The 288,358-nt window shown below is 49.5% G+C and overlaps 1 protein-coding gene across 3 annotated transcripts; it reads right to left on the bottom strand.

Annotated features, from left to right (window-relative positions):
• Positions 1-92,572: 92,572 nt before the first annotated feature.
• On the bottom strand, positions 92,573-209,691 carry AJAP1 (adherens junctions associated protein 1). Of its 3 annotated transcripts, none has more exons than XM_079943140.1 (6): positions 207,795-209,691; positions 153,374-154,173; positions 104,414-104,501; positions 101,923-102,165; positions 100,020-100,151; positions 92,573-92,938 (listed from the first exon to the last, which is right to left on the bottom strand). In XM_079943140.1, the coding sequence occupies exons 1-5, from the start codon at positions 207,821-207,823 to the stop codon at positions 100,079-100,081; spliced, it is 1,233 nt and encodes a 410-aa protein (XP_079799266.1). In that variant the 5' UTR covers positions 207,824-209,691; the 3' UTR covers positions 92,573-92,938; positions 100,020-100,078. The 3 variants fall into 3 exon arrangements, with proteins under 3 accessions (XP_079799266.1, XP_079799265.1, XP_079799267.1); XM_079943139.1 differs by having other exon boundaries at positions 208,928-209,691; XM_079943141.1 differs by lacking the exons at positions 92,573-92,938; positions 100,020-100,151 and having other exon boundaries at positions 101,814-102,165; positions 208,928-209,691.
• Positions 209,692-288,358: the final 78,667 nt, after the last annotated feature.

Raw genomic sequence — 288,358 nt, 5'->3', positions numbered from 1 at the left:
CACAGGCTCTGGATGCGCAGGCCCAGCGGCCAGGCTGTTCTTTCCTTTGGAGACAGGCTGTTCTTTCCTTTGGAGGCTGCTTTTCTGCACAGCTCCTCAGATTTGGCTCTCAGCAGAGCACTTGCCCCCTCCCTTCTCTCTCATAATCTTCAATTCACTTACTCTTTGACCCTGCCCTCCATGGTATAAACCTTCCACCTACACACACCTCGTCTTCTCCAGACCCACATGCAGGAGTTGCTGAGGAAACCACATGTGACTCTGACAAACACCACCATTTCTTATTGTAATGGCATCATGACAACAGGGCCTTTGACTGTCAAGACAGCTGGGAGTCGTATGTTTCTTGGGACAACTGAGTCCTCAAGTTCTTTTGGTTAAGTTCGCACTTTGTTTGACTTGCTTCCCTTTTGTGTTAGCACAGTTTCCAGTCCTCTCCATAAGGTTATGGGACCTGAACGTCTTCCCCTAGATTGAAGACCTCTTTACAGTCTATATATACAACAAACCTTCATAACCTACCCCGCCCCCCCATCTAATAAAACAGGTTTTCCCTCAGATCAGTGTTGCCAGCTCAGCAGTGGGAAGACTGTCTGAGGGTCTGTGATGTCAGCCTGTCCTCCTCTGAGGGACTGTCCACTCCAGTGAGTGCTCTTTAGAATTGTGGAGAGGCAGTCAAAAATGGGAGTTGTTGGGCTTCCCTGGTGGTGCAGTGCTTGAGAGTCCGCCTGTCGATGCAGGGGACACGGGTTCGTGCCCCGGTCCGGGAGGATCCCACATGCCGCAGAGCGGCTGGGCCCGTGAACCATGACCACTAAGCCTGCGTGTCCGGAGCCTGTGTTCCGCAATGGGAGAGGCTACAACAGTGAGAGGTCCGCGTACTGCAAAAAAAAAAAAAAAAAAAAAAAAAAAAAACTCGTAAATAAGATTATTGCTGTGGAAGCAGCCAGCACAAAATCTAGGCAAAAAGTATGTGATCATAAGTGCTTGTTGAATAAAATGAATGAATGATATGTCATCTCATGATGTGATGGTAGTGGGACCCTGTCAATAGGAAGGGGAAATCCTTGAGAGACGTAGTCACCCTCTCAGTTTTGGGGTTCACAAAGCATCTGGGTTGGCCCTACTGAGGATCTAAGAGTCTCCCCTAGAACCCTGTAGAACCGCTTGACTTCTGGCTCCAAGACTTTTCTTAGAGCCTAGCAGTGTACATGGTTTTTTTTCACCCACTGTGATTATACTTTGGATCCATAGAGACAACATTTGCATTCTGAGATGAAACCTTCTACAGAGCATCGATCTTTATTACTCTGTGTTGGCAGTTCCACCCAGGACTCATTTGCCTCATTTAAAAAAAAAAATTTAAACCAGGCAATGGGGTGCAGAGATGGATAGTCTGATATCTGCAGCTTCCTTCCATGCACATTCATGAAAAAAAAAATTCTAAAATGTTGCAATGCTTAAAGTTGTTCTCTAGAAATTCCAAAGTCTGCTGTGGAATGTTTGCTTGGCCCTGTCACTGAAGTAGACAACAGAGAGACACACTACACCCCTCCCTACCCTCACCCCCTGTTGTGACTGAGATTTCTGAAAAAGCTCAGAAGTGAGTCTCAGAATGGTTGGGGAGTAAAGAGCCTCCTTGACTTTCCAGTCCTCTCAACTATAAAGATTCATAATACTCTCCTGTTAGAGAAGTCCTTGTGGATGCTTGGATCCAGTCTCTGGCATGCTTTTAGGATTAAGAGTGTTACCATTACCAGCGTTCCTGGACCCTTGACTGCTTCCAGGAAAAACACTCAAGGCCAGCCAGGAAGTGGGTAGAGAAGCGCAGCAATGTGGGAGTGAGGGCTTACTAGCCAGCAATCCAGGGGAGCTGGGAGCTTAATTGTAGTGTTTCCCCATTACCTTGGTATAAATACACCCACCAAGCTACTAATTGGCTAATGCCAAGCTACTGACATGACACCAGCATGGATTTGGGAAGAGCTGCTCACCATCTGTCCTTGCAAACCCATGTGAGCTGGTCCCATCCACCACTGGGAACACCCTCTTTCTCCAGATGCACTGTTTTGGAAACTCTCTCTCTGCTATTTGTCCCTGAGTTCAGACCTGTCCCTTTATTTAGTATCTCCCATGTGTGTAACATCATCCCATTGCCTCCAAGAAGATGATAGTGTGGGGCGGGGGGAGACAGGGAGGCAGAGCTGAGTACATTGCAGTGGGAGAAGACTTCTCAACTATATCAGTGAGGGTGGGGCTCCTTGGTCCCTCCAAAAAGGGGTGTCTTTCTTAGACATGGCCCCTCTTCAAGCTGATGAGGGAGTGTAGGGAAGGGGACAGGAGGGGGTGACTCACTCTGAGCTGCCCCATATTGGCCCTCCCACAGTGAAGATGTGTCCAGAAGCAACACAAGAGGACAGTTCATGACGAGGTGCTTCTGATGGTCCAAGGCAGTGTGGGGGAGTTGAGGAGGCTGTTGCCAGCCAAGTACCATCAGTGAATGCAACCTCCCATACCATTCCCTTTTGGTTCTCCGGGACAGTTTTTCCCTTTGCCAACTCTTCTCAGGTCTGTGTATTGACTGCCATTCTAGGTGTTTATGCTCTGGCTCTTTTGACCAATGAGTTGCCATGGATATCATCAGATTTCACAAAGAGGAGGGTTTCCCTGGCTCCAAGAAAATCCCAGAGACCTTGTTTACTCTGTGCCCACCAGGGTACAAGTGGGCAGTCACACTGCTTCACAGATGCATTTATTCTCCCCTCCACTTTCCATTATAAAAGGGATATCACAATAGAAAAAATATGGAAAACACTTTTAAAAGAATTTTTAAAATACCCCACTCTCTGACCAACCACCTTTAGTATTTGGGGCATTTCCTTCAACTCTTTTTCAATGACTTTTCACACAGTTGTGGTCATATACCTCACATAATTTGAGATCTTGCTTTTCACCCAATACCACATGGTTCTCCTTTATTATGTTATTATATAACCTTCATATTCATCAGTATTTATTTTTTCTATTGATTTACTATTGTCATTAGTGACCCACACACATAGAGTTAATTAATTCCATAAGATCTATTGTTAAAATCAATAATCAAATTCCTGCCCATTTTCCACTCCCCAGAAGCTACAACTTTCTACTCTTTAGCAGTTTGTTTTGTTTTGTTTTTTTTGTTTTGTTTTGTTTTCCTATGTTCATAAATAATATATCTGTACCTATACCTGTTAATTTTTCAACTTGAGTCATTATTGATTGGCTTGTTGCTAAAGACAAGAAATGTTCAGTCTCTTTCATTCTTCTCACTCCCACACACATCTCCTCCCCACACCTCCATCACACATCTCCCCATTGTGAGGATACCATGACACCACCAGTCTGGTTAGATCCACATTCAGTGTTTACAACTTCCCATCCATGTAAATGTGAACATTAAGATGTGAATTCGAACAACTGGACACCAGGAGATGAGTTTTCTCTTCCTGAACAACTGTCCTCAACAGAGTTAATTGTCTTCCATGCTGTCTCTTAGTTTGTTCTGTTTGTCTGCTTTTCCACATTCTTGTAGAAAGTGTCTCTCACTAGTCCCTTCCCAGTTCACTCAAATGCATCTGGTGACCTTCATCTTCTTGGAGACAACCTTCTGGCCTTCCAACCTGCTCTGGTCTGGATGTCATCCTGATACACAACTGTCGTCCTGGCATCTCTTTCCCCAACACCCTAGGGACCCACCTCTCTTGTGTCCATCTCCATTTCCTGATACCATGCCTTCCTTTCTCCGGTTGACTCCTTCGTGTTGATGGAGCACCTCCCCGAGCAGATTTCAGAGAAAAAGTACATGAGACCCGGTGTCTAAAAATGTTACACGACACTCAAACTTGACCATATGCCTGAGTATAGACTTGACTATTTCCCCTCAGAATTAAAGGTGATGTATTATTCCACTTTCTCCTTGTTAACAGTATTGCTCTTAAAAAGTCAGATGTCATTCTGATCCTTGATTTATAAGTAGTTTTTTCTGTCCTCTGTCTTCTATCTCTTAGCTTTTATGATCTCAACTTTGTCCTCATGGTTCTGGAGTCCCACAGTGCCATGACTTTATCAATTAGTATGGATAATTTTTTATCCATTGTGCCAGACATCCAAAGGGTCCTTTCAATTTGGAAACATCACATCTGGAAGGCAACCTTGAACAATTCTCGAATTTTATGAAGCTCTTTTACTGAGAGGCAGTCTGGTAGAGTTGTTAAGAGGTGGGACAAAAGAGTCAGTCTGCCTGGGTTCAAAACCTGGCTCTGCCATTTACCAGCTGACTGACTTTGGGTAATCAGTCTTCTAAACTCTCTGTGCTTTAGTGTCTTCATTTCCAAAATAGGATAAAAATGATGTCTACTTCAAGAGTTTTTATTAGGATTACATGAATTAATATGCAATGATTGAATTAAGAGGCAATGCTGGGAATAGTTTAAGGCACATAGAATTACTACATCATCACAGTTACCTCTGCTATTCTTTGATGATTTATTCCCCTCTACTCTGTCTGTTCTTGTTCTCTAACTTCTTCCTCTTGCCCCTCCTCCTCCTCCTCCTTCTCCTTCTCCTTCCCCTTCCCCTTCTCCTTCCCCTTCCCCTTCTCCTTCTCTTTCTCCTTCTTCTACTTCTTTTTCTTCTCCTTCTCCTCCTCCTCCTCCTTCTTCTTCTCCTTCTCCTTCTTCTTCTTCTCCTTCTCCTTCTTCTTCTTCTCCTTCTTCTACTTCTTTTTCTTCTCCTTCTCCATCTTCTACTTCTTTTTCTTCCCCTTCCCCTTCTCCTTCCCCTTCTCCTTCTCCTTCTTCTACTTTTTTTCTTCTCCTTCTCCTCCTCCTCCTCCTTCTTCTTCTCCTTCTCCTTCTCCTTCTTCTTCTTCTCCTTCTCTTTCTCCTTCTTCTTCTTTTTCTTCTTCTTTTTTAATTTATTTTATTTTTGGATGCATTGGATCTTTGTTGCTGCACATGAGCTTTCTCTGGCTGCGGTGAGCGGGGGTTACTCTTCATTGTGGGTCTCAGACTTCTCATTGTAGTGGCTTCTCTTGCTGCAGAGCACGGGCTCTAGATGTGTGGGCTTCAGTAGTTGTGGCATATGGGCTCAGTACTTGTGGCACGCAGGCTCAGTAGTTGTGGCTCATGGGCTCTAGAGTGCAGGCTTAGTAGCTGTGGTGCATGGGCTTAGTTGCTCCATGACATGTGAGATCCTTCCAGACCAGGGCTCGAATATGTCTCTGTGCATTGGCAGGCGGATTCTTTTTTTGTTTGTTTGTTTGTTTTTTACATCTTTATTGGAGTATAATTGCTTTACAATGGTGTGTTTCTGCTTTATAACAAAGTGAATCAGTTATACATATAGGTATGTTCCCATATCGCTTCCCTCTTGCATCTCCCTCCCTCCCACCCTCCCTATCCCACCCCTCTACGTGGTCACAAATCATCAAGCTATCTCCCTGTGCTATGCAGCTGCTTCCCACCAGCCATCTATTTTACGTTTGGTAGTGTATATATGTCCATGCCACTCTCTCACTTTCTCAGCTTACCCTTCCCCCTCCCCATATCCTCAAGTCCATCCTCTAGTAGGTCTGTGTCTTTATTCCTGTCTTACCCCTAGGTTCTTCATGACATTTTTTTTCTTAAGTTCCATATATATATATATGTTAACATACAGTATTTGTCTTTCTCTTTCTGACTTACTTCACTCTGTATGACAGACTCTAGGTCCATCCACCTCATTACAAATAGCTCAATTTCCTTTCTTTTTATGGCTGAGTAATATTCCATTGTATATATGTGCCACATCTTCTTTATCCATTCTTCCAATGATGGACACTTAGGTTGTTTCCATCTCCTGGCTACTGTAAATAGAGCTGCAATGAACATTTTGGTACATGACCTTTTCTGAATTATGGTTTTCTCAGGGTATATGCCCAGTAGTGGGATTGTTGGGTCATATGGTAGTTCTATTTTTAGTTTTTAATGAACCTCCATACTGTTCTCCATAGTGGCTTTACCAATTCACATTCCCACCAGTAGTGCAAGAGTGTTCCCTTTTCTCCCCACCCTCTCCAGCATTTATTGTTTCTAGATTTTTTGATGATGGCTATTCTGACTGGTGTGAGATGATATCTCATTGTAGTTTCAATTTGCATTTTTCTAATGATTAATGATGTTGAGCATTCTTTCATGTATTTGTTGGCAGTCTGTATATCTTCTTTGGAAAAATGTCTATTTAGGTCTTCTGCCCATTTTTGGATTGGGTTGTTTGTTTTTTTGTTATTGAGCTGCATGAGCTGCTTGTAAATTTTGGAGATTAATCCTTTGTCAGTTGCTTCATTTGCAAATATTTTCTCCCATTCTGAGGGTGGTCTTTTGGTCTTGTTTATGGTTTCCTTTGTTGTGCAAAAGCTTTGAAGTTTCATTAGGTCCCATTTGTTTATGTTTGTTTTTATTTCCATTTCTCTAGGAGGTGGGTCAAAAAGGATCTTGCTGTGATTTATGCCATAGAGTGTTCTACCTATGTTTTCCTCTAAGAGTTTGATAGTTTTTTGGCCTTACATTTAGGTCTTTAATCCATTTTGAGCTTATTTTTGTGTATGGTGTTAGGGAGGGATCTAATCTCATACTTTTACATGTACCTGTCCAGTTTTCCGAGCACCACTTATTGAAGAAGCTGACCTTTCTCCACTGTACATTCCTGCCTCCTTTATCAAAGATAAGGTGACCGTATGTGCATGGGTTTATCTCTGGGCTTTCTATCCTGTTCCATTGATCTATCTTTCTGTTTTTGTGCCAGTACCATACTGTCTTGATTACTGTAGCTTTGTAGTATAGTCTGAAGTCAGGGAGCCTGATTCCTGCAGCTCCGTTTTTCGATCTCAAGATTGCTTTGGCTATTCGGGGTCTTTTGTGTTTCCATACAAATTGTGAAATTTTTTGTTCTAGTTCTGTGAAAAATGCCAGTGGTAGTTTGATAGAGATTGCATTGAATCTGTAGATTGCTTTGGGTAGTAGAGTCATTTTCACAATGTTGATTATTCCAATTGAAGAACATGGTATATATCTCGATCTATTTGTATCATCTTTAATTTCTTTCATCAGTGTCTTATAATTTTCTGCATACAGGTCTTTTGTCTCCTTAGGTAGGTTTATTCCTAGATATTTTATTCTTTTTGTTGCAATGGTAAATGGGAGTGTTTTCTTTTTTTTTTTTTTTTTTCGCAGTATGCAGGCCTCTCACTGTTGTGGCCTCTCCTGTTGCGAAGCACAGGCTCCGGATATGCAGGCTCAGCAGCCATGGCTCACGGGCCTAGCCGCTCCACGACATGTGGGATCTTCCTGGACCAGGGCACGAACCCAGCTTTTAGTTTTATTAATCTTTGCTATCGTTTCCTTCATTTCTTTTTCATTTATTTCTGATATAATCTTTATGATTTCTTTCCTTCTGCTAACTTTGGGCTTTTATTGTTCTTCTTTCTCTAATTGCTTTAGGTGCAAGCTTAGGTTGTTTATTCGAGATGTTTCCTGTTTCTTATGGTAGGATTGTATTGCTATAAATTTCCCTCTTATAACTGCTTTTGCTGCATCCCATCGGTTTGGGGTCATCGTGTCTCCATTGTCATTTATTTCTAGGTATTTTTTTGATTTCCTCTTTGATTTCTTCAGTGATAACTTCGTTATTAAGTAGTGTATTGTTTAGCCTCCATGTGTTTGTATTTTTTACTGATTTTTCCTGTAATTGATATCTAGTCTCATGGCATTGTGGTCGGAAAAGACACTTGATACAATTTCAATTTTCTTAAATTTACCAAGGCTTGATTTGTGACCCAAGACATGATCTATCCTGGAGAATGTTGCATGAGCACTTGAGAATAATGTGTATTCTGTTGTTTTTGGATGGAATGTCCTATAAATATCAATTAAGTCAATCTTGTTTCATGTATCTTTTAAAGCTTGTGTTTCCTTATTTATTTTCATTTTGGATGATCTGTCCATTGGTGAAAGTGGGGTGTTAAAGTCCCCTACTATGAATGTGTTACTGTCAACTTCCCCTTTTATGGCTGTTAATATTTGCCATATGTATTGAGGTGCTCCTATGTTGGGTGCATAAATATTTACAATTGTTATATCTTCTTCTTGGATTGATCCCTTGATCATTATGTAGTGTCCTTCTTTGTCTCTTCTAATAGTCTTTATTTTAAAGTCTATTTTGTCTGATATGAGAATTGCTACTCCAGCTTTCTTTTGGTTTCCATTTGCATGGAATATCTTTTTCCATCCCCTCACTTTCAGTCTGTATGTGTCTCTAGGTCTGAAGTGGGTCTCTTGTAGACAGCATATATATGGGTCTTGTGTTTGTGTCCATTCAGCCAGTCTATATCTTTTGGTAGGAGCATTTAATCCATTTACACTTAAGGTAATTATCGATATGTGTGTTCCTATTCCCATTTTCTTAATTGTTTTTGGTTTGTTATTATAGGTCTTTTCCTTCTCTTGTGTTTCTTGCCTAGAGAAGATACTTTAGCATTTGTTGTAAAACTGGTTTTGTGGTGCTGAACTCTCTCAGATTTTGCTTGTCTGTAAAGGTTTTAATTTCTCCATCAAATCTGAATAAGATCTTTGCTGGGTAGAGTAATCTTGATTGTAGGTGTTTCCCTTTCATCACTTTAAATATGTCCTGCCACTCCCTTCTGGCTTGCAGAGTTTCTGCTGAAAGATCAACTGTTAACGTTATGGGGATTCCCTTGTGTGTTATTTTTTGTTTTTCCCTTGTTGCTTTTATTATTTATTTATTTTAATTTATTTAGTTATTTTTTGGTACGCGGGCCTCTCACTGTTGTGGCCTCTCCCATTGCAGAGCACAGGCTCTGGACGCGCAGGCTCAGTGGCCATGGCTCACGGGCCCAGCCACTCAGTGGCATGTGGGATCCTCCCAGACCAGGGCATGAACCCATGTCCCCTGCATCAGCAGGTGGACTCTCAAACACTGCGCCACCAGGGAAGCCCTCCCTTGCTGCTTTTAATATGTTTTCTTTGTATTTAACTTTTGACAGTTTGATTAATATGTATCTTGGCATGTTTCTCCTTGGATTTATCCTGTATGGTACTCTATGTGCTTCCTGGACTTGGTTAACTATTTACTTTCCCATATCAAGGACGTATTCAACTGTAATCTCTTCAAATATTTTCTCGGTCCCTTTCTTTTTCTCTTCTTCTTCTGGAACCCCTATAATTTCAATGTTGGTGCATTTAATGTTGTCCCAGAGGTCTCTGAGACTGTCCTCAGTTCTTTTCATTCTTTTTTCTTTATTCTGCTCTGCAGTAGTTATTTACACTATTTTATCTTCCAGGTCACTTATCCATTCTTCTGCCTCAGTTATTCTGCTATTGATCCCTTCTAGAGTATTTTTAATTTCATTTATTGTGTTGTTCATCATTGCTTGTTTCACCTTTAGTTCTTCTATGTCCTTGTTAAATGTTTCTTGCATTTTCTCTATTTCCAAGATTTTGGATCATCTTTACTATCATTATTCTGAATTCTTTTTCAGGTAGACTGCCTATTTCCTCTTCATTTGTTAGGTCTGGTGGGTTTTTATCTTGCTCCTTCATCTGCTGTGTGTTTTTCTGTCTTCTCATTATGCTTATCTTACTGTGTTTGGGGTCTCTTTTTTGCAGGCTGCAGGTTCGTAGTTCCCGTTGTTTTTGGTGTCTGTCCCCAGTGGCTAAAGTTGGTTCAGTGGGTTGTGTAGGCTTCCTGGTGGAGGGGACTAGTGCATGTGTTCTGGTGGATGAGGCTGGATCTTGTCTTTTGGGTGGGCAGGTCCACATCTGGTGGTGTGTTTTGGGGTGTCTGTGGACTTATTATGACTTTAGGCAGCCTCTCTGCTAATGGGTGGGGTTGTGTTCCTGTCTTGCTAGTTGTTTGGCATAGGGTGTCCAGCACTGTAGCTTGCTGGTCGTTGAGTGAAGCTGTGTGTTGCTGTTAAGATGTAGAACTCTGGGAGATTTTTGCTGTTTGATATTACATGGAGCTGGGAGGTCTCTTGTGGACCAGTGTCCTGAAGTTGGCTCTCCCACCTCAGAGGCACAGCACTGACTCCTGGCTGCAGCACCAAGAGTCTTTCATCCACATGGCTCAGAATAAGAGAAAAAGTAGAAAGAAAGAAAGAAAGAAAGAAAGAAAGAAAGAAAGAAAGAAAGAAAGAAAGAAAGAAAGAAAGAAAGAAAGAGGATAAAAGAAAAGAAAATAAAGTAAGGTAAAATAAAATAAAGTTATTAAAATAAAAAAAATAATTATTAAGAAATTTTTTTTAAAAAAACCAGATGGATAGAACCCTAGGACAAATGGTGAAAGCAAAGCTATACAGACAAAATCTCACACAGAAGCATACACACACACTCACAAAAAGAGAAAAAGGGGAAAAAATAATAAATCTTGCTCTCAAAGTCCACCTCCTCAATTTGGGATGATTTGTTGTCTATTCAGGTATTCCACAGATACAGGGTACATCAAGTTGATTGTGGAGATTTAATCTGCTGCTCATGAGGCTGCTGGGAGAGATTACCCTTTCTCTTCTTTGTCCGCACAGCTCCCGGGTTTCAGCTTTTGATTTGGCCCTGCCTCTGCGTATAGGTCGCCTGAGGGTGTCTGTTCTTCGCTCAGACAGGACGGTGTTAAAGGAGCCACTGATTCGGGGGTTCTGGCTCACTCAGGCTTGGGGGAGGGAGGGGTATGGAGTGCGGGGCAAGCCTGCGGCGGCAGAGGCCGGCATGACGTTGCACCAGTCTGAGACGCGCCATGTGTTCTCCAGGGGAAATTGTCCCTGGATCCCGGGACCCTGGCAGTGGCAGGCTGCACAGTCTCCCCGGAAGGGAGGTGTGGAGAGTGACCTGTGCTCGCACACAGGCTTCTTGGTGGTAGCAGCAGCAGCCTTATCGTCTCATGCCCGTCTCTGGAGTCCACACTCTTAGCCGCGGCTCGCGTCTGTCTCTGGAGCTCCTTTTAGCAGCACTCTTAATCACCTCTCCTCGTGCACCAGGAAACTTTTGGGAGGTCTGAGGTCTTCTGCCAGCATTCAGTAGGTGTTCTGTAGGAGTTGTTCCACATGTAGATGTATTTCTGATGTATCTGTGAGGAGGAAGCTGATCTCCATGTCTTACTCTTCTGCCATCTTCCTAGACCACCTTCTTCTTCTTCTTCTTCTTCTTCTTCTTCTTCTTCTTCTTCTTCTTCTTCTTCTTCTTCTCCTCCTCCTCCTCCTCCTCCTCCTCCTCCTCCTCCTCCTCCTCCTCCTCCTCCTCCTCCTTCTTCTTCTTCTTCTTTTTTGTTTTCTTTTTTTTAATCACTTTTTCATTTTGCTACTTTCTGTCAGATTTCTTCAACTTTATCTTAGAAACTTTCTTCTGAGTTTTTATTTTTGCCATTATCTTTTTTGTGTCCCCAAACTGCTTTTCATTTTGTTTTCTTTTGTTTCATTTTCTTTTCCACGTGCTCCTTTTCAGTGGTATCCTGTTCCTTTTTCAAAGTTGTAACATCTTCTCTTATAACCCTGAGGATATTATGGGCATGTTTCTTATTTGTTTGGCTTTGGTTTTCACCTTCCTACATAATTGTTTCCTTTTTGGGGTACTGTTTGCTTGTTTGGTACCTGTCTACAAGTCTTTTTCAAATATTTGGTGATCTTTTAAATTTTGCTCATATTTGATAGAGAAGCCCTAAAAAGCTGAGTGGTAAACCCAAGTAATGGTGATAATTGTATCCTGTGGTCTTGCAATGGGGAGATTTTCCTAAGATGTCACTGGGGAGACTCTTGTCTTTAAGGCTGTTCTCTTGGGCTGGTCAGATTTCCCAGAGAAGAATCTTCCAGTCTCCTGCCTGGAAAAGAGAGATTTAACCATCAGGATCCTGGGAATCAACCAGGGCAAAATATCCATTTAATTGTCGTATTTTAAACTTGGCCATTCATTGAATCCTCATGTTTTCAGTGGCCCTCTGTTTTAGCATCTCCAAAAAGTAGATCTCTAGTCTCCCGTCAGAAGTCACTCTTCCAGCACACTGAGTGGGGGAAGGAAACTCTGGGGGATGAAGTGGTCCATACACTTCCAAATGGACTGTAAACCATATTCCTGTCTTCAGCACACAACTACATTGCTTCCACAGTTCCAACAGCATCTAGTCCTGCATCCATTGAGGGTCCTGCAGTGCCCATCAGTCTACCATGCTTTATTCTATGTTTCTGTTTTTATTTATGTTTCTTTTTTTTTATTTATTAGTCATCCATTTTATACACATCAGTGTATACATGTCAATCCCAATCTCCCAATTCATCACACCACAACCCCCACCCCCTGAAGCTTTCCACCCTTAGTGTCCATATGTATTTTCTCTACTTCTCTGTCTTAATTTCTGGTCAGCAAACCAGTTCATTTGTACCATTTTCTAGGTTCCACATATATGCGTTAATATACAATATTCGTTTTTCTCTTTCTGACTTACTTCACCCTATGTGACAGTCTCTAGATTCATCTATGTCTCTACAAATGACCCAATTTCGTTCCTTTTTATGGCTGAGTAATATTCCATTGTATATATGTGCCACATCTTCTTTATCCATTCAACTGTTGATGGGCATTTAGGTTGCTTCCATGACCTGACCACCATAAATAGTGCTGCAATCAACATTGGGGTGCATGTATCTTTTTGAATTATGGTTTTCTCTGTGTATATGCCCAGTAGTGGGATTGTTGGGTCATATGGTAATTCTATTTTTAGTTCTTTAAGGAACCTCCATACTTTTCTCGATAGTGACTGTATCAATTTACATTCCCATCAACAGTGCAAGAGGGTTCCCTTTTCTCCAAATTTTCTCCAGCATTTATGGTTTGTAGATTTTCTGATGATACCCATTCTAACTGGTGTGAGGTGATACCTCATTGTAGTTTTCATTTGCATTTGTCTAATAATTAGTGATGTTGAGTAGCTTTTCATGTGCTTCTTAGCCATCTGTATGTCTTCTTTGGAGAAATGTGTATTTAGGTCTTCTGCCCATTTTTGGATTGGGTAGTTTGTTTTTTAAATATTGAGCTGCATGAGCTGTTTATATATTTTGGAGATTGATCCTTTGTCTGTTGATTCGTTTGCAAATATGTTCTCCCATTCTGAGGGTGGTCTTTTTGTCTTGTTTGTAGTTTCCTTTGCTTTGCAAAAGCTTTGAAGTTTCATTAAGTCCCATTTGTTTATTTTTGTTTTTATGTTCATTACTCTAGGAGGTAGATCAAAAAGATCTTTCTGTGATTTATGTCAAAGAGTATTCTTCCTAAGCTTTCCTCTAAGAGTTTTATAGTGTCCAGTCTTACATTTAGATCTCTAATTCATTTTGAGTTTATTTTTGTGTATGGTGTTAGGTAGTGTTCTAATTTCATTCTTTTACATGTAGCTGTCCAGTTTCCCAGCAACACTTATTGAAGTGGCGGTCTTTTCTCCATTGTATATCCTTGCCTCCTCTGTCATAGATTAGTTGACCATAGGTGCGTGGGTTTATCTCTGGGCTTTCTACCCTGTTCCATTGATCTATATTTCTGTTTTTGTGCCAGTACCATATTGTCTTGATTACTGTAGCTTTATAGTATAGTCTGTATTCAGGGAGTCTGATTCTTCCAGCTCTGTCTTTTTCCCTCAAGACTGCTTTGGCTAGTCGGGGTCTTTTGTGTATCCATACAAGTTTTAAGACTTTTTGTTCTAGTTCCGTAAAAAATGCCATTAGTAATTTGATAGGGATTGCATTGAATATGTAGATTGCTTTGGGTAGTATAGTCATTTTCACAATATTGATTGTTCCAATCCAAGATGATGATATATCTCTTCATCTGTTGGTATCATCTTTAATTTCTTTCATCAGTGTCTTATAGTTTTCTGTATACTGGTCTTTTTTCTCCCTAGGTAGGTTTATTCTCAGGTACTTTATTCTTTTTGTTGCAATTGTAAATAGGAGTGTTTCCTTAATTTCTCTTTCAGATTTTTCATCATTAGCATATAGGAATGCAAGAGATTTCTGTGCATTAATTTTGTAACCTGCTACTTTACCAAATTCATTGATTAGCTCTAGTAGATTTCTGGTGGCATCTTTAGGATTCTGTATGTATATTATCATGTCATCTGCAAAGAGTGACAGTTTTACCTCTTCTTTTCCAATTTGCATTATTTGATTTCTTTTTCTTCCCTGATTGCCGTTGCTAGGACTTCCAAAACTATGTTGAATAATAGTGGTGAGAGTGGACATCCTTGTCTTGTTCCTGATCTTAGAGGAAATGCTTTCAGATTTTCACCATTGAGAAAGATGTTTGCTGTGGGGTTGTCGTATATGACCTTTATTATGTTGAACTAGGTTCCCTCTATGTCCACTTTCTGGAGAGTTTTTATCATAAATGGGTGTTGAATTTTGTCAAAAGCTATTTTCTGTATCTATTGAGATGATCATATGTTTTTTTTTCTTCAGTTTGTTAATATGGTGTATCACATTGATTGATTTGCATATACTGAAGAATTCTTGCATCTCTGGGGTAAATCCCACTTGATCATGTTGTATGATCCTTTTAATGTGTTGTTTGATTCTGTTTGCTAGTATTTTGTTGAGGATATTTGCATCTATATTCATCAGTGATATTGGTCTGTAATTTTCTTTTTTTATAGTATCTTTGTCTGGTTTTGGTAGCAGGGTGATGGTGGCCTCATAGAATGAGTTTGGGAGTTTTCCTTCCTCCAATTTTTTGGAAGAGTTGAGAAGGATTGGTGTTAGCGCTTCTCTAAATGTTTGATAGGATTCACCTGCGAAGTCATTTGGTCCTGGACTTCTGTTTGTTGAAAGATTTTAAATCACAGTTTCAATTTTATTACTTGTGATTGGTCTGTTCATATTTTCTATTTCTTCATGGTTCAGTCTTGGAAGATTATACCTTTCTAAGAATTTGTCCATTTCTTCCAGGTTGTCCATTTTATTGGCATAGAATTGCTTGTAGCAGTCTTAGGATGCTTTGTATTTCTGCGGTGACTGTTGTAGCATCTCTGTTTTCAATTCTAATTTTATTGATTTGAGTCCTCTCTCTCTTTTTCTTGATGAGTCTGGCTAATGGTTTATCAATTTTGTTTATCTTCTCAAAGAACCAGCTTTTCATTTTATTGATCTTTGCTATTGCTTTCTTTGTTTTTATTTCATTTATTTCTTCTCTGATTTTTATGATTCCTTTCCATCTGCTAACTTTGGGCTTTGCTTGTTCTGCTTTCTGTTGTTCCTTTAGGTGTAAGGTTAGATTGTTTATTTGAAATTTTTCTTATTTCTTGAGGTAGGCTTGTATTGCTACAAACTTCCCTCTTAGAACTGCTTTTGATGCATCCCATAGGTTTTGGATTATCGTGTTTTCATTGCCATTTGTCTCTAGGTATTTTTTGATTTCTTCTTTGATTTCTTCAGTGATCTCTTGGTTATTTATTAACGTATTGTTTAACCTCCACGTGTTTGTGTTTTTTACATTATATTCCCTGTAATTATATCTAATCTCATAGTGTTGTGGTCAGAAAAGATGCTTGATATGATTTCAATTATTGTAAATTTACTAAGGCATGATTTATGACCCAAGATGTGATCTATCCTGGAGAATGTTCCGTGTGCACTTGAGAAGTTGTAATTGGCTGTTTTGGGATGGAATGTCCTATAAATATCAATTAAATCTATCTGGTCTATTGTGTCATTTAAAGCTTGTGTTTCCTTATTAATTTTCTGTTTGGATGATCTGTCCATTGGTATAAGTGAGGTGTTAAAGTCCCCCACTATTATTCTGTTACTGTCGATTTCCTCTATAGCTGTTAGCAGTTGCCTTATGCATTGAGGTGCTCCTATGTTGGGTTTATATATATTTATAATTGCTATATCTTCTTCTTAAATTGATCCCTTGATCATTATGTGGTGTCCTTCCTTGTCTCTTATAACATCCTTTATTTTAAGGCCTATTTTATTTGATATGAGTATTGCTACTCCAGCTTTCTTTTGATTTCTATTTGCATGAAATATCTATTTCCATCCCCTCACTTTCAGTCTGTATGTTTCCTGAGGTCTGATGTTGGTCTCTTGTAGACAGCATATATATGGGTCTTGTTTTTTTATCCATTCAGGAAGCCTGAGTCTTTTGGTTGGAGCATTTAATCCATTCATGTTTAAGGTAATTATCGATATGTATGCTCCTATTACCATTTTTTTTTTTTGTGGTACACGGGCCTCTCACTGTTGTGGCCTCTCCCACTGCAGAGCAGAGGCTCCGGAAGCGCAGGCTCAGCGGCCATGGCTCACGGGCCCAGCCGCTCCGCACCATGTGGGATCCTCCTGGATCGGAGCATGAACCTGTGTCCTCTGCATTGGCAGGCGGACTCTCAACCACTGCACTACCAGGGAAGCCCTACCATTTTCTTAATTGTTTTGGGTTTGTTTTTGTAGGTCCTTTTCTTCTCTTGTGTTTCCCACTTAGAGAAGTTCCTTTAGCATTTGTTGTAGAGCTGGTTTGGTGGTGCTGAATTCTCTTGGCTTTTGCTTGTCTGTAAAGCTTTTGATTTCTCCATCGAATCTGATTGAGATCCTTGCTGGGTAGAGTAATCTTGGTTGTAGGTTCTTCCCTTTCTTTGCTTTAAGTATACCATGCCACTCCCTTCTGGCTTGTAGAATTTCTGCTGAGCAAGCAGCTGTTTACCTTATGGAAGTTTCCTTGTATGTTATTTGTCATTTTTCCCTTGCTGCTTTCAATAGTTTTTCTTTGTCTTTAATTTTGCCAATTTGATTACTATGTGTCTCGGCATGTTTCTCCTTGGGTTTACCTGTATGGGACTCTCTGCACTTCCTGAACTTGGGTGGCTATTTCCTTTCCCATGTTAGGGAAGTTTTCAACTATAATCTCTTCAAATATTTTCTCGGGTCCTTTCTCTTTCTCTTCTCCTTCTTGGACTCCTATAATGTGAATGTTGTTGTGTTTAATGTTGTCCCAGATGTCTCTTAGGCTGTCTTCATTTCTTTTCATTATTTTTTCTTTATTCTGTTCCGCAGCTGTGAATTCCACCATTCTGTCTTCCAGGTCACTTATCTCTTCTTCTGCCTCAGTTATTCTGCTATTGATTCCTTCTAGTGTATTTTTCATATCTGTTATTGTATTGTTCATCTCTGTTTATTTGTTCTTAATTCTTTTAGATCTTTGTTAAACATTTCTTGCATTATCTCTATTTTTTCCTCCATTTTTTTTCCAAGGTCCTGGAGCAACTTCACTATCATTATTCTGAATTCGTTTTCTGAAAGATTGTCTATCTCCATTTCATTTAGTTTCCCCCCCACCGGGGTTTTTTCTTATTCCTTCATCTGGTACATCACCCTGTGCCTTTTCATCTTGTCTATCTTTCTGTGAATGTGATTTTTGTTCCACAGACTGCAGATTGTAATTCTTCTTTCTTCTGCTGTCTGCCCTCTGGTGGATGAGGCTATCCAAGAGGCTTGTGGAAGTTTCCTGATGGGAGGGACTGGTGGTTGGTAGAGCTGTGCGTTGCTCTAGTGGGCAGAGCTCAGTAAAACTTTAATCCACTTGTGTGCTGATGGGTGGGGCTGTGTTCCCGCCCTGTTGGTGGTTTGACCTGAGGCAACCCAATACTGGAGCCTACCTGGGCTCTTTGTTGGGACTAATGGCGGACTCTGGGAGGGCTCATGCCAAGAAGTACTTCCCAGAACTTCTGCTACCAGTGTCCTTGTCCCTTGGTGAGCCACAGCTGTCCCTGCCTCTGTAAGAGACTCTCCAACACTAGCAGGTAGGTCTGGTTCAGTCTCCTATGGGGTTACTGCCCCTTCCCTGTGTCCCGATGCGCACACTATTTTGTGTGTGCCCTCCAAGAGCAGAGTCTCTGTTTCCCCCAGTCCTGCCAAAGTCCTGCAATCAAATCCTGCTAGCCTTCAAAGTCTGATTCTCTAGGAATTCCTCCTCCCATTGCCAGACCCCCAGGTTGGGAAGCCTGACGTGTGGCTCAGAACCTTCACTACAGTTGGTTCACTTTTGTCATGTAAGTGTTCTCTAGTTTGTGAATCACCCACCCAGCAGTTACGGGATTTGATTTTATCGTGATAGCACCCCTCCTACCATCTCATTGCAGCTTCTTCTTTAGCTTTGCCTGTGGGATATCTTTTTTGGTGAGTTCCAGTGTCTTCCTGCAGATGATTTTTCAGCAATTAGTTGTGATTCTGGTGTTCTCGAAAGAGGGAGTGAGAGCATGTCCTTCTACTCTGCCATCTTGAACCAATCTTTCTTTTCTGTGTTTCTTATACTGCTGATTGGATTCTGCTTTCTTGGATGGCTGAATCTGTTAACACTTCTTTCTTCCTCTCAGCATCCACAATAATGTATTGTCTCCTTTTCTCTTCTCTTTGTCCTTGTGATCTTGTGCATTATTGAAAATTTCCACTTACCATCCTTTTTAGTAGGATTTAGGCAGGCACTGGAGATTAGTGTGTTTGTGTGCATCCATAACCTGAAATTCTAGATTAAAAACAAAAAGAGTATTATTCCTTTGAGTTATTGAGTTATTTCCAAGTTTTCACTATCATAGATAAACTGGTGAACATTAGTGTCAAAGATGTGTGTGAGTGTGTATTTAGGCTCCTTCATAGATGTGGAACCAATGAGTAAGTCACACAGAACAGTAAGGTGAAGTGGCTGGGGCTATGTGTCTTGAGTTCAAATTCTGTCACTTACTCTCTTTGTAGCCCTGGGCCAATTACTTGAAGGCTTTCTCTTTTTGTTTCTCGACCCAGAAGATGAGGATAAAGATGATACTATACACACCATGTTGAGTATTTGTGAGGGGTACATATTCAAGAGTGTCTATAGCACTTAGATTTCAACCTGACGTCTGGTAAACGTTAACTATTCTTTTGACTAGGCTTTACAAAATCTTTGATAGATTGCCCCCCAAAATCAGTTTATATACCCCCTAGTGATGAGGAAGACTAATCATTTCACTCACTGGTTACTAGGAATGTATGTGGTCACTTCTAACTTGATAGGCAAACATGTACACGTTAACACATATACATTATGTCTCATTATTTCATCTGCATTTTGATCTCCAAGGCTGTTGGACACTTTTCTAGTCATTTGTTTGTGTTTGTGAGTTACCTGCTTGTGTCTTTGGCCCATGTATAGTTTAGGGTCCTATGTTTTACCCATTGATTGGTATGACATTGGTGACATTTCTCAAAAAAAACTGAGTTCACTGACAGCCCTGCAGGTTGCACTCTCTGGAAGTTTTTTTCTTTTCTTTTTTTAGTTTTCTTTTCTTTTTTACTGCCAAGAATTAGTTTAATTAATAATTCCAGTTAACTCATTTCAACTTGAATGGTACTTTCATTTTATTTTAGATTACAATATAAGATTGATTGGTAAATTCCATTTGATGCACAAATAGCAAAATATTTATTTAATATAGGAGTGTATATCTTTTTTTGTCATTTCTTATAAATTTTTATTTATTTATATTTAAGTTCACAATAGCCTCCAATGACATTGTTTTTTTCTTTTTAAATTTTTATTGGAGTATAGTGGATTTCTGGAAGTACGTTTCCATCAGACATCTAGGGGGCAGTCCAGAAACCAGCGTGGACAGGAAGAGCTGCATCCACCAGCGGGATTCTACAGACCCACTTTGGGGTTGACCTTTAGTATACGGGAACACACTCAGCTTCTTTTCTTGAGCACACCTGATGAGCTTTGGAGGCCTCCAGGGTCTGGGCAGGGCACTTCCTGATTTACATAATCAGGCTCCTGCCAAAATTGTAAACCTCTTTCCATCCTGCTAATCTTGAGCAGATTTTCTCATTGAGATCCCAGGCACTCAACTGCCAAATGGCTTTGAGTGGTTCTTGTAGATGGAAAACTCACAGGGCAGGAGAAGCAGAATCGACATTCTGGGGGAGAGCTGTCTTTTTGACAACTGTTGCCATGAAATGAAGGCAATGGCCCTTGTCTTCTGCTAGGGGGAATAGGAGGGAAACCATAGACTCAAACAATTAACGCAGACCTGTTTTTCAAACCACAATGCTGAGGCCCAGGAGGAAGGCTGAAATGCCACCGATGATGGATCTTGTCCAAGTGACACGAGATGATGGCTCTACAGAGTCGTTTGCCCAGTTGCAGAGATGCTGGAGGGTCCAGGAAAGACAGTCATTAATTTCACCCTCCCTGTGCCATCTGTGGGGAAGAAAAGCTGATGTGCCTTTTACTCTTTTTTTTTTACCGTGTATTTTCTTAGATGCATGGCATTATTCAGTCTTGTGAAATTATCAGATCAAAGAGATTTTATGATTAGTGATGTTGAGCATTCTTTCATGTGTTTGTTGGCACTCTGTATATCTTCTTTGGAGAAATGTCTATTTAGGTCTTCTGCCCATTTTTGGATTGGGTTGTTTGTTTTTTTGTTATTAAGCTGCATGAGCTGCTTGTAAATTTTGGAGATTAATCCTTTGTCAGTTGCTTCATTTGCAAATATTTTCTCCCATTCTGAGGGTTGTCTTTTTGTCTTCTTTATGGTTTCCTTTGCTGTGCAAAAGCTTTTAAGTTTCATTAGGTCCCATTTGTTTACTTTTGTTTTTATTTCCATTTCTCTAGGAGGTGGGTCAAAAAGGACCTTGCTGTGATTTATGTCATAGAGTGTTCTGCCTATGTTTTCCTCTAAGAGTTTGATAGTTTCTGGCCTTACATTTAGGTTTTTAATCCATTAGAGAAATGCAAATCAAAACGACAATGAGATATCATCTCACACCAGTCAGAATGGCCATCATCAAAAAATCTAGAAACAACAAATGCTGGAGAGGGTGTGGAGAAAAGGGAACCCTCTTACACTGTTGGTGGGAATGTAAATTGATACAGCCACTGTGGAGAACAGTATGGAGGTTCCTTAAAAAGCTACAAATAGAACTACCATATGACCCAGCAATCCCACTACTGGGCATATACCCTGACAAAACTATAATTCAAAAAGAGTCATGTACCAAAATGTTCATTGCAGCTCTATTTACAATAGCCCAGAGATGGAAACAACCTAAGTGTCCATCATCGGATGAATGGATAAAGAAGATGTGGCACATATATACAATGGAATATTACTCAGCCATAAAAAGAGATGAAATTGAGCTATTTGTAATGAGGTGGATAGACCTAGAGTCTGTCATACAGAGTGAAGTAAGTCAGAAAGAGAGAGACAAATACCGTATGCTAACACATATATATGGAATTTAAGAAAAAAAAATGTCATGAAAAACCTAGGGGTGAAACAGGAATAAAGACACAGACTTACTAGAGAATGGACTTGAGGCTATGGGGAGGGGGAAGGGTAAACGGTGACAAAGCGATAAAGAGGCATGGACATATATACACTACTAAACGTAAGGTAGATAGCTAGTGGGAAGCAGCCGCATAGCACAGGGAGATCAGCTCGGTGCTTTGTGACCGCCTGGAGGGGTGGGATAGGGAGGGTGGGAGGGAGGGAGACGCAAGCGGGAAGAGATATGGGAACATATGTGTATATATAACTTATTCATTTTGTTGTGAAGCTGAAACTAATATACCATTGTAAAGCAATTATACTCCAATAAAGATGTTTAAAAAAAAAAAACAAAAAAAAAACAAAAAAAAACAAAGAGATTTTATGGCTGCAGAGGAACTTCAAGGGCATTCAGGACAACATTTCCCAACCATTTTCCTTTGGAAAACAGTGAGGAGATGATCCCATAAAAATAATGTTTTGTAGTCAAATCCACTTGAAAACCCCACATCTCAACCCTCTCCCAGCACTCGTTAGCATATTTAAAGATAAGTACACGCAGTTCAAAGAGCTTTGTATAGTCCAGCGGTTTGCCAAAAGGATGGGATTCCAGAAACCTGCTTCCCTACAGCAGCCGCCACCCGGCTTGGACACCACAGGTCCTCAGAGCAGCCATGGGAGGTTCTGCAGACCTGTCTTCACTGTTCCACAAGGTCAGAAAGAGGAGGGTTGCTGGGCCACCTGATTTTCCAGGACAGGACCTTGGATCTCTGCTGATAACCTGACGAGTCTTGGTCCAGGTTCTTTCTAATGGGAATTAACCCCTACAGACCTCAGTCTCCTGGGCATCACCCTGCAGTACTTGCCTTCCAGGACTCAAGGAGGAGCAAACAGCTAATGCACGTAGAGGGGGTGCACTCGGGGCAAGGGCTTGGCACACAGTAGGTGCTCAAGAATCAGTGGTTACAAAATGAGTCAAAAGCTGCACGGAGCTGATGCCAAGTAACTGCTCTGAAACATAATTATGCAGATTTCTGTCTGACAAAGAGTCTTCCCTGACTAGGTCTTGTCAGGCCCCTCTGCACCCTCCCCCCAAGGAGGCCACGACTTTGGGACTTCCTGTCCTTGCAGGACTCGATTTTAGCAAGAATCCCATCAAGTTGGTTTAGCTAGAGCCCCCATCGTCCACATCTGACCACATTCTTCATCCCCCAGGTAGTAATCTGCTCACCCTGGCCTACCTTCAGTGAGAATCCTGTTAGGTGGGTTCAGTGAAGAATTGCCCTTCCCTCTTAGTAAGTTTCCACCACTGACCCCACCACCCACCACTCCCTGACCCCGCTCCTTGGCTATAGTCCCCATTTCCTCCTTGTATTACAAGGAGAGTTCAATCTCAAGAACCCATACCTAGTTCTCACCAGGCCCGATCTCGGCTCTGTAGGTACATTAACTCACTAACTCCTCACAGCCCCATAAGATGCGGGTTATTATTATATCCACGGTGTAGATGAGATCACAGAGGTACAAAGGAACTAAGAGATATTCTGCAGCTCCCCAGCTGAACAAGGAGCCGATCGTGATGGGAACTTGGGGTTCTTGGGGCATGTGCGGGAAGGTCTGTGCACCACGGCCACCGCCCACCCAGCAGGAAGCTTGGTCCTTCTCCTTGAGAAAAAGTGGCAGCCATGCCAGCTGTAGGATGGACAGAGCAAACAAAATTATTTAAGAGAATAAATGACCAGTGAGGAGGGAATACGCAACCCTGTAGGGGAGGAAACAAAATATTTCCTTCTATCCTTTTAGGTTCTCAGCTGTGGTCTGTAACGGAAGGCAGATTAGCGAGAGAAAACTAGACAAATGTACGTAATGTAGGTATCGCGTGACATGACAGACTTCATGAGGAAATGAAGACCTGCGCAAGTGGTGATGGCTGAGCATCGAACACAGGTTTGAAGAAGGAGGGAAAGTCATGAAAATCATGACGGAACGAAGGGCTCTGAGCTCAGGGGAGGGAACCAACAGGGGGACCTAGAGAATCATGTACCTTCAGATTCGTCTCAGTGTCTCTTTGTCTTGGAGATGAGGATGCTCCTGTCCTCTGGGCCTGGGTAGGACACCTCTCACAGGAGGGCCTCCTGACCTGTTTCAGGGGGAGGTGAGAGAATCCTTCCTGCCCCTGCCATTTCTCAAATCTCTTCAGTTTAAATGTTCAATATCTCAAGGTGCCATTGTTTAGGGTAACATGTTTTGGGCTCATCAGTCCACATTTTAAATAAGTGAAATTAAAACAACAAGAAAGGCACGGCTAATCCATTCGTCTGTGGAGCAAGCATCTTAGCCTCAAAGCTCCATAAGGCAGAGGCCCTGGGCTTGCCCTGTGCCCCCGAATTCCAGGGTCCTCTTTCTGGCTTCTCGCCTAGGCCCCCTTGGCCTGCGATATTGGAAGGAGGACCTCTCTCTAATCTGCTTTCCTACCGGATGCCTGGAAACAGCCAGCGGAAGGTGTCTGCATGGGGGATGCACTGGCTTTTCCACACTCTTCCCCAGGCCTTTGAGTCAAATTAGGAGAAGGTCTCGCTGCCCCACCTCTATCCCCACCCCCATCTCCATGGTGCCTCCTTGGTGCTCTCATGCTGACCCCGAGGAAGAGTCTCCCCTGATCCTCCCCATGGTCACTCATCTCGCAAACACCCCTTCAGAGAGAGGGCTGACTACATGCTTCTCGGACGGCCTGGGATCAACATAAAGGAACACAGCTCTGGGGAAGAAGGTCAGCCAGTGACCCCACATCTACACATTGGGAAGCCAGTCTGTGGAGCATCTCAGAACCCCTGGGAGGGATGTGGAAGCAAATCATCCCACCCCCAAAGGAGAGACTGAAATGCCTTCTGTTCCTGGTGAATAAGACAGAACAACACAAACTCATTAGAGATTCCTGTCCTGCCAGGTACATCTTGGGAGGCCCTTATGACTGAAGGTTCTGACCTTCGCTTGAAGGCGGGGTCTCAGCGCCAAGTCCCTGCAGCTTAAAAGGAGCAAAAGTAGTAATTAGGGGAGATGCTGCCCTGTTTGCCCGCCCCCTCTAGGTCCTCCGTGGCCTGATCAGATGAGCCACACTTCTAAATAAAAACACCTTTTTGCGCCATCGTTAGCGAGACCTTCAGAGGCATCTTTCCAACTCACGCGTTAAGATCTGGCCTCTGAAACTGTCCTAAATGAAAAGGGCCAGATGTGGCCTCTTTGGTCTTGGGGTTCTGGGGACGATAATTAAGGTGGAGATGCTCTGTTCTCTGTCACCCCTGAATTTCCACCCTCAATCCTTGGGCAGAGCAATTCCCACTGGGTCCCCACGTGGAATCTCCGCATCCCTGTCTTTTCGTCCTCTGCTGGCTGATGGGAGAGCTGCTGTTGTACCTACAAGTGATGAATCAGGTTTGAACATGGCTCCCTCACCCTTTGTACTCCGGCTTCTGGGCCATGTGTGGGTCATCTCCTGGGTGTAGTGCCTTCCACCGTCTTCCCCCTTGCCTTGGGGGTTTGTGTCCATCTAAGCTCCTTGAGGGCCCCTCCCCCCTTTCACCGTACCCAGAAGCACGCCCAGGTCTTCTGTGCAACTCGAAGGCCACGAGCTTGCAATTCTGGACTCTCTTATTTTTTATTTGTTCATCTTTGTTTTTTGTTTTTGTTTTATTTTATTGGAGTATAGTTGATTTACAATGTTGTGTTAGTTTCAGTTGTACAGCAAAGTGATTCACTTACACATATACACATATTCATTCTTTTTCAGATTCTTTGCTCATATAGGTTATCACAGAATATTGAGTAGAGTTCCCAGTGCTATACAGTAGGTCCTTGTTTGTTATCTATCCTATATATAGTAGTGTGTATATGTTAATCCCAAACTCCTGATTTATTCCCCCGCCCTGAAGTTTCCTCTTTGGAAACCATAATGAGTTTTCAAAATCTGTAAATCTTTCTGTTTTGTAAATAAGTTTATTTGTATCGATTTTTAAAAATTAGATTCCACACATAAGCGATATCATATGGTATCTGTCTTCTTTGTCTGACTTACTTCACTTAGTATGATAAGCTCTAGGTCTGTCCATGTTGCTGCAAATGACATTATTTCATTCTTTTTATGGCTGAGTAATATTCCATTGTATCTATGTACCACATCTTCTTTATTAGTTTAGCATGTGTTTACTAGGAGGATAGGCCTTGAACATGTTAGCACTGTAAGAGGCCAGCCCCCTGGGCTAAAGAGAAAAAGCCCATCTTCTCACAGACCGGGTCTTCATTCTCTGGTCCAGCCATGATCTGTCATCTTATAGAAGCTCAGAGAACTTGCTCACTTGGGGTTGAAGATTCCTACCGAAAATCCATTGGGATGGAGCCAGACTTAGCCTGGCGAGGGGTGGAAAATTCACAAGGATCGCATGGAAGGGCTTCACTTCTGGAGTTTTAGGAATATGGATGAAGCTCTCGATCAATAGGAAGCCAAGTTCCCAGCTCCAAGTTCCTTCCTCGCCACTAATTTATTCGCTAAGATGCAAGGTGGAGTTTTGTTTGCCATGAGTGGAAACATGCAGTGGGATTTGCATTGGGCATCCCTCTGCTCCCCACTTTCCAAGGAAGCTTCCAGAGGCTGGAGGAATGACCCAGGCTGGTCCCCTAGAACAAATGCCCTTAGAACTTGAGCCCCCATCCCACTTGCAGAGGTTTCTCCATTTGTCTGGTTCTATGAAACTCCAGGTGTGTGATCTTGTCTGGTTCATGGTCAAGAACTGTGTGTCCTCTCGCTATACTTGACAACACCTAAGTGGATTTTCCCCTTTTGGCCTTGGTGAGTGAGCTGACCTTGACCACAGGTAAATCAGCCCTGCCAGCACCTAAGAGAAGGTGGGGCACTAATGTCTGTGGCAGGAGAGGGCTGCCGCCTGATCGTTCCCTCCCGTCCTGCAGTTTGTCACCCAGACTCCCGGTTCTTCCCTTCCTCTCTCATATCCCTTGGGACTTGTTTAAGATTTCAGCTTCACTTAATAACAAACTCCTTTCCACTGCTGCCCTGTAAGACTGCAGCCAGCAAAAGTCTGGTGTCTCCCACTGACACCCCAGCAAGGAGAGAACTGCACCACAGACCACACAGGAAGAGGAGGGCATAATGTCTAGACCAGTGGCCCCCAGCCTTTCTGGCACCAAGGACCAGTTTCGTGGAAGACAATTTTTCCACAGATGGGGCTGGTGGGGAGGGGTGGTTCAGGTGGTAACGCGAGAGATGGGGAGCGATGGCAGATGAAGCTTCACTCACTTACCACCACTCACCTCCTGCTGTGCCACCCAGTTCCTAACAGGCCCCCAGGGGCTGGGGACCCCCGCTCTAGACCACCCCTCAATGCAGATCCCACTGCAGGGCACTGCAGGTCAACTACCCTGGACTCGGGCAACCACAGCATTTGCTGGGAAACAGTCTTCGAGGATCTCCTCCCCAGCCCATCACTTTGGGGGGCGAGGGGGACCTTGATCTTGGTTTTGCCATGCCCAGCACATCCTATCATGTTGGCCGGATTTAACAACTTCCCTTTTCTCTTAAAGGAGGTTGGGTTTTCTACCATCTTCCCAGCCACCACTGTTGAGCTGCCTGCATGGTGGGATGGTGGGAGGTCCGGGGAGGTGGAAGAATCCCACCTTGGCTGATCAAGACCCAGCCCTTCTTTTACCCTGTGGTTGGGACAACCCTGCACACATTCTAGGGATCCTGATGACAGAGGTTATATCGACCTAGAACTCAGTGACAGTATATTGAATGAATGAGTGAATGAACTAAGTTTTCCGTCTCCCCTTGGAGGCTGACTCACTCACCACCCACTAGCCAATGAGCCCAGCCTGGCTGTGCTGGGCTCTGGGGACAGTGAGTTAATTTTAGCTCAGTCCTAATTACTAATCAGTCATGTAAGGAGTGTGGGAACAAAGCCATTAGCTCCAGCATTTATAGACATGTGGACGTGGCCCGGGCCACCCAGAAGCACAGCCGAGACCTTGGGACTGGAACAGACATGCCATGACCAGAACGCTCCGTTTAAAAAGGGAGCAACTCTATGTGATTCTGCCAGCATCTCGGCACCGTGGAAGAGTCCAGACTCCGTGCAGAGAAAACTCAAGTCTGAGTCCTGCTCTGACACCTCAGGCAAGCCCTGAGCCTTCCCGAGGGTCAGTTCCTCCCCTGGAAACCAGGGCTGATGTACCCCTTAGTGTTGTCAGATACGGATGAGTAAGGGGTCTTCTCAGAAGTCTTGGCTCCAAGACCAGCTCCTTTGGCGCTGCTCCCGTCCACTGGCCCAGCAGGTTTTGCATGTGGAGTGGAAGCCCGACGGCTTCAAGCTGGAAGCATGACAGGTGCAGAGCAGATGTCGCGAGATGAAGGCGAGCAGAGCTGCTAGATGTTCAGAGGCAGCTCCAGGTGGTGTGAGATTGACTCTCGTGGGCCTCTCGGAGGGTTCCCAGGGCTGGGAATGGTGGGTTTGCCGATGTGTCCCGCAGAGGCCTTGGCTGCAGAGACGCTGGCATAAAGTTGTGAAGGACGCTGCTTCCCCCTGTTTTCGCAGACGCTCAGCAGGTACTTAAGGGTGCACCTCGTAGTGACAGAAGACCTAAACCAAACACATAAAGGAGTTGGTAAATCACCTAACTGGGGGCCTGGTTTGTCCACAGGGCCCGTTTGTGGTCCTCTTTCAAGCCCCGCATGAGAGCCAACCAACCGTCCAGGCCGCTCAGGGATGGCAGGGATGGCCCTGCCCCACGCTCAGGCTGGCTCTCGCTGGAATCTTAAATCTTCTGCAAAATGGAGTCAGCGAAACCATAACCCAGGGACATTTCCAAGAAATCGTTCTCTAGAATTAGCTGCAATATGGCTCTAATAAAGAGAACAGTCTATAAGACTTTATCAGTTCTAATTGATAATTGGAGTTTCCGTGTTGCTGTAAGTAAGGCTAAATGCTTCAGATATGTATTTAAATTTCTACTTTAAAAATCCAGGCAAACCCAGCCAGACTCTTCCATTAGAGGGACACAGAGAGAGAGTGAGATTTGCATAATATCTCCTGAGACCAAACTAAGGACCAAGGCTTTAGCAACACAGAGCTCTTAAAAATCATTCTCACTTCGATTTCTCTTCTTAATCACTCCTGTGCCTTCAGTTGACACATGCTTATTACACTGTTGTCTAAATGTGTGACAGGCAGGGTCTAATCTCCCTGGGGTTAGCTCCAGGTGGCATCCTTGGGTTGAGAAAGGAGAAGGATGCAGGGCGCCATTTTGGGGGAAGCCTGGGTAAGCCTCTGGGCAGGTGGGCACATGGGGACAGCACTGCTGCTCGGAGGCCTGGCACCTTTGCAGATCCAGTGAGAGGACCTTTTGGAGTAAGAGCACCATCTCGGAATCCCTGAGCTGGAAGTTCCCTAAGGAGTCTCCAGCTGACTCCCTCCTTGGGTGGCTGAGATGCAGGCCTGAGGAGGGGTGACTGAGCAGGAGGGGTGAGGAGAGGCATCGATTTTAAGTCACAAGAGGGGAAGCCAGTGGCTCGGTCAGTGGGTATTACAATGTTGGGAGCTAGACAGGAAGGCATGCAGTCACTAAATCAAACATTGTCATCCAGACTTCCTTGGAAATCTTCTCAGAACTTGGAATTCTCCATTGCAGATTAATTCCTTGGGCTTAGACACTGGCCTCTGCTTGACACTTGTAAACACAGCAGAAGTAATGGCATTGCCAGAGTCCATTGGAGTTGACAAGGCAGGGATATAAAACTTCAGTGACCCCTCCTAAGTACAAGCAAGGGTGTGGGGTGGGACCCAGAAGGGCCCAAACTCCTGAGCAGGAATCGGTTTACTCATCAGCCATTCTCTGGAAAACTGAAAGAGCAAGTGTGGGGATGAGCTCAGGGACTCAACAAGGCCAATGGTTCAGGGTCCTCCAAGGGGCATTGATTTGACACATATACTGGCTCTGGGACAAGGAGATTCACGACCTTGTATGACCTTGAGTGAGCTTGCACGACCATGGACAGGACACTTTGCATCTCAAAAACACAGATTCCCTTGCCTTCCATGAGAAGGGCTAAACTGAGCTGATGTGACAAAGCCTGGTCATGTGAGGACCACCCAGTAAATGGAGGCGACACCACCACCACTTCTGCATCTCTGTGATTGCACAGGGGTCCTGACCCCGCAGAGCTGAGTGAAGATCGTGGGGAGACAGCACGGAGGAAGGACAGGGTGACAGAAGAAGTGTGTGTGGAGTGCGGGTGTGCATGAGTGTGTGTGTGATGGAGTTTGTGTGCATGTGACTGCGTGTGTGTGTGTGTGTGTGTGTGTGTGTGTGTGTGTGTGTGCTGGAGCACAGGGAGATACAGGTAACAAATCCTGGGTCTTCGGGGTGGTTGAAGACGGCCCATCTGTGTGTCTGTGGCAGCCACGTTCTTGGGTCTGAGTTTTATAATCATCTCCCTGACAGTGGAATCATACATCCAGGGCCACGCTGAGCCAGCACAGTGCCCTCTGGGACCCCACCCTTCTGTGCAGCCCTTGCGCAGCCCCTGAATCCACCATGAACAGGCAAAGCCCCCAACGCCAGCCTCCTTTCCAGCAGATTGGTGCGCTCCTTAAATTTGCCAAATTGCTAGAAATCAGTCTATAATCACTTATGTTTGTGTTTCCAATTATGGAGGAAGTGGATTTCACCCACTAAACAATTCATCATTTGAAATTCCCCTGGAGAAATGTCACTGACTTGAAGGCTCTCACCTTCCAATAGAAACCCAGGGCCAGCGGAGCAGCGGGTATGATGCACTGGGGATGGCGGTCACATCCCTAGAAGGTGGGATCCCTTCTCTGCTCTGTGGCTGTGGGACTGAGGCCTTCACAGTCTTCATAAGATCACTTGTTCTGTTTTCTTTACCACATTGTGATGAGAATCAAAGGGAAAGCGCTGGGAGAGAGCCTGCAGCCCCAAGGGGAGGCACCACATTCCACGGTCTCCTGTGGAATTCCCAAGGCCTGGAAAGCCACATCCTGGCCTGGCTGCTCACCTCCCCCCTCACCCCAGCCCGTGACCTTATTGCCACTCCTGAGCCTGTGGACACTGGGGTGGTGATGCCCAGTGTGGTCCTTCAGCAGCTGTGATCCAACCACCAACACTGAAGGATGAGTCTCAGGGTTTGTTCCGGGTCTAACCTGAATCAGACCCCAGAGCTCCCAACAAGCCCCCAGATGGGCTGCTCGAACTTGTGAAACCTATCCTCTCCCAGCTCCAAGGGCTGGAAGTCTGAGATCCAGGGTGGGTCACCTGAGCCTTTGAGGGGGATCTTCCAGGACCCGTCGCCCAGCTCCCCAGGTTCTGCCGGCATCTTCGGTGCTTCTTGGCTTGTGGACACATCATCCGGCCTCTGCCTTCACATTCATGTGGCATCTCCCTGTCTGAGCATCTGTGTCCAAGTCCCCCTTTTATAAGAACACCAGTCACATTGGATTAGAGCCTCTGACTCCAGTATGACCTCATCTTAATTCAACCAATTACACCTGCAACGACCTTATTTCAGAATAAGGTCACATTCTGCAGTCCTCGGGATTAGAACTCCAATATGTGAATTTGGCAGGGGGGTGGGACACAATTCTACCCACAACATAACCCAAGTCTTCCACTTGTATGTTCATCATAGAGGAGCCCAGGCAGGCTTAGGACCCTTGTGGGACGATGACCCTTTGGGGGCCATTATGGCCCTGATCTTGCTAACTGGTTCCCAAAGGGCCACTGCCTCCCTTCCCAGACATTAGCTCCCCCTCACTCTGTCCCAGGGGCTTTAAGGGAAGGACTAGAAAGCGTGCCCAGAGCTACTGCTCTGTTTGTTGTGCTCCAGGTCAGGCCCCTGGCACCACCCCCCGCCCCAGGTCCCTGTGCCATTGACCCCATGTCCCCCTGCACGGGGAGAGGCCTCCACCTTCCCCGCCCATCTGCCTGACTTCTGCTCTGCCTCAGCCTCTGGGTCCCCATGGGCTGTGCCATCACACTGCTCACCCCCACTGGGAAGGACCCAAACCCTAGGCGGTGGGTGTGAGGGGCCTGGTGCATCCCAGTCTGCTTCTGGAAAGTTCCTCACCAGGGCCTGCCCAGGGTCCTGATGACAGAGCCACCTCCATCCAGACAGGTGCTCAGGGCTTCCCCCATTTATGCCGTTCCCTCTGCCTGATTCCCATCCTGTCCCCTGAAGTTTCAATCCCCGCTTTCACTGGTCTCCTTTAATGTGGTGACAAATTTTGGTGACCTTGCACCAAGAGCTCACTGGGCCCCGGTGCTTCTTCTCTGTCTCCTTGGAAGCCTCGGAGGGCTCAGGACCCAAACTCCACGTCCCGTGTCTCTGAGCTCTGCAGAAGTCTCCTTCCAGAGACTGAACTGGGATCCAGTCCCCGCCAGCCACTGTCGGTGAGCCCCTTAGTGGTCTCGGATGGCAACCCCCGGGAGAGTGGATCGTGCTAATATGGGAGCTCCTGACATGCTTTTCACTGATTAGAGACGGACAGCCCCGAGGGATTTGCCTGAGCACACGAGGCAGGCCAGGTGGCACTCGAGGTCCTGTTCCCGTCACACTAATGAGGAGGAGAGAGAAGTATTTCAGTGAGGGTTCAACTAATAGGTACCCAGAGCAGTCAGCTCTAAATGAACTGCCTCTCCTTCTCTTATTCTATTTACTGAAGAAAAGACTTCCCTGGAAAAAATTGAGTTGAAGGGAATTTGTCAAAAGGCCATTACCTGCAGACTTGTCTACCAGGTGCCCCTCTGAGTGTTTGTGCATAATTAATTAGCAGGCACGGCTATCAGGGTCCCTCTATAAATGTTCAAAACCCATTTTACCGTGCTGCACATTTTCTGCTGAGCATCACTGTCAGGCAGATTTCAAGGGAGGCAGGTATTTCCATGTGATGCCAAGTTGGAGCTTCCATAGTAACAGGCTCCCTCAGAGAACTCCTCAAATGGGCTTCATCCTCACTTTCAGGTTCCACCGAAAACGTTGTGGGTGAGAGATGTACATGAGCAAACCTCGCCTCCTCAACTCTCCATGCCTGTGTGTCTACACAAAAAGATGTGACAGGGTGATCTGCCCACGAAAAAAAAGAAGGGGTGTTTTGGACTAAGCAAGAAGAGAGAAAAAGGAGGCAAGGGAGCAGGGGCAGGAAGAGAAAGCACCTCTTTCTTTTCTAAAGATGACAGCTCCTCTCTTCCCAGGGAAGCAGTCCTGTGGAGGAGGGCAATGTGTGATGCTACCCTGAGCTGTTTTGAAGGGGGAAATCCATCAGGGTTGTGTTCTCCTGGAAGGAATGAAAGATACTGCAGACTGCCATTAGAGAGATGAGGAAATGGCACAAACATTGGACATAGAATGCTCCAAGACCAGGAGAAGGAAACCCAAGGATGATGGGCTCCCTGAAGTGTGGTAGGGACAGAACCCCCATGACAAGTCGTGTGGACGGTCAGGTTCTGAACAAGGGGCCTCTGGGGCCTCTGCAAGATGCAGGTGGCTGAGCTTGGACAGAGAACATTCCTAGGAATGGGGCTGTGAGCCACGACAAGTTGTAACAGAGGCCATGAGGCTCTGCTCGGGCATCTCCAGAGACCCCCATTCTAGGAGAGGGGGAAAGAGGGAAATAGGCAACAGAAAAAAAGTGAATGGTGGAGGACTTCTCTCCAACCTTGGCTGAAAATAAATGCATTTTAGAGATGGCATTTTTTAATCACACTCATGTTCCATGGAACTGTTGTTGCCTGTTTACACAGGGCAATTCATCAAGCCAAGCTGAACACAGATGTAGTGGTTAGTAAAATTATTCAGATGAAAATTAAGGAAAAAGAATCCCTCCCATTTTGCACAGTTTACAGAAATATATCTACACACTCGATACCTCCTAAACCTTCAAGCCATCTAGCAAATAGGGACGACCTAAAATGGGGACAACACCCCACTTTCCATATGATGAAACAGGCTTGGAGAGGCAAAATGATGAGTCGAAACATCACAGGTGGGTCATTGGCAACATCAGTGCTGACTCTCAAGAATAATACAGGATTGTCTCAAAATGCAAAGATCACTGGGAAATCTTGTGAAAGAGGGATTAAAAACTCAGGTGCCAGGGATCCTAGGCTCAAATCCTGTCTCTGTCAGGAGTTAATCATAGGACCCTGGAGACACCACTTCACCTGTGTTTTTGCATCGGGAAAGTGGGGATGAAATGGGGTCTCCCTCCTAGAGTTGTGGATGGTTCAATAAGACAAGCCCACAAGGGTGGAGGACAGAGCTAGTGGTGCATGGGCTAGTGCATGGGTGCATGGGCTGGTGCATGGGTTAGTGCGTGGTGCATGGATATATGGTGTATGGACCAGTGCATGGTGCACAAACTAGTATGTGGTTCATGGGCTAGCACGTGGGCTAGGTGCATGGACCAATGTGTGGTGCATGGAGCAGTGCATGAGTGCACAGGATAGTGTGTGGGTGCATGGGCTAGTGTGTGGGTCTGCGAACTAGTGCCTGGTACTTGGGTAGTCATGGTTCATGGGCTAGTGCATGGGTGCGTGCTCCTAGATGGCTGGTGTTGATTTAGTGAGACACCCATAACACACTCAATACTCTGTATAGTTGATGGAAATTCCTCCCCAAATTATTCTCCTATATTTAACTTCCCAACACACCTACCACCTTCTCCAACAGAATGAGAGATCTTCTATTCATTCCTGTGATGGTCAGTTTGATGGTCAGTTTTTTTTTTTTTGCGGTACATGGGCCTCTCACTGTTGTAGCCTCTCCCATTGCAGAGCACAGGCTCCGGACGCGCAGGCTCAGCGGCCATGGCTCACGGGCCCAGCCGCTCCGCAGCATGTGGGATCTTCGCGGACCGGGGCACGAACCCGTGTCCCCTGCATCGTTAGGCGGACTCTCAACCACTGTGCCACCAGGGAAGCCTGATGGTTAGTTTTAAGCTGGAGTTCCCAGTGATTCAAGCCAAAACGAATCTAGCTGCTGCTGTGAAGGCATTTTGTACATGTGGTTGAAATCTACAGTGAGGTGACTTTCAGTCAGGGAGATTATCCTCGTAATCTGGGTGGGCCTGGTCCAATCAGTTGAAAGCCTTTGTGAACAGAACTGAGCCTTCCCTGAGGACGAAGCAGCTCTGCCTGTGGACAGCAGTGTCAACTCCCACCTGAGAGTCCTCACCTGCGAGTCCCCTCCTGCCCTTCCTGACGGCCTGCCTACGAATTTCAACTTGCCAGCCCCACCATGGCAGAAGCCAATTCCTTGAAATAAACCTCGTAGTATACATGTATATCCATATATTTCTCTATCTCTATCTCCATATAGATCTTTCTCTATCTTTATATCTATTGATAGACATAGACCTCTATATACATATCCATATATATATATATGGATATAGAGATATACATATATGATGTATGTATATGATAATCAATATAGAAATCATATATAGATAGATAGACAAAGATATAGAGAGATAGATATCTGTATAGATATGGATATAGAGATATGATATATAGATATTAATATGGATATAGGTATAAAAATATGATCTATAGACATGGATAGAGAGATGTAATATGTCTAGACCTATATAGATATCTATATCTTGTGGTACATATACACAAGATAGATCTTATGATATAGATATATATAGATAGATATTATGATATAGCTATAGAGCTATAATACCTGTTTATCTTCCAATGTGATGGTATGGGTGGGGATGGGGGGTTGGGGAGGTGATTAGATCATGAAGGTGAAGCCCTCATGAATGATATAAGTGCTGTTATAAAAGGGACCCCAGAGAATGTTCTCCCATCTTCCACCACATGAGGTTGCAGGAATGGACAGTCATCTGCAGCCTGGAAGAGGGCTCTCGCCAGAACCCGACCACATTGGCACCCCAATACTAGACTTCCAGCTGCCAGAGATGTGAGAACTAAATTTCTGTTGCATATAAACCACCCAGTCTGTGGTATTTTGTTATCTATAGTAACCTGAACTGACTAACACAGAAACATAAATATCAATCTATCTACATATCTGTCTATCAATATATCTTTTTTAGAGATATAAAATATATATCCATGTCCATATCCATACGTTTATACACCTCTGTCTGTATCTAGATAAGGATGTGGATATAGGTATCTGCACAGATGTGGATATAGATGTGTAGATAAGAATCTGGATAGAGACAGAGAGGTGTAGCTACAGATATGGATGGAGATGTAGCTCTACCCCCTACTGGTTTCATTTCTCTGGTCGAACCCCGACGGATACATTTCCTAAATAAGCAAACAGGTTTCAGTGAGCTGCTCCAAGTTCAGCAGTTTAGGAGGACCTTCCTTCAGATCTTTATCACTCTTCAGTATCGGGCCCTTGAGATAGCTTTTTTCATGCTGAGGGTGAACTTGTATCTTGGGTGAAACTCTTAGACGTCTCTGAGTCAGCCGGTGACCACGACATGCCCACACAACACTGAGACTCTAGGTCCGTGTTTGCTTCCATCTTCCCTCTCGGATCTGGTGGACCTACAACAGACCCTCCTGAGTCAGAGAGGAGCAGTAAGCCTCTCTCAGATGACTGGCTTTGGTTCCAAAGAGCGAGCCTCTGTGTCAATGTGGTTACATCAGGACCGAGTCCCTGTTTCCTGCAGACACCACAGGAGGCAAGCCCTTGGCGTGTTTATAAACATGCATTAATCGAGGGCATAGGGAGTCCTAATTACCATCAATCTGAAACCCCACAATACGCACGGTTTTCTTCTACGTTATTTTACATCTGAAAAGGCTCGTGTGTTTCTTGGTGGTGCGTGCAGGCAGAAGGGAATAAAAATACAGGGTCGCAACTAGGAATTATAATCTCAGGATGCATTGTGTTGCAAAAGATGTAATAGGGAGCACACAGGTGAGCGTCTCTGGATTCTCGGCGGTGAATGGGGTGTCATCAGGGATGATAATGCCCGTCTGATTAACAATTACAGAATTTACTGCAACACAGGGCCGAACCGCAGATCTCAATCAGCACCTTCTGCGCTGTGTGCTCTTGGTTTGCGATTCCGCATCTGGCCTGATGTGGGCTGCGTCTTCCTTATTCTTTCACACTGGACTCTTCAGGGAGATGTTTGGTCCACACCGTGTTCTATGTGGATGGTTTAATGAGTTGCGAATTTGTGCCACCATCATATCACCCCCCCCCCCCACGAGTTGGTTCATGAAAGCTGTTTCTCTAGGAAACAAATGAGCACACAGCCCTGCTGCGAAGGCACAGCCACGCTGAGCGTATTTTCAACGTGTTGGAGTGAGGTTCCAGGGTGGGACCATGGAAAAATAAAGATTGGAAAATAGCGCATCTATTAGGGAAAGCTAACTTGGGGAAGCAGGATTGTGCCCTCCCCTCTTTCCTCTCTGATTGCTGCTGGGGAGAGAATCTGTTGTGCTGTGGTTCATTGGTCATCAAACAGCACTTGAATATAATATGAACGCCAGGGACGGAACATCGTGGAACTCTTTCATTTATAGCAGGTAGCCCCAACACCCGAGCCGCCCACGGCCTGCTAGGAACAGGGCCGCACAGCAGGAGGTGAGTGGCGGCGAGCGCGAGCAAAGCTGCCTCTGCTACTCCCCACCGCTCCCCATCGCTCGCATTACCGCCTGAACCACCCCTCCCCTCTGCGGGAGCGTCTCTGGATTCTCGGCGGTGAATCACTACATCGTCTTCCACGAAACCAGTCCTTGGTGCCAAAAATGTTGGGGACTGCTGGTTTACAGAGATCTTTCACTTACGTTATCTCATTTACCCTCAAATCCATCCCACAGGCTAAGAAGAGGAGGCAGAGGATGAGGAGGAAGCTTGTGTCACTGCTGGCTCTGCAGACTTGGTGGATTGATGAGATGGCTCCTTCGCTGGCCCCAGTTGCACTAACAGCCCTGAGAGATGACCTTGGCTTCCTCCCTTGCCTGTAGTTGGGGAAACTGAGGCCCAGAGAGTTTAAGCAGCCTGCCCAAGACCCACACTCCCAGATAATTAAGACCAGCCTTACAAGCAACCAAGAAGGACACCCTCCAAATGATCAGAGTGTGGAATTATCCTGCAGAGGGGAGATGGATTCATGGGGCTAAAAGCCACAGGAAGAGCAATGAGCAAGTTTATCTAGAAGCCCTGGTGCCCATGACTTGTTTGTTGAGCTGGCGGCTGCTGGGCACACTTGGGACCATGATGTCATAGCAGCATCGGGTGCCCCTGGGGAAGGATTATTTGTATGGCTTCTTCTGCAATCTGGTCTCATTGAGAGGGTTTTGTTAACACTGCTTTCCTCATAGGTAAAGCCCTCTGTGAGGATAGATTTTAAAGTTAACTTGAAAATGGAGTTCAGAACAGAGATCCATCCCCTAGTTCACTGTGGTTGGAAGGCTTGAATGGGGGAGGTGCATCCTGGGGGCCCCAGTCTTAGCAGACCCACGCGTGGTACCATTTTTCATAAGTGAACGAATGGACAGGTCAAGATTGTTCCTAACGCAGGCTTAGAGATGTGCTGCAGCCCTACACATTCACACTGCCCCAGAGACTGCTGCTCACTAAGCCCAGGTGACACGCCACCTTGTCAGGTTTACAACAACTCAGTGGGGTAAGTGGTATTGTCCCCTTTTACAGATGAGGAAACTGAGGCTCAGGACGTTACATAACTCTCCTCCAGAAGTTTCTAGTTACAAGCATCAGAGCCCGTGTCCCCACCCACCCCAACCTCACTTCCATCCCCCGATCCTGACTCCTGCCTTGTGAGTCACCTCATGAGCTGACTGTCAGCTTCCTTTGGGTGGAAATCGTTTCACATCCTTAGCTTCATAATTCAGAAGCCCTTATTCTGAATAGATTCCCCAGGGGTGGAAGCAGTCTCCATGGAAGCCAAGCTCAGGAGATGCTCTCGAGCTTGGAGAGTTTTTAACATTATGCTGTGTTTGTCACTGGTTAACAGGGTGGTGAGTTTGACCTCCCAGCGCCCTCTGGACAGTTCTTACACAGGATGAGTGCTTCTTCCTCCAGGACCAGAGGGAGAGAAAGTGACATGCAGTCAGTAGAATTACAGTGAGTTGAGCTGGCACCATTCCAGATCATCCCTGCCCTCATGTCATAATGTTACAACAGGGGTATGTCTCCCCCCAGGAGAACATAAATTTATTGTGGGGGTCTGCCCATTCTCCTCTCTCCATCTAGGTTGTCTGCAGGGACACAGGACCCCAGCCCAAGCAATCAGTCCAGGTCATTCCTCTCCTTGCCCTCTGACAGATTCAGGGAAGGAGTATAACAACAGTAGCTAACATTGGCTGGGCTCTTACTATGAGCATATACTACCCTGAGCACTCAGTCTGCACAAACCTATCTAAGCCTCACATCTACCTTATATAGTTTGTACCATCTCTTTTTATAGATGTAGCCCAGAGAGGTTTAGTAACTTGCCCAAAGACACAGAGCAGAGATGTGAACCCAAGAAGTCACTCAGAGCTTGAGTTCTTAACCACCAACATGGACTTAGTGAATGGCCAGGTTCCAGGATCTACCTACAGTAAAGACTCTCATTCTTCTTGTCCATCTCAATGTGAGAGGTTGTGAGGCTGGAGCAGGCTCATCCATCCTGCCACCGCAATGGGAGAGCTAGAACTCCCTGGTTGAAGCTGACAGAGGAAAGCAGGGCTGAGAGATGAAAGCTCTGAGAGCTGTGTTTGTGTCTTGGTTATAATTATGCCTTAAGCTGAATACATGCCAAGACTTTCAGTTGCATGAGCCAATAAATTCACATTTTTGCTTAAGACAGTTTCTATCAAGTTTTGCCACTTTCAATAGAAAGAATCTTAACTGATTCAATATTTTCTCATTTTTACAACTTAAATAGAATGTGAAAGATAAAGTTGGCTTTTTTTTTTATCATGGAGAACGGACTTGAGGATATGGGGAGGGGGAAGGGTGAGCTGTGACAGGGCAAGAGAGAGTCATGGACATGTACACACTAACAAACGTAAGGTAGATAGCTAGTGGGAAGCAGACGCATGGCACAGGGATATCAGCTCGGTGCTTTGTGACTGTCTGGAGGGGTGGGATAGGGAGGGTGGGAGGGAGGGAGACACAAGAGGGAAGAGATATGGGAACATATGTATAACTGATTCACTTTGTTATAAAGCAGAAACTAACACACCATTGTAAAACAATTATACCCCAATAAAGATGTTAAAAAAAAAAAGATGGAAGCTGAAAACAAAGAAAAACTGAACAAGATGTTCAACATCTTGGGACTACCTCTCTAACCACAGTCAGATTATGCTGCCCTGACTGCAGCCTTGGACTTGTGCTATGCCTTTGCCTCTGGTGTCAGCTTTGGGCAACCCCAACTCTCAAATACGCAGGAAGTGGGCTGCCACTCCACATGCTATCTCTCCACATTGAAATCAAATATTTCCATTATCACCACATGATCAGATTTCAGAGAAAATTTTGGGCTCTCCTCTCAGGGTTTCTCAAGGCTGCCATTCAGGTGCCAGCATGGCTGGGTTCCTTTCTGGAGCGCAGGGTCCTCTTCTAAGCTCATGTTCTTCTGACATAATTCAGTGCCTTGCTGTTGTGGGACTGAGGCTCATAGCCAGGGACCACTCTCAGCTCCTAGAAGCCATCTATGGTTCCTTGCCACGTGGCTCACAACAAGGCAGGGTCCTCTGTTAAGGCCAACAGGAGAGCATCTCTGTGGCTTTGGGTGTCTCTGGCTCCTTTTCTCTCTGATTCATAGACTTTTCAAAAGGCTCACCTGATTAGGTCAGTCCCACCCACACTCAAGCAAAGGGAATTATGAGGGGTATGCAGAGCAGGGACCTGGGATCCTGAAGGCCATCTTCAAATTCTGCCTGCCACAATCTGTCCTGTAAAGTCCCTCTGGCTTAAAAAGCTTCCAGTGTGAACAGAGGCTTAAAATCAACTATTTCTTTTGAAAGGAGCAACCCTCTGGAAGCCATATTGGTGGGCAGCCGCTTGCCCTTCCATCTTGCTGCTGGTTTAAAGCCTATGCTGGGCTGGCTCAGAGAAGCCTCAGCACCCGCGGAACTCTACAAGATCAGGAGATGTCGTCCTGTGGAGTCAACGTCCAGTTCACTGCCGGCCACACAAGGCAGTTGGCTGTTGAGTTTAAAAAGACTAATAAGCCCCACTCAAACCAACCTGGGCCATTTCCCTGTTCCCTTCTCTGCAGCAGCTTGCAAAGAGAGGGCTCCCAATTTGTGGGCAGAGGAGGGAGAGTGGTGGGAGGATTAAAGACATCTTTCTTCTCCCTTCATTAAAAATGACATCTCTTGTTCATTTTGAAGGGAATGGGAGCTGTCTTGAGGTTCCTATCCTGACGCCTTGTGATTTTTCTCTGTTAAGAACTTGAAAAATATGCAAATGCCCTACATAGAACTAGGCACAGCGTTTTTTGTTTGTTTTGTTTTTTAATGGGTTCGTTCTGATGAAGACTGATTTTGCTCAAACATATTTGGTTTTCTTGAGCTGTGGGTCTGTTATCATTCTTCTGCCTTAAATGAGTTTCTGCCATATTTCAAAACTCTGCTGAGGGAGATCGCAGGTGGAAAAGGCTTATTATGACAAATTACCTTGACACCAGCTCTTCTATAACATTAGCTCTTTACTGGGAGCTCAGCTCAGCCCCAGGTGAGAGGCTCTGGATTTGGAGTGGGAGGAAGGTACCTTGTTTCAGATGCTCACAGGAAGTGTCTCTGACTTGACTAACATGCACTCTGTCCCCTGAGCACAAGTGCATTGTCGGCTTTCAAAGTGGGCTCCAAAGGGAGTTGCGTGACTAGTAACATGCACATGTGTGCATGCAAATAGCCATGCAAACATGCATGCATATGTGGTATGCACGCATGCACTCTTAGTCTAAACCAACAGGATCATCGCTGAAGTTCATGGGCACATCTGGAAGCCAAATGGAAACCCCAGAGTTCAGTTTTTCTAGGAGGGAAATGCATCATCATCCAGCAAACAGGCTTCCTCCTTTCTCCCCTCTCTCCTTCCCTTCTTTCTTGCCATTCTACCTGTATCAACTAGGATAGGCTAGGTTATGCTGCTGTTACAAGTAGCCCCCAAATCACAGTAGTGTGACATAATCAAAGATTTTTTCATGCATTAAAGGCCGGTTGCAGGATGGTAGAGGGCCCGTGATAACTGTCACCCTTCAGAGAGGGAAGCTGGGGAGTCTTCATCCCAGCACAGCTCCCATGATCACGGAAGCAGACAGAGAGAATGTGGTGAGTCACACGTGGGTTTGGGAGCGTCTCCCCAGAGTTTATACACACTTCTTAGCCTACATGCCTTGGCCAAGCAAGTCCTATGGTCACCCTGAACTTAAAAGGATGAGGGAACAGTGACCCTCCTGTATGCCCAAGAGAAGAACCAGAAATATTTGGCAAACAGCATGAGTAAGTGTCACCCCTCATGTGCTGGTCTGCTAGGACTGCTGTAACAAAACGCCACAGGATGGGGACCTTAAAAAACAAAATCTTTGACTCAGTTCTGGAGACTGGAAGGCTGAGATCAGGATGCATCACCTTGGTCTCTGTCTTCATCATCACCCGGCCTCTTCCCTCTGTGTGTGTCTCTGTATCCAAATTTCTCCTTTTTATAAGGACACGAGTCATATTGGATTAAGGCCCACCCTAACAACCTCATCTTAACTTGGTCATCTGCAAAGACCCTATTTCTAAATAAGGCCACATTCATAGGCACTGGGGGTTAGGACCTCAGCATCTTTTGGGGGGCACATTTCACCACGTAACACTCTCAGCTCCATAGACTCTCAGTCCGTATGACCATACCTGGAGCCATATCCCTCTACATCTTGGGAATAGAGAGATTTTTTTAAAAAGTCAGTTTTGTCCCCATAGAACAGAGTCTATGAAAACATGTGCAGACAATGACACGTAATGAGAATGTAACTAAATGTTCATCTGTGGTCTGTGATCTAGTCACAAACTTTGATCTCCAGTCCACTGTGGTGGATGGCAGATTTAGGGCTAAGGGTGTGTCCCTCTGGTCAAAGACATTGTCCATGTCTTAGGCACATGTGGGCCAGAGGCCTGGGTCTTCACAATATTGGGACCAGGGACAGATCATTGGAGTTTCCTTTGTTCTTTAAGATTCCAGGGAAGAAACATACCCAGAAGGCATGCAGTGTGTGTGGGGGGGTGTCTGTCTCAGGGGACATAAGCTCCATCTCTTTAGCTGCAGTTACCCTGGGGCCACGCTCTTCAGGCTGGGATATGGAGCAGGTCTGCTGGAGAACTGAAGACCTCCTTAGCCAGTCCCCAGGCATGGCACAGGGCAGTCCCCTGTCTCTTCCACCTGCTCACCTATTCATTCCATAAATGTTTCCTGAGCACCCACGAGGCACCGTTCTGTGTGCTGGGGAAATAACAGTGAACACAGAAAACACAACTTCAGTCCCTGGAGCTGCCCAATGACATAGGGGCTCGGATTAGTCAGAGTTCTCCAGAGAAAGCCAATAGGAGATATATATATATATATACACACACACACGTATATATCATTTATATATGAAAATATACATTATATATATATAAGGAGATTTATTGTAGGGGTTGACTCATGTGGTGATGAAGACCATGTACCACAGTCTGCCATCCACAAGCCGGACACCCAGAAAAACCAGGTGATATAATTCAGTTCAAGTCCAAAGGCCTGAGAACTGCCACTGGTGTAAGTCCCAGAGGTAAGTGTGTGTGCCACACACTCTCCCAACCTTCTAATCTTCCTACTAGAGTGATGCAGGTAGCCACCTCCTTCCATTTGCCAAAACAAAGCCTACGTTTTATCCCAAATCCAAGTAAGGTATTATTATGTAACACAAGGACAGAATTTCTAATACGTCAGGCACAATTCTAAATGTTTTTTTCCTCTTCACTCACGCAATCCTCTCAACATCATCAGGTACAGTATTGTCTGTGTCACAAATGGGGCTACTGAGGCCCAGAGGGTTTAAATGACTGGTGCAGTGTCATCCAGCTAGTAGAAGGTAAAGATGGGATTTGAACCCTGGACCCAGAAACTCTGCATTGAACAGTCAGGGCAGATCTGGGCCTAGAGCAAGGCTGTTTGAGAGGATGCTCTGCCTCCTTCTCCACATTGTCTGGGGCTCCTCACAGAAAGCCGGCAGGTGCTACCAAAGACCCAATTCCAGCCTAACCAGTAGAACATGGACTTTGACGTGTGCTTGGGAAATCTCTCAACATATTATGTCCTCCGTCTCCCTTTTCTATAAATGAGGGATTCAAATACCTACGTTGGGGGTCTCTTAAGTCAGTGAAATAAAATAAATCACATAAAGGGCCCAGCATGGCCTGTCATGACAGGTGTCCCTTTATCCCTGGAAACAGCTTCATGGGCATGTGATCTGCTCAGAAACACAAGGCCCCACACTTAGAAGGGCCCTGTGTTTGGTTTAATCCCCTGCTACTTTGAAATTTTTAATAATTTATTAAGTACCCCGTATTTTCCTTCTGCCCTGAGCTTTGTAGGTTGTGAAGCCAGCCCTGCTTCTCCTCACTTCTCTACCAGAACACAGGCTTCTCCAGGGCAAGGACTGGCTGCTGTGTTCTTGCTGTTTTCCAAGTTGTGTGTCAGGTGTGTGTCAAAAAGCCCTGGGGATGGAGGAGGTAGGGCCACGCCCATGCACCCGAAGGTGGCCCGTCTGGCCAGAGGTACCTAAGGAGGGATGTGCTGGCCAGTGAAGAAATGGCTGCTCAGTTCTGTTGTTTAGAGGACACTGGGCCTTGTTGCCAAAGGGGCTGCTGTTTCTGGGCCAGGCTCAGCTTTGAGAGCTCAGTGTCCAGATCGTGGCTCATCCTCAGGACAGCCCTGCAGGTTGGCGTGATGATGCCCAACTTATAGATGAAGAAACCAAGACTCAGCACATAATCCCCAGCTCACGGCCAAGCAGTGGTCAGCTGGATCGGAGCACAAGTCCACGGACTGCGACACCCCTGGAGATGCCAACGGTGAGAGACCACAGTGAGCTGGTGGATAAAGGGTCATGTGCAGGAGCCCCATGTTCATCAAAGGCTGAACAAATCTGCTCTCAGATGTCACATAGCAGATTATCTTCAAGAAAATAAAACAATGGAAAAATTAGGAGAGGAAATGGAAGATTCGGGAATCCTGAATAATAATGAGAGACTCAAAGGAGCAAATTACGCCAGATATTCTTTATCACTAGTTTCCTCCCAATGGGATTTCAAAAAAAAGGAAAGATGATTAGGCACAGTTGGTGCTATATATTTAGACTCATAAAATGTTTGATAGCATCTTGTGGAATTTTTACTGACAGAATTATTTAAATTGGCTGCGATCAGAACGTAGTCACAAAGATTGAAGGCTGGATCACAGTCTGTGAACAGAGGGCCATAATAAGTGGCAAGGAAACCATGTTTGAAGACTATCATTTTGGGGTTTGCAGAAGCTCCATGGTACAATTAACTTCTCCATCAATAATTAAAGTAAGTTTGTGTGGCTATCCTGGAAAGGAGGCCGCAGTGAATGCACTTGGAAACAGATACATTCCAGATAGTAACAACTTCCCCCTCGAACCTCACAACAGTGACATCACAACGTCCACCACCACCATGACTGCCATCACTGCAACACTACCAAGTACCAACACAACCACCACTGTAACAACAGTCTCCACCAACACTGCCACAACAACTGCAACCACCACCTCCACCACCACCATTGCAATAACCCTAACAACAGCACCAACCATCAACAGTGCCAACGCTACCCCTTACCAACAACAACCACCACCACAACCACCACCACAATCACCACCAACACCACCATAAGAACAGCTGCAACCATCACCCCCACCTCAGTGACATCACAACCACCACCACCATCATTGCAATACTGTAACACAACCAACTACCAACACCACTAATACCGCCACAGCATTGTCAATAACAACACAACCACCACCGCTACAACAACCACAACAACACCATCAGCTATCAACACCAACAATACCACTGCATCACCAACACTTACACAACATCAACAATAATCACCATCACCATCAGAACAACAACCATCACTACCATTACAACAATGCAACAATGTCAACTCCCACCACCACCCTAGCAACAGTAACATCAACAACAATAAACACAACCACTGTAAGAATAACCATAACCATCACCATGGCAACAACTAAAACCATCACAACCAGTACCAGGACCATAAGAATATTATGCAACAATAATCACAACAACCACCACCAGCACCACCATACCAACAATTACAATGACCACAAAAAATCAACAGCTGCAAATACCACCACATCAAAACAACCACTACAAACACCACCACCACCACACCAACCACCATGACACCAATCATCATAACAACAAGTACTGTCTTAGGGAAGAACAAATCTGACTCCACAGTGGATCTGTTCCTTTTCCTTTAACTTTTGTATTCTGTTGCTTTGTAACAAGTTAAGAATGTTGCCTAGAGTCTGAAATATACAGGACAGCCCCTTCTCAAGGCTCTGACCTTGAAGGGTATAACACTTTTCCTTTCATATAGAGATAAAAGGTTGAAGAACAGAGAATAACATTTGTCTTGTTGGAGGTTTACAGGAACATCATGACCTGACCTGTGCACAGCTGCAAGAACAAAGGATTCTGGCACCAAGAAGTCTGCAATGACCAACACCCTCTCCTCTTTTAGTATAAAAGAAGCCTGAGTTCAAACTCGAGTAAGATGGTTCTTTGGAATACTAGTCCAACATCTTCTCAGTCTGCTGGCTTTTTGAATAAAGTCACTATTCCTTGCCCCAACCATGCGTCTCTTGATTTATTGACCTGTTGTGTGGTGAGCAGTAGGAGCTTGGTTTCGGTAAGAGCACCACCATTACTAACAGCTACAACAACCTCATCAACTACAGCCACCTCCACCATCACCACACCACCAATAACCACCACCACAACAAGGAGCCTGGCTTGAAGATAGGATGGATCTGGACCTGCCCAGATCCAGCAGTGGTTGTGGTTTGTTCTATCTTTGAATCAGGCTCATGGCAGAATAGACTCCAGTCCATGACTGCCAAGCAGTGAAGAAGGGCTGGTCCAGTCTGGTCTCATCTGTCTCCAGGTTTACTTCCATGACTTAAATGAGATCAGGGACTTCATCGGCCTCTTCATCTCTGTAATGCCAGCATCTGGCATGGAGCAGGTCCTCAGACATTTTTTCTGCATTAATGAGCAATGGAAAAATGAAGAGGGATTTTGCAAGTGGAAGCACTCAGACAAGTGCCCTCTTGGAATCGAGGTTGTCCTCCTGGTTGGCGTGCAGTGATGAAACATGCTCTACGGAGGCTGATTTCCAGCTTTCCCCCGAACTTGAGAGCCTCAATAATAGCTCAGTTCTCTAGAACACAGCGTGGTTTACAAAGCACTTCCTGCTGCGCTCAGGGGTCTGGTCCTCACAACAAGTGGAGGAGGTACATGGAGCTGACATTCTTACTGCCTGGTTTTACTCACCAGGAAATGGAAAGGCAGAGAGGGAACCGATTTGCCCAGGTCTCACAGGAAGTTGGGGTCCAGCCTCTATCTCATGATGCAAAATCACATTCTCTCTCCCTCTCCCACATCATCTCTGAAAGCGCACCACGAGATCAAGCCCCAAACAATCTCAACGGTTCCTCCAATATTTTCTAACTCTTCACTTTTTCCCTACTTAAATAATTCATGGGTTTCTTGAGGATTGCATTTGTGGTATGTTTTTATACAATTCACAGAAAACATTGCAACTGCAACGGTTAAGCCACTGTTTCTTTCCATTCCTGCATGCCCCTACCACATCACCTTTCCCGTCTGCGGGCATTGGAGTGGCCTTTGGGATGTGGCTACACGGCAGTAGAGTTGGGGGTACACTGGGATTAGTGGGCTGTATTTCTGTTTACAAGGCTCTGGAGCTGTGTGCTGTAGGAATAGCTTCTAGAAATTCTCCTGCTGCCCTAGTGCCCACTCACCAAGACTCGTGACCTGAACATGCAGGAGCAGGGGTTATACCTTGAAATAAGAATACCTCTAAAATTACATATTTGGTGGAGGAGAAACATGATTTGGAGAACACACAGCCAAAGTTAGCAGGCAGTGGATTCTTCCAAACATGCGGTGTGGAAATATTTCATTCTCATCCACTTGTGAAAACAGAAGCTCTCAGGAACACATCAAAAGTGCTGTGTGTACATTTACAGACTCACTGCCTATTGTTTTCTTTCATGGTGGAAATTGCAAAGTAGACTTTACTAGAATTGTGTCTGTAAGGCACAAAACTCTAGCAAAATGACCAGCAGCCATATTTGTGCAAAACATTGCAGGTATGTGTGTCAAGTTCTGGATCCAGTATTGATGTAACCAAAGTCTCTCATCTCAACCAAGTCTAGAATTTTTAGCTGAAACAACATGCAATGCCACCAACCCAGTGAAACAGCTGATGAAATAAATGTTTCAATGACAAAACTATACACATTCATTGATGAGCTGACCTACAGAGTATGGGATAATTTGATTATACCGTGGTGTAGCTCAATACAACACAGCAGCAGTAGTTAAATGCATTGATTTTGGATGGATTTTTTAAATTCTTACAGAATTATGGATCACACCCAAAATTCAAATACAAGGGAAAGAAGGAGATTAATGGAAGCCAAAAATGTAAAGCAGAAGAAAATGTACCTTCTTTATCTCTTTTAAGATTTCAAATATTTTATGACATTTTTCTCATTTTAAAAAAACATCCAAGGAGTTCCCTGGTGGCCTAGTGGTTAAGATTCTGGACTTTCACTGCTGTGGCCTGGGTTCAATCCCTGGTTGGGGAACTGAGATCTCACAAGCTGTGCAGCATGGCCAACAGCAGCAACAAAAAAAATGATAAATAAATAAATAATAAGCATCCACTCCAGGATCTAATTTTGCATATATATTTGCACTTTAAGTACAAGAGGGCCCTAAAATTGTACATCTCTTACCCCCACACAACTTGGCTTTGCCTCTGCTGGTGAGGACTCTGAAGGCTCCCTGTGTATGAAGTGAACTGATACTTGGTCAGACTCGGCTCTGCTCTCTGTGCAGCTCTTCGTCCGTCATTCATTCATAGCCCGGCTCTTACCCCTGGGCTTCCCTTGGGCAGTTGAGAGAGGCAGTGTCCACTTAAGGGACAGAATTTTGGGGAGATGACACTTACTTTCAGGTTCAGTCACAGCACTTGCCAGCAAAGGTTGTATTCTGTTTGCCAAACCAGTTCTCCAAGTCCTTTATTTTTAAAATTTAATTTTATTTATTTTTTATACAGCAGGTTCTTATTAGTTATCCATTTTATATATATTAGTGTATACATGTCAACCCCAATCTCCCAATTCATCACACCACCACCACCCACGCCACTTTCTCCACTTGATGTCCATACTTTTGTTCTCTACATCTGTGTCTCAATTTCTGCCCTGCAAACCGGTACACCTGTACCTTTTTTCTAGGTTCCACATATATGCGTTAATATACGATATTTGTTTTTCTCTTTCTGACTTACTTCACTCTGTAAGACAGTCTCTAGATCCATCTACGTCTCTACAAATGATCCAATTTCGTGCCTTTTTATGGCTGAGTATTATTCCACTGAATATATGTACCACTTCTTTATCCATTCATCTGTCGATGGGCATTTAGGTTGCTTCCATGACCTGGCTATCGTAAATACTGCTGCAATGAGCATTGGGGTGCATGTGTCTTTTTGAATTATGGTTTTCTCTGTATGCCCAGTAGTGGGATTTCTGGGTCATATGGTAATTCTATTTTCAGTTTTTTAAGGAACTTTCATACTATTCTCCATAGTGGCTGTATCAATTACATTCTCACCAACAGTGCAAAAGGTTCTCTTTTCTCCACACCCTCTCCAGCATTTGTTGTTTGTAGATTTTCTGATGATGCCCATTTTAACTGGTGTGAGATGATACCTCAGTGTAGTTGTGATTTGCATTTCCCTAATAATTAGTGATGTTAAGCAGATTTTCACGTGCTTCTTGGCCATTTGTATATCTTCTTTGGAGAAATGTCTATTTAAGTCTTCTGCTCATTTTGGGATTGGGTTGTTTGTTTTTTAATATTGAGCTGCATGAGCTGTTTATATATTTTGGATATTAATCCATTGTCTGTTGGTTTGTTTGCAAATATGTTCTCCCATTCTGAGGGTTGTCTTTTCATCTTCTTTGTAGTTTCCTTTGCTTTGCAAAAGCTTTTAAGTTTCATTAGGTCCCATTTGTTTATTTTTGTTTTTATGTCCATTACTCTAGGAGGTGGATCAAAAAATATCTTGCTGTGATTTATGTCAAAGAGTGTTCTTCCTAGGTTTTCCTCTAAGAGTTTTATAGTGTCCAGACTTACATTTAGGTCTCTAATTCATTTTGAGTTTATCTTTGTGTATGGTGTTAGGTAGTGTTCTAATTTCATTCTTTTACATGTAGCTGTCCAGTTTCCCAGCACAATTTATTAAAGAGACTGTCTTTTCTCCATTGAATATCCTTGCCTCCTTTGTCATAGATTAATTGACCATAGGTGCATGGGTTTATCTGTGGGATTTCTATCCTGTTCCATTGGTCTCTATTTCTGTTTTTGTGCCAGTACCATATTGTCTTGATTACTGTAGCTTTATAGTATAGTCTGAATTCAGGGAGTCTGATTTCTCCATCCCCGATATTTTCCCTCAAGATTTCTTTGGCTATTCAGGGTCTTTTTTGTCTCCATACAGATTTTAAGATTTTTTGTTCTAGTTTTGTAAAATAATGTCATTGGTAATTTTATAGGGATTGCATTGAATCCGTAGATGGCTTTGGGTAGTATAGCTATTTTCACAAAATTGATTCTTCCAATCCAAGAACATGGTATATCTCTCCATCTGTTTGTATCATCTTTAATTTCTTTCATCAGTGTCTTATAGTTTTCTACATACAGGTCTTTTGTATCCCAGGTAGGTTTACTCCTAGATATTTTATTCTTTTCATTGCAATGGTAAGTGGGAGTGTTTTCTTAATTTCTCTTTCAGATTTTTCATCATTAGTGTATAGGAATGCAAGGGATTACTGTGCATTAATACCCTGCAACTTCACCAAATTCATTGATTAGCTCTAGTAGTTTTCTGGTGGCATCTTTAGGATCCTCTATGTATAGTATCATGTCATCTGTAAACAGTGACAGTTTTACTTCTTCTTTTCCAATTTGCATTATTTGATTTCTTTTTCTTCCCTGATTGCCGTGGCTAGGACTTCCAAAACTATGTTGAATAATAGTGGTGAGAGTGGACATCCTTGTCTTGTTCCTGATCTTAGAGGAAATGTTTTCAGATTTTCACCATTGAGAATGATGTTTGCTGTGGGATTGTCATATATGACCTTTATTATGTTAAGATAGGTTCCCTCTATGCCCACTTTCTGGAGAGTTTTTACCATAAATGGGTGTTGAATTTTCTCAAAAGCTTTTTCTGCATCTATTGAGATGATCATATGGTTTTTATTCTTCAATTTGTTAATCTGGTGTATCACATTGATTGATTTGCATGTATTGAAGAATCCTTGCATCTGCGATAAATTCCACTTGATCATGGTGTGTGATCCTTTTAATGTGTTGTTGGATTCAGTTTACTAGTATATTGTTGAGGATTTTTGCATCTACATCATCAGTGATATTGGTCTGTAATTTTCTTTTTTTGTAGTATCTTTGTCTGGTTTGGGTATCAGGGTGATGGTGGCCTCATAGAATGAGTTTGGGAGTGTTCCTTCCTCTGAAATTTTTTTGGAAGAGTTTGAGAAGGATGGTGTTAACTTTTCTCTAAATATTTGATAGAATTCACCTGTGAAGCCATCTGGTCCTGGACTTTTGTGTGTTGAAAGATTTTTAATCACAGTTTCAATTTCATTACTTGTGATTGGTCTGTTCATATTTTCTATTTCATGGTTCAGTCTTGGAAGGTTATACCTTTCTAAGAATTTGTCCATTTCTTCCAGGTTCTCTTTTTATTGGCATCAAGTTGCTTCTAGTAGTCTCTTAGGGTGCTTTGCAATTCTGCGGTGTCTGTTGTAACTTCTACTTTTTCATTTCTAATTTTATTGATTTGAGTCCTCTCCCTCTTTTTCTTGATGAGTCTGGCTAATGGCTTATGAATTTTGTTTATCTTCTCAAAGAACCAGCTTTTAGTTTTATTGATCTTTGCTATTGTTTTCTTTGTTTCTATTTCATTTATTTCTGCTCTGGTCTTCATGATTTGTTTCCTTCTACTAACTTTGGGTTTTGTTTTCCTTCTTTCTCTAGTTCCTTTAGGTGTAAGGTTAAATTGTTTATTTGAGATTTTTCTTGTTTCTTGTGGTAGGCTTGTATTTCTATAAACTTCCCTCATAGAACTGCTTTTGCTGCATTCCATAGGTTTTGGATCACCGTGTTTTCATTGTCATTTGTCTCTCAGTATTTTTTGATTTCCTCTTTGATTTCTTCATTGATCTCTTGGTTATTTAGTAAAGTATTGTTTAGCTTCCATGTGTTTTTGTTTTTTACATTTTTCCCCCCATAATTGATGTCTAATCATAGAGTTGTGGTCAGGAAAGATGCTTGATATGATTTCAATTTTCTTAAATTTACAGAGACTTGATTTGTGACCCAAGATATGATCCATCCTGGAGAATGTTCCATGTGCACTTGAGGAGATAGTGTAATCTGCTGTCTTTGGATGGAATATCCTATAAATTTCAATTAAATCTATCTGGTCTATTGTGTCATTTAAAGCTTGTGTTTCCTTATTAATTTTCTGTTTGGATGATCTGTCCATTGGTGTAAGTGAGGTTTTAAAGTCCCACACGATTTTTGTGTTACTGTCGATTTCCTCTTTTACAGCTCTCAGCAGTTGCCTTATGTATCGAGGTACTCTTATGTTGGGTGCATATATATTTATAATTGTTATATCTTCTTCTTAGATTGATCCCTTGATCATTATATGGTATCCTTCCTTCTCCTTGTAACATTCTTTATTTTAAAGTCTATTTTATCTGATATGAGTATTGCTACTCTAGTTTTCTTTGATTTCCATTTGCATGGGATATATTTTTCCATCCCATCACTTTTAGCCTGTATGTGTCCCTAGGTCTGAAGTGGGTCTCCTGTAGACAGCATATATATGGGTCTTGTTTTTGATTCCACTCAGTGAGCCTGTGTCTTTTGGTTGGAACATTTAATCCATTCACGTTTAAGGTAATTATGGATATATATGTTCCTATTATCATTTTCTTAATTGTTATGCATTTCTTGTGTAGGTCCTTTACTTCTCTTGTGTTTCCCACTTAGAGAAGTTCCTTTAGCATTTGTTGTAGAGCTGGTTTGGTGGTGCTGAATTCTCTTAGCTTTTGCTTGTCTGTAAAGCTTTTGATTTCTCAATCGAATCTGAAGGAGATCCTTGTCAGCTAGAGTAATCTTGATTGTAGGTTCTTCCCTTTCATCACTATAAATATATCATGCCACTCTCTTCTGGCTTGTAGAGTTTCTGCTGAGAAATCAGCTGTTAACCTTATGGGAGTTCTCTAGTATGTTATTTGTTTTTTTTCCTTGTTGCTTTCAATAATTTGTCTTCAATTTTTGTCAATTTGATTACTATGTGTCTCGGCATGCTTCTCCTTGGGTTCATCCTTCCTGGGACTCTGTGCTTCCTGGCCTTGGGTGGCTATTTCCTTTCTCATGTTAGGGAAGTTTTCGACTATAATCACTTCAAATATTTTCTCGGGTCCTTTCTCTCTCTCTTCTCTTTCTGGAATCCCTATAATGTGAATGTTGTTGCATTTAATGTTGGCCCAGAGGTCTCTTAAGCTGTCTTCATTTCTTTTCATTCTTTTTTCTTTATTCTGCTCTGCAGCAGTGAATTCCACCATTCTGTCTTCCATGTCACTTATCCGTTTTTCTGTCTCAGTTATTCTGCTATTGATTCCTTCTAGTGTATTTACATTTCTTGCATTTTCTCGATCTTTGCCTCCATTTTTTTTTCTGAGGTCCTGGATCATCTTCACTATCATTATTCTGAATTCTTTTTCTGGAATGTTGCCTATCTCCACTTCATTTAGTTGTTTTTCTAGGGATTTATCTTGTTCCTTCATCTGGTACAAAGTCCTCTGCCTTTTCATTCTGTCTATCGTTCTGTGAATGAGTTCTCCAAGTCTTACAGGTTTCCAGTCTCTTCCAGGCCTGAGTGATCACAGGCAGAGTCCTCTTTTTGCATGAGGCTGAAGCCTGCAGCCCCTCATCCATTTCCAGGCCTCTGTGCTCTGATAACCCCTCTCCTTTCTCCTCAGTGATGACTTCTTTGAGGCCATTGGACATGGTAGACTTGGGTAGGGAAGTCCCACCCTCCACCTGTCTGCTGTCAGCTGGAAGGGCTCTACCATCTGGTCAGACAGTAGTAATGGGGAGGGGGGCTCTTGTGAAAGGCAGAGGCCCCACCCTTACATCCAATCATCTGGGGTTCAAAAGCATTTGACTTTCTTAAATCGGCAAGGTCCCGCATTTCTATCCACTTGGTGGCTGGATGCCGGCAGAGGGCCTTCTCTGAGCAGGGCTGCCAGTCTTCTCTCCACTACCTGCCTGTAAGAGCAGTTGGTGCTTGTCTGGGCTCTTCTTCTGCTGGGCTTTGCTAAAATTAACAAGAGGTTGGCCACAGTCTCCAACATTCTGACTCTTCCCAACCCGTCTTTCTCAAGATGTGGGTCACCCTCACTGGTGTTCCTGGTGTTTTGAAACTTCACAGAAGGATGCACTCAGGGGCCCCAGCTTCTAGCTGGCAAGATCTGAGACCTTACTGAGTCAACCTGCACCTTTTCGGTATAAGTATGACAATTTCTGTATTAATTCGATAACAGTCTGCACTGCTCTAGCCAGGGGACCAGGTTAACATGGAAGAAACTTTCCCTCTAGTGTTCTAGTTGAGAAGTAACCTCCATGGCCAGCAAGGCAGCTCTGCATCTCAAGGCAGCTCTGCATCTTTATCTTGGAGCATCCACCTGTGGGTCACAGAGGCACCAGCTCTTACTGGAAGTGGGGAAGGACCAGGGGAGGGCAGAGCTGATCCATTCTAGTGAAAGAGCTCCTGCAAAGCCACACGGCTGGCTTTTACTTACACCCCTCTGACCTGAACTTATCACAGGATCTTGATATGTGCCAGTACAGGATGGGTAGAAAGTGTAGACTATTTACAGGCAGCCATTCTCCAGCTAAAGTTCTTTCTCTGGGAGATGAGATGATCAACAGAAGGTGACGGGCAGCCAGCAGTCATCCACAGGTAACCCTGGCAAGCCCTCTTCCCTGAATCTCAGGGAGGAGAGATGTAGACCCACCAGTGTCCTTGTGAAGATTAAATGAGATGATGCACAGAAAACACTTGGCAGGCACCTGCCACATTAAAATAGCTCACACGTCACCATCGTCATCCTCACCATCAACGCTTTCCAGAACCATCTGTTTGGGGCAGACCCTAATGAAGCCTCTTTGCACCTAAAACCAGAACTATGGCAAAGCTGCTGGACTGATGGCCAGAGGTCATCACGGAGGCCCTGGGCGCAGTGCAGATGCCCAGTCTGGCTGCGTGCTGTGCAGAGCTTTCTTCTTAGTACCCTGCTGCCCTGGACTTACCTTTCATGGGGTGAGAGGGCTTTGTTTCCTGTGTATCTGAGATTGTGAAAGGCTTGTGTGTATATGTGTGTGTGTGTGTGTTTAAGTGAGACACGTGGCTACTTCTCTAGTTGAGAACATGAAAACACCCAAGAAACCCCACTTCTCATCCGTTAAATAAAGTTGCATGTCCGTCTTCTAGCTGGAAGAGCATAAGCAAAGAGCTCATGTCTGAGAAAGGACATCCTGTGGAAATGTAAAGACCCCTCCACCCCCAAACCTGAATAGAACCAACCTCCCACACATCACAGATGCACACAGACATCCCCCAGGACCACCCCACACGTCCACAGGTCCACACATCTACTTCCTAGTGACAGACACACTCCCCGTGGCCCCAGCCACATGCTCACAGGCATGCCATCACCAGCAGAAGTCGCTGCCACCCTCCCCCCACAAGCTTACAGGAACATGTTCCTACACACCCTCATTCCCATGACACAGGTGACATGGACCCTGCCCCGCGTGTGTGCACACCCCCACCTCACACACACCCCCAGGCACTCTGCACACCCTCTTAGGCTCACGGCACATGTACCCCTGCAAACCCCCTTTGCCTTCCCTCAGCAATTGTATCCCAAACAACTTTATCATCAAGAAGAACTGGGGACAATCCCAACCCATCAATACGTCGCTGCATTGACCTTTATGCCCAGTAGGTGTCAGACAGATATTATCTGCTCCCAACTGGCAGCAGCCCCTTCCGTGCTTCCCTAAAGGGGAGAGAAAGATGAATTAACACAAGTAGAAGGAGCAGAAAGAAGGCAGAGGCAACAGGGCTCCTGGTTCCAGTGTTGGGGAGGAGCCTGCGTTAGCTGGGCCCTATCAGGCTCTGAATTCATGAGTGAATGCATCTGTGGGCAGGCTGCAGGGTGCCGGGTGCTGGAAGGGGTGGGAGATGTTTAACCACAATTGGGGGTACCACTGGTCTTTGGTGCCCTCGGCCTGCAGCAGCTTGAAGCAGGATTTCAGTTCCCCGGCCAGAGATTGAAGTCGGGCTACGGCAGTGAGAGTGCTGAATCCTAGCCACTAGACCACCAAGGACCAGTGGTCAGTGACAAGGCCCCTGGCCTGTCAGCTTTGTAGAAATGGATTTCCACAGAGAGACAGAAAGTAGTGAAACAAGTAAAGTGTTTATTAGGAGGAAAAAAGTACATGTGAATAGGCACACAGGGGCGGGCTCAGAGAGAGAGTCACACCCTTGTGGTAGTTTGAATCACTTATATGAGGCATTTCTTCCGATTTACTCTGGCCAGTCATCTTGCTTTGCTTGGTTCTGAGTCTGTATTTGGTATAACTCAGGGTCCTCACATGTGTGCGTGCACATCTCTTAGCTAAGATGGATTCTAGCAAAGAGGTCTATGGGAAGGTTGGCATCACCTACTATGGAGTGGTGTCCCCTCCCTTTTAGACCTCCAAGGAGCCCTTCTCTGCATGTGTAGTCGGGAAGGTCTCCTTGACCTCAAGAATGAGAAATATGTGGTCTCTTTATGTTTTATCTGGGCAGGGCTCAGCTCCTCTCTGTCCCTGCCATTACTGTCATTTTAAAGTGTCCACTGAAGGCAGAATCCAGTTATTTACCCTGTTCCTGTTGTTATTTCTACCTGGAAGTTATTTCTATCCGTAAATGTCTAACCTGGAACCCATCTGTCTCCTGCCTCACTGTCTGTGTACATTGCACGTGGTGAATGGGCCAGGGGGATGGGGATGTCCTTGTGCACCCTGTTGAGTGTGTCTGTGTGTGCATGAGGACCATAAGTCTAAACCAATAGTGGGAGAGTGCAGAATCTTCCCTGGGGTCTCCAAGTGTGGCCCCAGGGGTCAGCTTAAGGTGACGGCTAGTCTGCAGGGGGCTGAGGAGGATGGGCTCCTCTCGGCACCTGGTCCTCCAAGGCATCATCGGGGGGCCCTTAGTTTGGTACCCTGGTCCAGTATTGCAGTTGCCACACAGAAAGGACTTGCAGCTGGCCTCTGGTCTGAATAAAAAGAAGTGGGGGCTGAGAAGCAGGGGTACAAAGAGTTGTTTACAAAAGGAATTGCTATGTCTTGCTCGGGGTCTGCTACCTGTGGTTTCAGAATCCAGCTTTCCATTTTTCAAAATGATACACCAATTGTGGCTTAAAATACCCCAGATGTTCTTCTTTGCCTTAATTACAATCTTTAGGCTTGAACAGAGGCTAATGATGGGTGGGCTGTGTTGCTGTTTGAGTTTTTTGTTCTTTGCTCGGCTTTTATAATAAACCAGGGGCCTCTAGCCCACCTGGACCGGAAGTGCTGTGGCCAAGACCCCTTCCTGACCCAAGGACTCAGCATCTCATGCCACTGTCTCTGCTCAGGGTGTCCAAAGATCCTGGATGGCCACAGGGAGCCCTGCAGGTTTCTAATGCGAACCCCTAATTGTAAGAAAGCTGTTTCCTGTGATGTGTCTAGAACAGCACCTGGTTCAGGATAGACACTTGGTAGACGTGGGTTGTTACTTGGTCTTATTATTAATGGAACACAGAAGAGAATTTCTCTGTCACGCTTTCTTTCTGCCTCTGTCTGTCTGTCTCTGTCTCTCTCCCCATTCCCTCTCTCTCCCAACGATGGGGGCCTTCTCCCTCCTGCCCACCATCACACAGTCATTAGGACTAAAGCTGGCTTCCCTCACAGGGGTTAGCCTGAGCCTCGGATGGGCTGGTGGGGACAGAGGGTGTCTGCAAACCCCCTCAAAGCATGCACACAATTCTGGGCTAGTGTCACCTTCTCTGGGGAGGGGGCCCAGGGTTCTTCTCAAATTCACAGCAAGTCCAGAAACCCCAGTGGCAAAGTCTTGCTTCACTGGCCTTCCCTGGGCTAGCATTCCTTCCATTAATATGTTGAATTCCTATTATCATGCAAATATGTTAACAGAATAACATTTCTCCCCACCAGGAATCATACATTAGAATAAGAAATGAGAAGGCCATCAAGCGGAAGAACCTGGCTGGGAGGCTTCCTCTAGCCTGACCTGTAAGTTCTCATGATACTGAGGAGGTCATGTCCTGTCTCCGGTCTTGGCTTTCTCTATAAAACAGATGGACCCTCACAGACAAGGTGACCTAAGTCCCCTTTGGCGGGAGAGGCTGCAGTTAGGTCTTTGTCATCGTTACAGCCCTCTTCACTCTCAGAGCAAATCCTTTGCTCTCTCCCTGGGAGGGGCTTGGGGCTCCCACCACAGGCAGCTCTGATTCCAGGTGCTTCTTGGGGTGTCGTGCCGAGTCTGGATTCTGGTGGGGAAACGAGGTGGCAGCCTCTGGAGGGCTGTAGGGTCCAGCGAGGGGACCCCTGGGAGGAGGGGCTTCCCAGAGGAGGTGCTCCCTGGGGGTCCTTCTCCCATCTCTGCACTGTGCTGGGTGACCTCCTGCCTGTAAGGTCCGTTGGCCCGGGTGAAAGGAGGCCCGGGGGGGTAAGAGAAAACATCGACCAGTATGAGGAAGGAGAGGCATTGGGACATAACGACCTCACCTGTTCTGGGAATCAACAAGAGACTCTAACTTCCTGCCCAGAAAACAATGGGGCTGACGGGAAGGGAAAATGGGTTTACGCCCCACAACAGACCAACCAACAACTGGCCCTGCTGTATCCTCACCAAATAAGGAATGACCCTGTATAGCAAACCCCACCCCCTGCAAACCACCCTTCCCTTACACCTCAATAAAATCTCCCACGCCTAGGACTGGGCGCGACTTCTCTGGACCCTTTCTCTCGGACCAGTGAACCTCGCCCGGGAGCGCTCCCTAATAAAGCTCACTTGAAGCTTTCCTCTGTTTCGCGGTGCCGTTTGTTAAGATCCGACCTTACACTGCCTTCTAGTCCTTCCTTCCTGGTCTCTCCCCACCTCCTCATGCTTCTCCGTTGAAGAGGCTGCCTCTCCAGGCTTCAGACTAGGTGCTCAGTTCTACTCTCTTGACTCCCTTTTGGGGTCATTGGCATCTACGTGTGTGGCTCCCTCAGGCGTTGTGGGCAGCTGTGCTCAGTGGCCCCATGTGTCTGAAGCTTTCAGTGACTACCCCGTATTCTGCTGATCTTAAAGCGGAATCATAAAGCATGCCTGCTCAGATTAATGGGTAGTTCTAAACCACATACCCACGTGACCATCACCTACATCAAGACGTAGAATGCTGCCGTTGCCCCAGGAAGATATTCATGTCCCTTCCACAGAGAGGGCCCTAGCTTGACTTTCATGATGACTACTCTTTGCTCTCGGTATTGCTGTTGCTATGGTGACGCCACCAAGTTGTGCATCCCTATGCATCATTATGGTACGTCAGCCTTGCCTGTTGTGGAATGTAACGTACACGGAATCATGCTGTGTGTCTAGCTTCCTTCTGCTGACGTTTCGTTTGTGAAATTCATCCACACGTGTCCATGTAGTTCATTCATCTCTTTACTGCTGCTTAAGTATTTCAGTGTCAGTTCATGATTCTAGTCCACCTTGATGGAAGTCTGGCTTGTTTCCAGTTTGAGACTGTTAATCTCGTGCACATGTCCAGGTGGGCTTCTCACCAGGTATACTCCTGGTAATGAATTCAATAGGTCAGAGGCAATATGTGTGTTTAATTTTGGTAGATAATGTGCAACGGGGTCACTAAGTGGTTGTAACAACGACTCCGTGTTTCTGTCTGTACACCCTCAACAAACAGTACATAATGTCCAATTTTGCCAAGCCCATAGGTGCAAAGGGGTATAGTCTAGTGAAATTTTTTTTTTCATTTCTCTGAGGATTAATGATACTGAGCACTTTTTCTTGTGTTTCTTGGCCATTCATAGGTCCTCCTTTGTGAAGTGTCTGTTCAAGATGTTCACCCTTTTTTATGGGAATATCTTTTAAAAACATTTTACTTGTAGGCTTTTTAAATTTTATTTATTTATTTATTTATTTATTTTTGGCTGCGTTGGGTCTTCATTGCTGCACACAGGCTTTCTCTAGTTGTGACGAGCGGGGGCTACTCTTTGTGGCAGTGAGCAGGCTTCTCATGGTGGTGGCTTCTCTTGTTATGGAGCACGGGCTCTAGGCGCACGTGCTTGAGTAGTTGTGGCTCGCAGGCACAGTAGTTGTGGCTCGTGGGCTCTAGAGCGCAGACTCAGTAGTTGTGGGGCACGGGCTTAGTTGCTCCGTGGCATGTGGGATCTTCCTGGACCAGGGCTTGAATCCGTGTCCCCTGCATTGACAGGCAGATTCTTAACCACTGTGCCACCAGGGAAGTCCCTACTTGAAGACTTTTTAGAGCCTTGCCTCTCCTCCCCTCAGCAAATCAGTTTCCAAAGCCTCCTCGTTGATGATTTTTCTTGGCTGTTCTCACTTTCCATGCTTTTCTACATTTGTAGCTTCAGCCCAAGGTCTCCCGTACGGCCTCTTACAATTCCGTATCCATACGAGTGCCAGATGTGAGCGTGAAACCCAAATCTCCACGTGCTTGTCCCTGATGGAAGCCTCATCAGCCCATCTGCACAGGACACATCCTGACTCTTAGCTGGTGGCTTGAGGGCTTTTACATCCTGGCTCACCCACTTCCTCCCCAGCGCCTTCACACTTTTAAAAATCAACTTCAGTTTGCGAGTATTTTGTTGAGGATTTTTGCATCTATGTTCATATGCCCCAATGTTCATAGCAGCACTATTCACAATTGCCAAGACATGGAAGCAACCTCAGTGTCCATTGACAGATGAAAGGATAAAGAAGATGTGGTATAAAAATACAATGGACTATTACTCAGCCATTAAAAAAGAACAAAATAATGACATTCGCAGCAACATGGATGGTCTTAGAGATGATCATACTAAGTGAAGGAAGGCAGACAGAGAAAGACAGATATCATATATCACTTATATGTTGAATCTAAAACAATGATACAAATGAACTTATTTACAAAACAGAAATTGACTCACAGACATAGGAAAAAATACTTATGGTTACCAAAGGGGAAAGGGAGGGGGAGGGATTAATTAGGAGTTTAGGATTAAAATATACACACTACTATATATAAAATAGGTAACTAACAAGAACCTACTGTATAGCATAGGGAACTATACTCAATAACTTGTAATAACCTGTAATGGAAAAGAATCTAAAGAAGAATATATATATTATGTATGTAATGAATCACTTTGCTGTGCACCTGAAACTAACACAACATAGTAAATCCACTATATTTCACTAAAAATTAAAACACACACACAAATAAAAGGCAAAATTAAAGAAAAAACAAAACAAAACAAAAAATCAACTTCATTGAGGTGTAATTTACAAAAAACAAAAGCACCTGTTTTAAATGCAGACTTGGATGAGTTTTGACAAATATAAAGACATGTGTAACCATCCCTGAAAAAACACAGAATATCTCTGTTCTGCAAAAATTACCTTAACTTACCTTAAGTCACCTTGCAGTGACCCGCCCCGCCCCTGGCCCCTGGCCCCTGGCCCCAGGCAACCTCTGGCCTGCTCTGTGCCTATTCTGGAATTTCATCTTCATGGAACCATATAGCAAGTGCATTTTATCACTTTTCCTCATGTTGCTCATTGGCTTTATTGTGTGTCCGTACTTGGACCCTGTGTGCTGCTGGACATATTCCTTTGTGTGGTTATACCACAGCCTCTACACCCAGTCATCTGCTGATGCTGGGTCTTCTCCAGGCTGGACTGTAATGATTAAAGCTGTTATGAATGTCTGTGATTAAGTCTCTGTGTGGACTCAGTTTCACTTCTATCGGATAGATATCCAGGAGTAAATTGCTCGATTTTATGGGAAGTATATTTTCACTTCCTAAGAAACTGGTCATCAAACTGCTTTCCAAAGTGCCCTGTGCACCCAGCAATGTCTGAGCACTTTCGTTCTTGCCACACTTGTATTTTCCCTTTCATTTTAGCCATTCCAAAGCTATTGACAAATTTAAATTTATATTTTCTGATGAGTAAGAATGCTGGGGGGCTTCCCTGGTGGTGCAGAAGTTGATAGTCCGCCTGCCAATGCAGGGGACACGGGTTCGTGCCCCGGTCCGGGAAGATCCCACGTGCCGTGGAGCGGCTGGGCCCGTGGGCCATGGCCGCTGAGCCTGTGCGTCTGGAGCCTGTGAGGCCCGCGTACCGCAAAAAAAAAAAAAAAAAGAATGCTGGGAGCCTTTTCATTATGCTTGTTGGCCACACCTTTACCTTCTTTTTCAAAAATTTTTAAAATTTATTTTAATTAAAAAAAATTTTAGTCTCTACCTTCTTTTGTGAAGTGTCTGTTGAAGTATTTTATCCATTTCTTAAACCAATTTGTCTTCTTTTATTGGGTTCTTTACATGTTCTGGATACAAGTTCATTATCAGGAATATGTTTTGTAGATATTTTTTTGCCAGTCTGTGACTTAACTTCATTTTCTTAACGGTGGTGTTTTTTTTCTTTTCTTTGAAAAGCAGAAGTTTTCCATGCTAAATGAAGTCCTATTTATAATCTTTTTTCCTTTTCCTTTCTCAGTCCTATGAAATCTGTGCTTACCTCAAGATCATGAAGATTTCTCCTATATTTTATTTCAAAAGTTCATACTCTTAGCTTTTACCTTTAAGTCTGTGGTCCATTTCAAGTTAATTTTTGAGTATGATGTGAAATAAGAATCAATGCTAATTTTTTTTTTTTTTTGCATAGAGGTACTCAGCATCATTTTTGAAAAGACTATGATTTCCTCATTAAATTACCTTGTAACTTTTTTGCTAGTTATTTGAGCATATAAATATGACCCTATCTCTTGAATCTCTATTAGGTTCCATTGACTTCTATGTCTATCTCTATGGCTGTCACACAGTCTCAGTTTCGGGGGTTTTATGGTAAGGACTGAAATCAAGATATGGCAAGTCTCCCACTTTGCTGCTGGTTTTGGATCCATGTTTGTGTCGACACCAAATTCACATGGAACTCTGACCCCCAGTGCAAGGATGGCATTTGGAGGTGTGGTCTCTGGGAGGTGACTGGGTTTAGATGAGGCTGTGAGGGTGGGTCCCCCAGCACAGTTGGGGTTAGAGCCCTTCTCCTGAGAGCTTGCTTTCTCCCTCTCTCTCTCCTCCCCTCTTTCACCACATGGTCTTGGATCTCCCAGCCCCGGGAACTGTGAAAAGTATATTTCTGTTGTTTAAGCCACCCAGTTTATGGCATTTTTGTTATAGCAGCCCCAAAGGACTAAGTCCCTTCTTTGTTTCAAAATCATTTTGCCTGTTCTAGGTCTTTTTGCATTTCTAGATAAAGTTCAGAATCAGTTTGTCAAAAAAAAACAAAAACTCTGCTTGGATTTTGATTGGAATTATATCAAATCTATGTGTGAATTTGGGAAGAATTAACATCTTAATGTAAAGTTTTTAGTCTTTGAATAAGATGTTCCTCTTCAATTATGTAGCTCTTTAGTCTCTTTCAGTAAAGTTATAGTTTTTCAGTGTACAGTTTTTGTATGTATACACACATATATATATATTCCCACATATTTACATATTTTATATAGTATATAGTTAGATGTATATAACTATATTGACTACACATAGATCCTCAAATATTTCGCTTTTTCGATGCTATTATAAGTGACACTATTTCTAAGTTTCATTTTCCATTTGTTTGTTGCTATTACAGAAATGAAATTGATTTTTGTATATTGACTTTTCAGATAACTTGCTAGATTTAGTTACTTGTTCTGGTAACGTTTTTGGAGATTCCTTAGGATTTTTCTACACACATGATCTTATCATCTGCAAATAAAGACAATTTTATTGCTTCCTGTCCAATTTGTATGCATTTTATTTCTTTTCCTTCTGTTGTTTTACTGTCTATGAGCTCCCCTAAAACAATGAATAGAAATAGTGAGACTAGACATTCTTGCCACGTTCCTGTAAGTGTTCAGGCTTTCACCATTAAGTGTGCTTTTGTTTTGTTTTCTTATAGATTGTTTTGTTTTGTTTCATTTTTTTGATGTCTTTTATCATCTGAGGATGTTTCCTTCTATTTCTACTTTGCTAAGAGTTTTTAACATTATGGGCCTTGAAAATTGTCAAATGCTTTTTCATAATCTATTCAAATCACCATATTTTCCCCCTTTTTTCTGTTAATGTAATGGAATAGCTAATTGATTTTTTGAATAGTGAAGTTACTTCATATTCTGGCGATAAGCACTAGTTGGTGTTATTCTTTTATGTATATCTGAATTTGATTTAGTAAAATTGTATTTGGAATTTTTGCATCTAATTTAATAAGGGATATTCATCTGTAGATTTTTGTTGTTGTTCTGTCTTTCATTCTCAAATCATAAATGAGCTGGGAAGTATTTATTGCTTTACTCTCTGAAGGAGGTTATGTAGGACTAGTATTTCCTCAGGACTGTGTTATTATTCACCAGTATGAAGCCATATGGATCAGTTTTCATTGTGGAATGTCTTTAGATGTGAATTCCATTGCTTTAATACATATACAGCTATCCAAACTTTCTTATTCTTGTATCAGTTTTAGTAACTTGTATCTTTTAAGGAATGTGTGCATTTATCTGAATTGTTGAACTTATTCTCATAAAGTTGTTTCCAATATTTCCCTTTCATTGTCTGGGGGGGATCTATATCACACTTTCATTTTGATATGTTGTCTTATCTGATTTTGATTTGCCTCTTTTTTAGTAGACTAGCTGGTGTTTATGATTTTTATGGCTATTTCAAAGAACCAGTTTTTTATTTAATTAATTCCTTCTCTTGTTGATGATATTTTATTTCATTGATTTCCACTCTTGCCTTTAGTATTTCCTTAGTTTTACTTACTTTTTTTAAAATTTGCTTTTTTCTTTCTAGATTCTTAAAGTGAGAAAACTAAATCACTGATCTGGATCTTACTTTATTGAACTTTATTCTTTTCTCATACAAGCATTCAAAATTATAAATTTCTCTCTAAGCACTATTTTAACTATATCACACAAAGTTTCATTTGTTGTGTTTTCATTATCATTCAGTTCCAAATATTTTCTAATTTCCTTTGTGATTTCTTCCTTGTTTTCATTATGTTCAGCTTAAAATACTTTCTGATGTCTCTTGCAACTTTTGTTGTTTTTAAAGAAGAGTGTTTAATTTCTAAAGGTTTGGATATAATCCAGATACCTTTTTGGTTCTTTCATTTCTAATAAAATGTTATTATGATCAGACACATGCTGTATATGACTTTAATATTTTAAATTTATTAAAACTTGTTTTATGGCCCAGCATATGGCTTAAATTAGTGAAGGTTACACATGCACTTGAAAAGAAAATGTATTCTTCTGTTGATTGGAATAACTTTCTATAAATGCCAAGTAGGTCAAAGTGATTGATAGTGTTGTTCAAGTCTTCTGTAGTGCCCTGATTTTCAATCTAGTTTTCCTATCAGTAGCAAAAAAGGACTATTGAAACTATAATCATGAATATGTCTGTCTTCTTTCAGTTCTGTAAGCTTTTGCTTAGCATGTTTTGAAGTTGTTATTTGTTGTGTACATAGAATTGTTATGTCTTCTGGATGAATAGAAGAAGTATGAAGTATTCTTTTTGTCCCTGGTAATATTTCTTGTCCTAAATCGACTGTGTCAGAAATTAATGTAGCCATTTGAGCTTTCTTATGATTATTTTTAGCATGGTATATCCCTCCCCCCATTTATTCTTTTACTTTTAACCTATCAGTTACTTGTTTTTATCAGTGTCTTTTTTTTTTTTTTTTTTTGTGGTACGCAGACCTCTCACTGTTGTGGTCTCTCCCGTTGCGGAGCACAGGCTCCGGACCGCAGGCTCAGCGGCCATGGCTCACGGGCCCAGCCGTTCCGTGGCATGTGGGATCTTCCCGGACCGGGGCATGAACCCGTGTCCCCTGCATTGGCAGGCGGATTCTCAACCACTGCACCACCAGGGAAGCCCTATCAGCGTCTTTATAGTGTGTTTCTTGTAGACAGTACATACATGGTTTCTTTTGTTTTGTTTTTTTTAATCAGTGATGTGCTGAAGCATGTTCATACTGGCTCATAAGAGCTGACTGTTAACTTTACAGGAATTTTGCAAGCTGGTGGATGTCATGTTGCAGCTTGAACTTGACCATAGTGGTAGTATTTGCACCACATAAATCAGGAACTGATACAAATTAGGGCTTGTATTCCTGCAGGGAGCTGGTGGTTGAGCATTTACCAGCAGCCCACTGATTTTGCTTTTTTCCAGTCTGATGTTATCTTCCCTTAATTTAAATACTTTGACTATTTACATTTATTGTAATTATCAACACAGTTATGTCCAAGACTCTCATCTTTCTATTTTTATCATATTCTCTCTGCTCTCCTTTCCCCTCTTTTCCTGCCTTACTTAGACTATCTTTTAGTATTTCATTGTATCTCCATCCCAGGTTATACCTTTTTTGTTTTAATTTTTTGTGGTTTCTATAGGGATCATCATACACATTTTAACTGATGACCATCTAACTTCTTTTTTTTAATGGTTTTAATTGCTTTTTCTTAAAATAAATTTATTTACTTATTTTTATATTTGGCTGTATTGGGTCTTCATTGCTGCACATGTGCTTTCTCTAGTTGTGGTAAGTAGGTGCTACTCCTTGTTATGGAGCATGGGCTCAAGGCATGCAGGCTTCAGTAGCTGTGGCACGTGGGCTCAGTAGTTGTAGCTCATGGGCTCTAGAGTACAGGCTCAGTAGTTGTGGGGCATAGACTTAGTTGCTCCATGGCATGTGGGATCTTCCCGGACCAGAGCTTGAACCTGTGTCCCCTGCATTGGCAGGCGGATTCTTAACCACTGTGCTACCAGGAAAGTCCCAATGGCTATCTAACTTCAACTAAGTTTATGCCTTTTCATGTCTAGTATAGCCACTTTTCAATAATAAAAAATTATTTCTCCTTCTCACCCTTTGGGTTAATATTGTCAGATATTTTACTCCATTAAACTCCACAGAACACTATAATTTCTTGCTTTAAACAGTAATTTATCTTTTAAAAGTCAAGATGAAAAGGGCCTATTTTAAATTAGCCCACATATTTACCATCATTGGTGTTCTTCTTTGCTTTGGGTAGATCTGAGTTTCCTTTGATACCATTTTCTTTCAGTTTGAACAGCTTGAACATTTCTTAGTACAAGTCTGCTGGCCACAGATTCCCTCAGCTTTTGTTGTCTTTAAAAGTCTTTATTTCCCCTTTTAAAGATGTCTTTTCACTGTCTTCTATATTTCATTGTTTTGATGAAACATGTAAGATAAGTCTTATCTTTGTTCTGCTGTATGGAAGGTGTGTTTTCTTATGCTGAATATTCTTAAGATTTTCTCTATCACTAGTTTTCAAGAATTGGGTAATAATGTGGCTTTTTGTTTTTGTTTTTGCTTTTGTATTGTTTTGTTTTCCTCTTAGAGTCTGTGAGGCTTCTTGGATCTGTGAGCTATAGTTCTATCAAATTGAAGAAATTTCAGCCATTATTACTTCAAATATTTTTTGACCCCATTTCATCCTCTCCTTCTAGGACTCCAAATACACATATGTTACACTGCTTGATTTTGTCTTTCAGATCACTAAAGCTTTGTTTATTTATTTTTTCAGTCTGTTTTCTTTCTATGTTTCAATTGAATAATTTCTACTTCTATATTTCAATTTCACTGATTCTTTCTTCTTAAGCATTTAATCTATAGTTAAACTATTCCAGGGAAGTTTTCATTTCAGATAATTTATTTTTCAATTTAAGATCCAGGGAAGTTTTCATTTCAGATAATTTATTTTTCAGTTTAAGATGCTTTTTAATATCTTTTTTCTCATTATTTTGATATCTCCCATTAAGCCCTTAAGCATAGTTATGATTACTGTTTTAAGAACTTTGAATGTTAATGCCACTATCTCTGATTTCTGGGTCTGTTTCTATTAAATAAGTTTTCTCCTTGTAATTGGTCACTTAGTCTACTTTTTCAGTCTAGTAATTTTTATTTGATGCTAGACATTTTGAATATTACAATATCCAGTGCCTGTGTTCAGTTATCCTTTAGAATACTGTGAATTTTCCAGTTTCAAGGCATGCCGATTTTTCCTCGAGGATCTTTTAAATCCACTCCTTTCTCTCTATTTCTACTACAACATAACTGGGACTGGTCTTCATCAACTAAATAATACCTTTCTAAATGACAGACTGTGGGAGAAGGCTGAGTGATGGTACATATATCAGAAGAACAAGAATACCTCTCAATGATCAACAGGGCTCTTCAATTACAAACTGTCTACTCCATACCCTGTGCCCTGGGCACCTAAAGAGCTTTATTACTCCCCTTCACCATGCTCTCTCTCATCTCTGAATCTTCCCATACACTATTCCCTTTCTTTGGCCCACTCTTCCTTTCCACATCTTACCTCTAACCATACTTTCCCTCCAAATTTCTACTCATTCTTCAGTTCTAAAAAATATTCCTTCTTTCAAAAAAGTTTCCTTCCCTACTTTTCCACAGATGAGCTTTGGTGGCCTGGGTTTCTTTCCCAATAGAGCATCTCTCCTATTACATGGTTTTGTAACTGTCTGTATCCTCCACTAGATTCTAGGATGAGGCTCATGAACCCCATGTATTCATGAGCTGCTATAATCACTATCATCAATGTTTAGCACAGGACCTGGCACTTGTGGGATGATCAATAACTATTGGTTGCATAAGTGAATGTATAGATGAAGAAATAAGGGTTATGTTTACATTGAATGCTCTTGGCCCCATTAATGGAAATAACAGAATCAGAAACTTATAGGAAGTCAGAGTTAGAAAAATCCTGAAGGAACTTAGTCTAATTTTCCATTTGGTGCAGCCATCCCCTTGCCTCTCCCTAGTAAATGGTCAGCTAGGCTGTGTTGAACCCATTCAATAATGGGAACTTACTCTTTGTCATGGCAGCCTGTTCCATTTCTGAACCATTTTCCTGTTAGAAATCACACAGAATCTTCTGCATAACTTCCATCCATTGGCCTCTCTCCTCCCTCAGAATCTGTGTAGACAAGTGTCCTACATTCTAGTGATAGCTGTTAAGTATCCAAAGACTTTCTGCAGCTCCCAAGTCTTCTTGATAATGAAAACAATTACCGCTATGTCAGCTGATATTTATCAGGTATTTACCTGCTCATTTGAATTTGAAAACAATCCCCGAGATAGTTCATATTATCAGTACCACTTTAGAGATGAGGAAACAGACACTCACAGGTAGATCACACAGAGAGAGATGCAGGAGTCCCAGATGTTTGAGTCTCCTCAGCTCAGGATCTAGACTCATGAGCACTGGAGCCTTCAGAGGGTTCCAGCTCCAACTACCATCTGACTGCAAGCAGGTGAGAGACCTGGAGGGAGAACTGCCCAGCTAGAGCCCAGTCCACGCTCAGCAGAGTCAGAGATAAAAAATAGAATGATGATATTTGTTTTTAACCACTAACTTTGGGCTGGCTTGTTATACAGCAATAGACAACCAGATCACTGACCTCATCTCTTGCTGGCCAGAGTCAGGGAAGACTCTGTATGCTCAGTAGATGTCACCTGTTGCTCTACCATGGCCTCCAGTGCATCTATTAGAGTGATGGGCACTGTACCTCAGACCCAATGTGGTAGGATTACAGGGCAGGGGTGGACTAAACCCAAGTCAGGGCAGGTGTTACAAGAGAGGAGCTGGAAACAAGAGTGTTCTGGAGGAGGAGGAATTAGAGTTGAGCTGTGCTTGGAGAGTTTGAATTATTTTTCCTGGGAGAAGAACAATCTAGGCTGAGCAAACAACTTAACGCATGGACCCCAAAGAATAAGTCATACTAGGGGAAACAATGCTTTGTTCCCTGGGGTTGAAGCATAGGACAAATGGCGAGGGGACCAAAAAGACTGGGAACATGAGGAGGAGCCCATCCAATGTGATGTCTTTTGAGGGACAAAAGAAGCTTCCTATTGGCAGCATATATCCAGGCTTTGGGCACACCTTCATTTCATTCTCCTGTGGTTTATCTCACCCAAGTGTCAGAAACAAGAGGAATGGCCCTACCACCTTTTCTCGAGAATGCACAAGGGCTTTATGAGATGCTAACAGAAGGACTGCAGCAGTAAAGGATAAAGCCCTGTTTTGGCCATTGTCCCATCATATTTCCAGAAGTTGACGTTATAAGGTCTTCCTTGGGCAGACGCTCCTTCCGTGCTCAGCCCAACATCCCAGACTGTAGGCGGGGTGCCATGGGGTGCACGCCTGTGCTTCTGGAACACAGCCAGGAAAGAGTAAAGCAGGGAAAGGCTGTCTCTCCCGGGTGCCCAGCAAAGGCCCCTGAGTGTCCAGCGGTTTGATTTGCATGTTTTCTGTGATGTTTGATCTTCTTACACCCATCGCTGGCCAGAGCCTAGAACTTAATGAAAGGAGAAAAAAGAAATCCCTTTTTGGTGGTGGGTTTCACCTTGGTCAGCCCTCAAAAGGGGCACAGATGACAGTCAATACCTGTAACTCACTGGCCTAACCACAAATAAAGTTGGGCCAGAAAACCTGGGTGCAGCTGAGAAGTGATAACCCACCATCAAGGGAAGGTAAAACATACCCTTAAGAGAATTAGGGGGGCTTCCCTGGTGGCGCAGTTGTTGAGGGTCCGCCTGCCGATGCAGGGGACACAGGTTCGTGCCCCGGTCCGGGAAGATCCCACATGCTGCGGTGCGGCTGGGCCTGTGAGCCATGGCCGCTGAGCCTGAGTGTCCGGAGCCCATGCTCCGCAATGGGAGAGGCCACAACAGTGAGAGGCCCGCATACCGCAAAAAAAAAAAAAAAAAGAGAGAGAATTAGGCTTTGTCTTCCATTGAATAAAATAAACCTTCCCTTGGGTATCAATTTCTAAAGGTCTCCTTTTTCCTAGGCAAAAAGTGAATTCAAGGGCATCCATCCCCTGAGTGAGCAGATAAAATGAAAACCCAAGCCTTCCCTAGGACTATCACAAACACAGACAGCAAATGAGTTTGGGAGCTCTGTGAAGGCATTTGGGCCAACAGAGATTTTGTGCAGAAAGTATCTGAGGTCTGATTTGTGATGGGTGGTGAGAAGAGGTGAGAGGGTGGGCAGACCGACAAGAAGGTGATGCAAATGGATGGTTGAAAGGGCAGCAAGGCTTGACCAGAACAACATGGGAAAGATAGCGAGGGGAGGGTCTGATCCATTACTGCGGAAGCAGGAAGAGCTATGGGGAGAACCGGCTTTCCTACTGATGGGGACTTGATTTCTGGGTGGCCCCCTTGCCTTCCTCAGCACTAGGCACCCCCACACTCTGCTCAGGTCCCAGTCCCCCTTTGACAGAACACACCCCAAGTCCTTCTTCACTCATTGACAAGTGCCTCTCCTTCCACCCACCCTCCAGGTATCACAGTGGGCAATGGGTTAGACATGGGGCCATGGGGGAGAGCCTGGGAGAATGGCGTCCTCTGGTCCTGGCTGGGATCCTGGTGTCTGCTTTCTCCCGGACTACAGCATAAACCAGCCACCCCCGCCCACCCCACCACCTTTGAGACTTGTGCCTGGAGCAGCCTTGTGTGTGGCCATATTCCAGCATGGACATCTGGCTTCCTGGCCCCAGATGGTCATGGAGATGACTCTGTGCTCTGTCCCTCCCACCTGCAGATCCTCCCTCCGGGCCGTGGGTCAGCCTCGGTGGCCTTGTCCCCTGGCTGACTGCTGTCATGTCTCCTCTCCAACCACTGGCTCTGGTCCCATTTCCCTCCAACCCACTGTCCGTGCCCTTTTATCTCAAACTCTGCTCCATTCACATCAGGCCTCTGCTCAAAAGCTCCAGTGGCTCCTCAACACCTGAGAAAGTGAACCTGCTCCAGCGGGGTACGTCTGCTTCACCTGGGACACTTTCAAAACCAGACCCATTTCGTCTGACTGTGAGTCTCTTGTCCAGCACTGAGATGGTCTGTGTGGGATGTGTCCAGCACTGAGATGGTCTAGAGTGGGACCAGACTGGGAAGGATGCAGTCTGGCTTGGGCTGGTCTCTCTCATATTTCCCAGGCTGTATACACCCCCACACTGACCTAGCGAGACAAGTCCTATTGCCTGTTGATGTTCAGAGGAAAAGTGCCAGGTGTGACACTTCTTGCCCCACCAAGACCCATGGGTGTCTCTGCTCCACACACCCTGCAGCCTGCCTTGAACTGGCTGTTAGTTGGGCAGAACTCCATGTTGCCTCCTGCCCTCTCTCCCAGCCCACCTCCTTCCATGCCTGTTTCCTGTGTCATTGATTCCAGAATGAGATGTTCATTTGCTCTTTGAAAATAACATTCAGAACATTTGAACAAACCCCTTCGGCTCAGATGAACCACAGGAGACAGAATGCGAGCTCAGAGCTGTATTTCATTTACAGGAGCCCCACTTTCCCAGAAAGCACCCAGGGCTTCCCAATTGAAATACAGCTTCCTCCCTAATTTCTTTCCACAAGCCCCCTGCCCACTGCCAGCTTGATTTAAGCATTAATTCTGTCCCAAAGTGAGCAGCATCTGTCAATCATTCTCATTATTTTTCTGCATAATGTTATCATATATAAGGACTTGGCTGAGGGATGCTCATAGCCCAACCATTACTCACCACAGCACAAGGTCTAGAAGCCCAGCCAGAGTATGTGCTACAGAGTCAGGTGTCTGCTGCATTCTTGGAGTGATTGTGGTGTGATTTCTTCTCTCCCAGGGAGAACAAAACTCAACCAGATGCCCATGATAATGCTTCCTTATTATTATTTTTTCTCCATGACCCAAAGCAATCTAGTATAATGGAGAGGGGTCCCTTGCTGTTGTGGGGAGGATGTGAAGTAACTCAGTTCACAGACTGAACAATATCAATGCACGACTTCAACAGCATAAATGTGAAGTGTTCTCAAAACGCTTGGGTACTCTCCTGACTCAGCTACTTTCAGTGATGACAGCCCCAGGAAGCCTGCTGGTATTAATAAGACGCACTGGAGGTGATTTGAGGTCCTAGGAAGGTCTAGCCTATGTCTATAACTCAGTTAGTGTCATTATCCAAAAAAAAAAAAAAGTGCAATACCTTGTAGTTTTCCAGTTCTAGTTTGTGTAGAATGTTCTCAGCCACTGCACTCTGGGTGATTATCTCTAAAACTACCAGCAGTATGTCTACACACTGCTTCTTCTCAAGATGTGTTATCAAGACAAAGAGAACAAGTGAACTGACCCAGCATCTTAAGCACCAAGGAGAGCTCCGGGGACCTTCTGGGCCGGGGTTTGAGTGGAGCGTCAAGCACCAGCCTAGGACCACTGCAGACCTGCCCTGCACCTCAGCATCTCCTGAACCTTCTCACCTCTGCTTCCTGCTTTGCCATCTTTGACCGCAAGCCTGGAAAATCACAGCCTCGAAGGCAAGAGATTTTGCTGCCTCATTTCTGCCAAGTTCAAAGCTGAATATTTAGGGAATGCAGAGAGAGCTGTGGAGAAGAGAGAACATAAAGTGCTGGGTGCAGACAGATCAGAGGGGAGAGGGGTCCTTTCCAATTCAGGTACTCACATGCCAAAGGTGAGTTCAGGGAGAGATGAAAGGAAGAGCCCACTGGATCACGAGGCAAAGTCGCCCAAAGCTTCTCTTGCCAGGAACGGCGGCTCCCTTCCCCTCACCAATGCAGCAGACATTTACGGGGACACTACAGATGCTGTAGGGTGAACCCTCCATCAGGAGGTGTGGGGCTTCCGGGAAGACGTGAACCAGAAATAAGGAATCACAGATGCAAAAGAAGGAAAAAAGAGGCAACTCTCTGTCTTTGCAACTGCCCTCTGTGCAGGGGGTTATGTATTTAGAATTCCCCTTTTTTTCTATGTTTTATTACCACATGTAATCCTGACAGCTGCTTCACCTTTATCTGGCAACCCGAAACCAAAGCAAAACACTATTCTGGGGACAGTCACTTTAAAACGAAGTCACTTCTTTCAAAGGCCAGCTGGGCTTCCAGATAGAAAACCAGCTGCCTCAGAATTAAAAGTTGATGCCCCCACCAGACTTCTGTCACTAACCCCCCCAGATTATATGGGGGGAGGGGAAACTTGAAACTTCCTTCTGGATTTACCCCTCCCAGCCTCCAGCTCCTCACTTTTTTTAGGGGCAGATACAGGACAGGGAAAAATGGGGCTGGACTCAATCCTAGTGACCACACCTCACTCTGGTCTCCCAGTGCTCTGGGCTGAATTCTGTCTCCCAAGTTCACACACGATGAAGTCCTAACTAACCTCCAGGATGCCAGGATGATACCTTATTTAGAAATAGGATCACCTAAGCTATGATAAGTTAAAATGAGGTCATCCTGGAGCAGGGTGAGGCCCTAATCCAATAGGACTGGTACCTTATAAAATGGGGAAATTTGGACACAAAATCACACACAAAGAGATGCCATGTGAGGACTGGAGTGATGTTTCCACAAGCCAAGGAACAACCAGAAGCCAGGACAGAGACCTGGAATGTCCTTCTCCAGAGCTTTCTGATGGAGCATGGCCCTGACAACCCCTTGATTTTAGACTTTCAGCCTCCAGAATGCTGAGACAATAAATTTCTTTTGTTCCAGGCCACTCAATTTGTGTTACTTTGTTCCAGCAGGCAATAACCCAGGTTAAAAAGTAAAAGCCAAGAGAGATTGGTTCAAGATGGCAGAGTAGAAGGACGTGCTCCCACTCCCTCTTGCAAGAGCACCAGAATCACAATTAACTGCTGAACAATCAACAAAAGGAAGACACTGGAACTCACCAAAGAAGATACCCCACATCCAAAGACAAAGGAGAAGCCACAATGAGATGGTAGGAGGGGTGCAATCACAATAAAATCAAATCCCATAACGGCTGGGTGGGTGACTCACAAACTGGAGAACACTTATACCACAGAAGTTTACCCACTGGAGTGAAGGGTCTGAGTCCCACATCAGGCTTCCCAACCTGGGGGTCTGGCAATGGGAGGAGGAATTACTAGAGAATCAGACTTTGAAGGCTAGAGGGATTTGATTGCAGGAATTTGACAGGACTAGGGGAAACAGACTCTCCAATTTTGGAGGACACACATGAAGTAGTATGCACATTGGTACCCAAGGGAAGAAGTAACCACATAGGAGACTGAACCAGACCTACCTGCTAGTGTTGGAGGGTCTCCTGCAGAGGCGGGGGTGGTTGTGTCTCACCATGAGGACAAGGACACTGGCAGCAGAAGTTCTAGGAAGTAGTCCTTGGTGTGAGCCCTCCCAGAGTCCACCACTAAACCCAACAAAGAGACAAGATAGGCTCCAGTATTGGGTCGCCTCAGGCCAAACAACCAACAGGGAGGGAACACAGCCCCACCCATCAGCACACAAGCAGATTAAAGTTTTACTGAGCTCTGCCCACCACAGCAACAGTCAGCTCTACCCACCACCAGTCCCTCCCATCAGGAAACTTGCACAAGCCTCTTAGATAGGCTCATCCACCAGAGGGCAGACAGTAGAAGCAAGAAGAACTACAATCCTGCAGCCTGTGGAACAAAAACCACTTTCACAGAAAGGTAGACAAGATGAAAGACAGAGAGATATGTACCAGATGAAGGAACAAGATAAAAACTCAGAAAAAACACTAAGTGAAATACGGGTAGGCAAACTTCTAGAAAAAGAATTCAGAATAATGATAGTGAAGATGATCCAGGACCTCGGAAAAAGAATACAGGCAAAAATTGAGAAGATGCAAGAAATGTTTAACAAAGATTTAGAAGAATTAAAGAAAAAGCAAACAGAGATGAACAATACAATAACTGAAATGAAAAATACACTGGAAGGAATCAATAGGAGAATAACTGAGGCAGAAGAATAGATAAGTGACCTGGAAGACAGAATGGTGGAATTCACTGCCACAGAACAGAATAAAGAAACAAGAATGAAAAGAAATGGAAACAGCCTAAGAGAAAACTGGGCCAACATTAAACGCAACAACATTCGCATTATAGGGGTCCCAGAAGGAGAAGAGAGAAAGAAAGGACCCGAGAAAATATTTGAAGAGATTATAGTCAAAAACTTCCCTAACATGGGAAAGAAAATAGCCACCCAAGTCCAGGAAGCACAGAGAGTCTCACACAGGATAAACCCAAGGGGAAACAAGCCAAGACACATAGTAATCAAATAAACAAAAATTAAAGAGAAAGAAAAATTATTGAAAGCAACAAGGAAAAACGAAAAATAAAATACAAGGGAACTCCCATAAAGTTAACAGCTGATTTCTCAACAGAAACTCTACAAGCCAGAAGAGAGTAGCATGATATATTTAAAGTGATGAAAGGGAAGAAACTACAACCAAGATTACTCTACCTGGCAAGGATCTCCTTCAGATTTGATTGAGAAATCAAAAGCTTTACAGACAAGTAAAAGCTAAGAGAATTCAGCACCACCAAACCAGCTTTAAAACAAATGCTAAAGGAACTTCTCTAAGTGAAAAACACAAGAGAAGAAAAAGACCTACAAAAACAAACTCAAAACAATGAAGAAAATGGTAATAGGAGCATACATATCGATAATTACCTTAAATATGAATGGATTAAATGTTCCAAACAAAAGACACAGGCTCACTGAATGGATACAAAAGCAAGACCTATATATATGCTGTCTACAAGAGGCCCATTTCAGACCTAGGGACACATACAGACTGAAAGAGAGGAGATGAAAAAATATATCCCATGCAAATGGAAATCAAAGAAAGCTGGAGTAGCATTACTCATATCAGATAAAATAGACTTTAAAATAAAGAATGTTACAAGAGACAAGGAACGATACTACATAATGATCAAGGGATCAATCCAAGAAGATATAACAATTATAAATAAATATGTACCCAACATAGGAGCACCTCAATACATAAGGCAACTGCTAACAGCTATAAAAAAGGAAATCAACAGTAACGCAATAACGATGGGGGACTTTAACGCCTCACTTACACCAATGGACAGATCATCCAAACAGAAAATTAATAAGGAAACACAAGCTTTAAATAACACAATAGACCAGATAGATTTAATTGTTATTTATATTATAGTCCATCACAAAACAGCAGATTAGACTTTCTTCCCAAGTGCACACAGAACATTCTCCAGGATAGATCAAATCTTGGGTCACAAATCAAGCCTCAGTAAATTTAAGAAGATTGAAATCATATCAAGCAATTTTTCTGACAATAATGCTATGAGATTAGAAATCAATTATAGGGAAAAAAATGTAAAAAACACAAACACATGGAGGCTAAACAATACGTTACTAAATAACCAAGAGATCACTCAAGCAATCAAAGAGGAAATCAAAAAATACCGAGAGACAAATGACAATGAAAACACGATGATCCAAAACCCATGGGATGCAGCAAAAGCAGTTCTAAGAGGGAAGTTTATAGCAATACCTCAAGAAATAAGAAAAATCTCAAATAAACAATCTAAGGTTACACCTAAAGGAACTAGAGAAAGAACAAACAAAACCCAAAATTAGCAGAAGGAAGGAAATCATAAAGATCAGAGCAGAAATAAATGAAATAGAAACAAGGAAAACAACAGCAAAGATCAATAAAACTAAAAGCTGGTTCTTTGAGAAGATAAAGATAATTGATAAACCTTTAGCCAGACTCATCAAGAAAAAGAGGGAGAGGACTCAAATCAATAAAATTAGAAATGAAAAAGTAGAAGTTACAACAGACACCACAGAATTGCAAAGCACCCTAAGAGACTACTACAGGCAACTCTATGCCAATAAAATGGACAACCAGGAAGAAATGGACAAATTCTTAGAAAGGTATAACCTTCCAAGACTGAACCAGGAAGAAATAGAAAATATGAACAGACCAGTCACAAGTAATGAAATCGAAACTGTGATTAAAAATCTTCCAACACACAAAAGTCCACGACCAGATGGCTTCACAGGTGAGTTCTATCAAACATTTAGAGAAGTGCTAACACCCATCCTTCTCAACTCTTCCAAAAAATTTCAGAGGAAGGAACACTCCCAAACTCATTCTATGAGGTCACCATCACCCTGATACCCAAACCAGACAAAGATAGATACCAGAAAAAAAGAAAATTACAGATCAATATCACTGATGATGTAGATGCAGAAATCCTCAACAAAATACTAGCAAACAGAATCCAACAACACATTAAAAGGATCATACACCATGATCAAGTGGGATTTATCCCAGGGATGCAAGGATTCTTCAATATACGTAAATCAATTAATGTGATACACCGCATTAACAAATTGAAGAATGAAAACCATATGATCATCTCAATAGATGCAGCAAAAGCTTTTGACAAAATTCAACACCCATTTATGATAAAAACTCTCCAGAAAGTGGGGGCAGAGGGAACTTACCTCAACATAATAAGGGCCATATATGACAACCCCACAGCAAACATCATTCTCAATGGTGAAAAACTGAAAACATTTCCTCTAAGATCAGGAAGAAGACAAGGATGTCCAATCCCACCACTGTTATTCAACATAGTTTTGGAAGGCCTAGTCATGGCAATAAGAGAAGAAAAAGAAATAAAAGTAATACAAATTGGAAAAGAAGAGGTAAAACTCACACTGTTTGCAGATTACATGGTGTTATACCTAGAGAATCCTAAAGATGCTACCAGAAAACTACTAGTGCTAATCAGTGAATTTGGTAAAGTAGCAGGATACAAAATTAATGCACAGAAATCTCTTTCATTCCTATACACTAATGATGAAAAGTCTGAAAGAGAAATTAAGGAAACACTCCCATTTACAATTGCAACAAAAAGAATAAAGTACCTAGGAATAAACCTTCCTAGGGAGACAAAAGACTGGTATGCAGAAAACTGTAAGACACTGATGAAAGAAATTAAAGACGATACAAGCAGATGGAGAGATATACCATGTTCTTGGATTGGAAGAATCAATATTGTGAAAATAACTATACTACCAAAGCAATGTACAAATTCAATGCAATCCCTATAAAATTATCAATGGCATTTTTTACAGAACTAGAACAAAAAATCTTAAAATTTGTATGGAGACACAAAAGACCCTGAATAATTAAAGCAGCCTTAAGGGAAAAAATCGGAGCTGGAGGAATCATACTCCCTGAATTCAGACTATACTACAAAGCCACAGTAATCAAGACAATATGGTATTGGCACAAAAACAGAAATAGAGATCAATGGAACAGGATAGAAAGCCCAGAGATAAACCCATGCACCTATGGTCAACTAATCTATGACAGAGGAGGCAAGGATATACAATGGAGAAAAGACAGTCTATTCAATAAGTGGTGCTGGGAAAACTGGACAGCTACATGTAAAAGAATGAAATTAGAACACTACCTAACACCACACACAAAAATAAACTCAAAATGGATTAGAGACCTAAATGTAAGACTGGACACTATAAAACTCTTAGAGGAAAACCTAGGAAGAACACTCTTTGACATAAATCACAGCAAGATATCTTTTGATCCACCTCCTAGAGTAAAGGAAATAAAAAACAAAAATAAAGAAATGGGACCTGATGAATCTTAAAACCTTTTGCAAAGCAAAGGAAACTACAAAGTAGATGAAAAGACAACTCTCAGAATGGGAGAAAATATTTGCAAATGAATCAATGGAGAAAGGATTAATCTCCAAAATATATAAACAGCTCATTCAGCTGCATATTAAAAAAAAAACAAACAACCCAGTACAAAAATGGGCAGAAGACCTAAATAGACATTTCTCCAAAGAAGACATACAGATGGCCAAGAAGCACATGAAAATCTGCTCAACATCACTAATTATTAGAGAAATGCAAATCAAAACTACAATGAGGTATCCCCACACACCAGTTAGAATGAGCATCATCAGAAAATCTACCAACAACAAATGCTGGAGAGGGTGTGGAGAAAAGGGAACCCTCTTGCACTTGGTAAATTGATACAGCCACTATGGAGAACAGTATTGAGGTTCCTTAAAAAACTAAAAATAGAATTACCATATGACCCAGCAATCCCACTACTGGGCATACATCCAGAGAAAACCATAATTCAAAAAGACACATGCACCCTAATGTTCATTGCAGCACTATTTACAATAGCCAGGTCATGGAAGCAACCTAAATGCCCATCGACAGAGGAATGGATAAAGAAGATGTGGTACATATATACAATGGAATATTACTCAGCCATAAAAAGGAACGAAATTGGGTCATTTGTAGAGACGTGGATGAATTTAGAGACTGTCATACAGAGTGAAGTATGTCAGAAAGAGAAAAACAAATATCATATATTAACACATATATGTGGAATGTAGAAAAATGGTACAGATGAACCAGTTTGCAGGGCAGAAATTGAGACACAGATGTGCAGAACAAATGTATGGACACCAAGGGGGGAAAGCGGCGGGTGGTGGTGGTGGTGTCATGAATTGGGAAATTGGGATTGACATATATACACTAATATGTATAAAATGGATAAAGAATAAGAACCTGTTGTATAAAAAAATAAAATAAATAAAATTTAAAAATTAAAAAAAAAAAAAGAAAGAAAGAAAGCAAATGCCGAAAAAGAAAAAAAAAAAACGGGGAAAGGGGAGTCTGCACTTTGCTGCCTGGGGTGCCGCCGGTGATGCAACCATTGTCTCCTGACAGAGCTGGTGTTTTAAGGAAGACTGTACGGTCAGTCATGGAAGCCAACCAGTGGCAGACCAGATGTGTTGGAGAAGCAACACCCAGTCTACTAAAAGTTACCCTCTGCAGAAAGAAGGTCAACTTTAACTCCCCTAAAGCAGGGTTTCTCCATGTCGGCATTGTTAACATTTGGGTTGGATCATTCTTTGCCATCCTGTACCTGACAAAGGTGTGGCAGCATCTCTGGCCTCCACATGCCAGATGCCAGTAGCACCTCTTCCCTAATTGTGACAACCAGCAATGTCTCCAGGCAGCGTCCCTGTAGACCAGGAGACTTGGAGGATCTAGAATCCTGTGGTCTTTTTCAGCCTGGGTGGTTCGTTGAGTTGCTTTTGTGGTGGACAAGTGTTCATCTTTGCTGAATTGACTTCCTCTTGAGGGAAGTGATGTGGGCCCTTAGTTCCCCGTAAACATCTTTCCCTGCCCTCCCTACAGTTAGTGGTGACGGTTGCTGAAGAAACCTTGTGTCACAGGCCATGTCCCTCTAATACTCCGAGAGGGGGAAACATCTCCAGCCTCCCTCCAGCACCAGAAGGTTTCTGCTGGGCTTACACATTTGGACACCCATCATGGTCAGCTCTGCCAAATGTATTCAGCTATACTGAGACCCCATATTTATGTCCTTGGCTTCAGTTCAAAGGCAAGGGCTATACACACTAGCAAATGGACTCTAAAATCCCAATTTCCCTCTCTCACTGGTGAGAAAATTGAATTTATTTTGATGGCATCCAGGCTGTTGATTTGTTTATATCAGTTAAATGACCAAAGTGGTATTGTTTTTTCTGCTTGTTAAAGACAGTTATGTATCCCATTCATCAATGTGTCTCAGGGCATCAAGCCCCTCACAGACTGAGAAGAGGGTCTCCCTGGGGAGTCCTTGGTCACCACAGCCATCTGCAGGCTCACAGCCTCGGAAGCCCACGGAGGCTCCCAGGGTGAGAGAGGAGCAAAGGCAAAGGCACCGCTCCGAGAGGAGACGGAGCGGAAGCGCATCTGTCCCCGCTGTGCTGGATGAGGTAACACGTAAATCACCTGTGGGTCCTGCAGTGGGCACGGGGTGTGGGCGGGGGAGGGGTGCCACCTACACTCCGGAGCTAATTAGGGGGGAAGGATGCTCATTCGAACTTGAAAGGAATCCTCTACCCCCTGCTTCCAATCGTTGGCACATCTGCATCCTTGAATGTGTTTTCCTTCTCAGAAAAGATGGCCGAGGCCTCATTTCGCCAACTCTGCAGACCTTCAGCTGGGGTCCTGAGGTGCAGGTCAGCTCTTTTGTGTTGCCTAATCCCTGGGACCCCAGCTCCCTGCCCCCTTCTCTCCTGTCTTCCTGAGGCTGGATGTTGGCCTTGGCAATGGATGTACCTAAAGAGGGGCCAGGAAACTAAGCAGCTGGTGAACTGTGCTGCAGAGATGTTTCTGGAGGTCTGTGAGGCCATGGCTGGAGGTGGGCAGATGGGGTGAGGTACTGGGTTCAGCTCGGCCCCACCCCCTGGGCTAGGGGTCCTGCACAAGCCAGGTGAGCTCCTGGTATCTTGGGACAGCTGATGGTGTATAGGACTTTGGCAGTGTGTTCAAGGGATCCCCAACACTGAGACCACAGCAGGTGTGTGGACAGGCGCTGTCCGAAGAGGAACGCTCTGGGCTGATAGTGTGATTTCCTGAAAAAAGAAGACGGCCTTAATTAAGGTCCCTGCTTTCTCAGACTCAACCAGAGAGCCTGCAGCCCTGGGAGCAGGGAAACCTCTGCCGCTGAGGCAAGGGCATCCTCTTTTAATCCTCATCAGTGGAGCAAGGCTCATGCCCACCACCAGAGCAGAGTGCAGCCTGCATCCCCTGAAGGTGAGGACAGGCTTTTCAACCTGGGCACTGTGGACATCTGGGTCTGACTGTTGCTTTGGGGGCCATCCAGTGTGTTGTAAGATGCTTAGCAACATCCTAGCTTCTACCCACCAGAGTCCAGGAGCAATCCCTCTGCAGCGTGACACCAAAAATGTCTCCAGACATTGCCAGATGTTCCCTGGGCGGGTAAGACTGCCCCGATGAAGAACTGCTGGGCTGGTGGCAGGGTCCGTACTCACACATCATGAGCCTGATCTGAGCCCGTCTTCTGTCTCTGTAAACTACGCGTGCTCTGTGTGTCCCCTGGCTCAAGGATGGGCGCCCTTCCTTGGCACAGATAGGCACAAATATAAGTTTTGTGCCTCTTTTCCTCTCGGGGGCAGTTTCCTCTGCAGGAAATCTCTGCAGATGTGAGCTGGACTCAGACCATCCACAAAAGCTCAATGGGGAACCCCCAGCCTGCTTTTGGGGGTAATTGTGGTCTCGGGTACAGTGCTGTGGGACTGTCCCCGTTGGCACAGACTCGGCTACAAGCAGCCCAGGACCCACACCCGGAGACCCGGAAACGTTTTCTTTGTGGTTGAACTGGGAAAGAATTGGTTTGGAAATAATGAATATACAGGGAGGAAATCTTAGAATATGTGAACCATGACATAGACATGAATACCCATATTCTTAGAGTAAGTTTCATATAATACTGTTAAAAAATAAATCAATAGACAAATAGCATTTAGGAAAAGTCGTTTTGAGGTCACGGCCTGAACTAATGGTGATTCTTTTGTCTCTTTTTTTTCATATTATGTTTTTTTTTTTTAATAGCAACATCAGAGTACTAAATATACAAAGCAAAGTTGATATAGGTGCTGCATTGACAATATTTTCCAAATTACATAGTCTTGAAATACAGAAACAACTTAAAAAAATCTGGAATAAAAGTTCACCTGTATGGAAGTCACACCCAGCCCCCCAACCCCCACCCCAATATATCATGTAATTTCTGTTTATTAACATAATTATGAGATGCATTTAAAGAAAAACACAACAATAAACTACAATAATTTGTTTCAGGAAGATGATATATAAATATGTCTATAAGGACAGCTGAGGCATAGATATATATGTATAACACTTAGAGAGAGAGGCTTCTGTTTTTCTGTGGAAAAATAACAAGTGATCCATGTAAAAGTATAAATAAACAGTAAACAGTTTATTGTATCAGAAAATAATTTAGGAAAATCAAAATAAACCCAGTGTTTCTATACATGAGTGGGAGGAGGGAAGGAAAATAAAGTTCTAAAACATTCAACTTAACAGCTGTGAAAATGAGCCAGGGTGGCCATCACCATTGACCTTCTTGTCCTGTGGTTCAGGTTCATGGTTTGTGAGTTTCCTAGTTCCACGGGTGAGCTGGGGAAGAAGAGGGAGAAATGGGTCCATGTTTTAATGTATGTACTTAGACCTGGTGAATTCAAGTGTGGTTCAACTACACGAGGGGTATCGCGAAGAACATGGAGCCTTCTGGTTCTCAGGTCTTTGACCCTCAGATAGATGCCCCATGTGAAGAATCCAGCCAAGAGTTTGGATGTTTCTCTGAGTATTGTGTGTATACCCCCCAAACACCCAGATGTGCCCAGGGATCCATGCTTGACGATGGATGTGAAAACAAAACATCCAAATGGTTGACTGCATTTTCCACTTAGTCATAGAGGCATTCTCATGATCAGCAAAGACTTGAGTCCATGACAAGTTAAACCGGCAAAGATGTGCTCAAATGCGAATTGGACTAACTTTTTAAAAAACCTACATTGGAGCCAGCTAGGTCAACCGTGCTTACCATGGACAGATCTCTGCGACTTGCTGTCTCTCGCTCAGCCCTTCATGAACAGGTTCCACTGAATTAGACAGTAACTGAAGGGCTTCCGATGTTTCCCTTCTGTTTGGTTATTGATATTTTCTAAATGTTTTCAGTAAACATTTATTCCTTTTGAAAAAAATATAAAAGACTTTGGAAAGATAAGCAATGTGCAGTCTCACATTTCCTCCAATGTTCAGTTTAATGCGTTCTGGGTCTAAGTCATGTTCAAGGGTTTAACTCATGTTCAACAGTGCATGTGTAGAGAGACAGAACATCAGTTAATCTCTTGTCGATCCATGTATCAATCACGAGTTAAGTAAACTTAACAAAGTCATTCAAGGTCAGGTGAGGCTTGGCTGTTGTTCTGTTTTCCTTTAAATAATTTTAGCTAAAGGTTAAGTGTGTTCTGGGCTCCATCGCCCACCATCTTTTTTCTCCAAGGGAGGCAAGAGGAAGAAAGGATTACAATGGGTTTGCCCAAAAAAAGCAGAAAAAAAAAAAAAACCCCACAACACTCTCTAGTTTTTAAGAAACCAATTATCCAGAACCCCAAACTGATTACAATATTTTCCCGAAATCTCAACGTTTCATTCCCAAACTTTGCAAGTTCCCACATCTCCTCTCCCCACTACTGGAGAACATCTCAGGGAGCAGCAAATGCCATGGACAGTGCTCATCTTCCCACCAAGCAGAACACATATGCATCTCTGAAACCTTTGCTGAACCCCAAGTCATTCCATGTCATCTTGTGCTGGGAATTCATCAAAGGATCAAATTTATGGTCAGTCGACTGAGAACTGATTTTGTTCAAGTCCTTTCACCCTTCTGGCTTCAGAGGAAGCAACCCAAATACACATGAAAAGCAAAAGAACAAAAGTAATGAAACAAAATGTGTTTTCTGTAGGACATGACAGTTCAACTCAAGGCGTGTGTGGCCACAGGTGGGCTCTGTAAAGCCTGCTGACTTTTCAAAACCAACCACCCATCCCTGTCTTTAAGGCCCTTGACTGGCAGTTGTGCTTGTATGTGGAAATGGCACAATACTTAACAGTGCCTTAGAAATCTCTCCTTTCCAGAACTTTCATGTCAGTTCATGTCTACTTGCTGTAAGTTCATCATGAAAACAATACTCACGTTGCCTTGTAGACCTTAAGCTGTAGGCAGTCACAACAACACTTGATGTTAGAAATCCATAAGCCTAAGGGAGAGATAATACAGAGTGGAGTCCAGCCTAAAATAGCCTTTGGAGGCAGAGGGAGAGAGTTCTTTCTGGTGGTAGCCACTGCCACACGAAACCTTGTCAAGAACAACGCTATTGGTTCACTGCTCTACTGCTATGTGGATTCCAGCAACCTAAAACTTCAGAAAAACCCCTCTCTCCTACTCCAATTAATCCCCCAAAGGCTGGAAATTGGGTTTGGGGTGTCAAAATGGCTTTGAAGTTGTCCCTTTTGGCTTGGGACAATGGTGGTTGTTCTTGTAGTTTCCTGCGTGGTGACTTGAAACAATTGTATCGGGGGTCCTCAGAGTGTTCCCCATCCCAGACTTTTAGTGGCAACAAGTCTTCGTGGTACATGATGGTGCCCAAAACTAGAACTTAAGATTCATTTCTCCCATGAAAAAAGTTCTCCCCACTTCTCTGGAAGCAATAACTTGCCACAGTCAGTAAGACTGGCGTGAACTGCCAGTTCACCAATCCCAAAGCTACAAACATCAACACTGAAGAATCTACTGCAGAATTTCAAAAGTCCGACAGAACCCCACCAGTGTGGACAGTCCACACACGAATGAAGCTTCTGGGGAGTTATTTGGTGTTGCAAATATTTGGGTGTTGATAAGAATCCAGGTCTCCAGGGGATTTTATTTTTAAGACAGAGACCACCTAGGAAAAAATAATTAACTTTATGAAGAAGGGTTTCCTACAATCTGACCTTCTCTGCGTCCATTCCATGACTCAGCAGATATTTTACTTTGAGATTCAAGATAGGAGCAAGAGTTAACTCAGCCCCAGGGATGTCTTAGCAACCCTCTCGGCTTATTCTATTAACCCATTCAATTTATGCGCTCCATGGTACATGTGTGTTCTGATTCCTACCTACATGGAAGAGATAACAGGGCCATTTACAGGTTCACTGACCCTTCCCCCACTACTCACTAGCTATTTACACTCCCCCCACCCTAAGTGCTTATAAAGCTTTGTGTCCCTGATGGCAGGGCTGGCCCAGTTTATACCCACCTCTTAAGCTGAGGCTGTTCCATATAAGACTTAGATTTATGGATTCATTCAAAACTACCCTCTTGATTCTACGCCCAGTAACTCTTGGAGCATTTAACAGGGAAACCATCAAGTGGGAAACGCAATGGGGCTCCTGGAAGGATTGATGTTAGCATTCCAGCTCCAACACAGACACATATTATAACCCAGATGACCATTCTCTTCAGTTGCCTTTACAGTTGGGTGTGGGCCATGCGTTTACAAGTGTGAAGTGTGGACTTGTCGCTGTCGTGGTGTCTGGGAATGCATGGAGAGAAGGCCCTCGCCCCCAACCCCGCTCTGTCCATGTACTACTGCCTTCAAGAGCCCACACAAGCATCTCACCTGCCTTCTCCTTGCCCTTTCATATTCTTGGCCCCGTTGTGTGCACAGCTTTCTCATCAATGCAGACTAGCTGTTGAACCTACTCAACTACAGTGAAGCAGAGTGGAAGCGGGTACGTGTGAGCCCACCCCCTACCCTGGGAGGCTGGCTGCTCTGGTGGGGCTGCTCCCCTGACAAAGTGCAAATGTTACAGCTGCCCCTTTGGCATAAAGAGAGACTGGCCCATAGTTAAATTTCTTACTTGCATGCTCACATGATGACCGATTTGAACTCTGGAGTTTAGCTATAGTAGGCTTGCTGGCTGGTATCTTTCTAGAATCATTTGTGGTCCAAAGAAGCTCAATCTTTCTGTTTGTTTAGTGGGTGGGGTGATCTAAAAATATTGCTTCTCTCCCTACACCTCTGTTTAGCCCACTCTTTACATTCAAATGCAAACTCGAAACCCAGAAATGCAAAACTGCCCAACCATGCCTTACAGTTTTTGGAATGAAGGGCTGGAAGCATATTTCAAAATGGCAATCAATCATTTAAGACCTGGATGGAAGCCCCAGTAATAACGCTGAGTGTAACTAACACAGAGATCTTGGCTCAGAGTAGGCGAAAAAGCACAAGTTGGGAAGAATAATCAAAGATTCTCAGATGGTGAGAGTTTGGCTCATTTATGTAGGCTGTGCTATTTACATTGGAAAACAAACAAACTATCAAAAAACAGTACGGCATAGGAAATTGACAAACTGCACCGAAGTAACCACTCCAAAATTACATGAATCATAGCGTGTTTTGGAATAAAAGCAGATGTTGTTTAAGAAGTATGTTACTGAATATGTTCTGTATTGAGGTTGAACTTTGGAAAAGGCAGCTGCCTTCTCTAATGAGGAGGGGTGGCTCTCCCTGGGGCCCCTGGTGTCCAGTGCGCCTCCTCTTTGTCCTTGAATTCCTTTGTCCTCCTTGAGAGCTGGTTGACCTAATGGTTACTTGACAACCTAGGGATGGGGAGGGGACCTGGGAGAGAGGGGGACAGCCATCCAGGAGGAGACCCAGTTCACCACCTGGGTGACATAGCTCATCCTGGTCCCACCTCTCTGTTTCCCCTGACGTGTCACTCCTTGCTAGAATGACTGAGGGGTGGAAGAGCTTGTCATGGCTAGGACATCTTATTCCTTGGCACTGCATTTTTATCCAGGAAATAAGAGTAAGGCGTTCTTGCTCCCTCAATCTCAGACCGACCTTCAGGAAGCAAGTGATGATTTCCCAGTTGGAAATGATGGCCAGATGAAGAAACCCAGACAACTCCCATTTCTCTTTCTTTCTTTCCTATCATTCTGCTCTGCTGCCTTCCTATCACTCATCGTTCTATTGAAATTATTGTTTGCTCTGTGTCAATTGTCTTCCTCTATCTGGCACAGAAAGTAAAACCCATAGGGGCAGGACCATGTCCATCTTGCTCCTCACTGATCACCAACATGGCAGAAGATCAACAAGTCTTTGTTGAATAAGCAGATGGATGGATTTTCAGCTAATTGCAGGAGCCACAAAGAGATGTTTCTCTCCTAAGTGCATATAGGAGTAGTGCCTTCTTAAAGAACCCCCATGCTGCAGCAAGAATGACAGCTGAATCTCAACAGGACTCAGTATCTTTTCCCATCCTAACTTGTGCAATAGCTCCTTGGAAGAGCCAGGGAAAGAGAGCCCAGTGGAATGTCGAGACTCACTTAGGCTGAGATCTCCCTGATGAAAGAGTGTCAAAATGTAGACAAAGAAAAAGTGTGTACGCATGCCGTTTTGAAATGAAAGGTATGAGAAGATCCAGCCTGACCATGAAAGAGCTGCTGGTCCCAGCCCTGAACCTCAGCCCTGGTTCCTCTTATTATCTTCCAAGATAAGCATCTTGAGCTACTGATCATGCTGAACCATCTGGGAGAAGAAGCGAAAGAGATGGAATATCTCTATGGGCAATAGAGTCAAATAGAGACCACACAGGGCAAAAGGGTCTATTTTCTATTGTGTCCATTTCATGAGCTAACACATGGGAGTGGACATCCACACACAGAATTCCTGAAGACCAAAACCTGTAAGGAAAGTTCTGATTGATGTTGAAATGTGGCCGAGAAAGAGTAACAAACTTGTCCGAAGTAAGAATGTTTGAAGAGGGCAAGGTCCCTGCAGTAATTACTGAATTCCTGGTGGTCAAATTCAGAGAGGTGGCGGGATCTGCTGATGAGTGTAGGCTTCTAAGTTTAAAATGTTCCGTGGAGGACCGAGATGAATGTCTGGGAGTTGAAAGCAACCCAAGAAGTCCACCCGCACTCAGGACTGGGAAGGACTGGAAACACTGCAGAGAAAACATGGCTTCCTAAGTGGCCTCTCCTTTGACACTGCTGGACTCTGAGTCTGGTAGGAAAAGGTCAGGAGGCTTTCCTGATCTTGCCTGGAGCATCTTCCCCATGGCACTCAGAACTTGTAAATGAAAGGAATTACACTCGTTATTTCAACCAGATAAAAATGGCGTCAAGTACACACAGAAGTGATTAAGCCTAGAGATAGACTTGACCACACAGCAGAGAGTTCCTGAAAGCCAAGCCCTGTTGTTTTAAAAGTTTTAAGAGTCGATAGGTAGGCAAGGGACAGAGGTGATGTGCTGCCCAGGGGCTGATGATTGTGGGGTTTCAGACTCCCTGAGGGGATAAGATGGAGGTGGACACGTCTTTGGGGACCTCACCAAACAATATGATGAGTACCTTCCTTTGAATACCTTTCTTGAAGAAGAAAAAAAAAAGCTACAGCAAATGTAAGAACTGGGGCCCTGGGGCCTAAGAAGTTACAGCTCTGAGGTTGATCACAGAGGGATCGCTGATGGATTCTGAAATCCAAGGAGCCTAGAAGAGGGAACACTGACTGACCCAGGACATCACCCCAGGGCTGAGGAAGGGTGGCCGGGTCAAACTCATCAGACACAGATACATGCAATGCTTGGACACGTGTACACGGCGCCTGATTCAGGAAAAATACCATATTGTATTGTTTCATAGACTTGACTGTGGGTGGAGCTGAGTTTTGTAAGCCTGCTCACTTTCATTTGTTATCTCTTTGTATAGAGATCATGTTTCCAGGTAACCATTAAAAAAATAAAATAAAACATCTCTACACACACTTCCTCAATCATCATGAAATGGTAGCTTTCCCCAAAGTGGATTTGTCTCGACAGATGTTAGACTTCCCGGTGGGGAACTGCAAGTGTGGCTTGTCTGGTGGCCGTATGTGTGTCCCCCAGCCCTGCCCTGGGCGCGAGCCAAGGGGCGTGTGTGTGTGTGTGTGTGTGTGTGTGTGTGTGTGTGTGTGTGTGTGTGTGTTGGGGGCGGGAGGGGGTCGTTATTCTCAGGTTCCTTGCAAAGCTCAGTACCACCTGGTGCTCAGGCATCCTGAGGGCAGCCTGAGGTCCGGGGAAAGGGCCGAGCTGCAGTCAGAGGCGACGCAGTAGTCGCTGAGCTGCATCCCTGCAGGAATCCCAGGATCTGCTGTCAGTGGTAGAACAGGCCCCTCAGCCACCACCTTCGTCTCAGAGCATCTGACACAGAGCAGCAGGTCCCTCGGCCCTGAAGGATGCTGACAGCCCTCAGCTGGTGCTCACACCACGCTGTGCTCACCTGAGTCAGGAAGGCCCCAGAGCCGCCCTCCAGTGGGAGAGTGACCCGAGGATAATGATGTGTGAGCTGGATGCCGGGTAGAGAGTGGAGCGCAGGCCGTGCAGTGAGTCTAGAGCCTGGAGGCGATGGATGTCAGGGATGGATGTTTGCTGCGTCCTGTTCAAGCTTTGCGGGGAGATGGGAAGTGACAAAATGAAAACCAAAAATCCTACTTTTGGAGCAGTTATCACCAATACCAATCTTAATGGGTGTGACAAAAATGAGGTTTTCCCTCCACTGGCATCATTTCACTCTCCCATATTTCAAAAGGTACCAAAGCCAACTTTTCAAGCACATTTCAAGGTGTTGCAGAGGGAGCCTGGTGGAAGAATCGGGTCACCGGCCTGACCAATAAGTGGGAGGGCGGTGGGGGGAGTTAGTTCCCTGCCTGCCAACCTGGTCTGTGGCATTGCAAGCCCTACTGCTGAAATCACTCATAGGAGACAGGCCATGTGCACCGAATCTGGGGTCCCCAGAAGGAGGATACGCCCTCTGTCTAACTGGGAAGCATGAAGCCCAGATAGACACCCCCATCCCTTACAGCGCCCCCCACTAACCACACGATGGGGCATCAGGGCGCCTTTGTAAGGTGAGGGCTGGCAGGGAGTATTTTCAGTGAAGTGTGTGGTTGGGATCCTCTGTAAGGAGACTCCTGTCTGGGCCCCTATTTCCACTGGGAGGCTCCACAGTAGAATTCTTGATGGTAGAGCACACAGGTTGACCAAGGGAGCCGACAAGAGACAGCATCTTTGCCACCATCTGCACCAAAATTTAAAGTCACTCGTGGGCTCAAGAAAGAGCAGGCAACCTCTGAGTGCCAACATGTGGGAAAGAAATGCAGAGTACACTGACCCTCCTTGCCAAACGAACGGGGAGCTCACATATTTCTGAGTTCTGCTCTGACATATGCACACACATTACAAGGATCTATTCCTTTAATTTTTGCAACTGGAAAATTTCTTTAATTCGGTCTATGCCTGTATCACACAAAGATGGCCAAGATCCACCAGCCCCCCCCCAATCTGACACTCAGGCCCATCTGTAGGTGGCTGGCCACACACGTGTGCACATGGCTATTAGGTAGCTTCTTCAAACAAGTCAATGAAAAAAGATCGTATTTATGTGTATATAGATTCCGTACATGTATGGATGTATATAAAACCATGGCATTCTGCGTTCTGGCCCAAGATAAGAAATCACACATCGCGCCACTCACCAAACGCCTAGCAAACGCAGGACCTGCCATTCAAGGGCCAGTTGGCGTGCATCAAGGCCACCTGGCACGGATGGCAGTGGGACACCAGGTCACCAGGAAGAAGACGCTCGCTCGCGGAACTGCATTTCCGATATATGCATATATATGTGCGTACGTGTGTGTGTATGCACATGTATGCCTGTGTGTGTTTGCGAAGTAGAAAACACCAGTTCGTTCTGTTCATACTAAGCATGTTAAAGAAATCAGATTTTGTGACCGAGAACACATTTTTTCTTTAAAAAGGAACATTGAAGGTCTTCAAAAATTGCTACAGTACAAAAAAGGGGTGTGTGTGTGTGTGTGTGTGTGTGTGTGTGTGTGTCTTTATATATTTATATATGTACATTAACCAGAAAGAGCAGCTCTGTCGGAAGAGATGCCCGCTCCTGTTTTCTGTAAGATTTCTCCTCGCGGTTTGCTTGGCGTCGGCTTTGTCACCAAGTCTCTCGGGTCAGTACATGGCACATAATGGTATTATTGGCACAGGTTCAAAATCGCAGTACAAATCCCAGCTTCCGGTGTGTCCTCCTGCCCTTTCTCTGTCTCCAGCTCTTTCTCTTGGACCATCTTCTTTCTGTTCCCCAAAGAAGCTCTCGGAGAAGGCAGTTCCCCATAGGCGTCGGCATTTTTATAAAAATATATTTGGCCTATAGCGTCCTGCTCTGTGAGTTCCCCACCGGCAAACAGAAGTGGTAGGTGTGGGGACACTCCCCTTAGATAGTTTAGTTTTAGGTTTTGTGTTTTTTTGTAATTTGTAATTTTTTTTTTTTTTTTTTACAGGTTCACCAACGGAATCCTGCATGGAAAGAAAACAAGGAGAGATTAAATGGCAGCGAGCTGAGGGCAGGAGGTGTCTACGCAACTCCTCTGAGCCTCGGTCACCGAGACCCAGGTGCACAGCTCCCTGGCTAATGACACTCAAGTGTCCTGGGGATGCCAAGGCTGTCTCACTGGACCTGGTCACCAGGGGCTGGTACACATGCTAGGAATCCCGGGGGGAACCTCGTGTTAACTACGGTAACTGATGGAGTGGTCCTCCTGCCTACGTGGGAGGGGGTCTGGGCTTCACAAGAGGGTGCCAGGCCCACCCCCAGCATTAACTTACAAGGGGTGCGGCACCCCAGGCCTGCAGCTGACTGAATGCATCCAGCATCCTGCTCGCTCCCTTTCAACTCCCACCACCACAGGCAGAGGGACCGCCAGCTCCACAGAGGGGCTATGGGAAGCAATGGAGCCCATTTCAATCCACTGCTCAGCTGGACGCTCGCTGAGGCTGGGACTCAGGAGAGGCTAATGGATTGCGTCAGAAAAACCACCTCCCGGATCTCCCCAAGAGGTGATCCTGCTGGAGACAGAAAGAACGTGAACCACCATGCTTGCAGGCCAGGTCAGAGGGCTGCAAAGAAGCCAGTGGCTCTTGCCCAGCCTGGGGTGCCACCTCGGAAAATGGGGATGCCAGAGTCATCCTACCTCAGTGACAGACCCCGAAGTCAGCATCCCCCAGGGACTCAGAGAACTACAGCCATCCCAGGCACGGCCAGGTGAGTCGGGACGCCCCACGGCTCGGGCCGGAGGGGCTTTGGCTCAAAGCTGCAGCTCCATTATGAGGATGGGGCCACGCCTCTCTCTGCTGTCACTCAGAGCCCTCACCTGCACCCACACTGCAGGAAACGCGGGCCCTCAAATGGTATAAAGAAGAAGGTCATGGCACCCTTCTTGGAAAGAGACTAGGGGGTAGGGTTCTTTCTCCTGAATCAAATAAGCCCCCTGGGTGATCCTCGACAGGACAGAGGGCTGAAGGGCATCCAGGTGGGGGGACACACCTGCAGCCCGCAGGAGAGCATCTGGTCAGCACTGACTCCGTCATCTTCTCCAAGGGCATTGGCATGCCAAAGTCTATTCCACGTGGGGAGGGGGTGGCAGTGCCCATTCCCTCTCCAGGACCCCTCCCAGTCTGGACGAGGAAGGCAGGGCCCCTGCTCATCACCTTGCCTTGCCTTTTACCTCTAAATGACACCTGTTTGGGCAACTCCAGGAGGCCAACATGGGGCATCTACTCATCTCCTGTGGGATGGCCTGCCCTGCTGTGAGCAGGGGTGTCATCGTGTGTGATGAAACGGACATCCCGTCAGATGTGTGCTGGACCACTCTCGGCAGCATTATTCCAGCTGTGCCCTGGCCCCTCCCGCCCCCTCCGCTTTCTAGGATTTGGGGGTGGGAGGTGGTTAAAACAGAGAGGAATGTCCCTCTTGTATGTCTATCTGTTTTCTAATTTTTTTTTTTTGCGGTACGCGGGCCTTCCACTGCTGTGGCCTCTCCCGTTGCGGAGCACAGGCTCTGGACGCGCAGTCCCAGCAGCCATGGCTCACGGGCCCAGCCGCTCTGCGGCATGTGGGATCTTCCCGGACCGGGCACGAACCCGTGTCCCCTGCATCGGCAGGCGGACTCTCAACCACTGCGCCACCAGGGAAGCCCCTTTCTAATCTTTTGAAAGTTAAAAAAAATGTGGAGACAAATCCTATGTGATACCCCCTTATATGTGGTCCCTAGAGTCGTCATGGAGATGAAGAGTGGAATGCTGGGTGTTAGAGGCTGGAGGAGTTAGTGTTTAAGGGAGACAGAAAATCAGTTTGGGAAAATGAAGAGTTCTGGAGATGGACGGCGGTGACGGCTGTGCAAAGCAATGGTGAATGTACTTAATGCCAGAGAATTGTCCTGTTAAAAACAGTTAAAATGATCAATTTTATGTTCCGTATATTTTACTACAATTCTAAAATTTTTAAAAATACATTGAAAAAATATGGGGACACCAAAAGCTGGGCCTAGTGACCATTTGCCCAGTCCTGGGACAGTCTCCGGCTTGAGCTGCTGTCCGCTGTCCCAGCAGCAGGATGACCACCGCGCCCCTCTCCACCCTCAGGCGGGTCCAGGGTGGGGCTGTGAGCCACAGGGCCTCCTTCCCTAAGAAGGAAGGTTTCCTTGAGAACTGTAGCCTGGGGCTGCTCTCCTGTCCTTTCTTGTGACCTTAACCAGACAGATCAAGGGAGGTGCCGCTTCTGCTCCTTCCCTGGGGCTAGTGTCTCCTAGGGGTTTTTCCAAACAGATAGTATCTGCCACTTAAAAGTCTCCAGTGCTTCTACAGTGTCTCCTCAGATTCTTCAGGACGAGGTCCCGCCCCCTCTCCCCCCATCCCTCCCTCTCCCTCTCCCTCTCCCCCTTCCAGGTGGCACCCTGGCCTCAAATCGCACATCTCCTACCTGAAGTCCCCCAAGTTTCTGCTGACGGTCACCTCCCTGGGGAGGCCTTTGCGGATACCCTCTCCTTTCCTAAACATGTTCTCTGTTTCATTTCTGTTAAAGCATCGGTTCTACGGCTCCTCAGGCACAGGACGACCTGCACTGGTTTGTATCTGAGCATGTATATGTCACATATCACACAAGTGTCACAGGGTGCCTGCCAGGTCCACCTAGGTTTGCCCAGGTGCCAGCTTGGAGCCTGGCCTGGGGAGAAAAATCAACACTGGCTGAAACTCAGAGAAGAGGCACCTCTGTGAAAGGAGCTTTGTCCTTATACCCTTATCTGCCTGGAATGACCTTCACATGTTGCCTGTCTGGGAGGATGGATGGAGGGGCTCCTGGGCCACCTGGGGGCCAAGCCTCTTCCAAACCTTCCAGCATCTGCTTCTATCTGGCATCTCAGGATGAAAAAAAAGGAAAGAGAGAGAGAGAGAGAGAGAGAGAGAGAGAGGGAGCGATGGGTCCAACTCTGCGCCTTGAGTTGCCATTGGAACAGCAGTGCTGGCTTCCTGCAGAGGTGACTGTCCCCTGCAAGAAGAAGGAGGGGTCTGAGGCTACCTGGCCATCTTCCAGGCCTGCCCTACATTCCAGCTGAAACCGGGCTGCTACTCAGCTCGTGGAGGAGGGCTCGGGTTTTTCTGCTCCAAAGGCTCAGAGCAAGAGCCTCTCAGCCTGGCAATAACCCTGGAAAGGGCGGGAGGGGGAGGTGCGTCCTGCTTGGAGAAGGGCACCGGCGAGGTTGTGTACCCGGCGAGGGCGTGCATGCAAGACTCTGGGCCAGAAAGCAAAGCTGTGGCTGCCGAGAGATCTGAGCGATCGGATCCGGGATGAATTCTGACTTGGGAGAAACCAGTGCCCTCTGCTGCCCAGAAGGGGATGCTCGGCTCCTGGGCACCCCTGGGCTGCGAACCACACAGGGGGTCTTGGGCTTAAAGATCAGCATCAGCTTTTGCAGAACAAAGAGAGCAGGCAGAAGGCAGCAAGGCCTCCTGGAGCGTGGAGCCTCTAGTTAGTTTCTCCACTTCCCGAAAAAAGCTCCTTCCCCACCGGTTTCCTTGGTGCTGGTTCTCAGCTTGGGGAGAGGATGGTTTCCAGGAGGGTCCGGATGTTGCTTTGAAGAAAATGTTCCTCTGATTTACAGAAGCTGGATATTCTGTTAATGTATTTTTTAGAACACAGTGGGAAGGCTCAGGTGCGTTTCTTGTTTTTTTTTTTTTTATTAGTTATATCTTTGGCATGTTTTTGAAAATAATAATAACACATGATTTATTTCTCACTTGCTTCAGATGCAAGAGCTTTTATGACTTGTCAGGCTGGCTTCAGAATGAAGTGGCCTTGGCAGACGGAAAGATCTGAACACTGATGAGGTTTCCTGAAGTTTACTCGCTACGTGAAAAATGACAGGAAATTAGCCCAAGAGCCAATGAAAGGTGTGTGTCCAAGGTCCCTTTCCTCGGAGCAGGAAAGGCCACCTCATTTTGTCTTGTCCAGAGCGTTCAATCAGGCTCCACCACGGAGGGGGTTTGAAGCAAGGGTTTGCCGGAATCTCTCGTAGAGGTTGAATCTAGGCAAACAGGCTTAACTTCTGCCTAGGCTGGGTCACCCGTGTGCACAAGCCCCAGCGCTGGGCGGGGCTCAGGTCCCAGCTGTACGTGTGGGTTAGCGTGCACACGCAAGACGGTGCGGCAACAAACTGCTGTAGCATCATTAAAAATGCATTTGGAGAGGCTTAACAGTTATGCAAGAGATAAATATCTCCGCTGGCTCTTAAACCTTAATTGAATGTTTTAGTATTAATTGCTATTTATTTAAGGGACAATAAGAACCCCAGTAAATCTGAACCGTCTTCCTGGCTCTTCACCACTCCATCTTCATGTCCAGGCACTAATTGTAAGCATCAGGGATACTTTGAATCCAAATGCTTTCCTCCCAGTGAGTGATAAACAGTCCGTCCGAGACACAGCGAAGGGATGTGGAAGCATTTATCAAGGAGTAACAAGGCTGCTCGCGGGGTCTTCCTGGTCCGTGTCTGCGGGAGGAGATGGCTGGAGGCAGCCGTTGCCCCGAGTCTGCAGGCACGGTGTCTGAGCGTGGCCAAGCTCCCAGTAAGTCCCGTCGCCTCTTCTCACCTCCCCAAACTGCCCACCTGAGATCCACGTGAGTGGGTTGAACTCTTCCAACACAGAGGTGCCCCCTCCTGTAGATGGGGGTGGTCCTGAAATAGCTCCTCGGGCGGAGCTGGGAAGTGGGGTCCAGACACCTTCTGGAGAACATGGTCCCCGGGGCCATCTAGGGTGGCACGTGGGGAGAGCTTACCCCACTCCTTCTGTGCCCCATGCTGCTGGAGACAGAAACAGGCTAATGGGACAGGAAGGTCTTCTGGAGCAAAGACGTGAAGAAAAGTACTTTTCCCCCCAGTTTGATTTTCTTTTAAAGCCGGGGAGGTGGCTCCAATATTCCGATGTGAATGAGGAGGTCCTCGGCCCAGGCGTTTGGAGGCTCGGGGGCTGGCCTCCCACCTGCAATGCCCCTGCCCTGCAGAGTCAGGCTGAGTGTCCCCAGCAGGGATGCCAAGGCAGCTGGAAAGCCCACCCTCATCTCCCACAACCCAAGCCTCTTCCCACTTGGGGTCGGGCTGGGGACAGAATGGGGCAGAGGCGTCCACGGGGGATGGCAGTCAAGGCTCTCTGACCTGTGGTCGGAGCATGGCCCCGGAGCCAGGTGACCTGGGGTCACGTGGCCCTACCACTGACAACCTGCCTGCCCTCAGGCAAGTCACCTCCCCTCGCCGGGCCTCAGTTTCCTCTGTAAGATGCACTGCTGAGAAGACCGAATGAGTCTCTAGACATCAAGAGTGCTCCAGTGAGCTGCCATGTGAATGTCCCATTAGGGAACTGTCCCCACCCCGCCCCAGGTTGGTGCTACCTGGAGTGGAAGGCATGTCCACCTCCAGGGCCGCAGGCCTGCAGCTCTTGGAGGAAGAGAGCAGAGGTCTTTGATGCGCACGGCTGGCATCTCCCAGGTCAATGCCTTATGCGTTTATGCATTTTTGAAATCCCTACAGAGATGCTGGTGCCCACCTGGCCGCCCTGCAGAGGCCTCATCAGGCAGGCAGGAACTCCGCAGCTAACGGGCAGGCTCCCCATCGCTGGCCTGGTCAGAACTCCAAAGGGAGCTTACCCGTGGCCTTAATGAGGAATCATATCCAGGCAAAGTCATACATTTCTGGTGGATGAGCCATGCCCAGGGCATCTGGCCCTTGAATGCTGGGGACAGACCTCCTCTCACCTGCCTCACCTGCACATCTCAGCAAAGGCCTTTGGGTGGGGAGGGTCACTTTCCCTTTTAATCTCATCATATTCCTTCATCCACCAGCTGAACACAGAGCTAAGTGGATCATTTTGGCTTTGGGACAGGAAGTGAGGGCTGCAGATTTGATTTGGAGCAAAGATGCAATTCACTAGGGCTGGGATTAGGAACTGATTGATTCACACCTGCTTCTCGAAGCAGCTGGGCCCCCCAGACCCCAGCTAAGTGTTGCAAGCAGAGGCCTCTGAGGGTCCCATGTGCACCCCAAGAAGACACCACCCTCGCCCCAGGCCCTCCCCTGACTCTGACAATGGCATTTTCCGCTCAGTCCCCGTATCAGAGGATGAGCAAAAGTAAGGAAAAAAAAATTTTAAATATCAATAAGCCTAGAAATTGGGTTCCCTACTCCTGGCAGGGATCTGACGTCACACTTAGAAGGAATATCTGGGGGGAAAAAGATGCTCTCTGTGGATAAGCAGATGTCATCCTTTGAAAAACCTATAACATCAGAAGAGAAAACGATAAAAAACCAAAAACCCTGGTTGCCTCTATTGACTGTGCATCCAGAATGTGCAGTCACGGGGTGAGATGCTCTTCCCCCCAGCAGCGCGCGTGTTTGGGAGGTTCGGCACAGAAGAAAGCAATTTAACGTGAGCATCAAAGTCAATATCATTGAAAGCAAACCAAATGTTCCTATCCAGCAGAGCGTGGAAAACTCATCCTGTTTTGGTACCTGTCCCTGGCTTCAAATTAGTAGATGTCTCAACTCTTCACTTTATTTCTTTACCATTGTCTTTCTTATCTCTTATACTTATATTTCAAAATTGTATTTTAATTCCACTCTGTGTTCTCCCACCTCTCCCCGCCATGTAAAGATGTGATGGAGGCGTGACGTCTGCCCACTTGGCTGGGGCCCTGAGCTCTTCTCATTGCGGGAAATGAGAGGTATACTTGTAGCTCGTTTCCAGAACTGGTGTTCCCTGCCCTACAGGCCATCCTAGGGGGTGGAACGGCACTGGCGGAAACGGGCAGGGTGCCAAGCAGGGGGTTCCTGAGTCTGTTACACCCTTCCACCAGGACATGGGGCATTTCTAACGAGTGCAGCAGAGAGACCACAATCCCAACCCTCTGGTTTGCATCCAGAATGGTGATGCCCTTGGAATTTCACCTGCCATGTCCAGAAGGGCTCCCAGCTATCCCAGAGGCGAGACGGGGGTGGGAAAGGGGAGGTCAAGGGAAAACCAATCAAGGTCCAATAAAAGAGGTACGTACCATAAAACAGACACATGGCGTCTGCCCTGCCCCCAGGAGGTAAAAAAGCCTTCGGCCAGTCAGCAGGAGATTTCAAACCATTTCTCAGACACAAAGGCCACAGGAATAAGATGCCGATCAGAAGAAGAGGGTCTGCAGTAAGCAGAAAAACGGGCTCACCAGGGCTGGTACATAACACCCGACAGACAACCAGGCCGGCTCAGACCTGTGGCAGAAAACTGGCTTCTCGAGTCAAAAAGAATCCCAGGAAGGTGATGCTCGGCCTGGACCCACTGGCCTCCCCTCCCCATGCTGCCCAGGGCTCCCTTCTACCCTGGAAGGCCTCGGAGGACACGCAGCCTGAGGGATCCACACATGGGAGGAATCTGGTGCTGAGACCCACGGTGGTACCATCTCCAGATTTCAGTGTTTGATTTCCAGGACAAGGCAAAGCTCAGGGTCTCTGCCTCTGAGGGCAGAGATTCTACCCACTTTACTGCACATTCTAGAGAGGGCAGGGCCTGATGACTAAAATGCGCACCCCCCCTGCCACCAGGTGTTTCATCCCCTTTGAGACCGAGCTACCATTTCCCAAGGCCAGTGAGACCCAACAGAGCATCGCCTTCAGCCCCAGGGCAAGAACCTGTTCCATCCAGCGCTTCCACACCAGCCAGCTATGCCCACCCTGCACGTGGACAGGGCTCTCCTACGACATAGGGCAGAGAGAGACACAGCGAAACACCAAGACCCATCCACTCCCTTCCCCCTCTTCCCCCAAAGCCTGAAGCACTGGTTGGCCGGGATTTACATCCAGACAGGCACACACGCATTCAGTGAAATGGTTTGAAAATCCTTTTGCCAATTCTTTGTGAACTCGTCCTTCTGGAAGGCTGGAGTGCAACCCATGAGCTCCCCAAATGCTGTCGAGTAAAAGCAAAGTCATTTAGAAGGATGGTCCTGAGGTTTCTGCTCTCTGAGGTTTCTCCACCCTCCTCCTCTGGGGAGGGAGCATCTCAGATAGACAATACGGCAGAGTCTGGTGTGGAGACACAAGGAGAGGAGAAGCAGAAGGTGTTTAAGGAACACCCACTCGCTCTCCAGGACAGGACAAAGTGACATTAACTACGGGCACAACAGCTGAAGGTCCCCCCGAGTCTCCTCGACCTGGGTTCCGGGAGAAGCCCCGTAGGGCACCTTGGGCAGTGTCCCCAGCCGCCACTCCCGCCACTGACTGTGGGCCCCTCAAGCCGGCCTGGTGTCCTGCTCATTTCTTCCTAAGATCTCTAAGTTATCGGAGAATTCTTTTTTCTTTTAATTTACAAAATGATTCATGAGTGTGTGCTCCCTTTAAAAAAAAAATAGCTATTGATGTTTTAATCTAATTCCGGATAAACCTTCAGAAGCTGACTCAAGGGTTTCTTAAATATTCCCAGGGATGGTTTTAGAGGCATGTCTTCTTTGAGGGATTACATATGATTCATAAAAAGGAGTGTTTAATAACCGGGAGTCTGGTTGGTATTTGATATCTTTGCGAGATTTGCTGCTGACATTTTAGCGATGGGGGTGCAGAGATATTGACCGGGGAGGGGACCGACCGTGATTTGTTGACATTTGGGAGGCTTGGGACTGCGAGGCTGGCTTGGAGTCTGCGCCATAACGCCCGCTCAGCCTCCGCCATGCGGGATCCAGGGCCGGGTAAGACAAGTCCGTCCACCAAGCGCAGGGGTCTGGAAGTGAACCCGGCGGCTGGGTGTCTTGGCACCGTTTTACGTCTACTATGCCCCTCTGGTCTCATCTCAGCAAACTTAGCTGCCTGCGTTTGCTTGGACCATCACAAAGAGATGGGAAGGCCGCCTGACACATAAACAGCCCCTGCATCCCCAGGAGGGGACAGCGGCCGGGTCTGGCCCAAGCCTGTGCTTACCGGTTCCCGTTAAACGTGGATTTGTACTCCCCGGCTGGGTGCAGCGTCTCGTCGGTGTACACGGGCACAGATGCCCGGACACACTCGTGTGAACACTGGAGGGTTTCGTTATAGGCCGTGAAGATGTCCAGGCTGCTGGGCACCCGGGCGGTCGTGAAGTCCGTCAGGTTCTGGCAGCTCTCCTCCTGATGGTTTGCCTTCCGCTGGTGGCTGTTCCTGCGAGGGTTCCCGCTCTGGGCGCAGCTGGAGGAGAGAGGAGTCAGGGTGGGGGTGGGGGGATGGGCAGACGCCGAGACCCACAAACACCTCCGGCGCTTACACTTGGAACCTTTATCTCCAGGCATGAATTATACATCATTTAATATTAAATGGTAATTCCTGGCCTCTTCAGAAAGATCAACCACAATCAAGCGATCAGCTCTTTTTTCAAAAAATAAAAATAAAATAAAATTTGAGTTTTAAATGCGGCCATTATTGCTGGGAGGATTAGAAGGTAAGGGGTTGACCTGTGTTATCGGAGAGCGGAGGCCTGGTTTGGCCAAAGAATGTCAGCTTGGGCAGAGGCGCTGACTCAGTTTCCCCAGGAACACCTGGATGGGATGGAAACTGTGATGGGTGCCCATGGGGAAAGCCATGTGCACGGGTCGGGGTGGCCATCATTCATTTGGAATGGACCATGCAATTATCTTTGGGGAGAGTTAAAACTGGGGAACCCTTATCCTCAGCCCCTCCTCTGCCCAGGCTCACAAGTCGGAAATGAAACTGGACCATCGGGACCGATGGAGAGAACTGTGCTTTGTGCCCCGGGAAGTACCCACCTTAATTCCCTGTTCTTCTGGACCACAGAGGCTTCCAGACGCTGTGTAGACCAGACACGGGGGTCCCACCCTTGTTGGCCAAGGGATTTGATGGAGAAGGTACGCAGGGACCCCTCCCGACCCCCGGAGGGGCAAGTTCACAAGGATGGAAGGAAGCGCTATCCCCACAGAGGAGGGAAGAGAGGAGGAGACGGGGGGTGCCTCATCAGGACACCAGTTCTCCTCCTTTCCCCCACTTCACGCTCAGAGCCTGTGCGAAGCGAGGGGGCTCTGCAAGGGGCGGGAGTGTGAGCCCGTCTCCCCATACATTGTGTTAACTTCCTGCCTTGTCTTCCCAATGAGAGGAATCCTGATTGCTGGTGGGGAAGATCCACCCATAAATGGAGGTAAGAAGATGGATGTGAAAGCCAGGGGACACCCCCAAGGTCATGGAACCACTCATCCACCGCCCTGAGCTGTCCTTCCCAAAGGACTCTTTGAGGGTTTGCTGTAAACCCAAAAGTGTGGGCAAACCAAGAGGAAGCTTGCCTGCCTATTACAAAGTCACGAAGTCCGAGGACTCCTCTGGGGGAGGGGCTTTCCCTCACCAAGATGGCCAGCGGGACTGGACCCGCTAAACATCCCTGTGGTCCAGGGCTCCGGAGCCCCTTCTCTGGACAGCCAGCCTTGCCCAAGATGCCCTGTTGGGAGCTCACAGTTATCCTTGTCATCTGCCCCAGAAAATGCCCCGGGTCCTGGGACTGCTGGCCATCAGGAGCGTCAAGGCCTCGCTGGTCTGTTCTGGGTGATGCCACTCCCCTCCCCACCCTCTCTAATCCTGGAGACTGGCTTTCTCTTGCATTTCCATGCATTTCTGTTACCTGGAGGCTGCAGGTAACAGAAGGATGGGAGGGCAGCTCCCTCCCATCAGCCTGTCTGACTTCCTACCACTGGTCAGCAGGGGGTGATTTGGGCGTATGACTCTACAAGGGCCGTTCAGCTTTGATGTTAACAGGAGCCTCGTTTGCTGGAGGAGTGACTGCAGGCAGACAGGGGCCTGGGAGGCATGCGAGCAGCAGGGTTAGCCAGAAGCTCCCTGATTTTCCCAGGGGTGTAGCAGGTGTGTACACCCAGCCAAGGCCAACCTCAAAGTAGGCCAATTTCCAGGAGGAAATAGGCAAAGACAGGCCGCCTGGAGCAAAGCAGTAACCTAGTTCAGCAGACACAGAACGGCTGTGAGAAGAAGGCAGGAGAAAGAGACCAGGACAGCCCAGGACAAGGAGGGGCAGGCAGGGACCCCACCCAGGCTGCTGGTGGGAAATAAGGATAAACTGCGCTGGGAGGGTGACATTCAAAGGTGCACTGGGATCCAAGGGATGGGCTTTGGGAACAGGACACCTGCTGCCTGAGGAACTAAGTCAAGGAGGCCGGGCTCGTGTCCTGCTGCAGAGAAAGCCACCAGAAGGGCAGTGTCAGGGAGCGACACCCTCACCAGCCAGCCAAGCTGCCCGGGGCAAAGGTGAGCGGGTTTAGCAGATCAGCAGCTGCATGCTGTTCTCCATCCCAAACAGAGAAACAATTCCCTGGGCTGGGAACCGAGATCGCGTTTGAAAAGTAAGGACTTTTCTGTGCGTGCTTCCCCGGGGACCCCTACTGATCCCCGTTTCCAGGCCAGAAGGGCCGAGGATCCTTACCAGTTTTTTAAGACAAGAGTTGTAATCAGAGCAGCTATGACCATGATGAGGGAGACGGTGATGGTGATGATCTGATGGACCGCCAAACCTGGAAACAGAGAAAGGGGGAGGGGGGCAATGAAACCAGGGGCATGAGATGAAGGGGCCCAGGAAGCGGGGTGTGGCGACCTGTCCCATCAACCCGGCTCTGAATCCCGGGTCCCATCTTGTGCACACACCCTGGCAGGGGGCCCACGTTGACAGGGCCTGCCACATGCTGTGGGTACCGGGGCTGCTCTCACCTGGAGCCCAGGAAGGGAAGCCCCAGCCTGGCCTCTCTCAGTCCCTGAGCTATGACCCGGCCCCTGGGCAGCTGTGTCCTTTCTTGCACCTGCCGAGCCCTTCACCTGGCACAGGTAAGCACTGTCACCCCTCCTTTCTCTCCTCCCAACCTGGGTAAGTTCTGCTCCTCAAGTCTGGGCACCAGGGCAGCTGGCCTGCAAGTGGGAGCAGGGTTTGGCCAGACCCAGGAGGAGCCAGGATGGCCCAGGATTTACTGGGAAGGTGGGGAAGAGAGACATGTATGTTGACACCCTTATAGACTCAAGGCACTTGGATCGCTGGGGAGCATCTTCCCCTTTCTAGAACACTTTCCAAGAAGTTCACTGCCAGATGAGCTTCCAGGGAATAAAAGATCCAGGCCCAGCCGCAGATGCTTCCCGAAGTCCCAGAAGAGGATCTGCAGTCTGGCCTCGCGGCTCCGTCTCCACTTGTGTGTGTATATACGTGGTGGGGGGAGGGGACAGGGGAAATGGCAGGACAGGGACAGCAGGACTGGCCACTCCAGAAGCAGCCAGAGCCCTGACCGAGAGCTGTCTGCAAACCCCACACGAGGACCAGGATGGTAGAGGACAGGAATTCTCTCCTCTGCCCCCCTCCTCCTGTATCATCTTTCATCAACCACAGATGCAGAGGGAGAGAGAAAAGACAGGCCGATAACACCTCTGGTCCCCTCCCTGGCTAGTTTCCTGACAATTCATCTGTTACATCCTTTCTGGGACGTGGACACTAGGGTTGAATCTGCTGGTCAGTGAGGGACACTTGAAAGGTCCAGGGCTCTGGCCCCACCCTCCTCCCGTCAGCAAGAACCATGCCTGAGGGCTGGGGGCCAAAGGCTGTGAGGGGCTCAGCAGAGACCCCTGCAAGTGGCAGCACCCTGCCCCCTGGGAGTGCTGACTCCCCATGTTCCTTCACCTCCGCCATTTGAGCGTCTGTCTCTCTCCACTCCAGACATCCATGTGCAGAGAACTACCCATCACACTTGAGAACCCGGCGTGTCCTGGGGTGAGAACACCACGTGTGCACGGTCCAGTGTGGAGGGTTTCAGAGTGTAAGATTCTTCTGGCGGCCTCTCAAGGACACAGTCTCACAAACAGGTGTTACCTCTCTACCGAATATGATCCTCATGGGGGGAGTTGTTAATAAATGATTCAAAGTTGGCATGACCAGAAAACAAGCTTTCTCTTCCTGGCGGCCTCTCTTCCAGGCTATTTCTGTTTGCCCCAAGGAATTCCCTTCCTGAGTCCGCAGGGTAGGCACCACTTGGAAAACGAGAAAAATCCATGAATGCCATGGGCCTCCCTTCATTCATTCTTTTATGCATTGATTCAAGAATAATTTACTGAGCACCTATTGCATGCCAGTCAGTGACAGTTTTGACTAACTCAGCCATGGTGTCCACCCTCAGGAACAGATTCTCCGGTGCACATTTTTTTAAGTGGCAATGTTCACTGTTGGTTCTGGCCAATGGCTTCCCATGCACCTGTGCCCAATATGTGGCATGTACTATAAATTTCTGAGCCGGCTTGCCTTCCCTCTAGGACTGCCAAATCAGCTTGCCAGTGGGGCTGAAAGCTAGTTATGCCAATAGGGACCACCCTCAATCTCACCATGAAGTGCCCAGCTGCCTCAGTAATCTCTATGTATTCACCAGCTTCCCTGAGACCCAACTCAGACTTTGTTGGCAGAGGGAGGTTGAAATGGATGTCCAGTTTAACGGACAACCAGGAAAGATGCCTGCTCGGTCTTCCCTCACCCTCCATCTACACAATCCTTCTGGTCCAGTCAAGAGATGGCCATGCTGTCATGAAGAGTATGTGCTCCTCCTGTGTCTGTGCTTCCTGTGATGAGAAGGAGGCTGATGATGGTGATGGTGATGGTGATTATGATGGTAGTGATGTTGATGATGCTGGTGATGATTATTATGATGATAATGAAAGTGGTGATGATGATAATGGTGATGGTGCTGTTGCTGATGGTGATAGTGATGATGGAGTTGGTGATAGTGGTGATGTTGAGAAAGTGGTGATGATGGTGATGATGGTGATGATGGTGGTGGTGATGATGATGGTGATGATGGTTGATGGTGGTGATGATGGTGATGATGATGGTGGTGATGATGGTTGATGGTGATGATGGTGATGATGGTGGTGGTGATGATGGTTGATGGTGGTGACGATGGTGATGATGATGGCAATGACAATTCTGATAGTGATTCTAACGATGAAAGTGGTGATGATGTTGCTGCTGCTGATGGTGATGATGATAATGGTGATGGTGCTGTTGCTGATGGTGATAGTGATGATGGAAATGGTGATGGTGATGATGGTGGTAGTGATGATGGTGGTGATACTGATGGTGATAATGAAGGTGATCGTGATCGTATTGATGTTGGTAGTGATGACGGTGATCACAAGCATGCTCAACAAGTATTAGCAATTGTCAGGTGTGTGTTATCCCATTTATTCCTGGCAACAACCCTCAGAGGCAGATACAATCATCATAAATTATGGAAGTGAAAATCATCTGGGCAAGCTTGTGTAAATTCCTTGGGTCATATAGAATGCGCTGGTCCCAAAGCCCACACTAAGAGCAGTAGTATTGTATGATTTTGAGCTCAGACTTTGTTCATCTCAGTTTGGGCTTTGATCTGGGGTCCTTGCATCTTCCAAGAGAGAGGCTGGCACCTCTACCCTCTATATTCTTGAGGAGAATAATCTTCTAAATTATGGAGGCTGGTGCTTGAGCCTAACCACCCCTTCCACGGATCGATCTCTTAAGGAGTGCTCCAGGCTCATTCCAAAAGCCTCTCAACCATCTTGGCAGGTCACACCCCCAAACTCCATGGCAAGAACTAAACCATTGTTTCTTGGGCTAAACATGCCATCTTCTAGGTCGGAACAATCAACATCTGTGGAGTGTAAACGAGCACACTGAATGGGAATGAGCCGACAGGAGTAGTAGGGATTTGTCCAAATTCAGGCCAAGCCCAGCTAGAGGCACTGAGAGTTCCCTTGGAAGAGCAGGGCACTCTGTGGTCCGTGCTCTAATGTCTACAGGGCCAGAGAAGGCCCCAGGCCATCACCGGATTTTTGACCTCACATCATGTTACCCAGGGAATTCTTCTGTTGAGTATTTGCAGTGACCAAAGTCCTTGGAAGGGAAGTGTTCCATGAACAGCTGTATCTTAGATGTTTAATTCTCTCCCACTCCCTCTGTCGGTGAGGATGGGAAAGCATTGATTCTCTCCTTCTGGTGGATGAAAGAAACTGAGGCCCAGAGGGGAAGACAGTTGGCTCAAGGGACCCCCTCACTGACGACTGCAAGAATAGAAGACCAGCCCTTTGCCTGAGGTTCTCATGAATCTTTGAGGCCCTTAAGAAAGAGCCAAATCTTCACCATCTTTATATCCACTCCTACATGCCCGCCTCACCACACACATAATGCCTGACACAGTACCTTACAAGAGTAGCTGTGTGGCATATTATTAAATTGATACCTGAAAAGTAGAGAATAAAAAACTAGGGGAGCAGGGAGAAAGGTAATGACGTAATTCCAATATCTGCCTTGTTCTGGAGGTCCTCCTCCTGCCTTCTGTGTGAAATTTCTCCATAGGACTTGCCAAGTTAAAATTTGGAAAAAAATGATATGTAGGTTAATAACCAGCGAGGATCATCTGGGCAGAAATACAAGAATAATATAACAGCTATGCTCTCTAGAAAGACTTCTCTACGCCTGTCTTCACACCCATGATCAATTTAATCCACTGCCTATCCTGCAGAGCCAGGACACAAGGCAATTCTCTACACTGGAGTTCCAGGGAAAAATCAAACATCGAACTCCAGACGAACAAATCTGTAACCACATTCTTGGTAACAAAACTGGTTAGAGGCAAACTCCTTACTGCTCCTCACGTACTTTTCTTGCAAAGCAAACAAACAGCCTTGTGCTTCCACTCCTGGCCCATGTGTTTTGATGGGTCACTGGGCCCCAGACATAAGGAATCGATGGCTACAAGAAGACCCCACAGACCCCACAGTCATGATGGTTGAACAAGGACCGGGTCTTCATGTGGTAAGAACGATATTTGTAGGAAGCAGATTGGAAGATGGAAACCCCGTAAGGATGCCTCATCCTTTTCCTCTCTTTGGGAGGTCACTCCTAAGAAGATAATAGAACCACTCATGAGAAGTTGGGTAGTGTGTCAAGCATCTGTCCTATCCTTCAGGCCTCCCCAAATGCCAGAAGTTGTTTCCCCATCTTTGTAAGTCCCTTAAGTTTGTGTGGATCCTGGGTAGGCAAACCTTGACATGAAGCGCCAGATAGTAAATATTTTAGGCTTTGCGGGTAGTATGGTTTCTGTTGCAACTTCTCAACCCTGCGTAAGAGAAGCCGTGGGTCATAGGCACACCAATAAGCATAGCTGTGTGCCAATAACACTTTATTCACAAAAACAAACAATGGCCAGATGTGGCTCACGGGCTATAGTTTGCAGACCCTGATTTAGGTGAATAGCTGAAGGTGGTGTGGCTGATCAACTGAATAGAAGGATAGAATCTATTTTGAATGGTTGGCTGAAGTCGGGACTCCAACTCCCAACTTTTGGTTCTGTAGAACCTTCCTGCTCTACAATCAAAGGTCTACAGTCTTCTGAGACCTTCACTGGCCACTGTCAAGGTAATTTCAAAGACAGCCAAGCCTCTGTCTTATCAAGTGGGTCCATAACAACCCGCAGTGGGCAGTTTCGCCCTACTGGGTATGTCCATGTGAAGTCAGCTTGAGAATAGATCACTGTGTGTGATACTCAATAACCGGATTCTTGATTTTTTGGAGAGTGAAGATCAGTGAGAATCTTACCAATTGAGCCCCTCCAATGGCCCTCAGAAATAATTCAGTTATGTGTCTATCTCAATTTTTCCATTAGGGTTGAAAAGAAACCTCATTGTGTAAAACACAGTAAGGACCTACCGTAGAGCACAGGGAACTTCTACTCTGTACTCTGTAATGACCTATATGGGAAAAGAATCTAAAAAAGAGTGGATATACATATGTGTATAACTGACTCACTTTGCTGTACAGCAGAAACTAACACAACATTGTAAATTAACTATGCTCCAATAAAAATTAATTTAAAAAAATGTTCAGATCATAGAATTCTTGCATTGAGAGAGACCTTACCCCACTCTCTCAACACTCACACCTTCAACACTCACACCAGTTGTTCCCTCTGGTCAGGTCTTTGGTGCTCATTAAATAACGCAGACAGGAACATCTGTGCCATAAACTTTACTGATCCTGGGCAAGGCCATCCTCAAATAGCCTCTGTGCCAGCTGTTGGGTGGGCTGTGATTGGGTTGACAAGGTGGTTGCTTTAAGGGAACCTGCACTCTAGACCCCTAAGAAAGGGGGAAAAGCAACCCACTTTCTCCTCTCCACCTTCCAAGGTCAATATGGAATTAATCTTCAAACTCTTTGCCATTCAGACATGGTTCCAGAGCACAGAGCAAGCTGTGTGGGGAGTCTTGCTTCCCTGTCCTGACAGGTGTGATTGTTCCTGCTAATTCAGGGGTTCTTTCTGCTCCTGGTAATTGCCACTGTATACTAATGTGCTAGGAATCAGCTGCCATGCAGATAATGAAAAATTATTCCCAGAATAATGGATGACGACAGATGGATTACCAAGCTCTGCATCAATCAATAGGGCTTTTATGGTTATATTTGTGGTGGTTTGTAATAAGATCAGGCCCTGAAGATTGATGGGGAAATTGGTAATCCATCTCTGGTCTGGATGAATTTCTTACTAAATGGAGCCGAATTAACTGTCCATGTGAGGAACCAACCACTGCAGGACCTTCCCTCTAGTCCTGGAGGGGTGGCGTGGGCTCATCTGGTGGTAGGTACCCTTGGATGGAGGGAGGAACAAGAGCCTGGAATTGAGGCAAAGAGATGGCATTTCTGGGTTTATAGTGGCTCATGTACAAAGCAGGGCTCTTGTGCGCCTGCATTATGGAAACAAAGACCCATTGACAAATGCATCCAAGAATGTCTGTCTCCAGGGGTTGGACAGGTGACAGTGATGACAGGGACAGGTGACAGCAATGTCAATTCCACTGCAAAGAGACCATTCCTTTTCCACAAACACTGCAAAATGTTGACTGCACAGGACGTCTTTGACAAATGGTCTCTGGGAACATGGTGAAGCTCTCAGCATCCATGGCGGGACAGGCGAGAGGCCGGTCCCATTTTCTTGAGGAAGAGGCACCCCAAGGATGAGGGGCTCTTTCTGAGGCAGTCGGCCACCTGGGGGGTGGGGGGCAGGCTGTGGAGGGAAAATGTACCTTCTAAAACTGGGGCGTTCACAGAAATACAAGGACACCTGCTTGGTGGCGGGGTCACGAAGACACCATTTTCTGAGTGACCCTGAAGAGCCTTCCATGGGGTGAGTGATGGACATGCTTGAAGCCAAGACTCTGCTGAGATGATGTGTCGACCCATTGGAAGTCCCTCCAGCCTAGGTCAGGACGTCAGTGGAGAGAACACAGGCTCACCCAGGAAACAGCTGTGCTAACACCTCAAGGAATCACCCCATAAGGACCTCAGAGCCAGGCTGCCACCACGGTCCTCAGCCAGAGATGTCTGAACATGTCAGAAGGCACAGGGGATGGGGGTGGTCCCACTGGCATCTAGTGGGTAGAGATCAAAGATGCCGGCAGACATCCTACAACGCACAGGATGGCCCCATAAGAAAGAAAGATCTGGACCCAAACATCAAAGGTGCTGAGGCTGTCTGCTAACAGGAGAAACGCGTGAACAACAAGAAATGGGTGTCCACTCCTCAAACCCACGTCGCACCATCTGAACTGACTTCCCCGGACACCATCATTGAGGTAGCATGAGGTTGGTGGGTCAGACACATCCGGAGATGACACCCTCTGTGGCTGTGACGTGAGAAATATGGTCCTTTCCCTGTTATGACCCCTCTTCTCCCTCCAGCCCCATCCTCACTAATAGCAGGGATGGGGCTAAGGGCAGGGGTGCAGGACTGACTCATGGGCCACCGAGCCAATCCATGCAGTGAAGTGACTCTTGTTGGCAGTGATGCCACCCGTGGTCCTCAGTGAATCAGTTCACATGCAGCTCGGCACCACCGCATGAAGTGGGCACAAAAATGCTCCCCGTTTCCACAGGGAGGTTGCACAGTGCAGCCTGGGAGGTCTCCAAAGCCACTCTCAGGTTCCATAATTCCCTAGAAGGACCCACAGCATTGAACAAAGCTGTTATACTCCAGGTACGGTTTATTACAGTTAAAGGCTACAGATTAAAGTCAGCAACGGGAAGAGTCCAGGAGAGACCAGGAGCTTCCAGTCATCCTGCCAGTGGAGGCGTGGACAGCACTGATTCCTCCCAGTGACCATGGTGACAACATGCGTGGGGGATGGCTGGCCAGTGAAGATCCCCTGAGCCTGGCTGTCCAGATTCTTGGTTGGTGCTTGGTCACGTCCACATGGCTGACTTCCCACATGTGGCTGGCCTTGGTTTCCAGCCCGTCCAGAGGTCAGCCGACACAGTAGCCCAAGGCCCCCACCGTAAATCCCCTTATTAGCATAGACTGTGTGCCCTGTCCAAGGTCCCAGGTAAACAAAGACCCTCTTATCAGGCAGGACATTCCGAGGGTTGAGAGGTGACCTCCCAGGAGGGGGGGTCAAGAAATTTCCTTTGAGGGCTTCCCTGGTGGTGGTGGTTAAGAATCTGCCTGCTAATGCAGGGGACGTGGGTTCGAGCCCTGCTCTGGGAAGATCCCACATACCGTGGAGCAACTAAGCCCGTGCGCCACAACTACTGAGCCTGCGCTCTAGAGCCCATGAGCCGCAACTACTGAGCCCACGTGCTGCATCTACTGAAGCCTATGTGCTCTAGAGCCTGTGCTTGGCAACAGAGAAGCCACCGCAAGGAGAAGCCTGCGCACCGCAACGAAGAGCAGCCTCCCCCCACCGCCGCAAATAGAGAAAGCCTGCGTGCAGCAATGAAGACCCAACACAGCCAAAACTAATAAATTAAAATAAATAAATTAAAAAAAAAGAAATTTCCTTTGAGCAAGCTTAACCCTTTATGCACACACAGCCGAGACTCAGCAAACATGGGACTCGAACCCAAGCAGGCTTTCTTCGGGCCTGTGCTTTAGCTGCTCCCCTGAATAGCCCACTGGAGCACCGCTGTCCTTTCTCTGCATGCATTGGCCAATGGCCGTGGAACCATGGTCCTGGGATGATGACGTGCACTCTGCTGTCTGCAGCCTCCAAAAGGGACTTGATGTCGGATAACGTCTCCTGACATTAGCCTCAACTAACGCTGTCCCATCCCTGGGTTGGCCACATCTGGGGGCAAGTTCCTCAGTTGAGAACTTCCTTTGCTTTTGGAGACTTTGAACTTTAGAACCCAGTGCTGCAGATGAGGAGACGGAGGGAGACTGAGGCCTAACACGGTCACACGGCAGCCAGATCTAGACCCCAGCGGATGCATCCAGCTACCTTCACTCTTCTCAGCACCGTCTTCTCAGCCAAATCCCAGCTCTGTCCCTCCTCAACCCGAAGGTCAAGCTCTGCCCATTCAGACCTGGGATCTTAGGGAGGGTGGGGTGCGGGGCACAGAGAGCTTGGGAGACCCCCCTCACAGGCAGCAGGGTTTGCTCCACGTTATGGGGCTGAACTGTGTCCCCCCACTCCAAATGCAGATGTTGAAGCCCTGATCCCCACTGCCCTAGAACATGACCTTGTTTGGAAATAGGGTCGTTGTAGCTGTAATTCGTTAAGATGCGGTCATGCTGGAGGAGGGTGGCCCCCAATCCAGTATGACTGGAGTCCTTGTCAACAGGGGAAATTTGGACACAGACACACACAGGGAGGAGACCGGAGTGATGCTGCCACAAGCCAGGAGAGAGCCCAGGACGGATGCTTCCCCAGCTCCTTCAGAGGGAGCACGGCCCTGCCAACACTGGCCTCAACTTCCGGCCTCCAGAACAGGGAGAGGATAAACTCTGCTGTTTAAACACCCCCAGGCTGTGAGACAGTATCATGGGGGCCCCAGGAAGCTACTACACCTTCTGAGTCTTGTGACACTCAGGCACGCCAGGGGGTCACTTAGGGTCGGGAGGCCCAGAGCCTCCCCTGCATTTGTAAAATCTCGATCCCCTCACAGCTGACTCCAGAGCCACAGTCTCCTTTTCTTTCTTTTGCCTCCCTCACCCTACACCCTTCAGCCAGACCCCCGACTGGGCCATCACACGGGGAGGTGGCCGTGCACTCAGAGGCACGGTCTTAACCGCACACGTCACCAGTCTCAAGACAGCCGACACTGGGACACGTGATTTGGTCTCTCTGTAGTGGATTGAACAGTGTCCCCCCAGAATCCACGTCCGCCCAGAACCTCAGAATAAAACCTTATTTGCAAATCGGGTCTTTACAGATTTAATGAATTACTTAAGGATCTGGAGATGATGTTATCCTAGATCCAGGGCGGGCCCTCAAAGCAATGCCTGGTTATCCCTTATAAGGCATACAGGAGAAGAGGACACAGAGAGAACAGGGAAGAAATCCACGTGAAGATGGAAGCAGAGGCCAGAGGGATGCGGCCATAAGCCGAGGGACTGCAGGCACCTAGAGCTGGAGCAACAAGGAGGATCCTCCCTGGATCCTCTGGAGGGAGCGCAGCCCTGAAGACACCTTGCCATTGGCTCCTGGGCTCCAGACCTTTGAGAACACATTTGTATAACTTTATACCCCCAGCCTGTGCCCCAGGACACGGACACACTCGCTTTGCCTCAGTTTCCTCATCTGCAAAAAGAGCCCAGGGAAGGTTTATTCGGGGGATACAGGCAGTCATTAACTGCTCTCTCCTTAAGGGCAGGCATCCTCCTTGTGCAACTGTGAGGCTGGTCCTGGACAGCCCTGCTTCTTCTCTCCCCTATGGCAACAAATTCCCTCTGGAGATGGTGTTAAATGCAGATCCTGACTCAGCCGGCCTCCCACCCAAGGGGCTGAGATCCTGCATCTCACCTGCTCCTGGGGCCGCTGATGCCACATTCAGCGTAGCAAGGCCTTGGAGCAGAGGTCAGAAAACTGGGCCACGTCCCGCCCACTGACTGACCTTGTAAATAAAGTTTTATTGGCACAAGGCCACGTCCATTCATTTACATGTTGTCTAAGGCTGCCTTTGTGCTACAAAGGCAGAGTTGAGTGGTGTGACCCAAAAGCCTAAAATATTTTCTGTGTAGCCCCTTATGGGAAAGTTTGGGACCCCTGCCCTAGGGGACAGCACCAGAGTGCATGTGGCGTGACTGGAGGGGTGGGTGGGCAGCTAGAGAGAGTGAGGGGTGACTTCTGTTATCCTGCCCACCCTTTTCTCATGTGCCTCTCCTACTGCATGACCACGTGGGTCAGAGGGCAGAGCCATAGGGTCGCACCTTTCAGCAAGTGGCAAAGGCTCGGGAGGGTTTCTGAACTGGATTTAATGGCTATGCACGTGGGTCACCCATGGAAGCCAGGCCCCATCCATCTGGCTGCTCGGTTGGTCTCCGATTCAGTGGGCAGCAGCAACCAGGATGCTGAAGGGGGCCCAAGAAATGGGTCCCCAGCCTGGGGCCCTGGCCACCCCGGACATGGGGGTCAGATCTGCTCATTAACGGCAGGCAGCATTGTTTCCGGCAAAAAGGCCAGTCCCCGAGGGAAATGCAAACCACGCAGATGGGATGGAGTCCTGAACTTCCAGGCAGTGTGCACATCGGGGCGTCTTAAGTGTGTCACCGTCCCCACCTCTCCCGTGTTGTTTGCTGATCCCCCCTAGAACGTGGAGGCTCATATAGGTACACACGTGCACACGCACACAGGGCCTGTACACTCACACGCGTGCGCATACCCGCGCGCGCACACACACGCTGAATTCATTGCTCCTCCCATTGAAGAACAGAAGCAGCTGATACTCAGCTTTGAGCTCAGTAGCCAAAATGGAAATGACCCATTTCCTTCACAGAACTCCCAACAGCATTTGAATATTTCAACAAAGGATGGCAGGCTGGGGAGGGGCGACTTGCGGGGAGCAGCCAGTGGTATTGCCTGATGCTAAGGAGAGGTGGCGCGGTGGGGCGGGGGGCAGGGGGCAGTGGAGGGACACACACGGTGCCCCACCAGCCAGCGCTTCCGAGAGCACAGGACCTTCTGCTGTCAGAGCGGCATGGTCCTGGGCCCCCGGCAGCTGGAGCTCTGGGTCCCACGTGTCAGCTGCAAAGTCTGTGACTAAATTACTCGCCATCAGAACCAGCACCCACCATCAGGACGGAGTCTATATTTAGCCCATAGAACGGTGAATGGCTCAAACCTCTAGGCAAAGAGTGAGGTCTGCCCACCTACCCCCCAGAGCCACCCTCACGATGCCACCTGCACCTTCCCACTTTGCAGGCCTGCGCTGCCAGGGCTCCAGACCAGGAGGTGGCGCACAGAAGGTGTGTGGAGGATAGTGGCACACATCCTGGTGATCGTGACCTCGGAGTCTGGGCAGAGGCTCAGGCTGCCTTCCTGCTACAGGAGAGGGCTGGGCTTGCCGGCTCAGAGCGTGGCCCAGAACAGACTCCCTACAAACGTGCCCCAAATAAACAGGAGGACCAGCGCTGCATCCGTACCAGAAAGCCCCAGGGCGCCGGGAAAGGTGGGAGGGATAAATTAGGAGTTTGGGATTAACATACACACACTACTATACATAAAAGAGATAACCAACAAGGACCTACTGTATAGCACAGGGAACTCTACTCAATATTTTGTAATAACCTATAAGGGAAAAGAATCTGAAAAAGATTCTATATATATATATATATATATATATATATATATATATATATATATATATACACTTTGCTGTACACCTGAAACTAACACAACACTGTAAATCAACTAGACTTCAATAAATAAATAAATAAATAAAAGCCCCAGGATGTTCAGAGATACCACAGCCTGGTTCCCACTCACCGTCCAGTCCCAGAGGCTTTAGTTCCACTAATCTTTTTATTTAAGGCTCTCTTTTAGAACACATTCCCTGTGCCCCAGACATCTCTCCAAATCAGACAGATGGGGGCCCAGACTGTGGGGTATTTACCTCCCTGTGGTGTGTGACCTTGTCCCCTCTCTATTTTCAGTGATGTTTCAGCGTGTTGACCATGGCCCAGGACACACACGCCTGTCTGATGGCTCCATCCGAGAGGAGCAGACCTAAGCGTGGCTCCGCAGTCAACAGGCAGATACCAGGCGAAGGACAGAGTGAGTGATTCTCGGATGCCGGCTGAGTACTGGAGGGGGATTCAGCAATCTCAGACAGAAGACCCCTCGCAGGTCGGTGTGTCACAGGTAAGGACAATCATGGGACAGCGACAGGTGTAATAATGAACTCCACCACGTTTGGACCTGGCTGGACTTGCATTCCGACCTCAGCTCTGGAGCTTCGAGCTTCCTACCTTTGGAATTGCTCTGAAGGTTGCGGATGACCCACTAGCCTGGTGCCCCCTGCAGTGCAGGTGCCGCCGCTGCTCCTGGCCCAGGGTCTTGGGTACAGGAAAGAGCGTGTCTGGGTGGGGCTTGGCTCTGAGAACATGATTTCAGATGGAAGCTGCCTGCTGATTCCTGCATCCTCCAGGGTCACTCATGAGAACGCCTTCTGTGCTCAGGCCGTCAGGGGCTGGGGGAACGCTGTCATCAAGCAGTGGCACGTGATGTGCCCTTTGATGAGCGAGGCGGGATTGGGCCACGACTCTGTGCTTTGCCTGCAGGACCTCAGACGGCCACCCATGATTTCCCTGGTCCCACGCAGGCCCTGAACGTCCCCCAATGAGACAGGATTGAAGGGTGACACCTCATCTGCAGACGGTCCCTGCTAGATAGGGAAGTGACACATGTACATTCAGGGGCTCTTTATTGAGGACCTACTGTGTGCAGGCACTGGGCTAGACACTAAGCTGCAGCTGGGGACAAAAGCAGGTGTGGCCCCACCCTGTGCACACTGCAGTCAGAGACCGAGGGGGCAGGTGCCACCCAACACGCTCAGAAATAACTGTGCATTGCTCTGTGACAAAGGATCCAATGACAAGAGGTACCGTGAGGGCCTATTATGAGCCAATCCAGGAAGGCACAGAAAGGGTCCCCAAGAGACTGAGACCCTCAGACTAGTCCCCTGGCTGTGATGTCACCATGGTGGCCCCAAGTGTTCCTCCCTCCCTCCATCTTTGTCACTTGGAGTGCTCCTGTCACCCCCAGCCCCTGATATGGTGACCTGCCCCAGCTCTCACCTCTGGGCTGGGCCAGTGATGCAGCAGAGGCTGGACATGGGTTTATGTGCAAGGCTGGACATGGGTTTATTTTTTTTTTTTTCGGTACGCGGGCCTCTCACTGTTGTGGCCTCTCCCGTTGCGGAGCACAGGCTCCGGACGCGCAGGCTCAGCAGCCATGGCTCACGGGCCCAGCCGCTCCGCAGCATGTGGGATCCTCCTGGAGCGGGGCACGAACCCGCGTCCCCTGCATCGGCAGGCGGACTCTCAGCCACTGCGCCACCAGGGAAGCCCTGGACATGGGTTTATGTGCCAGGCTGGCTCCTTTGCATGTTGTTGTTGCCATGGGAATATGCCCAGGACACCACTGGGGGATGGGGCACAGGTGGAGCAGAGCTGACAGCCTCAATCCTGGGATGGAAGCCAGCCCAGATCAGCAGACAGAGCAACCCCAGCCATGTGCACGAACCCCAGGAATTTCCTGGTATGGTTGCATTCCCTGAGGTTTGGTGCTGTTTGTTATGTGGCATCGCTAGAGCCATGGCTAACTGATACACTAGGTGAAGAGGGAAGGGGATGGTTCTTCCTGGGAAAGAGGAGGAACTGCATGGGTGAAGGTCAGAGTGGGACTTCCTGGGAGGCCTTGTGGCAGGAGTGATGCGGGGGATTACAGCTCCCTGAGGGGTGTGGCTGTTTCCAGTCCAGAGCTCAGAGAACCAGTCATCTGAGATGCGGCATCTAATGCTCACAGACTTATTCACTGTGGTCACGTCCCCGACAACTACTTATACATGAGCCTCAGGCTCTCCCTTCATGAACGCCAGGCTCTGACACACAGGATGAAGGGTGAGGACCTGGGAGGATTGGCTTGATTTGCTTGGTAGAGAGAAGGGTGAGGGAGGGGGCCATGGGCTTCCTTAAGGCAGCCCACCTGAAGGGACCACCCTGCCTCCCCAAAGGCTCTTCTCCGGGTTCAAAAACAATAAGAATTCTGTGCGTGCAGCTTAGGCCCCTCCTAGAGATCTGTGATGCACAGGTTCGAGCATCCTCCGTAAAAGAAGCCGATTTCAGAAAGCTGGTTTAACCCAGCCTTCCCCAGATGCTGAGGAAACTAAGTACCCGTGGAGCTGCACAGAACGTGGGCGCAGGAGAGGAGCACGCACCCCGTCGTGTGGTTCTGCTTCTCCAAATCCCGCTCACTTGCTGCTGCACCCTCGGCTGTCAACAAACGTTTGCGGACGGAGACAAGGAACTCAATGTGGGAATCGCTGATCCAGGGGGGACGATCTTTGTTGCCTAATCTTGGCTGGGACAAGCTTCTGCTTTGGAGATTAAAAAGCCAGAGAAGAGCTGTCCGGGGTTCCTGTCCACGACAAACCCGCCCAGAGCATCTGGAGCACAGGGTCCCAGGCTCCGAGCCAGGCAGCCGTACATCAGCCCTGGCTGAGCTGCTTTCGGCTTGCTTCTCCTGGTTTGGGGCCCTGCCTTGGCCACTGCTCTGTTTCTACACTGAGAGTCATCTCATTGATGTAGGGAACAAAACCCCATCTGTGACAGCCTTTCTGCGAGTTCTAAGCCAAACTTTCAGGGTTAGACTGAGCCTGAGGGGCAGGGTGGGAAGGTCTGGCCCAGTCTCCATGGAGCACTGTGCTAAGTTTGCAAACAGAGCCCAGCCCGGAGGCCCAGTTGGCTGTCAGGTCTACCTTCAAAGTCCACTGACAGTGTCATCGGAGCCAGCAGGAGAGAGATGGTTATCCCCAGGTTCCATTAAAACCTCTTTGTAGCCAGAAAGTTTGGGGAAATTCCAATGCAATTTTGATGGGGGCGGTGGGGGGTATTAGGGAACAGGGGAAAGGCATGCACTCCCAGCACCAGCTGCCCACTTTTGAAAGGCTTCTCAGTGGGGAATATCCTTAAATCCAAATAGCTGCTGCTGCAGTCTTTACGCTGCTAACTACCATTCTGTTAAAACAATAAACAAAGAGCCACATTTAAAGGCCCCCATACCACCATCTCCACCCAACAGCCCCGCCTGGCCCTCCCGCTGACCTCAGGCGGTGGTCTGATGCCCCTCGTCCCACCAGGATGGGAGCAGTCCATGCCTGTAGTATACTGCAGGGAGGGGCACTAGGAGAGAACCACACCCACCCAAGGCAGGGCCACCTGCCAGTCCTGCTGGGAAGCACCTGGCCCAGGTCGGGCTAGGCCTCCCTCTGCATCTTGCCTCTCTGAGGTTGCTGCAAGGTCAGGACATAAAAGGTCCAGGCAGTGATGGCTTTGGGACCAGTCCCCGTGATGCCAGGGGAGCAGGGAGGAAGGCCTGATGGTGGGAGGCCCAGGAGAGGGGAGGAAGAAGGAAACCGATGGGAAAACAGCGGTTCTTTGCTTTGCTCTGGGGTCCCTGCAACATTCCAACTCATGTTCTCAAGACAGGCTTTCAAAGCACAAGCCTGAGACCCCATCAGAGAGAACAAGCAGAAACAGAAAAATGTTCAAGTTCAGTCTGTGAAGTCAGAAGCCAGGAATTTCCTGAGAGTTCAGAGAACAGAAAAGGCATTATCCTCCCACCCCCCCAGATGACAGCTGTTTGGAGTCAAGGAGGCATCTGTGGGCTACAGACATAACAGAGGCTGAAACCTTCCAAGGAGGATGGCCTTCCAGAAAGATGGTAACCCGGCTTCCAGTCTCATAATTGCAACCTTGCCGCCTGAGGAACAGCCTCTAAGCAGGGGTCTGCAGACTCTTCCTGCAAAGGGCCAGACGTTAAAGTTTAGGCTTCGTGGCCCATATAGTCCGCACTGCAACCATTCACCTCTGCCACTGTAGCTCAGAAGCTGCCACAGACCAACGCCAGCAAACAGGTGGGGCTGAGTCCAACGAAAAAGTGGACACTGACATTCACATTTCAGATAATACCCACATAGTATGAAATAATATCTTTTTGATTTTTTCCCAACCATTCAAATGTGTTTTAAAAAAAATATTCTTAGCTCCTGTAACGTACAAAAGCAGAAAACAGGTAGGGTTGGGTCCACAGGCTGTACTTTGGCAACCTCTAGTCTAAAGCTTCAGATGATCTCTATAGCTTTTCGGATACAATGTCCAGCATCTAACACAAGATTACCAGACACAGTAGGGGATAGGACCCAATGCACAAAAATCAAGAGAGAAAAACAAAATAACAGACAGAAAAAGTAGCCTCCTAGAATACCCAGGTTTTGTAGTTATTAGACACCATTTCAAATAACAGTGACTAATCTCTTATTAAAGAAAACAGATTACAAGACGGAGCATTTCAAGAGAGAACTGGGTAAATACTAATATCTTCTATATAAAGAATGCATATGAATAATTTATATATTTATGTACAAATAATACGTATGAATTTTTTGGAAGAAAACAGAATATACTCCTGCTAATTCCTATGTGATTGACCTTGGGCAGTTCTTGCTTCCTTTTGGGGTCCTAGTTTCCCCATCTGTGTAGCGGGGAACTAGGCCTACATTGTGGTCCCTATCCAAATGTTCTTCTGAGCCTTTACATTGTACCTTCTAGGGGGTCGAGAAGGACGAATAAGGAGGCTTTGGGGTCCCCACTTCTGTTCACACTGTACTGCTCCCTTTCAACCTGTTCTCCACACTGGAGATAGTAGATTTCACTAAAAAGCACTTTGAAAATTTGGGGTTGATTAGTGCACAAGGGCCTTTGCAGAAGCAAAGAAGTAAGATTCTGTGAAAGGAGGAGATGCATGATCTTCAAAGGCAGGGATGGGATGATCAGAAAAGGCCATGGAAAAGGACCTGTTGGGTGGTCAGAACGAAGGCCATTGGCTAAGGAGCCCCCAGGTCATTGTTGGCAGGAAGTCTGTGCAAAGGGCATGAGGAGTCCTGGGCAGAACAGAACCCACTGGCACCCCTGCATCAGGATGTGCCGTCCCCAGCTTTGCAAGGTCTCCCTCTACCCTGAGGACCTAGCCTTTGTCTCATGCCTTGAATTCCACCCTTTAGCTCCTGGTCTTTGACAGGCAAACCCTCCTTGGAAGACTGAACCATTCAGGTGACTGTGATTGGGTGGGGCATGGGGAGTGTGGGAGGTCAAGGTCTTTTCTTAGCAACACAAGGGATTCAGAGGAGCAAGAAAGTCCCGGGTCCTGATGAACCTGGTGATGTCGAGAAGCTGAGGAAGGATAGGGGCCGACCCTCATGGAGAGCTCCACACCAGGAATTGCACCAGGCTCCTTCCTACTTAGCCAGTGTAGACTCTACCACATGACAGTCAGTCCTCCTTGTTTAGCACCTGCTATGTGCCAGGTAGACCGCTTGGTCCTCCCTGCTCTGCAGGATGGCGAATACAGGGCACACAGAGATTGCATGGGAGCCCTCCCTGGCCAACCCTGGCAGGTCTCAGCACTCTGATTGCCGTCTCTACACTGACCGTGCTGTGGCATCCTCTCTTACCAAGACCCCTCACCTTCTACATGCTTGCCTCTGCTGGGATCTCCCTGGGGAAGTTCTGAGCCCCTCATGCACAAACCAAACCTGTCCCTTCCTTGCCCATCCATCTCGGTGGACGATCTCAGTGTCTTCTGTCCCTCTCCCTCCTGCCTGCCCCTCCTTTGGTCACTGACACACTGTGGCTTTACCTCTCGTGTATCTGATGGAGTCTCCTCCGCCCACTGAGCCCTGCACTTTGCCTGGTGGCTTCCCTGGCTAACTTGCCCTTTCTCCCTGCGGGCACTGATCACCATCCAACAGGACAGCAGCAAGTGGGGGCGGGAGTAGGTCTGTTCGTATTAGGGGCCAGCGGGCGGCCGAGTCCAGAAACTAGGGCCCCCGTCCAGCCCCACAGCCACTGTGTCCAGAGTCGCCCATGCACTCAGCTTCTGCCCAGGCCAGGCTGGCGTGTCAGGGCCCAGGGACCGGCCCTTACCACACAGGAAGTGGGAACACATTTTTTAGAGAGCAGGGATGCTTTTCCCTTGGGTTTTGTTTCAACTGCCTTCCATCCTCCTGGGTGAAATACCGTCCTCTGGGCTGCCCACGAGCCTGCTCTGCTTTTCAGAGGAAAAGGCCAAGTCCAGTATAAAGCTGGGGTACAGACACCCCAGACAGACGGGCGCAGCCGTGAGTGTGAGCCGTGTCCAGACTGGCACACCCTGGAGGTGAGCTGGTCCCCGCCCCCCTGGCTCCTGCCCACACCCCCTGGAGAGAGTGCTGCATCCCAGGCTCGTCACGTGACCTGATTTCTGGAACTGAATGGAATCAGAACACTCGTTCATGGCTGCCCTACGTACTGCGCTGGACAAAGGTGGCAAAGTCCTTCTCTCTCTCTCTATCTCTGTGTCTCTCAGAAGGTCAGACCCCTCCCTCACTTCCTTTTGGTCCAATCAGACTTGATAGCAGGGGTCCTCTCACAGTGACGGAGGACGAGGCTTTTCACAGGAGGTTTGAGGCTCCCTGCGTCCCCTCACCCTTCACCATGGCACGTGCCCCACTTCAGCCACCCCCAGGGACCCGCTACAAAGGATGGGGCAGATGCCTCCGCCCATCAACACGACAGCTGCCACGTGCGCCGTCCACTCCAGGTTTACTGGAAAACCACTTCAGAAGTTACAAGGATGATGAGGTCAGCTGTCGGGTCCCTTTGGTCACCTCCCGTCTCCATCTTTAGCACAAAAGCCTGGAGGGCAGTGAGGCCACCGGGCAGCCCTGCCCTGATGGCTTGACGTGCGTCCACGCCTCCAGTGTGTCCCCCTGGTGCACGTGGGTACACGCACGGGCAGACAGGTGCACACATGCACAACACGCATGAATCAAAGTTAACAGGATTGAAACAACAGAGCCCTTCGGGCTGCACTGTGTGTGGTGGTGGGTGCCTGGAATGTGACACAGGTTGAGAAACGGTGCTACAGGCGGAATGGTGCCCCCCTTAAAAGATAGGGTGAGGTCTGAGCCCCCAGGGCCTTGGAATGAGACCTTATTCGGAAACAGAGTCGTGACAGATGTAATCAGCTACGAGGACACGCTGGAGCAGAGTGGCCTCTGATCCAATGTGACGGGTGCCCTTACGACAACAGGCGAGGACGCACAAAGACACACGGAGAGAAAACGGCCACGTGACCACAGAGGCAGCGATCAGAGCATTTCGGCTCTGAGCCGAGAGTCACCTGGGAGTGCAAGAGCCAGGATCCTCCCTTAGGGCGCTCGTAGAGAGCACGGCCCTGCCATCACCTCGATCCTGATCTCGGCCTCGGGGCTCTGAGAGTCCGTCTCTGTCGTTTGAAGCCTCCCTCGCCCCAGCCCGGTCTGTGGTGCTTTGTCACGGCAGTCAGAAGACACTAACACAAACAGTGAAGGCTGGATTCTGGGCTCAGGCAGCCACGTGTCCACGGAAGGGGCTTCTGGAAAGAGGCCCGGGATGGACCTGATACAGACATGCTCGTCCGCTGGCAGCACGGAGCAAGCCCATGCTACCCTTGGCCTCATATGCAGACCCTCCGTCCCAGCAGCACAGTGACCACAGGGACACAGCCCCTCCCGACATGGCACGGGGTGACCCAAGGCCACCAGCTACCTCATCAACCGAACTCCCAATATGGGGAGGCAATTTCTCGAGCTGGGGAGCACTTCTGGAAGCCAAGCTGTGACCAACCAAACGAACAGGCAAAGCAAATTCTGGGGTTCATTCCGTTCAACCACTACCACCCAAGCCGGGTGCCCTCTGAGCTGCAAAAGAAGGGAATTCAGTGGAAATAGTTAATACCAAATGTGCCGATTTCCATCCGAAGCCACAAAGCCTATTTTCAGTCGCGGTGTGAAATCAGCTTGCTGGCAGGCTTGGAGCGGTCAGTGTAGGACAGTTTGGGTCCTTCCGCAGGGGACGGTGATGAGCTACCATTTGTGGGGTCACGGCTGCATGCCAGGAGCTGGGAGGCCATAACACACAGTAGTGCTTCTTCTTACAACAAAGTACTCTACAGAGCAGGTGTAGTGGGTCGAACAGTGCCACCCAAAGGTATATCTAATTCCTAAATACCTCTGAATGTGACCTTATTTGGAAATAGTCTTTGCGGTTGTAATTGGTTAAGGATCTCTATCATCCTGGACTTAGGGTGGGCCCTAATCCAATGACAGGCATCCTTAGTAAAGAAAGGAGAGGGAGATTTGGGACAACAGAGGCACAAGGAAGAAGCCATGTGAAGACAGACGCAGAGATTGGAAAGATGTAGCCACAAGCCCAGGACAGCCTGGAACCCCCAGCAACTGGAGGAGGCAGGAAGGCTCCTCCTCTGGAGGCTCCGGAGGGAGCCCAGCCCTGCCCACACCTTGACCTTGGACTTCTGGCCTCCAGAGCTGTGGAATGGTACTTTTCTGTTTATTTTAAGGCCTCGGTTTGTGGTGACCTGTCACAGCAGGCTCTGCTGTCCTCGCTCTGTGAGGAGGGAAGGGAGCTGGTCCCAGTTGCCAGTTGCCTGGTCCATGAGAGAGCCCGTGTTCAGACTCAGCTCAGCATGATTTCAAAATCCATACTCTCTCCACAGGTCCTCAAGTCCCAGCCGAACACTGAGCGGGCCATTCGCCCAGCAGCAGAGGGGCATGGGGCAAGGATTTTATCTAAGAGAATGAATTTCCCAGGACCCGGGGGCCTCTGCTGCTGGACTCCCCCTAAGATGCATGGATGACCCGCCTACTCTGGACTCGGAACCAAAAGGAAAAGGGAGGGAGGCTCACACTTTTCAGAGGCAGCGTTTCATCCCCCATCCTCGGCGCTCCACCCAGGCGCTCTGGGAGCTCCAAGACATGCATAATTCATTCCCGGGCGTAAATCAATCCCGAGACACACAGCTCACTGGCAGTGGGAGGGTCCCGGCAGAAGGAGGAGGGGCCCCCAGTGGGGACCCCCTCACACCCCTTTCTCAGGGTTGCACTTTATTATTTCCTAATCAAAACACCAGACCTGTACCTGATGTCAAAGATGCAAGGCAGGGGCTGCAATGCCACAAAAGGCGTGGAGAGAAGCCTAAGTTTCAAAATAGGAGAGAAAACAAAGAAGCCAGAACACCTGCTCCCAGCTCGGAAGGAGGCCGAATCGTCCCTGAGCTGTTTCCGTACACGTGAGCTAAGCAGAGGCCCCGGAACAATTAATTTAGGAAATTGTCATCCTAGACTCCGACCAACTCCAGACCTTGAAGGGTCTCTGACGACCGTTTGTTATCATTACACATTGTTATTGAGCCTGATTGCCTGTGATTATTCTGATTATTTCAATTCCAGCAGCAGAGGGGAAAGGCAGCTGCAGGTTCCACTGGGATTGCCTCCTTTTTTCCTTCCAAGGAGACTCTGAAGTGTTCTTTCCCTGATGTGGTGGCAGCAGCTCAAGGTGGGGAGACGGGGTCTGGATCCCCAGGCTCCACCCAGGTCCACCTCCCCTGAAGTCCCCGTGACCCACGTGTCCTCTCTGCTTTCCCACCACGTCACGGTGGCACCTCCACCCTCGGGCAAACCACTGCGCTTGGCCTGAGGCTGCGATCTGTCTTTGTGTGTGCACGCGTGTGTGTGCACGCATGTGTGTGCCGGTGCACGCGTGCCTGTGTGCACTGCAGGCCTCTGGCTGGGCACACCAGCATGCACGACGCGTGTGCACACACGTGCCTGTATTTGCATTCAGATCCGCACTCCCCTCTCTGCGCAGCTGGGGCAGGCCTGCGGCCATCTCCAAGGGCCCTCAGCGCCACGCTCTCTGATAGAGTTCAATAATCGCTCTGCTGATTGATTCATTGACCTTGGACAAACCACTTAAATCCTCAGCCTACTCATCCGCCAGAGGAGAAAATGTGTGAGAGTCCTTTAAAAAGCCTTATATAGATATAAGGATTATACTGGGGGCTGGGAATGGGAAGAATGGCTACAGCCAGCAACTGGGAGCCAAGGCTCCTTCTGGGTCTAAACCCACATGCACGTAACTGGCCTGGACAAAGTGACCGAGGTCCTCAAAGAGCCCATTTGGTCCACACGCTCTGCTGTTCCTCGAGGACACAGTGGCGTTGACTGGAAGCCGTGTGTCTCTGCACTGTCCTCTCCCCCGCTCTCCCCAGCCTGTCCAGACAGATCCCATATAAGACAGTCAATCGCTTCACCTCCCAGCCCGAGCCGCTTCCAGCCTCCAGAGCGCTCGGGGGACTGTCCAGCACGCTGCAGCCCCGCCTTCTCCTGTAATTATACCATCAAGACTGAATCAGCACACGAGCATTACTGAAATCAGGAGGCCAATTATTCCCAAATCAATTTTGAGTAGGTAAGTCAGGAATTGTTCTTGGCGAGATCTTCTATAGATGGGGTTGAGCCAACCTGACCTTCCCTATGCAAATCTGCCCCAGCTGCCCAGAGCACTTAAAGGGTCAGGTCAACACCTAAAAGACAAACTCACTGGGGAGGAGTGGGTGGAGGAAGAGTTAGAGGGAACCATTCGGGCCCACCTATCCTGAGCTCCCTTCAAGGCCTCAGCATTTGCCCGATGGCCTGCTGCTAACGAATGAATGAGCGAATACATAGACACATGGGAGGATGGGTACGTGGGGAGAGCAGGCACAGATACCTGCGGTTTCCATAACGCTTGTTTTCCCTGTTTTTCCGCCCTTGCTGAGCCCTCTTCCCCTTATTCCCTACAGCCTCAGACACCATCTCACGGCCCCATCACGGTCCTCCTCCCCCAGCCCTGCCTCCGCCCCACCACACACAAGTTCCTGGCGAAGCAGTGCTGGGTTTCCGACCTTTTCTTGCACCACCTCTGTTCTATGCCCTGCTGCCCCAGGGACTCTGATGACGTTCTGATAACCCAATAGTAAGAAGCCCAAATGACCCCATGGGTCCCGCAGCAGAGAACACATTTCTTCTTTAACAACAGCCTCTCATACCTGGCCTGGGGCAGATGTCACTGGGGACAGGGACCACACGGCAACTGCCGTGGAGCCACATTTCAGGACCCCCGAGTCACATTCTGGAGGCAACTATGGAACTAGTATGGGGTCTCCGGGCACATGGGACCTGAGGGGCATCTCCCAGAACAGGCCAGCACACCGATCTACCCTTTCAGGTAACTGGAAACTAGAATATGGCCCAGAGGGACAGTCGTCTTTCCCATCACTGCCTCTCACCTTTTGTTTGTTTTTTCCTACAAGGATGCAGTTACCAAAGGAAACAACTCAGGTGGGAATGGCCTCTGAAGTCCAGGGCTTTTAGAAAAGAGTAAAAGTATTGTCCCTGGCTGTGCTTTGACGGGGGATGGGTCACAGTGTGCCCCGTTACGCCTTATGTTGATTCCAATGGCAGGAACTTTTTTTCTTGTCTGCTTCTGTGTGAACATATGCAGGGAGAGGCTTGGGGAGGAACTGCAAAAGGTGATAGGCTTTTAGATTGAGTTATTTATTTTACTTTGCATTTTGAAACAATTTCAAACTTAGAGGAAAGGCTGCGAGGACAGGACAGATACCTATGTGCCTTGTGCCCAGAGGCCCCAGCCAGCTTTGCTGATGGTCCCGGCACGATCCGGTCCTGGACCACACACCCCGTTTGGTTTTGGCTTGCGTCTCGTCTCCTTCAGTTGGGAACAATTTCTCAGTCTTTCCTAGACTTTTGCGACCTTGGCATTTTGGAAGCTAACAGAAAGATCAGGCATTTTGTAGCATGTGATTTTGATTCGCCCGACGTCTCCTCCTGAGTGGCAGATCTGGCGGGGGGGTGGGTCAGGGGGAATCACAAAGTGAGGCTGTGTGCTCCGTGACTCCTACATGCCAGAGCAGAAGTTGCACGTGTCCCCTCCCTGGTGGGGCAACTAGGACCACTGGGCCTAGATGGTGTCCGCCAAGCATCTTCATTTCAAAGTTACGTCTCCCCCTTTGTGAAAATAAGCATTTTCTGGGAGACAATTTGAGATGGAAAGTCCCATTGTTCTCCCAACTTCTACCCACCCTTTTTATGGTCCGTCGATGTTTCTTGCCTGTATTAATTATTACTGTGAAGGTGACAATTGTTTAATTCTGTCATTCCTTCTGCCTTTATTAGGTGGCATCCTACCGTCAAGAAGAGGGGTCTCCTCTCTTAATTTCTTTATCCACTCAGTCACCCCTACTTTATTCAACTGGTTATGCCATCATTTCTTATTTTGTACCCAACATTGTTGCAGATTCGGTCAGTGGAAGCCCCTTCAAGCTGGCTTCTCCATCTTTCAGACACATCCCTGTAGCTCTCTGGGCACTTCCTTACTCTCTGGCACAAGGTGTTCCAGGCCTGACTTGTCCCTTCCCTGCCCCAGCCCTGGAATCAGCCATATCTTCCAGGAGCCCTTGCCCTTCAGTAGAGAATTCAGGCCAGGGTCTTGCTGCTCCTGGGGCCCCTTAGCTGGGGAGTCAAGAAACATCTTCATGATCACGGGGGAAACCATGAGTTTGCACCAACCCCTCCACAGCGGGTTGAATAGCGCCCCCCATTCCTATCTACCCAGAACCTCAGAATGCGACCTTATTTGGAATAGTGTCTTTGAAGATGTGATTAAGTTAAGATGAGGTCATACTGGGAAGGGGTGGGGGCCCTACATTCAGTGACTGGTGTCCTTATAAGAAGGGGACATACAGACACACATGAGGAGATAACGCCAAGGGAAGACAGGGGCAGAGATTGGAGGGATGTGGCCACAAGCCAAGGAACAGCGGGAGCCCCCAGAGCCTGGACAAAGCCAAGAAAGATCATCCCCCAGAACCTCTGGGGGAGCTCAGCCCTGCTGACACCTTGATCGCAGACTTCTGGCCTCCAGAACTGGGAGAGAATGAACGTCCCCTGTTTTAAGCCCCTGTCCCAGTCTGTGGCACTTTGTTGCAGAATCCCCAGAAAACCAACACACCCTCCAAATGCAACCCACACCTTCAGATCATCCTCACTTTCCCCCTTTCCTTATCTGTGCCTCCTCTTCCCCGGGAGAAACTGGGCTCCCAGCACATGCTTGCCTGTCTACTTAGCTCCATCCCGTGCAGGAGGCCATCTCTCAACCCCTCCAGTCACTGCCCTGCTCTGACATCCCCTTGAGTGGCCTCAGCCACGTGCATTGGCAGAAGGACTTCCCTTTATTTGTGGTTGTAGAGTCTGACGGCAACTCTGCGGTTAGAACCTCCAGAAAGCCCTTCTGTTTCCCATGCTTCCGACGAAGGTCGGGGCCAGAAGCAGGACACCCTTGTCCTCACCCTGTATGAAGGCGTCAGGTTTTGTTTTTTTTTTAATTTTTAAAAAGTTGTGATAAAAATACACATAACAACATTTATCTTCACCCTCTTTAGGCGCACAGCTCCGTGGCATTAAGCACATTCGTGCTGTTGTGCAACCGTCCATCACCAGAATTTTCTTATCTCCTCAAACTAAAACTCTGTCGCCATTAAACACTGACTCCCCACCTCTCTCCCCCAGCCCCCGGCCCCCACCCTTCTATTCTCTGTCTCTATGAGTTTAATGACTCTAGGGAAGCCACGTAAGTGGACTCGCACACGATTCGTCTTCTTGGGACTGGCTTATTTCACTGAGCGTAGTGTCCGCGGGGTTCATCCGTACTGTAGCAGGCGTCCTTCCTTTTATACGGCTGAATAATATTCCACTGCACAGAGGGACCACTCTGTTTATCTGGTCATCCATCCATGGCCCCTTGAGTTGCTTTTACTTTTCGACTGCTGTGAATCACACTGCTGTGGACATGGGTGGACAAATAGGTCTTTGAGTCGCTGCTTTCAATCCTTTGGGGTCTCTGCCCCATCAGATCCTGTTCACCTTCCAAGCTGAAGGGATCTGTGCTCTGCATGGGGACGCCCACGCTGGCGGAGGGTCTGCATGAGGGGATCCCTACCCCCCAGTAGATATCCAGGTGCCAAGGACGCAGGAAGAGATGCTGGACTCTGGTGGGGAGGCAGAAGGAAATGTACCTTTGACCAAATACACAACTCAGAGTCAGAGATGAGCGCCGCCGTGAGTCTTCGTGCTGTGAGGAGCAGAAGTCACGTGTACAGAAGAGGCTGCTGCCTCCCTCCCCATCCTTAGATGGCTTTCTTCTTTTAAAAATATGCTCTGAGGGTCATTTCTGTGCAGTGAGAGAACACGGAAAATACCAACGACTCGTGGGAAATACCAGCCAAGATGACTCAGTCAGAAAAAATAAAATGCAAACTGATCTCTGCCTCTTGGGAACTGATTTAAGAATCTGCTCAAAATCAAATTAACTTTTTGACTTATTTCCCCAGAAAGCTCAGGAGGCAGCAATGAGACCTCAGGTGAACACCCACCCGGGAAACACAGGGGTGTCGGGTGATGGAGTCACCTGCTCTCCAGGGCCTGTCACCTGGCTGTCGTGTGTACGGAGGGGAGGGGCTGTGCCGGGATGGACCGGTTCCCCAAAGCTGGCAGGACCCAAGCCCGTGGCCAAGCAAGATCCATTTGCTTGACGGGCACCTCGGCTGGTCCCCTGTGTCATTCAGCTCCCGGTGTGTACCAGCAGTCTCAGGCTGGTGATGATGGAGAATCTGTCCAGCCACAGGGTTTTCGTGCAGGTCCTGCCCATCTTCGCTTCCCCTGCATCCCCGCACCGGCACCCCGACCTGGCCTCCTGATCCGGCGTCTCTCCTGAACACAGCAGCCAGAGTAAACCATGAGAACAGAGGTTGGATCTTGTCGCTCTAACCCTCCAGGGCTCCTCCTGGTCTCCGGATCCCGGGGAAGTGCTGCCTGTGGTCTGAACGTCCTGCTCTTCCCCTCCGTCCTGCACACTCTGCCCCCCTCCCCACGCACTGGCTCTTCCACCTCTCCGAGGACCCCGTGCTGGTCCCATGCAGCCCCCAGGGCTCGCCCCTTCCACTTCTGCCTGGCGACCCCTAACCACTGCACCCCTCCCCAGCCACACTGACGCCCCATCGGAAGGACATTCTTCTTCTGTAAACCTAGCCTCGGTGTCCGGTGTCCTGCATGCTCACCGTGGTTTGCAATCATGCATTTGGGTGAATTCCTGTATAATCCCCCTTCCCGCCTAAGGAGGGCAGGGCCCCACCTCTCCAGGGCCCGCCACCAGGCTTGTGCATAGTAGGTCCACAAGATCTGATTCTTGGTGAATAAAGTCTGTGCTCCCTGTTGGCTTTGACCTTCTTCTACTCCGGGGCAGATGTCCTGGCTCCAGGCCATCCTAAGTATGACGCTGCAGTGATTCTAGGACCCTGGTGTTGGGTCTAACTGCACCTCTGATAGACAACAAGGAGAGAAACACCACTTTTAGGGGGAAGGAGTAAAATCTGTCCTCAGTACTGGGTGAAACCAGGGCTAGGAGCGCTTGTGTCCTCAGGCGGGCTCCCTGCACATAGCAGGGGTCTAACCAGCTCTTGGGACGCGGGTTCTGGGTTACCCCCAAACACACACGGCACCCCCGACCTCGAGTTCACGGCTTCCTCTTTTGGCCTCTGGGGAGAATTATATTGAGGTGGCTGGCATTTCTTTCCTTCTTCCCAAGCCCAGGAAAATGGGCTTCGGGGGGCCGGGACCCAGCAGCCTGGACCTGACTCCATGCGACGAGCTGACAGCCACGCTGGCAACAGTGTAAAGAGAGAACAAAGCGCCCGCCCCTGCCAGGTCCAGGTCATCATCAATACTTGCAATTTATGGGCTTGGCCAGGGCGCTGGGCAGAGGCCAGGAGCAGGCAGGCCTCCCGCCTTACCCCAACCTGTGGCTCTGCCTTCCAGCCCCTCCCCGCCGGTGCCTGGGCTCCGACCAGAGACCCGGGGGCCCACGTGCTCCATCCACTTCCCGGCGGTAACTACAGGCTGCTAAGGGACAGGCGCCTCTCAAGAAGCAGCTCAGACCATCCCCACTTTGCAACGATGCAAAAACGGGTAATAACCCCATTTTCCCAACACCTGCACCACGTGGGCCTACCTGGCCTATCCCTTCCTTCCCAGGATGCTGGATCAAGCGAGGCTCCCGCCCGACAAGGGCCTGCAAACGAGCCCTCACAGGACAAACCACCCAGGCCTTGTTCCACACCCAGGACCTCTGGGACACCTGTGTCCCCGCAGAGACCTAGGCGGATCCCACCTGAGCTCTGCACCCCAAATTCAGAGGGGCTCCCCCGCCTGCACCCCCAGTGCACACGGCTAGGGGGCAGAGGGCTGAGCGACAAGGGCACGCTCTTCATTAAAAAAATCCTCTAGGAGATCGATTTTTAAAAAATTGACTGGAGGAGGGAAGAATAAATTCGGAGTTTGGGATTGACATGTGCACACTACTGTATATATAATAGATAACCAGCGAGGACCTACTGTATAGCACAGGGACGTCTACTCAATGTTCTGCAATAACCCATAAGGAAAAAGAATACATATATATGTATTTGCTGTACACTTGAAACTAACACGAGATTGTAAATCAACTATTCTTCAATAAAAAATATTTTAAAACAGGGCAAAAAAATCCCGTTCGTTTACTTATTTGATAGATACTGTGGAGCTCGGTGGGTGCAATTACTCTCGATATGTTATATAGGGTGAAAAAAGAAAGCGCTTATCAGGGCTCTGCTCGGAAGGGGCTGGGGGCTCACTGGGGAGGGAGGGCCTCGTTCCAGTCTTCTTTTGCAGTAATTTCTGCAGCACAACAGGGAAGGCGACCTGAGCACAGAGGGAAGGAAGAGATTACTTCTGGCCACACGGGATTAGAGAGAGATTTGTGGGAGGGGAGTGTTTGGGGCCAGTGGCTCTGGAACAGGGCAAGTACCGGAAGCAGAGGTAAGGCCCTGTGAAGGAGAAGGGTCCCTAGAGGCCACGTGCGGAGGTGACCACAGCCTTGAGCCCGGTTAGGGAGCATGGACTTTTCTCGTATACGGTGAGGAGCCATTGATGACTCCTGAGCAGGGGAGTGGCAACGTCAGATCTGGCCGCTGCGTGCAGACTGTGAAATGTACGGAATAAACCCCCTTATAGTTCCTCCCGTGTGCCAGGCGTGTTCTGAGCACTTTCCAAGTATTAACTCCTGTTGTCCTCACACCACCATGAAGCAGGCATTTTTTGTATCCCAGTTTCACAGGTGAGAAAGGTGAGGCACAGAGCAGTCAGGCATTAGAACAAGGACGCAGCAGAGCTGGTTTTCAGACTTGAGGAGGCTTGGCCCTCTTCTCCTAAGTTCTGGTTCCCTAGATTGGCTGGGGGTGGCCAGGGCAGAAGACAGAGAATCAGGGCCTTTAGGAAACAGATCAGGCAGAGCCAGCCCCTGACCCAGAGGCACTGGGCGGCCGGCCCCCCAGCACTACACGCCTGCCTTGGAGCACCTCCCGGGCCGTCTGCAGGCAGGGTGTGTGGCGGGCGACAGACTCCTCTAAGGCAGAGCCCCAACCCTGGGTCCCCAGCCAGGACCCTGCGTGCCTTACCCCATCCCTTCTGGGAATCGCCCATCCCCCTCTCCCAGAAGTGACAGTCAGGACGGGAGACAGGCTGTCATCTAGTCTGAAGTGATTTGAGCCCAGACTGCTCCTCTTGGCTTCTCCATCTAGCAGTAAGGACCCCTGGGTCCCGCCGGAGGCCTGGGGGGGAGCCCCACATCCACTGACCAGCTGAGCTCCCTTCACCCGCCCAGGGAAGACAGGCAGCAGCTCAGACAGCACACGTGGACAAGCCGACTTGTGACGGGGACACGGAGGGAGGTGGGGAGGTGCGCTTGAGGGCCCTGGGGACAGAGGACGCCCCTGGACCTTGGAACCTGCGCAGAAGGAGATGAGAAAGTTGACCCCTTCCCCACCCCACCCCCACCCCTGGCTCCTCCTCAGGGCTGCCTCCTTCCTTCCTCCCAAGAACGCCCACCGAGAGCTCATGCACTGTATGCGGCGTCACCCCTGTGGGTCCCTCTGTCCCGTGGGACGTGAACTGAGATCACATGACAGCAGGGCTGTCGTTCGTTCATTGCCCAAGGACGTCGGGCTGGGTCCCCAGGCAGCTGGGGAAAGGGATGGTGTTTCCCAAAGCTGATGCAGGGGTGTTGCTATGTCGGGGTGCGGGGGCTTTCCTGCCCCTCTCATGCACCTTTAGACCCTTCCCTCCCTTTCCTCAGATGCTCTAACTGCCTTTGCTGGGACCTCCCAGGGCCTGCACCTCCTGGGGAAGCAGCAGAAGCTGCATTTGGGCTGCAGAGTGGGCAGCTGAGAAGGGGCTGCCCAAGAACGTCGGAATAGGTCAGGAGGAGGGGAAAGGCCAGGGCCCCACGAGGGGGGATGGCGGGGAGGAAGGCTTAGCCAGGCTTGGCCAAGGGATGGCTGACTCCATACGTGTGCGTTCTCACAGGCCCAGGGTGCTGGGAACAGCAGGCCTTTGGGGCCAAGCAGTCTGCGACTGTCACAGACTCCTTGATCTCTTTTAGTCTCTATTTCCTAATCTGTGCGATAGACTCCAAAGAGTTGTTGAGAAGATTGAAGGAGATAAAGCCCGGGGTAGTGCAGTGCATTACAATAACATCCCTAAAGCCTAGAATCCTGACTCCATCCCTTATAGGCTGTGTGACCTTGGGCAAGTCACTTAACCTCTCTGTGCTTCTGTTTTGCCACTGCTGAATAAGGAGCAGAGGAGTGTCTGTCTCCCAGAACTGCTGTGCCTCTTACAAGATTGAATTCAAGCCAAGCACTTAGAACCTGGCTCTTGGTGGGTATGAGATACATCCAGTTATTAAGAGTGAAGGCAGGAGTTGCAAATTGACTCCCTTCCTTCATTTCCTGGGGCTCAACTCATGTGTTGCTTTCTTCTAAGGAGGTGCAGCATCCCAGCTGGCACCTTTCTTCCTCCCCCCCAGAACAAGTGCCTGGGGTTCAGGAGGTGCGGGTCTGTACATGGATTTTCATGGTCATGGTTGAAAGGGCCTTTTGCAAATTGCTCCCGTTTTTCCCTGGGCTGAGCCCAGTCGACACCTGGACCTGATGGGTTATAAATGCAGCTAACTGGAGCACTGGCAAGGCCTGGCTCGTGCGGCCCAGCCCTCGCGTGAACAGCTCCGTTCGGCTCTCCCCCCGTCTCCTTTGATCCACACTTTGTAAGGGCATCTTGCCCTAGAATTATGAGCACAGAAATCAGAGCAAGAATCTTCCGCCTTCTATTTCTGGCTCTGACACAGACGATGGCGTGTGGGCAGATCACAACACCAGAATCTTCTCTGGCATCTGGGAAATAGCACAAGTCACAGTGGCCTTGTCCGGCCCTTGCCCTGCCACCAATGGGGGCTGGGGGAGGCTCATCCCGGACCCCTCTGGGGCAGCTCAGGACGCCCTGGAACTTCCCCACAGGTCATGCCCAGTGGATTTCCTGTGCTTGGGAACAGGATTAGCTCTCCTTGCTCCGTTCTTCCGGAACAATGCGAACAGGCTTCTCGGAACAGGGAAGGCAGCTGCTCAGTTGTACTTGGTTCCCACTGGACTAGTCACGTGCTTCACGAGGACGGGGGCAGAGACTATTCCGACGACTATAAAGGCCCCATAGCACAGAGCCAGGCACTCGATATATTCTGGTTGGTTGAATGAATGATGTATTGAATGAAAGAACGAGCAAATGGGATTCGCCTGGGCATTTTCTCCCTACCGGATGACCCGCTTCTACACCCAAGATCTGGAGACGGCGGTTCTCAGGGCAGCTGGGACCTTGGGCAAGTGCAGACCCACATCTCCCCAGTGGAGGCAGTCCGAAGGGCGCATTTCATGTCCGTAAAAAAATAAATCAAGTGAAAACCCTGAGTCAAGCCCCGTGGGGCCCTGCTGCCTCCCAAGGGCCTTCTGAGAACGCAGGGGAGATGACGACGGCACACTGTAACTCACCCAGAGTTCCAGCATCCGTTACCCACGTGCCGGGGGAGGCCTGGCACAGAGGTCACCCCATTTTACAGATGTGCACACAGAGGCCCAGGGCCCCAGGTCCACCCCAGGTCCTGCAGGGGGCCAGGGAGCTATCTCCGTCCTGGGCTGCTTCTACGAAGCTGCTCTATACCTGCTGGCATCGGGCACCGTGGGGCACCCGGGGTGGGGGTGATGCTCTTGTTTATAGAAAGTTCTAGCATCGATGAGGCTGTCTGTAATTCGCTGAGGCAGAGCGTAATTCGGAGTGGCCTCCTCGAGGACCTCCAGCCATGCATGGCACAATGTCCTGGGCTCCAGGACTCAGGTGACAGCCGGTGGACCAGAGCACCGGCGGAAGCAGAACTGCCAGGCGGGGAAGCTGCCCTCCAGCATCTGTGTGCTACTCCTCCCCGCCACCTCCTCCTGGGAGGCTGGGCCTTGCCCAGATCAGCCAGGTGACGCCCTAGCAGGGTCCTAAGCTGAGATGGCATAGGGTCCCCTGGACCTGCACAGCCTCTTCGGTACACTCTGACCCCAAGGGTCCTACATCACCATGCAGCCCCCTTCCTCAGCCTCTCTGGGGAAGACGGGGACACAGCTGTCCCCAAACCTGTGTGTTAAGGGCCCTCTGAGCAGAGGTTCTGGCTGAAGGGCTTGTCCTTGTACCCTGGGAGGCTGTGGAAATGCACCCTGGGAGGCTGTGGAAATGCACCTCATTGGCCCCGAGAGGGAAGGCAAGCTCCCATCGCTTCCTCCCAGTGGGGCCTTTCTCCCTAGAGGGCACGTCCCACGGCCATCCCAAGGCTCTGGGGGCTCCCTCTCTGTTACTTTCACAGCTGAGATTAGGAGGGGATGCCTTCGCCTCCAGGGAGGGGTCTTGGAGGATGGGCAGCGTGGAGGGGATGCTGCTGGCGATGGACATCCCAGACCCCTTTCATGGTGAATGCAGAGAACCCTGGCCCCCTAGCATGGATCGGACCCGAGAAAAAGTGGGGAGCAGGGCACCATCCCAGAGCCTGGCTTCGGCTTCTCTCTAGAAGCTGCCAGCCTAAGATGCTACCGTGTGAGCACCTCTGCCTTTGTCCCAGGGCGGCCGGAAGCCTGTGGAAGCTGGTCCTTCTGGAAATCCATGCAAACAGCACCCGTGCCAGAGTGAGCTTGCCCCGTGGGCCTCCATATGCCACCAGCCAAGCTTTGGGGTCACAGTCCCTTAAACCACCTGCTTCTTCCTCCTTCTCAAGCTGACCTGACAAGATGACTGGCTGACCAGGCCCACGGCCCCTCGGTCTGCCTGCCCTGCCCTGTACTTTTCTTTTCCTTTCCTTCAGCTTTACTGAGGTATCATTGACAAATTTAAATATATTTAAAGTGTACAACAAGATGCTTCGATATCCTGTACTTTTCTTAGCTCTCGGAGGGCACTTAAAATGCCAAGATGAGGCTGCAGCTCTTCCCTGGAGATGACATCTTGAAAGACTCTGAGCAAATGTCAGCTCTTCCAGTTACTTCAAAACACAACAATAAAATGTTCTCATGGTAAAAGCATCTGCAATCTCCTTTAAATTTCGGAAGCTGAATCTATGAGTGAGACTAAGAAGAGATACCCAAGGGAGAAGGACATACTTTCTCCTTGGAGGAAAAGGAGGGGTGCAGGCAAAGTTTGATCCAGCCAGGGAGGGGACGAGACCTGCTCAGGGACCAAGCGTCAGAGGGGGGCTGGAGTGTCTGTTCTTCTCTGTGCAACTTTGGATGCCCAGCTCCACCCCGCCCCTGACAGGTGCTCCAGAAATCCTTGTTGCTTCAGGAGGATGGGGCTGCCTCCATCTGGCTGGTGTGGGCTCAGCACCGCAGGACAGAAAGGGCTGGTGATTTCCTCCTGCGGAGACGCGTCCTCCCCTCTGGCTCTGGCCTGAAAGGCGGGCCTCGGGCTCTGTGGTACCACCTGCAGCTGCAGAATGGGGAGGCCCCGCATCATTTCTGCTGTCTGGACCAGCGGGAAACACGCACACCTTCCGGGAACTGACATATCCAGCAGGGGAAACAGCGGCTGGTGTTTTTGCTTGTCTTTAAAAATGTGTAAGAATGAGACGAGATCAAGAGGAAGTTAAGCGTTTTCCCATCATCCCGCTTCTTCTCTAGGTGAGCTGCAGATTAATCCCAGCTTCTGGAACAGCTGTGCCAAGCTCACTGCCTAGAATTCTCTTTCAGTGTCTTCTAGGGCTGTTTTTCCCCCAAAGCCAAAGTCAACAACAAAAGCAACCTCTACAAGAACCTCTGCCCTAAACACGCTGCAGACATGTCTCTCTTCCTCCCTGTTCCTCCTCTGATAGGACGCTAAATAATCCACGTGTGGTCGAGGAAAACTTCCAGAAACTTCTGTTCTCAGGGATGAAGAGCCCCTTCCCTCCACAGCCATCTTACCAAACACTCCCTCCTCAAGGATTTGCTCTCATAGGGCTACACAGACAGGAGAGAGGAGCTGCATTCGGTTGACAATGGGGGGCAGAAAGCAGGGGGTACTTTTATGGGTTGAACTTTGTGGCCCCACAAAAGATGCTGAAGGTCTAACCCTGAGTACCTGGGATGTGACCTTATTTGGAAAAAGGGTCTTTGCAGGTGTAATCAAATGAAAGATCTCAAGACGAGATCATCCCGGATTATCTGGGTGGGCCCTAAACCCAATGACAAGCATTTTGAGTGGACTTGTGTCCCTCACAAAATCTATGTTGGAGTCCTAACCCGCAGGACCTCAGAATGTTCCCTTATTTGGAAACAGGACTTTTCAGGGGTGATCAAGTTAAAGTAATGCCCAGCCCTCATGCTCCAGCTGGACCACCCAAGTGCCCCGGTGAGCGTAGTGACACCCATGGGGACACAGACCCTGTCGAGGGTTCCTCCCGCTCTGACTGGCTCCCCTGACACAAGAAAATGGAGATCTCGTCAGTGTTGAGGTCAGGAGCCAAGCCATTTACTCTTTCACTGGAGGTGCTGTTTACACGTGGGAGGCCGAGATGGCTGAGTGTATTAATTAAGGATCCGTCTCTAGGTGTTGATGCATAATTCATTTCAATGATTTTCTTCCCCAGGACACAAGAGAACAACGGGCTCCGAGCTGGCCAGGTCAAGAGGGGCCGGAGACTGGGGGCAGCACCCTTGGGTTCCGCAGGCCCCATGACCATCAGGGGCTGATGGGGAGATTGACGGGGGTCCTCGGGACAGAGGCGACAGGCCCAGCGAGGCTGGTTCTGATGACAGAGAGACCACAGGACAGGGGGCTGGGGGAGGAGAGGGTCCCGGGCCCAAGGTGGAGAGGAAAACTCCATGAGGAGATATGGCACGAGATGGACGTTTCCAGGAAAGTTGCTTCTGTAGCAGAGCTGGTGCTAAAATCCGTGCTTCAGGGGAGTTGAGTGAGTTCACTGGGATGGGGGACTCAGTCTCACGGCCACGAGGAAGTGACGCCTGGAATGAGCTGCATGTGGGCCCTCCCCTAGTCGCGCCTCCAGATGAGCACCTGGCCCGGGTGTAGGAGGTAACCAGGAGCCTCAGAGCAGTTAGACCTCTGCTCCCAGCTTGACACCTCTGGAGCCCAGAGCCCATGAGACCCCAAGCAGAGGACCCAGTGAAGGACCCACAGAAACTGACAAGTAGGTGGTGTTAAGCCCCTGAACTTGCAGACTTTGTTACACAGCACAGCTGACTCTTACAGCCTGGAAACTGGGATGCCTGTAAGTGGGTTTGTACGAGTGAGTGCATAAACAAATGACCATCAGGGGGATGGGTCCAGGTGGGCCGTCAGACATGAGGCCCATCCTTCCATGGCCAGTGGTGCCCTTGCCTTAGCCCATTCAGAGAGAAACATCAAGCCCCTGGAAACTTCCATCTTGGGCCACATCTCCTCATGGAGATTTCCTCTCCACCTTGTGCCCAGGACCCACTCCTCCCCCAGGAAACTCCTGAGGGACCAGACCCCAGGAGGCCTCCTCTCCCCCCACCACCCTCCCAGCTGCCAGGTTCTTAACTCAGGAGCAGAGAGGTGCCTGTCCACCTCGGGGGGATGGACAGGGATTTTAAGTGTCTCGATGGTGATCAAGATTCCAAGGATAAACTGCAGATGGGAAGAACTGATATCTGGGGATCTGGCCAGAAGGACGGTGGGCACGAGACTTCAGGGTATCCCAGGAATGTAAAGCCTCCCTGCCCGCCTCCCCCTGCTCCAGGTGGGGCTCTGCCTCGCATGGCGCCCACCCCATGGAAGCTCATGGCAGAGGGTAGACCAGAGCGTGTTCATTGCCTGGATGCTTCGGTTTTCCTAATAATGGACTGGAGGCACCAGCCCGTCCTCAGCTGCCTGCCGAGAAACCAGAGGAGCTGAGATGCTGCTGGCCTTGCATCTGGCCGCCCTCGACGGCTCACTGGCTCCTGAGCCTCTGGAAACAGTGCCCAGTCTGATATCCATGGATGTGTCAGCCGTCCACTGGCCAGAAGTGCACCCCAGGCTTGCCAAGCAGGCAGCTGACCACTGACCACTGTTTTGAATGCAGCCCCAGCCCTGGGCCTGGGGTCCACACACCCTGAATGTCCACCCAAGTACGGGGACAGAATGTGATTTCCAATAAAGCCTGGGCCTCAGAGGGAAGAGTGAGGGACTCGTTTCTGAGTCTGGGTCTGAGTCTCAGCCAGGAGCAGGGCCAGTCCTGGTGTGGATTAGAGAAGACTGCTAAAAGGTACACTCCAGATGGCCATTCTGGGGCTGGCAGGGCCTCCAGCCTCGGGCAAGACTCTCACGGAGGAGAAACTGACCCTTACGCCTGGAAGGGGCTGACGTTTTCATGGGCTTCGAGGTGGAAGGCAGCAGAAAAAGCCCGGGATGTTCTGTGAACTTGGTGATGTTTTCCCAAGAACCGGTTTGACTGGGCAGGTGGAGGCTGCAAGGCCCTGGTAGAGGGGATGCAGGAGTTGGTACGGGGTGGCAGCTGGGATGTACTCTTCCACGTCTGCTGACCCGCAACCTAACCGGGTGAGGACACCGAGGTTACCTCACCAGGTGAGGGGCCACAGGTGGGGTCCGGTCATGCCAATGTCAGTGTGGACAGAAGCTGGCTTGCACATGTGGGGGTAGTTCTCCCGTGGCTGCTGTTGGAACTTAGAGAAACCTGCTCCAAACTTGCTCTTGACCAGGACTCCCACATCCTCCCCACCTCCCTGCACGGGCTCCAGCCCTCTGCCCCGCTTCTCCTCTTCCCACACTCAGCCTCACTCCTGCCACGCGGCCTCCGCACTTGCCCCTGGAAGGGTGGGGCCCACATCTCCTACCCTCCACACACCTCCTTCCCACCAGCTCACGTGTCCCACCTCCATCCGGGCTGATCTCTGTGTGCACCTGCCCACCGTCTGTCCACGCCTGAGGGGGCAGAGCCTCCTCTTCACGCCCCTCAGGGCCACTTCCCACTCGCGCTGGCGCAGGTTCTCAAGTTAAAAGGGGGGGTGTCCATCATTGGGGAAAGCAGGGCTTCCTAGACCTGCCTTCCCCTCATCACCTCCGCTCTCTCTACCGAAGTCCAACTCATCCGCCCTCTCCACTGAGCACAGACGTTGGCCTCCAGCCACCAAGGCCAGCCCCTCGTCCTTTAAGGACTTTGCCTCCACAGTATCTCTGTTCTCTCCCCACCGTGAGTTTTCATTCTCTGCCGGACCATTCGCGCGGGCAGGTAGTATGCCCGAACGCTCCCTCATCACAAACAGCAAAACAAGACAGCAAAGGCCTGTGTCACCTCCGTGGTCCTCTCCCCTCCGCTCTCCCCCTTCCCTCGCAGCCCGGACTGCGCAAAGTCTCCAGCTCCACCTTCCGCCTCTGCTTGTTCACCGCCCGCCCCCATCCGCTCCACCGGGGCATCTTCTCACCAAGCCTCCAGCAGTCCACCCCTGACACAGGACAAGGGTGACGCTCCCTTGGTTCTCACCTCCCTGGCCTCCCAGGAGCTCTGACACTGGACCACATTCTCCTCTCCCTCTCTCTCCTTCTCTCCCTCCTCCCTCCCCCCTCCCCCTTCCTCCTCCCTCCCCCCTCCCCCTTCCTCCTCCCTCCCCTCCCCCTTCCTCCTCCCTCTCCCCGCCTCCAGGCTTCCACTTACCACCATCCTGCCCCCCTCCCCCCCACCTCCTCCTCTTCCTCACACTTCCTGGACTCCCCAGGGCCCTGTGTCCATCCCCGTCTCACGCGATCCACACTCCCTCCAGGTGATCCCAACCCCCCGCACCCGGACATCAGAGGGCTTTGAGTCTCCGCCCCAGGCCAGACCTTCCCCAGCTGCAAACTCACAAGCCCAGAAATCCGCAGACGTCCCCACCCGGACAGCACACACGGCAGATTGACCTCGACACGGCTAAAGCGGCCGACATTCTCTTCCAATCTGTGCCCGCCCACGCTGCCCCGTCTCAGTCACAGGCACCACTTTCAGTTGAAGACACGAGTTGATCAGACCCAACACTTGGAGGCCTTCCAGGTTGTTCTCTCTCTTCACTTCCCCGTCCGATTCTTCAGTAAGTCCACCCACCGCCAGCCTCCCCTCTCCACTGGGCTGCCTCCATCACCCGCACTCCTGTCCTTCCCCTACGGTTGCCCTCCAGGAGCTTCTGAGGGACTACGGCATTCTGTTCACCCCACTACACTCAGGATAAAACCCAGAGCCCTTACGGTCGCCCCCAAGCACCTCGCAACCTTGCCCCAGCCACCACTCTGACCTCCCCGACTCCAATTCGTATGACCCGCCCACCAGAGCCCTTCTGTCACTCATCACATCACACGGTTTCCTTTGCCTACACCTTCCATTTCCCCGCCATTCCCTCCTTCTCATCATTCGGGTCCTTGGGTGGGGAGGCCTGCCTCCCCGGCCACACTCACCCACCCACCTCATGTGCATCCTCCTCGCACACGTTCGTACATGGGGTTTCCTTATTTGTGTTTTTACATGTGTCTGTCTGCTGCCCCTGGAGGGGACAAAGACCGTGTGTGTGCTGTCTTCTGATGTCACTGCAGAGCCTGGAACATAGTAGGTGCTCAGTAAACACTTGAACTGAATGAACAAGTGAGTGAATGATGATCTACAGGGATGAGGCCACTGGGACCTCAAGCATTTTGATCTCTGACTTGTCTGTGAAGCTCAGATTATACAAAAGGAAACTTGCTCCAAGCCCCAGTGGCTCCCAGGGCCTCTGGGCAGCTCTGGCCTCGTGGGGGAGGGTCAGTGAGGGTTGGGCTAATGCTCTCCCCCTGCAGGCCTGCCTACCTCTCCAGCAATGCCAGGACTGGAGGCAGATGAAAAAATCTGCAATTTTCCCTGCCTCTGCAGGAGAAAATCCCCAGGCACAGCCAATCCCAGCCAGAGCTAATGAAAGCTCCTCCCATTGTAGTGGTTCAATGGCAGACCCCCCCCCCCCCAAAGATAGCCATGTCCTAATCCCTGGCACCTGTCAATATGACCTTATTTAGAAAAAGGACCTTTGCAGATGTAATTACATTAAGGGTCTCAATAGGAGACTATCCTGGATTATCAGGGTGGACCCTAAATACAATGACGGGTGTCCTTATAAGGAGAGACACAGACACAGAAGGAATAAGCCATCTGAGGACAAGGCCGAGATTAGAGGGATGCGGCAACAAGCCAAGGACACGAGAGTGCCCAGCAGCTGGAAGAGGCAGGAAGGATGCTCTCCTAGAGCCTGTGGAGGGAGCCCAGCCCCGCCCACACCTTCATTTTGGTCCTCTGGCCTCTGGAACTGGGAGAGAATGACCTTCTGTGGTTTTAAGCCCCCCAGTTTGGGGTGCGTTGTTGCTGTAGCCCCAGGACACTCACACACAGAAGGCGGCTTCTGTGTGCGGCACGCAGGTGAGGGCGAGGCCCAGGGAGGCCTAGGACTGCAGCCGGGATTCTCGGGGGGCAGGGGCATCTTGGAATGTGGGGACACATTTGGTTGTCACGATGACTGGCATCAGCTGAGTAAGGCTGTGATGTCACCCGCCCCGCAGTGCGGGGGACAGACGTGCTCCCCCAGAGACGGCCCTCTGTCCTGTGTGACTGCGAACGTCCTGCCACACATTCAGGCACGTTCTGAATGCTCTGAGCCCGGAGACCCTCCTTCGCCTCCACGTACAGACCCAGAGTATTCTTTACATGATTTTAAGGAGCACCGAAGTTTCCCAGAATGCAACCACCACACACATCAAAAGGAAGCTGTATTATTTTTGTCCCCAAGGTTGCAGAGAGCTGCTCACCATTTCAGAAAGTCACGTGCCCTCAAGGCCCAGAAGACACCTGTCTCAGCTCGTGTTGGCATCATGTTCCTGGTGATGCCCCAGGGCGGGGGAGGAGGGTGCCTTTGACCACCTCCTTACGCTTCCCAGTGAAGATGTGCACAGACCAGCCTTTATCATAAGTAACCTTCCTCTGTGGTGCCTCTAAATCACACGCAGGGCACCACTCGAGTGTTTAGAACCCCTGCTTTCGGCGGCTGTATTTTCCATGAAAAGGTAGGCGCGTTGGAAGTGAGTTAAGGGAGCATTTGCAGATGTGTATTCGGAACTCGGGCCGCGCGTCTGGATGGTCGGGGGGCCTGCCCTAGAGCCCCGCCATTCTCCTGCTCTCTGGCACCCCCCTCCCAGCCCAGCTTTCTCCAGCTGCCTCTGTCCTCCGGTGGGCCCCTCCCGCCCCGTCCCCACCGAGGATGCCGGTGCCCTCCTTCATGCTGATGGGGGATAGAGGAGAGGACCCAGGTGTGCGTCTCTCAGGGGCTGTGCCCTCGGCCCAAGGACACACCCGTGGAGTCCTGGCCAGGGCCCTAGCTGCTGGCCTTTCTGGGCAGCGTGTGAAAGCACACCGTGTTTTCACATCTGACCCTTCCATGCCCCCGGCCTAGGCTTTGCTGGTGGAGACCCCCCGCTCCGGGAGCTTCTTGAAGGCCCAAGAGGACAGGGAAGGTTCTTTCATCACTGGACCTCACACATGGCCCAGAAAGTGCAAGCAAATAAGACAATCGGCTTCCTCTCGGACTTAGGACCCCTGTCCCCACCTCACTCAGGATGTCCTGAAGCTTCAGGCAACAGGGGTGTGTGGTGGGGAGGGTCCCCCCGGAGTCATGGAAAGGGCCCTGGCCTGGGGATGAGGAGAGCTGGGTGGGGGTCCACCTGCCCCCCGACTCCCGATGGCTGAGCCTCCCTCAGCATCAGCACCACCCCCTGCCCCCCAGGCCAGTTTTGAGAACGTGGAGAGTGAAGCTGAGCTGGGAGCATGGCAAGTCCTTCCTGGGCTACTTATTGGGGGAGGGTTGTGTTCCAGGAGGGTCTGGAGAGAAGCAGGCTGTCCTCGTGCAAAGGATGCTCCAGCTCATGACCTCCCCTTGGTGTGACGCCCCCCAAAACACACACGGGGCTGCCGATGTGGCTCCTTAGGGGGTTCTGCTGGGTCTCCGGGGTAGGTCTGATTGCTGAAATCCTTCCAGGGCAGAGAAGGGTCACAGAAGAGCTAGAACAATTCTGGCTGGGTGCCCGCACATCCTCATCCTAATACCTTCGGGGAGCATTTGAAGGACACAAAAGAAGTAGCACGTCCCCAGCGCTGGCGCCATTCCGACCCCCAAGGTAGCCACAAGAGGAGGTGGACTCCATCATCAGCTCTGCCCCAGCACTGCCGCAAGCTCCGCGCTCCACCGGGGTCGACACGGTCAAGTCTCAGGACGGCCTCGCGAGGTGGAAAGCATTTCCCAGTTGTGCAGGCGGGGAAGCCGGGACTCCCCGAGGCCACGTGCATAGTCGAGGACATGCCACTGGCCCGCAGGTGGGCCTCCAGGGCCTGGGGCAGGTCCCGTCAAGGCAGGGGCTCTCCCCACCAGCCCCAGCTTTGTCCCCCACACAGCTCCCCAGACAGACTCGGCATCCCTGCTGCCAAAGGAAACTTCTGGAAAGGGAAGCCGCATCCTCTATCATCACTGATCCTCACCTCCTAACCACAGACTTCAGGGCAGAGAGTCGCTGAGCCCCATCGAAAGCAAAGACCAGAGGTCTGGTCTTTCTTCCCATCTGACCGTGTGGCACGTCCCTCACCCGGCAGGCGGGGCTGAGTCTCCGGAACTGGGCAGGGAGCTCTGGGGAGCCCTGACCTTCACTGGGAACCTACCTGCTGCAGAGGTGACGGCACTGTTTCTTCCTCAGGTATAATCACTTGGGCCCTTTCACGTTAGTCACTGTAACCCAGGACCACTCCTGGGCAGGGGCGGGGGACAGAACGGGTGACGTCTCACCCCAAACAGAGGCTCTGAAACCCCATTGCCAGCAACCACCCTGATGACCCCAGAGCCTGCCTGCGCCCGGGAACTGCTGGGCCCACTGCCTGGCCCCCCGGCTGGCAGGCAGGCTGTTGACGCTGTAAGCAGGGAATGCCAAAGCTCTCCGGGGCTCTCCTTTCACTGATGACAAAACAGGAGGGAAACAGCACCAAGGCCGTTCTTCTGGTGCTCGGCAGAAGGACACGTGCCTCTCACGTTGCTGTATCAGTTCAGAGCTGGACCAGGGACCCCAAGGGTTTTCTCTTCCAGATCCTGTTCTAGAGGTGAGAACACAGTCCCGGGGTCACCCCCCCGGGCTCCCTCTACCAGGCAGGCCTCTGGGCTTCCAGCAGCGCTGGCCTCCCTGGCCTCTGCCCCTGTTCACCCTCCCCGTCCATCAGGACTCTCCTCGTTCGCCCCTCCTCCCCCATCTGTGTTTCCAGAATAACACCTGAGCTATTATGGCCTACGTGGTGTTTGTGACACTTCCTCTCACGCCCTTAACTGTCATCTGTCTATTGTGCCCTTCCCTGTCTGGCTTTCCCAAAGAGATTTTTAAGCTCCTTGTAAAGAGGGCACAGGGATGGGTTTTCCATCCCCTGGCCCCTCCCCGCCCCAAGGTGCAGCATTTAATGTCAACTAAGGAGTGGATGGTTTGCTGTGCAATCGATCAGAAGCCAGAAACTCTGAGACCAGTTCCCTTAACAGAGTCAAATAAAAATTCTAAAAATGATGTTCTGTCTAATATTTAATTTCAACACTTAAAATCATTCCCTGTGAGTGGATGAAACCATATACCACCGTATATCAAAAGCACCTGTGAATGCGGTTCCCGTGGAGGGGAGAGGCATCCTGCAGGGGTGTGTCTCCTGCAGCCTCCCGGGCCCTGGATCACCGGCAGCCCCACCGGCACCCTTAGAGGACACTGGTTTCCAGACTGAGGAGGCACCAATTCAGGTCTCTTCCGGCATCTTCCAAGGGCCTGGGGAGGACAACAGCCCAGGGTGGGTGGAGGGTCACCGCTCACAGGTAGAAAGCGCAGGAGGACGGCCACCATGGTTTGGGATAAGAATTAAAGAAACTTCCCGATCCCGAAGTGCTCTTAGAAGGGGAATGAGGCCCGGAGGGAAACAAAGAGCTTAAGAAGCACTAAATGCAGTAAGTTGGAGCAGGAAGCATGTGAAGGGAATAAAAGGAAGCCGGTGATGGAGTCGTCTCCAGGAGAACCCGAGGCCGGCTTTAATGAGTCAGCCCATTTATCCACTTGGTGTGAACACAGCTTTGCTCAGCAAAGGCAGGGGAGCGCTCAGGGAGGCTGGACAGGTCCCGGCGCCATCAGCGGACACACACGATCCCGCCTGTGGCCAGCACGGGTCACCCTCCAGAACCAGAGCTGGCACAAGCCACACCGCACCCATACGGGAAGTCCCGGTGAAGACCCCGAAGACCAGCCTCGCCGTCTGCGAGTTTAGGATGTTGAGGAAAAGCTCCACAAGCCCCCTTGTTCGTTGATGCTCTTGTCCCAGTTAAGCCACTCGAAATTGTGAAGTTCGTGAGTCATTGCTTCAAATATCTTTAAATTAAGGACGGATTCATTTCCCTGGCAGCAAACACCCAGCAAGTTAATTAAAAGGGGCTCAGCATTTAAACCGCCACCACAGCTTTAAACAGAAGGGGAGGAACGTGTCTCTCTCCGTTACGTCTGCTTCTCTCTCCCTTCCCCTCCGATCCCGGCATTTAGAAACTACTCCATCACCATGGGACTTGATCCCAAGGTCTCCCCGCTTCCAGTTCAGGTCATCTGACCAGCAGGGTGAGAGAAGACGACACCAGCCCGTCCCACCAAGAGGACACTGAAGGCCCCTTGGTGACAAGGACAAAGGAACCTGGAAATCATCCTTGGAAATGCGTGAGTGGATTCCAGTGTAAAAATTACCAGACAGAACTGGGAGGACATCTGAGCCATCGCATCCTTGAGCTGCTGGGTGTCACAGATCTGTGACTGATCCAGATGGGGACACATCTCGAATGACAATGGGGACCTGGGCCCTCCTGGGCAGTGCACCTTCCCGGAGTTGTGAACACAGGCAGGTGGGGAAAGCGTCAGATGTGTCTGTGCAGGCAGGAGCCGGGGGCCAGCAGACAGGGTGGAGGAACGTCAGGTCTGGAAAATCTTTACTGAGCGCTAACTGCAGGTCAAATGCCCAGGAGATCCCGCAGGGGGCAAACGCGGGGACTGAAACCGGCTGGCTTAAACTGCCCACAGCTCCCTTGACGAGGTTTAAGATTAAAGCCCAGGAAATGACTTTCCGTTTTTCCGTTTTTCTCCTGGGAGACACTGTAATTCCAGACTCAGAATATGACCAGCAAGAGAGCTGTCACTGGAGAGCAGCGCTCCACTGTGGTGAGCCCTCTTTTCCGGACCTCAGGTGAAGTGCTGACCGTCTGACGCCCTGCCTCTGCCAGCACCGTGTGAGGCTGCAGCTCAGTGCCTTGGTGAACCTGAGCCGGGTGACTTTCCACCCCAAGCAGTTCCTGGCTAAGCGTCAACTACACCTCCGCTCGGAGCACCAAGGCCAGGGGTGAGAGTGTGGGACCTCATCAAGTGACGTCACCACGGAGCAGTAAGCCCGTGACAGCAAATCATCACAAGGACAATAATCATCATTGTCATCACCATCACCAGTACCACCAGCACCATCATCTCCATCATCATAATTACCACCGTCTACACCATCTCCATCAAAACCGTCATCATCACCATCACCAGCATCATCACCATCATCATCACCATCACCAGCATCATCACCATCACCAGCATCATCATCACCATCACCAGCATCATCAACATCATCACCACTTTCATCATCACCACCAGCACCATCATCTCCAACATCACCACCATCACCATCACCACCATTATTTCCATCATCATCATCATCATCTCTATCATCATCACCACCACCATCATCATTATCGTATCAGCAGCAGCAAACATGTCCTGGGGAACTATGATGTGCCAGGCACTGAGCACCTGGTATGTACTATCTCACTGAATCTTTACAACATTATGAGATTTTTAATTCTGTAATTCCCACTGAGGCACAGAGATAAGAAGGAAGCTGCCCCAGTTCACGCAGCTAATACAAATGAAGTTAGGAATTGGCAGGCAGGCTGTGGCGCTCTCAACTACCACACTAAAACTAGGAGAGATTTCCCAACCGCTGTACGTGGAGCATGACTCCTGCTCCACGTCAAGTGGGCCCTTAGGCAATTCCAGCAGCTTTTCCATATAATGTTAGCTCCTGACAGATTTCAGAGTGCCCCAAATCACCAGCCACCTGCCCTTTCTACACCCACCAACGCCTGTGCTATGGACAGACAGGAATGTTTAGACATTCCCCTTCTAAACGTTTCTCTACAGAAGCAAAAATAAAACAACTTCCCAAACCTGATTCCAAAGACACTTCTTTTGACCACAGAACTGACTTATCAAATTCTTCATATCACTTCCTAAAGCCTTCATTCCAGACTTTGGGGCACCCCCCAGCTGTGAGTGGGCAAATCTGGGCCTGTTTGTCCTTGACGCCTGTAACCCTCTCCTCAGAGTCACTCTTGCTGGGTATAAAAACATCTGGCGCGGACAGAGGATTCTTAGTTGCCAGACACCGTGTTTTGTACTTGGGGTTGATTTACTGAGACTTCACAGCAACCATTTAGGAGAGATATTTCTAAACTTTCATAAATGAAGAAAATGTAGCCAACAGAGAAGAGAACTTTCCCAGGGTCAGCCAGCTACATGCAGCAGAGCCCAGATTCACATGCAGATCTGCAGCCTGGAAGCACGTACCGCTCACCGTGGTGCGCAAGGCCCCCCAGACCACAGCTCTGGGATCCCCAAGACCACCCTTGCTGCCTTAAATCCTGTCGGAGAAGGGTGAGTAGTAGTCATACTCCGAGTTGGGGGGCCTAGGTCTACATCTGCTAACTAGGGGGATCTGCAGGACCCCGGCCTGGGCTCTCAATGCCCTGGGGCTTGGATCACTTATGTAGGACCCGCTGAGCTTTGATGAGCCCGGTTAGGGGAATCAGCATTTCCTCTCTTTCCCTGCCTTGAACTCGAAGCTGAGGACCACTGGCTGCCCCTACTCAGCATCCAGCATCACTTCCCAGAATGAACATTTCTCTGCATTAGAAACAAACACACATACCTTCCCCCTTTTAAATTTGTTGTGCTAAACAAATTAATCTAGCAGCAGATTATATCATGGAGAACCATAAATCTTTTCCCAGATAAGCATCTGTCAAGCTGGATTAGCAATATCCAATGTACTATGAATTAATTTGCTAAGCCTTCTAATGCTATCCCGGGCATTTAACGTTAGTAATGACAAATGTAATTTGGAAGAAATGGGAACTCGTTTTCTCATCCATGTCTATATAGTAAGTGACGTAGGCAGAGGAGATGACAATAAATGAACGCACCACTAGATTCTATTATGATGATGGCTTGCGAGTTTATCGAGGTAAAAACGAATGCTTTGTGAGCTGCTCTTGGGCGCCTGGCACGGAGAAGATGAATGGCAGGGTCTGTGTGTCTCTAGACCCCAGAAGGGGGCTATGTGGAAGACAGCTGAGGCACAGCCCCGCAGACCCTCTCCCGTGACACCCCCGAGCTCACAGCCTCCGTCCCTCCAGCCCGGCCCCCGGCCCCTGGCGTTGAGGTGGAGCTTGGCTTTGCTTCCACAGATACGTTGCTCTCAAGGGAAGAATCACGCAGAATAAAAAACCGCAGTTCTCTTATCCAGGTGAAGGAAGGAAGTAGGTCATGGAACAAAGGCCACCCACTCCCTGGAAACCTGTCCAACTACTGACCATACCCTGCCTGTCGGCCGGGATACAGAATGTGGTGCGCACACGGAGTGCAAGGGACAGCATGGCAACCTGGCTGCGGAGGGACCCTGACGAGCAGTTCTCTCTGTCCTCCGGGTTCTGTAGAGGATCCGTGTCAGGTCCAAACCCTGAGGAAGTGGAGAAGCAAGCCGGGGGTGGAGGAGGCTGCATGGTGCCCCCCCCCCTTTGGGCTCATGTCCTGGAACTTGCATCCTGTTTTGCAAGTCAGCAGATGCTGCTGCTAGTCTGGGATGTGCAGGCACGGACACAATCTGTAAACCTGGGAGTCATGGCGGGGCATGGGGCTATGGCTCGTTCACAGAAGCCAAGGATGCTGGCAGTGGGTGGGAACATGGGGGTCCAGGATTCTGGCTGTCCCCTAGCCGGCCTGAAGCTGGGTACATGCAGGGGGCCTACCAGCGAAGGGACAAGCTTTGGCCTGGGAGATTTTCAAGGGCTACTCCTTTCGAAGCAATTGGAGGAGTTACAGGAGGAGAAGGAACAACAAAACGACGTTGCAGCAAGATATTCCAAAGCCAAGAAATGCTAGTTGTCTACACACACCTAGAATAACACGGGCAGGAGAACCAAAGCCATCTGTCAGATCTCCATCCTCCAAACACCTCCTAACCCATCTTCAGGGACAAGACACCCCCCACCTGAGTCAGTGCGCAAAGCCTCAGCTAACACCACAGGAGGCTCCTCCTGCTACACGGCCTCCGGCTCTCCTGCTGTTTAAGGTAATTGCTAATTCTAGGCCAGTCTGACAGCTGCCCCTCCTTAGGGCCATACCCTTGAGGGTTTTTGAAGACACCACATACCCTGTCTCTATCAGCAGATGTGCCCACGCCTAACTCCCAGGCTGGCCCAGGAGCTGAAGTTCGGCCATTCAGGAAGATGTTTCCCTGTGTCCGGCGGGGCTCAGACACCCCTACACGGGCAGGGTGGGTACAGTGCCCACTTCAGGGCCACCTCTAGGGAGAGACCCTCTCCCTGCTCCCTTCCAGCAGCTAGAAGAGCCTGGCCCTTCCTTGCAGAGCACAGCCCAGATTTGTCAGGACATATACACGTGCAAGTTCACAGATACACAGCGCCCCATCTTCCCGTGAGGGGATATGGCTTTAGGTTCCCTGCTGGGAAATGAAGAGTCTCACAAAACGGCATCACCCAGGCACAGCTCAGCATCCCTCCTAAGCCACACCCCCCCCAAAATATCCCCCCGACCCAGCACCAACCAGAAAAGAGGTGGGCGTACCTGAGGTCTCCCCCAGAACCCGCGGGGGCTTGCTGACTTTGCCACTGTCTCTGCTGGGGCTGGTGGAAGGCTCCGTTGTGCTTACCCCAACCGGTTTCCCACTCCTGGGGTCCAGGGGCTCCGTGAGCCCCTGAGTCTGCAGTGTCACGGAGGTGGCCGTGGTGGCGGTGGCGGTGGCAGTGGCCACAGCTGTCTTCCGTGTTTGGAAGATGGAGACCGTGGTGGGGCCATAAACGCCTGGAAATGTATTGGATTCCGGGGCCTCCTCCTCCCCCGTGGGCCCCCAGGCAATGAACTCCGTCTCCGTGGTGGGCCTGCTGCCTTGGAAGTCAAAGCTGTTGAAGGCGGGCCCCTGCAGGTGCCTCTTCCCCCGCCGCAGGAGGGCCTGCTGGTCCGTGGGAGCTCCACTGCCCCCCGCAGAGGAGGAGGGGCCCAGGGAAGGGCTGGATTTGGCAGCAGCTGGGGGCTTGGCCAGCCCCCCTTTGGGCCCCAGAGCGGCCACCTGGTCCCTGGGTCTGTGCGCCCGTCGGGCCCGGGGACTCAGCATCTGCCCGTGACTGTGACCACGCTCCAAGCGGGGCGGCCGGGGGCTCCACACGGGCGCTGGGACCCGGGCGGGCTGTCCGCTCTTAAAACTCCACAAGCGGGGCGGCCGGTGTGGCAGCCGGGGCAGCAGCCGGAACTCGGGGCCCGGGCCCAGGGACTCACACGCGGGCAGATCCAGGGCGAGCTGAAACATGGCTATAAGGATCCAAGCATGGCTTCCTAGAGAGCAGCCGGGCCAGCGGATGAACATGGAACTGCGTGGGAGAGAGAGAAAAGCATCAGTGGGGGGGCCTCTGCCTGGGGGGCGCTCTCCACCCCCCACCAGGACGAGGAAATGCTCTTCTTGTAATGAGCGCTAATCCCAGCTTCCAAAGGGGAATGAAACCCTTCGTTAGTTCACTTCAAAGGCCGACTCGAGCGCGGTCTGTTAGCATCTTAGCAGCACAGGCCGAACCACACGCGCTCAGGACCCGGCTTCACCTCCAAGGAGCTTGCCTGCACGTGGCCGGCTGAGGACAAAGCGTCCGCTTACAGGAGGGAAACCGAGTCTCCAAAGCCCACGTCTGTCAGCTGAAGAGATGACCTCACGGGCCTTCCATCCCCGCTTTGCTCTGACCCTTAATAAAACAGAGGCGCCAAGAGGGGAGGGAACGGCAGGGCTGGGATGTGGTCCACACCCGGGGTCCAAGGCCCGGGCAGGCTGGAACGTGGTCCACACCCTGGGTCCAAGGCCCGGGCACTTCCCTCCAGGTCACAGACGTTCGCGGTCCGAGGTGGGTGATGCCTAGCCTGCAGCCTGCAGTCCTGAGGTCTGGAGGGACAGGGGTTTCAGCCTGTGGGGCTTCATGTGGAGCAGGGTCCCAGCATCTACTGTTCCGGGCCAGGTCCCGCGCTCTGCCAGCCCCACCCTCTGCCGCCTCGTATCTCAGTTGAATGTGCCGATTTGAAAGCAGGCTCGTGGCCTCAGATGCCGTTACACATACACGGGGAAAGCTGCTGGTCTGTGCCCTCCTCTGGATCTCGCTCAGGAAAAGACATGCTGCGGGGAAGCTGAGAGTCCATCAGGGCGCCCACTCTGCCCAAGTGCTCGTTCTGCCGATACTTTTCTCCCATGCAGGTGCCCTTGGGAACCCTGTCCTCTACCTCCTCAGCACAGGGAGGCTGGGGAGGGCACACCCGCACGGCCTGGCGAGGGCAGCGAGGCTGAGCACGCCCCGGGCCTGGCAAGGATAGAGCCAGGGGAGGATGCAGTGCACGTGGGGGGGGGGGGGACCCGGGCCCCGCGCCCTGCCACCGGCTTAGGTAACTGAGGACCTGGGACAGGCGCCCTTCAAAGCCAGAGCTCGTCAGCAAGGCCACGTCTAGAAATTGACACGAAGCCAGAGCTCAGGGATGGTCGCGGGTGGGGGTGGGAGAGCATGTGTGTTGCACTGAGTCGTCAGCCCAGAAACACTGTAGAACCAGGCCTGGGGAAGCGGAGTTTGGCAGGTTTTCTTCCAAGGGTGTCACGTGACTTTAAAAGGGACTGAATCAGTCCGTGTCTGTGTGAGTGTGTCCACGTGCCTGAGGCTGACTTTTCCCTCACTGACACTTAGGAACGTGCTGTCCCCCCAGCATGTTGAAAGGAAGAAACTTGTATTAATGAGCGCTAATTGCCGAAAAGGACACATCCTCAAATAATAAGGCCCCAGTTTTTCAATCAGAACGCAAGTGCTTGGCTGCAGAAATTAGGAACCGCTCATTATGCTAATGCGTCCGCGCCAAGAGGCTGCCGGCGTGCGGTCTCTGCACGGCCAGCCCTGCGTGCTGCAGGGTCCGGGCCAGCCTCGCTGCACACGGAGATTCAGGTCAGCGCGAGGTGCCCCCAGGTGCACACCAAGGGCGGCTCCTCTGTGGCCACAGGTGGCCCAGGGAGGGGGATGCTTTAGAAGCTCAAGTTCTCCCACCTCTCTATGCATTTGCACGCGAGTCCAGCCCTCAGGGAAATGAGATGCTGCTTCCAACAGGTGTGGTGCCTCGGCCTGGAGGGCACCACCGGTCACCAGCAGGTACCACAAGGCACTGCTGAGCACCCCCACGCCTCACCAGGTTTCACCATGCCCCCCTAGGCACCCCCATGCCTCACCGTGTCCTCCTAGGCTTCACCAGTTCCCACCAGGTCCCACCACCTCACCAGGCCTAACCAGATCCCACCAGACCCCACCAGTTACTGCCAGGAACCCCCAGACCTCACCAGGTATTATCAGGTTTCACCAGGTAGGAACAGGTCCCACTAGGCACCCCCATGCCTCACCGTGTCCTCCCAGGCTTCACCAGGTCCCACCACCTCACCAGGCCTAACCAGCTCCCACCAGACCCCACCAGGTACTACCAGGAACCCCCAGACCTCACCAGGTATTATCAGGTTTCACCAGGTAGGAACAGGTCCCACTAGGCACCACCAGACCTCACCAGCCCCCCCCCGCCCGGTACCACTAGGCCTCAACAGGCACCCCCAGGCCTCACCATGTACCCCCAGGCTTCACAGGGCACCACAGGTCTCCCTATACCCCACCACCTCACCAGGTCCCCCCATATCCCACCAGTCACCACTAGGCTCCACCAGGTACTACCAGGAACCCTCAGGCCTCCCCAGGTACCTGCAGACTTCACCAGGCCTCACCAGGCACTCCCAGGTACCACAGTCACATCAGGCCTCACCAGGCCCCAACAGGCATTACTGGACTCCACCAGGTAGTACGAGGCTCTGCCAGGCAGGCTGAGTGAACGGTAGTCACACACACACCTGCCTGCCGCCGCCACCACCACCTGGAGCGGCATCGCCCCAGGAAATTACAACAGGGCCTGTGCCTGCCCGCCCCGCACAACTTCACAGGCAGGGTATTTCTGCCATTTTCCACCAATCGTGAGCTGTAATTGGTTACCATGGAAACCCTTCTCTTTCCACGCCCCCCAGCTGTTATGCAGAGAAGCCAACCCGTGGCAACAGTGGGGAGAGCTAGATTTGTTTTTCCTCTTCAAGTCCATTTTCTTTCCTTTTGAACGGGTAGATTTGTTCACAGAGGGAAATACAGAGGCAGGTGAACAGGTCAGGACACAGGCTCCACCCACACCCAGGAGCCAGGAAATGCGGGGCCTGGGCGGGGGAGCAGAGAGAGACCCTCCCATAGGGAGGTCAGGGACCGATTCCAGGGCCTGCAGGGGACCCATCATTGGTCTCTCTACAGGGGCCAAAGGCCCCAAACCTTCTGCTCTGTCACCAGGCCTGCTGCCTCTGTGCGCAATCTGGACCTTCCTGGACTCCTGTGTGGGACCCCCTGGGGTGAAGACGCATCTTGGTGTGAGAGGATTCAGACACATCTGCGAGGACCGTGTGAGGGGCAGCCAGTGACCTCTGTCCTCATCCCTCCAGCTAGTCCTGAAACCAGGCAGGACCCCAGGAACACTCTGCAGTGTCCCTCTGACACTGCTAAGCACAGGGCTGGGAAGCCCCCAACTCCACACTCATTTCACGGTTAAGAGGTTCTTGGAGGACCACTCACAGATCCTCTCACCCAGGGAGGCATCCACAGTGCCATCAGCCATTTTTCAAGATGGCAGAGGACCCCACACATCTGCAGGGGAGGCCCTCAGAGCCACTAACCATCAGAGCCGGCGGGTAACACGCCAAGGGGGCCAGGCCATGGCGCAGGCCGAGTGCGGCCGGCTTCCCCAAAACCCTGGGGCATCCACAGACGCCTTACGAACGTGCCACCGCTTCAGCCCCACGAGGATGGCTACAAGCAAACAGAGGGACAATTCCGAGTGCTGGCGAGGATGTGGGAAGACTGCAAGTCTCGGGCGTTGTTGGTGGGAATGTGAAACGGTGCAGCCATCAAACAGTTTGGAAGTTCCTCAGCGTGGACCCAGAAATTCCACTCTTGGGTGCAGAAACGCATACACGAATGTTCACAGAAGCATTATTCCTAACAGAGGAAACTGGAAACAATCTCCGTGTCCATCAGCTGATGAATGGGTAAAGAAGGGTGGTCCAGCCCTACAGTGGAACGTTATTTGGAAAGAAGTGCTGATATACGTTACCACGTGGATGGACCCTGAAAACGTCACGAAGAAGCCAGTCACAAAAGGCTACAGGCTGTACGATTCCGTTTACAAAAAATGCCCAGAAGCAGTCGATCCACCGGGATAGAAAGTAGATTGGTGGCTGCCGGGGGCTGGGGGCGGGGGGGTAGGGAGTGACTGCTAATGGTCACAGGGTTTCCTTTAGGGGTGATAAGAGTGTTCCGGAATTAACGGTGGGGACAGTGGCACAACCTTGTGAATACATTAAAAACACTGACCTCTACGCTTCAAAGACGTGGATTTTAGGGTATGTAGTTTAGATCTGAAGAAGTGGATGTGTGCCGGGGTAGTGGGTAGACAGACTTGGGGCACACTGCATCGCGTCCTAATTCCGTTCCCTGTCCCTGGCAGGTGGGAGGAAAGAAAGGATGCTGGGGCCACAGCCGGCCTCGGCAATGGACATGCGGTGGAGACTTTAGATTCGTCCGCACGATCCTTGCTGGAGGGCCCGGCTGCCGCGTCTACACCCTGTGACAGACGGGCCCCGGAAGGCTCGCCCTCGGCAGCGTCCCAGCCTAGACTTTCAAATGAAGAACAAAGGCTCCCAGCCACCCCCCACCCCACCTGATTGCTCCCAAATTGGGAACTACTGCTCCATCCCACTTTATTTTCTAGTTGGCAGGCTTTTTGCTTCTCTCCCTTTTAAACTTTTATTGAAATCCTTTTTCCCCAAGAACAGCTTAATAAGATTCAGCAAATTGAGATTCAATTTGATACCTTCTGTATATTTTCTTCACTGAAGAAAATCACTGTCAATTAAGGGAGACAAAGACATCCCTTCCACTTAAGGGTGCGCTTTTCTCCGAGCAAGGAGTTTGCAGGGCTGCCTTCTGCAAGCAGCTGGCATCCGCTTGCCAGAGCACTGGGGCTGGGCCAGAAGTTTATGCAGGAGTCTGCACGGCCCAGAGGCCATCCCGGAATCTCCAGGACGGGGCAGAACCTGAGCGGTATCCGACAGGTGGCCAGCCTGTCCCAGCCCTGCCACTAGCAGTGACAAGCACCCCATGTACAACCCCAGCACTGGATGACTGAGGAAGACCCTCACCCGTGATGTCTCTCTGGGGCTTGCCATCAGCTTGTTCGGGGGACAAGCCACAGTGGGAACAATTCTGTTTGACGTTGGCCTGAGCGTGGGCTTGTTGCTTCCACTCCGCAAGCCCCAGGTTCCCAGCCTCATACGAGGTGGTTGGAGCAGGTGGCACTGAGGTCTCCTCATCTTCTAAGAAGAACCGTGCATCTATGATCAATAACGGATAGGGTACAGCCTGAAATGACTCCGAGGACGCAGGTGGGACGACACAGATGTGCTTCCTCCAGCACAGAGCTGGCTCTGGGGGAGTCCGTGTTCCTAGGTGGACATCATCAACCCCTACAGACATGGGCATCCCTTCACCTGGGGCCCCTGCTGAGTCTACCTGCCCCTCCTCAGCATGATCCTGTGTCCAGAAGCCTCTTGATCCCGCCCCACTTCTGTTGGTTTGTTTGTTTAAATAAGCTTTTCTTTTTAGAGCAGTTTCAGATTCATAGAAAAATTGCACAAGGGCACCGAGAGGTCCTGTGTACTCTTCTCCCAGATGCCTCGATGTGAACATCCCACATCACCATGCTGAGTTTGTCAAAACTTAGGGAAAGCACGGGTCCGTGATCATGAACCAGATTCCATACTGCATTAGGGTTTCACCAGTTCTCTCTTCCAGCATCCCACGTAACATTAGTCATCACGTCTCCTCGGGATCCTCCGGGCTGTGACGGATGCTCGGACTTGCCTTCTTTCGATGACCTTGTCAGTTTTCGGGAGGACAGATCAGGCAGTTTGTAGGCTGTCTCTCTACTGGGATTTGTCTGGTGTTTTTCTCATGGTTAGACTGGGGGGATGGGTTCTTGGGAGGAACTTCAGAGGTACAGCCCTCCTGTCACATGGTATTGGGGTGCCTGATGTCAACACGACCCACCTCTGCTGATGACCTCAGCCACCTGTGGTGTCCTGTCTGCCAGCCGTCTCGACTGAAAAGTGATGACCCTCCCCTTTCTGCACACTCATCTTAGGAAGCAGGACCCCAAGCACAGCACACACTCTGGGGGGAAAACCCACTTTGTATTTAACTCCTCAAACCTCACCAGTTTTGCAGTCAAGCCATGGAATGGGACAAATCTAAGGAAGCCACTGTCCCAAGCGAAGAGTATGGTGGGTGACCCGCAGGACTTCCCCTTCCTTTCAGACCTACATTCCAAGCGCGCTCGGGCTGTGGGCTGGCAGCGAGAAGCTGGGGTGCTCCAGCCGTGGGATCTGCACTCAGGGAGCTGGAGGGAAGAGTCATGACATTTGCTCTCAGGATGTTCAGAGGTGCCCCGTCTCCTAGAGCCTGACAGGGTGACGCTGCTCTTCGCGAAGCCCAGAGACCACGGGGCGGCAGGCTTGGGGTCCGGGATGGATGGAGGAGGCAGCAAGCCTTCTGAGAACAAATCCTGGACCCCCAACGCTGCAACTAAGGGGAGATGGCGGCCACACTCAACTCTGACCTTTGGGCAAAGTGAAACTCCCAGTAGGTGAGCCTTTGTTTCACCACCACATCTTCTCCTGACAGAAGGCACATCCCACCAGGAAGAGACATTCGGTTCTACGTGAGAAGGGAGAGCTTGGTGCCCGGTGGGGGAAAGGTCCTGGTATCCCTGATTCCGTGTTGCCCCAAGGTCTCTGCCCTGGAGAGAGCGGGACGCGGCTTTCCAACACCATGAGATATTCATCTCCCCCCACCCTCCGTACAGGACCCTCTGGTGCCCAGGAGCACTTGGGGGGCCTCCTTCCAACCCGTGTCCCCCAGCCCCCCATCACCAACAGGACAGTGCAGCAGGGGCTCTGGCTACATCTCAGGAGCAGAGACCCGCCCTCCCCTCTCACGGACACGGGTGGCTCAGCCTCTATCCCCCAGCACCAGCTCAGGAAGGGAGCAGAGCACGCGCTCTCTTCTGGAAAGCAGTAACTGGTTCAATGTTCCTAGTGAAACAAACGCAGCTGTGAGTCACTCGAACGGTGCTCCCAGCCCGATGTCACCGTGATGTCCTGTAGAAGCGGCTCCACACTTGGCCCCGGGACTCGCGGGGATGAAAGCATCGCTCCCTTTCAGGAGAGGCGGTCTGGGCGCCTAGGTTTTGGTCACCCGCGGCCCCAGTGGATGTCGGGCGCACACGTGCTTTCTGACACAGAGAAGGAGCGGTTCAGGAAAGAAACCTCCAACGTGACCAGATGTCTCTGGCTACCCTCCTTCCCGGAACGTGGGGTCAGCCCCGGGGGCGGGGGTCCTCTTGACACCCTCTTACTCCTGGGTGCAGTGGGTGAAGCACAGGCACACCGGTCTCCTGACGGACCCCTTTGTCCTGGAGCATCTGTGGGTGGGTGTCTTCATTCCAAACCCTCATGGCCCAGGTGTGGACAACAAGAGATCCACAAATGAAGGGGTCTGGCTGGGGTCACCACGAGTCCAGGACTCAGGGACTTAAGATCTCTGTGCTCAGAAACTAGGTCCCAACACCCCTAGACCTGTGGGGACAGGGACACGCTAGAAAAAGCAGAGCAAGGACAGACCCTCTATAACCTGTAACCACGGTGACTCCACTCCCTGGACAGTCTGCACAGAGGCTCCGCCCACGGGGAGGCAGCTGGGTGGGCGCTGGACCTGAGCAGGTGGGGTCCACGCCCCTCCCAACCTCATCCAGCCGCCAGGGCCCTGCAGGTCCTGGGGAATTACTTCATAAGCTCTTGCAGAAGACAAGAGGCCCTGGCATGTCAGTGACGCTGTACAGTCCACACAGGGCGTTCACACCATCGATGCTCGCACAGGGGGCATCGTGCCCCCACGGGACGTTCGGCAAGGTCTGGAGACGTTCCTGGTTGTCAGCAGCTGGGGATGGAGGCACTGCTGCTGGCATCTCGTGGGCAGAGCCAGGGAAGCTGCAGAACATCCACGTGCACAGGACAGGCCTCCACAGGCTTATCCAGCCCCGAAGGTCCACAGGGCGGAAGCCGAGAAACACGCCTGCACGCGGATGGTCTGCTCCTCCAGGGGCCTGCTGAGGTGGGCACGACCATCTCTATCCCCAGGAGGAGAGAGGCTTGGAGATGACTCATCCACACAGCCTCCAGAAGCGGCCTTGTGTGGTGCTGACCTCAGGGGCTCAGGGCTGGCTACTTGACTTCCAACCTGCTAGCCGCGTGAGCTTGGGCAGTCAGTGGAACCTATCTGAGCCTCAGTTTCCCCACCTGTAAAATGGGCTGAACGTGGGTACCCACACCACAGTGTGTCACGGGGACTCCATGGCGAGTGCTTTAGGCTCGGCTCCCAGCCGTGGTCCCCCCACTCCCCCCGTGGCTGTGGACAGCACCCAGGGGCCCATCTTCCCTCCCCAGGGGCTCCAGAGTGGAGCGTCTGCAGAACTCGGAGCACGGGGGCTGGTGCTCACAGGCTTCACAGGTGCTTGGAGGAGACTGAAGGATAGCAACGTGCTGGCATTCTGGTTGCCTGGGCAACGCGCCCGCGAGCATTCCGGAGGAGTGAAGTGGTGACAAGCGGTGGGTGGGTAGCCTTGTGGGTGGCAACGCTCTCTCCCCGGGAGTGGGGAGCAGGGCTTCTGCGTGTCTGATGCTACAGCCCCTGCCGACGTGGCCAGGTCCCCACTGCCCTCTTGCAGCCCTGCTGCTGCGGGACAGCAGACAGGCCATCCAGGAACGGCAGCCCCCAGCCACCAAAGTGCCCCCAGCCCAGCTGGTCCTCTGAGAGGCTCAGCTACTGACCCCCCAACGTGGTGTCTGTTCCCTCTCTGGGCAGCACCCAGGATGTGACCAGCAGCTGCCCCAGCGGCTGAGCAGACTCCTTGGGTCTGCCAGCCCGCCTTGCCAGGTACCCTGGGCCATCCTTCCCATGCTTCCTCTGCAGGTGGGGGCAAAGGTCTGAGACAGACCCCCAGCATGAGCTGGTCCATCCCGGGGTCAAGCCTGTCTTCTGCATGTCTCTCTGGGCAAAGGCAAACAGACATGAGCTGGGCGAGAAACCATCCCCGCCAGCAAAGCCAACTCAGAACAAAGTCTAGAAGACCCTGGAAAGGCAAAGTCAATTCTGCAAATTCCAGCCAGTGGTTCTCAGCCCAGACCTCCCATGAGAACCACCTGGTTGGGGGAAAGGATGGTTACAAAACTCTGAGCCTCAGCTCCACCGCAGCAGGCCCACTAATCAGCATCTTTAGGGAGGAGGCCCAGCATCAGTAACGTTTTAGGAAGCTCCCCAGGGGCGTCCAGGGTTGAGAGCTGAGGAACGTCTCCTGTCCCTCACTGGGACCCAGTTTAATCCTATTTTATGTCCATTTTTAACAAGAGATATAGGATGGGTTCGGTGGGGCAGAAGGGATGCTATAGACCAGTGACCCTTCAGCACACAGGTCCCGGGTACCACGTGCCAGGGCTGTCAGGCCGGGAAGATGCTCACGGGAAAGTTCTTACACAATCACGTGAAGAGATAAGGGCCACGGCACAAATGCATATTTATGGAAACAGAGCTGATCATGGACAGAAAGGGCTGAACAGAGCTGATCATGGACAGAAAGGGCTGAACAGAGCTGATCATGGACAGAAAGGGCTGAACAGAGCTGATCATGGACAGAAAGGGCTGAACAGAGCTGATCATGGACAGAAAGGGCAGAGCGGGTGCCAGAACCATCACCCACATGGACTAAACGCCAGCTCTGCGTGGGGCTCTGGGCTTAGCGCTCGACACGAATTGTCCCATGCTGCTCGCACGGTAACCCTCTGAGAAGAACGGCTGTTACTCTCATCTTGCAGAAGAAAAAAAAGAACAAAAATAGTAGCTGTGTTTTTCTCTGGAAAGAAGTCTCTTAAAAATACAACTGAAAGCAGCTGATGCTGAAGGAGATAAATATTCAGCCCCGGAGGGAAGCTGGTTCTGGGAAGGATGTGTTCCTCCAAGGTTTCAGGTTTTGAGAACTGTCCCATTGCCTCTCTGGCACTGGGAAACATGCATCCCCCGTAGAGAACATTCCGTGTAATCTCAGACACCGCTCCTGCTGAGAGATGGCTCGCTACGGATAGCCTTGTCCCTAAAAAGTGGACTCGAGAAGAAATGACGCAGCTTCCAAAGCACCCAGTGAAGTTCCTCCTTCTCACGGGAAATGTCTATTTCAGTTTGCGTTGCTCTTGTTACATCGTATTTACGAAGCTTGTTACATGTGCCCGGCACTTTGTGAGCCAACCAAGAAGGGTGGAGAACAGTGGAGGCATCGCTGCTTCTCAGCGTCTCAGAAGCAGGGCTGTCGTGGGATCTGCAGGGATAACGAAAGGATGCCCTGATGGAGGTGGGGAGGGCGGGGTGTAGGGAAGGAAGAGCGAGATGGCTGAGGGAGAGTTCTGGGGTCAGGCGGATTGGGGCCGAAAGCCCAGCTCTCCATCACCCGCTCACCCAGCGTACGGGCTCCTCTGGACACTGTCTCCTGAGGTGCTCATGTGCTCATCTTGTGCGAGCGGGAGGGGCGGGGGGGGGATGACACTGACAAGATGCTGGCAGAGCTCTCGGCAAAGCGCCCGGCTACGTGGCTTAGGAGTCAAGAGGAGGCTGGACTCAGGCCACAGGAGGCAAAGGCAGAGGAGCTGTGTGTCCAGGGAGAAAGAGTGGTGGACCTCCAGAGGAGCCCCAGGGACCAGCTCAGGCTGTGACCCCCGAGTTCTCTCCAGTGGTCTCCAGGCCAAGCCTGCCCATCTCTGACCTCCAGAACCCCCGGGACCGTCCCTTAGGGAAAGCTGGGACCACTGCTCAGAAGGGCTCAGTGTGGCTGAAGCATGGTGGGTCCCTGAATATCAGAAGATGAGCGATGAGGAAGACAAAATCGATAGTTTAAGAGTTTGGAGCAGGCGTTATGAAGGAGGTGCAATTACAGAAGAACCTGGAGAGGTCCGGAACCTCGCAGGAGGCTCCGGTGTTGGACCAGGCACATCACACAGAGGAAGGATGACGACTGGCCCCTGCAGCTGATGGGGGCGGGGGGAGGGCAGATGACCTTGAAGGTCCTCCGGAGTCTAGTCTGTGAAGGGCAGACTGCAGGGAGGAGGGAGAAGGAGGGTCCTCCTCACACAGTCAAAAGCAGACCCAGCCCACTTGAGGGGACCCAGGGAGCCCAGTCCTCAGGTCTCCACGCCTGGCTGCAACCACGTTACTATCCTCAGTCTTTTGTACCTGAGTGTAAATGAGGCTGAGATGAAACGGGGCCTTTGCAGGGGATGGAGGGACCCATACGGTGGCCTGCACGGGGTACAGGGTCCTGAGAGGGGGCCTGGGGGGCAGGGGATGGTTGCGTCTGTGGATAGGGGAGAAAGAAAATGGTAACTTGGAAACGAGCCGGCACTGCCAGAAGTCCATGAAGTCATCTGTGCAAACCCTACAATGTAGGTCATGGTTCTGTCTCCACTACAGCAAGTTCCTGTGTCCCCATCAGGAGGGGACTTGCCAAGAACAGAGGCTCTGCTGCCGATACCCCACCCTTGCCCAACCCCACCGAGAGGGGGAGCGCCTAGACCCAAGTCCCACTGGGCTGCGGGCGAGGCCATGGGAAGCGCCAGGCGTAATGCTGGACAGCCAGGAGCCGAGCCCCAACCACACCCCCCGAGAGAGGCAACCCCACTCCGCCACGTTACCCGCGAGGGGAGGTACGTTTCAGAGGTATCGGCGCACCTGCCCCAGGTAACCAGCCAGTGGGCGGTGCCTCGGGGACCTGGCCCACCCTGCGGCCACCTGGCCTCACCTCCCCCAGGGCCTGGGTGCAGAGCGAGGAGGCCAGGCTCCAGCCAACCGCGTGGGAAGACAGAGCCGGGGGACATCCTGCCTGACGGACACCTCTGCTCTAACCACCGCCATCCACAGCTTCCCAGCTTCAGATTGAACACAGACGGTGACGGGGAACTCACTACCTCCACAGAGCACTGAGCGGGTGTAGGGCGGGGGCTTGGGTAGAGAGCCTCCCCGGGTCATTTCCACCTCCCACCCCAGCTGTCCTGCTGGGAATCAGGACTCATCCAACCCCCGAGAGGCACTCCACATGCAGGCCACACAAGCCTGGACCACACGCGCGTGCACGCACATGGACACACACAGACACACACGGACACACAGGTGAACATGCGTCCCCAGCCATCCCTTTTCCAGTTCACCCAATGTCCCCTCGTGTGGCCCAGCTGTGAGACCCGCCATCCCAGGTTTCTCGCCTGAATCTCCAAGTCGAGGGTCCAGAGCTCGGCTGCAAACACAACGTGGCATAAGGCTGATGGGGCAGCCACCACCGGCAAGGGGACGTTTGGGGAAGTTCTTCCCAGAAGAACCCAGCAGAGCTGAGTGTCAAGCTTGGCGGACGGGCTCTGCCATCACCAGCTGCCTACCGCCGCCCCGCAAGCAATGTCTCCCCTTGGGGTCAACCTCCCCCCTCCCCGAGGCCCTGTTATAGGCCGAACTGTGTCCCCCCCCAAACTCATACATTGAAGTCCTGACCCCAGTATCTCAGAATGTGACTGTATTTGGAGATGTGATCTTTAAAGAGGTAATTAAGGTAAAATGAAGTTACAGGTGTGTGATCGTTAACTTTTTTTTTTTTTTTTTTTTTTTTTTTTGGCGGTACGCGGGCCTCTCACTGCTGTGGCCTCTCCCGTTGCGGAGCACAGGCTCTGGACGCGCAGGCTCGGCGGCCATGGCTCACGGGCCCGGCCGCTCCGCGGCACGTGGGATCTTCCCGGACCGGGGCACGAACCCGTGTCCCTGCATCGGCAGGCAGACTCTCAACAACTGCGCCACCAGGGAAGCCCTAGGTGTGTGATCTTAATTCTACATGACTCCTGTCCTCAGAAGAAGAGATCAGGACACAGACACACACAGAGGGACAACCATATAAAGACATGGGGAGATGACAGCCATCTACACGCCAAGGAGAGAGGCTTCAGGAGAACCAGCCCCGCCCAAACCTCCAGGACTGGGAGAGGACAAAGGTCTGCGGTGGCTGCTGGGGCGACCTGAGCTGACCAGGACAGGGACCTCTCTCTCTTGCTGCTCCCGCCCGGAGGGCTCAGAGCTCAGTGCCTGCGGCGGGTCCTCATTGTCACTCTCTCCTGAGGATCCAGCACCATGGTTCCAGATACTGTGCCCGCAGGGGTCACTCACAATCACAGCCCCACCTCACAGATCTGGACTCAGCACAGCGCCTGCTAAGCCCCTGCCCACCTCAAAACGGCACACCCATCAGCGCAGCCAGGGGCCGCTGCCGTTTACCAGGTAGCACAGCCAGAACTCTGCCCTCAGAGCCCGCCGCCCCTCCCCCCAACCAAACATGTGCTCAGCGGGTCCTGCCCATCCCTCCCTCCCACGCAGGGGTTCTCAGCTTCCGCACATGGACATCTGGGCTGGACCACTGTTTGTGGGAGGAGCTGTCCCGGGCACTGCTGTCCTCCATCCAGAAGATGAAAAGGGCACCCCAAAGCTGTGACAAGCATTCTTGACGTGGTCACATGTGCCCTGGGGTCGCAGGTGCCTAACACAGGTAGGCAACTCCCTCTCTCGGTTCCCCGGCGCCCAGTGCATAGGTGGTCAGCCTCATCTGGAGAAAGAAGGGCCCCTCTGCAGCTGGGGGGAGTGGGGGCTCTGGCGCTCCTGAGGGTGTCCTCCGGGCCATCGCCTCCCACCACCTCGAGGAAGCCATCCACGACTACCTCCCACCTTCCTCTCTCCCGAGCTTCCTCTGAAGCTCAGAGTCCATCTCCCCCAGTGCCTGCCCACGGCAACCGGTGACCACTGCCTGCCCCCCAGCCCCAGCCCCGTTAAGTGGGTCTCTGCATCCCGGCAGCATCACAGAGCCTTCTTGGGTTTCTTCAGACACTTTCTCCCCACGAAATGGGAGAGGAACATGACCCCACCGACCTCCAAGAGTCGTGATGAGGGAGGAAAACTGCAGCCTGAGGTGGACGCTTATTGAATTTGATTCTTCTTTAATATTAGTTATGCTTTAATACTAATGTTAACTGGGCTTGTTAGTTTTTGTTTTCATCCAATGATTGCACAGCCCTTGATTACACAGCTACAGTGATGGGCGCTGGGGATCTGGAAACAAAGAGACAGTGTCCCACCCTCTCTGATCAGTGCACACCTTAGGGCCTGGCTCACAAATGCACGTTCATTCATTCACTCATTGAGGGAGCAAACAAATAAATGAATGGATAAATGAATCAGGAGCTTGCAGTCCACTTGGAAAAACAAGGGTTTTACCTGACAGATAACCCAGGGGCAAGGCAGTCAACCTGTTGGGGCAGATTCAGCTCTGTCTGGATGAACCTGGAGGGCTGCTCAGAGGAGGTGACAGGTCTCTAATGCCGTTCAACGTTTACCAGGGAGGGGAGATGAGGAGAACAGAAGGAATGCCATGGCTTGACCTCTGGGGTCCACTCGGGAAGGCCCAACAGCAGTCAGGAGGGCTGCCAAGGAAAGTGCCGGGGGTTGGCGGCCTCCTAGGACCCGTGTCCTTTCAGGGTGTAGAAAACCCCTCTCAACGGTCACCGAGCGCTTCGCCTGGGGCAGGGATGAGGCTGGACTCAACACTCACAAGCTCAGTCAGTCCCCACGATGACCTGATGATGGAGGGACAGCCGGGCTCCCCAGCCTCAGTTTCCTCATCTGCACATCGGGGGGAGGTGACCTTCCGGGTGCACACGGTTCAGACCCTAGTGGCCCTGGGGCACCACGGCTCTGCTATCTGCCTCATGCGTGTGGAGGGTGAAGAGATGCACTTGGCGAGTGATTCCTGGAGGAGGATTTGGGGAGCCGCGTTGAAGCCCTGCGATCCCGCTGAACTCGTGTGGTGGCGGCTCCCACCCCTGGGGTCCCCGGGGTCGGGCTGCTTTTCTGTTGACCAGGAAACTCCCCTGCTCCCTCGGTTTGTTTTATTCCCAGGCAGCCCTTTCTTGGGACCTGCCCACCAATGCACTGAAAAGTCACCCTGACCGTGAATCACACGGACGCACTTCCCTCCGGGGGCCCATGCCCATCGCCTCCCAGGTGTGGGTCTGGGGTCAGCAGGAGGGAAGGTGATGAGCGAGGACGCGGGGGAGGGAAGAGGGCAGCAACCCGGGCACAGGACAGATGACCCAAGTGCCTGGCAGCCCTCTTCTCAGGAGAGACAAGCGCCAGACATCTCTGGGGTTCACAGTCCAGATGAATGAGGAGACCCGGCACCCCGCCTTCCTCCCTGGATCTCCCTTGGCTAGCCCAAAACTGCTGCCCAGCAACTCCCCAGAGCCCTGCTGTGTGCCCCACCCTCTCAGGGCACGTGGGCAGCCGAGGACCGAGGGGGCAGAGGAATCCGTCCACCCACAGCACCAACCCCTGCTGACCGGCCCGCACCGTCCACAGACCCCGGGGGATGAACCCTGCTGCCCAGAGGGGGACCAAGGGAGGTGGCCAGTGGGCCCTGCCCAGCTCCGGCCTGAGAAGGATGGGGGAGGGAGGCATGGATGCTGAGAGCGGCTGGACACTCCCAGCCCTGGGCATGCCCCCTGAGGAGGAACAGAGTTACACAGCCTGGGGACTCTCCCCTTCCACCAGAAATGGTTCAAGGACCTCGAGCGTCCAGAGAACTTGCAAAGTCCCATTTCTCCTTGTGGACTGTGCAGCCTTGGGCAACGGTTTAAGCCCTCAGCATCCCCACCTGTAAAATGGACAGAATGCCTTCGGTGAGGAGTAAATGAAACAAGGTCAATCTGGGACCTGGTCTGGGCACATGCTCCGTAAATGGGGAGGAGCCTGCCTCTCTCAACCAGGACTGTGTCCAGCTCCCGCCAGGCCTGGCGGTGCAAATGCAAAGAAACAGTGCCATCCTGCACCCGAGGGCCTCCTTGGGGTGCCCGGGGCAGCTCCAGGTTGCAGATCCCTGAGGAGGAGAGGATACATCTATGAGGGCAGCCGATGGCTGCTCGCTGGGCCCCCATCCTTAAGACAAGAGGTCATACCCGTCATAAAGGGTCGGAAAGCTCTGGACATCTTTGCAGAGACAGCTCAGCACCCTGGACCCCGGAGGTGAGGGCAGGGTCGTGGCCAGCCCTGCCCAGGGAACAATGACAGGGGCCGGAGCCTGGAAAACCGCCTGTGGGGTCTTGTCGGGTACAGTCCCTCCTCGGGCTTCCCGGAGGAATTTGGGCACACTTCTGTCCCTGGGCAGTGGGGAGGCACCCCTTTGACTCTATGCTCCTCCAGGGAAGGGCCAGGTCCTGTTTGTCTCTGTCAGGCAGCAGGAAATACATCCATGAGTCCACAGGGGTGCACTGGGTGCCACCAGTGCCCAGAGCTGGGGAGGTTCTGTGTTACAACCTGGGGCAGCGGTGGAAGCCGGATGCTGCCCTCGGGCCAGGCAGCCGCCCTGAGAGAGGCACCCCTCTTCTCATTTGAAGGAAAGGAAGAACAAAGCTCTTCTCTGACTTGCCTCTGCCGGGGGCTCCCATCCCCTCACAAGGATGCTGCCGGCCAGCCCCGTTTCTCCGTCCCTCCTCCACCTTTCAGAGCTGCCCTTCACGGAAGCCCAGCGCTTTGCTGCGTGGAGAGCACATGGTCCTTCACGCTGACGCTGGGCACTCACAGCCCGATCAGGTCTCAAGGCTGAGGACGCTGAAGCTTGAAATCCAGACTCATCCAGGTGCAGCCCCCCCAAAGGAGCAAATCCAAACCCCAGGTCCTGGGGGCTCTGTCCTCATCCTGCATCCTGGTGGCTTCCCGCCGCCACCCCTTTCACAGGGAATCTGCCGGAGGGTCTGGTGATGGAGGGTCGGTGATGGAGGGTCTGGTCCTAGCCTGCCGTATGTGCCGAATCTGCCAGGAACGCCCTCTACCTTCTGCAAGGAAGGTGGGCTGGGTCTCTGGTCCAGCCCCCACCCGCTCGTGGGGGCTCCGCCAGGCGCCACTCACTCTGCCATCAGCTCGGAAAGCAGGTATTTCAGGTGTAACAAATTGCTTGTTTGGCTGCTAATCGGGCCACCCTTTGGCAAGGGCACACAACTTAACCGCCTCAATCGGTTGAATTCATACTGGGAGCGCTGTTCTGATTTATCGGTAACTGTGTCTGAAACCTCTCTGGGGCAGAAGGATGTCGGTGTGTTTCTCTCTCTCTTTACCCTGCCAGGAGCTGTTCCGGACACCCCGTTCCCTCTACGTGGTCTCGGGAACACCCCATGGAGAACAGGGAGTGTCCTAGACCAGGGCCACTGTGCCAGGTCAGCCAGGAGCCCTAGTCGCCCCCAGACAGACGGGGTGACAAAGGATGGGGACCTCGTCTCCCACCCCACTTGCCAGGGAGCCTCAGACGCCCGTGGGCCTGAGCCCCGACGAGTCGCTCCTCCTCCGACGGGTGTGTGCTACCTGCGTGCCCGCTCTGAGCGGGGGTCCTCGGAGCCTGCAGTGCCTCTGTGCCTCGGTCTCCCCATCTGTGGAGGGGAGCGATGCTCTCAGGGACGTCCCTGCACCTTGTGAGTTGACATGATCCCAGTACGCAGGTCATCTCCGCAGCGAGGAAAACCACCAGAGAAAACATAGAATCGGGGCTCTTTTCCCCCAGAATTCTGTTCTCAAGTTAATCACTTTGTTTTTAAGTGAGAAGCTATACCTTGAGTGTTTTCACTAAATAAGTCTATGTTTGAATGTATTTTTAAATTTCTCACATGTTGCATTTCGCCTAAGGACATCTCTCTCTCTCTCTGTTTCTCTCTCTGCCTCTTCCTCTCTGTCTCTCTTTGTCTCCCTCCTTCCCTCCCACCCTCCTCTCCCTTTTGGACCCACAGTCCGCCGACGAGCTAACAGACATCAGCCAGACCAGCTCCCCGTTGGACCCTCCCGGGCCTCGGCCAGCACGTGCCTCCGAGACCCGGGCACGCTGAGCTGGCCCAAGGCCTGACCAGACCGTGGAGGGACCACCTCCTCAGAGCCTGAGAGGGCTAGGGGTTAGGCAGCCACGCCGCCGCTCAGACCACGCATACGTGGTCACTCTGAGAGCACGCTGACGCTCCCACGGCTCGGCCAACACCCGGGCCACACGCCATCGACCCCCAACCAGTCTCCGCATGTCCCACATCCGACCCTACGGGTCTCGCGAGGCCGCTCTCGGGACGCCTCTCCAGCCTTGTCCAGCAGAGCCCAGCCCCACCGCCCTCGTCCCGTTCTCACCACCGCTCCTGCATCCTCTGGCCTAGGCGTGAACGCCTCTTCCTCTGAACACCCTCCTGCATCCCCGGGAAAGGCCGGGTCCAGAGAAACCTTCTGAAGGCACAGCCCTCTTCAGTACCCACTTAGAGTGCACCCTTTTCTTGGCGGGGGGCCCCTGAGGCTCTGAGGTTTGTCCTGGTCTGTACCCCAGCCCCCCTAATGCCCAGCACACAAGCATCAGGTGGGTGAATAGATGGATGGATGGATGGATGGACAGCACCCGTGTTGGTCCCTCTGTGGGATGCCTCCCTCCGTTTTCTGTCTGCACTGACCACCCCGGTCCTGGGGGTGAATGACAGCCCCCTCCTCTGAATGAGAGCCACATTCATCGCATAATTCAGTTCAGCATTTCACAGCTGTGGCCCAAGTGGTTATAACCCACGCATGAACGTCCTCTTTTCTTAAAGAGGCCTTAGTTATGGGGGACAGAAACTCCCGCTATCATTCCTTCAAACTTTGTCTGCTCTCTGCCCCACCTGGTACCATTTAACCCTTGACCCCCACCGTCCGATGATAAACGCAGATGTTAGGCCCTTCATTTCCATTCAAAAAGGAAACCAAGACTCAGGTCCACCACATAGACCCCAGGGGTTCCGGCCCCCACCCAGAGGCTGCCCATCAGGCTGCCCCCACCCAGGGTGACCTCACACGGGGCGTGATGTGTTATGGCTCGACTGGTGCATTGAGGCTGACGGAAGGTGTGCTGGTGTTTCGATACTTTTCCACGTTGGGTTTAAGGGAAACCTATTTCTGAATTTCAGCTGAGACAACAGATAATTTGGGGAGAGACTGCAGAAACGATCCATGGCTTCCCTAATTTCCCCCAGGATTCTGCTGTGTGGTGAGTGAGTGCCCACACGGATGTCATGAGGTTTCTAAGCACTCCATCCTACATCCTCACTCTGATCGTGGCTCTAAAAGTCAAATATCTTTTCTATGTTTGTTGAGTGGATTCTACAGAGAGAGAGAAGAGAGACAGACAGACCTTCATCAGTCTTTCAGGAAAAAGATGCCAAGCTAAAGGTTCTGGAGGGAGGGACCAGGAATCCTTGGTCTTGTCACCATCCATGTTCTCGGTTCTGATACACCCTGGGTGGGGGCTTCCTAGCAGGGGATCTGGTTCACAGATGACAGGCAGCTGCCCTGATCAGCTCAGGGCAGGGCGTGGGCAGCAAGGATACCGGTCCAGCTTAGGGACACTATCTCTGTCTACCCTGATCCTGCTGCAGAAGCAGAGACTACCTTCTGCTTGAACACTGAAATCCTAAAAGCACGGCTGATACAGCCAGTGAGTCACACTGAGGGACCACAGGGATTGGTGGATGCTGGAAGGCCAAGGGGACACACAGACCAAGGGGTTCACCTTGCCCAGAGCCAAAGGCTGTGGCCAGTGGTCCTGACTGCAGCTGGGAAGAGCAGATAAAACATTCCAGAAGGATGGTCTTTCCACGTTCGCATCTAAGTGAATCTCCTTTTTTATCTGCTGGCTTTGAGATGGGCAGAATAGCAGCGAGGGGATAAATTCCTACTGGTGCCTCCTGACCAGAAAGGCTCAGTGGGGACCTGGCCCAGCTTACCTGCTCCCCCAGCATCGGCGAGGGATCTAGGAGGATTGGGGTTTATCATTTCATTTACTTACTGAGACCGATTAACTGTGCGTGGGACACTCTTTTGGAAATGGGGTTATGCCGGGGGCACAAAGGAATTAAGGGTTCACAGTCTCAGGGAAGAAAGAAACCTTGACCCAGCCCTGCTCAAGGTTCCAGGTGCGGGGAGGGAGATGGTCATCAAGGTAGGAATCTGGTCCGTGAAGCCCAACAGTCCTGGGCTGAAGGCCAGCTCAGCTGCTCGCTTCCTGGGCCAACAACACAGCCTTCATGCAGCTCCCCTCCGTGAGCCTCAGTGTCATCATCTGTAAGTTGCAAAGGACAGAAGGTGCCTGGTAGGGTTTCCGAATGAACAGGGATGATGGATGCAATGTCTCCAGCACACGGCAGGAGCTCAGTGTGACAGGGCTGCTGCATAGGCTGAATGGTGCTCCCCCAAAAGACATGTCCGCCTCCCAGCACGCTGAACCTGAGCACGCGGCCGTATTTGGAAAAGGGGTCCTTGCAGATGTGATAAGTTAAAGACCTGGAGATGAGGTCACCCTGGACTAGCTGGGTGGACCCTAAATACAGTGACAAGTATCTTCGTAAAAGAAAGGCAGCGGGGGATTTGGGGTGAGGAGAAGGCCATGTGGAGACGGAGGGATATGACCACCAGCCCAGGAATGCGCGGGACCACTAAGAGCTGGAAGGGGCAGGAAGGCTCTCCCTTAGAGCCTCGGGGGGTAGCACGGCCCTGTGCACACCTTGATTTCAGACCTCTGGCCTCTAGAACTGGGAAAGGATATATTTCTGTGGTTCTGAGCTCCCTAGTCTGTGGTTATAGCAGCCCCAGGACACTCACACAGGTGTGATCACTTGATAAGGGGGCACTGAATGGAGGAGACCCTCCCTACCAAGAGTTTTAAGGAGGAAGTAAACATGAGGCTAAATTGTTTCGTCGCTTCAGCAACTATCAACCGTCAGCTACCTGACACGTGCTTTTGGGGTAAAGACCCCAGAGGGGCAGAAAAGGTCCTGAGATCCAGGCTACAGTTTGGGTTTCCCTGGGAAAACAGGAGGCGATCCCTAAAGGGAGGGGTTCTATTAAATGTGGTGTGCGTTTCAATGGCTGCCTGGGTCCCTGTGTCTGTCCCCTGACCCTTCCTGCCATCTCCAGCCTGGCAAACAGACCTTCAGCCCTGTAGCCTCAGGTTGACCAGATGGCTGATGGCGGGCCACCCGCAGCACCTGCCCCTGCAGTGGGGGGAATGCTGGGGTTGGGGGGCAAGGGGAGGCCCCACAGTGCACGTTAAGAAGGCACCAGGGTGCGGTCTTCATCCCACCTGTCCGTCCCCTGCCTGGGGAGGGGGCTGCAGCCCCAGAGTTCCTGGTCTCGGGAAGGAGCGCCTGCCAGCAGCATCTTGGAGACGGAGATGCCGCGTCTGTCTTGTCAGCATTATTAGTTAGGATTGTGGCTGCCACCAAGCTCCCACAAATCGTGACACACAAATTGTTAGCAGCTTGAAGACCGTGTGCACATAAACCCCGCAGCGAGGCATTAAAAGGTCCCCTAAATAAGCGTCTTCACGCAAGGCAGTGAGGTGGGAGCTCGTTTATACCCTTTTCTGCTCGACACTTGTTCCATCAAAGGAAGCCTCCAGCAGCCTGTGGAGGGGCTGTGCAGACAGCACTCAGAATGCAGAGATCTGCTGATGTTTCCTACGGAATTAGACACATGGAACCACTCTTTCATTTTATGATTCAATTGGGTAATGTATTGATGGTACGGGAAGAATCAAGGTTATGTCCTTGTTTTTCATGATTTATGGGCTGCGAGCATTTCGCAGCTCCTTCTTCTGGACACAACCACGCTAACACGGGCCTTCGGAACCCAGGAAGATGGGCCGTCACACAGACATGGGACGGCGGTGGACAGGCTCTCGCTCACTATCACACCCTGCCGAGAAGGCCTGCTAAGAGGGGACACTCCGGCAGCAGGAGGCTGGCTTGGTCATTCTGCCTTTTCCCCCCTGCCATGATGACTTACAGTGACAGAATGTTGAAGACAATTGCCTGGGACCAGGTCTGAGTCCATCTCCAAGGCCACCGAGGAGCCCTGCTCTCCCCAGGAAGAACCTGGCTGGCTGAGCTCACGAGATTGTCTGATCCCACCTCTGTTCAATCGCTGTACCTGCTTTGCCTTTACTAGCTGCCCTTAGACAAGCTGACATCCCTGTGCCTCAGCCTTCCCATCTGTGAAATGGAGAGATGCCTGCCTATCTCCGATGGTTAGGACGCAGCTCTATTTGGAAGCAAGTGATGAGCCCCAGGTGCCTGCAGAACCTTCTATCCCAGGATTCTACCCAGGAAAGGCAATGTGTCTGGAGTGTCTAAGAAGCAGGACGGAAAGAACTTCCTGAAATCAGGACAGACGGGGCATTTGTTCACGTTGCTGCCTCCCCTCCCCTCCCCTCCCCTCCCCTCCCCTCCCCTCCCCTCCCCTCTCCTCCCCTCCCTTCCCCTCCCCTCTCCTCCCCTCCCCTCTCCTCCCCTCCCCTCTCCTCCCCTCCCCTCCCTTCCCCTCCCCTCTCCTCCCCCTCTCCTCCCCTCCCCTCCCCTCCCCTCCCTGCTGCTCCAGCCCCTCCAACCCCACCCTCTGCCTCCCACAGGCAGGCCCCTGAGCTGCCTTGGGTCTTGCTCCCCTGAACTCTGCCTCCTGCCACTCATTAAGCTGATGGCTGGGAAAGCCGTGCTCACAGGGGTGGCGGGCAGCTCCCTCGCCCCAGGCGCGAGGCGGTCTCCTGGCCCACTCCTTCCCACCTGCCCTGTGAACTCTTAAACCTGCAAGAAATGCTGAGCCAGGAGCAAATAAACGGAGAACAGTTTCCACTGAGGACAATTACCAGCTCTTTAACAGCTGCCCCCGAATAGCCGGGATGCACTCCCCACCCTGCACACGTGGAAGGCAGCCCATTTTCTGAACCCTGGAGCTTTGCAGAGACAGGAAACTAAATCTGTCCACTGAGCCCGGCCAGCCCAGCCCTTGCACACCCAAGGGCCCCATCCTCCCTGGCGTTATGGGCTGCTCCCCTGGGCTCCCCGCCCACCCCACATGCCCTTCTTGGGCCCCCAGCCCTGTGCATCGCGCTCTCCTGACCCTTCTCAGAGGCACCTGTCCAGGTCCCACCTGGGGCTTTCCCAGGCAGGGATGGCCTTTCCTGCCCCTGTGGCCCCATCTGTACCCACTCCAGAGCTGGCACAAGGCAGGGACCTCAAATGGCAGCGAAATGAATGAGACAAACGGTGAGTGACAACTTCATCTCGTCCTGGGTCTCATGGTGATTTTGCAGCTCTGAGGCCGGAAGATGTGCAAAAGCTGCGGGCACCCAGTACAGGAAGCCCCGTCCCCCAAAATGCACCGAGAAGCCATTTCCCACATCTCTTTGCTCTCCTAAGTTCGTGGAGTCGCTTTGCCTTCCGCACACACCAAGGTCACAGAAGATCCACTGAAACGGAACGGACAGGCTCCAGGGCTCTCAGAGTGGGTCCCTAGCGAGTGGCACCAGCATCACCTGGGAACTGGTAAGAAATGCAAATTCTCAGGCCCCAGGCCAGACCCACGCAATCAGAGACCCTGGACCTAGGAATCTGTGTTTTCACAAGCCCTCCAGGGATGGGGGTTCCGAGCTCTGCGGCCGAGTGGGAATGCCAGCGGCCCTTCACGGAACAAGGGCTGCAGGCAGGCACTGTGCCCGGCACTGTAAAGGCCTTAATTTAATCCTCTTGTGCCCCTGAAGGACAGATGCTGTTACTAACCTCCTTCTACAGATAATGGGAATGAGGCACAGAGAGGGTGATTAATGCACCTAAGGCCACACAGCAGGTAAGAGTCCAGATTTGAGCCCTCCGACTCTTAGAATTAATGCAGAACCGGGTCTCTGGCAGGCGGTGCAGGTGGAGCCCACACACCGCACACCGGGCTTCACAAGGCAGAGGGGACCTGGCTTGACAAGGGGAGCTTGACAACGATGCAACCTCACTCCTTACAAAACCATCATCATCATCACATCCCCGTCCAAAGCCCCGTGAAGGCTCAGCATGGCTCTGGGTGCTGTGCGGGTGGGGATACAGGAAATACACAAGGCACCTTGGGTTTGAAATCATACAAAACCAGGTAGAGGCTCTGCAGGCACCCAGGAGCCACCTGGGAGAGGAAGCTGGGAAGGGGCCTCTGACAGCCAGGGCGGGGGCGGTGAGGACAGGAGTTGGCCTCTGAGGGCTGGTGTGGCCTCAAGCCTGGAGAGCAGAGGAAAGGTGGTCCAGGTGCAGGCGCAGGTGAGGGTGGATCTGGGCGGGGTCGAGGGAGGGAACTACACGGCGAAGGTGGAAGCAGGACAGGTGGCCAGGCTGGACCGGGGCACGGGCGGAGCATCCCCGAGCAGGGAGAGGCCACTGTAGCAACGACAACCTCAGTAGACAATGGGTCACCGTTCACAGAGACCCTCACCAACCAGCCTCACATCCCTGCAACACCAGCACCTCCACGACCACGATCGTAAGACAAAAGCTTCCTGCACGTTTAGCATCTCCGAATCCACGGCACCACAGCCCTGACGGGCCATGGTGTTACCCACGGACCCTCAGCCAGACTCCCTAGATCGATCCCAGCCCTGGCCCCTCCTGGCTGTGTGGCCTTAAGAATTTACCCTCTCTGTGCCTCAATGACGTAGGTCATCACAGGGGTGCTGAGGACTGACCAGCATGGTGTCCAGCACTCAGCAGGCTGAGAGATGCTGTCACCACGGCTACTGTCACCCTCATCATTTTGCAGGTGGGGAGATCTGGGCAGAGACCCTGACAGACTTGCCCGGAGCCACGAGCTGACAGTGTCCCCCCTCTGGTCTGTCAGATCCCAAGCACACGGCTTCCTGGCCGTGGCCTGCCTCTCCTCTGCAGGGGACACAGCCAGAGGTGCCAATTCAGGATGTGGCATTTCTAGGGAGGCCTCTTCTCCACACCCACGCTGGGGCGCAGCGATTTCTCAGAATGAGGAGCTTCTGCCCCAGGATCGCCTCTGTGCAGCCACGTCCCCTCTGCCCCAGCTGACTTGTCTGGTGAGGAGTGAGCAGAAACGCCTGGAGCAGCCCCGCCTGGGGCCATCCCCAAAGGCCCTGGCGCCTCTTCCTGGAGGCCTGCCAGAGGGGCAGGCATGGCTGCATCCCGCCCTGACTCTGGCAGGCGCTTGGCCTCCTCTCCTTGGCCTGTGGCTGGCAGACGGGGATGCCACCAGCGTGGCCCAGCGGACACCCCTCTCTGTTGCAGTCTGTGGCAATTTTGCACACTGTCCGCGGTGCTGAAAACACGAGCCTCCAAGGGGCTTTACCAAACAGTGCGGGCATTCAGCGGGCTGCCGGTTAACAGTGGGCATTTCATCAAAACGTCTGAAACAACACTTGACGTTTGTCCAGTCTAGACAAAGGGATTTTGTATGAGTTTGGCTGTTTAATCTAAAAACTGCACCTGTCTCTTTGATTTATTTAATTCTTCCCCTCAGGATTTTAAGCCAATAACGGGTGCTGGAAAACACTCCATTTCAAACAGAACTTGCTCAGAAGTTTATCTTCACAATGTTTCCAAATCCACCCGAATTCTAATGTCACAGACCTATTATTTAGCTCATACGCTGTATACGTTATAAGACACTAGACCATAATCCTGCAGAGAAAGGCTCCATTTCTACTCCCCTTCAGCCGAAAGTCCATATAGAAACACAGCTAGAAAGATGCTTGTGCTGGAACCCAAGCTCCTAAGTAGCAATGCTACAGTGACTTCGCATTCTTACTGGGGTAGAAACAACTTTTATTGGTCTAGGTATAAAAACTCCAGTGCACCTGAAAATACGGCTGGAATTCTCCATCCCCAGGTGGCCGTCTCTGCCTGGCATGTGTACCGGCCTTGAGGATGGCTTTGCAAGGGAGTGAAATGGACAGTGGGGCCTGGATGGTGGCCAGAACCAGGCCCAGCAGGGTGATGCCTCCATGCAGTCCCGTGATGGTCATTCACACACGAGCATCTACTGAGGAGAAGGCCGTGGGCCCAGCAGACCCACAACTGAACTCCTTCCTAGATTTTGCCTTCCAAGGGGGTACAGTGGGATAAACAGCACACCCCAAATTCATGTCCACCTGGAACCTCAGAATGTGACCTTATTTAGAAATATGGTCTTTGAAGATGTAATTAAGATGAGGTCATGCTGTATTATGTGGACCAGAATCCAATGACTGGTGTGATGTGTAACTTTATGTCAGCTTGTCTCGGCCAAGGGGTTTTGGCTAAATGTTATTCTGAGTGTGTCTCGGAGGGGGGGGCGTGTTTCTGGGTGAGATTACTATTTGGATCAGTAGACTGAGTAAAGCAGATTGCCCTCCCAGCTGTGGGTGGGCCTCATCCAATCAGTTGAAGATTTGAATAAGACAAAAGGGCTGAGTAGGAAGGATCTCTTTCTACCTGACCTCTTTGGGCTGGGACGTCAGGCTTTTCCTGCCTTTGGACTTGAACTAAAACCTTAGTTCTTCTCTGGGTCTCAAGCCTGCTGGCTTTTGGACTGGAACTTCCACTATCGGCACTCCTGGGTCTCCAGCTGGCCGAATGCAGATCTTGGGATGTGTCAGGTTCCAGAGTCACGTAAGCCAAATCCTTACAATAAATCTCTTTTTAGGTGTGCGTATATATATGTATATTCTTTTTGTTCTGCTTCTCTGGAGAACACCAACACAACAGGTATCTTTATAAGAAGAAGGTGAAGGCACACAGAGACACAGACAAAAGTAAGCCATGCTAAGACAAAGGCTGAGATTGGAGTGACGCAGCCACAAGCCAAGGAATGTTAAAGATGGTCAGAAACTGGAAGAGGCGAGGAAGGATCCTTCCCTAGGGCCTTCCGAGGGAGCGTGGCCCTGCCGACACCTTGGTCTTTGACCTCTGGCCTCCAGAACTTTGATATAATAAACTCCTGTTGTTTAAAACCCCCGCCTTTGGGGTCCTTTGTTATGGCAGCCCCCAAAAACGAATCAGCTGGTGTCACGTATGATCTGAAGTCCCTACCAGAGTCCAAGACATGAGGGTCTTTCATTCATTCATTCACTGACCCATCAAATATGTATTGAATGTCTGCTCTTTGAACGTCTCTGTTCTGGAGTCTGGGGACACAGGATACAACTCTCTGACCTCGTGGGGTTTACATTCTAGGGATAGGAGACAGGCAAAACACAAATCGAGTAAATGCTACGGTGGACCAGACAGTGAAGAGGGCTGCTGAGAAATGACTGCGTCAGGAAGTGCAGTACAGAACACTCAGGGTGCTGTCCGAAGTCAGGTGGTGTACCTTTAAGACTGGGGGGAGCTGTGGATTCATGGCATAGAGCTGTCCCCCAGGGTCCTAGTCAGCAGCTTGTTCTTGGCCTTCAGGGGTGAAACAGGTATGGGTGTGCACACTTGACCTCAGATACCTGCTGTGTGTCTTTGGGCAAGTTACCGAACCTCTCTGAGAATTAGTTTTCTCAGCTGTTAAAAGGGGATGATGATAGGGTTGTTGTGAGTATGAGATGTTTCAAGGTAGGTACACCTTGCCCATGGTCCTATTATGTCCACAAATGTCAGCGATTATTTGGAACCCCCGGCAGAGCAATTTACCGCAGTCGTGGACCATCCTCATGGTCTCTGCCTCCTGGTGTCCATGCCTTATATAATTCACTCCCATGAGTGTGGGTAGGACCTGGGACTCCCCTCTAACCAACAGAAAGCAGGAAAGGTGGAGATATCGCTTCCGGGATAGCATCACATAAGATTCTAACATCCCTCTTGCTAAGGGACGCTCCCTCTCACTGGCTTTGAAGAAGCCAGCTGCCACGTTGCAGGCTACCACATGGAGAGGGCCACAGGGTGAAGGGTCGACAGCCAGCAAGAAATGGAGCCCTCGGTCAGGCACTCTTCAAGGAGCTGCAACAGCCAGGGGCTGGACAGTGGGTCCTTCCCCAGCTGAGCCTCAGAAGAGACCAGAGCCCCAGCCTACAGTTGACGACAGCCTTGCCCAGAGCCCAGCTAAGCCAGGCCAAGCTCCAGACCCACAGAAAGTGGGAAATCGTACCTATGAATAGTTTTAAGCCACTGGGTTTGTGGTGCTTTGTTATGCAGTCATGGATAACTAATACAAACACTGCTCCTCTTCAGAAACAGGCCGGGCCCTGCAGTGCACAAAGCTGGACCAGATTCGCTGATGTGAGTGACACACACACTTTCTGTTCCAGGCACCTGTCTATGTGATTCACAAATACACACTCTTCCTCAACTGAACCTGCAAAACTCCCATGAATTGGAGGTCACAGGGAAGATTCTTAAGGGAGAATTTGATGTGGCCCCTAGTGCTGGAGAAAGGGTCATCCCTGTACATGTTGCAGGAGGTGCTTCAGTCGTTCCACTGGGGGCTGCCGAAGCCACCGCTTACTGGTTCCCTGCACTGATCCACACTCACCAAGCCCCTACAGGAAGAAAACCCTCTATTCACGAGAACAACGGAAGTACCACACTCCACATTTATATCTTATATTTGGCCATGCAGCGTGGCTTGAGGGGTCTTAGTTCCCTGACCAGGGATCAAACCCAGGGCTCTGGCACTGAAAGCCTGGAGTCCTAACCACTAGACAGCCAGGGAATTCTCTAATATTTCTTCTTAAAATGAGTGAATTGGCATTCTGATTTGAACCACTAGTTAGCTCCAAGGACCACCATGAACAGAGGAAAAGAAGTGGTTCATTTCATCATTTATGGGATGGATATATTTACTATTGGCTCTTAATGACCCAAACATGTACTCACACATGCATTTTTTTTTCATGTCGTTTTCATTGGGAACATTAGCTGGTTCCTTCTCATGAGGCCAGTCTCTTCCACCCCATGTGAATCTCCGCCAACCGACTTGAAAAGAGTTTCTCCTGCAAACCACAGCTTCACGCCCACTGCAGGCCAGCTTTGGTTTCAGATGTTAGGTTTTAGGGCTTTTTTTCCCTTTTTAATCCTTCTTTCCCTTCTTAATCCCCTCTCTGTCCTCCACTTGGCAAAGCAGAGTGGGTCAGGAGAGGGTGGGGTCCCCACCCCCTCTGGGACCCCACCGTCTCTTCCCATCCTCTTCCCATCCCCTCTGGGAATAGAAGAGAAAAGCCACTGACCATCTCCCGTGGAGACCCTCCTCTATTTGAACAGCTCACTTACTACATATAAAAGCAATTAATCTCAGCAGCTGGCTCGACAGGGGCTGCACACCAGGCAGCCTCTCTATTAGGGGAAGCAGGGGCGTGAGGTCAGAGTCCTCAGCCTTTGGGAGCCCAACAAGCTAGAACGCGCCTGAGATCACAGCCCACCCCGACTGTCTACTGGGGTCTCCCCTCTGCACCGTCCCTGCCACTTGCCACTCAGCCCGGGCTTACACGCCTCTTCTAGCGGGGAGCTCACGCTCTCCATGAGCGGGTGATTGCATCACTGGACACCTCCTGCAACAATGACGTCATTGTTTACCTTGAACTAATCTCAGCCACCCTGGGACTCCTGCCCACGTTTCCGTCCAGTCACAGGGTCCACACATGCTCCTAAACAGCCCTGCTGACTGGGAAGCTCAGCTCACGCAGCACAGGTCCCCTCCTGACTCTCCCAAGCCTTCCCTCCTCCTAGATGAACACACTGCTCCAACGTGCCCATGTGTTCCGTCCATCTATCACTCACCCGTCCACGACTGGGTCAGCCAACCCTGTGCAGACACCCGCCGAGGATGCGCCAGGCCTGTGCTGGGGGCTGGGACCCAGCAGGGGTGAGACTGACAGAGCTCTGCTCTCCTGGAGCATCTGTCCCAGTAGAAGGAACCAGAGGGTCAACGAGGCCACGTTAGGTAGTCCCCAATATCCTACAAACACGGAACTGTGGGATGGGGTCTTGCGGGGTGGGCTTGGACACGGACGGCCAGGAACATATGTCGGGACAGAGGTCTGGGGGCGAGAACAAACAAGCCAAAGCAAACGCTGGGTACTGGGACCCTCCAGATGGTCGCTTCTACTTCTGGAAAGTTCTCTCCATGGTTTTGGGTGGGACAGGCTCAGCCTGGTCATCTCTGTGATGGAACAGGAAGGAGGGTGGTGGGCACGGGTCAGGGTCTCTGCAGTCACCTTCTGATCTGCCCCCCGAGTGTGGGCAAGACCACCAGCAGGGCTGCCTCTTTGCAGGTGGAGCCTGACACCGTCTTCTCCACGAAGGGCCGGGACAGGTGGGCGGGGCTGGGAGGGCATGGCGGTCGGTCCCAAGAAGCCAGGATGAGTCAAGAAAACAAAAGTGAGCTGGTGCTTCTGCAGGTGGAGACTTTCACCACCTCCCTCCCTTCCCCACCAAAATCGAGCCCCAGCCCCCAGGGCTGGACAAAGGCCTGACCTCCTCCTCACACCCAACAGACAGCAGCCCACAGGGCAGTTTTGCCCACTGCTCTTTTTTTTTTTTTTTTTTAACCTCTGGAGGCAACACCACTGCATCTATATCACCCACTCTTAGCAAATTCAACAACGCAATACCCCCACTGGCATCTAGAGGCTAAAATCCTCACGTTGCCCTTTTTGTGGTGCCTGGCCCTTGGCGAGACACTGGAAGACAAGGCCTGTTTGAGGGCTGTGTCATCCCTGAAACCCGATGACAGACGCACAGGGGACCCAACGATCCCCGGTCTCCCTCCTTCGGCCCATCTGTCCCACCCCCAGATCAATGTCCAGGGAGTCTCTGGGCTGCAGTTCCCAAGAAACTGCCTTCCTTCTTCCTTCTGATGTGTGTGTTATTTGAAGGCGGACTTCACAGGGTCCCTTTACTGTCTCTGAGAAGGGCTGGTGCAGAAGCTGACCTCAGGGACCCCAGGAGGACAGAAGCGAGGGTCAGTCTCACCAGCCAGCTGGACCGGAAACTTCACATACGACGGTGACGCAACAAGACCCATCTCGGGAGCCAGTAGCCTCTTCTGGAATTCTTTGCCAAAGTTTGAATTTGTCGTAAATAAACTCAATTTTCACTCCCTTCACACAAATCATCTTTTTTTGGAACTGGTTTAAAAAAAAAAAAAGAAGAAAAAAAAAAAGAAAAACCACGAGCAAGTGCATAGGAGATGAGGGAATTGGAGGAGTGTGACTAATACACAGGCACCAAAATGAAACGAGGCAAACACACGGTGCCCACTGATCTCTGCAGCACGAGAACCAGGCGGCAAAGGGTCCTCTCCTGAAAGAGGCCGAGCGTCCTAAGGCCACAGAGGCGGAGGGGGAGCAGCGAGCGGCCGACAGGGCTGCTGTCCCTGGGCAAGGACACAAGCTTCCTCTCCAGTGCAAGTGTCTGAGTCCCTGCAGGAAACGAGGCAGCTTTGATGCTGTTTCTTGCAGCAACTTCACTGGACACCCCAGGACGTCCTGCTGATTCAAGGAGAAACCACTCTCCATCTGTCATTCTGCCCAGAAGGCCTTCAGGGCAACATTTAACTGGCTTTGGCCACAACACTGTCCACAGTGGGATTATGTGGGACCCTCAGACCCCGGTGTAAGGCACGCTGTGTAGTAAAGGATTTAACCATGACCAAAGAGGTCTGCCCTTTGCCTACGGCCACTGGGAGGTGGGTCCAGGCCCTGGGAATGTCCTGCCTGATAAGAGTGTCTGTGTTTTCCTGGGGGCTTGGCCACCAAACAGTCTAACAGTCTGATTTGGGGGGTGGGGGGAGGTTGGGCCTCACAGTATCTGCTTGACCTCCCAGGGGACTGGAGACTGAGGTCAGCCACGTGGGCAGTCAACCAGGTGTACGTGACCGAGCCCCAGAGAAAACATGGGACACCAAGACTCAGGTGAGCTTCCCTGGGGGACAACACTCCACGTGCACCGTCACACACTGTCACCGGGAAAGCGAGACGTCCTGACTCACGGGGAAGGGACAGCTGGGAGCCTGTGTTTGGTTCCTTCCTGCACTCCACCCATGCATCTCTTCCCGGGGCTGATTTTAATCTGAATCCTTTCCCTGTAATAAACCTTAACTGTGAGTATAAGAGCTTTTCTGAGTTCTGGGACAGCCTCTAGCAAATTACTGAACCTGAGGGTGGTACTGAGGACCCCCAAATGCTTCAGTTGGTGTTGGAAGTGGGAGTGGTCCTGGGGCCCCCAAACACCAGACCCCATGTAGGAAGTGACAGTGATCCTGGGGATAGCTCCCTCTGACTCTGCATAAGCATGCTCCCATCACTGGCTCCTGAGGGGCTCAGGAGAGGGACAGGGGCTGGAGAGGAGGGCACGGCATGAGCTCTGGGTCCCGCCCCCTCCCTCCCGTCCTGACGCTCTGACATCTGGGCCTCAGGGGGAAGGGAGAGCGTTCTCCAGCCTGCAGGAGATGCTGGAGCCAGCACCCCAGACAACGTCTCCATGGCCACATGGCAACATGATTCACGCCCTGTGCAGAATCTGTGTTTGAAAACGCTGAATGTCAAGAAGGAAGAGCAGAAGCAGGCAGCGAGACAGAAATAGGCACATGCAGATGAAAGGAGGCTTTTGTTTGCATGGAACTTTCTGCCAGAGACCCCGAAATATGGAGATGGGAGGCAGAGGAGGGTGTAGCCTGCTTACTCCACCCTGTCCCCTGTGCAGTCAGAACTGGGGCTCTGCAATCTTCTCCTCAAACCTGAGCTCCAGACCAGTGTCCAAGAGCTTCTGCCCACTGTGTGCAAAGCCCCGGCCAGCTGCCCTTCTGGTCAGAAAGTACGCCCTTGTGTCTGACTTCAGTCCTTCACTCCACTGCCAGCACCTCTGCTTTCCCTCTGACCTCTGACCTCACAGCAGGGATCAGCAAACTGTTTCTGGAAAAGCCCAGAGAGCAAGTGATTAAGGCTTGTGGGCTGGGTAGGGGTCTCTGGCACAAGCACTCAATCCTGTTCTTTGTAGCACAAAAGCAACCACAGACAATACACAGGTGAGTGGGTGTGGTCATGTGCCAATAAAGCTTTATTTATAAAATCAGGCAGCAGTGGGATACGGCCCTCAGACCGTCGTTTGCTGGCCCCTGACCTACATAATAGCTCCTAAAGCCCAAAGGTTCTCACTGGATCCTCTCTCCAGTGCGCTCTCCCTGCCCACTGTCCTGAGCTGCAACCCAAGCTCTCAGCCTGTTTGTAATCTCCAGGACTAGGGTGGCCAGATTTAGCAAATGAAAATACAGGATACCCAGCTACATTTGCATTTCAGAAGATCAACAGCTCTTTCTCAGTATAAGGATATCTTGTGTAAAACTTGGGACATACTTATACCAAAAACGTATTTGTTGTTTGTCTGAAACTCAAACATAACTAGGCATCCTGTATTTTATCTGGCTGCCCTATGTGGGGGCAATGCAGTTCAATGCAGTCCATGAAAGCCCCAAATTCTCTGCTCCTGACTCAGGAGTGGAGCCTCTCCTGAACCACTAATTCTGAGAAAGCCTTAGGAGAGGGAAGGAGAGAAAGGATGAAAGAAGGGGATGGGGAGAAGACAGACAGGAGGAGTGGGGCAGGGGGGAGAAAACTGGACATCAAGGGCACCTCGTTACCTAAGTCATTTGTATAAGTCAGCTACACTGCGTAACAAACTGCACCTGTACTACAAACTTAGCAGCTTGAAACACCACAGAACCTCAGTTCTGTGGGTCTGAGTCCAGAGTGGCGTGGCTGGTCCCCTGCTCAGAGCTGCACAGCTCACATCAAGGCACTGACAAGCTGCGTCTCCTTCTGGAGACCCCGGGGAAGGGTCCTCTTCTGAGGTCACTCAGGCAGCCAGCAGAATCCAGTCCCCATGGTTACAGGACTGAGGTCCCCGTTTCCTTGATGGGTGGCCCTCTCCATATCCACACCACGTCACACCCTTCTACTGGTTCGAATCTCCCTGCTCCCCTGCTGCATCTCTCCATCTTTCTGTCTCAGTATCTAGGGGCATGTGTGGTCACACTGGAGCCACTTGGATAATCCAGGATAATCTCCCTATTTTAGGATCAACTGATTAGCGACCTTAATTACCTCTGCAAAGTCCCCTTTGTGTTCAGGTGGCATATTCAGGGCAAAGCATCGCATCATGGTCACAGACCAGGACCTGCTTGGGAGCCACAATTCTCTCCCATCGCCCACTGAGACATACACCACCGGGGATCCCGTAATGCACCAGACAGACATGGCCTCTTCCCTGGAAATGGTCTTGGAGAGAGCTGGCATCTGCAATGGAAGCACCCCTACCCTGGGTTCCGGTCCCCGGAAATGGCTGCTTTGGGGCTATCTGAGGAGTTTCTGCCAGACATTCTGCTCCCAGACTTTCAGGCTTACCATCTTCAGAAGCACAGTGCAGGGTCCCAAACAGAAACAGACTATATCCCAACACCATATGGGCAAAGCTCCTACAGAAACAGTCTTCCATCCCTGTAGAGCCCCCAAGATTGGAACATCTGACCATGTGTGGCCCTGTGGCTCCTGGAGGTTCGGCTGTTTCATTTTTGTTCAATGTGTGTGTTCAATGTTCATGCTCCAGTGATTTGGGGTCCAGGAGCCTTGGTAACATTTGGAAGGTCCATCCATGGAAGGTCCGAGTGACCCCAACTGCCCCCACCACCCAGTACAGACATGGGCTCCATGACAACCCCCCATCATGGTCCACACCCGGGAGACAGCCAGTACTTAGCGTAAATTACACGTCCTAACAATTCCCAAGCAGCTCAGAGAGCCTCAAGCCACAGAAACCAGGGATGGTGGCTGAGGGGTTCTGAAAGACTCCACCAAATGGGGAAGGACGGTGCTCTGGAGAGCTCACTTCCGAAAGCATCAACCTTGCTGCAGCACCTGCGTGCAAGTGGGAGGTCTGCACTGCAGGTCCCCACTTAGACCATCACAACGAAAGCAGGCTCTAACCAGCTTCCCTGTGAAACTCTGTGTTCCCATTAATTACATTTTCTGGTTACCCACGGATTCAATTTTGTTCTGTCTGCAGATCTACAAAAGCAGGAAAAATAATGGGCCAATACCTTTTAGATTTAGAAGCATGGCTAACAAGGTTTCCATGTCATCATGCCAACGTCCTTGGATGAACGGGGATATGACGTGAGCACAGACTCGGGAGGGCATTTGGAGAAGGACTGCAGGGCCTGGGAGAGGTCCTTCTCCTCCACCTCCTGGGCTGTGATGGGGAAAGGCGGGTCTGTCCTGAGCCCTCGGCCCCGCACCTGTTCGATGGGAAGACCCAGGTTCCGACGCTCCAACGGGCATGAGTGTTAAGAAAGACGGTGCGTTCATGCTACATGATACATCGTGAGCTCCTGGTAACAGTCGCCTGCTATTGCTATTTTTTATGAAGGCTGTCATCCTCGTATCCATATCATCATCACCATTATGCTCTGGACCTCAGTTTCTTCCACTTTAAAATGCGCGAAAGCACCCAACTTTATTCATGACTGTGAACAAGTGAAATGATGCATGGGATGTGTGATGCAAACTCTAAAATACCAGCAAGTGTTACTATTACCATCACCTCCACTGAGGAGGAATGATGAATAAGGTTCAGGACATTTTCTCAAATGATCTCCATGCCAGGACATCCCTTAAAAGATGTTTTCCTAAAACTTAAATCCCCCTATTGACATGGTGGGCTGTGGTTTGCTTTTCCCCTTCCTCCAAAAGGGAGAGGACAAAAGAACATTCTGGTAAACCATGTTCCAGTTAATTTGGGATTGTTCCTGATTCACACTTTTTCTTCACACGTCGCCCAGCAGGTTCTTAGGACTGGAAACCACAGATGGATGAGGTCGGGTGGTGAGACCTTCACCGGGTCGCTTATCAGGGACCTGGGCACTGGACCAGAGGGGTGGCAGTGTCCCAGGAGCCAAGAGCAGAGTGGACATCGCACTTCTGTGCTAGCAAGAGGCAGCTCTCAAGGAAAGGCAACAGGCTCAAGAAGCAGGCTCATCACCGGGGAAACTCCAAGTTCATAGCCCACGGCTGGGTCACAGAGGTCCCACCTAACTGCGGGATCCAGGCTGGCATCTCACTAAAAGGATAAACGTCGGCTCAGGTGTTTTTCAATAGACCACATGGCTCAGCTCTGAGGTCCAGGAAGAGGGGAAGCAAAAGCCACCGAGAATAAGATTCATCCCAGGGGCAGCTGCTTTAATCCACTCCCCAAATGGCTCATAATCCCTCTTTGGTGTAGAGCTTATAAAAAGCACTGCTTCTCACCCGAGCCTCTGCCCTTAGGGATGTGTTAGGAGTAAAGATGAAACAGCTGCTCCGTGCCCAGGGCTCCAGCACTGGGACCACAGGCAAAGCGGAAACCTGGCTGCTCTGTGATGGGGTAGGGGTTGGGGTCGGCTCTGTCACTGGGCAGCCGGGTGCTGGGCTGTGTTTTTCACGCAGTGACCATTCTCCCAGCCCCATCCTTCACATGAGGAAACTTGGAGGGACCATGGGAACTGCCCAAGATCACACAAGCGGTGCAGCTATTTCCCACCCAGGCAGGTGTGGATGAAACTCATGTTTGGGAAGTGCTGACACGTAGGCACACACCTCAAAGAATCGAAAACAGGGTTTGAAACAGACACTTGTGCGCTCACGTTCATCGCAGCACTAGTCACAATAGCCAAAGGTGAGACAACCCAAATCACGGCCAATAAGTGAATGGAAAACAAAACGTCCATCCGTACAATGGAGTATTATTCAGCCGTAAAAAGGAATGAAGCGCTGACTCAGGCTACATTTGGACGAGTGAGAGAAGCCAGACGCCAAAGGGCACATACTGTACGATCTCATTTATATGAACTGTCCAGAACAGGCAATTCCATAGAGACCGAAAGCAGATGGGTCGTTGCCAGGGGATGAGGGAGGGGAAGTGGGGAGTGACAGCTAATGGTACCAAGTTTCCCTTTGGAAGATGAAAACAGTTTGGGACTAGCGAGTGGCGATGGTTGCACAATACTGTGTTTGTACTAAACGCCACCGAAATGTACATTTTAAGACAGTTAATTTTGGTATGTGAATTTCACCTCAATTTAAAAAAAAAAAAAAAAAAGGCTGTTGGCTGAGTCTGGAACCCTCCTGGTGGCCGAGTCTGGGTCCCTCCTGTGAAATCCAAAGACTCACTGACATAAATTCTACCTGCTTGTGGCTCAGGAGGACTCGAATTCCTCCACAAGAGGGGGTCTTAGAATGATGGGAGGGCCCGAAGGAGATTATGGAGGGGGCTGGTTCGAAGTCCACCCTTCCCACCACCTCTAGGAGCTGCCATGGACATCAGCCCTGGAGGCACCCCGTCTCCCAGGTGGGGGCTCCCGGCTTCAGGACACGCACAACACGCAGAACAAGAGAAGGATGTGCTGTGCTCTCTCCGGTGTCCCCCTCCCAGGACTGGGGCTAGACAGCTGGCTGCCCGGGAGTCTGGTCAAGTTCCTTTGCTGACTTTGCAAGACCTTAGAAAAACGGCTTAACCTTGCTCTGCCTCAGTTTACCCATCTGTGAAATAAAGCTAATGATGTCTCCTGACCTTGGAGGGCTGTTGAGAGATTCTGTCAATTAAACTGTTTGAACTGCTTGGTAACTGATGGATGAAAAGGGCAAAGATTTGTTAATTGGGGATTTTCACGTCCGCTGATGCCTTACACCCACTCCCCTACACAACACACACGTACCACACACACCCCACAGACCCAGATACACAAACACACACAGTCCTCCACATAGACACCCCTACACAACACACACACACACACCCCACAGACCCAGATACACAAACACACACAGTCCTCCACATAGACACCCCTACACAACACACACATACACACCACACAGACCCAGATACAAAAACACACACACACCTACATGTACACACCCCTACACACATAGAGACACACAAAGACACACAAAACCTAACATACACCCCACAATCATAGACACACACACACCCCCCACAACACACAGACCCCCGCACATGCCTATATACATACCCCCCACATACACACACCCCACACAGATACACACCTCCACCCACACACCTCCACCCACACACCTCCACACACACACACACACACACACACACACACACCCCAGCTCTCTCCTTAAGCTACTTTAAGAAGAGGGCCTTCATCTTTACTGCTATGCAGGTTTGGACACACATGTGGGCAAAGGAAGCAGCGACCGCCATGACATTATTTGAGGAGGAACCAATCCCCCAGTCTTCCCTTTCCTACTGGAAATTTCCACCTTGACTCGGCACTGTTGGTTGGTCACCTGGCCCTGCCCACTCCTGGCACCTAGGGGTGGGGGGCCATCCTCACAAAGTCACTGACCCTTAGCTGCCCCCCAGGCCCCTGGCTGTGAAGCACATGCACCACAAGTGCTCCCTGAGCAACAGCAGCCACCCTGCTCCCCCTGTCTGGACACACTCTCCTCCTCCTTCCAGATGGGGGCCAAGTGCCACCTCCTCCAGGAAGTCTTCCCAGGAGCTCCTGCTTCTTCCTCTCGGCTCCTGCAATTCCACCTGCACCTCTGCTCCCGCCCTGATGAAAAGTCCCTGCAGGGCCAGAGAGGGTCCCTTGTCTTCGTGGCCAGCACATCACGGCACCAGGGGCAGGCCACCATGCCTGCTGAATGAAGGCTGCAGGAGAAACTCTTCCTCGGCCCCGTCAGGCCTGGAGCCAGCCTGAGCTGCAGTCCTGGGGCAGCACACCCTCGGGGCGCCACGTAGCGGCTGGGGCAACAAAAACACAGCCCTGATCTCCCCGATGACCCTGGGGACGAGAACCTGGAAATGGATGCCAGCTGCGTGAGCCTGAGCCTCAGGTTTTCTAGAGCATCAGGCTTCTGTGAAGAGACTCAAATTAGCCTGAAAATGCTAAGGGAAGGAGGAAGCTGGGGACAGGGTAGTAACGGGCAGTAAATTAGCCCAGGGCGGGGCTTTCATCAAGGGCGTGCCAGCACCCCCCGATACCCGCCCGGTGTGATACCGCAGCGCTAGGGGCCGGCGCCTAATGGGGCCATTCCACCAACATTTTCTGGGATTTTGAAATGTGGTGTCATAAAAATAAACATGCTTACTCTTGTCTTTGCATAATTGGCTCCCTAAAGAATCCTTGCATTCTGAAAGCCACCGTGTCCCTCGGCAGGAAGCACAGCTTTTTTCAGCATCTGGGTACGGTCCTGCATTCTCTCATTACAAAAAAGAGGGGGGTGGGAGGAGTGAGGGAAACAGACTCCTGGGTGGATCCTTCCCCCTCATCACAATGTGCTCCTTGCTAAGCAGGAGAACATGGTCTTCAGCTGGCCTGGAGGCTGAGGCTTTTGTCACAGTCTGGTCCCACGGTTTCTGGAGGTTCCTTGTAAGTATGCAAGATATAACCCTACGTAGTCACTGATTCTCACTTAGAAAAGTCAGTTTTGTAAACTAGTGGCTGCGCACCGATGAAGCCCATCGGCCATCCCCGGGTAATTCCTTGCCTAAGATGGCTTTTTGCGTCAGTTTGGGGGATTGGATCCACAGGAGAACATTTACTTTCGATCGTGGGTGCAGCCAGGCCAGGAGGACAGTGATGAGACTTGTCAAAGCAAGTTGTGTTATTCAGGTGCTCGAACGGGACCAAAGGGAGCCCAGCAGAGCTTCACCCAAAAAGGTTCGTTTAAGGAAAGAGGATCAGGTGCGGACTCACCCTGCTCCATCTCCAAAATCACGGCTAACTCCCAGGACCATCCTTGACCTGTGTGAGGTGACGTTGGCAACCCACCCCCAGTAGGTGGGCGTGGTCCGGAGGTTCTGCAGCCAACACAGCAAGCCCAAAAGCTCTGGACCCGCACTGTCTCTTTCATCTGAAATGATAGCTGTTGTTGGAAGACAGTCCATGAGGGTGGATTTCCCTAAAATGGCATCACTGCCCCACCAGAAGAAAGCACAGGATCCCAGATAAGCACGGCTGCCCCCGTCAGGCTGCCTCAGCTCTGCCGGCTGAGTGCAGGAGGATGCTTTGCGGTGGGGAAGCTTTTTGCAGGACCACCTGCCAACCCCCGCCCCTCCACCCCCAGGCCACAGGCTGCCTCCGTCCAGCCATGGGAGCCACCCCCAGGCCAGCTAGGAGCCCTCGCTCTAATGAGTCAACATGTTCCCCTTCACAGTAGCTTTGTACCAAGGCAGAATGGAAAACTTTGTCCTGGTCTTTATCTCGCCAAAATGCAGCACCTTGGGGAGACACAATCGACACTCGGTAAATGTGCATCCCATGAAAAATGAACAAATAAACAATGGCTGATGTGTAGTCAGCTCTTCTCTTCGGAGCGAAGGGAAGGAGCAAATCCAAAGCCAGAGGTGGAATCCCGGATACCTGGCTTGTGCGTTTCCACTAAATGAATAACACGCCAAGGGCTTCTCTGACCCCCACCCCTGCCAAAGCATTTACACGGATGGCTACAAAGTACATGGGGGGGAGAAAGACATGGAAACAATGTTCACAGCCGTGTTATCTGTATCAGCCACAAAGTCGCAACAAGCCAAATGCCCATCAAGACATGAATGGATAAACGAAGTGCGGTATGTCCAAAAAATGGAATGCTACTCAGAAATAAAGAAGCCCACAACGCAGACAGACCTCAAGAACACTATGCTAAGTGAAGAAACCCAGACAAAAAAAGTCTGGTCTTGTTTAGAGGAAATGCTCAGAACAGGCCAATCTATAGAGCCAAAAGTCAGAGGAGGGGTTGCTTGAGGCTGGGGGTAGGAATGGGATTAACTGTGAAGAGTACAAGGGATCTTACTGGGGGTGGGGATGGGCATGTTCTAAGATGACTACAATGATGGTTGCACACACAGTAAGTTTACTAGAAGTTGAATTGTATACTTAAAATGGGTGAATGTTATGATACGTAAATTATACCTCAATAAACGCACGCACGCACGCACGCATGCACGCGGTGGTGGGCAATCCTTTTTATCCAGACTTCTAAGTTATGTTAAACCCAGCTTTCTCAGTGTGGTCATTCATTAATTCCCAGTTTAATTTCACAAGAGCTTTCAAGAGAGGCTCCCTTGGATTTGGTGACATATTTGTTTTTAATTAGTAAATAGACTGAATAACTGTATCTGTGGCACAGGTATGTTTTCATCAATGACATTTTATGAATTCTTTGCTGCAAAATCATCTCTCACTTAGACTACAAAACTTTTACCTAAAATTGTGGGTGCCTGAAGGACTTGTGATGTCAGAGTCAGGGCTAGATCCACAAAGTGCTGACCTGACATCACAGCATCTGGGTCCTTCTCGGCTTTATGTTTGGTTTAGTTTAAATCTTATTTTGTTTCTCTCAGAAGGGCAGTGTGTGACTTAATCAGGGGAGTGAGAAGGAGATTTTATAGAAAATATGGGAGCCATAGGGGACAGTGGGAAGAGCATGCATGGACCCTGGAATCCATGAAACTTGGATTCAAATCTCAGCTCCCCCACTAGCCAGCTGTGTGACCTTGGGCAAATCACTTAACCTCTCTGAGCTTCAGTTTCCTCCTTTGTAAAATGAGAGCAGCAACACCTGCCTTGCAGAGTCGTCATGTGGATCCTGAGGACAGACTGAAGTGGTACAGATTGGCTGGGTCACTTAGTGCAAAGCCAGGTTACGGAAAGGTCTGGAACTACTGTGTTTCTGGAACTACTCCTAGCTGAACATAAAAGGACAGAAAAAGAGAAGTAACAGGTCTGGTTCATGGGATCTCAGAGGCTCACAGTCAAACCTGACACAGAGTTTCCCACTGCATTACCCAACTTCATTCCACAAGCATTAATAAAGCGCATATGTGCGTACACACACACACACACACACTCCAGTTCTTTTATCATAAAGACCAAATGAAGTGAAAACAGCAAAGACACAAATGAACACTCTGCCTTCACGAACCTGAGGCTCTTGTCTTACTGATCTGTTCTTGTGTTTCCTTGGAGCACGGTCCTGATGCCACCCTATGTGCCAGGGCAGGAAAGTGGGGCTGTCCCCAAAAAGGCTGCACTACTTTCAGAGCTGACCTGATTTATGTAAGGATCTGGACAGCTCTTCTTATCCAATAATTATGCACCAGGTCATTCATTACTGTCACTGGTAAAGGATCTCATCACATTAGCAACACCGCACGTTCATACGCTGCCGCATTTTGCACGCGGAAAGGTGTGGCAGAATCAAAACAGCAAATTTGGTAATTTTTTTACCCCTTTCCCCATTTCCACATCACTTGTGACTGTCATTAAATCCAAATACATGGTGCCTAAAGAGGGAACACACACACACACACACACACACACACACACTCAGATGTTAACCTTTGACAGTGAGGTAGAGAATACTAGCTTAATAAAACTTTTTATTTTGAGTTAATTATAGGTTCATAAGTGCTACAAGACATAACACAGAGAAATCCTGGGCACCCTTACTCAGTTCCCCTAGTGGTAACGTCTTACAACACCACAGTACAATGTTATAAGCAAGATACTGACAGGGATGCAGTCAAGACAGAAAGCTTCCCATCACCACAAGGGTCCCTGAGGTTGCCCTGTTATAGCTATTCTCTTCCCTTCTATATCTCACTCTCTCTCTAACTCCTGACAGCTAGGACCGTGTTCTCCATTTCTATAATGTTGCCATTTCAAGAATGCTATGGAATCATCATATAGCATGTAATCCTTGAGGTTGGCTTTTTTTCACTCAGCGTAATTCTCTGGAGGTTCAATGCAAGGTGTTGCATGTACCAATAGTTTCCTCATTTTTATTGCTGAATACTATTCTGTGGTGTGAAGGTACCATGATGTGTTTAGCCACTGACCTCCCTTAAGGGCACCTGGGGTGTTTCCAATTTGAGACTTTATCTATAAAGAAAGCTGCTATAGGGGCTTCCCTGGCGACGCAGTGGTTGAGAGTCTGCCTGCCGATGCAGGGGACACGGGTTCATGCCCCAGTCCGGGAAGATCCCACATGCCACGGAGCGGCTGGGCCCGTGAGCCATGGCCGCTAAGCCTGCGTGTCCGGAGCCTGTGCTCTGCAACGGGAGAGGCCACAACAGTGAGAGGCCCCAGTACCGCAGAAAAAAAAAAAAAAAAAAAAGGAAAGCTGCTATAAACATTCACCTACAAGTTTTTGTGTGAACAGAATTCTTCATTTCTCTGATAAATGCCCCAAAGTGAAATGCTCAACTGTATGACAGCTCATGTTTAATAAGAAACTACCAAAGTGCTTTCTGGAGCGGCTGTAACATTTTACCTTCCCACCAGCAGTGTATGAGGGATCCGGTTTCTCCACATTCTCGCCAGGATTTGGTGTCAATATTTTTAATTTTAACCATTCTGGTAGATGAACAGTAATGTCTCATTATGGTTTCAATTGCATTTGTCTAATGGCCAGTGATATTGAACATCTTTCCACATGCTTTTTTTTTACCGTCTAAATACCCTCTTTGGTGCAACACCCCATCATGGCTTTACTTGTTTCTAAATAGATTGTTCCATTTTTTTTACTGTGAGTTTTGAAAGGTCTTCATGTAGTTTGGATACTAGTTCTTTGACAAATATGTGGTTTGCAGATATTCTCTCCTCCTCCTTCCCTGAAGCTTGTCTTTTCATCCTCATAAAAGTCTTTCACAGAGAGCCGATTTTAAAATTTCGATGATGTCGAATTCATCAGTTTTTCCTTTTATGGATTGTGCTTTTGGAGTCAAGTCTAAGAACTATTTGTGTAGCCCCGTATCCTTCAGGTTTTCTCTTTTTCTTCCCTTAAAGTTTTATAATCACATTTTACATTTAATTGTGTGACCCATTATGGGTTAATTTTGTATAAGGTGAGAATTTTTTTTTTTTTTGGCTATGAATGTCTTTTTGTTCCAGTACCATTTGTTGAAAATGCTATCTTTCCTCCACTAAATCTGCACCTTTGTCAAAAATCAACTGTGCGTATCTGTGGGAGTCTATCACTGGATTCTCTGTCCTGCTTCATTTATCTGTATATCTACCCCTTCATTGATACTACACAGTCTCGATAATGGTAGCTGTATAATGTCTTACAATCAGATAGATGGACCCCTCTCATTTTATTATTCATTTTCAAAACTGTTTCAGTTATTCTACTTCCTTTATGTTTACATAAAATTTTTAGAATTATCTATATGTGCAAATATTTTGCTGGGATTTTGATAAGAATTGTGTTAAACCTCTATATCAATCTGAGAAGAAGTGACATTCATACCATGTTGAGTCTTCCCATCCATGAACATGGTATGTCTCTCCATTTACTTAGACTTTCTTTGATTTCTTCCATCAGCATTGTGTAGTTCTCAACATACAAGTTGTCAGCATAAGTTTCGTTAGATTTACACTGAGATATTTCATTTTTTGAGCCATTGTAAATGGTATTGCATTTTTTCATTTCAGTGTCCATGTGTTAACTACTAATAGATAGAAATACAATCCATTTTTGTACATTTATCTTGTATCCTGCAACCCTGCTGAATTCACTTATTAATTTCAGGAGGTTTGTTAACAGATCACGTGAGATGTTTACGTAGACAATGATATCCTCTGCAAATAGGAAAAGTTTCATATCTGCCTTTCTGTATGTCTTTTATTTCCTTTTCTTCCTGTATCACACTGGCTAGAATTTCCAACATTATGTTGAATAATAGTGGTGAGAGTGGACATCCTTATCTTGTTCCTGGTCTCAGGGGAAAAGTGTCCAGTTTCTCAACATTAAGTGTGAAGTCAGTGGCAGCTTTTTATAGATGCTTTTTATCAAGTTGAGGAAGTGCTCCTCTATTGCTTTTTTCTAGGAGTTCTTATCACAGATAGGTGTAGAATTTATCAAACACATATGATCATACGATTTTTCTTTTTTAGCCTTTTCTTATGATAGATTGCACTGATTGATTTCCAAATATTGAACCATCCTTGCATCCATGGAATGAACCCCACTTGGCCATGGTATACACTTCTTTTTATATATTGCTGAATTTGCATATTTGTTAATATTTTGTTAAGGATTTTCTTGGTCTATTTTCACAAACCATATTGGTCCACAGAATTGAGAATGTTAGTTTTTGGGTTTTTTTGTTTGTTTGTTCTTTAATAGCACTTTCCTGCTGCCAGAACTTCTCCACTGAGATCTTCTCTTCCTCCAACCTAAGCATTCTTTTTTAAGGACCAGGGATTCCATGAAATAGCATGAAAATTCCATGCAGGGCCCTGGTATACTGTGGCCCATCAATCACTACTGAACTCCTGAGATCCCACTCCTGGAGACACTGGTGATTAGTCCTTCTTCACCCTTCTTTTGCTAGAATCTTCGCAACAGCTGACAAAGCATTATGTCCATTTGAAGAAGCTGCACCGTTGGATTTGGTCAAAAGAAGGCATTTGATCTGCAATTCAGTTGCCCCGAAGTTCCCTAAGATTGAATTTAGGGATCTTACAATGAACCTGTGCCCTGCTTAACAACATCTGCGCATTCAAAAAGATTTAGATGAGATCAAGATGGGAGCTTTCTCAGAGCTCAAAGAGCTTACAATTTAATTCAGACAGAGCTCCCAAATTGTGGAATTGTCCCACAATACAAATTCTTTATTTGTATTGTGAAGAAAAGGATGACCACTCAGGGCACCTCAGCAAAGTACACTCTCTTCACAAATCATGCCCCACTGCCAGGAAGCCATGCCCAGTGCTGAGGCCTTGCACTTAGTAAGTGCCCCATTAGTGTTTTCTGAAGGCACAGGGTGGGCTGGTCAATGCAACGGTGCTCCCTCCAAATCCCTTCAAGAGCCCTGTCACATCCGTGCAGCACTGGTAGGCAGCCCACCAGCCCCGTTGGAATCAGCTTCCTCTCTGCACATTTGTCAGAAGCCAGGTCCTAATGTGGTGTGTTCCAGGCTTCCTCATCCAGACCCTCAGTCTGGTAAACATAGCAAGTTCCCTCCTACAGGAGTTTTGTTTAAAACCTGATCTCTTCACCTGGAGTTGGAGCTCCTGATAATAAGTGCTTTGATGCCCACTGGCCCCTAAACTCCCCAAAGACACACCCACTCCACCCACACCACACACATGCACACATACACACACACACCTACTTCTACAAAGTTCCTAAAGGTCTTGATTGAAACCAGGCCTTGGTGATTCACCATCTCTCCTCCTCCCATGGGCCCAAGGTGTCACAGACTCTCAGCATTGGTAACAGATGCTGGGGGGGGGGCAGGAGAGAGGATGGAGGCCGCCCCCCTCAGGTCAGGACCAGTGAATGTGCGCTGCTGGAGCTAGGAGGGGCCACCAAGATGTCTGTCACCTGAGGGTGTGTTCATTCCAGTTGCTGGCTCTGGGGCACATTTCGGAAACATCCCTCCAGGAGGTCAGCTCTCCTTTCTGACAGGTGACACGGCTTCTGAGTTCAGCAAGCCCTTTCACTGGTCTTTCCTCTCCATCAACGGACCCCGGCCTGTGACACCTGTTACAAGCGCCCTCTTCAGTTCTTCAAAAGCGTTTCATTACAGTGTGGGACCCCGGCTGGTATGAAGGACCTGCTTGCACAGCCCAGCTCCCTCTCCAGACAGAGGGCCCCTGATGGCAGCAGCCACTGCCCTCCCCTCAGCTCACTGTTCTGCCTCTGGCCCTGGCACTGACCCGGCACAGAGCTGTCATCAGCAAACACCCACTGTTGAATTAGGAGGGCTGCTAGCCAGACTGGCCCTCCTCGGAGCTCTTCCTAATGGAGCAATGGTGCCAATCTCACACTGGCTGGGGAGGTGGTGGTCTCTAAACATTTACTTTTCTCACTTCTGAATTTCCATAGGAAAACGTCCAATATGACAGCTTCTTACCCACGGGTCCACTGAGCCACTAGAAGTGACTAGTTCAGCAGGAGATGTGCTGTGAAAATAAACCACACTCCTGATTCCCAAGACTTAGAGCAGCGTAAGAACATAAAATGAATCCTCGTTAGTACAGGTTTAGATTGACCACACCTTGAAATGATATTTTGCATACACTGGAAAAATTAAATATGTCATTCAAGTTGATTTCACCTGTTTTTTTTTTTTTCTTCTTCTTTTAATGTGGCTACTGGAAATTTTCAAAATACCAATGCAGCCCGTATAGTATTTCTACTGAACAGTGCTAATCTCTACTCCGATAAGAGTATTTTTACCCCTACGCTTATTTCCCCCTCCATTATTGGAGTGAGGGGTCTTTAGGGGCAGAATCCCACTCATTTCCTGGTCTGCACGGCATCTGCTCAGGGTCAGGCAGCCCTGGGTGCTCAGGAACTGACGAATAAACTAAATGAGTGACATGAGTGAACGCAGAGATCAGGGCATTTCTCTACGTTTCACAGACAGTTACAGCAGACATGTTTTCTGGACTATAGTCATCATGCTGTACATGACATCCAGTACATGACATCCAGTAAATAAATCAGTCCTTCCCAGACCTGATTTATTTTATTACTGGAATTTGTACCTTTGACCCCTTCACCCATTTCACACACCCCCACCCCCACCCCCACCCCCACCCCCACCCCTACGCCTGGCAACCACCAATCTGTCGCTGCATGGCATATTTGAAAGTTGTTGAGTAGAACTCAAAAGTTATTTTTTGTTTGTTTTTTTATTTTTTAATTTTTTTAATTGAAGTATAGTTGATTTACAATGTCTTGCTAGTTTCAGGTGTACAGCAAAGTGATTCAGATATAGATATATAGATATAGATTTCATTCCTTTTCAGATCTTTTTCCCTTATAAGTTATTACAAAATGCTGAGTATACTTACTTCCCTGTGCTATACAGTAGGTCTTTGTTGATTATCTATTTTATATATAGTAGTGTGTATCTGTTAATCCCAAACTCCTAATTTATCCCTCTCTCCCCCCAAAAAGTTCTTATCTTAAGGAAAAAAATCTGTAACTATGTGTAGTGATGGATGTTAACTAGATTTACTGTGCTGCTCATTTCATATGTGTGCAAGTATGGAATCATTATGTTGTTCACCTGAAACTAACATAATGTTTATGAAAGTCATACCTCAAATTTTTTTAAAAAGCATGCGTATGTTATCCAAATACAGTGCAAATTCCACAGCTCACATTTAAGACAGGAGCAGACATGTCAAGGTGTGTATGTGTCACTAACTTTCCTCAACATACTCCACCTGCCCACCTGGACTCATACTGACCAGAACCTTCTCTTTCAGGTGAACTAGCCCTGCCCCTAGTTAGTCCCTAGTAGGTACGTAAACTGTCCCAGTTCCCCAAGAAAGCCGACGGGGAGTGGAGACCTCAGCCCACTCTAAGGACAATCAGTTTGCCTTTTGCCCCTGATCTGCACCCCCGTGTCTCCCGGTCCTCCCTTGGTGATACCTTAGTTCCTCCATCCCACTGCTGGACCTGTGCCACCTGCCTTCAAGTTCTCTTCCCTTCTACACCCACCTTTCCTCACAGAACGTTACAAAGTAGATGTGCTCACTCCTACTGAACTGGTAATAACTGAAAGCGCTCAGTGGGATAGTTTTTCGTGAACATGTCTACATTCTACTTGTGACTAAATCTCAAGCCAAATGAATGAACCTCTAATGGTGGAATCGTGAGCACCAGTAAGTGAGGTTAAAGAAGTTCTATATTTATTGGGGGCAGGACACAGTCTCAACCCAAGGCCAGCCCCGCTGGGCATGCCTTTCCTAAGTCTCAGTTTGTAGTCAGGGATGAGTAACCACAAGGGCAAGACTTGTAAAGCAAGGGCACTGTGCCAGGCAGCAAATTGACTCATTCACAGACAGCTCCTGAGCATCGACTAAGCAGCAGCACTCTTCTCAAGAGGTGATGAAGGATGAGACAGTCCCTGCCCTCACGAGCCCACAGTCCACAGATCCTCCCTACTGCCAACGAGGGAGCCTGAGCACAGGTGCACCACTGCCAGCTGAAGACCCTGAGGTGAGACACAGGCCTAAACACCAACTCCTTGGGGAGGGCAGGCAGGGAGGGCTTACTGGCCACACGGTCCAGGTTGCTGTCCATTCAGGGCTGAAAACGGTGGGAGAGCAGATGCAGCGAGCTCTACATGCCAGCCCTCCTTGGCCGGCCACCCGAGAGAAAGTGCACTGAATGACAGAAGCCCCAGTGAGTGGACAGAACCAGCACGTCAATGGTGGACTGGGAAGGCTGAAGCACAGATGGACCCCGCACGGCTGCCACCCACCTTTTCTTGGGTGGGAGGGGAGAAGGAAAGAAAGTGACAGCCTCTTGCAAAGTGCACGCATGGGATGGAAATGCAAATACACGCCCTAGCCCCTCCTCCCCCAGCCCCCTTGGTGCTGCAGCAGGACCCTATTCTTTGCCAATACACGACACCCTGGTGGTACCCAGGTCAGTGGGCTGGGGCCAACAGGGCGGGATGGATGCCACCGTTCCCACCGCCCTCCACTCCGGCCTCTCTTTGGGTCACGTTGGAGATATTTGCCAACTATGAAGATCCCCACAGATGAATGGTGGGTTTCTGACCTCTCACCATCCACAGGGCCCTTTCCAAAGAGAGAAGCATCACTCACCACCTAGCCACTTGCACCTGCTGGGGCATCCAATTAACTCAGCTGCTCCAGAGGCTGCTGGGAGGCAATTCGGTGGCTAGCCCCTGCTCCCGCCTCTGCCCACCAGCAGCAGTAGGGGTGAGTCCTGCACGCTCTTCTGTAACCAGGACCCAAGGGCCCCCAGAGCTCGGACATGGGTGGACCTCAGCCTCTGACTTTCTATGAACTGAGAGTTAATCCAAGGTATGTAACCACCACTCCCCACTGGGCGGCCTTCTGACTCACTGGCTCCTTAGAATTCCAGGGGGTCTCGGAGAGAGAGAGTCGGGGGCAGCGGGGTCTGTCTACTCCAGCTGCAGCGAGCCCTCCTCCTGCCTTCCCCTCCTGTCTGACTGGCATCGGGCAGGAGGAACCCTCTCGAGCCAGACTTCAAACATGAAAATCTAGATCAAGGATATATTTGGCTTTCCAAGCTAATCTCTACATCAATTTGGTCTCTACTGAGTTGTAGCCCTTTGAAGAAAACTTGGCAACTACGTATGGAAAGCAGATGACTCTTACATAACCCCAGGCAGGAGCCCAGGGGCTCTGGGAGGCTCAGCGCTGGCCGGCCGCGTCGGGGTTTCGCGTTCACCCACTTCATCGTGACCCAGGGTGCAGCTCTGACCCACCGTGCTCTGGGCACCCTGTGGTTTTCCTACAAAACAGCCGGGGAAATGAAGGACTGAGGAAGCACCACCAGCCCACACCTGCCAAACACCTTGATGGTGCCTGGGTCAGTGGGCTGGAGACCATAAGGGCGGGACGGGATTCCACCGCTCCCGCTGCCATCTGAGGGACCCCATCTAGGAGGATGCAGGATGTCGTGGGGAAGCAAACTGCTCCGTCTCCAGGGACCAGGAGACAGGCATCTCAGGGAGCTGCAGAGCTGTCTCTGCTCGCAAGCTACCTTGCCCTGCTTCCCACTTCTGTGCCGTCTTTGATGCACAGAAGAAAAGGAAGCAGATGAGTAAAAGAAATCAACCGAAGGGACAGACCGGAAGGAGGCCACTGCCCCCTCCTCTGCTTGGACAGTGGATCCCCTGGGTGGGGGTGCGTGTGAGGGGAGGGGGCTGTACCCGCGTGGCAGGAAGGATGTGAGCTGCCTCCTAAAATGGTGATTTATTCCAGCAATACTGTCCCGGATGAGTGTCACGGCCACTGACACTCAAGGGATTCCAGTGGCAATCAATTTGGTACCAGCAGCTGGAAGTGGGCACGAGTCAGGACTGACGAGGAGGGCAACGTCTGTGCACAGAGCCTCTGACTCCGTCCTCTAAAGCCTGGATGCACAGCCCCAGCTGCTGGAGGACTTTACAGGTGGGGATGGGGACAGCCAATCCACTGGGACTGTTCACCGAGGCCTGGGGAGCTGTGAAGTGCCCAGTGAAGGAAGAGAGTCACGTTATGTTGCTATAGACCCACCCCCCAGGCACACCCAGGGCCTGCAGAACAGAAGGGGCGACAGAACCTTAGGCTGGAAGAACAGGCAGAGGGACAGCAAGGGACACAGCCCGGGAGGAGCACGGCACCAGCTAGCCCTTGCCCCCCTGAGGACACCTCAAGGCAAGTGTCTTGCACGCTCCAAGCCCCAAAGGTGCAACGTGGAGGGCCGTGGCCTCAGAGGCCACTCACAAGCAGACAGCCAAACTCCAAAATCTGCACTGCTTGCTGAGTAAGCATCCCCTCCAAGCTGCTCCTAGAACGAGCTCTGATGCAGCTGGCCAGGCTCTGGATCCACCTTCAAGAGATACCTTTATCTGAGCTGACAGACGGTACTTTTGGAGCTTTGCTACAACGACCACCAAAAAGGCATAAAAACAGCTCCAAAAGACTCAATCTGTTCCTCCTCCTTGGAAGAAAAGGCTCCACGCACAGCTCATTTCCAACACAGGAGCAAAATCCAAGCCCAGACTTTGCCTCGCAAGTCAGAGCTGAGAACCCTCAGGTCCTGCCCAGAACTGCCTTCTGTCACCTGGCCCCAGGTTCCGTGTTTGCCTGACCTAACCAGGCCCGAAGCCGGGCAGCAGGACACCCAGCGTTCACCTGGGGAGCCATGGAGGGGCTTGGGAGCAAAGGTGACGGGCTGTGTTCAAGGAAAAAGCGCATTACCAGGTCTCAAGCAAGCCGTCCCTGGCTTTCAGTGACTGTTACCCTGTGCCTGGTGAGACGCAAAAGCACAGACCCTCCAAGCACGGCCCCTTCTCCTGGCCAAGGGATGGCTCGCAGACATGACAGAGCTCTCACCTGTCAGCCTTCCAGAGAGGTGACAGCCCGTCCTCAGAGGCGCATTTGCAGAAAATCTATTGTGCTAACACTGAAGGGAAAAAACCAAAAGGTCAAACTTCAAAATCACCAACAGAACTATTTCCTAAAGCAAAATCCCAAGTAGATCTCATTCAGGGATGCTTCAGAGGAACTGTTTTAGTGAATTTTGAACGCGCAGAGAGGTTTTCTTCTGTGATATTTACTCTCCTCTCTCTTTATCAGAATGCACTAATCTTTCAATCTAGCAAGTTAGTAATAAAAAAAGATGTCAGTTCAAATAACTTGCCGGCAGTCAATCAGGAAGGTAGTGCCAGACAGCAGCTCAGGAGGCATCTGGGAGCTGAAGGTGCACCCCCCCTCCTCCACAGAGCAGGGACTCCTTTGATCTTTCCAAAGGCCCTGGGGTCTGGCTGAGACCCGGGAGGCAGACGGCAAGGCACCTGGAAGGGGTCACCCGGGCAGAGCTGCCCTCGCTCTATTTAGTGTGCACCCCAGAACGGCCGAGCCTACACCTCAGCTAGTCTGAGCACAGGACATCGATTCAGGCAGAGCCAATATCCAACGCAATCCGCTTCAGGATTAACCTTTTAAAGCCCAGCCCACTGAACACGACCCGGCCACCAAGACAAGGAATGCCCCTTTCCAGAAAAAACGCCAATGATAACATCTGACAGTTTTCACTAGATGTTTTAAACAGTCTTTACCCCAGGAGTGGGGAATTGCCTCATAAAACAAGGGTAGCTAGGAAACGCTTGGCGGGCTCCGTCCGCTTCCAGTTTCTCAAAATCAGGACGCGCATTTGATTCTCCCTTCAGCTCGCTCCCCCCGAGCTTTTATCGGGTGGCGATGGGGGCGGCTCAGGCACCGGCTCCGGCAAAGACCGGCCCCTTTCTCCCCAACGCAGGAGCGCAGTGCATCCCAGTGGACAAACTCGAGAACGGCACTCTTGCTTTCCCTGCCTCCGCCTGCGTCCTCCTAGGTCTCGGATGCAATCCGGGACCCAAACGCACCAGCTCCGCGGAGCGCCCCCCCGGCAGGAGGGCGATGGCTTGGAGACATTCTGCCCCGCCAAGGGGACAACTGCCCTGCTGGGTCCCAGACCTCTCGAGGCAGGGGCTGAAACCCGAGCACCACTGGCAGGCAGATAAAGTTTGCCGAAAAGGGTCTCCCTGGGTACCCCCACCGGGTGCTCCGAGCTCGAACGCCCTCTTCCAGCCGGCCCTGGAGTTCGGACACAGACAAGCCCCCGGGGCGCTCCCGGGGTGTTTGCCTGCGGGGGGTGGGGTGCCCGTAGGGAGTGCCCGCCCGCCCTCCCCCAGAGCCCCAGCGCCTCCCGCCCCAGCTGCCCGCCAGCTGTGCGCGCCCGTCGGGCCCGGAGGTCACCGGCAAACAGCTGGATCGGCAGCTGGGAGCCCGGCAGGCCCCTGCTCAGTCAGTCACGGGGCCCCGAGGAAGGGGAAAGGCGGGCGGCGTGGCTATCAGGCTTTGGTTTGCTCCAACTCCGCTTGTCAAGCTCTCGCCGGGAGGCCGGAGCCCTGGCTTTCCCCGGTAGCGCCGGCCCCCGCCCTGGGTCCACGGCCCGCCGCGCCCAGCGGCCCGCGCCTCGCCTGGGCCCCGGGGAGGAGGTGAGCCGGGGCGGCCGGCCAGCACACTGCGCTGCTGGCGCCGGGAGGCGCGGGTGCGCCCAGGCCGGCCCCAGAACCCGGGAAACTGGAATGGGGCGCCCCTGCCCCGACCCGGACGCGCGGAGCCCGGGAGAGCCGGCCGCTCCCGGCGGGGCCACGGGGCTCAGAGCTCCGGACCGGAGCCCGACCCCGCTCCAGGGGCACCGGCTGGCCGTTCGCGGGGAGCGGAGAGGGGGGGTCCCTTTATTCGTAACACCGAGCAAAGAGCCGCTTCAGCCCGGCTCGGTACCCACGCACCCGCGCGCCCACACGCTCCCCGGCGCCGGCCGGGTCGCTCACCTGAGTCCTAAAAGCTGTTGAATCCACATGGTCACGTTTCGGGGAGCAGAGACTCAGATCTCGCTCGCCCCGGCCATCTGCGCGGCGCCCGCGCCCGCTCGCTTCCGTCCCGCGGCGCCGGTCTCCGGCTTTCGGTCCGCCGCCGCCCGCTGCCCGCCGCCCGCCGCCCGCCGGCCGCGGGGCGCAGAGCGAGTCAGAGCGCGGCCGCGCGGGGCTCCATGCCGGCCGGCGCGCCGCCGCCGTTGGGGCGCATGGTTCAGGCGGGGCGGCCCGCGGGGGCGCACATCCTCCGGCCCGGGCGCGGAGCTCGCGGCCCCCTCCGGGGGCGACCCGGCGAAGGCGGCTGCGAGGCGGGGGCGCCCGCTGCCGGCCCGGAAGGGGCGCGCTCCAGCGCCGCGGCCGCGCGGCGAGGGTCGGGGGAGCGGCGGCTTCGCCCTCCGGGGCGGCGAAGAGGGAGGCGGGCGGCGCCGCCGCGCACGGTGCGTGTCTCGCGGCGCGGCTCTCGCACCGGCCCGAGCCCCGCGCCGAGGGAGCGGCGAGGTCCGGGGGTGCGGGCAGAGGCGACGCTGGCGGCCGCAGGTCCCCTCCGCGCGCCACTGGGCCGGGGGGCTCTGCCGGGGACTCCGCTGCCGCTCGGCGCCGCTCAAGTTGGCCGGGGACTCCGTCTGAGCGCTCGCTCCGCAGACGGCCGCGGCGCGGGAGGCCAGCAGGAGGCGGGCGCGGGAGGCGCGCGGGGCGAGGGCGCCGTGGAGCGCGGGGCGTGGGGACGCGCGGCGGCGGCGCCGCGCCGAGGAGGCGGGCGGGGATCCCGGGGCCCCGCCGCCCGCGCCCACCGCGCCCGCCGCAGAGCCGCCCGCGCCGCTTGGCCGCCTCCCTCCGCGCGTCTGCCTCCCCGCGCGCTCGCCCCCGCCTCCCCAAGCGGGTCCCAACTCCGCCCGCCCGGCCCGGCTCACGTCACCCTCTTCCCCGCCCCTCAAACTGGAGCCCGAGCCCCCTGCCCGGCCCGGCTGCCGTTCGCCGCCTCGCCTTGCGGTGGCCCACCTCTCCGCACGGGGCTGTGCCCGGCCCTGGTGACGCCGCAGGCGGGGCCTCGGCCGCCCCTTCCCCAGCCCTGGCCTCGTCCCGGTCCCCACCTTGGGAAAGGCTCGAGAGAGGCCGCTGGCTCGGATTGGACCGCCGGGCGCCGCCGGGTGGTGTTGCCACGGTAACCGGAGGGCATGCGAAGCGGTTCGAGGTTCTGACCCGCTTACCGGTGCGCCCAGTGCACCCGGAGAGCTGGTTTTGGGCAGGGGGCGTTCCCGAGGAAGCACTCGGGGGGCGCTTGGGGCGGGGGCTGGGAGAAAAGTTTCCTACTGGCGGAGCTGCGCGGAAAAGGCCGCGGGAGTGTGAAGGAGGCGGGGAGGGTCCGCTGCTCGGGGTTCCTCTCTCCCCGCGGCCTGGGCGCGTGCCTCGAGACCTGGCGTAAGAAGTAGCTGTGTCCCTGGTCAGAGCTTCAGGACCTTCTGCCCCCCGCGCAGCCCTGTCGGTCCTGCATCCCGACGCTGCAACAGGCCCCGGGCTGGGCGTCCGGCAGCCCCGGCTCGCCCGACTGCAGCTGCTGCTCGGCCAGGCCCTGGAGGAGGACTCCTGCGAGTTCCAGGGCGCCGCGCCCCAGACTCTTGGCCCCAGGAGTTCCCCCTGGGCCTACCTGGTTAGGCTGTACTTGCAAGGCCTTAACTACAGGAGAAGGGGCCCTTGGCGGGGTCCTTGAGAAGTGACTACAGTGAAACTCCTCATTGAAGGCCAGACCTGCTGACTCCGTGGGAAGCCGCGGACAAAGCCGTGCTTTCAACTCTCAGCGCCCTCGAGGGAGGTGCAAAATCAGAGGCCTTAGAAATCAGCTCTTGTGCTGCAAGTGTGGATGTGGGAGTCCGTGGAGGGGAAGCGAGCGGTGTTCTATGCAGGTGCCTCCCCCAGTGAAGCTCTGTAACCGCCCAGCCCACGTGAGGGACCCACAGTAGCAGGAGAGGCCTCCCTGGGGAGGGCGTTGGGTGGGGGGGAGCGGTTGTGGGGCAGAGCCAGGCCTGGAGGTCCCTAGAGGTCCTTCAGAGCCGTAGGGGTCTCCTCCACCCAGGCAGGAGGACAGAGGGGGGCGACCTGCTTCCCCGAAGGAGAGGGGCAGGGGACAGGGAGGTGTGGTGGTCAGATCACAAGTCTTGACCCGGCAGCCCAGGAGCCGCTGTTCACTCACCGTGGGGCCCTGGGCACATTATCAACCTCTCCGGTCCTCAGTTTTCATGTCTGTGAAATGGGTTCCGTAGTCCCTTCCACACAGAGGTTTTTGTGGGGGTTAAATGAGATTGCCTCACACACGGTTTCACTGTTATTGTCCGAAGAAGCAGCAGGCTGAGTCAGCACTTTGCCTACCTGGCCACTCCTGGCTGGTCTTCCCCTGGAGCCCTCTCTCTCCCTGAGGGCTTTCGGGGGCAGATCCCAGAGGGACGTCCTGGAACAAAGGGCCGAGCCCCTGCAGCTGGGAGAGAAGCGGTGCCCTCACTGCTGCCACCTAGCGGGACGAGGGGGGTTGCTGCACCAGGGAGGCCCTTCCAGGAGCCAGAATAACCCCGGAGAAGGCTGAGGGGCCGGGTGGGCCTGGGGGGACCCCGAGCCCCTCGACTCCAGGTACCCCTTCGGCAGCCTTGTGCAAACCCACGGACCTTGTCTCAGAACGATTCTAAGTGCAGAGACGAAAATACACAGGATTTTTAGGAAACCAAGTGTATTGAAACACATTATCAAAATATTAAAACAGATTTTTGATATAGCAATGTACCTTCTTTTTATCATGTAGGGAACGAATCTTCAGACCCCAAACGTGCCACAAGTTGGGTGTCCGGACCCCCGGCCGTCATAGTTTGGGCTGCCCACAGCCGTGGTGACACATGAGGCAAAAGGCTGCAGTTTCTGTGTTTAGCGGTCACTGGCGTGTCACAGCACCTCGCTCTGCTGCCTACATTTATAACAAAGAAATGTTGGGTTTCAGATGTGATTTTTTTTTCACCATCCAAGTGAAAAGACTCCTTGAATTCTGCCCACTTAACCCTGGAGGATTCCCCAGACCTCAGGTAGGAACCTCTGGGTTGAGAACACAGTACATATAGGTGTTTTCGGGAAACAGCTGTGAGGCCAAGCAGTGACAGAGTCAGGAGGGGAAGTCACACAGCAGAGGTGCACCAAGATAGCCCTGGCCGCCTCAACCGCGTGGGGAGGGAGGTTGCCCTCCACCCCACCCACGATGGAAAGTCGGATTTAGGGCAAGGACCCACTCATTTCTATTACCCTTGGACACTGATCACTCCAACTCCTCCAAAGAGAGCGACCGTCTATTATTCGGTCTGTTTTTATTTTTTCTCTTGATGCGAACATTGTCATTTTTTACAGGCTGAAACATAATAAAACCACGACATATTTCACCATTAAGGTAACTGGTTTCTTGTACTTGGACAGCATCTCATATTTCTGACTAGTTCATTTTTCTCCTCTTTTGGGAATTTGGGAAGGAGAGTATAAGTCATCACACACACACACACACACACACACACACACACACACACACACACAGGCCTACCAGCTTCAGCAAGTGCAAAACGGAAGTTTTCAGACGTACCCACTGTGGAAAGATCACCCGGTCCCCTAGGAGGAGAAATCAGTGCCCAGGAACCTGGAATCACAGGTTGGCCCCGGCCCTCCAGGAGCCCCCTCGCCTCTGCCCTGCCCTATTTTCCCAACAAAGGAGCTGGCTGACCCCCCAGGAGGCCCTCTTTGAAGCTCTCTTAGGCCATTTACCTAATGGCCTTCACAGACTTGACTATTTTTAAAACCCATCCAAAGCCAAATTGAGCTGCCATTTTCCATTTTTCTCCCAAGGAGGTAAATGTGTCTTAAGCATGACATTTGATTAAGTAGCTAAGTTTGTGATTTTAAATGGAAGGGAAATGCTCATTAAAATTATTATGCATTTCTTTGAAGCATTCATACTATCTTCTCTGCACCCCCGCCTTACTAGTTTCCCCCACCTATTAAAATGTGCAGTGGGGAGGAGGGGGAGGGGCGGGAGGGAGGAACTCCAAGGCACTTTTCCTTCTCTGGGGAGGGTAAGTGCCCTGACTTTGGAATCCTGCCCTTACCTCCCGCCCACATCTGAGTTGTTCCCAGGTGGGTCTGCCCACAGCCGTGAACTCCACCTGAGGGCAAGGGCAAGGCTGCGGGGGTCAGAGGCTAGGAGGGAAGCTGAGACTTCCCCTGACAAAATGACTCGCAGGACAATCTTGCAGCACCCCAGGCCTGGCCAGAGGAAATGCCAGGTCTCTACTACCCATCCAAATACACTTGTGTATCTGAAAGAGAAAAAGATGGTCCCTCCCCTTCCTCAGAGCAAGTGATGGGTTCCTACCGCAGGTGGAAAGAGGGCTGCCTAAGAATTTGATCTGGTCTGGGATAGGGAAAAACCCTCATTTCAAGGCTTTTAGCAATTCTCTGTGATGACAGATTTGCTGATTCGATTGAGATGGACAAGGGTGAAGAGGATGAGCGCTTATTTGCATCACAAAATAATGTGACAATTTGGTCGCAGTCCTTCGGCATTACGGGATCTGGAGGTTTGGGGAACGAAGCTGGAGAGGAGAGGGTCTGGAGGGCGGGCAGACACGGGCGGGAAGGCAATCAGGGCGGGGGTGTCTGGGGCCTGGGGCTGTCCAGTTGAGTCCTTACATGTTCTCACATGACTGAGTCCAGAGTCTGAGGTTTTTGTCCTGTGTGGCGGTTCTGCTCCGGGTCGGTGGTGCTTGTGTTGAGGAGAGTCAGGGAGCGATGAGCAGGATGGTCTCTGCTGCCGGGCAGGTGGAGGTGGGGGGAGACCACAGCAGTCGAAACAACCAGGAGGAAGAACTGGGACATGGTGACTAACTCCAGAAGAGATGTGAAGAAAACGCCCTTCCTCCCTCACGTTCCAGAAGACTCCAGGCCTTGGGTGGTTGGGGGCTGTGGGGGCAAGAAGGGCTGCCTGACTCCACAGAGTTCTCAGGATGGAGCTCTAGATGGATCATCTGGGTATTAAGGAAAAGCGGGGGGTCGGGGATCAGGGACACGAAAGGGTCAGGCCCCTGGTTACACTTGCCGACTTAAAAAAAAGGCACAGTATGTGAGTTGTGAGTTAAGTTTTATTTGGGGCAAAATGAGGAAGCATTTCAGATAACTCTGAGAAACTGCTCCAAAGATGTAGGGGGGAAGGTCAGTATGTACGTGATTTTGGTGACGGGGGAGTCCATGCAATCAAGCACATATTTTTTTTGCAGAAGGTTTCTGCCAGTCATGAGGAGCAGACGTCACCGTGAAGGATTTTGTGCTTTTCTAGATACGAGGAGATAGAAGAATTAGGCTCATAAAATTGGCTCCTGATATCTAACTATCTGAAGCCCTGTTCTGCCAGTTTTTCCCAGAGCACAGAGCGCCTCATTTCTGCTCTTCACCCTGAACTCCTTTCAGGGGATGTTGAAAGTCAGCAGCTGCAATGATTTAATCACTGTAGAGGTAGATGGCAAGTACCAATTTGTAGTTGACACACTTACCAAGAAGGTAAGGGGCCTGGGGGACATCTCTCGCTGGCCCCAAAGGTCCGACTCCTTCTAGGAGGAGAGGTGAGAGAATGAGGATGCACTCCTTGTGTTGACCAAGCCCTGGGGGTGTGCAGGAAAATAACAGTGAGTGAGGCTCCCTTGGGAAAAGCTCCCCAAACAGGGGATGTGGTCTCGCCCTTGAGTGGTCGCTGCTACTGGCTGCTCCAGGGACCCTTGGCTCCAAGCAGAAAGGGCAGAGCTGGATGCCACTGATTCTGGGCTATCGGTGTCTCTTCCAAGTCACTTCATAAACGGCATCCATCAGCTCAGACTAGATGATGCTGCACCAACAGACGACCCACAGAGCTCTGTGGCTGAACCCAATAAAGGTCGATTTCTCACTCATGCTCAGGACCACCGTCTGCTCCATCAGCCCGTCAGCTGATGGGACCCAGACTGAAGGAGCTGCTCTCACCCGGACACCCTATCACACAGCGCAGGGCAGAGTCACAGCGGAACCTCACTGTGACACTTAAGGCTTCCCCGGGAAGGGGCACGTGATACTTCCATGCACGTTTCACCGGCAAAAGCAACTGGCATGTCCAGGCTGACATCAGTGGGCTGAGGAGACAGAAACCTCACACAGGGAGGGGTGAGTGACACCTCTACAAATGAGTAGGTACCAACAATTCAAGAAGATTTCATATCTTGTTTTCACAGAGGCCCTAAAGTTGACAATGGCAGGATTTGTTCACAGGGAGGCAACATGCTTTCTGGCAAGCATGCTGTGTTTGCATACCCTTTTCTATCCCTGAACTCCAGGTGGATCTTTGACTCTCAAGGCTGGGAGGATTCTGGTCTCAACCTCATCCCCTACCTAAGAGTCAAAGGCACCCGACTAATTTAGAGACAGACGCTTGTCAACAGTGGTGAGGGTGATTGGCTTACCCCTAACTGTACAGGTGGTCAGATAATGAGTCTTCGGGGGCTGTGCTTCTATCTAGAAGAGAGAGCTGTGATTAGTCACAAAGGGTCACATCATCATCGCCATCATCATCCACGTACTCATCATCTCTAAGATCCTTCTATGGCCCCCTTTCTCAGCCAGTAATTCCTGGACCCTGTCTTCCCCCCGCAGCAGCTCAAGTGACATCTGGGCTTCTCTCAGCCAATCTGGAGAGTAATTGAGCAGAAAAGCCGCTTCTTCCTCTAGCCACGTCTTGTCCGAGCTATTACCCTCCGCTCGAGGAAGATCTGGAACATGCCAAGGAGGGAGGAAGACGTTGTTTACTGAATGCCCCAGCGCAGAGCAAACGCCTAGCTGGCTCACGCCAGTGTAGCCTGAAGGTCACCCCTGTGTATAGGCATCAGCCATCATGATGGATTTTACATTTCTGATCTCTTTTCAGTGCCACAACCACCCGAAGAGGTTGGTGATATTATCACACCTGGGCTTAATATTGAAAACATCTTAACACTGTGCAGCTTGGGTCCTGGGGTAGAGGTGGGCTGCAGCCACAGGGCCAGGCAGGGGTTCTGGGAGAGGACCGGCAGCAATCTGGGAGGGGCCGGGGCGTTGGGGCCGGGGTGGGGGGGATGCTGTTTCCAGCTGGTAGGAAGGTATTTCAATATTGTAATATCTGGCACGGCTGCCCCCTGCCATGCCGACTGAATACCCGGCCTGATCACATGCATATGCATACGGAGTTCAAAGTGGATTGTCCAGGATCCCCCAGCACGGAAGGATGACTCGATGGTCCAGTCTGGGCCAATGCAACCCGAAGGCTCTCTCTAGTGTAACATACGAAGGACACGTCACAGAAACCCATTTCACTGCCCGCTTTCTGAATATGTTAAAAAGCGGAAGCCCTGGTAGGCAACGTGCGTTCAAGACAGCGATACCCAACTTCTACGACTTGCTGCCCTAGATCATCATTTTCTTATACGCAGTAGAGCTGGTCTCTGCATAATCAACGCTGGTCCTTAATTTCACCTTTGAAGCTGTGCTTCTATGAAATGTTCCCTTTTGTTTGTCCTCTAGAGAATGTGGCTGCAGTTACGTGCTGCCAGATGACCCCCCCAATATCTACTGTCCCCATCCTCCTTGCTAACAGAACTTGGGTGGCGGTGGTCGTGGGGGAGGTGATAAATGTGCCTGGCCAAAAGCTGATACATTCCAGCCCCTCTGTTACCCAGGGTGCCTTGTGATATCGTTCTGGCCAATGAGATGTAAGCAGAAATTGCTGGATGGGATGCCTGGCAAAGTTCATTAGAAGGGGGCTGACCTTTTACCATCTGCCTTTTGCCTTCTCTCTTGTCCTTATTTTTTCCTGGAATGCAGATGGGATGCGGGAGGTGGAACAACCATGTTGTGACCACGAGGTGACAGGTATGAGGGTGGAAGCTGCATGCCCAAAATGCCGGAGCAAAGGGATAGAAGGAGTCTAGGCCCCTGGGGGCATGGTGGACAGCCACGTGCACCCTGAATTACCTGCCTACAGACTACCTGTTAGGCAAGGAAAATAAACCTCTCATTAGTTCAAGCTTCTGTTGATCCCAGTTTTCTATAACTTTCGACTAAATATAACCCTCACTGAGGGCAGGCCAGTGCTTACCTCTAAGACTGGTGAAACCCAGGTGCAGGTCTTCATTGCTTCAAGATTCTAAATTTTCTGGGATAGAATTTTCCCAACTCCTACCAAAGGTTATAATCAAAGAGGATGCCTGAGAGCAATCTGGAATCAAGAGTCTAAATAGAAACATAGCACAGGGGGCTTAAGTCTTCACATCATCCCCTAAACATCTTGATCTATGCCTGTTTCACCAATGTCACATCTTTAGCTGAGTTCTGCCTTGGGGTGGGTGTGGTAAAGCTAAGGAATCCATCATCCGTTTGTTTCTGGAAATTTCACTGAGCGAGAGAGGTACATGTATCCCGGGAGACGGTGACTCCTGGCTCATCTGGGTTTCATATCTGATGCTCCGAGTTCTCCTTTGTTGCAGGAGCCAACAAAAGGTTCCAGAGAAGGCAGCACGGGTCTGCCGTGTCTGGAGCAGGTGTTTAAAAGCTGAATCAGGCCCACGGCTTCCCAGATGAGCTTGAGTTCCGTTTTCCCAAGCTATATAAAGCGACATCAGCAATCCAGGGTATCTTTTTGAGGAGCGATGCTACTAGGACTCTTCCCCCTGCCCCCACCTCCGTAATCAGCAGGGACGTTTGTATGCAACAAAAGGAAGCTAACGGTAGTCAGAAGGACACAGGTTTTGTTTGTTCTTTTTTTAAGAATCAAACAAATAGTTTCAAGTGTTGCCTCCACCCCATCCCAGATCTCAGACTAGTTATGTCACTTCCTTTACCGTGGTTCTCACATCTTTCAAATGGGAGAGGAAAGGGCAACCTTCAGGAGGGTTAAATCATAAAGCCTGGGCAATGCTCCTGCCATGTTAAATGCTCATATATTGTTGCCATTTTTAGGAAGGGGCTGCTGTCAGTGAAATTGCTGTACGTCTGAGGACATGCATCAGCTATTAATTTATTCTTCATGCAGCAAACATTTATTGTGCATGATCCTAGGTGCCAGGTAAACTTTGATAAATGTTAAACACACCTGTACTCTGTCCTCATAGGACTTACAGTTCAGAGTAGAATTCAGACCATAAACAGATATCCAAGACAGAAATGCATAATCGTCCATTGAAACACTTCTGAAGGTCACTGGCTGGCTGTTGTCTGGTACTCGGCACCATCACCTCCCTTCTGAGCTCCCTCCTGCTCTCAGGGGCTAGAAGCCTGCAAACTACATTCCTAGCCCATCTTCCTGCAGAAGCAAATGTGAATGGCTGTGGAATGACAGTGTCTGCATCTCAGAAGAGAGTAAGAAACTCACACAACAAGAAAGCCAGGGTGACATCCATGCATATTCATGAGAGTAATAAGCTCCTCGACAGGAACAGTAGGACCTGCCGTAGGCAAGGGTGTGCCGCGCGCTGTGAGGGATGTGAAGCGGCCCGTGCCTCTGAGCAGCTTGGTGGGAAAACAGTGGTGCACACACATCCGGGTCACCTTCTCTCCAGGCAGAGCAGCCAGCAGCTTAGTCAACCGTCCCTCCATTCATGTGGTCATTGAGCCAACATGTATTCTGTGACTGCTGAATCAGACAAATGAGTCTCTTCTCTCAGGTTGTTCTCTAGTTCAGTCTAGTGAGTTTCAGAAAACATAGGCTGAACAAAAACTCCCATTGGAACCCAGACTTGGGATTAGGGGCTGATGAGGTTTGGGTTGTCTTCATGCCCAGATTCCTCGGGTCAAGTTCCAAACGCCAAACAGCCAGGTGGGAAAGTTAGTAAACTCTCTGTGACTGGGGCATCACAGACTTATTAAACCTTGCTTGAAAACTGGGAAAGGGGCAGGTAGCCTCATCTGCATAATGCTTAAGAAGGTGATTGCCATCCTGGGGGACATGGGTGTCCAGAGGGGAGGCTCTTGGCAAGCAGAGTGACCAAATGTCCGAGGGACCGTTGTCCAGGAGTGACCGTTCACACTGCCCTGTCTTACTCTCAGAGTGTCCTGGTTTGGACTTTAAATTCTATGCTGACTTAATCAATCAAGTACTCCCACATCCAAAGCTTCCAGGCATTAAAGAGAGACCACCCGGGGGATTGAAACCACCAGGGGTCTAAAGACTGAGAAGTGAAAGTCCATCCAGAAACGTGTACCTGCAGGTTCATAGCAGCTTTATTCAAAATTGCCCAAATGTTCAAAAACAGACAAATGGATAACCAGATATGGACCCTCCACACAACAGAAGATTATTCAGACATAAAAAGGAATGAGGCACTGACACATGCTACAACATGGGTGATCCTTGCAAACATGAAGCTAGTGAAAGAAACCAGACAAAGAGACATGTATGAGTTATTGATGAGAAATGTCCAGAATAGGGAAATCAAGAGACAGGGAGTAGATTACTGTTTGCTCAGGGCTGGGGTGGGGGTGGGGGGATAGGGAATGATAGCTAAAGGGCACAATTTCTGTTTGAGATGATTTAAGGTGATGAAAACGTTCTAAAACTGATTCATTGACGATTGCACATGTCTGCGGATATGCCAAAACCATTGAACTGTACACTTTAAATGGCTGAATTGTGTGGTATGTGAATTATATCCCAATAGAGCTGTCTAAAAAATCATGCATGGGTAAAAATCCATTTGAAGCAAGGTAAACTAGTGGATTTTAATGTCATACAATACAGAAGGTACAGATATAGAATTCCATGTTGCAACTAACCATTAAGAAACCACCACTTGTGGACATGTGAATTGGTACAGCCACTATGGAGAACAGTATGGAGGTTCCTTAAAAAACTACAAATAGAACTACCATATGACCCAGCAATCCCACTACTGGGCACATACCCTGAGAAAACCATAATTCAAAAAGAGTCATGTAGCGCAATGTTCATTGCCGCTCTATTTACAATAGCCAGGAGATGGAAACAACCTAAGTGCCCATCATCGAATGAATGGATAAAGAAGATGTGGCACATATATACAATGGAATATTACTCAGCCATAAAAAGAAATGAAATTTAGTTATTTGTAGTGAGGTGGATGGACCTAGAGTCTATCATACAGTGAAGTAAGTCAGAAAGAGAAAGACACATACCGTATGCTAACACATATATATGGAATCTAAGAAAAAAAAATGTCATGAAGAACCTAGGGGTAAGACAGGAATAAAGACACAGACCTACTAGAGAATGGACTTGAGGATATGGGGAGGGGGAAGGGTGAGCTGTGACAAAGCGAGAGAGAGGCATGGACATATATACACTACCAAACGTAAAACAGATAGCTAATGGGAAGCAGCCGCATAGCACAGGGAGATCAGCTCGGTGCTTGGTGACCACCTAGAGGGGTGGGATAGAGAGGGTGGGAGGGAGGGAGACGCAAGAAGGAAGAGATATGGGAACATATGTATATGTATAACTGATTCACTTTTTTTTTTTTTTTTTGGCGGTATGCGGGTCTCTCACTGCTGTGGCCTCTCCCGTTGCAGAGCACAGGCTCCTGATGCGCAGGCCCAGCGGCCATGGCTCACGGGCCCAGCCGCTCCGCGGCATGTGGGATCTTCCTGGACCGGGGCACGACCCTGTGTCCCCTGCATTGGCAGGCTGACTCCCAACCACTGCACCACTAGAGAAGCCCTGATTCACTTTTTTATAAAGTAGAAACTAACACACCATTGTAAAGCAATTTTACTCCAGTACAAATGTTAAAAAAAAAAAAAGAATAGACTGGATGTATGCATAAAAAAAGAAAGAAACCACCACTTGTCAAATTTTCACATAGTATCAAAAAAGATACCCACAATTATCTGAAAAAGCTATTAAAACGCTCATCTCTTTTCCAACTACACCGATGTCTGAGGCTGGGTTTTCCTTAGATACATCAACCAAAATGACATATTGCAACAGACCGAACAAAGATTCAGATGTGAGGGTCCAGATGTCTTATGCCATATCTTTTTAATTTGGAAATGTTATTTTTAATAAAAATGTTAGTTACATTAATAACAATAATTTTTTAAACGAAGAAGGAGATGCAGACTCTGTGGCTGGCTGAGCCTATAAAGTCGGCACCATGCTGTTACTAAACTTACACAGCCGTTCACCCCTTCATTCAAAAATTCATCAGATGCCCACTCTGTGTCTGAGGGCTGATGATGATGATGATAATTATATTAATTCCAGCTAACATTATAAACTAGTTACTGTGTGTCAAGTGCTTGATAAATTTGTTCCATTTCTCCCAACAGCAGCCCTTAAAGTGAGAATATTATTAGCCCAGGCAACTGCTCCAGGGGGCAGCCCAGGGGCAGGTCTGCAGAGCGTGTTCTGGAGCCTGGTTCAGCCTTTTGCTGGCAGGCAGGCCTGGATGAGAATCGTAGCCCTTCTGCCCTTGTGGCTAACACACAGGTCCTCCCCATGGGGTGGGGTGAGGTGGGTATGTACACTGCAGCCATGTCGTTCTTAGCGGGGTGTGGAGTCAATGTTCAGGGGATCTTCCCCATCATCATTATGGGGGGACATAAGCCCCGACCTTGTGCTCCCAGATGGGACTTCCAGTGCAGAGACTTAGTTCAGGAGAAAGAGTTAGAAAATCACAACCTGATGGCTATTGGTTCCCACCTGCCTGCTTCCTGGTCGGCCAGCCTCATGGTTGTTGCGAGGTATTATGAACCAAACGTTTGCGTCCCCTGAAAATTCATATGTTGAAGTCCTAACCCCCAGTGTGATAGTATTTGGAGGTGGGTCCTTTGGGTTTAGATGAGGTTATGAGGGTGGGGCCCCCATGGTGGGATTAGTGCCGTTATAAAAAGTTGATGAGACCAGAGCTTGCTCTCTCTCTGCCAGGTGAGGACCGTGAGAAGGAAGCTGTCTGCAAGCCAGGAAGAGAGCTCTCACCAGGAGCAGAATCATGGGTTTCCAGCCCCCAGAACTGAGAGAGATAAATGTCTGTTCTGTAAGCTGCCTGGTCTACAGTATTTGTCATAGCAGCCTGAGCTGACCAATACAGGATCATGTGAAGTCTCCCCGCCAGCCCCCAACAGGTGCTAACTGCTCCTCTCATGGTCTCTCATTGGTTCAGAACCCCAGCGGATGGTTAGGAATATCCAGGAGCCCTGGAGGACAAAATTTTCTGTTTCTACCAAACTATTGACCACAGAAGCCTCCGCCTGCAGGAGAGCCCTGTTCTGTCCACGTCGAGATTTCCAGTGGCCAGTCGATGAGACATTTCAGGAGGGTTTTCTACAAGGTTGGGGATCCAGATGGGATCTTTGTCTCTTCCTCTGTTTAACCAGACTATTCCCAAAGCCAAGCCCTCCTGCAGCCTCTGGTCACCCTGCTCAGCCACAGTGACCACTTGGTGCTCACTTGGGTGCTTAGAGAGCAAGGTACACACTGCACGCGCCACATTCCCTGGCTGACATTCTTCCTGCTGTGGGAAGGGCAAGGCTCAGATTTGGCGCATGAAGTCAGAGAACACTAATTAGCTCTCCCCCAACTTCAAAATGAAAACCCCGGTACCATACGATGATGGTGATTTTTGACACTGTTATTACCGTCACTCCAATCACTGGGGCTCCAGATTTTTCATCCAGAATTTCAAAGCAAAATGCTTTATAAGGAGATGGCTATTCATTTGTACAACGAGAGACATCCTTTGAAACTGGGGCTTTCAGACTCTTGATGGGAAAATCTCTGATTTCTACTCAGCATGATTAATAGGCTGAGGAGGTCCCCGAGAGTGGATCTGTCTTTCAAGTGGGGTCCAGGCATTGTTGTCAGGGGCAAAAGGTCCCCCCACACTGCAGAAAGCTGTTCCTTGAGTGTCTAAGCTTCTGAGACTCTCTTCAGCCTACTCTGTCCCTCTGACGCCTACCCTCTTCCCAGGAGCCATGTCATCAGTCAGAGGTCAAGGGCAAACCAGATCTGTGTTGCAATAGGGAAGCACGGCTAAGATGCAGGCTCTGGCCAGACTCCTTGGGTTCAAACCCTGGCTTTGCATCGGAAATCTCAGCTGTTTGTCTTTGGACAAGTTACTTAACCTTTCTGTGCTTCCGTACAAACGAGGGTAAATAATAGTTTCTACCTCTTGGGGGTTCTAAGTATTGTATGAGGCGTCATAGATCCAGTCCTTGGAACAGTGTGTCATGCATAGTAAATACCCAGTAAATTACGGAGAAGCGGATGATGGCTCTGGTGATGTCACTTCCTGGCTTACAATCCAACAATGGCTCTCAAGTCCTCCCATCCAACACAGACCCTTGACACAGCACCCCACAGCACCCGAGGCTCTTCAGGGCCTGGACCTTCTTTCCCCTCTAGGTACCTTCCTCGGTGCTCGTCACCACGCCACCCACCCGCCCCAGCACCGCCAATGCCCTGTACATCCTGAAGTTCTCTGCACCGTCTCGCTGGCCCTTTGGCTTCTGTGTTGGCCAGTGGACCCCCTTGGAAAGTTCCTCCTCCTTGCTCCCATGTTCCTTGGCCAACTGCCCTGGTCCTTTAGGACTCAGTACAGTCTCACCTCCTCCAGGAAGTCTTCCCAGCCTCCCAGTTGGATTAGGTGTCCCACCTCTGTGTGTCCACAGCACCTCCTGTGTCCTCTTTGTTGCCACAATCCACGGCCGGTATCCCTTCCCCAGCCTCCTCCTCTGTCTTCTTCCTTCATCCTCATCTCCATCCACATCACCTTCTCTTCCTCCCACTGGACCATCATTTCCTCCAGGGCAGAACTCGAACTGGCCATCTTAGTAACTGGTGCTTGAAAATGCCCAGATACTGCCCTGGGAAGCCCTGCCCAGCTCCGCCAGGAGCGCACGAGCCTCAGTGTATAGTTTGGTGTTTGTGAACCAAAGCAACGCCCACACTTCTTAGAAAGCTCTTTCCCTTCCACCAGGCTTTCAGGAGACACAGAAAGACAGCATAGAGGGACCACTCAATGCCTGGCTCAGCCAGGTGCTGAGTAGCTGTGTACCGAGTGGGTGGGTGAATAAGAGGGGTGAGCGGGGTGGGTAAGTGTGAAGGTGGGTAGTGCCGGTCATCCCAGCCAAGGCTGGAGCAGGGCTTCTTAAACCCTCTCTGGCCTGCAGGATGGCCCCTGGGGTCACCTGGCATACTCCCTCCCCTGTGTTATCATAAAACCCTCGGACAAATGAAAGGATGTCATTTCCAGAGAGGCCCCCAATAAGTAGACAACTCCTTTCATCGTTGTTAAATATCATAAGTGACGGATTCATTCTGGAAGCATAGGACACACAGGAATTCTGCTGAATGCCGGGCTCTTGCCTGCCCTTTGGGTTTACCTGGCTGAGAACGAGAGGTTAGTTTAACCGAGAGGAGATACTGGATGAGAGCTGCTTGGAAATAGGGTCTCCATGCGGTTCCTCCTTTCTGCTATCGGTTCTGTAGGGACAGGCAAAACTCATAAGTTGTCTTTACGTGCCCAGGGACGATTACGTACTTTGGGGCTCTGGAGACTTTTAAGAACAAATGGATAGCGAAGCGACAGAGCTCAAGATGTCTGACTCGCCCGGAAAGGAAGCGGCCCACCTTCCAGGAGGGGCGAGACAAAGGATGCAGAGAGGTGGGGACCCTGGTGGGAGGACTGGCCGCGGAGCCACGGGGAAGGAGGTGGAGACAGTTGTTTATCTCCGACTTACACGAGCCCACCCACTGCGGTCCATGCTTCTCGGCAAGCTCAGGGTCTCCCTGGTGACCTGTGAGCAGTGAGGCCGTACCTTCTGGTGCCTGAGAGGAAGCTGATGGGACTGGAGGGGCCGGGCACCCCCAAGCCCTCTGATACAGCCTGAAAACTGCTTAATTTGAGTCTCTCTCTTCTCTCTTCTGGATATGAGTTTGCAAGAGGGGGCCAGGCACCCCCAAACCTGAGCCCTTCCTATGGTCCAGGTACCCGGACCTGGTCTTGGTGTTATTTGTGGCTCACAGACTCCTGGTTGGAATAACATCCCAGGGTGGGGGACAGCCTTGGAGAGGGGGTACCCCTCTGTCTGTGTCATGCTACCAAGGATGAGAGAACCAGCCTCCACGGTGGGTTGGTGACCTCCTGCAGTGCCCCTTCCCTGGGACCCCCTGCCAACATTTCTCAGAAGCAGTGTTGTTGTGTCCAGTCTCCTGGATGTGACCTGCCAGCCCCCATGGTGGTTATCCCGGGCCGAAGCTCTGCAGCTCCCAGCACGTGGAGCAAGGTCTCAGGCCTCCCTGGGTCCCAAGCCCATTGTCTCTCCGAACCTTCCTAAGACACTCGGTGACAGGCAGACAGCAAGCACTCCACTGCCTCTCACACTAGATTCTCTCCTTCACTTCATGCATAGGGACGGACCCCTGACCACGTGCAGGGCACATAGTAGGACCTGGGGGTGCAGCTGTGACAAGTCCCTGCCCTCAGGAGACGTCTAGTCTGGTGTGGGGTTGGGGGCAGACAATGAACAGACACTGTTAGATATACATAATATATGGATAACCTCCCCCATGGTAGGCTGAATAATGGTTCCCTATGATGTCCATGTCCTGATGCCCAGAATCCGCGAGTATGTGACCTCTGCTTGCAGATGGGAGTAGATGAAGGGTCCTGAGATTAGGGATTGTCCTGGATTACCTGAGAGAACCCAGCGTCATCACAGGGTCCTCAGAGGAGGGAGGCGGCAGCGGGTCAGAGTCAGAGATTGGAAGACTCTGCCCCGCTGACCTTGAGGATGGAGGGACGGGCCACCAACCAAGGAATGCCGGCGCTTCTAGAAACTAGAAAAGGCAAGAAAGGATTCTCTCCTAGAGCCTCCAGAAGTCAGGAAGGCCTGCTTCCTTGATCTCGGGACCTATGATGTCTACAACTGTAAGAGAATAAATTTGTGTTGTTTTACGTCTCCACGTTTATGGACTTCTGCTGGAGCATCAGTAGTAAACTAGTATCTCCCCCCCCCCAATAAAAGTCTATGAATGAAATAAACCAAAGTAATGGGCTCAAGAGCGACTGGAGGAGGAGGGGTGGGCTCGTGCCTTCCTCGGCAGACAGCCAGGCAGACCTCACCGTAGAGGTTCCCCCAGACGGGAGACTGAGCTGGTGAAGAGGGACCAGCCCAGCGCTGCTGATGTCAGAGGGCAGAGTCTCCAGCCAGTGGAGGCAGCAGGAGCGGGGGATGGGCGGATGGGGGCACAGCTGCGGGGCGTGGCTGGGATGCCGGTCTCCACCCCCTGCCCTGGTTCAGGTGCGTTCTTCCATCTTGTTTGGCACCAGACAGCCCCAGAGCCTCTGTCCACAGCCGGGCCACGGGACTTCACAAGCTCTTTCTCTGATGGTCCTGAGCCCCTCCTTGCCTTGGGTCCTTTAGCGAGAGCTGCAGGGGTGTGGCCTGGCCTTGGCAGGTGTCCAGCGAAGTCCCCTGTGTAGTAAAAGTTCGGCCTTTTGCCTAAAGAGTGGTCTGGTCTCTGCCTTAGGCTTCTGAAGGGTGACCTGATCATCCTGTCAGGAGGATCAGGAGGGCCTTTGGCGAGGGCGGGACTGGCCACGCCGGGAAGACCACCCGTATGACTTGGTGATGGGTGCTTTGGGCCGTGCCGACTCAGCCAACCTGGCGACTGAGATGGACCTTGCGAGCCATCATCAGTTGATCACCAATCAATCAATCATCGGTCCATTATGCCTATCTAATGGAGCCCTGCGAGAGCTCAGGGGAGCTTGCTTGGCTGGCGATGCTGTGTGTGTGTCGTCCACCCTGATGCTGGGGGAGGGTGCGTCCTTACCCCACAGGGAGACAACAATGAAAGCTTTGTATCTGGAGCCCACCAGGCTCTTCCCTCGGTTGGTTCTGACCCGTATCCCTGCCCGTAATAAACCGTAACCGAGTGAACAGTTTTAGTGGGTTCTGTGAATCTTTCTAGCAAAGGATCAAACCTAAGGGTGGTTTGGGGATTCCCCTCCACAGGTGTTGGTGTCAGAAGTGAAAGTCGTCTTGGGTGAATATTGGGGTCCTCCGACCTTGGCAGTCTGCCTAACTCTGGGTCCCCCTGCTAAACATTGAACGTCACACCCCTCCCGGAGGGATGTCCAGCTTCTACCCCAGGCCCCAAGCACTGGGTCCCGGCCCAGGGCTGATGGTCCTAGGAGCCCCAGCACCCCCTACCCCAAGGAGGGCTCCAGTAGCTGCTCTCTCATTCCAGGTCCTCTGCCGCTCATGATTATGGCTTCTGGCTCCGTTTTCTCTCTAAGAAGTGTGTGCACTAGAAAAACAGCTCCACCGGCTGACCACCTTGAAAATGCAAATCAGTATAATTTCAATCAATATATGCAGCACTGAGCACTAAAAATGCAAATTTCCTGCTGTTCAGAGAGCAAGAAAGAGCGCTGCCTTGTTGGAAAGGAGGCCCAGATGGCAGGAGGACCCTTCTGGATCCCCTGTGGAAACTTGGATCTTAACTGGGACAGAGGAAGAAGCAGATCTGGGTGATGTTAGAGGCTATGGCTGCATCAGCTGGGTCCTCCAGGTTATAGAGATGCGCTGATGGCCAAAGCCTGTGCCTAGGGGTCCCTTTAAATTAGAGAGAAAATGCTCATCTGCCTTCTTTATTCACTGCCTTCCACTTTCCCATCCTTCCCCTGCTTCTCCTCCGCATGAGAACTTGGTTGTTGGAGGGCTTCCAACTCCCAGGTAGAAGCAGAAGTGGGAGGAAACCTGAGTTAAAGCCCTGGGAGGCCACACCCCAAGGAGTACCTGGCCCAGGTGAGGGGAGACCTGGGGGACTGGCTCCAAGCCAGCCTGCACCCTCGGTGCATCCAAGGGAAGGTTCACCTTCATCGGCTCCGTGATCTATCTCACCAAGCCGCTCCTTCCTCTGGGAAGCACGACCCCCAGGCCCCCAGCATGGTCAACCCCTTCCCAATTCCCTACCTGCACCACAAGTCCTTGATCACCTAGCCCAGTTGCCACGTGTCCACATGCTGACATCGGATCTTCTGTACCTGCGTCTGAGCCGCTTGAGGGCCGCACCACCGGGTTTTTCTCTCATACATGCTTTGCACAAAATGTGTTGAAATGAATGAATGAATTATGCCCACCTTCTAGTTTGTCCAGATGCATGGAATAGTGGGTTCTAGATTCCAAGGGTGAGCCGTCTGGTGCACCCTTTCACCCAGACGGGAAGTCCCAACCCAACACACCTGTCAGGTGGCCACCTGGCCGTTCCTTGAGCTCATGCAGGGAGATGCACAGCCTCTACTGTGCGTGACGATCAGCACAAGTTCAGCGGCTTAAACAACATCTGTAAGTTATCTCACATTTGCTGTGAGTCAGAGGCTGGGTCCTGGGTGTGATCTCACGAGGCTGCCATCACGGTATTGCCGGGGGCTGGGGTCTCATCCGAGCTCTCAGGGTTGTTGGCAGGATTGAGTTCCTTGCAGCTGTAGAACTCATGGTGGCTTCCTTCCTCAAATCCAGCAGGAGACAAGAGTCCCTAACCCAGGAAGGGCCCTGGTCCCTCTTGTAAGGACCTTCCCCTGATTGGATCAGGCCCACCCAGGACAACCTCCCCTTTGATGAGCTCAGGATCAGCTGATTGGGGACCTTAATGGCATCTACAAAAGCCCCACAGTCCATGGGAGAGAAGCAAGTCACCGTTCTGGCTGGGCCCCAGGGTGAACCTCGATCATGGGGCCACCTTGGAATTCTGCCTGTATGTCTCACAAGGCAGCCTTTCCATTACCTGCTGGGACCCTTGGAGTTTCCCTTCCCGTGTTTGGGTCCCACATCACGGTTGGCAACTCTGGAGGCTGTGGCCTGATCCCTCCTCTGCTTCTTCCTCTCCCTGACCCAGGACGCTCTCCAGACACAGTTCAGCCCAACACCTCCCACCCCACCCCACCCCCAGGGCACCACCCAGCCTGCCCAGGCCTCCCACCCCAGCTGCCTTCACAGCCCCTCCCAGCACCCCCAGGGCCTCGTTTCCTGCACACCAAAGAAAAGCCCTCCCATACTTGGCCCCCGCCTCCATCCCCATCCAGGGCACCGCCAGCACTCTCTTCTCCAGGCTCTGACTTTGGATACTTCTTTGATTATGGAGACTTCTCTCGAGCCTGTATCTTTGTGGTGTTGCTCATATCCAGGGCCCCCTGCCCACTCCCTTTCTCAGGCAGTGATCTGGTCCCCCAGCCACAAGGCGTTAGCTAAGGGACATCTTCCACCACTGGCCTGTCCCTGTCCCCGTGTTGTCACCTGGCTTGGCTATCTGGTGGTCTCCCGTGCATCTGGGACACAACGAGGACAGCCAAGACCCTCACCACCAGGCTGGGCAGGGCTGCCCTGGGCTCTGCCCCGGTGTCTTCTGGAATCATCCGTCTCCGCAGGTGGACACTGTCTGGGGAGGAGGAAACTGAAGCTCAGAGAAGCTGAGGCTGGCCTGGGTCGAGGGCTGCAGGATAGAGTACCGGACCAGTTAAACGTGAAGTTCAGATAAACAAGTAATTTTTTACGAATATATGAGGCATGGGCTGTCTCTACACCAGAGTCTACGTGGTTTATCTGCAATTCGTATTTTGCTGGGCGTCCTGCATCACACAGCTGGGAACAAACGAGGGAACAGGAATGGGAGTTGGGACCTGCCCCCAGAGACCGGGCTCCCCCTCGGCTTGAGGACAGGACATGTCGGCATCTACCACCTGCTTTCCCCTCCCTGCAAGCGGGGCCCACAACCGCAGCCCTGGGCAGCCTGGAGGCACAGCGAAACGCCAGCGGTGAGTTGGGTGAAACAGCAGGTTCCTGCCGTTGGGGGTTATGGGATGACGTTCCTGCAAGTGTTGTCCTGGTGACCACCTGCTGCAGATGAATGTCTGTGTCCCCAAATTCATACGTTAAAGCCCGATTTCCTGGGAATTCCCTGTTGGTTCAGTGGTTAGGACTCTACACTCTCACTGACAAGGGCATGGGTTCAATCCCTGGTGGGGGAACTAAGATCCCGCAAGCCTCGTGGCATGGCCGAAAAACGAATTAACTAATTAAAAAGGAAAAAGAATTTTTTTTTAAAAAAAGCCCTATCTCCCAATGTGATGGTATTAGGAGGTGGGGCCTCGGGAGTCTTGAGGGTGGAGCCATCATGATGGGATTAGTGCCCTTCTAAAAGACGGGAGAGTTGCTCTCTCTCCACCTTGTGAAGACAACGAGATGATGGCTGTCTGCAAGAGAGGAAGCCGGTCCTCGCCAGAGAGCACATCTGCTGGTGCCTTGATCTTGGATGTTCAGCCTCCAGAACCATAAGTAACAAATGTCTGGTTCTTAAGGCCCCAGTATGCGGTATTTGCTACGGCAGCTGGAGCTGACAGACTCGCCGCATCCCTGCAGAGACTACACCCCCCCTCCCTCCCCCCTCCCCCTCTCCCTCCCCTTTCCCCTCCTTCCCCTCCCTCCCTCCCTCCCTCCCTGAAGCCTCGCCCCCACTGGGCCTGCTTCTCCACTTGAGCTATTTATCAATGCAGGGCAGGCCAGTTCCATTAAACCCTCAAACGGAACCTTATGGGCATAATCGTTTCCATGATCTGTGTATGCTGAGAGTGGGGCAACTTTCGCTCCCTGCCATGTCACTGCCCACCTTGAAATGTCATATTGAAATGATTAAGCGGATGAACAGTTTTATTTCCTCCAGCAGCTGACAATTCCACAAATTGGAGAGATTTTAATTTCAAGTGGCACAACAAAAACCTTCCTTGTTGCTTCGAAACTCAGTGAGGAGGCTCTGAGGGGAGCCCTGGGCCTCATTTGCTCAGCGTATGGGGGGCTTTGGACTCGGCGTCAGGGTGCAGGCCTGGCCTGGCCCACCTGGACCGGTTTCTGTTCTGCCGAGAGCCCCTGCCCTGTGGCCAGCGGTCAGTGTCCCCACACCCCACACCCCCATGCCCACAACTTCTCGCTCTGGAACAACTTAGAATCCAGGCTGTTTGGAGACACAGAGCTGATTTTTGGAGTGTTTTCAATGTCCATGTGCTGTTGATGCTGAAAACTTGGCCTCTGTGTCCCGGTGCCAAATCGAATCTCTGAGATAGGGTTTCAGGTGAAGTAGAAAAGAATAGCTTTATTGCTTTGCCAGGAAAAAGGAGACACAATGGGCTCGTGCCTCAAAAACCGTGTGTCTGGGCTTCCTTGGTGGCGCAGTGGTTGAGAGTCCACCTGCCGATGCAGGGGACATGGGTTTGTGCCCTGGTCTGGGAAGATCCCACATGCCGCGGAGCGGCTGGGCCCGTGAGCCATGGCCGCTGAGCCTGCGCGTCCGGAGCCTGTGCTCCGCAACGGGAGAGGCCACAACAGTGAAAGGCCCACGTACTGCAAAAAAAAAAAAAAAAACACAACTGTGTGTCCTAACCCGAGGGGATTTGGTGAGGAGTTTTATAGCAATGGTCCAAGGGCAGGGCTGCTGATAAGGGTCAGGGTGTGTGCAGGGCCTGCACTCCTTTAATCTGGCTTCAGGTGGTCTCCTCCCTTATCTCTGCATCCTCTCCTTTCCCTGATTAGCAACTGTTTGTGTCTGCTCTTTGAAACTCAGGGAAGGTCATGGGGGCTGGAGTCTGTTCCCTACAAACAAGAAACAAGGGACACAGAAAGGCTTACGTGCCCAGGAGCCCCCAGGATTCTGCTCAGTGTCAGTGGTGGGAAGGTCTGGCTTTTACACAAGCAGCCTGTCCAGCCTTCCCAGCTGACCTGTCCCCCAGCCCAGCCGTAAAGGCACTGGCTCCTCTGTGGAACTTGCTCTGTGGATCACACTCCTGTCCCCACAGAGGAAGCCCCAGCGGGGCCTCTCCCAGCTGCATCCCACAGCCCTGCAGGAAATGGCCTTGTGGCTGTATGTGGGCCCCGGCCAGCCTGCACCTTGGGCTGCTGTTCCTCCATGAGTTGGCCTGGTTTCCTCTCCTTGCCAACCACCCCACAGACTCAGCCCCAGCGCACTCCCCTCAGGCTGCTGTACCCCACATGCGTCCTGCCCACCGCCCGGGGTCCTGCTTCCTCCTCCTTGCTGACAAACCAACTAGAAAAAGAAGAAAAAGGACAAGTTTTGTTTCACTGTCTTTGCCAATTCCCATGGTGTCAATACTCCCAAGGGGTCCGATTTAAGCTACAAACTGCAGAAAAACCCACTCACAAAACTCCCAAATATCCGACGATCAGCTCCCCTGAGCCCCCTCTGTATAAGCACGACGCGTTCTAAGTAGGAGCTGAATTGCTGTGCTTGTGTTTGTTCCGTCTCCACCTCCAGAGGGCAGGGCCCACGTCCCCTCCATCCTCCTTGGCACCCACAGTGCCAGCTTCTCCACCCTCCTTGGTCACACGTGCTGGGCCTGCCCTCCCCAGACCCCACCCCAGCCTGGCCTGGCTCCCGTCCTGCCCAGACCAGCCACCTCTTGGCCAGATCAAGGCCCCGCAAACCCCACACAGACCCCAGCATGCCCTCTGCCACTCCCTTGATGATTCTCTCTTGTGCTTCGCCTACACGAGTGGCCACGGCTCTGGCCTTAATCATTTCTACCCACCAGGTAGCTTGGTGTCAGGACATAAGAGGGTAGTAAACCTCTGTGGAACGAAAGGACCACAAACATGACTCTGGGGCAGCAGGAGACCCCCAGAGGAAAACCCCAAAGCCACCGGTCACCTCCTCCCCGGGGTCAGGTTCATCCTTACATTACTGCCCCAGACCTGCTTGGACAGACCCCAAAAACACTGACAGTGTGTTTAGCTATGCTGGGCACATAGTAGGTGCTCAATAAAAGCAAAATCTGTGGCTGAATGAAGGGCAGGCTCCCACAGGAGTGTTCAGTTGGCCCGGGAACCAGGGAGGGAGGGAGTGGCAGGCTCCTCTGCATCTGTCATTCTTCCTGTCACACAAGCGCCTGGAATTAAAGCCTTGCCATTAATTGCAATGGATCCGTCTAGAATGTCTTCCTGTTTGTAATTTGGACAAATTGCCCTGTATCCTCTCTCGATGCACGTGGTGTGCAAAGTGGCTCGGGGAAGGACTGATTTCTTTTCTGTTGTAAGAGAGACTAACACCCTGTGGGAGGTTGCTCCAGGCAGGTGCTGGACGTGGCCTTCTCCCAGGGCCAGCGGAGGTGCTCCAGACACAGTCCACCTCCAGACAGGGCTCCTGTGCTCTGTGAACAGTCTGCTGTCTTGCTTGTGTGGGAGGAGCCAGGAGGGAGTGACACCTGGAGGTTACCTTCCTCACCTTCCCTGGTTGTGCTGGGGAGTAGGGGGTGCAGGGGGTGAGACGAATGAGCAGAGCTTGGCTGTGTGCAGAGGTGGAAGCTGCCCAGTCTTGGGGTGACCTCCAAGTGAGCTAATGGGGTTGAGCAGGTGGAGTCAGATGCTCACCTGGACACAGTTGCAGGAGTCAAACACACCTGCGTTCAAACCTCTACCCTGAGCCAAGCAGCTGTGTGATTCTGGTAGAGACAGAGAAAGACTCTGGGTTTCAATCTGCACATCTGCAAAAACTAGGGAGATTGGGGATGTAACCTACCCAAAGGTGGGTGATATTTGTACAACATCCCTCCCTGAGGAGCCATGTACCCCCCATCACTCTGGGTTCTGATGAGAGCATCTGTCCAGCTGCATCCCTGCCACGTGGAGGAGATAAGTCTGGAGCAGGGCCTCTGGAATCTCTCCAGGCTGTGAGTGCAGACCAGGGAGGGTGAGAGCCCAGGTAGATGCCACCAAGTATTCCCTTCATTCATGGGGCCTCATCCCCTTTTGTTTGGTAGGTGCAAACAGCTAGGTTTCCCCACCTCCTTTTCTGGAGATGAGGTGCATGTCAGTGAGCAGAGCAGAGAGATAGAACCCGCCTATCTGGCCCAGCTCATCACACCTCCAAAAGGAGCCCCCTCCCCAGGCTTTCCCGTTTTGCGGGCTTGGGATAGAGAAGGGCCCTGGAAGAGTCGGTGTTCCTGCTGCTGGAAATTCTAATGCAGAAGATTTGGCCTGAGTTCTGGGGTGTGTGTTAGGGAAAGACAGCAAGTGCTGAAGACTGTGTTTGTCATGGAAGCAGTGGGGCAGGAGGGGCTGACAATAGGTATAGGGTCAGCTCCCCTGTTCAGAGGGGCTGGAGGAGGAGAGGGTTTCAGCTCCTGGGGCTCAGGGAGGCCAGACACTCCTGGGCAGGGATGGTTGGCTGTCCCTCAGGAGGGGGACCGTCTTGGTCCATTCGGGCAGCGATAACAGAGCACCACAGACTGGGGGGATTAGAAACAACAGACATTTATTTCTCACAGTTTTGGAGCCTGGATGTCCGAGATCAAGGCACCTGGTGTCTGGTGAGACCAGCTTCCTGGTTCATAGACGGCCATCTCCATGCTCTGTCTCCATGTGGCAGAAGAGACAAGGAAGCTCTATGGGGTCCCTTTTATAGGGGCACTAATCGCATTCATGGGGCCTCCACCCTCATGACCTAATTATCTCCCAAAGGCTCCACCTCCTAATACGATCATATTGTGGGGTAGGATTTCAACATATGGATTTTGGGTGGACAATATTCAGTCCATAAGAGTGACCTTTGTCTCAGTCTGCACATGTTGACGAGACACCCATCAGTTTGGCATTTGTGCCAGATTTTTCATTTTCAAACCAAGTATTATGATGAATGTTCATGTCGAGAGCCATGTGGTCCAGCAGATGCCAGCTTTTGTCCCCAGTTTCCACGAGGCTCTCACCTCCTAGTGCATGACAGGCAGGCAGCAAGAGGTTTTAGTTTCACATGGGGTTCAAGCTGAAAGACCACTGATGATGACAGACCAGCCTTGCTCTCAACCTTTTCCAGACCCAGGACGTCTCACCTGCCTCCAAGTGGGGACCACCGTTGGGCACTGCTCATGCATGAGTGACAGTGAGCACGCCCTCCATCTGGCCTCCCTCCAGCAAGGGGAGAAGTGTCTCATGTTGCTGCCCCACGCCGACCAACCCGGTGAACAGCCAGTTGTGCTGTGGCCAGCGCCACCACCTAAAAGACTTCAAAGCCCCCAACGGGCAGTCAGTGGGGCTGGTAGGACCTTATGTGCAGACGTGTGTGAAGCCCGGTGAAGACTAGAGGCCAGCAGTCCTGCTTAGAACAGACAGACAGGAGCAGCCATGGGCTCAGCTACAAACAAGCCTTCCTTTATCATCAGGACAAATACACCACCAAGTATTTATTTTATTTGATATTGCTTTTAAAATTTTATAATGAACTTTTTGGTCATCAACGAGCTAAAATAATGAAAGTACACATTTAATAAAAAACAAGTCCTGAACTTCCATTGGTCGTTAAAATCCTGCTGAAGCCACAGCTGGCACAGAATGCCCTCCATGCGGCCCCTCTGCCTGTGGGTAGCAGGAAGGAGGCTGACCACACAGCGGCCCCTACTTCCAGCTTCAGCGGTCATATTAAGAAGATTTTGCTCGAAGACAGGGACTTACCATGTGTGGCTGCAGAAGGCTTCTTGCACGTGGCTCCATAAGGTCTGATTTTTCATTTAGATCAAACGCTGATTTTTTATTTAGATTAAATGCTGTTCTTCCTGTGAATGAAAAATATTGCTGCCGTATCAGTAAACAAAGGGTGTTGCAGCCATCGAGCCATCACATTACAGCTGCCCAAACAGTGAGCCCTGAGGGGACTCAGGATGGAGGCAGGATGCCACCGCCCCCAACCCCCACCCCCGGCAGTTAGCTGCTGCATCCACCCCCCTACCATGGTGCACGCTGAGGGGATTCAGGATGAGAAAGCATCGGATGCTGGCCCCAGAGAGCTGAGGTGCATATCAAAGGAATGATTTCAGTGAGCCCAGACTTCCCATACATAGAAAATCTCTAAATGCATTAATTGGGATGTCTGGTTTTCTTTAATTAACAGTCATCTTTTGATGTTCTGACTACCTGGTCTTTGGTGCAAAACTCCTATATATCCTGGCTCTGCCCTCCCCTCCTTCCCTCTTCAGAACAATTTTCTCAGTGTTATCTGAGATGCTGTCTGGGACCGAAGTCCTCAGAAAGTCCACCGAATAAAACGTAACTCTCAACTTTTAGATTGTGCGTTTGGTTTTCAGTCAACATTCACAAACTCAGGCTGCTCAGTTCAGATTTTAAGTTTTCTCGGGCACGAAGGAATGATCAAGAAGTTAGCTAGGGATGTGTTAGGGCCACTGGCAGAAGAAAGATTTGCAAACTGGAAAGGAAGCCCGTTTGAAATCATGACATCTGGTACTTCCAGTAGAGAACCCGTAAATTCCAAGACTGGCTCGATATTTCCTAATCCAATCGATGAACTAAAAATACAGCTTTTAGGATTCCATTCTGTTGGAAGCAAAATGCCTGAGACTATGGTGAGCGCTATCGCAAATTAGGTTGAAAATTCCACATTGAAGGTAAAACTGGTCGGTTTTATTGTGGCTGTGAATAAAAAATGCTGCCTGCCTTATCAGCAAACAAAGGATGCTGCAGCCGTCAAGCCGCCACTTTACAGCTGCCCCCAAGGTGAGCCCTGAGGGAACTCAGGATGGGAAAGCACAGGGTTCTGGTCCTAGATAGCTAAGGTGAAAATCAAAGGAATGATTTCAATGAGCTCAGACCCTTATATCTTCCCATACAAAGAAAAGTGTTAAATTCATTAGCTTGAGATGTCTGGTTTTCTTTATTTAACATCTTTTGATGCTCCTACTACCTGGTCTTTGCTGCAAAAACCCCTACACATCCTGGTTTCTCCCTTACCTCTTAGGAGCCGTCCCTCAGGGCGATCTGAGAGGCTCCATCCCGGGCTTAAGTCCTCAGGTTTGTCTGCCAAATGAAACCTAATTCTCAACTTTTAGGTTGTGCTTTTTTTTTTTTTTTTTTAGTTGACATGGTGATGACATGTGCACATATTTGATACGAGTTTCAGGGTAAAAGTCGTATTCTTATTAAAGTAAGAAACATACGAAGCAGAAACGGAGGAATGTGTTGAGGGGCACAGGTAATTCAAACTTGTGTCTGAAAGGCTGAGACAATCTAACAGTCAAATGATAGAAGTGATAGTTGTCAAAAATTTACAACTGTGTATCTGTATACACTTAGAGTAACTGAACTACAACGTTTTAAGACAAGCAAACATGAATTTTAAAAAGCCCTTCCATGGGTTCTCTCTTGCTGCTCACCTGGAATAAGATTCTAGAAATGCTTGAGCCTTTGAAGAGCTTCTTTGTAAATCAATTTCCAATGTCCTATAATGGCATCAAACCCTCTTATAAACAAATCCTCTGTGTTTTGGTTGCATCCAATAATCCAATGACTAGAGTAAAAACAACAACAAAAACTTCAGCTTCTGAGGCTTTTGGAAAATTATAATTATTGAAAACAAAGCATGCAAAAAGGAAGACATTGCCTTTATCCCCACATAAGCAAGGGAGGGAGGGAACCAATGAAACCACGTGAGTCCCGACAGCCTAGGATTTAATTTAGAAATTACATAATTGTGCTTTGGAATATCTCAACTAGGAGAAAGCATCTTTTAATGAAACCCGATTTTTTTTCCTATTTTTAATTAAATAAATTTATATTCCATACCAGAATGGAACGAAATTAAAAGATGTACAACTTTACAGCATCTAAATTGGGAGAAACATTAAAAAAAATCATATATAGAAATGACTTCAAAACAGACAACTTATTTGATGAGTTTTATCTTGTAAGACTGTTTGTCAAAGAAATGTTCTCAGCCTCTGTAAATGCACTTGGGTGAAATATTTACACATTTCAGCGTGGAAGAACAAAACCTGTGAACATACCTTCTGCAGAGCAGAACTTGTTTTGAGCTTACCAGGTCCCCCTGCACCTGCGGAAAGATAATTGTTTCAATTAAATATGTTATGGTCTAACAAAGAGGAGTCAGTTTAAGGCTTCAACAATTTCAAATGCATTAGCAGAAGAAAAAAAAGAATGCGACTTAGATGAAACACCCAAGCAAGTTTACGGAACATTTTTAAATGTTGAGTCTATTGTAAAATACTTGTTCTTCAAAAAATTCCAATGGATCTATCCGTATATTAAAACCCACTTATCAAAAAATGCTTCAAAAATATATCATTTTAATTGTGTTTAAGGCCCCCTTTCACTCTGAAGCATGTCCCACCTTGGATGACAGGTGGAATGATCGGCCAGCATATACCAATCGAGCTTCTTCAGCACAAAATCTAGACTATTTTTCAATATCTAGACTATTTCAAAATAGTCTAGACTATCTAGACGTTTAGGTCAAGCTATAAGTTACAACACAGTGAAATGCAAAACTCTTAGGTGTGTAATAAGCTGTGTCATACGTGCACATCTGCGTGACCAACACTCAGCCAGGATATGGAATGTCTCCCTCACTCCAGAAAGTTCTCTGTGCCCTGTGCTGCTAATAGGCAACACGTTTCTCGTTGACTGAACTCAGAAGGATCCGGGTCCTGGCCCTGGCTGAGCCACAGACCTGGGAAGTGGCTCAAACTGTCCGAATATTGGCTGTCCATCTATGGAACGGAGCCTGGGGTTGCTGAGAGATGCCGTGAGCTGATAAGGCAGAGTGTGGGCATATAGTTGGTGCTAAGTCAACAAGAGCACAGCCAGGGGTTAGTGAGGAGAAGAGGTTTCCACGTGTGTAGGATTCCATCACCATGGATGGTCTGAAAGGACACAGTTCCACAGTCAGTTCTGTCAAGGTGTCCTCCCCTGCCCTATTTGTCTACCAGCTGTCCTACCTGATGCCAGGTGTTCTACCTGTATTCCTGGTGTCCTGCCTATGTACCAGACATCCTATTTCTCCACCAGATTCCCTACTTGTGTACCAGGTACCCTACTTGTCTGCCAGGTGTCCTAGTATCTACCAGGTATCCTACCTGATGCCAGGTGTCCTAACTCTATGGCCGCTATCCTATCTATGTACCAGACATCTTATCTCTCTGCCAGATGCTCTACTTGTGTACCAGGTATTCCACCTGTCTGCCAGTTGTCCTACTATTTACCAGTTGTCCTACCTATCTACCAGGTATCCTCTCTCTCTACTGGGTGTCTTACTTGTGTGCCAGGTATCCTACCTGTCTGCCAGGTGTCCTACCCATCTGCTAGGTTTCCAAACTGTCTACTCCTATCTGCCCACAGTCCCTGTAACCTCCCTTCTTCATACAAAGATGTGTGACCATCCCCCCTGCCTGGGGTTCTTTCTTCTCCCTGAAGCTCTTCTCCCCTGACACTCCAAGAGGGATCCATGTCTCCACCCCTCAGACACGTGTCCCCCACCCCCGGCCCCTTCTCATGGCCCTTAGCATATGCAACGCTAGTCACCCCGTAGAGAGAAGTCTGATGCCACTCAGCTTAGTCCTTGACACAAACCCAGAGGTGGCAAAAGTGAGCCTTAGTGAGATGAATGAATCTGCTCTCGGTCACACAGCTCAAGTGATGAGAGCCGGCTGCTCTCCTTCCCTGTAAGTGGTTAATAACACTGCAAAGTTTAAGAGCATCTGGGAAGGGCTGTTTCATAAACTGAACGTCAAACAGTCCTACATGGTAAAGCCTGATTATGCCCATTTTATAGATGACAAAACTAAGCCTCGGGAAATCTAGGCTACCCACAGCACCCAGAGACAAGGTGCCAGACACGGCGTTGAGGCTGGCTCTTCTGGTGCTGCCACCCGGCTCTGTCCTGCCTGGCCCGTCGGCCATGTGGGTGTGCACATCCTACCTGGGCTTCAAAACCACCTGGGAGGACTTCCCTGGTGGTGCAGTGTTTAAGAATCCTCCTGACAATGCAGGGGATATGGGTTCGAGCCCTAGTCCGGGAATATCCCACACTCCATGGAGCAACTAAGCCACAACTACAGAGCCTGTGTGCCACAACTACTGAAGCCTGTGTGCCACAACTACTGAAGCCTGTGTGCCACAGCTACTGAAGCCCGCACGCCTAGAGCCCATGCTCTGCAACAAGAGAAACCACCGCAGTGAGAAGCCCGCGCACCGCAACCAAGTGTAGCCCCCGCTCGCGGCAACTAGAGGAAAAAGCCCTTGCGCAGCAACGAAGACCCAACGCAGCCAAAAATAAACAAGTAAATTAATTAATTAATTTAAAAAAATCCCACCCGGGAGTGTTCCTGGCTCCATTCCCAGAGCCCCACGTTCAGCAGTTCTGCCTTGAGGGTTTGCTTGCCTGCAAGTTCCCAAGTGTCTAAAGCAAAGGGTGCAGGTGTCACCAGCCTGTGGGGCCCATGTGCTCTTGACATCATCGGAGCGCTGTCCCAGCTCAGTGGTTCACATCACAAACACTCATTTCCTACCTGAGCCTCCACCACGAAGGGGAACGAGAACCGGGCTCACACGTCCCGACTTTCTAAGCCCCCCATGTCCTGGACCCAGCCCCTCAGGGCCGCGCAGCTCCAGCCGCCACCCCTTACCCCATGGAGAGAAAGGAGACCCAGAGCAGCAAATGTCTCACCCAAATCATCTCACATCTGTGCCTCACAATGCAAATGCAGAGGGGGTTATTTTTACCTGCAAGTGCTTGTGGAATGTGTCTGATGATGTATTTATAACGGCCTGAGAAACTCAGCTAGTAGCAACTGCCCTGAGTGACAAGGAAAATTGTTAGAAATTGTTCCCTGGAAAAATAATGAGCCCCGCTGAAATGAGCCAATCAAAACAGCCTCCTGATGGCTTCCTGTACAGCCGGGTGTGGCAGGAACGGGGGTGGGGGTGGGTTCTGGTGGAACGTGGGCCCGGCTCTCTGAGCCAGGATCTGCAGGCGGGAGTTTGGGATGCTCTGTTTCTGGACACAGGTGCCCCTCAGCCAGCAGCTGAGTCCCCTGGGCCTGCACTGGAAAGCAGGATGCAAGGCAGCCCAGAGGGAGGTGCAGGGGGTTTGCATCGCCTGGAGGATGACCCAAGTCTGTGTCTACACCTGAGGCCAGCCCACTGGGAGTATCCTTCCGCATCCTCCCAGGATGCTTGGTCCCCCGATCCAATGCCGTCTAACCTGATGCCCGCCCAGCCGCTTCTTGACACTTGGGAAGTCAACTGTTCCTGCCGCCTCCCTCATTGGCTGTGCCAGAAGCGCCCCTGCACCTCCTTCGCCTGACTCCAGTTACTCCTGATTCCTCTCATACTTCACTTAAATGGCAACCCCTTCGGGAAGACCCCTCCTTGCCCCCCAGCAGAGCCAGCCCGGGTGTGACCAGAACTCAGTGCTGGGTCTGTGGACACCTGTCTGTTTACCTGTTTCCTTTGCTAGAACAGGGACCTTCTGGGGCCTCTGGGCTATGTCTTCATTCCCCAGGTACCTGGAATTGTGTGCGGTGGAGAAAAGGTGTTCAAAACCTGGGCAGTGAATGAATGAATGAGTGAGTGAGTGACAGCAATGGAGCCTGGGTTTGCAGAATCCTGTAATGAACATATGTCATCCCTTGTGTTATGATCACATATCACGCATTCTATGGTATACATCCTGATGTATGTTTCATCGCTTTCTCTTCCTCACTCCTGATCGTCAGCGGTTGATCCTGCAGATCTTACCCTGTAACTCTGTCCTTAGTCTCTCTCTAGTCCCACTTCAGCCCCTTCGGGTTGGGTTCAGGGCTCATCAGCTCTGCCTGCCCCACTGCCCTGCCTCCTACCTGCCCCTCAAAGCTCCCCCACTCGGAGTCCAGTCTGAGCATGCTGCTGCTCTCTCTCTAGCTCTGCTGTGGCTCCCCAGTGCCGGGTGACGGAGGCTGAGCTCCTCCAGAGCGCACAGAGCTCTCTACGATCATGTCCACCCCTCCCTCCAGCCCGGGCTTTTCACTCCCAGCTTCAGACGTGATGCTCCATCACAACGAGTTCTTGCTGTGGTGTCACACATCCTGCAGTCTCTTACAGGGTGTGTGTGTGTGTGTGGGGGGTGCCTTGGTGCACACTGTCCTCTGTGGCCCAAATGCCCAGCCTCCCCAGCCTCCCCCCAGTGTTCCCGCCTTGTCTATATTCTCATCACACTTGAAGACCCAGCTCCAGGGTCACTTCCTGGGGACCCCCTTGCGTTCCTGTCCCCACATCCCACCCCTCTGCTCCCTCCTGCTGCATGGGTTCTGACAGCACCAGCACGAGCCGCTGTCCCCACTCTCCCGCAGGAATCTTCTCTTCCAGGGATGTGGTCCGCGTGCCTGAGGAGTGAGCCAGAGACCCTGCTGCTTCACCTCTGAAACCCCGGTGCTAGGCCTACCTGCACACCAGGTTTCTAGGTAGGTGCCTCCGCAGGCTGGCTCTGAGCTCACACGGGAAGTACGACGGCCATCGGCCAAGCCCTGGTCACCGGGCAGGTCTGACACAGACCCAGTTAGATGAATGAAACCTTGGGCACACTTTGTCCAAAGGCATCCCCAGGACGATGGCCTGCAGGCAGGTTGCCGCCTTTCTTTCTACAGACAAAGAACGTGACCTCGAGGTGTCAGGCTCCCATAACCCTGGTTCTCACAGGCTCTGGGATCCCCACTGGCTTGGCAGTGCCCTGAGGCTCCGTGAGGTCTGGGCATGGAACTGCCAAGGAAGGGGATGCAGCCGACAGGGACCAGAGGCCACGCCTCTTGGAGGCTGGGTGACTGTGTGATTGTAAGGCTGACAGTACTGTTTGGGGGCTGGGGCTTTTCTTCTGGGTCCAGATATCTTTTATCCGTCAGGATCCAATCAAGAAACCATGCAGTAGGTGAGCAAGGAAAGTTCAGTACAAAGAACGGCTAATTAAGGGGCCAGAGTCAGGAGGGCTGGGCCTCAGCACATGCAGAGAGGCGGTTCAGGGCGCAGACTCAGTGGGAAAGGAAGTGGGATCACTCAGTGCCCAGACGGGGACGAGACCCGCTCAGAGCCTCTGCCGACTTCGGAATCTAAGTCTCCTTCCCTGAAGTGGATCCCAAACCTAGAGGAATAAAAGCCTTTCTCCGCCTTCGCCAAAGAGACGCAGCATCTGTGTCCGCTCTTGGTTCAGGCCGAGTCGGGTTGAGAAGAACTGGATCATTCTTCATTTTATCAGTTACTTCTAGTGCCGTCTAACAATTACATGCAAACCCGATTTATAGCAGAACTGCCAATTCCCTGCCCGCTCTTAGGCACCAGACAAGTTGTGTGTTTCCGTGTGGCATCCCACCCCCCACCCCGCCCCATGAGCGGGTTTAACATGATCTTTCTGTTCATTGATAGGAGAACCCTTGTAGAGGATGAAGCCATCATGGAATGAAAGCCACCAACACACCAAATGGTCCCTGTTCTATCATGTTGCTGATTACGTCAGGGACCATGCAGGCACCTGGGAGCCGCAGCGGGGACCGGCTGAGGCCCTGGGGTGAGGTGGGGTGGGGGGCAGTAGGAGGCTGAAGGGAGAGACCCTCATGGGAGGGGCCTCCGCATCACCCCCTGCCGAGGCCCCATCACCTGGACCACCTGGGCCGTGCAGGTCCCCCAGCTGGTGGCTTGGCACCTGGGAGGTGGGCTCCTCTACAGAAAAGGGGAGACCTCAGTATGGCCTTATCCGCTCTGTCCAGGAGCTCCCCCACCCCGATGTTCTCAGGGGTGGGCTTCCAGTGTGAGCAACCCAAGCTCTGGGCAGGAGTCTGATTTCTCACCCCAGACTGTCCTTCTGCAAAGTCCACTCTCCCTATGGTTGGGGCCACCCAGAGACCCAGCTGTGCACAGCCCCAAGAAGATTCTGACCTTGGTTGTCAAAGCAGTTGTTATCTTGTGCTGATCCTACAGACAGATGCAGAGCAGGGGCAGGGGGAAATCAGGGGGAGGGGAGGGGAAGCAGGGGCAGAGGAGAGCCAGGTGGCCCATCAGTTTCTGGGACCCCGCAACTTCAAACCCCGGCGAGGACCACCTGGATGCCTCATCTGTGTCTCACTGTCGACCCAAACAGGCTGTGCAGCCGGCCTGGGGGCTGCTCTCTTTCTAACCCTAACCCCATCCTGGCCACAGGGGGCCCGCACCGTGGGGCCACTTCCCTCAGATCTGGGCTGCGGATTTTCCACCTTCCCACCTTCCTGTATGTTTTCTCTTCTGATGGAAAGCTGGTGAAATGACAATTCTTCAGCTGTTTTATTTATTTGAAAATAAGGAAAGCACTTCAGATGGGATAGGGAGCAAAGCAGAGTTGATAACTAGAGCCCCTCAGGCCCTTTGAAAGACAAAGCCAGGTCCCTGATTAGCCCCTGGGGGTGAGGTAGAGAGGCTGGATGGGGTCTGGAGTGTCATTTGGTTGTCTCTGCTGGCAGGGCTCCTGGAATTGCCATTTAAATTATTGAGGTGTTTAAGCACAATTTGATTCCGGGTACAGTCAGGCAGGAGCATTTCAGTGGGGGGGGGGCAGGGGGGGAAGGGTGAGGGGGGCATGGGGGGCGTTGGGGGGGAGTGGTTTCTCCCAGCAGCTGGACACACTCTCATGTTGTGTAAGGGAGGGTGCAGGTCTGGTGCCATTGGCTTGGTGTCATTTTGCAATGATGAAGGGAGAATCGGCCTTAGAATGAACCCCAGAAGCCGTGAGGAGAGACCAAGAGAAATCGGGAAGGGGGGTGGGGTGATGTGGGTTGAATGGCGTCCCCAAATTCATGACCACCTGGAACCTCAGAAGGTGGGGTCTTTACAGGTGTGACTAGTTAAGTGCATTTATACGGGAGCAGAGTGTGTTCTAAATCCAACATAACTGGTCTTATACGAAGAGGAAAGACACCCAGAGACACACACGGAGGGAAGAAAGCCATGTAATGATGGAGGCAGAGACTGGGGTGAGGGGTCTGCAAGGCGAGGGTTGCCAGGAGCCACCAGGAGAGACACGCAGAAGGGTCCTCCCCTGGAGCCCCCAGAGAGAGCACGAGCCTGCTGACACCTTGATTTCAGACTCCTGGCTGCCAGAAATGTGAGACCCCAAGTATGTGTTATTTTAAGCCGCCCAGTTTGAGGTGCTTTGTGACAGCAGCTCTTGGGAACAAGTCAGAAAATATTGGGGAGCTGCTGGGTGTTGAGCCCTTCCACCTCTGGCCAGGGGGTTAGGAGAGTGCATAAAAGTCCCACCTTGCTTCAGCTGGTTTGAAGTGGGGTTTTGATAATTTGTGACCAGAAGATTCTTAACTGACAGTCTCCAAAATTAGCAAATGGGCATGTCTGGCTGGGCAGAAGCGAGGAATGTGCATGTTTTCCCAGAGGGACGTGTGCTTCAACTCACTTCAGTAAGTCCCAGGCACTTTCCCTGGAGCCATCATGGCCCCAAATGATGACCAAACAAGATCCCACCTTCAACGAGCTCAGTGTTGCAGACAGAGGAAGACAGAAGCCATGTAACTAAAACACAGGTCAGTACAGGTACACAGATCAGAAGAGCCACTACAGGAATTCACAGAGGGCTTGACCCTTCTGGGCTGGTTTGATCATTGAAGGCTGCATTTAGAAAGTAAGACATTTCAACACGTCTTCTTTACTGATGGGGGGAAATATATATCATTTCTGAGCAGCATTTTAATGTACAGTAATATTCCTTCAACTTAAATTAGTAATGCTCATACAATTGAGTTTCTTATTGACGGAGAAGAAAATATTTGGCTCCCTACTGCAAAGGGAAAAGGACCACTTTTCAAAGGATGAGGCTGCACTTGACTACTCACTTCTGTCATTTAATTCTTGGTTTCATTTAGGAAAGCAGGAAAGACTACTGTTTTTGAGGGCTTATGTGCAAGTTTGAATTGTGCATTTTCAGATTCAATTTTTGTAACAATCTGATAAGGACCCTAGTACTTGTTTATTTCAGTTCAGGGAATAGAGTAATTAAATATTTTTCTCAAGATCACATGGCAGGATAGTGTTTGAATGCAGTTCTATCTGGTTCAAAAACTCATGCTGGTTCTTTTTTTGTCTGTTTGTTTTTTGTTTTGTTTTTTCCTACCAGATCATACTTTATCTTTAACATAAAGGAAAAGAGGCTCAGTGTGGTTACAGCCTGATCTCAGATTGTGCAGAAAGTCTGGAGCAGAACTGAAGGAATAGTCAAGGACTTGCCTGGTTAATTCCCACTCACCATCTGTGTGTACCTCCATCTTCCTTGTATGTTCCAAAATGTTACACAAAAATCTTATATGTGGAAGTGACTTTCAGAAGACTTATTTGCATTTTGCTTTTCTAGCAAGGGAAAAGAAGTGAGCATTCACTCTCTCTCATCTTTGGAGGAGCAAAGCTCCAAGAAGGGGTGGGATGGAAATGTGTTTGCATTGCTGATGGTCTGTCCTTCTTACTCCCGGCAGGATAAACGGACTTTTATTTTTTAATGTCTCTGATTTGAGCTTTTTCTCTAGGGACAATCCATGCACACCACAGTTGGACCTGGTGGGGGCACTAAGGAGGGAAAAGAGGGCCTCTGGGTCCCAAGAAAGCAGACAGCTGAGCCGCATGCTGACGCGCATGCCAAGGAGCTGTTCCAGGAAGACTGTGACGGGGCAAGCATCCCGTGCCTCTGTCCCCAGCCGCCCAATCAAGGGGGAACTGGAGGCAATGGTCCTTGGTGGGGCTGAGTTGGCAGTTAGGTCCATACACCCCTCTCCGGATGAAGGGAGAGGAGGACCCTCTGATGCTCCTTCTCCCCGGGGAAACACTACTTGTTTTCCATCCAGAGGCTGCTGGCTGGCCCCCTGAGGTCCTCTCCTTAAAACTCTGTCTCTCCAGTTTCCAGCTCACCCCGTCCATGGGAAGATCATCCCGTCCAGCCTCCACACCCCCGCAAAGGGCCCTGCCACCTCCCCTCCTGCCCTGAAGGACGGAATGCTATTTTCTAGAAAAACACCAAGTTCTTGCCCTCTCATATTGAGAATATCCCTGCAGCAGGCAGAAACACTGCCACAAATGTCATGCTGCCTAGATGGGCGGTTGGACCTGCCTGTAAGATATGCCCGGGCCTGTGGGGTCCAGGGCAGGCCACCCCAAAATATGCCTCCATGGCTTGTGATTATTTTGAGTTAAAGTTGCTTAAGAAACGGGCAACCCAAGAGGGACACTCCTACTCTCTTTTCTGTTTCCCTGAAAGCAGGAAATACATCTCTCACGTGAAAGGTGTACTCCCTGAATCTGGAGGTACAAGGACATTCTTATCACCAAAGATCAGGAAATTGGGGATGAGAAACTTATATAAACAAACCTGTGACTTCTTTCATGGATTAAAGCCCAAACTCTGTTCAGATTCTTTGCGAAATGAGCACCAAAACCTAAGTTTCTCTGTCCTATCATTCTTCATAAATTTATTGTTTCTTTGTCTAAAAAGTACAAAAGCTATCTGTTTTGGCCACTTCTTAGATCCCATTTCTATGGGACCTCCATGTGCATGAAGTAAACTTTGTTTGTTTTTCTCCTGTTCGTCGGTTTTGTGTCAATTTTATTATTAATCCCACCACAAGAACTCAAAGGGGTAGGGGGGAAATGTCCCCCTCCCCAACAGGCCCTTCCCTTTATCCACACGGGAAGAGGCCCCTCTTCAAGAAACTCACAGAACACAGTATAGCGGGCTGAATGGTGGCCCCAAGATATGACCATGTCCTAACCCCAGAACATGTGAATGTGACCTTCTATGACAGAAAGACCCTGAGAGAGGAGTAAACCTAAATCATCCAGGTGGACCCTAAATGCAATTGTGTGTATCTTCATGAGCGATACATGAGGGAAGGAGGGAGTTTGACACACAGAGAGGAGAGGCCACGTGAAGATGAGGCAGAGATTGGAGGGATGTGGCAACAAGCCAAGGATGCCTGGAGCCCCCAGAAGCTGGACAAGGCAGGAAGGACCCTCCCTGGAGCCTTCAGAGAGAGCGCGGCCCTGCCGACACCTAGATTTGGGACTTCTGGCCTCCAGAACTCTGGGAGAATAAGCTTCTGTTGTTTAAGCCCCCCAGTCTGGGGTACTTTGTGATGGACGCCAGAGCAGACTGAGACTCAGGCAGAGGAGAGGGCTCCCCTGAGAGGCAGCTGGAGGGACACAGTCTGCAAAAGGTGGGGCAGGACCTTCCAGGGAGAGAAATGGCAGGGATAAAGCCGCCTCCCCCTAAGGAGCCTAACATGCCCCAAGGCTGGGAGCTAGAGCCTCCGGGAGGAGCAGAGACCGGTCCACAAGGGGCCATGTTGGTCTTGCCAAGGGGTTTATGTTTATTCTAAATGCTCAGACATTCTCAAAGCGTTAAGGAGGAGAGTGATGGATCTGATTTAAGTAGAAAAGCACTGAGTTCAACCAAGCCTGCTCTGGAGGCGGGTTATGGCGAATAGACCCAGGACATGAGGAAGACCAGCAGAGGGAGAGGGGCGGGCAGAAAACAGGGCCCCTGTGTGGATAGGCCAAGCTTGAGATGCAGGGTGTATTTTCAAGTGGAAAATTTAAGCAAACAGCCGCGTGTATAGTCTAGAGCCCCAGGGAGAAGACAGAAGATGCTGTGAATCATCCTTTATAGGGGTTGTTTAAAGCCATGGGGCCGATGGAAAATACAGGATGGGGAAAGATAGAGACTAGAGGAGGTAAGATGGCGACCTGGGGGGCTCTGACCTTTAAAGATGGGGCCAAAGAGCAAGAGACAGTGAAGTGGATTGGGAAGGAGTGGGTGGAGAGGTGGGAAGGGGCCCAGGAGAGGGTGGGGGGGTGAGAGGAGGAAAGGTTTCAAGGAGCTAAGGCTGCTGAAAGCGCTAATGGGATGAGGACTGACATCTCCCCAATAAGCAGCAACGTGGAGCCTTTGGAAACCTAGAGAAGGTTAGTTTTTAATGGTGAGGATGGAATTGGCCATGTGCCAGGCAAGTTGCTGCTGGTGAGAAGCAGAAACAGTTCCTGGAATCCACTTAGCCCGAAGCTTGGCAAAACATCTGTCACGTCAGCTACCCTTCCTGAGAGTAAGTTATTATGAAGTCACACTTGAGATCCTTCTAGCCTTGAGGTCTCCTGTAAGTTCTGTGTGAGCACAGGGACCTTCCTCCCAGGTGCACGTGTCCTCAATATTACCCAGCAGTTGCTGGGTACTCACTAGGTAAATTCGCTGGGCCATACAGGAACTAGATAATCAACAAACTATTTCTTATTTCCCAGTACCCTTATCAGCACCTGGGCCCAGAGAGGAGGCTCATTAAGGGCTGTGACAAGCAAGGTCACTGTTTTCCAATCGCTGGGGTCTCATCCTGTTATAAAGATCCTCTCAATGACACACCTGATAAAGGACCGTGATCCAAAATATGCAAAGAACCCTTAACACTGAACAATAAGAAAACAAACAAATCAATTAAAAAATGGGCAAAAATCTGAACAGACACCTCATGACAGAAGATACACAGATGGCAAATAAGTATCTGAAAGGATGCTCCACATCATGCGTCATCAGGCAAATGCGAATTAAAAAAACAGTGAGGCACCACCACACACCTATGAGAATGGCCACTATCCAGAACACTGACACCACCAACTGCTGCTGAGAATGTGGAGCAGCAGGAACTCTCGTTTGTTACTGATGGGAGTGCAAAATGGACCAGCCACCTTGAAAGATAGTTGGGCAGATTCTTACAAAACTAAACTTACTCTTAACATACAATCCAGCAATCGTGCTCCTTGGTATTTACGCGAAGAGTAGAAAATATGTTCTCACAAAATCCTGCACACGCATGTTTATATCAGCTTTATTCATAAACTGTATCTGGACAGACAGTGGGATATTATTCAATGATAATAGAGAATGAGCCTATCAAGCCATGCAAAGACAAGGAGGAACATTAAATGCATGTTAGTAGGAGAAAGAAGCCAGCTGAAAAAGCTACATGCTGTATGATTTCAACTCTATGACATTCTGGAGAGGACAAAACCTTGGAGACAGTAAAAGGGTCAGTGGTTTTTAGGTGTGGGGGAGGAAGTGATGAACAGGAGGAGCACAGAGGATTTTTAGAGCAGTGAAACTACTGTGTATGATGCTACAATGACGGGCGCTTGTCATTATAAACTTGTCCAAACACATAGGAAGTACAAGCAGGAATAAACCCTAATGTAACTATGCACTCTGGGTGATAATGAACCTGCTGGGGTAGGTCCATCGATTGTAACAAATGCACAAATGCATTGCATTACCCAGCCTATTGACCTTGGGTGATAATGAACATGTTGGGGTGGGACCATCGAATGTAACAAATGCACAAATGCATGGCATAACCCAAACTATGGAATTTGGGTGATGATGAACATATCGGGGTAGGTCCATCGATTGTAACAAATGCCCAAATGCATTGCATTACCCAAACTATAAACTTTGGGTGATGATGAATATGTCGGGGTAGGTCCATCGATTGTAACAAATGCACAAATGCATTGCATTCCCCAGACTATTGACCTTGGGTGATAAAGAACATGTTGGGTTGGGACCATCGATTGTAACAAATGCACAAACGCATTGCATTACCCAAACTTTTGACTTTGGGTGACGATGAACATGTTGGTGTAGGTCCGTCAATAGTAACAAATGCACAAATGCATCACATTACCCAAACTATGGACTTTGGGTGATGATGAACATGTCAGGGTGCGTCCATCAATTGTAACAAATGCACAAATGCATTTCATTACACAAAAAATGGACTTTGGCTGACGATAAACATGTCGAGGTAAGTCCATTGAATGTAACAAATGCACAAATGCATTGCATTACCCAAACTATGGGGTTTGTGTGTTGATGAACATGTCTGGGCCAGCCCATCGATTGTAACAAATGCACAAATGCATTGCATTACGCAACCTGTGGACTTTGGGTGACAATGAACATGTTGGAGTATGGCCATCAATTGTAACAAATGCACACATGCATTGCATTAGCCAAAGTATGGATTTTGGGTGAAGATGAACATGTCAGTATAGATCCATCAGTTGTAACAAATGCACAAATGCATTACATTACCCAAACTATGGGCTTTGTGTGACAATGAACATGTCTGGGTAGGGCCATCAATTGTAACAAATGCACAAATGCATTGTATTACACTAAGTATGGACTTTGGGTGATGATAAACATGTTGGGGTTGGTCCATCGATTGTAACAAATGCACAAATGCATTGCATTACCCAAACTATTGACTTTGGGTGATAATCAACTTGTTGGGGTGGTCCATCAATTGTAACAAATGCACAACTGCATTGAATTACCCACACTATGGAATTTGGATGATAATGAACATGTCAGGGTGGGTCCACCGATTGTAACAAATGCACAAATGCATTGCATTACCGAAACTATTGACTTTGGGTGACGATGAACATGTCGGGGTAAGTCCATCGATTGTAACATATGCACAAATGCATTGCATTACCCAACCTATGAAGTCTGGGTGACAATGAAGCTGTCGGGGTAAGTTCATCGATTGTAACAAATGCACAAATGCATTGCATTATCCAAACTATTGACTTTGGGTGATAATGAACCTGTCGGGGTGGGTCCATCGATTGTAACAAATGCACAAATGCATTGCATTACCCAAAATGTGGATTTGGGTGACGATGAACATGTCAGGGTAGGTCCATTGATTGTAACAAATGCACAAATGCATTACATTACCCGAACCATGGTCTTTGTGTGACGATGAACATGTTGGGGTAGGGCCATCGATTGTAACAAATGCACAAATGCATTGCATTACGCAACTTATGGACTTTGGGTGTCGATGAACATGTTGTGGTAACTCCATCGATTGTAACAAATGCACAAATGCATTACATTACCAACACTATTGACGTTGAGGAATAATGAACCTGTTGGCGTGGGTCCATCAATTTTAAAAAATACACAAATGCATTGCAATGCACAAAGTGTGGACTTTGTGTGACAATGAACATGTCAGGGTAGGTTCATCGATTGTAACAAATGCTGAAATGCATTACATTACCGAAACTATGGGCTTCTGGTGATGATGAACATGTCTCGGTAGGTCCATCGATTGTAACAAATGCACAAATGCATTGCATTACCCAAACTATTGACATTGGGTGATAATGAACTTGTCGGGGTGGATCTATCGATTGTAAGAAATGCACAAATGCATTGCATTACGCAACTTATGGACTTTGGGTGTCGATGAACATGTTGGGGTAGGTCCATTGATTGTAACAAATGCACAAATGCATTGCATTACCCATTGTTTGGACTTTGGATGATAATGAACATATCGTGGTGGGTCCTTCATTTGTAACAAATGCACTAATGCATTTCAATACCCAAACTATTGACTTTGGGCGATAATGAACATGTCAGGTGGGTCCATCGATTGGAAGAAATGCACTACTGCATTGCATTACCCAAACTATTGATTTTGGGTGATAATGAACTTGGTGGGGAGGTTCCATCGATTGTAACAGATGCATTGCATTACCAAAACTATGGACTTTGGGTGATAATGAACATGTCAGGGTGGGTCCGTTGATTGTAACAAATGCACAAATGCTTTGCATTACCCAAACTATTGACTTTGGGTGATAATGAACTTATCGGGGTGGGTCTACCAATTGAAACAAATGCACAAATGCATTGCATTAACCAAACTATTGACTTGGGTGATAATGAAATGGTTGGGGTGAGTACACCGATTTTAACAAATGCAGAACTGCTTTGCATTACCCAACCTATGTACTTTGTTTGACGATCAACTTGTCGAGGTAGGTCCATCGATTGTAACAAATGCACAAATGCATTGCATTACCCGAGCTATGGACTTTGGGTGACGATGAACATGTCGGAGTATGTCCATCGATTGGAACAAATACACAAATGCTTTGCATTGCAGAAACTATGAACTTTGGGTGATTATGAACATGTTGGGTCGGTCCATTGATTGTAACAAATGCACAAATGCATTGCATTACCCAAACTATTGACTTTGGGTGATAATGAACCTGTCGGGGTGGGTCCATTGATTGTAAAAAGTGCACAAATGCATTGCATTACCCAAAGTACAGATTTTGGGTGGCGATGTACATGTCGGGGTAGGTCCATCGATTTTAACAAATGCACAAATGCACTACATTACCCAAACTATGGACTTTGGGTGATAATGAACATGTCGGAGTGGGTCCATCGATTGTAACAGATGAACAAATGCATTGCATTACCCAAACTATGGACTTTTTGTGATGATGCAAAAGTTGAGGTAGGTTCATCGATTGTAACAAATGCACAAATGCATTGCATTACCCAACCGATGGACTTTGGGTGATGATGAACATGTCGGGGTAGGTCCATCGATTGTAACAAATGCACAATTACATTGAATTACCCAAAAGTATGAACTTTGGTTGACGATGAACATGTCGGGGTAGGTCCATCGATTGTAACAAATGCTCAAATGTATTACATTACCCAAACTATGGACTTTGGGTTATGATGGACATGTTGAGTAGGTCCATCGATTGTAACTAATGCACAAGTGCATTGCATTATCCAAACTTTTGACTTTGGGTCATAATGATCTTGTAGGGGTGGGTCCATCGATTGTAAAAAATGCATTCCATTACACAAACTGTGGACTTTGGGTGATGATGAACATGTCGGGTTAGGTCCATCGATTGTAAGAAATGCTCAAATGCATTTCCCAAACTATTGACTTTGGGTGATAATGAACATGTCAGGTGGGTCCTTTGATTGTAAGAAATGCACAAATGCATTGCTTTACCCAAACTATTGACTTTGGGTGATAATTAACATGTTGGAGTGGGTCCATCAATTGTAACAAATGCATAAATGCATTGCATTACCCACAGTATGGACTTTGGGTGATAATGAACATGTCAGGATGGGTCCACTGATTGTAAGAAATGCACAAATGCATTGCATTACCCAAACTATTGACTTTGGGTGATAATGAACCTGTCTGGGTGGGTCCATCAATTGTAAAAATGCACAAATGCATTGCATTACCCAAACTATTGACGTTGGGTAATAACGAACCTGTTGAGGTGGGTCCATCGATTGTAACAAATGCACAAATGTATTGCATTACCCAACATATGGACTTTTGGTGACGATGAACCAGTTGGGGTAGGTCCATCGATTGTAACAAATGCACAAATGCATTGCATTACCCAACATATGGGGTTTGGGTGATAATGAACATGTTGGGGTTGTTCCATCGATTGTAACAAATGCACAAATGCATTGCATTATCCAAACTTTTGACTTTGGGTGATAATGATCCTGTCAGGGTGGGTCCATCGATTGTAAAAAATGCATTGCATTACACAAACTGTGGACTTTGGGTTATGATGGACATGTTGAGTAGGTCCATCGATTGTAACTAATGCACAAATGCATTGCATTACCCAAACTATGGGCTTTGGGTGATGATGAACATATCTGGGTTGGTCCATCAATTGTAACAAATGCACAAATATATTGCATTACCCAACCTATGGACTTTAGGTGGCGAGGAACATGTCCGCATAGGGCCATCGATTGTAACAAATGCACAAATGCATTGCATTACCCAACATATGGACGTTGGGTGATGATGAACATGTCAGGGTGGGTCCATCGATTGTAACAAATGCCCAAATGCATTGCATTACCCAAACTATAAACTTTGGGTGATGATGAATATGTCGGGGTGGGTCCATCGATTGTAACAAATGCACAAATGCATTGCATTACCCAAACTATGGACTTTGGGTGACGATGAACATGTCGGGGTCCGCCCATCGATTGTAACAAACGCATTGCGTGTTGATGGTGGGGGAAGCCGTTTTGTGTAGTGCAGGGGTACATGGCAAATCTCTATACCCTCTTCTAAATTTTTCTGTGAACCTAAAACTGCTCTGAAAAATAAAGTGCATGTATATAAAAGATATCCTAACTGTGTATTTCCCAGGATGGCTGGAGTTTCCCCTGGACCCCCATTCACTGCATTAGAGACTGGAGATCAAGTGTGCAAGCCACCTGGAAGCAGGAACCCAAAGTTGCTAAGTTCCTTCGCAAGACATTCCTGAGGGTCAGTAAATTAAATTTAGAAGGAACAGCAGGCTCGATGGATTCCTCACCCCTTGCTTAAATATGATTATTAAATATTATATATACTTGTATCATGTTAATATAACTCTATGCATATGGATTTGCAAGTTCCTGATTCTGCCCATGTGCAGTAACTGACTTCCAAACCAAAGGTTTTATTCTCATGTTCTCTTCCTTGACTCTTATAATCCTGAAAATATCAAACTCACACAAAGTACAGCTAGATTGAACAATAAATTCTGACACATTTCTGTCTAGGGCAGATGACAGAACCTTCAAAATCAGGAAAGGAAACCCCTCCAGAGAGCAGCGTCCAGGGCCACCAATGAGTGCTGGGCTATGGGGAGCTGTTCCTGGTGGAACCCAGGCATCCCCTCCCTGCAGCCAAATTCCATTCACGCAGGGAAACACATGACACCAGGAAGACAGGTTTTGCTCCCCAAACAATGACACTCCTTGTTCCTTCCTATAAGACTTATATGCACACTTCTGACCTCTATCCAGAAAATCGCTTCCTATGATCCTGCCTATCAGGACACAGAGCCCCTGGAGCCCCTGCTTTTCCTAGAACAGAGGACAGATGGCTCTGAAATCAGGGGTCAGACCTCTTCCATGTAACCCTCCAGGCACTGAGTGTCTCGCCTTGTCTTGACCTGACCCTCCCATCCTCTGCCTCTGCAGATATCCGGCCCCTATAGCCCTGTGCACATAAAGAATAAGGCAAGAAGCAGGAATCTGAGCTTCCTTGCCAAAACTCTCCCTGGAGACAAGTCTGACTCCGACTCTTTTCCCCCTTCTTCTGGCTGGAGGATGGTAGGACTTCTCCTAGTGGGTGCCTGGCCCCCTGCCAGCTGTGTTCCATTAGGGCAGGGCTTCCAACTACCCCTTGGGTCCCCAGGGCTTGTGTAGAAACCTGCATGCAAGAGGCCTTGGTAATCACTGTTAGATGACTCAATTATTTAAAATAAAATTTGCTAACTGAACCCACCCAGTCTGCCCAGTACTCAGCCATTTATCAGAACACAGTTGCCATTCAAAATGAGATGTTCTTTTCCAAAGTTTTGACCAGAAAGGCGTTCCTTTCATCTGAATTTTAGTGTTAGTTTCTCTGTGAAGGTGGCCGGTCAGATTTCCCTGGTGGTCCAGTGGTTAAGACTCCATGCTTCCACTGCAGAGGGCGAGGGTTCCAGTCAGGGAACTAAGATCCCACAAGCCTCGCGGTGCAGCCAAAATAAATAAATAAATAAAAGCTTCCGGGTCCGCTCCAGCCACCCTTCCTTTGCCCATGCCTTCATTCACAGCCTTTTTCACGACACAAAACTCTCCCTCGCTGCCTGCATCTGCGAGCCTGCACCTGTGGAGGCTCTGCCCTGAGCCATCTAGACAGTTTCCATTCTCAGGCCTTAAAGGGAATTGTGTTTTGCCGGCTGATACGCTGGGTTTATGACACCACTGGGCACAGCCCCTTTCCCTTCCAACAGAAGATGCTAAAAACAACTGGAAACCTACCAGGCTGACAGGTGTGAAAACAAATAAAGCAGAGGCAGTGCTGGCAGAACTTTAAAGGGTCCCCAGAGGCAGGATGGGTCTGGGGTGGCCTGGCCTTTGATGCCTCGTCCGGGGGCCTCAGCTCAGGTAACCGCCCAGTGAAGGAAAGCCATTCTCAGGAGAACTCTGTCCCTAAGCCTGGGCTTATTCAGGACAAAGCCTAGTTACGGCACAAAGGCTGTGGGTAGGGACAGGGAACTCTCTGCTGCTTGGTTTGCTTTTGCTGAGAAAGACTGTAGGGGTGGGAGGAACGGGGCCTAGCTGGGAAGGCTGCCCTTCTGTGGCCAATCTTTATGGCCTCTGTGTCCTGTAGAAATTCTGCTATTGGGAGAATTAAGATTAAGATGGAAATCCATGCCTGTGAAAATTATTATTGTGGTTATATCTGGGAGCCCTTGTTTTCAGAGAGTGGGTGAGACTATGCTGTAATTCTAGAACTCTCTGGGGGAAAATACTGTGGTCCCATCGGCTTCTGGGGAGCCTCGAGGTGGCAAGAGGTCAGGCTGTGACAGGGGTCCCCTCTCTCATTCAAGCAGGGCGTGTTGCTGAGCCTCCAGGACAAAGCAGCCCCTAATGGGGGCAGTATTCTGACAGCAGAGGATGCAGGGAGGGGTCCCCAGCCAGCACAAATCACCCTGAGCTGTACAGCTTCTACTGAGACCCTCAGATTGCCAGGTTGAATGGGGGGAGTTCCAGCAACACACCTGCCCCCGCCCCTTACTCCTGGTTCCAAACAAAAAGGTGTCGACCCTGATCCCCTGGCTTTCTCGGCACTGGCGGTAGCATCCACCAGTGACGTGTTTCCATCAGCAACCACTTCTCCTAACAGCAGTAGGATGATGGGAACAGACTAGGAATCTCCCTATCAGCAATGGGAGGTCAGGTGGATCAGAAATTGGAGGGTGTGATTTCCTCCATTTGCTTCAGGACAAAAAGGAAGAGACAAAAATGAATGAAGAGTTTCATGTGGAAGAAGACGATAGAGCCAAGTTCTGCATCTGATTTGTTTCCATTAACCGGCTGGGATGGAGGGGGGCATCGGGATGGAGAGGGAGGGTCCTGCACCTGGGGACCCCCACTCACATGCCTGCATCTCCTTGCGCTGCACCCCCTCCCCTCTTCAACGTTCAGAAGTGACTTGGGAACCGCATAGCTGTCGTTGCATGGAAGACATGATGTGGGCAAGAGAACAGCCAAAGTGGAGGTTTGTTTTTTTTTCTTTGCCTTTCTTCAAGGTGTTTTGATCAACATAGGGGCCGCCCCACTTCACGCCATCCCCTGAGTTTGTCTTGAAAAAGGCCGAGGAAGATCACAGTCCCCGTCTTCGAGGGGTTGTGGACTCCCCAGCACAGGACAGTGAGTGTCTGGTCAGCACAGGCTGGAAACCTGTGGAGCCCAGCTGGAGGTGGAAGGATGGGAGACAGCAGGCATGTGGCCTGGGAGGGCAGAGGAGCAGAGAGCAGGCAGCTGGGGCCCAGAGAAAGCTCTCCTTGAGGAAGAGGGCTTGAAGGGGCAGAGTGTCTGGTCTATCTCTCTTGGGTAGAGCCTGTGGGGTTGGGCACAAGGGGTTTTGGGGCTGTGGAATCAGGAGAACCTAGATTTGATGTGTTTGCTGTGTGTTCCTGTGCACATGGAATAACCTCTCTGAGCCTCAATTAATACATATATGGGACCCGTGAGTCTCGGCACCAAGTACCGCCTCAATAAACACCCTGTGTGCTCTCCAGGCTGAGGCTGGGGCTCCGGGCCTGTGTCACCAGGCAGAACACCAGGCAGAAAGATCCCAGAACTGGCCACACCTCCTCGGACCAGACCAGGCCCGCAGGTGAAGAGGAGACGCTTTCTTTTCCTCTGTGTGAGCATATATGTGAGGAGTCTTACAGATCCATGAGCAAGATTCGCTTAATCCTAGAAATTCCTTTCGTGGAATTGCTTCACTCACCAACACAGACGTAGGTGGTATCTATTCGGAGCCAGGCGTTGTGATGGGTTCTGGGTTGAACTGGATTTTCCAGACCCTCAGTGGGGAGAACCACTGACTGAGTGCCCGAGGCCCGGCCACGGCCCCTCCCTGGATCCCCGTATCATTCCTATGTCTGGGGGCCAGTCTCAGCCACTGGAGACGCTTCCAGATGCGGCCATTCCAGGATCTGGCTCTGGAAATGCGGGGCCCGGGGGGAGGGTATGGGGCTGAGATGCTGTGACGTCAGCCACCTCCTAGGTCTGAGCTGGATCTGCCTCCCGCCCTCTCTGGGCTGATCCTGAGGCCCGCGGTGGGCAGACTGGCCAAGCTTTCGGTGACGGTACCCACTACCCCCACCAGCAAGCTCCAAGAAAGCTGCAGACACTCGAGAAAGAGGCATCGTTAACTGACGGCGTTCATCACGTGAGCCCTGAGGCTGGTCTTCGGAGTCTCAGGCCAGCCCTAGATGCGGAAGCACAGACTCGTCCATCAGATCCAAACAGACCCAAGGTCAAGAAGCCCTGGTCAAGCTTCTCACCCTTCTGACCGCCCTCGGAGCAGCTCTACACTCAGTGGGGAAGAGCGAGAGTGGGCTCTGGGTTGAAATTCACAGATCGCGCTGTACACCCAACTCCCACATCTGGGCCGAGAGAGTTGTCATACCTGCCTGGCAGCCTTCCCAGGGCACTTGAGAGTCCAGTGAGATGGTGGTGAGCTCTATACATGTTGAAGAGACATGTGGAGCATGAGTTACCACGGACTCACCTCTCTACCCCGGAGTCCCTGCCCCATTTGAGCCCTTTCCAGACTACTGTGAAAGCATCTTAACAGTAAGGGGTGGGGGCACCGGCTGCAAGCTTGCTCTGGCCCTTTGTGGCTCTCATTTCACTGATGGGGAAACAGAGGCTCGGAGAGGTCAAGCCATTAGTCCAGGGCACACCTGGCAATAAATGACGCCCCGGGTAGAATCCCCATCTGTCCAGCCCCAGAGCCTCCCTGCTATCCCGTCCCAGCTACACTTCAGCCAAACTCATCCTGCTCTACCAGAGCTTGGACCTGGTGATTCTCCCGTCTCATCCTTTCTGAAGCTGCTTCCAGTGAAGGACCAAGGGTTTTCCTTGGTTCCAAGGCCCTCCTTGTAACACACAGCTCCGCCCCCATCTCCCCGCTTTCTCCTCCCCTGTAGCGTGGCCACGTCCCCTCGACCAGGACACTCCCCATCCTCCCTTGATCTCCTGCCCATCTGGCAATACCTGACCACATCTCCAGGCCAAAGATGTCCGGGACAGCCCCTGCCCTAGCTAAGTAACCTCCCCTCCTCTCTGTCTGACACAGCGAGATACAGATACGGGGGGAAACAACAACAAAACAAAACGATACACAGGTGATTCGTTCTACAACAATTACTGTAATTTTGTTAGGATTTGGATTTAAGTTATGGACGGTGAGGCGGAGGGTGGGAAAGCGAGTTACTTAGCTCAGAAGTGAGCCCAGTAGACCACCGCTTGTGTACTACTTCCCACAGAGCACCTAGTAGTGTGTCACTTACTAGGTAATGTGTGATTTACAAGGGAATAGGTAGGTAAACACCTGGTAGGCACAATTTAACTTCTAGGGATTTACACACATAGCAGGTATTTAAATACCAGGTATACCTAGTATTTGAATAGCATGTTTTAGTAAGTTTTTTTATTGGAGTATAGTTGACTTACAATGTTGTGTTAGTTTCAGGTGTACAGCACAGTGGTTCAGTTCTATATTCTTTTTCAGATTATTTTCCCTTATAGGTTATCACAAAATATTGAGTAGAGTCTCCTGTGCTATACAGTAGGTCCTAGTTGTTTATCTATTTTATATATAGCAGTGTTTATCTGTTAATCCCAAACTTTTAATTTATCTCCCCTCCTTTCCCCTTCGTTCACAGTAAGTTTGTTTTCTGTGTCTGTGAGTCTTAAATAGCAGATATTTAAATACTTAGTATTTAATAAGGAAGAAAATACCTAGTAATTTTCTAGGTGTGGCCTAGAAAACCTGATGACATGATCAAAACTTTATTTCTTGGTGAAAACTGACCCTGGACTGAGAGCCAGCTGCTGGCGTCGAGGTGCCGAATTGGTGGGGAGCCCGTGTCTTCTGGCATCAATCCAGTGGGTGGGCGTGTGTGGACATGTGCCCTCTGTCCCCAGGGTCCACTAACTCTCTGAAGGGGGGCAGGGCTTGATCCCTGTGGCCTGTGGCCTGGCCCAGGGCTGGAGACATTTAAGGCATGACTGAATCAATAAAGACTTCCTGTAAAGTTTCTTTAAATAATATGACTCCTGGGACAATTAAAATGGGATTTTATTTACAAACATTATGGTTATATTGAGCAGTCCCAGACTTTATTAGCTGAAGCAAGGGTCTCCTGTGTGTGTCGCAGCTGACTCTGATATCGGATTTCTCTGGAACATGGCGGTTTCCCATGTGGGACATTCATGCCCACCCGATGACACAGAAGGTAAAGGTTTAGGGGACTGGCCGGCCACCTCCCGTGCTCAGGCGAGCTCACACACATAGCACACGCATTCACACGTGCACACATAGCTCTCAGTGCCCAGCTGGGCTCTCCTCCGGGACCGCCAATGGGGAGGCATATGTGAACCGCAGGGGAGAGCCCTGGTGACATGGGTGCACTGTGGTTCTGTCCCCAGGAGCCTGCCGAGGCCTGTCCGTCCTCCGATCCTCGGGACCAGCTCTGGGCCCATCTGGCTTGTCTGGGTTGGGGTCTGCAGGGCTCTAACACCTGCCAAGAGAAGAGGAGAGCCCGAGGTGCACCCACTGACTCCCTGTCCTGGGACTCGGCACCATGCCCTGGGAGGGGAAAGGCCAGGAGCAGCAGAGGGGCTGCCTGTTTAGTGCCCAGCTAGGGGCAGACTCCAGTGGCTCTGGGCACAATGATCCCCATGGTCAGGTTCTTAATGCCTCCGGAGTGGCGTTCTTTTTAACACAAATCTGGGTGATTCAAGGTTTTCCTGTGACCATGTCTCTTGGACTCTGAGCCTGGGACACTGACCAGAGCATATGTCCCACAGCTGATCTGGCCTGGCTCTGCCTGGGACAGACCCTGAGACATCCAGTCGTAGGGGTGACAGGCTGGCAATGCATCATTTGTCACAGGTGGGAGGCAGTCCCAGGCCCTGGGACCTTAGAAATGGATGAAACGCTGATGGGGATCCAGGGGCGTCCCCAAGACCCATGATAACGAACCCAGGCCCTGATTATAACACAGCCCCCAGTGATCCTGGGACTCGGTGTTGCAGCCCCGCCCAGAGGGAGGGGTGACAGCCGCCTCCCCACTCTTGACGGAACCACTCCTCTTGGCAGGGAGCGTCCTTGGCCGGCTCCGCCAGTGGGTGAACTTCTGGAGGGCAGAGGCCCGCCTCGCTCATCTCTGCGTGGCAGGTGCCGTAGATGCTTCAAGACTGTTGAGAACAAGTGCAGTGTGTCGTCACCAGGGCTCACTTTGTGCCATCAGCGGAGATTCTGTTTAGCACAGTGTTTCTGAACCATTTGGTAACTCTTTATGCAAACACAAGTGTGTTCATGAGTAAGAGCTCCATTCTGCAGAAAGGAAATCTGAGGCCCAGAGAAGCTATCAGTGAAAGAGCCGCACGGCTGACGGATGTCGTCAGGAACGCTGGCCGCCCCCACCCCTTCCCCAACCCCGGGCTGTAGGCTTCTCCAGAGGCCATGGAACAGTCCTTCTAAAAATATCTATCTTGTAGAATATTAACCCTAAAGTGTGTCAGGCCTTCTTCCAGGGGCAGCGGGCGGATCAGTGAGTGAGCACACAGGCACCGCGCCCCTCCCAGGGCTACTGATCCAGCGAGACCGCTGTACCTTTCCTTGGAGGTCTGTGGTTACATTTGGATAAAGTGGGACCCGTTTCTTAAACTTGGATTCTGAGGACCTTTGCCTGCTCTCCTCCAAATTCCAGAATACACATGTGGCCAGCTGGGCACCTGCTTCTTGAGTTTCTCTGTTTTGTTTTGTTTTGCTTTATTCTGCACGAAGAGCTCGCCACCCAGTGAGACTGTGTCCTCAGGCCCTGCCTGTGGGGTCTGGACCAGGAGAGGGTCATGGGGCACAGGCCACCCTGTTTCTGGGTGTGCCGGGGCCCTGCTCTGGGTGAGGAGGCGTGGCCACCTGGGAAGTGGATGCATCCTGTGTTGGTGCCCAGACGTGGCTTCTGGGATGTGGAGGTGGGGTGGGGTGAGCCACTGTCTCCCCCAGAGATGCCAGAGCTGTATCTGCCACAGTGCTGGGAACTAGCAGGGCCCCTATTTTCCAACCCAAACTGGGTGTGCCAGTGGGACCGAGACCCAAGGGATCCCGATGGAGCAGGGGAGGGGTCAGCCTGGTGGATGCCCACAGGAGCAGGGGATCAGTCAGCAGCAGGAGGTGGGAGGCACACGGTAGGCTCTGGTCTCCAATGGCCGCAGTTTCCACTAGAGGGCTCAGGCTCACAGGCCGCGGTCCCCAGCTCCAGCAAGAGGCCCGGCACAGCCGTGCTCCCTGCCCGGAGCTGAGCAAGGGTCCTGGCTAGCCCACAATGCCCCGAGCCTGCTCCAGAGGCACTCGGGCCACGTAAGATTTCCCCACTCTGCGCTCAGCGGATGCATCCACCTCCAAGCACGCCATCACAGGGCTTTTTCTAATACTCTTCATCCTCTCTCTTTTCCCTTCTTCAAATGCCCAAGGCTGCTTGTAAACCCTAGAGCTGTTTCCGGAACTGTCTCACAGGGGTGAGGGTTGGCGAGCAGCGATAGAGAAACGCATGCAAAGCCTGGCCCCTTGGAGCCCAGGAGTGGCTGGATGCTGGATCCCTGTTCCCGCTCAGCACCGGACCGTGTCCCCACCCCGTCGCGACACGGCCGCACCAGGAGCCTCCTAAGACCCTCCTAAAACGCTCACACGCTCATCCAGTGGAGGGATCAGAGGATCATCTGTCCCTGGTATTTGAAATAATAATGGCCTCTATCAGGATCGGGGGTCAGCAGTGGATTCCACACTAGGCTGAATAGTGTCCCCTAAAGGTATCCACGTCCTAATTCCTGGGTCTGCGGATATGTTACTTTTCATGGAAAAAGGTCTCTGCGAGCGTGATTAAGTAAAGGAACTTGGGACAGGGAGGTGGCCCTGGCCCATCTGGGTGGACCCTCAGTGCCATCATAGTGTCCTTACAAACGGGAGGCCAGGGGGGTGACACACAGAGGAGGGAGGGCAGCGTGAACACTGAGGAAGAAGCTGATGACTTGAAGGTGGAGGAAGGGCCACAAGCCAAGGAATGAGAGCAACGCAGCCCTGGGAGGTGCAAGAGGCGAGGAAGAGACCCTCCCCTGGGTTGCCCCTACCCACGCCTTGATTTCAGACCCCTGACCCCTAGGATCTGGGAGAATAAGTGTGTAGCTTTAAGCCGGGACGTTTATGGTGATTTGTCAAGTGGCCATAGGAGCTTGATGTGGGGCCAGCTGCCTCCTGTTCTTTCCAGCTCAGCTCAGACCTCGCCTCTTCCAGGAAGCCCTCCCTGCCCACCCGTCCCCCTGCTCTGTGCTGAGCGCCCTCCATCTTGCTGTGTCGCTATCCGCCTCTGTCATCAGCTGTGAGCTCCTGGCAGGTGCTGAGCACTCCGTAATTGCACTTCTGTGAAGGAACAAAAAACCCGTCCTTGGTCCCATCAGTACCTCCAAAGACCTTAGTCTCTAAACTTGACCGCTGTGCCAATGACAGAGCAGTGGGGAAGGGATGGAGCCCCTGCAGGGTGAGAGGAGGGTCTCCTCCTTCCTGGAATCCCCAGGGGATATTCACTCCCACCCAGTAATGCTCTGCTCTCTTTCCCCCTTCATCTCCCCCTGGTCCCTGTCAAGCTCCTTAGTCAGCACCAGCCAGTGCACATCCTTCCCACCTCCTCCATGAACCTTTACCAGCACATCTTTACCCCAAGCCCCACTTGTCCTCACACCTCCTTTGGTACCCAGTCCTAACTTCACTCCTCTGTAAAACCTTCCTCGGAGCCCTCTTGCAAATTGCACCCCCCCCCCACAACCCTGTGCTTTACACACAGCGTATTTTCCCTTTTCCTTTCCCTTTTTACAAATGACAGCACAACACACATCTAGTCTCTTAGCAAAACCTTATTCTCCTTGAAAAGAGGGACATTATTTGTCCTCATGTGGCCAGTACCTACATCATGTCTGATTCACAGTAGGTGTTTGAGACTCTTGCTGGTTTAATTGGATAGTTAGGCTTCCTGGATAAGAACACCCCCAAAGACCATGTCGAGTGGAAGGAAGCCCTTCTCTGGACCCTAGAGAGGGGGTGGGGGAGGGAGGCATGGGTGGGGGTGTGCACACAGCAGCGGGTTTCTCTCACAGAGCCACTTTGTTGTAGATCACTTGTTCCCAAGGGGCAGCAATCCACTATTTCATCATCTGCACATTTAATTTTTCTTTAAAAAAATCTGATCACATATTTCTGTGATAATAGAAAAACCTGTCTCAGTTTTTTATGTTTTTTTCCTAGAAAACAAGTCCTAATAATCTTACAATAATCTGTAAGTAGCTCACTCAACTAGTCCGTGCCTTGGTCCAGTGTCCCAACCGGGACCAGCCTAGGGCCTGGCCTGTGCCTGCTGCTGCCTCTGGTCTGGCCAGGGCCTTCGTTTGGAAATTTCCCAAAGGAATCCCAGACAGCAGAGAAAGAAGGAGTGAGGCTTTGACATTTGAGATAAAGCACTTTTCTGGGCTGGACCACAGGGGAGGAGAGGCAGAGGCAGTTCCGATTTTTGCCACTAGGGGCAGGAGACCAGGCATGTCACACAGACCTTTGAAGCGTAGAGTGGCCATCTGTGCGTGAATCTTCAGATTCTGTTCCCCTTCATGCATTTACACTTCGGATCCTAACATGGAGCAGCCACAGCCTATCTGCCCTCCTCCCCATCCCCCTGGCTGTGTCTCCTTCCCTCCTGGCCAGCTCCAAACACCATTACCAACTAGGGTTCCTGCCCCCTTTATTCAATAGAAATTGATGAGGCCATGCAAGAAATTCAGGCAAGTCTTTATTGGGGCTCCTGCTGCAGCAGGGGGAAGTGAGAACAAGCAACAGTTTCCCTTGCTCACTTGCTCCCTGAGAGGGGTGTGAGCTGGTCCCTTGGGTCTGGAGGTCAGGCCTGATGGGCAGCTTAGGTGGTCTGCCCACCCCTTTGGTGGTGTTGAGCACAGGGGGCATGCGCAGTACCCTGCTTTTGCTCCCAACACCCTGATTTTGCTCCCAGCTCTTCAGAAGTGGTAGGTGGGTTTTTGGTCTTTTTGTATCTTCTCATCCATGATTTGCCCCACCTGCACATGCACACAGTTATTTTTAGTCCCTTATAGTGTCTTTGTATTTTGTTGCTGAAGGAGACATTTGTCCAGGTGCAGGCACTGCAGCAAAGGGTCCCAGGCCCCAGGTCCTAGCCTGTCTCACACCCACCTGGGAAGGGGACAATGTCTTTCCTTCCAAAGCCTCCTATAAATATATGAGAGAATGTCCTCCTTCTCCCTGAAATGAAGAGCTGCATCTTCAACTTCTCTTTCTTCTAAACTGGTAAATTACATTTTAAACCCATTTTCATCATCTGATCATGGCTTTTCAAAGATGTATTGCGGAGAGGGGAGAGGTTGGGAAGGGTTCAGGGGAGACATTTGTTTCAGCCCAGATTAGAGAATGGGTGAAATCAAAATATTTACATTCTTTGTACCCAGGTTGTTTTTCCCATCTTCCTTGAAAACAAGAGGTTAGAGCTCCCATGAACGAACAGATTGTTGACTTCTACATCTGAAAACACCCAAAATATCTCCCATTAAGTCTCCCTGTTCCACTCTCTTTGTTCTGCTTGGGCGGAAAATGCTGTCTATGTTCCAGAAACAAAATTTCAAATTAGATTACTTGAATGAAATCAGCAGCTGTTGATTCAGAAGAAGTGAAGGACCAGTGTCATCAAATCCTTGATCAAGAAAAGATCTCAACAGAACATCTGGCCCCATTTCCCGCACAAGCCTGTGGGTGCCCAGGCTAAGCCCGATAGGACAGATGGTTTGCATCCTCTTAGGAAGGTCCCTGGGGACAGATGTCACATCTTCCCAGGCCACCTATTACTGTCTGGCCATTTATAGAAACATTTGTTTGAGTTGAGCTCCTGCTTATAGGGAGTGAGAGTTTTCAGGGAATAGTGTTTGGGTGGAGAGAGAGAGAGAAAGAGTTTCTGCTCAATTCTTGGAAGTGGTCGGTGAGCCCCAGCAAAGCCCCAGCACAGGGACTCAGGAGTGAGCCAAGGACCCTGCAGGTCTTGGCTCTCAAAGGCATCTGCACTTAGGGTCTCAGATGCAACCCTGGGAAGGTTCACTGTATGTGTCAACTTGCTTGGGCCATGGTGCCCAGGTGTGTGGTTAAACATTATTCTGGATGTTTCTATGGGGGTGTTTTGGGGTAAGGGTAACATTTAAATCAATGGACTTGAATAAAGCAGATTATCCTCCATAACATGGGCCTCATCCAATCAGTTGAAGATCTTAACAGAACAGAAGGCTGACTTTCCTCCAAGCAAGAGGGAATTCTGTAGCAAAGTGACATCATGCTTTGTCTGCGATGTCAGCTCCTCCAGGTTCACCAACAGACAGCCTTGGACTTGAACTCCAACTCCTTCCTGAGTCTGCAGCATGTCAGTCTCTCCCATTAGCCTCCCCACTCAGGTGCCACAATTCGTTTCCACCTTTTTCTCTCTATATAAATCTCCTATGGGTTCTGCTTCTCTGGAGAATTCTGACTAATACAAGTCCCAGGAAGTAGATCTGAAAAAAACATGTTGGGGAAGATGGTTCCGGAAAACAAAACTGGAGTATTTTATATGTCTCAGAAAAGAATCCTTTAGTTTGAAACATGATTCGTTTTTATATTTCAGCGTCAGTATTTTCCTACTCTTCTGATATTTGAGAATACATCCTGATTGCAGGATTATTCACTTAATTCTACCTTCAAGATGTCCTACCACTGTCTTCACTCTGCCACCTTGTGTAAACTCCATGCCAATGTCTTGCCTTAAGGGCTGCAGCTGGGTTCTGGGCGGTCTTCTCATTTGCTTCTCCACAATTCTTTCTCCAGGTGGCAGCCAGGAATTATTTTTTCCCTAAAATGTAAATCTAATCATGCCTGAGCTAGGACAGATCATGGGGTCTGGTTTGAGGACAGGGAGATAGTAACTTGAGTCAGTTCAGGTTTGCTCCAAAGCTGCCCGGAAACCACACAAAGACCCTGTACTCCCAATTCCTTCCCTTGTTTTGTCTCTGAGATCAGCAACTCCAGCACCCTAGCTTTGTAATGTGTTTCTCTCCACCTGATGAACCAAATACACAAGTCTAATTTTTCCATGTGCTTACCACACTTCTTAAAGATACAGACATGTTTTGTCCACTGTGGGAACCATTATCCCTCTCTCTCCAACTGTCCATCACAAGCCCCTCCAGGAGGCTAATGATTATCTTCTCAAAGAGTAGGGAAAGAGGGAGGGGATGGACCCAAAACAAGTTCATATTTCTGTTACATAGTCTTATAACACCATGTACTTTTTCTTCATTGTTCTTATGATATTTTCAATTATTTTGTTCTTTATGTTATTTGTTTGTTGTATGTCTTCCCTGCTAGAGAGTAATCTAGTGGGCATGGGACCATTTCTGGGTTAATTATTACTATATTCCTGGGCCCAGCAGGATACCTGCCTTATAGGTAATGCTCAATAAATAAGTGCTTAAATGGATGAACCATCATGAATCTCTAGCTCCCTAAGGACCTCATCACAATCATGATCAAATAAATTAGGATCTTCCCCATAAATTTTCATTTTTACTCTTTTTAAATTAAAAATTTTGAGATGGAGGCTCAAGAGGGAGGGCATATGGCGTTATATGTATACATATAGCTGATTCACTTTGTTGTACAGCAGAAAGTAACACAACATTGGAAAGCAGTTATACTCCAATAAAGATGTAAAAAAAAAAAATTGGGGGGAATTCCCTGGTGGTCCAGTGGTTAGGACTCAGCGTTTTCACTGCTGGAGCCCAGGTTTGATCCCTGGTCAGGGAAATAAGATCCTGCAAGCCAAGTGTCTCAGCCAAAAATTAATTAATTAATTAATTAAAATTTGAAAGCTAATTTTCACTAGCAAGAAAAAGAAACATAATTCTCAATTTTGCTAGGAAGCAGTAGGCATTTGTCATTCTTTGTTGGCTGCCTGGCCAACCTTTCCTATGTATGAAGATTTCTCCACCTTTATGGGAAGATAAGTTACTTCCCATTAGAAAAGCTGAAAATGCCAGATATTCATGTCACCTAGGCTCCATCAATCAGATGTGCTCACATGACCTAGACCTGGGAGCTAATGATGCATAGAAATGATGGAGTAAGGAAGTTGTGGCAGTGGTGATTGTAGGAAACTTGAGTTTCAAGAGCAGTTCTAGTAATATTCATGGCATAAATAGCAGCATCTAGTGTTTGGCAGTGGTGTCTTCACTAGAGCAAAGACATGGAATGAAGATGTTTGGGAAAAGTCTGATTAATCATAGGACGCTGAGTCACTGAACCTCACTGACCCTACTTGCCAGATGAAGCAGCTCCGCCTCCCCTTTCTGAAAGAGTAGTCCCCACCTTGGTTGAAGATGCCCTAATGACCCTGCCTGAGGACCACTGTGAGGGGAAGCCTTGCCTACATGGACCTTTTTTTCCTCCAGAACTTTCAACCTGGTGTATCCATGGCAGGATCAATGATAAAGCGAAATACCAAAGAATTTGCAAGGTTTTTTTTCATTTGTACCAGAAAAAATACGTTGCAACTCTAAACTTGACCAACGAAACCAAGGCTCACAAAAAAGACATAAAGCATAGAACAAGTTATGTGTCAAGTTAAAGGCATGCAAATATTCAATATATTGTTTAGAGACCTTAAATATCGAGTTGGTGATTTTAAAACATGATAAATATCTAAATAGTAAGAAATTGATAAATTAAGGATAGGAATTATGTCTGGACAGAAGGGAAGAGGACACTAGATTTCATGGTGGTAGTCCTAGCAGGGAAGAACATAATATTAATCAGGCTAATTTTTTTTCCCTAATATAGATGCATATGTCAGAGATTTTTATTGCAATGTGATAAGTCAAACCTCTGAAAGTTGTTCTGCTTATTTTCTGAGTTGGTTGAATAAAACCTGGGCCCAACATTTCACCAGAGGCTCACACTAAATGAAGTTGGGATGCCAGCCTTCTTTTGTTTACCATAGAAGAAAGATTCCAAAAGGAGGAAGATTAAAATGCTAGGGTGGATTTTTCATCCACTCTCCTACTCCTTAATTGTGTCCTACAAGAAGGCTCAGAGCACTCCTTTCATAAAAACATTAATAAATATTTTGTTGATGGAAGGACCTGAAACTTTAAATAGAACTGTAGATGCAGAGATGCTGCAATTGAATTGGGTTTCCTGATTTAAATAGGAATTCCAGGATCCTGGCAGGCAAAGACGTGGCAATAGTTTACCATCCAGGCAAAGTGAGTGTGGTTACATCCTAAGAACCAAAAATATTGGAATTAGAATGGTCTGCTATTCATAAATTATTAGAGGTAGCTTATGCACGTTGAGTCCTGTAGGAACAAAATAGAGCACGTAAGATCCTATTTGATTTCAACAGGCCAGATGAGCCGAGCCTAAACAGAGCCATAATGATGTAGAGTCTCAGCCCCTCACCTAAGCCCCTGACCTGAGTCAGTTCACAGGCCCAGGACCTCTTGAATGATGAGTTGGCTACACACCTTTGAGGAGGGGTCTGGGAACAATCTTACAAAAAAGGATTAGGAAGTTTTCCCCTAATCCTCTCCTAAAAAGATCAGCAACCTTTTGACTACTTAACTATGCATTGAGAAAAGGGAAAAGCTCAGACTTTCAGGGATTGTTGGAAATGGGACAAGTTCACCCTAATCATGGGTGGAGTATTAAGAGGATCAGGTGATACACAGAGAGTGACTCTGCTGTCCATTCTGGTATGCCCAGGAGAACCCTGAACCAATCCAATTTCTGAGTGTACACTTGCAAGAAATACATCAGTAAAAGGAAAAATCCCCACATTGATCCATGAAGGAAGAACTGTAGTTGTAGGACCAAGCGGTAGCAAAGTAATTGCTCATGAGGACATTTTGTGATCTTCAAGCCACTAGGTGAAAACATTTTTTTAAAAAAATGATACGATATTCACTCAAGTGTTGAATCTTGACCATGGAGAGAGGAAGGGGAAATAGGTTGTTGATAAACAGTGCAGGATGGAGGTGTAGGGAACTCTGGGGGTCCCCTGGGTGCCTCCTAGGACTGCCAATCCCAGTGGTGAAAGTTAATTTAACACTAGAGCTATTTGTTTTATCTGCTTTACAAAACTTTTTGTCTTCCTTCCTATGTGTGGCAATTTCCCCTTAGGGGTCTTGGTGGGAAGCAGAGACACCTTTTACATAGAAGCAGAGAAAGGCAGATGTTCACAATTTTAGCCATCCTGTGGCACCATTACTTGACCTAGAGTCCAGCAACCAGATGAATTTGCTCAGACTTGAGTCAGGATCTGGTGATGTTGAGAAGGTGTTACCAAACCAGACTTGGGTCCACTCACTTGCAAGCAGTAAAGCCAGTCTACTGACACTGGGTCATGGTGAAGGAAAGTGCAGTAGTTATTGCAGGTGCCAAGCAAGGAGTCCAGGTAGCTAGTGCTGAAAAGGCCTGAACTCCCCAATGATTTTCACGGAAAGGTTTTTAAAGACTGTGTGAGGTAGAGGGGTTGTGGTGTGTATGATCGGCTCATGGACAGCCTTCTGAATTGTTGGTGGTGAGGTAATTAGGAGTCAGCATCATCAAACTTCTGGGGTCTATATGCTGGTGGACAGCATACAGTTAACTTCTTCCACCTGGTGGGGGTTTCAGCATCTGCAAAACATCTCAAAGGACACAGCTCATAATATCATCTATGGCCCTTGAAGAGGAGCTAAAGGTGCTTGACTTTGTTTAATGGCTAAACTATTATTATTTTGTCTTGCTTGACTGTTTTCCTTTCTGCATGTTCTCACTTCTCTGGTTAAATTTACTCTTTGGAACTCAGGGAAGGCCTAGGAGGCTACAGCTTTTCTACAGACAAGAGGAAGGTGGAGGACATGGTGGGGGGGGGGGTTACTGTTCTAAGAAGGTCCCATAAGGTCCTGCTTGGTTACAGGGGTACACATCTGTGGAAGGAAAAAGTTCTTAGGGCACCAGCACTGCGTACTTGTGGCTCTAGTGTCCAAGATCTAACCCTAGTGGACACTGGCAGTGCAAACTTTGAAAGCTAAGAGCCAATGCCAGGGACACTGATGCCTCCTGGGCTGTTCTGCAGCATGAAGATGTGTGCGGTCCTTGACTCTCAAGTGCTGAGCCTGATCCCCCCACTTCTCAACAATTCCATGAGCTACCCCACCTCTTTTGAGCAAATTCCTTTTTTGCTTAAACAGTCATGATACTGGTATCTGTTGCTTGCAACTAAGAGCACTGGCTAATTCCAGAAGTGAGAAGCGAGTGAAATCCCTTTCTGCAAATGGAAATTTCCATTCCTTAATGACATAACTGCAGGCCAAAGACATCTGTACCATTAATAATAAAATCAGCATTGAGGGCCTTGAGGTCACTATGACTTATTTTTGGTCAAAGTTAATATTTCTTTCCGGGAATTAGACACAGACTCGGAGTTGATGTTCAAATTGTTTTTATTTTTTTTCCCAAACTCTTTTTTTGCAATAAATATCTACCAATATAGATAAATGAAAGGTGAAAACCTTAAAGCATTATGTGTGTTTGAGAATTTACTAGGGCTGTCTCTTTCCATGTGGGGTAGGCCAATTGGTATGGTCTCTTGCACTAAAGATATGGCTGGGCATCCCCCAAATCAAACCCATCAATTGTCTGAGAGCATGTTATTAGACCTCTAGGTCACTACATGGAGTATGAAAGGCATTGTTCCTTCTCAGGAATTCTGTCCTAATGTAAAATTAGAGCCTAAAAAGATTAGCAGCAGCCAGTTAGCAGGACTCAATGGGTAAATTCATCAGATAGAATCCACAGATGAAACAAAGAGAAAGTTGGAAAGCAGTGTGAGGTTTTGTTTGTTTGTGTGATTGATTCAATGATTATCAGGAAAAAAATACAAACTTAGTTTTGGGTCCTGAAGCCAGAATTTCCCAAACTGTTTTTCACAGAACACTACATCACAGAAATATTAACAATTATTCCAAGAATAAAAGTTCTGTGATCAAACGTGTTCAAATATCTCCTCTGTAGATACAAAATAATGATCGGATTCCACCTGTCCCTCTAGCTCTAGTCTGTTCATAGGGAAACTTCTCAAAGAATCATCTACACTCTGTTTCTTTTTTCATCTCTGATGGTTAATTTTATGTGTCAACTTGGCTAGGTCAAGGCCCCCAGATATTTGGTTAAACACTATTCTAGATGTTTCTGTGAGGGCTTTTTAGGGGAGAGGATTAAGATTTAAATCAACAGACATTGAGTGAGGCATCTTACTCTCCATAGTGTGGGTGGGCCTCATTCAATCTGTCGAAGGCCTTAAGCAAAAGACTGAGGTTCTCCCAAGGGAGAGGGAATTCTGCCTCCAGACTGCCTTGAACTTCAGCTGTCACATCAACTCTTCCCTGGGTCTCCAGTTTCCTGGCCTGGCTTGCAAATTTTGGATTTGCCAGCCCCCACAATTGTGCAAACCAATCCCTTGAAATAAATCCATCTCTCTCTCCCCCATACACAGACACATACACACAGACACAAACACACACTTACACATCCTAGTGGTTCTGTGTCGCTGGAGAACGCTAATACAATTCCTAATACTCTTTTCCTTAACCCTCTGCCTTGGGCATCCGTCCTTACCATTCTACTGAGCCTGCTCTTGTTAAGGTTACCAGTGGCCACCATGTTGCCAAAACCAAAGGAGATGACTATGTTTTTATCTTATTTGAACCTTCAGTTTTTGTCTCATTGAACTCTATCTCCCTCTTGAAGCCCATCTCTTCCTGACTTTTGGACACAGCACCCCACTAGGTTTTGTCTTACTTAATGGGAAATTCTTACTCAACCTCTTTGTCAGCTACTTACTCTTTGATTGACCTAAAATTTTTGAAGGGTCCCAGAAATTGCAACACATTTTTCCTGTCTGATGCCATCTTTGTCAAGATTGATGATGACTCTTTCTTCATCGGTGGTTCTTTTTTCTTGGCTTCCAACGCAGCACATTCTTCTTGGTTTTTCTCCTGTCTCCATGATGGTTCCTTCTCATCTCCTCTTCTCCACAGTTTCTTAAAGTTGTGCCAAAGAACTCAGACCTTTGTTCTCTTCTGACGTGCATTTGTTCCTTAGGTGATCATTTCTCTGGTTTAATATAGCATCAGTGTATATGCCAATGACTCCATAGTTAAATCTTCAGGAAGACCTTCTCCAAAAGTTCAAGTTCATTATCCACTATCTGCTCAAAGACCACCTTTGCTTATTTAGACTTAATCTTTCCCTCAACCTCCAGATGTATGTATGCAAGGGCTCAATCAACATCTCTACATGGATATCTAATATATCAAATTCAGCATGTCAAAACTTAACTCCTCATCTCTCTCCAACTTCCTCCAAAGGATGTCAATTCCATACTTCAGTTTCCCTGGCCACAAACCTTAAAGAAGGTTGAAGAAGACTCTTTCTCTCACACCCACAGACTATCTCTCAGCTCATCTTGTTGACCTCCCTTCAAAATACATCCGGATGTTCCACATCTGGATGTGACAGATGAGCTGGTTGTGGATGATTGAAAATTTTGTATAAAAATTTTCTTATGTGTAGAAAATTCAGGAAAAATATCATAAAATAAAACATCTGTTTGAAGGCATCCAAATGTAACCAAGGTAGCAGGGACATGTGGAGCCACAATCCCAGAGAGAAGGCCAGGGAAGGCAGAGCCAAGAATTTGGCATGACTTTTCTCCTTGAAACATCTGCTGATTTCGTGAAAGGAGCCTGAGAGCCTAAGAAGCTGAGAAGAGCTTTTTCCAGTTCCACAGGGCTGGGCGGGTGAGGGATGCTCAGAGCTCTCAGGGAGGATGCGTTCCAGTAAACATGTGGGCATCAAGGTGGGATCCAGGAAGGGCTGTAACTGGGAATGAAAGCAGACCAGAAATAGACTATCCTGTCCTTCTCTTAAAAAAAAAGAAGAAGAAGAAGAAAGAAAGTAAAAGAAAAGGCAGGAAGAAGCAACAGCCACAACAAAACCATAAACCTGAACTCCAAAGAGCTTGCATATAAACTGGATTAGGTGATCTCCACACACTCCAGAGAGAAAAGAGGCACACAGAAGAGGACCCTACTGAGTGCTGCTTTCCCTGTGAAGGCATTTGCTGATTCATTAGCAGAAATCGTGAGGCAGAAAAGCCAGGAAGAAAATGGTGGTGAAGAAGCTAAGCATAGCTTTTGGTGGCTTCACAGTGCCCGGGAGATAAAATTGAAGTTCAGGACCCTCCAAACATAGGAGGCCCTTTTAAACACATCTGGCTTCCGATGTCCTATTGCTTTAAAAAAAATGCAAGAATTAAATGAAAACGAAGAGAAAAACAGACAATAGAAACAAACCCACAGTGATTCACAGACGTTGAGATTTCACACACAGACTTAAATAAGTATGATTAATGTGTTCAGGAAATTTAAGAACAAGATATAGGGGCTTCCCTGGTGGTGCAGTGGTTGAGAATCTGCCTGCCAATGCAGGGGACAGGGGTTCAAGCCCTGGTCTGGGAAGATCCCACATGCTGCGGAGCAACTAAGCCCGTGAGCCACAATTACTAAGCCTCCGTGTCTGGAGCCTGTTCTCCACAACAAGAGAGACTGCGATAGTGAGAGGTCCGTACACCGTGATGAAGAGTGACCCCCATTTGCTGCAACTAGAGAAAGCCCTTGCACAGAAATGAAGACCCAACACAGCCAAAAATAAATAAATACAATTTTTTTAAAAAAAGAACAAGATAAGAATCTGGGCAGAAAACTGGAAACCATAAAATTAAACCAAGGGGGTGTGAGGGAGGGATGGATTGGGAGTTTGGGATCAGCATATGCAAACAATTATATATAGTATGGACAAACAACAAGATCCTACTGTATAGCACAGGGAACTATATCAATATCCTGTAATAAACTACAATGGAAAAGAATATGAAAAAGAATATATATATGTGTGTGTGTGTGTGTGTGTGTGTGTGTGTGTGTAACTGAATCACTTTGCTGTACAGCAGAAATTAACACAACATTGTAAATCAACTATACCTCAATAAAATAAAATTTAAAAATTACAATAATGTTACATTAAAAAAGAGAAAATGTGGAAGAATGTCCTTCCCTCTTAGAGTAAGAGTAACATGCAAATACAATGGTGTCACCATTTAAAAAAAGTAATAAAAATAAATAAATCAAAAGGCAATTCTAGAACTGAAAAATAAACATCCACAAATTAAGCACTTAGACAAATGCAATGGAAAACGGGAAAAATGTTTAAATAGGTATTTTACAAACGAGAATGTCCAAATTGGCCCATTAAATGGGAGAAGATGCTCAAACTCGTTAATCATCAAGGGAGTGAACATTATAGTTACAAGAGGTACCACGACAGACAAACCAGAATAGCGAAAATTTAAAAGCCTGATGACACCAAGTGGGAGAAACCAAAACCGTCTTACCCTGATGGTGGGAGAAAAAATGGTACAATCTCTCTGGAGACCCAGAGATTCCACTCCTAGTTATACAAACAAAAATGCATACACAGGGCTTCCCTGGTGGCGCAGTGGTTGAGAGTCTGCCTGCCGATGCAGGGGACACGGGTTCGTGCCCCGGTCCAGGAAGATCCCACATGCCACGGAGCGGCTGGGCCCATGATCCATGGCCGCTGAGCCTGCGCGTCCGGAGCCTGTGCTCCGCAACGGGAGAGGCCACAACAGTGAGAGGCCCGCGTACCGCAAAAAAAAAAAAAAAAGCATACATAGCATGTTTTAACAGCGTTATTCATAATAGCTAAAAGAGGAATCCGTCCAAATGACCATCCAAGGCAGAATGCACATGTGTTCTGGTGTAATGGAACAATGCAATTCTATACAGCAACCAGCAAGGAACACTTGCTGTGATCAACACCTGGATGAACCTGAGGTTGAACCAAAGGGGCTACCCAGAGGAGCATGCATAGTGTATGAGTCCATCGTATACATTCAAAAGCAAGCAAACCTACGCTGTGGCTTTAGAACTCAGAATATTGCTTCCCCTTGGGAAGTGAGGGTGGGGTTGGTGATGGGGGAGGTCTAGGAGACCCTCCAGACCCAGTGGAGAATTCCATGGACATGTTCTCTTTGTGATCATGCATTGAGCTGTTTACTTGTGGTTTGTGATGTGGGAATTCTACAGGAATGAACATCTAAGTATAAAATGTTTATTCCAAGGAACAGGAGCATGGATCTAGAGTACACGCACTCCTCATGAGACCCAGCGCTGCTCTGTCTCGGCCCTTGTCCTGCCCCTGGATTTCAGCAATAGCCTCTCTACTTTCACCTTGCCTCCTGCTGTGTTGGTCACAGCAGTGCAGGCAGAGTGATTCTTTAAAACATAAATCTCATGCTAACGGGGTCCTTCCTGCCTTTCTGACCCCATTGTCCATCACTGTGTCAGTCACCATGTTCATTCTTGTTGCAGGGCTTTTGCACTTTCTGTTCCCTCTATGTGGAACGTTCTTTGCCCCGACTGTTCCTTGCTTGTGTCTTTGTCACTGAGGCCTCAACTTAATCTTCTTGGAGCCCTGCCTTGACCTCTCCATCTGAAGCAACCAACCATCCCTCTCAGCCTTTTTAATCTCTGATTCACAGCTTTCACTCACAGATACTTTTCTCCTTCCTCCGTTCACATCTGCTCCCTGGGATGAAAGCTACAGGAGTCCACACTCTGTCTTATTCCTGCACGATCCTGAGTACCTCAAACAGTGTTTTGCATATATATGAGCATAATAATTAGGTGTGAAAGGAATAAAGCAAGTTTGGAAAATGCTGCCCACTATTTATCTCTCTTGGAGAGCCCTAATTTGCATTACATATTCATGTTGCTGAGGAGTCCTACAGTTGAAAAAAAAGAAGCCTCCTTAACTTTCACTGCATATTTCCCAAACTTTTTTGAACGCCAGGACACCATTTTTGCATTACACCCTATGAACGCCCACGGCAGGAAATGCTGCCTCCGAGGGTGTGCCGCCATCCTTCCTGAGAGCTTCCTCGTGGCAAACACTGGGCTGAGCACGATACACACATTATCTCTGTCTCCATGACAACCGGAGAAGCTGGGCATCACTATCCCAGTTTTAAATATGAGGGAACGGTGTGCCAACTAGAAATGGCTCCCTATTGATTTGAGTAACACATGATGAAACTGGGGTACAACTCCACGTCTGCCTCACTCTAAACCCTGCTCTCGACCCCTCAGCTGGGTGAAACCGATGGAAAAGCCAACCCATTGTAGGGCCTGACTTCCCACCTCAGGCTCTACCTGCCTGGGAGTGGAGAGTGGGTGGAGAGTTAAGATCGGGGATTCCTGGAGGAGATAAAATCCATATAGTCAAAGTCTCAGCCATGGGACACATTTCCCATTACATTTTCACGGTCTCAAATTCCATTGTATGAACCTCTTGGCCAAACAGATGGGAAAAGATGGCAAGACTTAACAAATTCCCCATCTATCCAAGGGGATAATTCATGAAACTGGCAGGTTCACCACAGGAGTCTGCTTCGTGCCATTCATGAGAGGGTGTTCCAGAACCTTCACACGGGCTTAAATCCTTGCATGGCACCAGCTCTCGCTCAGCATCTGCTCCACCCCAGGGTTTGTCCAGAAGTAGGAGATAAAAGCTGGCCATTCCCCGGGGTGGGGGGGAATCTCCCCATGGCACAAATGAGCTATCTCACCAGACAAGCGAATTCACTGATGGTGAAGGTTGTCTCTTTCATTCCCTTTTCAAGCCTGTTCCTCTATAAAATAACTGAGATGAATAAGTTTTCTCAGGTTCTACTGTCTCACACGTCCCCTTGAGTCCAAGAGGACGGACAAGAAGCAGAAATGTCAAACTCCTTCAAGAGGCGTGATGAGAACCACAGACATCCTAACACAGAGCCTCAGAGTCCAAGTTCCCTTCCCCAGAAGAACTGAGAAGTCCCCTCTAGGTCAAGGTCACCAGAAATGTTGACACTGGGAAACAGACAACACTTTGTGTGTGTTGTGTCTGGGGTGGCCAGTAACACCAACACACCTCTCCCAACTTATAACAACCAGAAATAGCTCCAGGTCCAGGAAGATACTGCCAAATATTTTCTGCAGAACAAAACTGTTCCCAGTTGAGACCACTGATCTAGATGAGTGAAAATTCTGAAATATACAATGTTTAAAAGAAATGGAGAAAAATTAGACAAATAGTGTATTGTATCACCAAAACTAAGTGTTCTCCCTTGGGTCTTTATTTTTATAAAAATATTCACTTCTTCAATCAGCAAATAACTTTGAGTATAAAGCATCATGCTGGTCCCACCCCACTCAGTAGTGGGCTTCCTATCTAGTAGAAAACCAGATAAGATAGATGGGTCATTGGCAAATCAATTATAGGTTAACTAAATGGTGTGTCCCTTCAGTCCTTGCAAACAGGCGGCCAACTAAAGGGAGTTAGACCTCCCTTCTGCAATCTTGTTTGCATTATAAATGTCGTTTGGCCAAACCTTCCATTCACAGTAGCCCCTCTCTAACTAAATTATCATAAATTTCAGATTACTGATGTCCATACCAATAAGTCTTTCCCTCTCTTCCAGTTTCCTGGCAAAACCAGCTGGAACTGTCCTCTGAGGAGCTGGGGGCTCAGCTCACACCCAGAATGGCCTTAAACGGTCCTCTCCCCTCCTGGCAAACTCAGACAGGGATGAGAATGCAGATCTCCAATGGCTAAAGTCTAAAATAAAATGGTTGAGGGGCTTGGATTTCAATATTTCTCCCTTCCTGCAGTTTCTCCACAACGTGTTATGTCCGACTTTGGCAAACAAATTTCAAAAGAATTTCAACAGCTTGTCTATTAAGACAGGGCATGTAAGGGAATGAGGGTAGTTGTGTTTTTCCAGTAAAATCTGTTTCAGAAGAAAATAGAGGTAATTTAGTTGTGTGTACTTAAAGAAAAAAGAAAGAAAGAAAGAAAGAAAATTAAGTCCAGCAAATCTGAAAAGTAGTTTCAGATACCACCTCCAAATGGAAACGGGGTCATCCGTTTGGAGAAGGTTTGGAGAAGGTTTCTCCACACGTTTCTGTTTCGGAGGCATCAGCCCTCGACAGAGTGAGTCTCCGAGGCATCCCTGTCAACAGTCACTCGTCAAGCTGACTATGACCACCTCCTGGTCCCCGTTCGAACTTTTTCCAGTGCCGGGTCAGATCTAAAAACATCAAATAGCGGCACGGACAAAAATCGACATTGTTGGCCAAATGTGAAAAGTGGTCTGTGTGCGTGCACCCACGATGTTTTCTTCTAGTACCTTCTGCTCTTCTTATGAAACGTCCTTGTGATGCCCTTCACTCAAAGGACTTGGCATCCACGTGTAAAACGTGGAAGGAGAAAACATCCTGGAATTCTCGCATGCCCACCTTTGCAAGTGGGTCCCTCCCGTAGTCCTCTCTTGTGGAAGGCACTGTGGATCTTGGTCGTCTCCCACTAGCCTGGAGGCACAACAGTTGTTCGCAAGACCAAGGCCCCACAGAAAAGAGGGGAGGAGGGGAAACGGGAAAATGCCATCATCCTGTTGATTCTTCCACTGTAAGGTGATCAAGCAGCGGTGGGGCGGGACGTACCCAAATCTCCAGGAGGTGATGGAGGTGAGGGAATATTCTTTATCACAGTCCTCCCACCCTGAATCCTGAGATGGCCTGACACGGAGGCCCACCTTCTCCAGCAGTAACACAAGAATCACTGCAGGATGAGAACACTTATTACAGCCCAGAGGGACTCGAGCTGACAGCTGAGAGGGAGGCAGGAGGGAGGATGGGAAACGCCCTCGGATTCTTTCCTCTCCAGAGAGGCCCCGCCAGTGCCCTCCAAGTTCACTGCAACCCCCTCTCATGACATACTTTCTTTGCTCTTTTCACTTGTCCACTTAGAATTCTTTTGGAACATGCATTGGACATAAAGGGTGTAAAATAAATGTTTTGAATGCACCAAAGTTATCTTCACAACTGAACATAATAAGGATAACTGACACCTCCCTTACCTGGAATGTGCCAAGCAGTGTTAAGAGCTTATTAGATATTATAAATGAATGATGTTCAGTTAATCCTTCTAACTGCCTTTTTCTCCACGCAAAGCCCTGTTGATCAAGCAGAGTCAAGCGGATGATTTAGGACGTAAGGGAGAACGCACCCGGGCAGAAATCAAAGGTGAACGTTTAGAAGGGTGTTGATGATATAATAATAGTGTCGGACTGGCGGACATGACCAGGCTAGGGTCTTGGGCCAAATATTTGATGAATAAGTGTGTTTGCCCAGCTGGACAATCTATTGTTCAGCGAAACAGATTGTCAGGATGCTGCTGAAGCTAACGATTCAGTGATTTCCTTTACAGCTTATCTTCCGGGGCAAGAATTTCTTGGGACAAACAATAAAGTGATGTTGGACCCAGTACCTTAGTTTGGACGCTGCTAATTAAGCTGCAAGTGTCTCACTTCTCAACAGTTGAACAATCTTTTGAGGTAGAAGATATTATAGGTACTATGATTATCCCCCATTTTACCACCGAAGAAAATAAAACACAGAGATGTTATGTAACATGCCCAAAGCCACCCAACTAGTGAGTGGCAGAGCCAGGATTTGCACCTGGGCTCCCTGGCTCCAAATCCCTGTTCTTGATCTGTACGTTATTCTGACATTTGCAAAAACAAGTCCAAAAAAGCTACAGGAGAGAGAGAAGCCAGAGAAATCTGTAGATAAAGGGGAGGGTTCCAGGAAGCCCACGGTTTAATAAAAAATGACAGGGACCTCACTCAGCAAGTGGGGCGACAAGGGCTCTGTCCTTTCTGCACCAGTGCCAGACACCCTGCCCCGAGGGTTACAGCAGAGAGAGGACCGTGGTTGTCCCTGTGGGCTTTTATTTAAGGGAGCTGTGCTGAGCCACGGTGGTGAAAGCTTGCAGATTAAAATATTTGGGGCATTCCAATAAATAAATAATGCCTTTATTTCCACACCGCGATTGCCAAGGTAGAAAACAACGCCATGGCTGGAAAACGTGTTCTATCTGCCCAAGCCCAGCCCATCGTAATCTCTCAGAAAGGTTAGAGCTGTTTCTTCACTCTCTGCCTTCCGCAACTTCAGAGAAATAAGGTGCATATACAGGAAACAAACACACACCAGGTAATGTTTATCGTGCTCTGAATTCCCTGGTCAGGCTGAAAGAGCACCAGGAATTGGGAGAGGCAGGTGTCTGGAGGGCACTTAATGGCTGCGAGAGGGTGGGTGGCCAGTAGCTAGTCTGTTTAGAGAAGGAAGCTCTGATTTGCAAGTAAGAGAGAGAGTGGGGGTGCTTGGGGAGGGGCAGGGGCAATGGGAGACCACTGAAGTTTCTGGAGCCAGTGGAGTGCTTGCCCAGGAAGACCGAGACTCATGACCTCAGAAAGCAGTGAAGAAAATGAGTCTGAAACTGCTGATGAAGTTGATTCATGTGACCTGCGAAATCGTGTTTCCTGGAGAGGAAGCAGGTCCTTGGTAAACGATCAGGGAAATAAAATTTTAACTCAGCCCCATCGCGGTAATAACTAAGCATTCTGTCTGATCTGCACTCACCTCCATATGGAAGCAAGTGCATATGTGATCTCCCCGGGAGGAGGAATTCGCTGAGCGAGGGGCTTTGTCATCACATGCAACCTCACACGGGCCATGTGAGGAAGCCTTCCTCTCCCATCTATAAAATCAATTCTGTTCTATATTCAAAGGCCTTCAGTGTGAGAGGAGCAATCTGTCTTTGTTTATGGCTGTGGGTGGTGAAAAGGAAGCTGCCGTATTAAATAACCCTGCGGTAAGTAGGGGAAGGTTATTATCGGAAGGTGCATAACCTTCCCGAACCAAGTCTGCAGCGGCTGACAGAGCCGCTGTGAGGACAAAGTAGCAGGTCACAGAGAGGAGGGGCCTTTCCGCACACCCGGCCCCTCTGGCCCCAAGGCAAGATGCTACGCTGGCCTTCGGTGGTGTTATGGGCTGAATTGTGGACTCCCCACCAACTTCATATGTTGAAATCCTAAACACTGGTACCTCAGAATGTGACTGATTTGGAGAGAGGATCTTTATAGAGATAATTAAGTTACATGAGGTTATTGGGGTGGGTCCTATTCCCATATGACTGGTGTCCTTATAAGAAGAGGAAATTAGGACACAGTCACACAGAGGGACGACCATGTGAGGACACAGGGAGAAGGTGGCACCTACATGCCAAGGAGAGAGGCGTCAGGAGAAACCAACCTGCTGACACCTTGATCTCAGTCTTGCAGCTTTCAGGACCAGGAGAAAATAAATGTCTGTCGTTTAAGCCACCCAGTCCGTGTTGCTCTGTTACAGCTGCCCCAGGAAACCAATACAGATGGTTTGTGTGTGCGTCCACATCCCATGGCTAAGACGAGTGGAAGGTCGCACAGTTGGTTACGAATTAGCTGCTCACAGCATGGAAAGTCAAAATTAATAAAACATCATATTTTAAAAAATGAATTATTTACAAAGGGGTAAAATACTTTAAAATGACACTTTGTATGAATCAGATTCCTTCACGCACACGGCCATCGTCTTCAAAAGATGTTAGAAGACTCTTCCCTCTGCGTTTTGAGGTGCCTTTTCTTATCATATCTTCTTCCCTGGGGTCCTTGTCACCCTCTCCACTGGTTCCGGCCAGCACCCAGGAGGCCACGAGGATAGAGTCCACGCAGGACTATTTTATTCATCAAGAGGATGAAGATGGACACGAAACTCACAGAGAAGAGGAAAGCTCTAGATGAGGAAGGGGTGCCCTAATTTCTGCCTCATGTTCTTCCTAATAAATCAACTGTCAGTCATAATGGATGATCAAGGTGTTTGTGGACAACTGAGTCATTTTGTTTAGATGACCTGGCTCTCCCAAACTCTGCTCCCGCCTGAAAAGTGGGTTGGTGAGCCAGGACATTCAGAGCAGTTATGCATCTTCTCTTTAGAAACTGATTACAGCCCCTCACTCCCTCTCTGCTTTCCAGCTCCTGCCACCTAAGGAATCCACACTTGCCCAGTGTTCCTGTCCAGAACCTTCCGCCTCCTGGACAGCCGGCTGCAGTGGGCAGGGAAGGACAGGTATCACGGGGGATGTGGGGGTAGCTGGAGAGGCTAGGAGAAAGTCTCCCTGCCAGGGCAGAGAAAGGTTTAATTGGCTTCCTGGCTGCTTATGAAGGGGGTGTTCATTCACTCTGGAGGCGCCAGCTTCAGAAACTCTGACAGATAAGAAAGAGCAACTGGCCAGAACCCCAATTACCCAAGAATAATAAGACTCAGCAGATACCTTCAAGGTGTGGGTACCATTTGCACCTGCTCAGCACTTTCCTCATAAAAGCCAGCTATTTATATCCATCCCCACCATCCCGGACATGATGGAAACCTAATGTGTTTGTTCCCTTTAGCAGGGGTCTCATGTAACCATTTCATTTTTATGAATATGACTGTTAAATCCTGAAAGAAGGATGGTTCACTCAAGTGCTCATGGAAGGATGTGGGGTGACAGGGAGATGCTCACGTTGGCATGACTTTGTCAACACCCCTCACCTGCTTTTGCACACCAGAGAGCCCAGGGGGCCAGGCATCACCAGTGATCATAAACAGTGGTCTCGTTGGGATTTGGTTTCTACATAATTCACATCCTCTGGCGCACCCATCACTGCTCCTTACAAGGGTCTGCTGCTTCCCTGGCCTGTCTCCTCCTCCCGGTCCAGGAATTCATGGAAATGGATGTCTACCCCTCATCAAAGGCATTTTGCTGTCCCAGCCTCTCAGAGCCCAGTTTTGGCTCCCTGGGGCCGACCTGGACACCCAATCCCAGTAGGTTTTGGGGTAGGTCAACATGTCACCTCTCCTGGTAACATGTTTGCAAGTGACGATAGGGATCTTGGAATCTCAGCACCCACCCTCTCACTGCAGACATGAAAAAGACTAGGGGACGGGGCTTAGACATATAAAGGGGGCCCATATCAAACAACCAAGATGAAACTCGAGGGTGAGGACAAGAATTGCCATTCCTGAAAGTTCCCATGAGTTTCTAACTTGCATCCAAGGCTGAGAACAACTATCTTAATCTAAAATCCAGACGGTCAGATTTTCCCATAACTTTCCCAGCTGGGAGGGAAAGTGAGGAACATCCTGATCTCAGGACTCTGCTGCTGGCGAGACATCTCAGTTTTAAGAGATCTAGGGCTGTATGGCAGTTCTAATTTACCATACGACCCAGCAATCCCACTACTGGGCATATACCCTGAGAAAACCGTAATTCAAAAAGAGTCATGTACCACAATGTTCATTACAGCTCTATTTACAATAGTCAGGACATGGAAGCAGCCTAAGTGTCCATCGACAGATGAATGGATAAAGAAGATGTGGCACATATATACAATGGAATATTACTCAGCCATAAAAAGAAATGAAATTGAGTTATTGGTAGTGAGGTGGATGGACCTAGAGTCTGGCATACAGAGCGAAGTAAGTCAGAAAGGGAAAAACAAATACCGTATGCTAACACATATATATGGAAGTTAAAAAAAAAAGGTTCTGAAGAACCTAAGGGCAGAACAGGAATAAAGACGCAGACATAGAGAATGGACTTGAGGTCACTGGGAGGGGGAAGGGTAAGCTGGGACGAAGTGAGAGAGTGACATGGACTTATATACACTACCAAACGTAAAATAGATAGCTAGTGGGAAGCAGCTGCATAGCACAGGGAGATCAGTTCAGTGCTTTGTGACCACCTAGAGGGGTGGGATAGGGAGAGTGGGAGGGAGGAGATATGAGGATATATGTATATGTATAGCTGATTCACTTTGTTATAAAGCAGAAACTAACACACCATTGTAAAGCAATTATACTCTAATAAAGATGTTAAATAAAAAAGAGATATATGGAAGGATAAGGATGAAAAGAGAAAGAACTGGTATTTATTGAATGCTTGTGTATGTCAGGCACTCAGAAAGATGCTTTATAGACTTCCTTCCATCAGTTCTTTCAGTGTTACTAGGGATAAATACCATTTTCTCAATGTGGAAGAGGATTAAAGAAGGTCTTGAAGATTCTCTGCCACTTATCTGAAGGAGAGATGGCATCCTCACCCTTCCACTTGAATCTCAGTAGACTCAGTGACTGCTTGCCTACTGCACTACAGCAGAATTGATTCTGTGTCTCTGTCTGGGCCAGGGTCTTTGGCGACTGGCAGCTCTGGTTTCCTGGTCTTAGAATGCCCAGTCTTTGGAAAGTCAACTTCCATGTGAGAAGTCAGCTAATCTGAGGCAACCATGCTATGAGGATGCCAGTCATGGGTGGGGAGAGAAAGGTGCCCCACCTGCCCCCAGTCCTCCCAGTCAGCCCAGGTTAACTGCCAAGACATAAGTGAAGCATCCAGTTTTGATCTTCCAGCCCAGCCAAGCCTTTGGATGACTCTAGACACAGCCACAGTCTGAATATAACCATGAGCGTTCCCAAATGAACACACCATGCTGAGCTCGATCAACCCACGGAGCTATAACAGGTATGATTAAGTTGTCTTAGGGTGGTTTACTGCATAGCGAAAGATATAAGCAATTGTACTCAGTTGTACTGACTGTACTAATAAGGAAAGTGAAGCCCCCAAAGCAGAATTGATTTATCTGTGGCCACAAGATTATTGAAAAGATAAATTGAGGTTGAAACCAGAATTTTCCTGACTTCAAAGACCACTTTTCCTCCCAAATTTTAATCCCATCAAATGTGATAGCCATGTCAGAGTAAGAACGTACAGCTCAATCTAAACTGGAGAGGAAGGCTTTAAATCACCCGTAACCCACCACCATTGTCTAACTCCAATCAGACCCACCAAGCCCCTCTCACCCCTCCATTTACACCTGCACACCCAGAAACTGTCCCCATCCCCTATACTGGAGAAAAGAGCTCTCAGCGCCTTTTCAGACTCCAGAGCTGCCTATAGAGTTTAGTCCCTGATGGCCCGTACATCAGCTGGAACACTGTTGATGAGGAATACACTCCAAGCCGCTGCTTCGAGGCTTCTGCCTGCTGCTCTTAGGAGCATCTACTCTCAGAAATGTCGTTACACCCTAATGAGCCACTTGGAAGCATCAACTTCTCAGCCTGCCCAGCTGCTGCAAGGACCATTATGGCTTCACTACAAAGATAAAAAATTCCTGAAACTGATCTTAAACTATGCTTTACTAGGAGGCAATCTGGCTCTCTACTACCAACTGATTAAGCTGTGAAGGTCACTTTCACAAGGACAGCAGAGCAATGGGGACGGGGCAACCATTGTGTTCAGCCCCTTTCTTCTTCTGACCTGGGATGGATGGGCAATGCTGGCCATAGTCAGAGGTCCGGGCATCTGTAAAGTCACAGGATTTTTCCCTAAACTGTCCATCCCCAGGGCCATAACAAATGCCCTGATCCCCCAAACCGGTTAGTTTATCACCTTCTCTCTCTCAAGAGAACCTGAAATGTCAACAGAAATAGCAGCACTCTGCAAAATGGTGCCAGACTCCAAGCCAACAGGGTCAGAATGGAGATGAATTGGCCAATTTGTTTTGTTTTGGCCAAAGAAAATGCATCAAATTCAGTGGGTCGAATGCATCTTAGGTGTGGGGATGCCTCCTCTCTGACCCTAGTGATGACAGTGACAGTGACGGTGATGATGATGACAATGATGATGGCGGTAATGATGATGGTGAGGATGGTGGCGATACTGATTATGATGGTGGTGATGATGGTGATAGTGGTGATGGTACTGATGCTGCTGATGGTGATGATGATGATGGTGGGGATGGTGGGGATGGTGAGGATGGTGATGATATTGATGATGATGATGATGATGATAATGATGGTGAGAATGCTGATGATGGTGATGGTGGTGATGATACTGATGATGATGGTGATGTGGTGATGGTGAGGATGATGACAGTGACAATAACAATGACAATAATAATAATAATCATCAGGAGGAAAAATGTCTGTTGAAGGCATTTACCTGTACCAGGTGCTTACTTAGCAGGAATTCCTCCATTTAGCCCTCACACTTCCCAAAATGGGAGGTGCCAAACCTTAACTAGGATAAGAGAATGTCCTGAGGCCATGCAACCAGGAGAGATGTCCCTGGGATGGTGGTACCAGTCTATTCTGGAGCACAAAAACTTAATAAGTGGAAGCCTCTGAATCTTTCTCTGTATTCCTGCTTGCCTCACTCAGATGCTTCTTCTGAGGTTTGCAAGAGTTTAGAGGGACCAAGGTAAGAATCAGCCTGGTAAAAACTGTCCTCTTTAAGGTAAAGGATTCACATTCTGCTTTTTCTCAAGGTTGGCAGAATTTTCTTTGAATTTTTGAAGGTTGTTATGCATCGTGGAACAATCACATGACTCCAACAAAAAGGCTTTCCTTGGTCCTGGTACAGCTGATGATCTGGGAAGCAAGCTGACTTCTCCACTTAATTCTACCCATTTTATTAAGCACGTTGCCTGTGGGTGTGAGGAAGCAGGACAACTCAATGTCAACTGATGAGTACAATGTTAAAAAAGCTTTCCCCACAATGTAGCATGATGCATTATTAACATATTGTTAAACACACTTGCGTGATTGTAGAAAAATGAGTTCTATCCACATGTAAAAGTATTTTATTATTATGTGCATACATTAGAAGATTAAATAGTCAAATAACCCAATACAGCAACAATAACTTGCCATGGTTTTCCAAATAATTTTGCTTATGATATGTTGGTTAAACTCAAGTTCATTATTCCAAACAATATTGACCTACTTTGCTCCATTTAATATAATCCAAACAGCACTTTCATGTATTCTCATAACCATCAAAACTGTCCTGCCCTTGATATATGGGTCTCTCACAAGAAACTGCAGCTTTCAGGCCAACTGCTAGTGTAGCAAGGAATGGGAATGCCAGTTTGCCAGACTGAAAAAAATTCTTTTCCTTAAAGACAGAGAGTCACAATGTCAAATCTTCATCTTGGCCATGCCTGCGACCATATTTTGTCTTGCTCAGCAATTTTCCCTAATTTGGAGAAGTCAGGAGGAGACGGGTTGGAAAATGTTTTGCTCTGGGGATGTTGGTCAGGACAGTCTGTGGAGGTGAGATGGTTTTAATTCGTCCCTCCCCACCGTTCCCTATCATGCTGCGTTATTTCAGAGACTGGACAAATGCCAGCAGGGTTGCTGAGGTGACCATCCGCCAAACTGGACAGAAAGCCTGACACTCCAGCCAAACTGTGTCCTTGAGCATGGATCTTGCTTGCCTCTCAGCCTTATGCAAGCAGTTCCCACCTCCCAGAACAATCTCACCCCTCCCTCTCACCCTGGTCTTCTTCTCCTCGCTCTTTTGGACACATCCTTCAGGTCTCTGCTGGATACCTCCGCCTGTGGACGTCTCCACAAGGCTGGGTTAACTGTTCCCCCTTATGGTTCCATCAGTTCC

Source organism: Stenella coeruleoalba (assembly GCF_951394435.1).
Source record: "Stenella coeruleoalba genome assembly, chromosome: 1".
NCBI lineage: Eukaryota > Metazoa > Chordata > Mammalia > Artiodactyla > Delphinidae > Stenella > Stenella coeruleoalba.
This window is presented reverse-complemented; position numbering and strand designations above follow the sequence as displayed.

Excerpts from the sequence above, each read along its gene's own strand:
- AJAP1 (XM_079943139.1), bottom strand. The coding sequence starts at position 209,013 with ATGCCCTCCGGTTACCGTGGCAACACCACCCGGCGGCGCCCGGCGGTC. Across the intron at positions 104,502-153,373 it reads GGTTCTGGGGGAGACCTCAG|GTTTGGCGGTCCATCAGATC; the intron begins GTACGCCCACCT and ends CTCTGTTTCCAG. Across the intron at positions 100,152-101,922 it reads TCCACGTTTAACGGGAACCG|ACCCTCTTCTTCTGATCGGC; the intron begins GTAAGCACAGGC and ends TGCTTACTGCAG.